Here is a 288358-nt window from a genome sequence, read left to right on the forward strand (position 1 = left end):
ATACGGCTCAATTAGCCAACCAGTCAAAAATTACATAATAAATCTTTATCTACAGTAAATAATTTCTGATTCGTCCATTTAATTATAACCGAACGTTTGAAATTAATAAGTAAGGGAAACATTTTCGAATTACGAATTTGAATTAATAATTTTTCAGAAAATTAAGCATTTTATTAAAATATATTTCAATTGGAAACAATTTATATTTTAAATAATCAATTTTGAAAAAAATTATTAACTTACTATTACAAATAAATAAGGATTTTAATACTAGATGGCGGCACATATACCGATGATGTTTTTAACTTTCTATTTTCGTATAAAACATTTTAATAAATTAATTTTTATAAATTATTTATATTTTATGCGTATCAGATATAAATTACTCTCACAAATTAAATTATTTTTAAAAAAATAATAACAATAATTATATTTATCTAGTTAAGTACATATAATAAACGCTACTATACTTGAAAGTTATAAAAAGTTTCATTAGATATAAAATTAACTTTATAAATTCTTTTAATAAATAAAACATTTTAAATACTAATAGTGTTTCTGTTTATGACATGAGTAATTTGATCAGAAGATTATATGTAATTGTAGGTTGAATCTTCTTGACACGATTGTCGCAAAACCATAAAAGGTTCTGAAAAAAAGCGTGCAAAGATAAGAAAATTATTAAATATCTATATTACATAACCGCAATTAGCGATTATTATTCATTGGATACTTTCTTATCTCACGATATTCTCTCACGAATTTATTTAAGGTTAGATCTAGACTAGAAAAACGCCTGGTAAGCCTATATGCAACACGCTAATTATCCTTCCAACAGAACAGGAATAACACTAAATTTCTCAATAAGATATAATTCTAAACTGTCGAATTTAAAAGCATAATTTGTCTATACTTACTTAAACAGAATAAATACATAATTATAAGTCAGACATGTTCCATATTTAAGCAAGCTTCAAATGTTAACAAATATCTTAAATTTTGAAATTGCTTAGTAAAAAAGAAGAAAAATAAATAGAGAAAATGAAAAATTAAAATAAATATTTTCAAAACTACAGTCGAATTGGCACAAATTCTTTTTTTAGTAGAGAGAGAGAACGAAAAATAGTCTTTACAGAAAGGAAATATTTAACAAATAATGAAGTTTAAATGAATCTCCGCATGAAATATGAGTTAAGTCAAATAAACAAGAAATTTATTAGCTCAATGGATTTTATAATGATTGTGTAAAAAACAAAAAAGGAAATAGTGAAGTTTTATGAGTAATTGTAAATACTAGAAATACGGGATTTTATTCAAGTGGTACTACTTATTTACTGGTAGAATTACATTAGCAAATATTGTCAAGAAGGAAAGTAGACAAGAGTGTCAAAGAAGTTGAAGTCTACTTGAAGATAAGTGTTTATAAAAACAAAATTTACTTGTTAAAATACAATAAGATTGATACAGCTTGTAAAAATAATTGTCATAATTATATTGATACATCTCGATTTTGATAGTATCTTTATTATTACGAAGAGTAAATTATAATTACTACAGGTAGTCTATACTTTTATTTATAAGCGAAATTTCTTTCTAATATAGAATTTTAATTTAAAATAATAATAAATATATTAAAAGATGTCATAAAAATTTATGTTTACTGATCAGACGCCATTTTGACAAAAACAATGAACAGTTTTAATTGAAAATTACATGCCGAAGACTTCTAAAATACAAACTTTCTTGTAATGTTGGTATATTTCAGAAATGAATGTTAAATATTTTTAAACGTTTCTTATATATTAATAGAATATCTCATTAAATCAGAAGTTCTTCTGTGCTTTGGACTCCTTTGGCAGCGGTGAAGCCCGTGGATTCACAAAATAATGTTTTTAACGTGATTGGAAAAATTTCTGCAATTTCCTTTGGTGGTAAAATACTGCTAATACTAATTTAATTGAAAGAAATGCTAAATTTCAAATAGACGTTAGTAAAATAACGATAGGCTATAACTTTCAAGTCCTTGTTCGCATATTTCTTGGATTTCTACGGATCCTAGTTTATAAACCCATATATTAAATGATTCGAGGAAAATAGAATACTTTAAAATTTAATTTAACTAATAAATTCATATTACCGATTTTCACAATTCCAACTTTCAACTTTTTTTCTTTTATCACTGGAAATTTATGGAAAAAATGTGATGGATACGTTTTTGAGATGTTCTAATAAGGTATATCTGATTTTGAAGTGATGTATACTTTTGTTATAATTATAAAATATCTTACATTTATAAATGGAAAAGCTATTATATTCATATAACAAGAACTACTTATTTTTAGAATGATTTAACAAAGTTTAAAGCAAATTTCCTCTGTCCTTATTGCACTTCCCATCATATTTTGCGTGTCGAGTTGCACGACTCGTCATATATACAGTATATTCTTCCTTATTTTTGATATTTTAAATTATATTAAATCAGATTTTACCCTAATTTTGAAATCATTTACTGCCAACTAATGACGGTTTGAATAAAGTTTTCATCTATCGATAAAATATCATTAATCTATAAAATTAAGATTTGACAGTCTAATAAAAAAAATTTTACTATATATTTTATATATTTTCATATAAATTTTGATTACATTTAATAATTAATTTTTTCCCGCATAATTTTATTATTTTATCCTATTACTCTCCCGGCTGTTTTATATAACAGAGGGAAAGTATGGCGATCGGTCAAAAAGTGATCTTCAAGGTTTTTACATTTCAGGGGTTTTTCTATATGTATGTGGGGGCACAATTTTATTCACCCTCTTTGAAGCTTAATAAATCCTGTACTTTTTGTCGAAAATTTTTGAAATTTTACAGAGAGGTTTATTTACTAGGGGGATTGATGCTATTAAATTTTGGTGATTATAGGTCGAGGGTGTGGGGAGACAAAGGGGGTCGTGTGTATCTCGAGTAGGGTCGGACTTAATGACGATTTTACTCGTTATTAGCATTAACAATTTTTTTTTTTTTTTTTTTTTTTATAAAACTCATCCTTATTCTCAAAATTAAGCTTTTTGCCATTTTATAATATAGTAGTTAAAAATATAAAAAATTTTTTAATAAAATATCATAACAGATGGCGCCACCAAATGTTGCTGGGAAAGTTGAGCAACTCGTTGCTGGATTTTTTTTTTTTTTTTATAAACATAGCTAAAACATCATTCTGAATTTTTTGTCATATTTGTAAAAGTTTTTACTGTTTACCTTAACTTTTACTTTAATTTTCAATACATTTTTTTAAAAATTTAAATTAAAAAAGAATAAATTTTAACTTAGTTACGTAAAATCATTTAAGAATTTCTATTATTTTTATCAAAGAAATTCATGAAATTTGTGTAAACAATGGCAATGCTTCAAAAAATAATAGCTTAAAAGCTGCCTTCTTAAAGCTGATAAGATATAATACCTAAAATACATATGTTTTCTGTATTATCATCATATTTATGCTTTCAATTGTTTGGAAATGGGAGTAAATTTGATTGATTTATATGAATGAATGGAAGAGAGGATTTATGCTACAGGCTACTGATCGAGTTTATTTTATCAAGTTTACTGATCATAAAATAAACTTTCTAAACGTTTCTGTATAACAAAAAATGAAAAATAAGTTATAGAATATTGTATAAAGAAATTTATTAAATCGATCCATTTTATAATTCCCAGATGAATGGAAATCGTGAAATATATTTTCGATATGATGACATTTAAATACGTATGTACGAAATATTAACAATTAAAAATTGAATAGCCTACATAATATATTGCGTAATAGGCCTATATACGTATACATAACAAATAAGCATACATAATATTGAAAATTCAAGTGTTTTGATTTAGAGTATCTCTGTCATCCAAGAATATAATCTTTTACTTTAAATTATTAACAGGTTTTCGGTTATCTTGCGTTTTAGCATCAATATACTAAGTTTTTTCGCTAATAAAGCCACAAATGGTGGCGGATTTAAGCATGGCTGACTTAGGCTGTAGCCTTACTACAGCATTAGATTGTAGCCTAAGCTCTATTATGGTCTCAGACACAAGTAACTTATATACTTTCGGTCTTAGTCTTGATCCAGTACAAGTTGGGACACTAGACAATATCAAATGACATGTGATAGACCTTCATTACATAAACTTATATAAAAGGGGCCTCTCAAATCCATGTTTGCTAGGATCTCTCACAGCATAAATTCTTCACTACAAAAGTATGAAAAATTCAACTTAGCAATATAAAATGTCGAAATTAATTATTTAAATACAAAATAAAACGATAAAAGTTATCGTAACTTTCGATTGAGTATTCTGCAGAATATTGGAAGATACGAGAATGTCTTTTTGATTGGCACGATGATGTTTCAGTGCATCTCTCCGATTACGTTATTTTCGATATCAGCAAAAATCATTGCTTCGTGTTATAAACTAATAATTTAATATCGCTAATTACTTATGTACTTCAATAGAGCTTATAATAATTGATAAAAGATATATTTTGATGTTTTTGACATTATCTATTTTAAAAATATTATAAATGATTTAATGTAATTTAAATTAATTTATTAAGAAAGTTTATAATCCGACTGAACGAAGAAATTTTAACGTTAACAAGACGTTGTAGCCTAATTTAACAACGCCTTCAAGAATAATTGAAAATGTACTCTTGTAAACTTTTTTACAGGAATTTATTCCTTAAGAGTTTTACATTTAGAAAAATGGATAATATAAGTAATCTTTATTTTTTCTTATTAAAAAATATCCCATTAGTTAATGCAAAATATCGACATTTTCGTTAAAAGTCTTACCGAAATTACAAACTCAAAAACATTATCCCTATTTGATGCTACCGCGCATATCATTAAATACTTGATGGTAAAGTTACCTCACAGGCTACTAAACATTTTCGCTTTAAAAGTAGCAAAGTGAAAATCACCTACAGTATTTTCACTTCTGTACAGCTACATTTCGAAACAGTTTGTCATAACCATCACCAAAAAGAAGCCCGCTTACTAATACCAACAAATGACACTATAATAGCACTAATGGTGCAGGAGTGTGGAGATTAATGACATGAATAAAAATATGAAATGATTTCCTAACCTAACATTCCTGCGACATAAGTATGAAGGATAATGCATTACAATTTAAAATCTTTGATTCATTCTGATGGGATAATTAACTAATAATTACTAGAAAACTTTATAATAATCATGTAATGGGAATAATTTCCAATTGAAAAAAAAACAATTTTATTAAAAACATTTAAAAATTATAAATTACTTTTTTCTGTTATTATTAACATATACAGCATACAGTTAAGCATCTCTAAGAATCTCTAAGCATAAATCTTTAAGAATTAAACTGTAAAATTAAATAAAAAACACTAAAAGATTATGTTTTGAAGATAGATAACAAGAACTACTTATATTTATGAGAATGCATAAGTAAATTAAGAGATTAATACCGTCGATTTGATATGCACAGGGATCTAAATACAATTTTTCATAGTTATTTTCTTCAGCAAATTGAAGCAAGTACACACACTTATATAGTATACATATGAAAATTATGAAGATATTATTATATTATTTTACATATGATTTTAGGAAAATAAACGTTTATTAGATAAGTGCATTATTATAGTCTAATAGTGCTACTACAATTGGCTACGACACAAGGTTAACGAGCAGAGCACTATTTTAGTTAATAACACGCGTCAAACGATCAAATAACACCCAAAGCATAAATTCTAACATGTAAACTGCATGTTCACCTATTTTAACAAGCAGACAACACCCGTAACGCAAAGTCAGCATGTCAAGTACAGTACATAGTACTTTAGCTGATTATCAGCATAAACGCAGATGAATGTCTTGATTATAAGAGAAAAACCTTAATTATCTTTAAATAATTAATTCTTTCATTATTAAGATAGCTATTTTTATCTATAATAATATTTTATATGCCATTCAAATCATAATTTTAATAAGACTTTAAATTGGAATTCTTCAAGTTAAGACTGCACATAAACTTCAAGAAAAGCTTAATTTATATGTTTTGACTAGAAAATTATGATTATGATATAATTAAGATAAGTTTAATTTATTTCTCATACTAAATAACTTAAATTATTATTTAGATAAGTTTAATTATTAATTTTTTTTCAAATTTATATTTAAGATTTCATTAGATAATATAATAGGTTTTATACTATTAAAATTTTTTTTTATAAATCTTGAATTTATTTACTTAATTTCCTTTTTGGGGGAATGTTTTCACCCAGAAAGAAGTAATGCATAAAGTACAAGGTTTGTTGAAACATTTCAGACAATACATTCTTAAATTTTAAAATGAATTCGTTCATACGAGAGTCAATTTAATGTACAGTATTTTCCTTTAAATATATCTAAAGAAATATCTAAAATTCATCTGAAATCTATTTCATCAATGCTCATATTTTTAAATAGCAATAGATATCATTGAAATAAATTAGTGCACAATAGGATTTGAAGTAAAGGAAAAAATAAAAAAATAAATTGTACAAACAAGTACTGTATACATTTTTCTTTAAGCTTAACCACTTAGACTTAGTTCATATGTATAGTTTCATCAGCAACGCGTGGAGCAGTTTAACTCGAAAAGCAATCTTTTACTTTTAATGCATATGATGATTTTGCACATTTATTTATTTATTTAAAAACATCAAACAAATCACAATACTTTTAACACCATAATTACACTCTAGTTTTCATAGCAGCCATGTTCATACCTCTTCCTCTTCTAAGTCAAGAAATACGTCGCTGTGATTGATGTTGGCCATATTTTTACAAGCGAAAAGTTCTGCATGTTCGAATGATAGTGTTATTTACAAAACAAAAATTCTCCGGGGGAGATGTCAATAAAATTAACTCTACCTTTTTACAACTATTCGTTCCTGTGTGAATTAAGCTTTATAAAACCTATTTAGAGAATATTTATTAAGTGCTTATTGATTTTTTTCTGTTTTTTTTTTTTTGCATATGTTTATACATAGGCCTATATAAGTAAAGAGCTTATAGAAGATCAAGGTAAAGATAATTTATTTTCAATACGTTAATTTTTATCATATGATAATACTTCCATCAGATTACTAGCTCGCCAATTACCTACCGATTCAATGACCTTGACACATTTAACTTATCGATGATTACGTAATTTATGAGTATAAAATAGAAAATTATATCTTTTTATTTGTTAATAATTTGATTTAATCGTGTTCCACGATAATATCCTGTAGTTATAAGGAGTAGCATAGTGTTGAATTTGCTTTCTAATAAATTCAAACTTTATCGCGCTACTCCCAACCAAAGTGATGTAATAAGCAAACATTTACGAAAATTAGCCCGGTCGAGTTTCTCACTAAATACTTAATGTTTAAAATATCGAAGTTCGTAGAAAAAATTTAATTAATTAATCTCTTTAACATAAATAATAAATAAAATGATAAAAATATCAAAATTTCTAAATCTATAACGCAACACACTTGATGCTTTAGTGCGTGAAGAAATATTTTTTACTTAATTTTTTATACATTAATTCAAAGTGATCATTTTGGAAAATAGAAACATCAGTTAATTAAATTTCATATATCAATAAAATATCGATGGCTATTAATAACTATACCGTAACCATAAAATTCCTATGGTTAAGATTGGGTCTCCCAGTTACAGAATTTCTCGACAACGAATTCAGTAGATGATGGATTGAACGTACTTCTGATACGATGTGGCCTCCTCGAAGTTCAACTTTAACATAATGTGACAATTCGCTTTGGGGCACTGTCAAATATAAGATTTCTCAACTCCGCCTTACAACAGTTAAAGATGTAAATACAGCTATCGGGGACTGCTTTACTGACTTGAAACCGTTAATATGGAAGAAGATGTCCAAAAGAACACGGAAAAAAATTAAAATTTATGTGTAAAATGAGAAAGAGTATATAGACAATTTCTAAAATGTTTAAGGATTTTGTGGCAAATGGCAACTTATACAGGCTCGCTGTATTGTTATTTCTGTATTATGTAACATCAGTTAAGATGACAAAACGGATAATTGAGGATAAGGATGCAGGAAAATTGGCAGTGTACCTGTATTTAGATAATAAATATATATGTTATGGTATAATATTAACAATATACACCCGATTCGTTAATTACGATAACCCCGTGTCTGTAAAACATTCATTGATTTCTGGAAACATTGTGTTGTAAAAAAATTTAAGGAAAGAAATACAAACTGAATATTTCTTGGAGACATTTATGAAGAAATTTAATATACTAGTATAATAATATTCATACGAAAATTTTCCAGCCCCTCTCGAAAAAAGCAAGCGCCAAAGTTCTGCATTCCGCAGAATTTTAAAGTTCTACAAGAAATCTTAAAGATTTCTTGTAGAACTTTAAAATTCTGTTTTAAAAAAGTTTTAAAAACTTAAAGAAATTTTTATATTCATTACTTTTATTTAAAATATTTTAAAATAAAAATTTTAAAATACAAACAAATAGAGATTGCGACCTCCAGAAATTAGTTAAATTCATTTCTTAGAAATTTTTATTTGAAAGTTTTGAGAGTAGTTTTTGAGTGAATTACGAGAATTTCGGAAATTAAAAAAAAAAAAAAAAAAAAAACTGGCTTTTTAAATATCCCGTACTTATTCAGCAAAGAAGGATTTTAATTGTATATTTATCGCATTTACTGTTAAACTAGTTTAGAATAATATGGGATTCACATTAAAATTTCATTCGCAGTTTTCTTCTAAGTGTATAAGGTTTTACTTCACAGTAAGAACAAAAAATATAGCCATATTGTTAAAAGTAATTTTATATTTGGCATGATCGTTTTCTACCAAGCTGCAAAATATAGTATAGCGCTTAATATCAATAATTCTTTGCTGAAACCAGTAATTCTGAGTAAAGCGTTAATCGAGTGACTATTCTCCATTATTTTAGATAGAAGAAACTATAACGCGTTACAATTGTCGACCCAAAATCTCTTACCAATTTTCTAAAACATAACTAAAATGCAATAAAACGTTTATCTGTAAGTAACAAACTGTCATGTTAGGATATAAAAATCTTAAAACACCGCTACTTGTACATCAAACAATTACTATTGTTGTTATCAAATAGTTGCTTTGTATATGGTAACGTACTATCGTATGTTAGGATATAAAAATCTTAAAACACCGCTACTTGTACATCAAACAATTACTATTGTTGTTATCAAATAGTTGCTTTGTATATGGTAACGTACTATCGTATGTTAGGATATAAAAATCTTAAAACACCGCTACTTGTACATCAAACAATTACTATTGTTGTTATCAAATAGTTGCTTTGTATATGGTAACGTACTATCGTATGTTAGGATATAAAAATCTTAAAACACCGCTACTTGTACATCAAACAATTACTATTGTTGTTATCAAATAGTTGCTTTGTATATGGTAACGTACTATCGTATGTTAGGATATAAAAATCTTAAAACACCGCTACTTGTACATCAAACAATTACTATTGTTGTTATCAAATAGTTGCTTTGTATATGGTAACGTACTATCGTATGTTAGGATATAAAAATCTTAAAACACCGCTACTTGTACATCAAACAATTACTATTGTTGTTATCAAATAGTTGCTTTGTATATGGTAACGTACTATCTGTACGTCGTACTGTAAACATTACTCAGTAAGCTTCACAAAACATCTCAAAACGAGTGATTCTGACGTTTTAGTAACTATATTTGAAATGTAACTGCAGACTTTTCTTACACATCGTTTTGTTGAAAAGTTGTAATGAGTTTTTAATACATAAATATATAATTTCCCTAATTAAACAGAAATTCTGCGATGTACTGTACATCTGTTAGACCAGGAACACACATGCGTAAAATTCGGCGTAAAATCTAGCGTAAAACAGAAAGCGTAAAAATTTTTCTGAAATTTTGGCTGAAACAGAACTGAAAATAGAGTAGAGCATGTCTCTACTTTTTACGGCGTAAAATTTTTACGCCAAAATTCCTCCAATAAAGAGAAGTATTTTCTGTGACGTCAAAGTAGACACGTGCTTTTTATTCTAACAATGGCGGCAATGAGGGTTAACCCTACAATTGTGACGGTCTCGAAAAAACAAAAAATAAATGAAATAGAGGAGTTTATTGAATCCATTCGACCACATCAGTGTCATGTATAAAGCCACTATATTTAAACAACGTTTATGGATGGCTATAGGTGCAAAATTTCAAACAACAGGTAGGTCTAGTAGAATTGATTTATAGGCTTAATATTTAGATTACACGCACGTTCTTTATTTGAATTCGGAATACAAGTGTATTAATTTAAATTTTCTATATTATAGCAGAGGAAGCGGAAAAAAATGGAAGGTACAAAGGAATAGATATATGACAAGAAAAAATAAAATTAGCACTGTTGGTAGCAGTGGTGTTTCCTATTCGGTCAGAATTTTTACGTATGTGTGTTCTGGCATAAAAGCGTAAAACAGAAACTGAACTGAAAGCTGATTTCTGATTCAGTTTTCTGCCAAACAATTTTACGCAATGTGTGTTCCTGGCCTTACTTCGCTTTACGGTGCTTTTCAATTATATTTATGCTTATTATTTTCAGGCAGCACCGGATCCAATAGTTGCGAGGCCTGATTGAATTTTTTTTGCGGGGCCCCTCAAACTTTGAATAACAACATTAATTAACAGTTAATTTACATATTGAAATATGTTGTTTTATTTTTCATAACAATATACCTAGATATTTATTTTTGTAACATGTACTATTTTTAAATATATAAATTTTGATGTAATGCGGGGCCCCTTCAAGCCGGGGCCCGATTGGCACCAATCGCTCCAATCGCCTCAAATCCGGCTCTGTTTTCAGGTCTTGACTTACTTGAATGGGGTTTTCGTAACTTTTATTTATAATTTTTACTTTTAAATGGTTTTTTAAGGCTTATTGCTATTGCTCACTCAACAAATGATAGTGTAAATATGACTTTAGAGTTTCGTATTCACTGATAAGTGAAAAACAGCTGTCATTTGCTTTACGATGTTCGTTTAGAATCTATTCCCCTCGAATTACTGAGGTATGCTTCTATCAATATTGACAATTTATACGTAATTTTAAATTGTAGACTTAAATTTGTCAAAACAATCGCTTGAATTTCGACAAACTTTAAGTCTTTATCAAAATATACATAATGGAAAATTGTTTCTGTACCTATAAATTTTTATTTAGTAAAACAATCGCGTATTATTATTATTAATCTCCAAAACTCGAAAATTTATAAGCACTAGTTTCTAAAATGTAGGTTATACAACTATAAGAAACTTTATTACTTAAAACTTCCGAGAAATAATACTCAAATATGAAGGTTTCGTAAACATTAAAGCTTGAAGATCATCGATTTAGTCGGACATTCACTGAAATTTCACATACGATCTCGTAATTTTATCCGGATTAAAGTACGTGCTAGTTCTGTATAAAGCCAGCTTGTTTTTCTTGGTTCCTTCTTAAAATTTCATTATAGTAAAAATTGAATAAAATCGAATTTCTTAAATGCTGTTTTCAGAACAAAATCTAAAGCAATCGTTATCATATTACTTTAAAACTTTAAAAGAGAAAAGTATCTTCAAAATGAGTAATAGAAAATAGAAAAACAAAAATTAGAAAATATTTTAAAAATAAACTTCCTTGCAAGTTAATTACTTTTTAACTAATCAATTGATGATTTTCACTCAAAAGATTGATTAGATTTTTGCAGAAAATAGAGAAATCTGAACAAAATTATGTGAAGAATAATATGTAGGTTTAAAAAAATTAATGATATTAACTCTAACAACAACATTGTTAATGACTTCAACTTACTTTCTAGTATTTAACTTATTTAATTTTAAAGGTAAACACGTTGCAAACGGAAGAAAAATACGGCTATATAATTTCTTCTTTTTGATTTTTTCAGCATGAAACAAATGTATTATATTAATAAACTATAAATAAGTTATATTTTATAAATGTTTTTATATATTTATATGTAAAACTAATATTTTACTAATAATTTACTAATATTGGATTATTTGAGGCGAATGACACGTGTTGGTTACACCTAAATTATCCTGCTATCCGTCAAAAGCTTCAAAACGAATGCGTTTATGATTGATAGCACAACTTCACTAACAACAATAAAAATTTACCTATTTCTATACTAAACCATAATTTCGAAGGTAGATATAGTAAATTGCAGAAATTAGAAGTCTCTGTTATCAAGTTAATTTTATGACACGTTGCGTATTCAATTATTTGAGATTTAACAAGATACTTGGATAGTTTCAAGTGTTTCAGTCATATAAAAAATAATCATAATAGAGGCGGATTTTATTGCTTTTACCAATATTTTGTTTTAAACAGAAGGAAAAAATTGGTCTATGTAGAATTTGACTATTAATTTTAATATGCCCAACGTCTCATTCATATAAACCTAATTAATTAAGAAATTTGATCACAAACATTTTTTGATGATAATAATAATAATAATAGACGAATTTATCGTATTTTTCGTCATGTTTTTCATAAATTATGATATAAATTGATAATTTTGTCATGTCGAAACTACCATCTTGCAATGTTAATAAATTATCGGTTAAATCAACGATTTATTCAATTGTTTTGGATGTAAGTAATTAAATTTGCATCCAAAAAATCAATAAATTATAGACCTACTTAATGTTTATGTAGAAAATTAGATTTATTAATTTTTCATAAATCATCATTATCATCATCATCATACACCATTCACGAATTTAGGCCATGTTGACCCGTTTCGGTCTCAACTAGACAGGATCTAGATGGACAGGATCTAGGAGTCTTTTTGTGGACGTCCAGGTCGTCGTCGTCGTCGTCGTCGTCGTCCTCGTTGATACTGTAAAACTGCGTGAGGTATCCTATCCGGCGACATTTGAGATACATGTTGAAGCCATTTTTCTCTATATGTAAAGAGTTTTCAATTAATGACCTCATGTGGAGTTTCTCTAAAATATCCTCATTTCGACGACGATCCAGGAGCGTATATCCAGCAGTTCGGCGCATAAACCTCATTTCAGCTGCCTGTAATCTTTTGATATCTTTCTTCTTTAGAACCCAGATTTCACTACCGTACAGAAGAGTCGGAACAGCCAGAGTTTTATATAATTTTCCATAAATATTAAATATAATTTTATCGAAACTTAAACAGGACGCCATTATTGTTCCTTTGTTTTGTAACCTGGTTCATAAAACTTTGAAATTATGATTCGTTAAATAATACTTGAAGAAGATTGAAATCATTAAGTAAAATATATTAATCAACGTTTAAGTTTAAAAATAGAAACTGTCCTTATTATATACAGTCTTTATTACAGGCAATAGAAACACTGTGTTAGGTTTAACGTAATTTAGAGTTAGTGGAATGGATAAAAAAAAAAGTCTATTAGGTGTCGCTCTGTTCAACAGAACGACACCTAGTAGACATTTTTTTTTATCCATTCCACTAACAGACTCTACTGTCTCAATCAGAAAGTAATAAACGTAGTGATGCTCCTCGAGAAGGAAACTATACGCTTTATTCCGAAAATAAAAAAAAATTTATATCAAGCAAACGACTAGAAGCCAATGTTGCGAGAAACGTTTTTAGCTATGTCTCAAAATGTCATGGAAGAAGTCCTAGAAATGAGACGAAAGGCCCAGATCTGGCAACGTCATTTACATATCACACAAAATCTCCTTTCGAAAAACCTCGACAGCAAAACCAAAACCTCCGCTCTTAATGGTTACTGATTCATGCTGCCCATCCCGAGATTTTATAACACATTGTTTATGTAATGGCCCGTGCGCAGGATTTTTAAAAGGGTGAGGTTTATTAATCTTTACAATATAAATATACAGAGTAACACAATACAATAGAATAGTGAAGAGCTAAGTTTAAAAAGATTCAAAAATTTAAATCTTTATTATTGATATATATTCGAATAAGAAAGATAAAACAACAAATAGTCTTGATCTCTGATTTTTTGAAGTATACATTTTTAGGTCACTATTATGGTCCATAGACTATGGTCCGTCTCTACATATCTGGGACTACCACTCCCGAAAAGTTCTGGGATTTTTCGACCCATCCGGATTCGACCCTGGCTCCCGCAAGCGGTAGGCTACTAACTTAACTAATCGGTCATCCGACCGTCTGTTACAACTTGTCGTGCGAAAGATCAGATTCTACCTAACCCCTTTTAAAAGCTAAGAAATTAATTAAGTGACTTAAACCGATCTGTATAAATTTAAAAATGATTTGAGCCCCGATAAATAATGTTTAGCAGCTTTAATAATTGCTAAATTTTAAGGTTTTTAAGTATACAAGATTATGATATTCTGTACAAATTCTCAAACAGAAATATATTAGTTTTCAATGCATTACTTCGCGAACATTAATGGTAAGTAAACGCTGATCGAATGACCGAGGCAATAAAGACATTACCCTATTGTTCTGGGGAGAGACTTGGGTTCAAATCCGAATGGAGAACACCAGGAATTTTTCGTGAGAAGACCTTCCGGCTACATTGTTGACCTGGCTGACTGCACAGTGGACTTGGAAAAGGCCCATTTAGTACCCACAGAGCGGAAAAAGTAAAAATACACAAAGTAAGTAAACATAACTTTGAAAACGTAAATCAATTCGCAAAACTATCGATGCTTTAAAATTTTATTTTCAGAGACTTATACTTGATATTTTGTGGTGAAATACTTAAGTTTTATTTCGCAGTTGCTTCTTATTATTCTCTTTGCGCTGCTATGTTTACATTTCGAAAATTTCATTAGAAATAAGACCACATTCATTCTTCTTATTATGGTTTAAAAAGAAATATAATGGACAACAAAACGGAAACATAAAAGGCGTGAGAAAATCCTGTACTAATTAGACTCTAAAAGCTCTCGATGAAGACATAAAACATGTAAATAATATCTCAGCGTGCTTAGCAAGATGTTTATAAAAGCAATCCTAATTTCATATAATTTTCAGTATAATTTAGGCCTACCATGCCATGAAGAAAAGAACGCAGTAGTTTCATAGGAAACTTAATTACTAGAACGCGTTTTTTTTAAGAAACTTCAGTTACTAAGCAACTCACTGTATAAAGTTTCGCAAGTAATAATGATTTATTACAAAGTCGTGTCTGTATTAGTGATGTAACGAATATTTGGTTACTACCCAGTATTCGGCCTATTCGGTCTATTTTTCACTATTCGGCCGAATACCGAATACCTAAAAACAGGAGTAAGAAATAACAAAAATACAGTAAATTAATCATTTTGGTTACTTTTATTAATGAAATTATAATTATTAAAGTTAATAAGAAATAGCATCTAACTCTAGTATTAAATTATTTCGTAATTAAATAATATTATAGCCTTTATCTAGCCCGATATCTTATGGCATTGATGGCGTGTAGGTTAGAATGTATCGGGCATTAATGTTATTGTTTAGTTAATTATGTTATATTCGTATTCGCGTATATTTTAATATTTATACGATATATTTGAACTGTTCCACAATTGGGGAGAAACTAGACCATATTATGTCACCACTAAAGTATATCCTCAGGGTACTATTCAGTCTACAAATACGTAGTAAAAACAAAATTTTAGTGTTTAATTAAAGAGTTAAAATGATCGATTGCAAATAAAATAACTTATAAGTTATAACTTACATCTAAATACCAACAACTGCCGAATCATAGCGGGCTATTTACGGCTATTACATAAAACTATAAACCAATTTGGCACTAGAGGTAGACGTTAGGCTCCATCTCATATTAAGTTTAATAATTATAATTTAATTAATTTAAATAATTTAGACCTAATGGAAGAAAAAATCGTAGTGACAGCGGGCCAATAGAGAGCACGGTGCGCGATCTTTGCCATAATGCGCTTTGCGCGCCAATTTTCGTACGTGCGTTAATCAAGCCGAATAGTTTGGCCGAATATTCGGTATTCGGCCACGCTCCTAGCCGAATATTCGGTATTCGGCTGAGGCCGAATATACTATTCGTTACATCTCTAGTCTGTATATACCAAAAACCTGAAAGAATGACATCATCTACAAAAAATACAACGAAAAAACCCCGAGAATCGAAATGTCTAAACATTAATGCAATGCTCAAAGAAAACAAACAAGCAACAACCGATAGTCGTTCACAGGTTTAAAAACTGGTTGTGAAAGGCCAGTTTCATCAAAAACAGTAAAGTTGAGAATTCCATAGAAAGCTCAACGCGAGTTTAGTATCCAATACCACATTCGACCTGTGTTTCACAAACCGTATATCATTGTGACAATGCAAGTTCTCCTATCTAATGGTGTAATTAGCAAATGCAATGGGTTGAGTGGCGAAGAATGTAATATGGTCCGATAAATCATCCTTTACTTTTTATGACAAATGAAAATATATATAGGGTAAGTTTTTTATCTTGAGACAATGAAATGACTTAATTGGATCTCATTATTTTGGGAAAAAAGTATAAACAAAAGTTGTAGGGTTTCGAAGGGTCAATCAATTGGTGACCTTGGATGTGACCTTGACCTTGACATTCAAGGTCATTTTAAGGTCAAGTCTGTTTTTTTAATGGGAACACATATTTTTTACCCCGGCAATGGAAAGGGCGGGAAATTTTACAACCGGATATACCTTTCATTTTATGGTCTAAGTCAAAGGTCAAGATTATTTTAAGGTTAAAATTATAAGCTTTTTCTAATGGGAAACCATACTTTTTATTATTGGAATAGACAGGGAGGTAAAGTTACATTTTTTCATGATCTTATTACTTTGACCTTTAAAAGAATTCACTACGTTTAGCACTACCAGGAGTAAGGCCAGGAACACACATGCGTAAAATTCAGCATAAAATCTAGCATAAAACAGAAAATGTAAAAATTTTTCTGAAATTTTGGCTGAAACAGAACTGAAAATAGAGTAGAGCAGGGGTGGCCAACTTTTGTGTACATGAGATCTACTTTTTATCGTAAAAATGTCTCGCGATCGACTTGTTGTCGTAGGCATAGTCTAAGTGGCTAGACGGCCGGATGGCCGAGCGGTAAAGGTGGCAGCCTACCGCTCTGGGGGACCCGGGATCGAATCCGAACGGGTCGAATAATCCCCAGGAATTTTTCGGGGGTGGTCCGTTCGGATAAGTCGGGCCCCGTCCCTCACCACCCGGTCGCCCCATTGTGGGCCTGGCCGAACCCATAATGGGCCTACTAAAAGAGGCCCTCTTAGTGCCCACAGGGCGGAAAGAGTTAAAAAAAAAAAAAGTCTAAGTGGCGAGGGAGGTGTGAAATACATACTATGTTTATACACTGTGCTTCAGTACGAGGTGCACTCCCGCGAGCTATGGGTAGATAAGGAAAATATATGTTCAAAACTATTTTTTATTTTTTAAATCATTTATTAAGTTTTCAAGATATAGGCTCATAAAGAAAATAAATTTCCAGACCCAACTTTTGATATTTGCAGTTACGAGTTCATTCCGTACAGGCGGCACCTAAAAAAATCGATTTTTCGACACTTTCAAGATAGATTTTTATTAACTTAAAATATAACTTAATTTTTTTTAATCAATTACAATGTATAAATTGTGGTACTATTTGTTCGTAAACTTGAAAAAGTTGTTATAAAACTGCACAGTACGGCTGATAATTTGATTTTACTTTCGCGATTTTTTTTTTTTTTTTTTTTTGGGCGAGGAAAATTTATCATGGAAGAATGATATAAGACTTTTAGACTTATTTTTTGCTAATCTATCAATAGCTCGGAGGAGTGCTCTTTGTACTAAAACACCCTGTATATCTACCTACGTAAAAAACAACGTAATTATTTAACGGGCCAAAATACTCACGTCCGGGGGAATTAAAACAACATGAGTAATTATTAACAATATTTATTAATTCAAATTAGCTACTGATGAAGACAGATTTAGAATTTATTTTATTACGTTACATTAATGGGAGGACTGAGTTTGCACGTCTCTTACCAAGGAAACATAATTAGGTGTATATCCTGACAAAGATAATAATAATGATTCTTCAGTATGGAAATCAGTCCGGACAGAATGTTTAGTCTTCGTTAACTTTAAGTATGAAAATGCCAATTCACACAGGTATGTAGTTCCGAAACAGGAATAAATATATTTGCTACATTTGGTGATACTGGGATATTTTTCTCAATTGACGTATTTCCAAAAATCCAAAAATATAGAAGTCTGTTGCCGAAAACGCTCACTTATCGAGTAAATAGATAGGTAAGAAAAGCCATAATTTAATTTAAAACATAAAGAACAGGTACTTACATTTTAAACAAATGAAAAATTGAAACTCAACGTTGTCACCGTGGATAAATAATATTGATTAATAATAATAATATTGTTAATACTAAAGAAAAGAAGCTACCGCATGACAGTATCAAATATTCAAGCTAAATGGCTGTGTTTTCTACGAGTCCAGTCATAACTGCATGCATATTGTTGCTTTTGCGCGTTTGCGTTCAGTTACAAAGTGTAACACATTAAGTCAAGACATCGCGAGCGATCGACCAAAATTGGCATCGCGATCGACTGGTCGATCGCGATCGACTTGTTGGCCACCCCTGGAGTAGAGCATGTCTTTACTTTTTACGCTAAAATTCCTCCAATAAAGAAGTCTTTTCTGTGACGTCAAAGTAGGCACGTGCTTTTTATTCTAACAATGGCGGCAATGAGGGTTAAGCCTACAATTGTGACGGTCTCAAAATAACGAAAAATAAATAAAATAGAGGAGTTTATTGAATCCGTTCGACCACATCAGTGTCATGTATAAAGACACTGTATTTAAACAACGTTTATGGATGGCTATAGATGCAAAATTTCAAATAACAGGTATGTCTAGTAGAATCGATTTATAGGCTTAGTATTTAGATCACACGTTCTTTATTTGAATTCGGAATATAAGTCTACTAATTAAAATTTTCTATATTATAGCAGAGGAAGTGGAGAAAAAATGGAAGGTACTGTACAAAGGGATATTTAGCCTATATGAGAGGAAAAAAAATTAATAAAATTAGCACTGTTGGTGGCAGTAGTGTTTCCTATTCGACCAGAATTTTTACGTATGTGTGTTCTGGCATAAAAGCGTAAAACAGAAACTGCGCTTAAAATTATTACGCTTGAGATGACCTTCAGAAGTCTAATTTGGGGTACTCAAGGTCATGGCTGATTGTGAAGTTTCCCATTCTTTCCATGTAAATGTATCTCCCTGCCTATTCCAGTAATAAAAAGTATGGTTTCCCATTAGAAAAAGCTTATAATTTAAACCTTAAAATAATCTTGACCTTTGATCTAGACCATAAGTACAAAGGTATATCCGGTTGTGAAATTCCCCGCTCTTTCCATTGCCGGGATCAAAAATATGTGTTCCCATTGAAAAAACAGACTTGACCTTAAAATGACCTTGAAGGTCAAGGTCAAGGTCACGTCCAAGGTAACCAATTGATTGACCCTTCGAAACCCTACAACTTTTGTCTATACTTTTTTCCCAAAATAATGAGGTCTAATTAAGTTATTTCATTGTCTCAAGATAAAAAACTCAATCCTGTATAATTATGTGGTCTCAACCAGAGAAAATTACAAGTCAAATTACTTCATTCCAACTGTTAAGGGTTCTAACATCTGTATAGCCTAATAATAGTGTTGTGTGGTTTCTTTAGCATAAGTTAGTTTGAATGCATTCATTCCATTAGAGAGCAAGCTTTGTTCTAATTCTATTTAATTTGTTTCTTTTTTAAAGAGAGAACTGACTTTCGAGAAGGCAATGCTCAATGAGTTCATTCGGTGTTTTGAAGAAATTAAAACCGAACTTTTTCTCAAATCATAGTCAATCCCATCTCAATACGATTTAGATGGCAAAAATGCCGTATTTGTCATCTTTGGTTCCTCTTTCTATTCACATTGTTTTTGTTCACGAACTCTATGATATTGCAATAAATGAAATAAAAGCTTAAAAGCTTTTCGATATTTTATGTGAATTTGTTGTACGTAAAATCTATATCCAAAAGAAAGTAACTTAACTGAAAATGAAAAACTAAAAGTTAGTAGAATTTCTTTTTTTAATAAATATTTAAAATTTTTATTTGAAATCTTAATACTATAGTTTTATTGTTAAAACTATTTTATGAATCATGAATCTGTGTTTAAAAATTATGTTAAGGGATTTCTACATTTTGTGCAACCATTCATTAAACTGTTTTTCTCTTGAATTTTTCATTATTTTCGTTTCATTTTGCTAAAATTTTTTAGTTTAAATTTTATTAATATCTGTTGAGAATCTAATTGGAATTACGTTCGACCATAATAACGAAATTGATTGTGTCAAGAAAACCTTATTGTAACTTATTAACTTATGACCAGGGCATTAGAGCGATAAAATTAACATTAGAATCAATTCCACCAATTGTGTCTTTCTACCATAATAACCGTCAAAGACTGTTATTGTCATCTTAATTTTGTTGCCTGCGGATAAAATTGATGGGAACAAAAGGGCGATCTGCCGAGGGAGAACTTCTGGAAGAATTTTCGATGGGATACTGGTCACTATTTAAGTGTTAAACACGTTAAGAAAACCTGGAAAATTACATGCGGTCAGCCCATTGGTTAAGCATAAACCCACAACTAACTACTAGTGTTCAATGATTTTATCCTGTCGGACACTAGTGTACCGATTTTATAATGCTGGGAAATGTTTATATTTATTTAGAAAGAAAAATTACAGAATTTGAAAAACAAGTTTTTTAAGAAAAAATAACGAATGAATTCGACAAAAATCATGAAAATTTTCTTCACGATAACGTACACTCGTCTTAAAACTATTTACGAATGAATTTTATTACAACGAATTAGTAAATTTGTAATTTATTAATATACATATGTATAACTTATACGTATAAATTATTAAGGACATAAACTATATTGTAATGTAAGTTAAGCATATGTTAGACGCAAAATATATTGTTAAAAGGTATAATACACCTGTTTTTAAAAACAGTTAATGCTTTTATACGGAATTAATTTACGTAATATACTAAACCAACTATAATATCTATTAACGTATAATAAATATTAAAATAAAAGAAAAAAATAGCGCTATGTTTCCTAACTGTATTCATTTACAATTTCATATCATATCTAAATTATTTACATTTGAATATACGAAATCTAAAGGGATTTTCATAATAATACAAAAGCAAAAATATGCATTTCAACATAAAAAATAGGTCACGTTACCAAAAAAATAAAAAAATAAAAATAAATTGATTTTTTTCATCATTTTTTGACAAGTATTGAGAAGCATTTTTGAACGGTACAAGATATGATTTATAACGACAGATATTAACGAGACAACATCAAATTTTATAAATTAAAAATAATTTAAAATATTGATTCATGAAAAAAATATAAATACTGTTAAACTATTGTGTTACTAGTGTAAAAATATTGTAAATGATTTAAATTATTGAAAATTGAAGTGTTTCCATTAATTATGAAGATTCAAATCACTTTAAAATTGAGAAACTAAATGGTGTAATTTGAGTCCCGCCCTCTCACAGAAGTAAGAAAATCCTTACAAATAATAGACAAATATTCATGATATATATCAACAGCATCAACAGACGATTTACAAGTAGTGGCGATGACATCACTGTCAATGTCTTAAAGCATAAAGCAGAGTGTTTGGATCAACGCACTGACATTTATTACGGCGATTGGCATTTACTCCAGACATAATCTTACACAGACGTTTATCTGTGACGTAAAGAATTTCTGTTAAAAATATGATCGTGATAGATCTCTACAAGAATGTTTAAACATCCAAAAACATACTAAAAGTTGTTCAAATAAAATGGCAGAATCTGAAATGTAAATAGAGACAAATATAGTCAAAAATTTGGATTAATTTTATATCACAATTATGTACATAAATATGTGTTAAATCGAAAATTTAATTAATTTTTCTTAATGTTTATCATTTTATGTATTCAAAAAATTAAATTATAATAGTCTTATAAGACAACAGCTGAAACTAATTTTTTAAACTGCTAATGTTTTAATCCCTTTGATAAAATTTAAAGTGTTTATATGAATCAATATTGTTATTTGTTAGTGAATCTGAACGTTAGAAATAGGCCTATAACATGAATATCCATATTTCGTTCAAATAAAATACACAGATTACCTAGATAAGTTAGATAGAAGTTTATTAGTTCTTTGTTTTTACATAACTACAGGCTAGGTAAAAGCATATTTATGCATATGCGTTTATATTTTAGTCGAATATTTAGGACTTCAAGCTATCTGCAAACCTATATTTTTAAAAATATATGGTTTGTAGATAACAATAGATCCTTTGGAAGCTAAAACGAAATAAATTGAAAATTGAAAGTACTATTAGAAGGCATCAGTAATGTTGCAAATAAAAATGAATATTTTAAATAAAGATATTTTTTAAAAATTTGGAATTTCTCGAATATATTTTTCTAGATGTTAAATTTGTTATTTATTTTATTTTGTACAGTCAATAATCATAATATTCCAATATAAAATTCGACATCTTTCTTATTCAAAATACAGTAAAGCATTTTTTGATTAGATAATAAAAACTATAACATTATTTTGATTAAAAATTATGTCACTTTTATGATTATTATGATAAATTTCAAAGTATAATTCTTCATATTTCTTGTTTCCTTTATAAATCTTTTGAAAAACAACAATAATCTTTCATATTTTTCCTTCTTCTCGAACATATGATTTTTTTGCTTTATAATGAATGATTGTGCCGTATGAATTTCGACTGAAACTTTAAAAATGCATAATTATATGGCTCTGTTGCTTCATGTTTAGTATACTTAAAGTAGAAAAATATTCACAAAGACATTCCTTTTATCGCAAAGGATCTTATTCGAATTCAATCCTCACGAATTCAACATAAAAATTCATGTTTCTCATCCCTTATTTGCACTACCCAATCTAGTTAAGGATCCGTCGTATTCTCAATGACGGAAATTAAGTTTTGGATGTATTGTAAGACAATATCATGTGTTATAAATTCATTCCAGATTTTTAATGCAATTAAATACAATGTGTTATATAAACATAATACAGATTGATTAGTAAGATTTCTTCAGAACTGTGTAAACGTATTTGTGCACACAAATATGTTTACACGAAATTACAAGTGCACATCTGCTCAACTCCAAAAAAGATGAGTTTTTTTTAGAATTGGAACGTATCAGAGAGTAAATAAACATTGTTTATATACGTTTTTGATGCTTTCTATGACTCAACGTCTCTAATTGTATTTCTAATATATAAAAAAATTGCAATTTTAATCGGATAAAATCTAAACATTTAAAACTGTTCAAAATTTGTCATTCTCAATCTAATGAAATGGAAAAAGATTTACATTTTCAAGACACTTAAATGATTTCAAAATGTTCTTCAAAGTCCTGAAGTCGTTTCAGTATTCCTAATCGCATGATTCGCCCTTTGCAGAGTATGATCGGTTAATTTAACTAATGCTGAATTCAACTATTTCCTGATTGATACTGTAAGAATACACCACAATGGATTAGTCAAAACCTAGTTTTTATTTTTGATTGACTTATTTGCTTATAAAAGGATATAAGCTACCATTTTCTTACTTGTTAGACAAAAATCAAGCTTTCACTTTCCTGAAAAGTAATTAACGAAGAAAGAAAAATAAGTACAATTTGTAATGCGTATAAATGAGTATATATCCTGTTATATATTTTATTTGTGTATCAGAACAGTGGTCAGTCAACACCCGAACGAAGTCTTATTTTTCCACTTATATGTTAATCGCAGGTTTTCTTTCAAAAAGTTCGGAAGAAAGATTCAAAAATACCCCTTCATATAACCTAATAAAAATAGTTTTGCAAAAACAAACGATTATTATTATACACTATGGGCGCGTTTCCTTGTCAAGCAGCTAAGTAAGCAAGCCTATGACTTAGTTCGTTTCATATAAAACGAATATATGAACATATATCGACGACCAATTGCATTTATCATCTCTCAGATTAGAAAAATACCCCCTGAGAAAGTTTTCTAAAAAAATCGTTGGTTAATCGTATCATTTTGCTTCGTTACTCTTTACGACTTCATAAGCTTCTTCCGAGAATAGAAATGGTTAAAACAAATGTTCTGTACTCCGTTTCACAAGAAAATGCTCCCGTGTAAAAGCAAACCTTCTCGCAGCCTTTGTATAATTCGTTCTGCGATGAACTCTGTTATTCGTTGATTCGCTTTATACGTTAACAATGTCGCCGTAATGTAAAATCGTACATTTGATAACTTACTTGCATCGAGATATTTAAGGGTTTGCATTTCAGTCGATCCAAACCTACCGAAAATTTATGATTACATCTACTGATTTTAGTTGTCACATGTCTTGCAACATTACGTCGACAGAGACTGAGGTAAATCGCAGATAAAGTAATTTAGTGGTGATCTTCGTTTGTTGCTGGCAACATTGCAACCGGACACTAAAATATTTGCTAATTTTCCACAAGGATCACATAAAATAAAATAAATGTAAATTTATTTCATAATATATAAAAATATAGAAGAAACTAACTCATCTTCATTCTTCCGTCATGTCCAATCATCAGAAATATAACGGTTTTCCTTCGCAAAGACTACTCTTTTGTTTCTGGTGATTGGACATGACGGAAGAATGAAGATGAGTTAGTTTCTTCTATATTTTTATATTGTAAAATATACTGCCTTTTTAATTGAAATTGTCAATTTATTACATGTTTTATTTTTAAAAACGAATGTATAATAAGTATGTATTTAGTTCATATGAAATATACTATTATTATTTTAATTAAAAACCCATTTTGTAATCTTTTAAAAAGCGGTGAAATTTTTGATGTTTGAGCGCGATTTACACTGGACGCGAAGGGCGCAAAAGCAAAGAGCAAACGAGGTAGCGAAGTGAATTTCGTTCACACTACAGGCCTCAAGCATGGTCGCGAGTTGTAGTTTCGCACTTTTACCAATAAATGGCGTTTTAAAAAAATTCTATACATATTGCCACGTTAACGTTCTTCTTTTTGTTTACTGTGTGGTCTAGGCTTATCTAAATTCAATTATGTACCAGTATTATTTCAATATCGATCTTTTTAATTATTGAATGCGATTTTTTTTTTCCTTTTGTGAGTGGAATGATGAAAACGTTTGATGAAAACGTTGATTTCATTGGTTGGCGGTTGCTAACGCGCCATACCCTAACTCCCATTGGCTGACAAAACATTTTTTAACTGGCTTTGCGAGGTTGCGTACTATACACTGACGTTTCGTCAGAAGCTCTTTTCGCTTTGTTACGTTTCGCGCCCTTTGCGTCTAGTGCAAATCACGCTGTAATTTTTCATTCTTCTCCGCGTTACTATTATGGAGGATTATAGAAAAATATGAAGCTGAAAAGAGCCAAAGGTGAAAAAAGATTCAGAAACACTGCTTTAGAGAACACACATCTATATATCTTTGCTGTAACGCATTCACTACTGTACGTAGACTACACTCACATATTTATGTAAATATCCTAGTCAAATATTCTTTTTTATACCATCTGATCTCAGCGTTATCTTTTTATGTGTAAGTGGCGCCGATCCTACCAATGTCACCAATATCTCCAACACATCCTTCTTAACAAAGGAATTAAATGCATTAAATATAGAATTTATCAATTTGAACATAAACCTTTTTTAAAAATAAAGTTCTATGTAATTAGAGACCAAAATAGCTTCAAACATTTTGGGTTTTATAAGAAGGAACTTCTAAATAGTATTTAAATCTCGTAGTTTGTAATTGAAAATATAATGCTTGATTTATAATACTATGCCTTTTATTATTTTCTGTTTGTTTCTACTCAGAATCCCTCCTTTCATTCTTTCTGTCAATTTTTTTATACCCTGTAACAATCGTTAATTGTTAATCATAAACTCTGTAATCATAAATCATTAGTGTTCGTTCATATTATTTTCTCAGCAGGTCGCTAAATATCTTCTTCCGATATTGGTGATTTCTTTATTGTTTTATCTGAGTTAGAAAATACTTAATAGTAGTTAAATTTGGAAAATTAGTGTTGTTTTTTTAAAATTAATTACACGAATTTCTTGTACTCCAATTAATTCTACTCAGTCTTTAGCTTCAGTAGGTGAACGATGCCAATCCAAGCGAGCCAACTTTAAAGTGTTAAAATGATGAATTCTTCTCACACGTCTTAGATTCTCCTAGGCAAATTCAGAAAGAGGTTCTTTCACATTCCGAACAAAAATTTGACAAGATAATGCCTACTTCAAACGAAGTTGTGACAGAGAATGACTGGCTAACTCTACGAATGTTTGCCTCTCGTGGAAGGAAAACTCGTGACACTAATTTTAAGGAAGAAAGTTAAAATAAGAACACTTCATATTTATTCTGTAATAGATGAATTAAAAAGAAATATTATGGCTTAATAGTTATTGACTAAAAAGGAGATGAATAGATCTATTATAGTGCAAGGGATTTACTTTCATCTGTATTAACAGCAAGCTATAACAGTAAAATTAAGAAAGTTTCTGATTGAGTTAACAAAGCTGGAAGATAAGAAATTGACATTTATAAATATTTTAAAAACTCCTTCGACATTCTAGTGAATATTTCAGAGTTAAAATATTTGACGATTTAAATGAAATTAAATGAAATGAATCGAATTGAATAGTAAATAAGTTTATTAATAATTTATCCCAGAAAATATTTGATTTATTTAAGAAACCATCTAGAATCGTGGACGAATGCCTCTAAAAGTGATTTATAAAAAAAGGAGATAGATTCGACCCTCAAAATTATCGACCGATGGCTTTGCTTACAACGTCTAGAAAAGTGTTTTACTGTCACCCGATTAATTAAATGGATGGATGAATTTAATATCATTTCAAAAATATAGTAGGCAACTGAGATGCGTTTGCCCATAACAGAGGAAAATGTATAATGTATAATCATCCTTAATAGACTTATGCAAAATATATTATCAAAAAATAAGGAAATTATATGCAGTATTTATGGATTTATGCAAGACTTTTGATACGGTAAACTTAAATATGTTATGGTCGAAACTTTATAAACACGGTCGAAATCGTTCATAATATTAATAAGCAGCTTATTCTTTAACTGAAAGCCATTCTAAGCGATATTGTCAAACAGATTCACTCAGGCCGTTATTATTTATTCTACTTATTAACGATTTGCCAGGGCTATTTGAGCTCTGGCAAATCGTTAATAAAATAGAAGTCGGAATTATGAGTTTCAAATTAAAGATCTACACTGTTTACTATACGCTGATGGTGGCTGAGTCGAAAGTGTCTCTACAACAAAAAATAAATTATTTTTTTCTGGAATATAGTCTGAATAACAAACTCTATAAACACTCCAAACACAAAACAATTGATTTTTCATAATGGTGGGAAAATATATCAAACAGAATCTATACAAATAATTTAGAAACCGAAATTGATTCTTATATTAAATATCTGAAAACTTTTTAAAATCTAATAGCTGTTTTAATTACTATTGGAATTATATTTTTAAACAGATAAAAAGCAAATTATGATGCAAGAAAAAAGTAAAGTTGCACACTGTTAATGAAATGTTTAAACTCTTCGATTCTTTACTATAAATTGGGCTCTTATCCTAGTGTGAGGACTAGACTTTCTACGTTTGAAAAAATTAATTATGGTATTTTTAAATTAGAAATATTAAAGGGGTATTTACCCTAGATTCTAATCTAGGGTAATATCCCTTATACACATGCTGCCATGCCAAATTTCGTTTCTTAATCGTCCTGAGATATTAAACGAAATATACATAGACGTCAACACACACACACACACACACATACGTGGCCTACATATCCACGGAATGTTTTCCCGGCTTTTGACTATTTTGGGTTCAAAGTGTAAAGATTTGCAAAATAAAAATTTCGGAGGATTAAGCTTGATACGTACAATTCTAATACTTTCCCTTGTTATATAGATAACAATCTGAGAAAATAAAAAACTACGTTGTGTAAAGTATATCGGGTTTTACTACAATATTTAGATTAAAAGTGGAGGTCTGCATGTGATATAATCTGAGTAATTTAATCTGATTTATCCCTGTAAAAGAAGTTTAGGCTTGGTTAAAAATAAATAAATAAATATAAAATTAATTAATATTATTTCCCCCAACTTGTTGCTTGTCACTCTCATAATTAAGAAATTAAGAAAGTATACTCGCTTCGGTTTCGTCGAGAAAATTTGTCTGTGAATGAGCGACAACGCGTAAATACTTCGTAAATTATCAGCACTAACAATAAACTGAAATATTACGCTTATGATTAGAAATAAAAATACAAATTATGATGCAAGAATAAATTTTATACTGTAAATTCAAGAATGGAGTTAGTCTAATACTAAGATATTAGTACAACTAGATTAAAATTACTGTAAAGTACAGAGACTTTTGTTGGTGTTCTACTGAGATAGGCGTAATGTGGCAGTAGTTAACAACTAAAAATGCTTTCGTACTGCATTGCGTATGGGTTGGTGGGAATCACTTTATATGGGATAAAATGAATTATTAGAATTTATAAAAATTTAACCACAGAAATTGTATAAACACGATTATAGAAATAATTAACATCGCTTGTCATTTTATACTGTAAATGCAAATTTTTTTTTTTAATTCAAGAATGGAGTTAGTCTAATACTAAGACATTAGTACAACTAGATTATATGTGGCTAGTCACAAATTATGCCCATTATGGGCAAGGTCTAACCCAGGGTTTCCAAACGAGGTCGGTTTGACTCCTTACTGATCGATGAAAGTTTGAGGGGACGATAAAACTTTACAAATATGAAACGTTTATTTAAAAATATTTAAAATTTTACACGTTTTTGCTCTCAAATAAATGTAGGAAAATGCTTTTTAAAATTTATATAGTAGACTATTGCATGTATATTTACTATTTTGCACATTTCTGTAAACTGATACCTTTGGAGTAATTTGTAAATTCTTAATTTGTAACCTTTAAAAATTCGTATTATAATTTTAAATAAAAAAGTATATATAATATAATATTGTATAATTTATGCTATATGGTATTGAATTTTTCTTAAAAGGGATCGATACATGAAAAAGCTTGGAAACTCATGGCCTAATCCAAAATAGAAACTGGTCAGGTAATTAGTAGGGAGAACTAGACAGGGACCAGGGTTCTTCGCTCCTCTGAAAGCGCCAAAAATTTCCGAAATAATAAAGCAAAGTGAAATTTTTAGGGGCCAATCCATAGGAACCAGTATCCTAAAACAGCTTACTATATAATGATAGTAAGGAACAGGACTCTTTCATTTTTGACTCCTCCTGCTTTGTGAGGACCGAGAGGCGTTTATTCTATATCCATTATATTTAAAAAATGTTCTTGAATTCTTCTATTTTAAACTACATCGAATTCCCGATTATCCTTTTTGCGGATTTTTCATTCATCGTTAAAATATTAAAATTACTGTAAAATGACAAAGTATCATATTTAAAACCTCTAAATAGTATTATATACTGTATATTTTTTCATTCATTGTAATTCTTTTTTACAGTGCAGTTAATTTAATGCTCTCTGTTATGGTTTATTTTATTAATAAGTGATTGTGCTGAAACTGATCAACTTCACCTTCACTTACTATATTTAGGTGCAAAATTACGCGAAAAAGTAATGATAAACTACCTTAAAGTAATATGAGGAAAATTATTGTTTAGGTGTACTGTAATTTTAGGAACTTTGATTGTAATGATATAAATAGCTTAATAACTTCTGATTATTATGGACTATGAATTTGAATTTTAGTTAGAATACGAGCTTTGTTATGTGAAGTAAACCATAATCCAAATAAAAGTTAAACTATCAAAACATTAGGCTTGTTAATGAAGTAAGAATTTAAATGTCAAGTCTTTATCGAAAATAAAAACAATACATTCTTACTGCAAAAGACGATATTAATTTAAATTTTATTACAAATTACACTAAAGGTATCAGTTTACAGAAATGTGGTAAAAATACAATTTTCTCACTTTTCTGTAATTTTCTCACAAAATTAAGTATTTTTCAGTTTGTTTATTATTAAGTTTGTAAATAACTAATTTTTTTATTGCGTTTAATTTAATATCAATGATAAAAAATTAAGTACAACAGCTGATTGACATCCTTTTTATAAAATTTATAAAATCTTTCAGTACTGAACAGAGACAAATTTTGAATAATTGTCATTCAACAATTCATTAAGTAGAATCTTCACTTAACTTTCTAAACACTAATTTATTCGTTAATTCATGAAATATTTATACAGAAAACAAGTAAAAAGATAGATAATTTGTCATCGAAAGTTTGAATTTACAGTGACGTATACAAGTACAATGTTATAGTACAATTATCATATATATTAAAATAGTCTTAACTTACAGGTTAGTTACACTCTGGTTGTAACTTTAGTTAGTTATAACCTGATAATGTAAGACTATTTACTTAAATATTTTACATGGATATATTTTTTTTATTAAAATAAATAAATAATATGATAATAAGAGTAATTAGTTAATTGGTAATAAATAGTCTATTTAAATATGTAGACAAAACTGTAAATGAGCAAAAAATGTTATTTTCATAACATTTTTACTGATCGGCAATATAATATCTTAAAAAATTACATTTATAGATGAGTCTAAATAACTGTTGAATCGAATTAATATCAATACTCAGGATGTATTCCAGACCTTGTTTGGAATTCTATCGATTGCAACGTTCATTCTTGATGCCATAATACGATATTAGCAATGATATTATCAGAAGTTAACAGTTATATACCGATGGTAGTTCGAATTTCAGACATGCAAATCTGTTTTTCAGAAAAATTCTAAATTTTCCGACTGAGCGCAACAGTGGTCTAACGCTATTTTTTTAAAGTTGAGATATTGTACTGTACTATAAAATGTACGCTACTTTTTCATATTTCGCTGTTATAATTGTTTTCTTTTCATCAATATTTAAGTCGAACCCTAGTAATACTTGATTGAATTTACAGACAGTATATTTAATACATGTACTTTTAATTCGATTTCGACGTAAAAGAGAGTTAGACCACTGTTGAACTCATCCTTTCAATTGCTCTTCTTGCGAAAAGAACAATTTTGAAGTAATCTGAAGAGAATGTCAAGAAATTCTGTTAAATAAAAGGTACAGAATAGTTTTGAATGTATCAATTGTTAAAAACATTAAGTTTTATATAATTATACATAATAAAATTATAGTATATTTAATTTTATCTTATAAATTTAGATATGTAAAATAATACATATATGTAAAAATAATTTAATAATGAATATACCATACGAACTTCGATTATTTGGATCTTGATTATGCTGTTTTAATTCGATTTTTATTCTCCGAACGAAGATTATTCAATGTTTGTCTTTTCCAAATTTTGTTAAAGTTTTCCATGGTGTGACCATCGAGCCACAGTCTGAGAAACAGAACAATAACACTATCTCAAATTAACTTGTTTTCTGTAATCATATGATGAGATTAACTATGAAATATAGAAGATCTAGAAATAAGTGATGATCTCAAGAAGAGATTCATATTGTTCGATAGATCAACGAAAAGATAGCCAGCAACGCATGCAAAACTGAAAATCGGTTATAAAAACTTTATCTTCGTATATAATAAACAAAACAGTCCTATAAATAATTCAGTCCTATACGTTTAATTTCAGTGTGAGATATCAATAAAATGTTCAGAACTTTATAATTATGTAAACTTAACATAAATTTCTCATTACTGAACAAAAATATCACGGATCTTCAGCGAAAATCTTGCCAAGTTCGATATAAAGTCTGAAATTCCGCGATAATCTTGAGTAAAGACCTTCAGCTACATATGAACCTCGATATAGAGTCTTCCTAAATTGCGCCATCTTCGTAAAGCATCAATGAATACTTGTGAATCGATCTTCCCAGTAGATTTTAAATAAAGAACCTTTGGTGTCTGTGAATTAATAAATATAAGATTTTGCATTAAAACCATCATCAGTAAATCGAATGACTTCCAAATTCAAATTTTGTATATAGACCTCTTCATTGTATATAATTCTTATTGTTGAAGTTCTTCAGTTTGAAGCTAGAGTGACAATTTTAGGGGTGAAGAAATGATAATATTAAATCCGTATTTGGATGTATTTGCATTTCGTTATCTTTACCATTCATCCTTACTTGCCACGTTGTAACTATTATATTCACATTAAATAATCAAGAATAAAATCTCTAGTTATTACAAATAATTGATTAATTCTACACTAAAAAGTGATACCGTACTACATCAATAAAATTATGAAATATTATTGAAATTTCATTTATTTACTGATGACATCTAATATTAAAGAATTGCAGCTTTCTATTCACTAGCGTGGAAAAGCTAAAGGTTTTATGTAGAATGCCATTTTTAAATTAAAAAAATTAAGTTTTTAATTAAATTAATTTTTATATAGTAATTTAATAAATACAATTAGTACAATTAATACAATTTCACAATTTCGAGATGACAAGCGAAAAATTTCAGCAGAATTGTTAAGAAATTCGCAAATAAGTAATTTAAAATAATAAAAATAGATTTATTAAATATAATTAATTGATGAAATTTAATACGTTTAATGTAATTAGATATTTAAAATTTTATAAAAAGAATATTATTTAGAAAAACAGATTATGGGATGCCCATAAATTACGTAACGCAGTTATGGATGAGTGCAAGAGCGTCCTCAGAGGGAGCAAATGGCGCACTTTCCCTACCTTGGAATCAAGTAAAATATTCTACAAATTATAATCTTAAAAGTGATTGAGATGTAACCTTACACTCTCGACCACGACTGTATTTTATAGTCTAATAAATTGTGAAAAAATATCTCCAAACATTTATTAATATAATAATTAGCTCCAAGCTTTGTCCCTTTTGAAAATTTTTATGTATAAGTTCCTGGATGGGTGTTTATGCAAGTAATCATTACCATGCGTTACAACAGAGTGGAGGTTTACAAAAACGGCATGAAATGTTAGGGTTTCAACCTGCAACATAATTAATTTTTGTTTCTGAAGTGTTGCATAGCGAACCGTACTGTTTACGTCAGTGCTGTGAACGTTAGGCTATATATGTGTAATGTAACCTTCTTTACTTCGTGCTATATATTATTTCTTAATAAAGTTAAGCGGTTGATCGCGAATATGCATTACTTAATTCAGAGATGGGTATGTGCGATAACGTTATAGAGTGTTATAAAGGGTAAAATGGTAAAAAATGAAAAATATAGTTATGTAATTTACGAACGATTCCCTATAGAAGTAAATATCAAATATTACTTTTAAAAATTTAGTCAAAATAGTATGAGACACTTTGAATGTATAAAAATTTATTAAAATATTTAATGATTGGACATAATCTACCGTGGTTACATTACACTATATGAATACTTCAAAAAAAAAATAAAAAGAAAACGAAAAGAAAAATTCTAACACTAGATACAATAGCCTTAACATCTGACTATTTGAAATTGTGAAAAAATACTTCTTTTTATCATATTATAGTGTATCGTGTACTGTTTTCGTTAAAACCGATAGTCCCATTTAAGTGCTAACATTTTTTTGAAGCTCTGAACATTTATAGTTACATTCATTGTTACATTTGCTGTACCGCAATGGGTATGTGTAAGAAAAATAAATATTTCTTATTATCTAAATCACACTTATCGAGTTGAAATGATCGCCGTAAGTCAAAATTTCATAGATATTTTTATATCTTGATGTTAAGCTATCATTTTATTATTATTTTTTCTTTGCCTCGTAGAAATTATTACGATGTTTATGAAGTATACTTTTATATAAAATAACTTTAAATATTTCGTGTAATTAAGAATCGTTATATTGAATAATTATTATTCATAGCTTACATTGTTTTATAAGAATAACATATTGATTAGGCTTGATTTTACAATACTAAAAAATTCATTTAAGCATATACATTTCACAAATTAATACGGTGTGTATATAAAAATCTATTTAACGAACTTATCTGCAAATAACATAATATTCAATCATAAATTTTATAATACTTAAAAATACTTTTTTATATTCTTATTTACTTCTAGCAAAAGATGGCGACACTAATCTAGTCAAACTACTTTATTCCCCGCCTACATAATTCGTAAACGACAATTAAAGTGGAATTTTTGTATTTCATGAAAATAATTCTGAATTCATTACTTTAAATTTAATTCTAATCATTAAACTGAAGCGATAAATTTAATTTTGGGGAATTGTAGGCTAATTACCATCTAGTATGGGCAAAATTTCTTTGTGGTCAAGAGAATCCTCATGAAGAGATAACCTTTAAAAATTCGTAGGCCTATTACACTTTTAAGTAATAAAATTTGAAAAAATAAGTTTTTCTTAATAGATAAAAAATGTATCGAATAAATAAGTCGGATCAAATGTTTTTGAGATATTTATTAATGTGTGGCCCGTATTAAATGACCTTACTAGCTTCCTATAAGAGCATTTCAGTATGCGTACGTTGACCTGAGAGAGTTGAGATGGGGACAGTCACAAATGCAGACTTTATCCTTCTCCGAAATCTATAAAAATATATGAATAAAATCTACAAAAGCAGATTTTTTACCACTTAAAAAGGAATTTTAATTTATATTATTTTCCTATCATATGTTTTGCATTAAAGGACAAATTTTGAACCTCCCGTAACAGAGGCACTAGAAAAACAGCCTTTAAAATCCTGTCTACGGAGGCTTGCTACTACTTGCTACTACGAAATGTTCATTAAAATTATTAATAGAAAATAAATACAGAGAATATATTAAAGTTTTAATTCTCTATTAAATGTATAAAATTAAAATGTATTTGACTTAAATACATATTTATTTAACATTTATATTTGTAACTGTTCTGCCATATTAACCACAAAGAAAGACTATCATTTATTAAATAAGAATTAATTTGCTTTATTTATCAAATATGGTTATTTAATATCCCATAGAATTAAACTCAAATACAAAAAATTTTTCTAATTCGCATTATTAATACATATTTATCATACATTACTTATGGAGAAACTTTTTAAATTCTTAACAAAAATCAAAAATAATTGTAATTATAAGCATGGATATACAGATATTTTTGAACATACTTTTTCATTTGAAATACCTAATATTGATACAAATTTCTGTCATTATAACAGCAACAAATCAGAACAAAAATCTCATAGTTGAATCTCTCTAAAATTTATCAGAGAAACTTTGACCCTTCCACTCCTCAAGTCAGTGATCTTACTATTTATGCAAACAGTGACTTCTTTTTAGTAGAAAATACATTAAAAGCTTTATTTTAAAAATTCTAAATCAAAATTTTGTTAAATATTGTAAACGTTAATATTGTTAATTAGAAGACTGATTAAGTTTTAAATAGATTTTTCAAATATTTTTGTTATAATATTTATTTCTTATCAGATTCCGAAAGGAAGAAGGAAAAATAGAGCAAAGGAAATTGAATAGGAAAGAAAAAAATAAAAAAAGGAAATTCTCATTAATGAAAATTTATCTCTTAAATTTCAGGCGTAAATTTAAGGTAATTGGTTATTATAATTTCTAAAATGTAAAATAGAAATGATTTGCATTACAGTACAATTTAGCTACATTTTAAAGAATTAATATTTTCACATTTCTCATAAACTATCTAAAAATGAAAAATAACATTTATTTTAAGATGTAAATTTATAAGCAATACAAAATCACGCACCTGGTGTATTTCTATCTTAATATGTCGAGAATATTTATATTTTTATTAGAAAAATAAAGTAAAGTATCAATTTCTAATATTCTGTAAAGTTGGTTTTTATACTGTTAAATCACTCACGTTATTAATAACATTCATATATAAGATTTTTGTCAAAGAGAAACAATTCATAATCACTTGAGTCAAGAAGAGAAGCGTAGAGCCAAAAACAAAATTTTTCTATTGAAATTTAAAACTTTGATATCATGAATGATTACTTGCGTAGGCAACATCCTGTTATATCAGCATTAGAAGTCTAATGATATTAAGTTCATCTTAAAAATAATATATACATATGTGATATATTGTAAGAATATGCTGTATGTATATCTTATCACATACGGTATATATTACTCTTAAAATGCTAAATTTTATACAGGTATATTGATGAGAATAGAACAGCTGTAAACCATCCGAATGGCCAAAGAGATGAAAGTAGCAGCCTACAGAGATATATGTTTGGCCACGTTCCTCATCAACCAGTCTCTCATTGTGGGCTTGACAATCTCATAATGTATTGGATTGGTTTAGTGGTATAAGGCAACCATTCTCAACCTTTTATCGGAAGGTTTCCTTTGAACTTTTCTCAACTTTCATGCTTCTCCTCATTTTATTTCATTACGATATTGTTATGATTTCCGTAAACATATTGAATAATGTACAAAACTACTTTCCTACAATATATCTTTCATCAATACCTATGTAAACGTATTTTCCTTATTTTATACAGTTACAGTTTTAAATTACTGTAATTATACTAATTATTATTTGCAATGTACACCAATCGATAAAGTAACTATCCGAGTTTCATTCCCATCATGCATTCAAACATCTTGTTGTCTAATAGTTCTAGGAAGCGCCGTAAAAGAAAATGGCAACTTTGCAGAGAAGGCGTTTTGTGTTTTGCAATTCGCAAAATCGGAATCAGTCATCATTGTGCAACACGAGTAGCCTAATCTACAGGAGCTGTAGTATTATGGCTGCTGGAGGAATAGGGGAGAGTCGTACAGCGCCGACTGTCTTACAGTAACGACCATTGCTAGTTTTTCGCTACTGGCGCTGGATAGCATCAATCTACAGACATACGCAGATCGTCATAGGTCATATACTTTGGGGATTATTTTGTTTTGTTAGAGATGTAGGAACTACGAGCCAGAAAAGGTACTTGTTGGTATTTAGTGCGTCAAAAGCTATTTTCACGGCTTTAATTCTACTTTGGAGATAAGTAGTTGGTGTCATGTTAAAATTTATTTTGTCTGTAGTAATGTTATGTTAAGATAAATTGTATTAGTTTTACAGTATAAAACAGTATACAACGAACAATCTCCAAAATGTTACCACGTGGCAGTTGTCCAGTACCGACCACTTAGGCCTACCTGTCGTGCAGCAAAAGTTGTTAGCGCTTTCACTAACATTTATCAAAGATTTTTAATTTTTCAATAAATGACTAATGACATTTCAATAGATATTTTTTAAGATAAAAACAAACAAAAGTTCACACACGAAATAAAGGAATATGAGAGAATGGTAAAACCTTTAGAAACCTGATTGTCTTTAAATTTGCTTGAAGATCACATAAGACACACAACGGATTTAGAAAATCTAATTAATATTTTTTTTGTAGAACGATTTTCAATTAGAGAAAAAGTTATTACAACAGATTGCTGGTACGTATTGAATTGACGAAATAATGAACAAATCAAGTTAATTAATAACAATGTTTGTAATTTATACAAGTAATTGATTACATCCAGAATCTGATGACAAAGCAAGATTACAGCCTACGTATGAAATAGAAGCAGAATTAATTGTATCAAATCCTGTTTTAAATTTTAGTAATAATTTTAAATAGATATAAAAATTTAAAAAAAATTAAATTTTATTCTTTAATTATATTTTATAAGTTTTAGTATTCGTTTTTGATTCTTTTCCACTTCGTAGGCATTTCTAACCTTCAAGGGTTTGGTCATATCTATATCTATAATGGATGATAAAGGATGGGCTTGACACATCTAGATCATTCCATCCATGAAAAGTCCTGACACACTGTAATCCGGGTATCCCGAAACAGCATATTGACACTTTTACTGTCTCTGCCATTCGGCCATTACATTTTATAACTTTCGAAAACACTTGAGGATGTGCATACAGTGTTGTATCCAGGAGGGTGTTTATAGTTCTGAGGCTATAAACACCCTCCTAAGAAATGTGTCCACTGTTGTTTTTCTTCAAAAAACAACAGTGGACACATTCCTTAAGACCGCCACACACGTTCAGGAAATCCTTTGAGGAATAACTGTGCAGGCCTGGCCTTGAGGAAATTCAGAATTTCCTGTCGCCCACATACGAGGAGGATAATCTCTCAGTTAAATTGTTTTATTGCCCTGTAAACAAAAGCTCTCTCCCCGATTTTAAAAGTCGGTGTTGTCATTTTATTGCACTTAGAAGGGTTCGATTCGTGGAAACAGTGCACGTGTTCAAATCAAACTGCCACTTTGTATTCTTTCAATTTGTCGTTCGACATCCGTTTGGTTTCTCCTGTATAAATCTTTTTTTACATTATCGCAAGTACAATTTAATCTCTCAGTTCGTCAGTCGGCCATGGCATCTGATGACGACGTACTGGCTATTTTTGGGTGCTTATTGGCAACGAATTCTATTAAAACTCGCAAGAAAAAACATGTGCGTAGGAGTCTATGGTGTAAAGAGTGGCTTAAAAAAAGAGGATCGTATTCTCATGTGAACCTGATCTCAGAATTGAAGTTAGTACCTAAAGATTGACACAACTATTTAAGAAGGGACGAAGAAACGTATTTAAATCTATTATCATTGGTTACACCAATTATAAAAAAACAAGATACTGTAATGCGAGCAGCAATTTCACCACACGAGAGGCTCACGGCGACCGACCTTAAGATATTTGGCAACTGGCAGAAGTTTTGAAGATCTCAAATTTTCAACAGTAATATCACCTCAAGCTCTTGGCTACATCATACCTGAAACATGTGATGCTATTTACAAAGTCCTTCATAAAGATTATTTAAAGGTAAGAACAAACTTTTCTTTTTAATAGATATTTATTATCATAACGTACAAAAATGCCAAATTACACATTAACATATACAAATTACATATATTAATTATTAATTAATGTTATCATGATGAATTTGGACGGAAGTGCTGGAAGGGGGACAACTAGTAATACCGAAACCGGTAGAAATTGGTGGATGATAACGAAAAAATTGATGTGGCAAGTGTTGCTGTTCATACACCAATTTATGCGATAAACTTAAAGTTCCCAACTCCGCTTGAAATAAAGTTTCGTTTATTAACTTTTCGGCAATCAGCATTTGTTGCTTTGGGAGTTCACGCAATTTGATTGCAACATTCTTGCCGAAAATATCGAAACGATCATCTTGAACGTGTGGTTTGTTAAAATGATCTTTCACGGTTAATAAAACTTCGTTCGTCAACGATTCTTGGTCTACTCGACTTCGTTTAGGGGGACGGCTGCGTCGCGTCTGTACTGGTGTATCATCCGAAAGTTCTATTAAATCCTGTGTTGCGATTATTGATGGAGTAATAATATCGTCGCTGCTATGATTCTCCTCCGTTGTATTATCCATAGCGTTATCCTAAAATAACAATTTTATTAATGTAGTAAAGGAAATTGATTATCTTTTAACACGGTTCGTCACACAAAATTAAAAACAGTCAGATATTTATTTATTTATTTATATTTTTTTGCTTTTTAGTTTCCACGAACAGAAAGAGAATGGATGGATATAGCGAAACTTTTTGAAGAAAAATGGAATTTCCCGCATTGCCTTGGAGCAATGGATGGAAAGCATATCAACATTATTCCTCCAAGTGGAAGTGGATCAGAATTTTATAATTACAAAGGAAGACACAGCATGGTTTTACTGGCTATTGTGGATGCGAAATATCAATTCATCATGTGTGATTTTGGTACCAATGGTAGAGTTTCAGACGGAGGTGTTCTAAAAAACACCAAGCTTTTTGAAAAACTTGAAAACAATAAGTTAAATATTCCTGTTGAAAGTAAAGTCAGAAACAGTAGTAGAAGTATGCCCTATGTATTTGTAGTTGACGATGCCTTTCCTTTGAGGGTAGATATGATGAAACCGTTTAGACAAGGAGATCTAATTTCCAAAGATAGAAAAATATATAATTATCGCGTATCACGAGCAAGACGCATTGTCGAGAATGCGTTTGGTATCTTGGCATCGAGGTTTCGAATATTTCATACGGCAATTAATTTACAACCTCGTAAAATCGAATCAGTTGTGATGGCTACTTGTGTTTTGCACAACTTTTTAATGAAATCGGTGCCAAGTTTTTATTCTCCTCCAGAATGTTTTGATCACGAAAATACTGATGTCGGAACTACTATTTTAGGTTATAACACAGACGACTCAAAAATGACTCGCAACTGGCTCGAAAAAATCCAGGAAACACAAGTTTTTTAGCAAAAAAAGTGAGAGAAGACTTTATGGATTACTTTGTAAATGAAGGCCAAATTCCGTGGCAATTGAACTTCATTTAAACATTATCAACGTTGTAATTGTAACCAAATATTGTATTGCCATTAAAATAATAAAAATTTTGTACTTTTAACTCAGCATATATACTTAAATGAACAATGACATATTAATTTATTTAACAATATTTATATTTCAATTTTTTTCTTATGACACAAAAGACACAAATATAAGTATTATATTAAAAAAACAAATTTTACAATACCCCAATGTCGATATCATCGTCACTATCTATGTTGGAGCGACTGCTTCGAGGCGTATCTTGGTCATCTAAAAACCTAATTTAAAATACAAACAACTAAATAAATTGCTTAATTTTTCGTCGTATTTTATTGTTAAAAATTTAAGCTTACCTTAATAATTCGAAGTACCACAACTTTGGTTTGTATATATCTTCAGTTCCTGCTCCTGATTTAATTGACGCTTTAATTTTTTTAATTTCTTTTCTGTATGCGCTTCTGATGTTGTTTATTTTTTTTACAACGCTTTCTTTATTAGCGTTTGGCTCTATTTCTTTTAGTTTTTCAATTAAACGTAAATAAGCAGCTTCTTTCTTGCTTCTATCGTGGTACTCTTTATTTTTTACATGCCAAAGGCATGGTTCGCTCTCGTAAATTTTTAAAAATTCCTCCAAAAATTCACAGGACATTGTTCTCACTACTCAGCGGTCTCAAAACTGAACGACACGACTCCACACACGTTCCGGTCGGCCTGCGCAGTCCAAAACTGTGCAGGAAAATCAAATGGTTTTTCGTTTCTACTCCGGTGGACTGTACAGGCCGCCGAAACTGTACAGTTTTCCCCCACACACGTTCAGGAATTCCTCAAGGTCAGGCCTGCACAGACAGGAGAAACCAAACGGATGTCGAACGACAAATTGAAAGAATACAAAGTGGCAGTTTGATTTGAACACGTGCACTGTTTCCACGAATCGAACCCTTCTAAGTGCAATAAAATGACAACACCGACTTTTAAAATCGGGGAGAGAGCTTTTGTTTACAGGGCAATAAAACAATTTAACTGAGAGATTATCCTCCTCGTATGTGGGCGACAGGAAATTCTGAATTTCCTCAAGGCCAGGCCTGCACAGTTATTCCTCAAAGGATTTCCTGAACGTGTGTGGCGGCCTTTAGGAGAAAGGACATATTCGAAGAAAAACAACAGGGGACTAATGAATGTGTTTACTGTTGTTTTACAACAGTGGACACATTCCTTAGTTCCCTGAATCTGCCTTGAGCTTCAACCGTATTCTCAAATACCTAAACAGACCACTGTAGGCATATATTGTTTATTACAAAATGTTTTCTTCTGACAAGAGTAAAAATAAAAATGAATTTCAAATAAATATTTTTTACTGTTAAACAAGGTTAAATAAATAAATTATATAAAAAAGTTAATTTTATTATTTATTAATTTTATTAATTAATTAATTCATTCATTCATAAAAAAATTTAAAAATTAATAAATCGGAATATTCATCTGGTAAATGTCATCGCGTTTCGTCAAATTGATTGTACAGTACATGACAGAGATTAGTGAGGTTATTATTTTTTTCTATGTGCGGAAATAAATTAATAAAATCTGAGAAAAAATTTTATTAATGTCTTTCTAATTTCATTCTTCTAATTCAAGTGGTTTCGGAGAAATCATAAATAGCAGTCGTTAAATCATTTTTCAGTGATATTGACATGATTTTCTTCTTAAACGATTCAGAATGTCTCTTAAAGAATCCAGATTCGTTGATACAACTTCAAATGTTTATCATTTCCAAGTGACATTATAATATTTATATTTATTAGAAATTGTCAGATTAAATTTAAAATACAGTACTTCTCGAGAGTCTTTTACGGATTATAAAAAGATCTTCAAAAAATAAAACTGGAGAAATTTTGAAATAAAAGCAATATACACAAAAACACCATAAGGAAATGATTGATAATAGTTCTTTGCAAGAAATAAGATGCCGTACTACGGCGATAAAAATTATTGTATTTAAAATAAACTATTGCACATCTGATAACAAAATAGAATTCAGTTTTAAAAACAGAGTAACAAATAAAAAGCAGAATTTATAACACATAGCTTATATAATTAATTAAACGACGAAAATTCTATTGTAGAAGCACTTATTACTTAAATTACCCGATCGTTTCAAATTACTTTGCTAGATAATTACGAATCTCCATTATATACTGTATAAACAAACTTCAATATTGTGTGTAAATATAAGTAACTTTTCTACTTTCCCATTTATGGGAAAGACTGACCACATATATGAGATAGTTTTTAATAATTCTTCTGTTATATTCAAATTACTCCTAACCCAAACAATGAGCATGAATCTAATTTTCGGAAAAAAAAACAATTTCTGAATAACAGCTTCATTCAATATTTGTAGCCTATTTAAATATGGATTAGCATCAGGACTTAATCCAAATACTATAAAGATTATTCCAAGTCAATGATATATTATCTAGAATATTATTATTAGATTTGTTATTGCAGCGTATAATGTTTGCCATATATAATGACAAACATTATAATGACGGCAATTATAAGAAATAGAATTGTATATATGTTGCCTTATTAGGTTTTCCATCAAACTTATGAGCAAATCGTAGACACGGAAACCGAGTGGTATATATTGAAGTGTCGTGCTTTTTTTTTTTTTTTTTTTTTTTTACAAATTTTCAGAGCACAATTTCTTTTAGTTACAATTAGTACACAGATTCTACAGTTGACGTCAACGGGGATAGAATGGTGCACATAATTCTACAGGATTCAAATACTTCTTAATATTCCCTAAATGTTTCCATCTATGGCGGCTTTTCAGCCGTCAATAGAGAAAACAGGTTATTTCACAGGTGCCTTATGTAGCACCATTAAATACCGAAAGCACATAATTATGCCGCCTCAAACGAGTTCCTTACTGATGACAATTTTGAAATCCGAATAACTACAGTATATCAATCCTGGACTGTCCAGTCTAATTCCTGACATATGGCAGTCTATGCTTAATGCAATATATTATTCATACTGTCTGAGAGATTGCATGTCGGTATTTATAACATTAAAAATTAACAACATTGCTCTGTACATTATAATCTCAACATCCTTCTTCTTTTTATAAATTATATTAAAAAATAAAATCACCATATATTTGAGAACAATAACAAGTTTTGCACAATATAGCGTATCAATAAAGAAATTATCGTTCATGTACCGTACGATAAGACTAACGTTCTAATCAATGTGATTCATTCTGAGTTGTGTCTAGTGACAAAAATTCATTCGATTAATCGCTACGATTTAATACAGATGTAAATATTTCCTTTAAACAAATATAAAATTTGGTTTAACACGGATGATTAATCATTCGAAAAATTCAAATATATCGAAACATATAAATAACAGATGGCGCCACTAGTAGGGGATGATATCCCTTGTTTTTAAATATACAGTAACATTGGCAAATAAAACAGCACATAACAAAATCTTTTTAACAAGTAATGAGGATCAGAAAGTGACTGTCTAAAGGTGTGATAATACATAGCATACTTCGAACAAGGCTCTTCTTGCTATTGACTATTTTCATCCATTAATCAAACCGAAGAAAATTCTAAATACTGTATATATTTAATTACATTGATAAATTAATCGAATTTATTGACAAAACTATGCTTAAAAATAAAACGTCAATTTTTCATAACAGATTTTTAAATTGTTTTTTTTTTTTTTTTTTTTTTACCTGAAAGCCTTTTTTGTCATAGATCAATTTAGGCCTATCCTGAAATAGGAACCTTCACCTGAAAACAGAAATTGCAGTATTATAATTGTACTTATTACAACATTAATGTCATTACATACTAAATTCATCTTTTTTTCTAATTTTCCTTTGTAATAGATATTCTTTACAATATTTCCCTTTTTTTAAAAAATGTTTTTTTTTTTTTTTTGTTTGATTTCATTTGCAACAACTTTTAGAGTTCAGAGTTCTGTTTCATGAAAGTAACTAATACTATTAGTTAATAATATTAGTTTCATAAAATAATAATATAAGTTGGGTTAATTCTATTTCATAAACATTTCAAACTGACTCATAAATTATTTCGCTAATATTATCAGTTATGAATAATATACAGTAATCACAATATTATAAAGAAATAATACAATCGCTAGCCTCTCTCACATTCAATGTGCTGTTTCTCACCACTCTTTCATCGCTAATGCTATCTGGCCAATTTGCATGTACAGTACAGTACATAATAAAATTTCAATGCTGGACCTCATAAAAGCGTAATTGAGGCCGAGCGTTAGTGAAGCCTCTTCTATGTGTTCATTCTCAAAATCTGTTCGATCGATTTTGATTAAACTTTACCATTCATTAGTTGCAATGAAAAATCCGAAATTGTAATAAAAATGGGTTTCCTTGACTTCGTTTCCGATATAAGGTCTTAGTGCGAGCGCGGCAAAGCGATATCGCACGAATTTCGCTACTTTATCGTGCGATGTTCCATGGTCGCTAGCAAGCCTTCTATGGGCTTATATCAGCGATTCCTAACCGGGGGGTACGTTCTTGGGGCTTTAGTAGTAGTAAAAAAACAAAAAAATTACTAATGTCGGATGTAGGCCTTCTGTAAGAATACGCGGATTCTGCGTTGAGGCCTTTGGCGACGTCATGGCACTCTATGCTTAGTTTTAAATAAAAATATTATTATATTTTTATTGCGCTGCAATTTGAAAAACTTGTAGACCTGTAAATTCCTACTGTCGTCCGTCCGTCCGTCCGTTTTTCTTTAATCTCGAGAATGGATTTAGATAGATGAAATATGGAAACCTTAGAGGTAAGAGGCCCCGATTAACTATATAAGAATATCCAATTCAAAGCAAAAGCCATATTATTTCAATTCAAAAATTTTTTTTCCAAAGGATAGATGACCGGCACGACTCTATTGTTAAAGAAAAAGTATGATGTACTGTACAGAGGCAAGCCACTACTAATTTGAAATGGAGAGCATACATTTTAAATGAAATAAATTAAAAATATGATTAAAAATTGCGGCCCGGCATTGTGACGATGTCACAATAAATAATTGCTCGTTATATTTTTCTGTGTCCTTCCTCCAACATTTTTCGCTTTAAAAAAAATCTTTTTATATTTATCAATAATTTACATCGCTGTATAATTGACCAAGGAAGCACTGTTTGAGGAACACGCGAAATAAAACTTAGCAAAACCAAGAAATAAGAAATAAAACTTGGGAAAATGTGTTGCTAAGGGGTACGCAAATGAAAAAAAGTTGGGAACTGTTGACTTTTAGAATTGAGTTCATTCTCAAAATTTGTTGGACCGATTTTGATAAAACGTTACCATTTTCCATTAATTGAAATGAAGAATCCAAAAATATGAAAGTCCATAACTTCGTTTTCGATATTAAAGTGACAATGTCCATGCTCTCTGATACGACTGAGAGTGCCTAACGGAATTTAGGCCTAGGAGTCAAAAATAAAAACAGCGTTGCGTGCACCTAACGGAAAATAAGCGCGAAAAATGAACAAAACACAAGAACAAAGCAATCGACGGCGATTGTTTCCATGTCGGTCACCAAAAGCGGGCTCGTGTTCTCTTGAGACACAAATGTTAATGAGGAACATATAGACTTCCCCGCTATCTAATGGCATAACTGCAATTTCATGAAAGTCAACTCTGTGAACAATTCTATACACATTTGCTTTTGAAATATCATGTATATATGCAACACAAAAGAAATGCAGTGTTACCAATTAGCCAATGCAGTGTTACCGTTAATTGTCGCTGTGGTATTAATGGATGATTTCTTTCAGTAGAATGAACAAAACGTTGATGTATTCGATTTAGTGCTACAAACATTAATTTGAATTTCTTCTTAAATTCGTGTCTATCGTGTAAGAATATGAAATTCTAAGCTTAAAAATGCTTGCTTGTCTCACAAAAACTCTACTTTCATTGACTTAAATCTGAGTCTTCCATTTTTCAATCCATAGTCAACTAATAAAATAATTTTACTAACACTATTAGAGTCAATAAATCAATAATATTGGCCAACATTCATTAATTATATTTATTTGAACATTTATAAATGTTCTTATGAAATAAACTAATATTTTTGTGCTACACTATTATTTAATATTACAGTAATTGCTAATATTTTCTGAAACGCAACATATTATTATTATCTAATATTTAATAATAGAATAAACTAATTAGACTAATTAGTTTAATGTAAAAAGCTCCTGATCGATATTAAATCCATGTTACTTTATATGTCGAATATAGCCGAAGAGTACCTTCCCAGTCGAACTACTTCATTATGTTTCCTAACTGTATAACTGCATACCAGCTTCACCTATATATGTATACACCATGTTTATCATCAAAAGTAAATTTATAAACTACACTTGTGCTCAGGGTGTCATGTGATACGAACGCGTTTATGATGCCTCATTGTATGCTATATTCATATGACATCTCCAATACTTTAGTGTTTCTAGATGAAGAACTTGAGACGAAGTATCTCGAAATGGTATTAAGGCTAGTTTACGCTATACATATTTGTTCAGCACGGCACGTTCCTGGACAATGGAATATTTAGCTGCTCACATTATTGTTATAAGCTGTCAGGCTACGTGAATAGTATAACTATAGCGAATGAAGAAACGCAAAAGAAAATAAAAAATTCGATCGAAAGTACGAGGTACTGGCCATCTGTTTTCATTTCTTTTGTTATATTTTCCAAACTTCGTTTAATATTTTATCATAATATGCCTTTAATTTTCCATAATAGAGCCATTCATTTTCTTTATCAAGAGAAGCTTATCGTCTTCTCCTCTCTACTCACCACGCTTCCAAAAGCTCTTCTTTACAACGAAGTTTTTGATTCGTTGATGGATTGATTGCATATGTCCAACATACACATCTCATTGGTTGTTTTACAGTAACGTTTTCCAAATATTGTACGAACAAGGAAAATGTAGACTACTAGCAAGTCTACTTTTAGCAACTATCCGATCGTAATTCAGTTTATTGTTAGTTGGAATGGCTCGTCTGTGGTCACTTGCAGTAAAAATTGAAATTGTACCAATTCATGATGGCTAACATGATGAGAAAAAAGCTATTTTACTTTCGAAATTTGAAAAATAGGACGACTTAAGCAAATCTTTATTATGAATCGTTTGAGGTGTTGTGGATGATGACAAGAGAGACATCTGATATTTACGTACTGTACTGTATTGTACAGTATTATAGAGATGCGCCCGTAATGACAAAATGGATGTAATTAATATTACCTATACTGGTGTTAACACATTTAATTCAATCAAAATAACTTCTGGGGTTAAATTAAATTTATGTATGTTAACTTTTTATTTTAAATATTACATAAATTTAAGACTTTTTAATAGAATCGATGTAGTATAATAAAATATAATGAATCAAATTATACACAAAATCTTGCAAAATTTTATTGTTTATTTATTTTTTCTTAACATTTAGAAAGTTTGAGAAATTTTTTGAACTTTCTAATATTTATTAATAGACTATGACTTATTGACTTAACTCTCTTGATTGAATATAGTACAATTTGATTATATATTTTCTTTCAAAACTGTTGTAAAAAATTTAGAAATTTTAGAAAATTTAAAACATTACAATCTCCACGTGGTATATTAATCTATTTATGTTTAAAATAACGTATTATGATTAGTTAAAAATATATCAATTCTACACAGATGCGGATTTATTTACAAGCGACTACCGAATGGCGTCTAAATTATTTATAAATATTTATTATTTAAAGTTTATAATTATAAATAAAAAATATTTTATATTTAAATATTCGGTTTTTATAATTGTAAACTTAATTTTTATTACCTATTATAACATCCCAAAATATTGTTCTCTTAAGGTCATCGGCTTTCTAAATATTCTATTGAAAATCTTTGAATGTTATCATTTACATAAAACCTATAAATTATATTTTATAAGATTAAAAGATAATATCGACTCTGTAATTATGATATATTTTAATATAAAATTACCATTTCAAACAAAAATGGATAACCTTTACAATGATATAAATAATAAATGCAATTCTAAAATACACTTGAATCGAGTAAAATGATTTCGTTAATTGATATTATTAAAAAAATCTATTACTTATTCAAAGTTTTTAGCTGTTTATAATGTTATTAAATACTAAATTTCTGATTAAGAATAAAGCGAAAATTTTCTTAGAAAAGAATCGAAAAAATCCTTCAACGGAAAAGCATTTTTGCAAGGACGTGAATTAAAGGTCAAGTTGAGCAATGTTCAACTTTTCCGATTTGGTTGCGCATTCTTCCTAATAAAGAACAATTGAAGTGATCCGATGACATCATTCACTCGGAAAATGATAAGCAAAAGCAATGTCTACAGACAACGAACTTTTCATTGAAAATCTTCAGGAAGTGCTCCTGTTTCTATGATTAAAGAAAAAAAAAATGCTAAAATATCCTTAAATCGATAAAAATATAACATTTTTTATTTGGCAATAATCTCTCAAATCAATATACAGAAAGAAAAAGCATAGCATAAATTTCAGGTTTCTATTGAAAACTTTGTATTTATCTCAAACACGTCAGAACGAAGGTGAAAGAAGTTTTATTTTCATCTATGTATTAGTCTACTCAATTCAGCAATAATAAACTTTACTATTTATTGTTTTATTAATCATTGAAATCCGTTTCGTAGTCTAGGAAAATGTCAACTTAGCTCATAAATACTGTAAATCGATTTGAACTTATTTACAGTATATATATTCGTTTACATGTTATAAATTTATCGGAGTAAATCTTAAAAGTTATTATAACAAAATTTAAAAAATCAAAAAATAACTAAAAATTTATAAACTTATTTAAGCTTTTAGCCTGTTTGTTATCGAATTACTTTTATAGTTATAAATCTATTAAATAGTAGTAAATACTGGCCTTATTACAATTGATGTTTGGTAATTATAACAGTAAGGCCACCGGGCTTATGTGGTTATTTACTACCATTTAATTATTTAAAATTATACAGCGGAATTAGGTTATTATTATCACGGATAATGTTAACAATCAGTTATTGTTAACATAATCAGTCGGTCCTAAAACACTCTATATAAAATTAGTTTAAAATAATCCATGATACTCAAACTTCGGTTATTCTTGTCACTTAATTACACTTAAGGACAAACGATTGGAATTCTTAGAAAATTCGTATTAAATGAACCTTTTTGTTTTAAACTTATTTCTAACCGAAATATTCTTTTATTGTAGATCTGTACTTGAAGTGTACCTTTGGGGATGAACATTCCTATTATAATTTCTCTAGTTTAATTTTATAATCTCCTTCATTTAAAAAACAATTGTTTGTAAGAAATGTAGCATATAAAAAAATGCGTAATGCTGTGTTAAGTATATAATTTGTGATAAATATAAATTGTACACACTCATACCATAATCGTTTGTAATAAATTTAGTTTTTATCATCTGTTTAATGTTATCAAAAGTTGCAAGTTCCAAAGTGATCATAATAAGCGGATTCCACCGTAGATACAAAATATCGCTTAAGCAAATTAGATTAAACAATAGAATCATTTATGATAAAATCGTTTAATAGTACCTTCTTATTTGTTGGGGTGCTGTATTAATATTATCATCTTCAGTCACTTTAATCCTTTTAAATTAGGTTGATTTTTCTCACATCAAAATAAGAATATTTTATATATATTTAGTTTAATAATAAGAAACGTTTCTTATTGTTACTTTTAAAACACAAAATGTGTAAAAAAGCTGTTGAACAATTATAGATTCTAAGAACCAACTAATGTAACAGCTTAAGAGAGGCTTATAATTAAATTACAAAGATAACTAGAAAAGCTACACAAATGGTAGAGATTATCGAATTACTAACTTTTTTTTATGGTTTTGACCCACCAAAAATTAAAATAATTCCTGTTTGTTATTGAATTACTTCTATAGTTTTAGTATTAGTTTTAACTTTTTATATCTGTATATTTTATAACTGATTACCAAATTAGATTATACTATAATAAATGAAGATTGGCTGACTTTGGTGTAATCGATATTTAAAATTTTTCCTTTACAATATTTACAAAACTTCAAAATATTAAAAAATATTTATTAACAATTTTCTAACTTGTGTTCTCTTATTTATATATATATAACGTAAAACAAATTACTAGGTTTTAATAAATAAATGACTAACATTTTTGCTATTATCTATTAGTAAATTACTCACGCTGATATTAGCTGTTTACCAGTATATTGTTTAGACTACTGTACTTTGTTCTTAGAACTGTAATATCCCGCAGGCATTCTCTAAACGGATTAAAAATTACTCTTTCTTTAAACCCGTTTGAAAATATGATAACAATAGAATCTTATCTCGGTTAAAGCTTTAACGGACAGAATAAAAATGGAAGTGCAATTTGAAGATCACATAAAATCGAAAAAGTAAATCAGACTTCCTTGAAATGTTTAAAATTGTTCTCATTGTTAGAAGAAAAGGAAATAAATTTTGAAAGAGATTCAACTACACTTTACAACTTCGAAATGGTTGGTTTGAATATCAAGATAGAGTACAAATATTTATAAATTTTTTATACATTGAACAACGAATAGCTTGATTTTAAATTATTGAAAAATTCGCAGATAAAATTATTTCTTTGTTGACCTAACCGGAATTTTAACATATGGCCTACATAAAAATGGTTTCTTTGTATGGTGATTGCTTTATCTGATAGCATTTTACAGGACTGTTCTATTGATTTTGTTTATTTTTAAATTTAACAGTAGTTATTCTGCTATTAAAGTATTTAATTGCATGTTTCTTTTTATTAAGATTTAAAATAAAAATTTAAGAAACATCAGGACTAGTATTCGAATTTCTCATATTTAAATCAATATTTATTTAAAATTATGTCCCTGTAGAATACAATACAATACAAAACTATAACAATATTTATATTAGATTTTTTAAATATTTAATTATATAATATTGTTAAACACACTTTTCTAATTAGTCTATATCATTTTAGTGTTAATATTATACTGTAGAATTTAAAAACATATTAAAATTATTTTAAAATGAAATATTCAATATTTATCGAGCATTGACACAAGATGGCATTAGCAATAGTCAATTCTGAATCATCACAATCATTTATTTATTTTTTAAAAACATTTTTTTTTTAAATTCTTTTCGTGACGTATTACATATTTAAAAATAAATACAAGAAATTCCTACTTATATTTTAAATAATAATAATATTATTATTTAGTTTTAATTTTTAAAGGAAATCGTGATCGAATAAATCAAGTCATACGTAAAAATTTTAAATATTTATAAAATAAAAATTTAAAAGAAATATTTTTTCAAATTTTTTAATAATTTATTAATATCTTTGTATTATTAAATATCTGTAAAACTGAAAATATTTTCCGTTTATAAATTAATTCTAAAAGATTTTTTAAATGCACTCATACAATTGCAATTGGTAATTTGTGACGTCAGTTTCCTGCCACGAACTTCTCCCGTTGCGTCACGCAGTATTCCCATTCTCTAACACAAATGCTATCACGCGATGTAAGCTACAAACTTATTGAAATTAAATTTATTTTATTATTTATAATTTGTAAATAAGCTATATTTTATATAAACATTAAAACTATTTTTATTATTATTTTTGAATTAAGAATTATGTGTTTGTAATCACGAGATGGCAGCATATGCTTTTTACTTTAAGTTAATGAAAAAATTTATTAAATAATGGAAATTTATTCAATATTAAATGCAATTTTAGTTCAATTTTATTTAAAAAAATATTTTATAAAATCTTGTTATAAAAATTAATTTTTTTTCTCATTTTTACACATATGTATACTGTACGTGCCGAGGATAGAGTATATAATTGATTCACGTTTCGTCACCCTCCGGAGCCTCTTCCAGAGGAAGACGCTTTTCGAGAATTTAATTTATTCTTTTCCCCGAGACTTTACTTATTAATATATTTAAATTTTTCTTAAAATTAAGCTAAAATTAATAGATGATTCCATCAACAAATTAAATGTTTATTTGCTAGAAAAACAGATGGTTGCTATCACGTGTTAACATTCAATAATTTATTTACCTTATATAATTATCGAGAATAAATATTTGAAAATTTAATTTTCATATTTGTTTCAAGTTTTCTTTTAATTAAAATTTAAATAAGAAAGTTTAAATAAAATCTGCTAGAATTTAAATAATTTTTGTGACAAAATTTTCAAACTTTATCCTTTAAATTATTCAAATAAAAAGTAAAATATATTTATTTATTTATTTTTCTTTAAATGAATATAAATAAATCGGCATTTATGAAAGAGAAAAGTTCCCAATAGATTTATTTCTTCTGAATATATATATATATATAAAGTAGGAACAAATTCAAACTATCTAGATTCTACTTTTATTGAATGAGAAAAACTTTTGAAATTGAAACAAACGTAAACGATTTATTTTCTGGTATAAACAGAAAATGCATTACATTCTACTTTTCGTGATTTTTTTTTTGTTTTTTAATCCAATGAAAGATAGCACACGTGTAGGTAGAATCACGTGACTTTCCAGTTCTCGTTGTCATGGTTACAAGCGATCGGAGTTGTTGCTATCGGAGCGACGATCGTTTGAAATTAGTTATATTAGAAAACTTTTCGAAAATTTGTTATAATAATTTAGCATTACATTAAATAAATAAATAAATAATATAGCGTAATAAACGGAAGGAAATATCTGGTTGAAAAATCATAAATTAAACGATAATTTTGTTGACGCAGAAATAAAACAAATAAAAAAAATTATCTAAAAATCATTTATAAGTTGACCTTTAATAAATAAATCCATTTAAAAAAAATATTCTTGGTATTACATAAATGCTTATTTTTCAAGAAATATTAATATTAAAAAAAAATTAAAAATTACTTCCACATTTTTAAAATTTCTTAAATATCTTAATAAGTAAATATTAAAGTGATAAAATTGCATTTTTATAATGACTCTACTTGGCTTTAAATTTAAATTAAATTTAAAACAAAAAAAATTTATCAAATTTTTAAAACAATATATATATATATATATATATATATTTTAACGAATAAATTTTTAATTAAATGAAATAAATATATAAATGTAGTAATTCAATTTAGATATTAAATATAATATATATTAAAAATTATTTAATAAATGCAGGTATTAAAATATAATATTAAATTACTCATATTTTTAATATTTTTTTTTGAAATATTAACATTATATTCTGAGAAATTATAATAAAAATAAAAGTAATAGTAATAGTAAATTATTCTAGAATATATTTAACATTAGTTATTACACAATTTAAGTTTTTAGAAATTGTTCATGTAACGCAGACAAATTACCACGCTTGAAACTATAATGTCAATGCGTGTAGATGCAAAACTTTAACGAGTTAGGCCTAATACTTGTTTTATTTTAAAGAATTCTACTTAATAAATAAATAAATCAATTAATTATTTAAACTTTATATATAAATAACTTCCGAATTTATTTTCTTATTTATGACAGCTCTAATTATCTTATTTATTTCTGTTTTTATAATTTATTTTTAACTTTCCGCTTGCCATTTATCTACGTTTTAGGTTATAATTATACGTTAAAAATTGTTAATAATGTAACAATAACAAATTATTTTAATTATTTTAAGTAATATAATATGACAAATATATTTATGAGATGACTTCATTATTAGAAAAAAAGTATTTGATTAATTATTTAATTTTATTACACGAGATAATTAGCTTATATATATATATATTTTTTTTAATATTTAAAATTATTTATCTGGTTAATAACGAATAGGGAAAAACAAATAAAACTTTAATAAAGACAAAAATAAAATTAGAAAGTTGTTATAATTACTACTGACGCGTGACGTCATAATTTTAAAATATTTTAATTGTTCGAATTAAAATGTAAAATATAATTCTATTTATAAAGTTTAAATGAAATAATAATTAATAATAATAATAATAATAATAAAAACGTATGAAGTGTGAGTTTCTCAATTACGAGTTTGGATGACGAAGGCGTCTCTACACCAATCCCACAGTTCCTCGCAAAGCATTACGCATGCTCAAAGCAGTTGGGACAAGCGTAAAGTGGAAAGTAGCGGCCGATTTCTCGTAGTCGATGGTGGTGCCGTGTGTCGGCGCAGCCACGGACTTTTTTTTTGTTCAGTTCGCGCGTTTCGTCAGTCGTCTATAAATCTGCTTAGTGTCGATTGGATTATGGAGAATGAGGTCGGTCATTTAATACTAAACACTATCGACCAGTTAAGAAAGAGAAAAGCTCGTCCAGATCTCGATAGGATATGTCACATGTTACAACGGAATTACGGTTTAAATTCATCAATCGTCCAAACCGAACTGGATAAGTTGATTGTTGAAGATCGCGTAATCAAAGTTGACTATAAAGGAAATACCAGTTATCGAAACGCAGCCAAGTGGTCGAAGGCGAGACATAGGGAATATATCCAATCCATGACAATGGAAATTAAGAAAGAACCGGACTTTAAACCAATCAAAAAAGGTCCGGGAAGACCTAGAAAATATCCTTTGCCCGAAGGAGCCGAAAGACCACCGGAAAAACGCGGAAGACCTGCCAGAAAAAAGAAAGTAAGTATAAAGTTATATATATATATATATATATACATTATAATTTTTAAAGGCGTGACGTATATTTTCAGATATGCGTTTTTCTCTGTAAAAAAATTCCATAAATTAATTTCCCTCGCTCGAATAATTTCTATTCATTTAACCATTTTATTTTATTTTTTCTTCCGCGTAATTAATTATATATTTTTTTAATTATTTTTTTTTATTACAATAATAATTTTAAAATTTTTTATTGGGTTTTAATTTTAAAATTCCGTTTAGAAATTTTAATTTTGATTAAATTTTAAACAAATATTTTATTATTTTTTTATTAAGAAAAAAAATAAACAAACTTTGAACTTTGTTTTTTAAATGTTATAAAGAATTTATTAAAACTATTTTTTATTGTTTTTTTTAAATTGCAAGATTTAACTTTGCGATAATTTAATAAATGTGAATAATTTAATGTAACCGTTTTTCGATATAAGAAATAAATATGTAAATGAGAGTATTAATTTTAATTTAAAAAATTTTATTTACTTTTTTGACAGATTTAGAAATAAATTTTATATTCTAAAAACTGTACATTTATTTAATTTTAAAAAAACAAAAAACAAAAACTGTAACTTAATAGTTTTAATAAAGCGTTTACAGGGAGGAGAAAGTTTTTCTTATTTAATTAACGTAAAGATAATTTTGAAAATTTAATAATAATTTATTATCCGAAAAATTTTTTTAATATTAATAAAATTCAGATATTTGCGGATGGAAAGATATAAAAACGCGTTAGATATTCATTTACTTTTCCTTCCCCTTTTCCTTTGGCGAACGCGTAGCTGTAAACAACACGACGTTACTTCTCAAGGACTGTCGGGCCACAAATGAGCATGTGCGCGTGACGTCACATAAAGATATATCATCCACCATTTTGTTTTATTTACTCACAAACCGAGCGATATAGATTTTATAATTGATCTCTACCGAGTACAGTGATTAATCGAAAGTTAAAAAAAATGATAAAACGAAAGAAAATTCGCCGTTCGATTTAAATTTTTTTTTGTTTTTTGGTGCTGTAAAAAAAGAAGGGGGCGTTGGAGCTAATAGGAAAGTTTAACAAGGTTTATTGCCAAATTTGGAAAATGGTTTTAAAAACATCATTTTTAAAACTGTTTTATATGTTATTTTCGCTCTTATGTATGTTTTAGAATGTATAAATTTTTAGTTTGTTGAAAAATTCGATTTTTTTATTTTTACTTCGAACGCGGACTTCTCGAAATGATACAAATTCGAGAGAAAATAATTTAGTTTCTTAAAGTATTTACTATTTATTATGAAACAAGCGATGGTATTTTTATTTTTCTAAACTAAGAAAATGACATTGGGAATCAACAACTCTTAGTTGCTAAGCAACGGATAATAATCTTCGGAGAATGGAATTGAAAACAGTTTTATGTTTCGTTTAAAATTGAAATTGATCTAATTTTTTTATATATATTGTTTTTTCTTTTATGAATTTTGTCAGGAGTTTTTAGAAAATAAAACGAATTTACTCGATATTTATTTATGCGATTAAAGAAGAAGAAAAATTTTTTGGAATTAAAATGTATACATGATTAAACTGTAGAGACGAATTACTAGCGTAATGCTTTTGAATTACATTCTGTTTTCTTCTTTTTTCTCCCTTTAAACTTTTATTTATTAATCGGCTGATAAAATATAATGCGATTTTGCCGGGAGTAAAATTAATTTAGATACTCAACCATAAAAAAAAATTTTTTTTACTAAACTATCGGCGATTACTTTGCGTGACGTCATTTCCTACGCATTGGGGATGGAAGTACCGAGCCAGGTGTCACGTGACCTGTTTTCTGAGTTCGTCGTCCTTAAATCGACGACGAACTCGAAATGGAAGTTTTTTCCCCCTCCTCCTTTTTGATGCTCTTATTTTTCATAACGCGATAAATATTAATTTCGGCTTTTTTCGTAACTCTCATTTAATTTTTCATTAGAATGAAATATTTGTGCCAGATGATTCAAATACTTTTTAAGTTCGCCCGTTAACTTTATTATTAAATTAAAAATTTTTTTTCCACCATATTTAGAGACGAGAATACTTTCTACGAATACCGTTTTCTACTTCGTATAAATATAAAAGAAAATAATGAATTTATAAGATGTCTCATCAGTTGACTTATAATTCAATCGTTATGTCATGATATATGACTTTGATCATTCTTTACGATCGTGTTTTTATCCCTGCTCCTTTTTAAATAATAAAAAAGTAAAATAAAAACAAAAAACGTTCTTTTAAACATTATGAACATTAAGAAAAAATTGGCTTAATTATAGATTTTTTTCAATAAAAAAAAATAAACGATTTTACTACAGTATGACAGCTTCGATTCAGTTTAAAAGGATATTTTTTTCTCCTTAATATACAATCATAAATCTTTTAAACAGAGACGAAAAAATTGAACGGATCAATAATTTTGTATAAAAATGATAAACTTATCCCATCTTTATTCCAATCTTATCGCTATTATTATTTTTTTTATCGCATATTTTTCCATTCGTTACTGTTTATGTAATTTTATTGATTTCGAAAATCTACATACGAGCGGGGGGGGAAATCTTAGCATTCTAATTATTTTATGCACAGTACTTATTACATTTTCAATAAACGGAAATTTATTTGTTACATACTTAAAATTCTATTACTGGAATTTTCTTCAACCGATTTTGTCAACAATAAGTATTGTGTCAGATTTACGATCATTCGATAGTCGAGCGGAGAAGACAACATCCAGGGGCTAATATCAAAGGACAAATACAGCCATAAAATAAATAACGTTTATAAATAGCTGTCGTAAAAGCGTAAAGGAATCACTTCCTTTCAACTAATTTCCTACACAATAATGAATAGTTCTATTCAAAGCTCAGAAACTTTTAACAATTTAACTTCGTCACTTTCAACAAACAATAATGAATCATCAATATTAATTCACTTTTAGTCATAGTTTAATATCCACTTTAGAGATTTAATATGATAATTTAATAATATTTATCCTTCATTTGATGAAAACTAAGGATGGTAAAAGGATTACGTTTAAACGAATTTCTACTCTTTAAACAAATTTAGAACTGAATCAAACCGTAATTGCTGGAATATAATTGTATTTTCGAATTACGGTTTCCGTCCTGTTTTTGCTTACATTTAATGTTATTTGAAAAATATATATAATTTTCACAATTTATTTAACGAATTACTATCAAATTTTTATAAAATGTTAATTTCTCTTTTCATTTCTTCTTTTTTTTTCACTCATTTTTTTCATTCCAAAGTGAATATTAGAAAGAGGAATTTTAAACTTTATTTTATTTTTTATTTTGTTTAAAATTCAAATGTGATTGTTGAACTGGTTGCAAAGTTTAAGCGTCTAGAATTCAAATTTCTAGCGAAACTAAATAAAAATCAGAATACAAATTACAGAGCGGCATTTATCATATACTCTAATTTTAATTTTGAGAGCATTCTCCGCATATTTAATAGCTTTTATGCGCATTTTATATCAACATTTTATAGTTCTTAATATAGAAATAATGATAATTTGAATTCATTTTTATCGACGATCCTGTTTTTTATGTTTTTTAAAAAAGATTTTCATTTGGTTCTTGAATAACATCATTTATAAAGAATTCTATCATTTTTTAAAAATGTTTAAAAAGAAAATTTTTAAAAAGCTTTGCAATTTTCTTTTTAAAATTGTTTCACACTTTTAATAGCGAAATTATATGAGTTGCAATTTAAATGTTTTTTCTCCCTCTGCTTGTGTGTGTGTGTGTGTTTTTTTTTTTTTTTGCTATGTTTTAAAGTGAAATTTTAGTTTTGATTCTAAGTAATAAAATTTTCCAATAACCGATCCGAGTGACTATGCAGTAGATTAAATTTATTCACATTCTTGTTCGCTGATTGGACAACGATTCGACAATGAAGTCACGTGCACAGTTTCGGTTTTCTCTCTATTTTTAGCTTGGTTAACTCTTATTCTTTTTACTTTTCGTCGAACAATGGTAGTTATTATCAGTTTTGTTGTTACCACCTCCAGTTGAGTGATATTAAATAATATTAAAGTCAAAAATTGCCTTTCCTCCTTTTTTTTAATCTAAATTCTTTAACAGCATCTCTGATAGATTCAGAATATCGCGTAGTTTATTGATACATTTATGAACTTAACGTGAATTTATTTGCATATTTGTTTCGTAATTGCAAACGTAAATTATATTTTCTTCGTGAAAATACGTTATGAATATCTAAAAAAAAACATATATTAAATTTATTCTACCGCAATTAATTGAGATAAGAAAATATAAATCGATTTTTAATCTCCGATTTTATATCGCTAATTAAACTAATAATTGATAAATTTAACGTAGTGTATTATAGCTGTAAAAATAGATTATGAGCTTATATTAAAAATTCAGTTAGAACTTGGAAGAAATATAGGCCGTAAAGAGAGTTTTCTCTGATAATATTCGAACGTTATAATTATAAATGAATACAATATCGAGTAAAGTACACTTGGCAGTTGTTGCAAATGGCTTTACTGCGTTTTTTTGGCAGTAATAAGTTCGTGAAGAAACACTTCATGGAACAAATGGAGCGCTCTTATACTTTATCAAACATATTTGGCAGGTGAGCGCCGCTCTTTTCGTCATATATGGTTTCAATAGCTCATCAAGCAAGTCTCCCAGAAATAGTCGATAGCAAAGATTTAACATTTTGGATAGCCTTCTACTCTTTACGTTCTGAATTTGGAACTTCTTAAGCAAATTCAATAAAGTAATCCAACGAAATCTCTCATTTAAAATTTCGATACGCATGAAAAATATGTATTTATTACTTTTTCAATATTCTCTTATATTGAAAAATCACAGTACGGATTTTTATAAGTCTATAACTAAATATTTTTTTATTCGCTGTTTTTACTTTATTGTTTTTTTATATGCTGTATGCTTTCATTCGCGTCATGCTGGTTTCGTATTGGAAAATGATAATGATATAAATGTTAATAATAAATATACATATATATAGAGAAATAACAATATTTTTGTAATAATTTCGACATTTCTCATTATATCTATTTAATTAAATATGTAGAAATATATGTATTTTTATACAGTAGTAATTATGCATATTATTATAATAAATTAATTATTCGCATTATTTATTAAGTGTTTCAAAAATACTTCTACTGAACTAAGAGGAAAACTTCCGACTTTAACTGACTTTAAGAGAATTATTTTTACGACATAGAAACAAAGTAATTTAGTGTCCCAATTTTATTATTATCCGACGAGCGTTTGAGATATTAATTATAACACATTTCAGAATTTTTTTTTCTAAATTTTTTCATAACTAGTACCGCCCACCACATAGAGATATTTTATGATCTAAACCCAGCCATTATAATAAATTTACGGAAACTTTAATATTAAGAATAATCAATTTTAAAGCCTTTTAAAATCATTTTTTTTAAAATAATTTTCTTCGAGTTATTGAATGTAACATTTATTATCGAGTTCTTTTCGTTTTATAAGTTGAATAAATGTCAATTGTCTGACCATAATCTTAATTTAATAATAGAATAAGCTATTTGCTGACGCATTATATAATTATTAAATTAATAATGCGTAAAGAACTTTATCAATAAAAGTATTAATAAAACATATTCTTCAAAAATATATACTGTATATACTTTTATAAAACGAATTTAAATCTGATTTAAATTCGTTTTTTATTTTTAAGATAAAAGACATTACTCGTAAGATATGAGTTTGATCTAGCTAAATCTCTTTCCCAATATAAATCGGTCATAGAGTAATACAAAAATCTCCCTCAGAGAATATTTTTGAGCCGTTACATAGCGGAAAAATAATCGGGATATTTGCGACGAGGAGAATAAATTTCTTATCTTTTATATGGAGATTAGGGGGAAAATGTAATTGAAAGAATAAAAATAACTATAAAAGTATGTTACTGCTAATTTAAACTGTGCAAATCGCTTGTTTCTATCGTCGTTAAAAAAAAAAAATCCTGTCGAATATAAATCAAACGCGCTACTAATAAAATTAAAAGAATAATGTAATTAAACAATTAGTCAATATTTCTTTAGTGAAAAATAAACGTTACGATACTATCGCTTCTCACTTTTAATTTCTACTTCTAACATTTAATATGCAAAACAGCTTTCCCATTTTAAAAGCGACTTCGACCATAATGTGTTTTAAAATTAAATTCTGCGAATACTTTTTATTTACTTTTTAGGTTACGGATATTTTTCTTTAATTTTTTTTTTGTTTCTTTTTTTTTCGTTTCTTCTGCCAGTCACCTGGTGTCTGTTATCGATTTTTTCCAGCGCAGACTTCAATCTGCTTATCCGTTCCAACGCCCCCTTTTCTGATTTTATTGCAATTCTTCGTCTCCGAATATCGATTGATATTTTTCTTTCGGATATAAAAAATGTCAAAAAAAAGAAGGAAAAAAGTTACCGCCGTGGCGGACTTAGCGCTATAAATGCTACCGGATGTCCGGCCAAGGAGAAAAGAGAGTTTGCTACAGTTTCCTGGAGGAACCAGTCGAAACGCTTTGTGTCTTAGAACGCTATTTTCCCAAGCGAAAGTCAGTCTACGCCATCTGGCAACAACAAAGAATACCCAAAAATGAGGACCCTATTGGGTGGATCCATCACCAAAAAATTTAAATAAAAAAAATTAATAATTTCGATTAGAACGAGGAAGAATTTCGACCTCAAAAAATGTTATCACGCTTCTCAGAAACTATTTTTAAACGTCTCACAGTCTGTTTTTCAATAGATTTATTTAGTCTTTAATTATAGGAATTCGATTAAATTCACATAAAAGTTCTAAAATTAAATCGAATTGTTTAAAGCAAATTACCGATTTTCTCCCCTCTTTTTTTCCTCTCTCTCTCTTTTTTTATTTCTTAGTATGCAAGATCACCGCTTAAACATTGTTTTTTTCCTCAAATTTTTTAAAATAAATTAATACTCAGTCTCATTTTTTTTAGAGATTCAATAACGCTTACATGCATTTTTAAAATCAATTTTCAAAGGACGCGATGCATTCAAACGAAAGGGGAAAAATTTATATATATATATATATATAAAGAGAAGAAAAGAACCTGATTAAAAATGAATTCTTGTGGAAAACACCTGCCATTTTAATAAAATTTCTCTAAATAACGATTAAAAGGAATAAAATTATTTGGAAAAAAAGAAGCGATTCGTTTTTTAAAAGTATTTGGAAATCTTATCTCCGATGTCATTTTGAGCAGTGACGTCGCGTTCAATAATTGATTAAGTAGAGTTTAAAAATAATTTTTTATGGTATATAAATAATATTTTAAGGTTTATCGCGGAGTTGCCGATTCTTTCGATGTCGTTTGTTTTTTCTATTAATAGAATTGCGCTTAGTGGAGTTATTTTGTAGCAGCAGATGCATCGAGTACTTCATTGCGATCGGATGCACACTTTCGTAATATCTAAACCATAGGAAAGAAGAAAAAGGAAGGAAGAAATTCCGATTATGTTTAAAAGTTTCAAATAATTTGATTTTTTTTAAACACTATTTTAGTTCTATCGATTTTTTCCCTGTAACCTAACTTTTTATACTTTCATTCGTCATTTGATCTTTCTTTATATCAGTAATATAAATGTCAATATAAGTCAATAAAAAGTGAAATCCAAAAATCGAAAAGTTATTTATATTAAGGAAAAATTTTTTTCTAATTGAATTATTAGAGATCGAAGACCGGCAGCCGTTAAAACTGTCAAACGTTAACGAGTCGAATTTTCTACCGATAATGTTTTCGGTTTTAATTAACGGTGTTTACGATTATTATTTATTAGATGAAATATTAAATTTTAATAATTAGAAAACTATAGCGTTTCGTCTATCCTTGATGAAGTGCCATTTTGGCGGAAATGTCCTTGGAAGCGAAACTACTGATTACAGCACCATTCGTCTGCGAGTTTTAAAAAAGTTACCATAGCAACAAAATAGACTGTTATTGGTGGAAATAGTTGTAGGTGGCGTTTAATCTAACGTACGTTGTGACGTAATGGTTCGTGATTGACACGGTAAACTTAGAAATTAATAGTTAATCAAATTGTATCTAAATTAAAATTTATTTTACTCATTAAACGAATTTTTTTTTTGTAAGGAGATTTATTTTTTCCGAAGACGATTTTTACAGAAATAAAAATTTTAATTTAAACTATTTTTAAATCGTTTTTTATATATTCGGTTCTAAATTAATATATGTTTAAATTGAAGTAATTTTACTGTAATTAGACAATTTGATTTGCTTTATCGATTTTTTCGGATAGTAATTGTATCTGAAGCAGATCAATTAATTTGTCATTCCTAAACTAATTAAGTACTCTTAATCGCGACTGTTTTCCGAAAATTGGAACGCGAACAAAGTTTAATGGCTTTCATCCGATAAGTACCTGGAAAAATACACGATTTATTTCATTTTCCTTATTTTTGATTTAGCAATAATTAATTTACTTTTGGCCGATTAGTCTTATCCTCTTTGGATTATATTTTAGTTTCCGCAATTTTTTTATATTAAACGAAAAAAAAAAATTCCGCGACCTAATTCTAAACGCGCCATCTGGTATTGAAAATGTGAAGTAAAACTTCGCTTCGGAATGGAGAAACGTGGAAGCGAACATACTCAATGAGCTTTTTATAAAAATGTTTATTAATAATCGTCTCAGTTTAATAATAGATATATTTAAATAGTACAACCCATAACCGATCAATAAGAAATTTTATTTATTAAATAATTAAGCTATGCGGTTTTTTTCTTATGGGAGAAATACACGAATAATTATTATAAAAATAGAACTATTCTTTATAATATTATCACCGCAAGAAAAATAAAAGCAAATTTGTTAAACTTTTAATTAAAAATCTTTCCTCTTGTATAAAAATTCCACCAATTCCCGGTTTACAACTTTCCATTATTAGTAAGCGTAGAGCATGCGCAAAAGAGTTTTTACACGCTGTTCACGTACTCGCTTTTAGGGGAAAATAAATGACAAAATTTTTTCCATGGTTGCCGTTGTAAAAATTTAAAATGCGATTTTTTTCCATATGATTTGAAATGCGATTTTTTTTTTCTTTTTTTACCTTTTTTTGTAATGCCGAAATTCAAATAGGTTTAAATTATTTTGGAAGAATATAATAACATAAAAAAAAAGAATTGTGATCGTTCACTTTTGACTTGGTTTCGCTCTGGTAGTCTTGCCGAGAATCGGAAAGAACCTTTGTGTTCGACCATGCATTTTAAAGATATTGAAGTTCTTGTTCAATGTTCTGTAAATAAAGATATTTTGCATATACAGCTATATTAAAAAAAAAAAAAAAAAATGTCAGTAATTAAAATTGCAACGTCGAGACTCGTTAAAAATTATGAAGTGCGCTGTCGGTTTTTATAATAATTTAATATATTGAAAAATATATATATTTTTTATTAAGAAATAAATCATTTGAAAAAATCAAGAAACATAAAAATTTTATAATATATTATTATTTGATATCGAAAAACGTTTTATTTTCGAATTACTGTCGCGTAAATTATGATTTATATCGCCTTTTGCGCTTGTGAAATTTCTATATTCAATTGCATTTCTCTCACTCTAGAAATCAGTTTTTATATTGTTTTCGATAACTTTGTATTATGTAATGATCGAAATTAATAAATATAGCTTTTTTTCCCTCTCCATTACGTAGTTTAATATTTTTTGATAAATTGGTAATGTGGTAATAATAACGATCGTTTACCGGTTGCGTGCAATGACGTCTTCAAAAACTCCGCAGCTGTCGGAAATCGAGCTTGGAATGACCTTGGGAGTTAGAAAATTATTACTCGTTAAAAATTTAATTTTTTCTTCATTTTTTTGGATTTTCGTATCACCGTATATTGAAATGATAGCAATTATATAAGTATCTAATGATAGAAAGAGAGATATTAAATTCTCTCTATTCAATTTGCTACATTTAAAAGCTATTCATAATTGTTCAAACATTATTTACCAATTAACTGAAGCGATTAGAATCTAGATAATCGAGAAAAACTTAATTGGAACCTAGTCATTTGCTTTCAAGTCTTTTAAATCAATGACAATATTTGAAAATTGCTTAATTAAATGAATAATACAATTTAAATATACAAAAAATCTTCTATTTATGAAAATGATATGTTATGACAACTCCATCAATTTACATTGTTGTATTTTCAAACACTGATTTTTTTTAAAAAAAAGAAATTATATTTATAAAGAGCATATTTATTTAATTTTCTTAAATAACTAATAATTTAAATTTTTAAACATATATGATGATAACAATGAAATAAGCAAAATAGATAATTTATTTTTATGAAGGAACTTAGTGACACAAAAAGTTAGTCATAACTGTAAATCTGAAAGTCATAATTTCAGGGATTTAAGTGATATTATATCTAATACCATGAAAAATTTAATATTTTATATTTAAGTGAATAAATGTTTTAAAAATTGGATACTCTGTATTCTGTTCTTTTGTAATTTATCTTTTAAGTAATATAATGAGGAAAAATTAAGTAATAGTTTTTCTTTATAAATTATTTTGTAATAAGATTAATAATAATTTCAGTAGATAACACGTTTGTTAATTTATATTGTTTGTTTTCATCTTTTGAAATATAAAATTTTAAAGTTATATTATGCATTATATATGGTACGAAGCATACTTTAAATTATTGATACGATAATGTTGTAAGATTAAATTAAGTTATTGATAATTTAAATAGATTCTTTTGAATTATATAGATTTGTTCTTTATAATATTTATAGTTAGCATTCAGACTTGCTTATTTGCAAGTCATTGTATGTTGATCATGCAGAAACCATAACTCTTAAGATGAATATAGTTTCCAATTCATTCTTTTTATTAAATAACAAAATAAAATTCCATTTCCCCTAACAATTCCTTAAAATTTTGATTCAAAAGTGCAAATATTCTCTTATGTATAAAATCAAAATTTGCAACTTAAAAAAAAATAAAATATGTCTTATAATTTTTTTTTGCATTTGTGTAATATATATCAAATTTTTTTCTTTTACAATTGAGTAATTCAGACTGATTCTATTAAATTGTTATTCTTTTTTATTATTATATATTTGTGATATTATATAAAATATTTTTTAGCTTTAAATTTATTTTTTATATAATAATCTTACTGTTTCAAGTAATTATCTTAATAAATAGTAAAATTATTTAAAAGAATAATGCATAAATAATTTTATTGACAGACAATGTTAGATTTTAGAAATAAAAGTAGTTTAAAATATTTATGAAATTAACATATTGTATTCTCAAAAGATTTACTCATGTAAGAAAATATGTAAAAATTACATAGTATTGATTAAAGAATTAGAATTTTCCAGTTCTATAACTATTAATGCATAGTTGTTCCTTTTTTATTTTCTTATCTTTGTAAAGTTAAGTATGAAATGCATTAATTCTTAGAAATAATAGTAAATGTTTTAAGATGTTATTAACATTTTGCTTATATAATAGAGGCATTTTTCTTTATTTATTAAGAGTTCCTTTGAGATTTGTGAAGATTACAAAGTTGAAGATTATTACTTTGAATAAAATTTAAATAAAGTTTTTTAATTTGCTTTTTATCTTTTAGTATAATAAGATCATTATATTTTATATTATTAAAATAATAAAATAATTGAAGAAATTGTTTGCTGGATTGTTTTACATATCCTACATTATCTAATAATAATATCAAATATTATTTTATAATAATTTAAACTTTTTCACAAATTTGTTTATAATTTCATTTTAATTGTTTAAAACCTTAAATATATATTTGAAAATGTAAATAACAATTAATAATAATAAAGTATAAGTATAGCAGTTTAAAATTAAATACATGTAATAATGTAAATATATATATATTATTAATATTATAATAGATAAACAATAAATTACCCAAAAATCAATGTAATAAAAAGAAGCAATCTAAATGCATTATTAATTTAATTATTTATTTAAAACTATAGAATTATTTGATATAACACACATTGATTTGAAGTTATATCTGAATAGTATAATACTGTATATATATGAAAAGCTATGTATAGTACAGAAGAAAATATATTTATATATATAAATTTATGAATAATTTAATAGTTAATTTATCTAATATAATTTGCTTAAATTGAATAATTAAAAACATTTTCATTAATGTTAATAAATTAATATTCTTATATATTTTGAAGCGTTTAAAAAAAAATTATGGATTATCTTTGGAAATACCTGAAATGCCAGATTCAACTATACAAGAAGATGTATGTGTCTTTTGTGCACATCCATCTCAGAATAAGAATGGAATACTAGAATCACTACTTTGTTGTAAAGATTGTAAAGTTAAAGGTAAAATTTTATTTATTTACATGGATTTATCTTTATATATATGTATTGTAACAAAATTAATTTTAAACAATTTAAAATAATTTTTTAGCCCATCCAAGTTGTATGGATTATACTCCAGAACTTGCCGCAAGATCAAGAATGGGACCTTGGCAATGTATATATTGTAAAAGTTGTGCAGTTTGTAATGGTTCTGGAAATGGAGTAAGTAAATATTATTGCTCTTGTGTGAATTTTACTTATCTTTTTATTATTTAATTAATGTACATATAATTTGTAAAATGTTTTAAAGGTTAATGTTACCTATGGTAGCGAACATGGCGGCTCATCTCTGAAACAGTGGGGACGCGCGTTCTAACCTAACCTAACCTATTCTAATAAATTACCATAATTATTGCCAACCAAATTATTCGAATAGGGGTAATTTATTAGAATAGGTTAGGTTAGAACGCACGTCCCCACTGTTTCAGAGATGAGCTGCCATGTTTGCTACCATAGGCAGCATTAACCATTTTGAATAATCTAAAAACCATGTTTATTGAAATATTCTATAAATACAAAACATAACTGTATACATTTTAATATTTCTTGTTTCATATATCAAAGGAAAATATGTTTACTTTAGTTTTGTTATAAATTTATTTATCATTATGATAAAAATAACTTTTTAATAAATTACTGAAATCTAGATGAAACAAATAATGGTTGCAATTGTTACTATTTAAATTAATTTTAAAAGCTTTATCATGTAAGAATTTTGTGATATATTTATATATTTGTATAAAATTAAAATAATATAGATTTTTGAAAATAATAATGAAGAAGTAAATTTTTTAAAATTTATGTCATTAATAATTAGCAAAAATCACATTGATCTAACTATATAAAACATTACAGTATTTATATTATTAGTAATATATTTTATGATATACTGTTAAAAACTAAAAAAGAATATAATTATATAAATATGTGTATATGAAAATAAGGAAAACCCTATTTATTATCTCCATTATTAAATAATAATATAACAAGTTTTAAAACTTTTGTTTTTTAATACTTTAATTGATTAGGACATTTTTAATAGTTCTATTTTGGCTTTAGCTATTTTAATCAATTTTTTGTTTTATTAAATGTTTCTACATTTATTAGTAAATCATTTTGCCATTTTCTTTTCCATTAAAGTTTAAATTTTCTCACATAAATTTTAGAAAAAAAAAATTGATGCCAAAATTTTAATTTTATTTTAGAGAAATTCTATTATATATAGAAATTAAAATGAATGTTGTAATAATTAAATAATTGTAATATAAAATAATAAAATCAATTTAATTGCAATTGTTTTTAAAATTTTTATTTTAAATATGTTTATATTTTAAAAAGTCATAGTTTAAATATAATACATAAGTTAACTATAAGTTTAAAAATAGTTTAAATATTTTAAAAATGTGTGTGTGTGCGTGTGTGTTTGACAACAAAATAAATTAAAAGTATAAACTTTCGAAATTAAAAAAATCTCGAGATGGCACCTAATGCCTCACTCTAGTGCTGAATTCATTTCTAATTTATAATTATTATATCCAAATTTAGCCAATCATTTATGGCAGTTGTGGGTGTATATTTAAAAAATTTAATTAATGAAGAATATTATTTATGTATGCACTTTTGTTTAAATAGTTAGTTATTCAGATATAAGTTATAATAAGCTATCAGATGTTTTAATGATATAAAAAATAATATAATTATGGATATTTATATATATTTTTTAAAATTAATCAATATTTAGTTATTTAAGTTTATGTAATAATTTGAAGATTATATTAAGAAAGTTGAAAAAGACTTCAAAGAACAATTTAAAGTACTTTTACGTGCCTTAATGCAAACACTTTAAAATGTAATGGCTTTTTAAAATTTGTTTTTAAATATATTTATTAAGTTTATTTTGTCTTAGAGTAACAAGTATTTAATAATAAATTGAGGTTAAACAGCAAAAATAGAAGTAATCCATTTCAAAAGTTGAGAACATAATAACAAAACAAACATTAAAATGATCACATAACTCTTCTGCCAGTGTGGCCATATCTGTGTTTAATTAATAGTGAAAGAAGACATTATTGCACACTAGATTAAAAATTTATAAAGCTAGTGAAACTTTGAGATAAGAAAGAATATTATCATTTAGAAATAACAACAATATATATTTTTTTAAGTCAAATAATTCTGTACATTTATAAAGATGCTTCAAACCAAAATTTGAAAGTTAGGAAAGCTTTTTTTACTAAATATCAAGTTAATAAAAATATTGATTTTTTATAGTCTTAACATTTATTTTTTATTTTTCAAATTTGTTATGTATTAATATTAGACTATTTTGAAATATACTTTAATGCAGGTTATATATTTATATAATTTTTTTCCTTGTTTTGAACAAAGTTAAATTTTTACCAAGTTTTCATTTTATAAAAATCTACTCTAAATCTATTTTTAAAAAGTTATTCTAAATAAATCTACTTTAAATAAATTTAAAATCTGCTGTAACTAGATTATTTACAAAAATGATCAAAAATGATTTTTAATGTAGATTAAAATTTTCAAAATTAAGCAAATATGTAATTTATACTAATAAAAATCTTCTTTATTGAAACTCACTTAAATTGAATATCTGTTTTTATAGTATTTTTGAAAAACCAAACCCCATTGTCAATAAAGCAGATTTTTTTTATCATTCAAGGAATTTGGAGTTGTTTTCATTATATGTAATGTATTATGCCTTATTTATGTATATAATGTACATATTTACTTATAGCATAATTTATTTATGTTTTAGAGATTTTTATTTTAAACTTGTAATATTTTTCAACAATAACTGTTTAGGATATTAAAATTTCCTTAGTTACAAACAACTGTGGGAGATCTGAAGCTAGGACAAAAGTTCTTTCAAAATGTTTTATATGTTCATAATTCTGACTCCTATAATCTTTTGAACAATCATTTAAGTTTTATGTCCTATTGTTTAAAATTCAATAAATTTAAAGTGTGTTCAAATGAAAAATCATTCATTATTGTATAATTTCATATTATATAATAATGAATGATTTTATATCATATGTATTTTCGTATATAAGACTTTTGAAAATTTATTAATTATAAACTACAAATAAAAATTTCAGTTCTGATATATTTGGTATATACTAATGTTATATGAAAACAAAATATGACTGTTCACCATCTTGAAGTATTAAATGAAAATCTATACAAGAAAACTTATTGTAAATTGAAAACAGTTTAGTAACACATACTTTTAATAAGCTGAAATTATCAAAAATACAAACAATTGAATTTATCAAAAATAATTATCAGGACAATTTTTCAAATAATTTTTTATATATTTTCCCATTTTAATATTTCAAGACTGAACAGTCACGTTTTACTTACATCTATGTTATGATGTATAATTTAAAAATATTACATAAAATAATTATAAAAAATATATTTACATATACAATGATAATTGTTTATATATCTGTCATCTTTTATATTAATTAATTTTTGTGTTGGGTTGGTTGTTTTTGCACATGCAAAAACCTGATGATCGGGGATCGATCAGGTTATACCTGTGTGTGGGCATGAGATTTGGGGACATCTTTTGTTCCAGTCAGTTAGATGAGCAGGATGCGACAAGTCCAGTCTGGACCATTATAACGAACCAACTCGAAATTCTTTGTTAGAGATTAAATGAGAATTTTGCAATTAGATATCTTTACACTCTAAGATCCTAACACTTTGATATTATATCTATTTTCAAACAAAAATGTATTGATTTATTGAAGTGTATTGCATAAATATACATAGGTTTAGATTTTTTAATTTTTCAGACAAATTTTATTCTAGTACCCCATGATTTGGATTCTTTAGAGTTATATTTCAATAGTTCCAAACTTTGTAATTTTTATTTTTATGTTTATTATTTTTTTTAATTTTCAAAACTTTTGATTTATTTTGAACTAATAATTTGATAAACCTCAAATTTTAAATTTAACAGGAAAATCCATTAACAAAAACTTATGTAAGCTCTTGAAATTAAATATTTTTTGTAATGAAAATTGAATCTGAAATTCTGTTATTTAAATTTCACTTTTAAAATTATGTACAAGTATGTAGCTTAAAAAATTGAAACTGTGTACATATATATATATATATATAAATACAGTAGACCCCCCTATAACATGGATTCGTATAACACGGCAAAAAAATTGTGATCATGTTCGTATAACACGCTAAAAGAGATTCATATATAACATGGTAAAACATCAATGCCGACTTGTGTCGTGACAGGATTGGTCGAATCTGGACCAATAGCAGATACTGTACAAACCGTTGAGTTTAAGCGAGCACTGGACCTACTAAAAAACATTTATTATTCAATGGCCATAAAAAATTATATTTTTATTAATGATGTCTCCAAAGTTAAGTTATTTTTCTGCGAAAAATTCACTGATCAGGAAACGTGTCTGCCATTCGATGAGCCGCTCCGTGACTAAACAAGCTTAAGCAAGGCGTCATCGAACGGTGCACACTCGGTAAGTAATCCCACAATTTTTTGTTTATAGCATAGTTTATATAGATTATTTCCAAAAAGTTATACGTGTTTTGGAAATGTTGAGTCAAATTAGTCTAGAATCGATTAATTTTATGGAAGAAAACCTTTCAAACAGCCATAGCCCCTAAACTGGGCTGTGATTGGTTCATGTATTTAAGTGACTCATACAACATGGATTCATATAACACGGCAGATACGTTCCGTGTTATAGGGGGGTCTACTGTATCTCAAAGTCCAATGATTACATTAAAGCCAAATGTTTAGCAGATTAAATCAGGCCACATTACTGCTAGTAATAATTATTAAATCTCAAATAATTTTGCACTAGAGATAGGCATTAGATACCATCTGTTATTAAAGTTAATAATTATAATTAATATTTATTAAATAATTTTAAAAATTCTGGAAGAAAAGAATTAGTCTGGAGTGGGACTCAAACTGTAACTGCTACTTACCATGTGGATGCATTGCCATAACTGGCAATATATCTACATGGTAAGCAGCCAGCTTACCATGTAGATACATTGAAGATTACCGTATTTTACGGACTATAAGACACTTTTTTTTTCGAAAAATTGCCTCCAAAATTCAGGTGCGTCTTATACTCCGTAGCGTCTTATAGGTATTTTTTTTTTAAAAATTGCTTAAAAATTAAGGTGCGTCTTATAGTCTGTGGCGTTTTATAGTCCGTAAAATACAGTATATTAAGAAAGTTGAAAAAGACTTCAAAGAACAATTTAAAGTACTTTTACGTGCCTTACTGGACCTCTGTCCAATCCTTCTCTTCCAGATATATTTAATTTAAGCAACAGTTTCAGGTTTGAGTCCTGCTCTGGGCCTATTCTTTTCTTTCAGAATTTTTTTCTATTGTAATTGTTAAATTTAATAAGAGATGGTGTCTAATGCCTACCTCTAGTGCCAAATTATTTGGGATTTAATAATTATTAGTAGCAGTAATGTAGCTCAATTTAATCTGGTAACCATTTGACTTTAAAATTGAAACTGAAACATAAGTATAATAATAGTGTAATAATATAAAAAAAATAAATAGTTTAAACCTCGTAATATATTTATGAAATCAAATATTTATTCAACAAATTCACACAAACACACTTTTTCAATTTCCAGCAATATTTAATAGGAAAAAACGTTTTTGGTCATATTAATAGGCATTCTTCAGTTTTCAAAAACCAAAAAATTAATTGTTCCATATAACATATATTGTAAAAAAACATAGACCTTAAATTGGTGTTCCAAACAGTAAAATGAATAAATAACAAAAAGATATATATGAGAAAAATAAATAAAAATATCAAAAGATTAAAATATATAATTAATAATATGGATAAATAGAAAAATAATATATGAAAAACATTACATAAACAACTATTTAGGATCTACCACATGATAAACCTACAAGGTTTTATTTATCTTACAAGCCTCCTGACTTCTCCTAACATGTGGTTTTGTAGGGACTACCGGTGCATGCAATAATGAGTCAGTATCTTTCTAATTAATGCATTGCCTTGTTAGTGTAGCTTTAAAAATCTTGAGCTCCTGAGATTTAATGTGGTCAATGTTATGTGTGGTGTGCACCATCTGTCAGGAGACGTAAGATGAATGAAGCCTTAAAGGCTTATCACGTGGTAGATCCTATATAGCTGTTTATGTAATCTTTTTATATATTAGTTTTTATTTATTCATATTATTAATTACATATTTTTACCATAAGTAAACTAGCTGCATGTGTCCAGCATTGCTTGGGCTTTTGAGGTGGGAAATTAGTGAGGTTGAGTTGGGAGAGGGTGGTGAAAACACTGGTCTTAGTAACTAGTACTTTATTGACTTCAGTATTTATTGATTTCAGTATTTCGAATAATGAAACTGCAAAACACAAAAATTTGCTTAAGCCAAAGTTAATAAGGAGTAGAACCCCAACATGTTTGTCCCATAAACTTTAACTTTATACTTTTGTCATTTCACCAAGTCCAAAACATTGCACCTTTACCTTTCTCAAATCTCTCTTCAGCATCATCATCTACAGAATAAGAGCTTTAATTTGATACTTAAACCATGTTTGTACTCTCAGCTGTTCTCTGAAATGAAGCTAGATAGTATTTGATTACTGCAATAACAGGATGTACAATGTAAAATCAACTCAGACAACTAAATCCAGTGAAGAAATCCTGATGATGACTATTAAACAAGATCAAAAACATTAATTCATTTAATAAATTTGTTTTTTTTCACTCAATTTAGGTGTCTTTGAGTTACTTTACATATTTTAATCTTTTGATATATAAACAAGAAAAATAAATAAATGTATCTTTTTGTTGTATGTTCATTTTCCTCTTTGAAACACTGATGTAAATGCTGTCCAAAATTCTAAATCTTTGTGTTCTTTTTAGAATGTACTGATTTAGAATGTATGCTATATAGAACATTCCATTTTTTTTTCTTTTTGTTTTTGGTAACTGAAGAAGTTTTATTAATAAGGCAAAAAATGTTTTTTCTCATTAAATACTGCTGGAAGGTGAAAAGATGTTTTTATTGACATCTTGTTTCAGTTTTGTTTACAAGTTACAAATATTTATTCATCTGTCACTTTTAAAAAATCTCATTTAAAATTTTTACTTTTTTTCAATTTAATTATTTTTTTCATAATTTATTTTGTTCAATTAAATACTGTATGAAACATCTGTTAATACAATCTGTTAAATAAATAAATATATATATTTAATTTTGTGTGTAATATATACATGAGTGTCTGCAGAAAATTTTTCCTGAGAGGCAAAGCTTGCAGACAAATATTTACATTAATAAATTTTTATTTGATTATTTACTTTTTTGGGATTTCTTTCACAAGTATATTATAGAATACAGTATTGCATCAAAGTGTGTCATGATCAAGGACATAAGATTGTGGCCGTCCACCATGTTTGTTTTTGGATATAGTTGTATATAGAATAGGAACTCCATTCTTCTTTTTTGCAATTCTTCTTCCTTCTGTCTTCAATCCTTTCCTGTCACATGACAGGAACCTTACCATTTGTGGGTCCTGATTGGCCAGAAAACAAAAAGAAAAAGAAAGGGTCCTGCTTGAGTGGGACCTGTGAAAATGGGAGTTAAAGAGAGTCACTTTTGGGTTTGTCACCGACGAGAGAAGAGGTCTAGTGAGGGAGACCGAATGAGCTGAGACATGACCAGGACTCTGCGGCCTAGAGAGATAGGAAAGCAGAGATCGTCAGTGTAGACCAAGTGTGAACAGTGACACCAAGCTAAGTGGTATCATCAGACAGAACTAAGTAAGTGAATTCTCCCATCCAAGCCAAAGGAAATCTTCCTCAGCAATATTTAATGATACTGTGTTATCATTACTCCGATGTAAACAGATTGAACATCTACCATCCATACGGCGATCATCGTTCATATAATTTTTATCAGGACCCCAATCTAAGCTACTGGTATACTCTCTAATCAGTCTTCATTCTTTTCTTTCTATCTAGTTTGTAAGTAGTGATAGTCTTAGTTTTAAGCTGAATTGTATAATAATTAATTGTTGTGGGAAAATTGAGCAAGAGCGGGAAATTAATGTAAATACATTTTTGTTCTCTATAATGGGCAGACTGATATCTGTTCTCTGTATTTTATTAAAAGAAACACCATTCGACTGGTATTTGCCTTGTCTTATTTGTAACACATTTCTCACCTTTCACAAGATATAACCCATCTCAATCACTTTACAATTAAAATTTGTAGAAATTTTTATTCAATCCCAGATAGGGCAATATTTTTTGTCCTCTGTGGACACCATTGTGTGTGTATATCTATATATCCATGCAGTAAATTGTTAGAAAATTAAAAGGTAATGATATTGATTAGTTGACATTGTCTTAGATTATTATGCATGTAATTTATCATTATTCATATATAAAGTAAGGGCAACACCCTGTTTACATGTATAAATATTATGTTATACATAAACACACCTATACATAGTTGTCAAATGATCTATTTATATAATTTTTTTATTTTAAATTTTTGAACGTATTTTTAATTATTAAAGACTGAAATTTTTAAATGAAACTATATTTATAAGAGTATTTAGAAAATATCTAATTAGGAAGGCAGTTTATTTTACTTTTTTCTTGTAGAAAGCTTTCCTTTTAATGTCAGATAACACGATAGTTTTACTAAAAATCATGTTATGTTTAAAAACTAATTCCATTATAATATATATTTTGAAGGACTAAATGTTTCATGGTGTTTGTCTCCTGGCAAAGAAATATATTAATCAGTTTTTCATGTTAAAAGATTAAAAATGAATTATAAAGAAATATAAAAGTATTATTTAAATTTATAAAGAAATAATTTATAATTATAGCATTTCTATTTGGGAAGATAAAAAATGCTTCTAAATTTCAAACTCTCAATGAAAACGTGATAGTTAATAAGCATATTCATTTTAAAATTATTTGTGGAGTAATTTCTCAAGAAAATATATGATGTTTTCTTTCAGTTGAGCATTTTCTTTTTTTATCAAGCAAATAATTGCATTGTAATATCAAGTACAAATAAAATGTGTTATATATTAAAATTTACATTAAAACATCTAATTTTTTTTTATCAAAACATTTTTCTTCTTGTAGTAAATAGATGAAAACTTTTTCATTGGAGAAAAAGTTTGTTTAGGTGAATTTAAGAAGTTAAAAATTACATTTTATGCATTATATTTGGACTATTTTTGTAATTTTATGTTAAAATGCTTTAGAAGTTTTAGAATGTAGGTGGTTTAGAGGTTCAACTGTTATAATTTCAAAATTACAAAATCTTTCTAAATTAAAAATTATATAAAAATCATCTAATTAAATTTTCTTGAAGTACTATATGTATGCATAGTGATGTTTATTTTCAATAAACTTTTATCTAATAAAGAACTTGTGAATATATTCTTTATGTAGAATAAGGAATTTGTGTTTTTTTTAAATTGGAAGTGAATTTGTTTCTAATTATAACATTATATATTGTACACTATAAAAATAACTTATAACCTCTCACAAATCTGTTAATTATTCCAAATTTTGACATATGCTTTGAAGTAGAAAGTTTTTAAATTATACAAAAATAACTTGTAAATTGTTATAAGTATTGAACTAAATTATTATTTCATAATTAAAGTATGTAATTATAAAATGATATAACCTATATTAATATGGTGGATTACTTAGTCTGTTACATGTCCATTGTTAATACATAGGCTGTTAAGTCTGTTCCAAGTAAATAAAATGTTAAATACATTTGATTATTTAACATATTGAACTGCATTTACATTAATAAGTTTTTCAATTATTATTATAAGCAAATCAATTTTCTAAGCTTAATTTTTAGATATAAATAACAGATTTTTTATAGAAACATTTTGATTAATATCAAATTTTATCATAATAAAATTAAATTATTACATTAATTTTGAATAGCTTTCGACTAATATGATAAATGATACTTTGTGTAAGGCAATTCTTAAAATTTTTATCCTATAATTATAGTATATAAGAAATGTAAAGGGATATATAATCAGAATATAAAAAAAGAAAGTTTCTTCCATTAGATATAATTGGTAATTCATTCAGCAAATAGAGTTTTAAATTTCAGTCTAGATAAACTGAATTATTTTTATATTTACTTGTGTTCATGTATTACAAAAATAAAATTTAGTCTGTTTATTACTATTATTATTAAATGAATTAAATTCATTAGGAACCAATAATTATTTAATAATAATTGCACAGTTAATTTTATCTGGGTATATCATATAAGTTTTTAATCAGTTTTATAAACTTTTTTAGAAGTTTAGATCTCTAGATATTTAAAATATACATTTGTAATTCTTGTTTTTTTGTTAATATATGAGTTAATTGGAAGTCTGTGATTCTTTATGGGTCACAAGAATCATGTAATTCTTGCATTGAGGATATATGATATCTTTCCTAGAACTTGGCTTTAAACTATATTTAACAATTATTATTCATGAATTATAAACTATTACCATAAAAATTTTGAATAACTACAAAATTTAATATTTAAAAAAAATATTTAATTACTTTTTCTTCCCAAATTTTAACCAAGCAAAATATTAAATATTCAATGTAAGAAGATTTTCATATTTAAAATGTTAAATATTTATATTATAATCTAGAAAAAATTACCTTTTTCCTTTATTGCAATAATTTTTCAATAACTTCATTCACAAGGCAATAAAAACAAATTTCTTTAATGTGAATAGAAAAAAAATTAACAAAAAAGTCAAAATTTCAACAGCTTTAAAACTTAAAATTTAAAGGAACTTGAATGTTTGACTTTTTTGGTTTTTTTGCTGAAAATGTTTTTCTCTTTATTAAAATAGTTTTTAATTTTTCAAATTTTGTTCCTCCGTTGAAAATTTTATAAATTTAAATATTTACATGTAACTAAAGAAAATATAATTAAAAATTTTTTTTTTGTTTTTAATAGGAAACTATGTTAATTTGTGATGCTTGTGACAGAGGTTATCATATGGGTTGTCACACACCAGTTGTCATGGAGAAACCAATAGGTTAGTAAGTTTATTTCACATACTGTTTAATTCAAAACTTGTGTACAAATATTAATAGTATCAATTGTTTTCAAGTAAAGAAAATGTAAAAAGTGTGAAGATAAATGCATAAACAATCAGATAATTTCATTAGCAAATACACCAACAACTGCCATAAATGATCGGGCTAAATTTTGGATATATGATTATAGATTAGAAATAAATTTGGCACTAGAGTTAGTTGTTAGGCACCATCTCTTATTAAAATTAATAATTATAATATTTAATTAATTAATTTAGATTAAACTGGAAGAAAATTATCAGCCCAAAGCGGGACTTGAACCCGCAACTCCCGCTTACCGTGTTGACGTGTTGCCAGTTACGCTACTAAGACCTTTGGTCCGATCTCCTCTTCCAGCATACATAAGTCTAAGATTTAACCATCGACGGTTATTACGGCACTGACTGGGGACACGTCCACGCCCATGGCCAGAAACATCCACTCAAGGCACTCAGTTGGCCATTGCAACCCTTGCAATGTATATATATACAAATATACATCAGATGGAGATGGTGCCTAATGCCTAACTCTAGTGCCAAATTTATTTTTAATCTATAATCATATATCCAAAATTTAGCCCGATCATTTACGGCAGTTGTTGGTGTATTTGCTTATGATATCAGGTTTTGTTTGATGTATATTTGTATAATTTCATTAGTAATGAGAAATGGAAAATGATTCTGTATGCAGGAATTTGAACTTTTTCATCTTTATCATATTATTAAATGTTAGTATTAAGATGGGAATTACATTCAATATTTAACAGTCAAACAACAATAATGAATATTAAAAAGAATAATATATCTACTAAGCAACATTCTTGTATTATTACAACAACACATATAATCAAAAATACTAAATTTCTAAGTTCTATACAGTATAGTCTTGTTTTATGCAGAGGTTTCATGTCAGCAATTTCATTTTATATATATTTGTGCTCTATCCTAAGTAATCCCCAGTTGATTGCATAGATACTTATGTAACCATTTACAATTGATAGAAAAATGATAAAACATAAAATGTACAGGGTGTCCGAGAAAGATCTTTATCATTCTAAACATTAGTAACAAAAATACTAACAGTGAAATGAAATGCAGTTTGCTGCAAAAGAATGAAGACATCTGAGAATTTTTTCTGGTATCAATTGTCTGAGGTAGATGGATTGATTGGTCATGGAGGACCCATAGCTTGGCCTTCATGTTTGCCCATAACTCCACTGGATTTCTTTTTTTTTTGGGTTATGTTAAAGACAGGGTTTATCAAACATCTGTTTCTGATATATCCGTTTTAAAGGAAAGGATACAATTCACATACAGTACGTGAACTCCATTAGTACAGTAGCATGAACAATGGCGAGTCTGCTCGATTTCCCTCCAAGTGTTTTTTAACATTTGCGGTGTAACAGTGAGGATTGCTGATTGTATCCTTTCCTTTAAAACAGATATATCAGAAACTGGTGTTTGATAAACCCTGTCTTTAACATAACTTAACTCCACTGGATTTCTTTTTTTTAAGTTACTCAGAAACTGGTGTTTGATAAACCCTGTCTTTAACATAACTTAACTCCACTGGATTTCTTTTTTTTAAGTTATGTTAAAGACAGGGTTTATCAAACACCAGTTTCTGATATATCTGTTTTAAAGGAAAGGATACAATCAGCAATCCTCACTGTTACACCGCAAATGTTAAAAAACACTTGGAGGGAAATCGAGCAGACTCGCCATTGTTCATGCTACTGTACTAATGGAGTTCACGTACTGTATGTGAATTGTATCCTTTCCTTTAAAACGGATATATCAGAAACAGATGTTTGATAAACCCTGTCTTTAACATAACCCAAAAAAAAAAGAAATCCAGTGGAGTTATGGGCAAACATGAAGGCCAAGCTATGGGTCCTCCATGACCAATCAATCCATCTACCTCAGACAATTGATATCAGAAAAAACTCTTAGATGTCTTTATTCTTTTGCAGCAAACTGCATTTCATTTCACCTGTTAGTATTTTTATTATTAATGTTTAGAATGATAAAAATCTTTCTTGGACACCCTGTATTTTAAATGTTTTACTTTACTGCAGTGAATAACATTTTAGTTAAAATTTTGCCTGTACATTCAGAAATATTAATTATACTGCAGTGGTTCCCAACCTTTTCTAGGATGCGGAACACTTTTGTGAGCAATTTTCTTTAGCAGAACACTTACTTAAGTTAATATAAAATACATAAGCTTGTCATCAGTTATTTTATTAGAATTGAGCAGTTATAATTCAAAATCTCTACTCATATTATTAATGCCAATTCTAAGACAGGAAAAAATATACCTAAATAACTTTAATGGGAAACTTGTGCCTGATGTTTTTTACATATTTCGTTCAGTTTTTATCATTGCCTTTATCTTATTCGAAACAGTAGTACACTCCATAAGTACGAGTCATACATATATATTTAAGTTTATGAAAATTTTATGATTTTAATTTTTTGATATTCGGCGGCTCGAATACGATTGTACACTTTCCGATTTGCGACTAAATCTGCGGAACACTTGGGAGATGCTTACGGAACACCAGTGTTTCGCAGAACATCGGTTGGGAACCACTGTTATACTGTATCAAGTACACTTTTTGAAAAAAAAAAATCATGTACTAAATGCTAATCACCATAGTGAATAATATTTAGTAGTACTGTCTTTGAAACATCAGAAGCTGGATAATCATAGTTTGATGACTTAAGAGTCAGATTTACTGGCTCTTGGAGTATTACACATTACTTTTTGAAGGAAAATAGTGATGGGAAGTTGCTGCTACTTTCATTTTAATTCTCTGAACATAGTTGTATATAATGTTAAAATATTAAGTTTTTTCTTAAATTTCATTGTTTTCATTAGAATTTTCTATTTTACTTCATCTCAATAATTTTTTTCTCAGATAGGTTGAAGAAAACTGTTCCTAATTTTTACACTATTACTTTTGCTATATAATGAATTTCATATAGTTGGCATGTGCATTAATTGTAACAATTAACCCAATGCACATAAGAGTTAACTTAACCATTCACCATTTGCAAAAATACACAAATTTTCACTGCAAAAAAAAAAAAAAAAAAATTTCACAGACCAGTTCCATAGCTGGGACCCCACCAATGGACATGGTCTTACGAGAGAAGGCTGCCCTCTACTATTGTAGAAAGGGATACAGCACACGAATAGGCAAAAGAGCGTATGCAGAGAGTGAAATTGATTTGAAACCCATTTCAATAATGTTGCCTAGACCATATGAATGCAAAGCGGTAGAAATAGCTCAGAATGACGAAAGAGGAGGAATATACCAGTTCCATATAAAACTAATGATACATATGATGACGACGACGATGATGATGATGATGATAATCCAGTAGAACATGTAACCCTAGAACATACATTTAAAACATACAATCATTTAGAATACTTGATACAATTTATTCTTCTTTTCATGATTATTTTTATCTTATTTTGAACAGCAAAGTTATTTAATTCAGACCATATATTCCAAGAAACAAAATCATGAAATTGTATCAAGTATTCTAAATGATTGTATGTTTTAAATGTCAATAAAAGTCAAAACATTTTTTCAACTATTTCACTTTAATGTGTACTAATTTTATTTGTTTTATAAACTTGAAAATACCATGTAATTTTAATGTATAAATATTAAAATCAAGATTATAGTTAATGTAGACTATTTATTTATGTAATTAAATTAGATTATTAATTTTTATTAATAGTCTATTATAGTCTATTAAAATTTATAAATACTTTTGGTTACTTTATTTTGCAGACTTCATGAGAGGTAAAAAAATATATAGAATTAGAATTTGAAAATGTGTTTTAGTCATTTGAAGATATTCTATTATGATAAATTGAAATAGATATTTTTCAATTTACAAATTCTTTTACAAATTTATAAATTGAAAATTACATGTTGTTAATTTATATCTGTTTACATGTATATATTTAATATTAATGTCTATATTACTTAATATAACAAATATATATATATATATATATGATTTAATTGATTTGGATTAATTTGTTAGTGATTGATAGATAGAAATCTTGCATCTCTCAGTTTAGAGATTAAACTATTTTTTTTTATAGAGTTGCAACTTCTGTTTATCCTATAAAAGACTTTATACCTAGCTCTAAATGAATTCAAATTGTTTGTAAGAGATTATTATATATCTGATAATTTTGTTTAAATTTGTTTATTGTTTTTGTTAATCTTTATTTACTTATTAAAAAACAAATATATAACTAATAAAGTGCACAATATTGTGTTATTTGGGAAGACTGTTGTTGTCTTTTGGCATTGCCAATTAGAAAAATAAAAAAATTACGAATGTCTTTGAACTTGTAAAACTGATAAACTAGAATATATTTGAACATAAGATAAAATAACATATTACTTGTAAATTATTCTAATTATTAAGTAAATAAATTTAAGAAATATTAATTCTCTCAAAGCCTTCATGTCTTACCTGCTTTGTAAATATTTATGCAAATAAAATACACTTATTGACAAAAATGTAATACTTATTAAAATCATCACTAAACACCTTTTGGCTAATGAGACACATTTATTTGCTTATACACTAACATTTTCAGCCTAATACATAGGCCATCCTCAGATGACTGATTTTGGAACTGTTTCAAAGTAGAATACTATTAGAACATTAAATTTTAAATATTTGAATATTAACATAAGATTTTAATAATTCCAACATAAAGTAAATTAAAATTCTTATATAAAATTAACATGAAAAGTAAACTTCTAATATAAAAAATGAAGCTAGATAAAATATAAAACTAGAATCAGAATTGTAAATTTTAAGTACAAAACTATATCTCAGTAAATGTGGTAACTAAGCATTTCTTTAAAGAAGCTTATTTTTTACAATGAACTTCCATGCTAATGGTAAACTGTCTATATTTCTTGCATTAATACATTTATCCTCCAATTTGCACTTATATATTTCAATTTTTTCTGTGTTCAGCACCAATGTTGGGGAGTGTAAAGTCTTAACTATTTCCACCATCATCCATTTTACTGTAAAGCCTTCAGCTTGTAACATCTGGGATAGTACTATATTGCAAAGGCCTTCTTTACACTGTGTTGATGCTCTTAAGTCTAACTCCAAAGTTTCTTTTGGTGACTCAATATAATTTTTCTTTATTCCTAATTCCATGGTTTCATAAGTTATCTTATATACACCTGTTTTTGCTTTAACATATCATTGTCGTTCCTCAATATACTATAAATATTTGTCATTCTTTTGAAAGTTAGTTTAGAGACTTTATGGTCTGCCATTTCTTTCATAACATTAAAGTTCTTGTTAAAAGTAAACTTTGTGATTGTATTGAGTCTACTGTTTTCAGTCTTTGGTATTCTTTCTTTGTAGCTTCTAATCAGTCCAGTTATTGTACTAGTTTTGTATTAATATTTACTTAAGAGAAAAAAATTAAAAAAGTGCTTAAAAACTAATGAGAAATGTATTTTTTTAATTACAAAATGCTAAAAATAAGATATATATGATACTTTATAGAAAAAGTAAAAGAGCTCTACATTAAAACACCTTATCTGATATTTACATTTTCTTTTTCTCAAATTTAGTACAATAATAATAATCACAACACTCTTATTAATAAGTTATTTTATAAGCTTTATTCAAGCTTTTGTATATTAAATTTTTAAACATTGTGTAAGGATATTTCCTAATCAAGTTTAGCTGTTTTTATGTTCTCATTGTTAATTTTAGCTCATCAAAATGCTGAATTAATACAAATATATCATAATTAAGTCAGTTGAAAATATTTTTTTTTTTTGTTTTCAATGTACTGTAACTTTTTTCCAGTACTATATCTTGTATGAAGCTTAAATGATGTACAACACATTTGATTAAGATTCGTATTGTGAAGTTACTATTGAATAAGAACAAATGAAATTTGCTGTGATATGAAAATAGTATTAAATTTATTTAAAAAAAGTAAAAAATATTGATAAATTATATAACTTCCAAACTTTCCAGAAGCTTGTTTATAAAACATTAAAAAGAAATAAGAACAAAAAAATAGAATTAATTCTTCTTGATGATTTAATTAGTGAATATTAAAACTAAACAGCATATTGACTGAAATAAATATTGTAAATAAACTAATTCCATTCATCACTAATTCAAACAAGTACTATGGTTTTTTTTAATATAATTAGGAAAGTAGTTTTAAAATTATAAATTCCTGAATTTGATTTCTTTAAACAAAAGGTCATATTTATAATTGCTGCTTAGTCAAAAAAAATAATAGCAATAGCCACAAAAAGCAGATATACAAATGAATCTTTACTTTTATATGAGCTCTGAAAGCAAATAAATAAATTTATAAATATACAGTATATGTTTTTTATTGTAATGTAACATTAAATATATATATATATTAAAATTATATAAAATTTATGTAGAATTTTCAAACTTTGTACTAAAGTTTAGCATTTGGTTTTAAGTAATTTCAAAATTTATTTTAATTACATGATCTCTCTAATTAAATTTCAATAATTTGTTTACAGATTTTTAATTTAATAACAAAGAGTTGTTATTAAATTAGAAATTTATTAAATGGATTATTAAAACTCGATCAAGAATAGTTTATTCTGGATTTTTCATTTATTTGATTTAAATTTAGCTGCTCCAAATATTTTGACGATTGAGACGATTGTTTTTAGTATCTATCTCGGTTGACTGCTGCACTCTTGGTTGACCAGTTTTGACGAGTTGTATCATTAACTGTCGGGGAGAATAAGTGTAGACTGTAGAGTAATTACCCTTCTTAAATTATCGTATTGATATAAAAATGCATCCATACGAATGCACGAAATCACTATAATTATGTTAGATATCTTATTCTTTACTAATATATTTTATGTAGTGAATTTAGAAGAAAAAAATCTCTATTTTTTTTTTTTTTTTAATTCCGAATTATTAATGCTAGTTCTTATACTGGATTTACTGTAATCAGTGAAATAATACATATAAAACAAGTGTTTTCCTAATTATGTTTTCATTGTTTAATACAAATATTCTTAGATAAGATTGTATCATTTAATGTAAAGATTATATTAGATAATATATGAAATGATTACAATTACAATGATTACAAAAACAGTTGTAATAACAAATACTGTTGTGTTGCGTTTGATTGCATTATACAAGTACTGAACTAACGTGAAACTAAACGAATTCCTAAAAACATTTTTATTTTCTATTTTTTAAGAAGTATCACATGTATTTGTAATTTTTTAAATGTGTTTTCTTAAATGAATAATTCTATATTTTTTAATTCATAATTTACTTTTTTTTTTCTAAAAGCGTTTCTGAAAACTTTAAAACGAGCTTTAAATTTGTAATAATAAATAATTCTAGTGAAATATTGTAACAAATTTTGCATTGAAGTATAATGGTAAAATCTGAAAAATATTGATACAACAGACTTCAAAAATTATTTTAAATATTTAGAATATAAATCTAATCATTCATTTCATTAGAAAAATAAATATTACTTTAAAGTAATTAATAAATCTGAAAGTTTCAAAACCGATACAGAATAGTTATTAATGTAATGAAATCTGCTTTCGAAACTAAAATTTCATCTGTGTTTACTTACATATTTTAATTATTTTAAAAGCTTATAAAACTAAACTATGTCGAAAATGCGAATTTTAAAATTGCATTTTAGGCAAGACGGCATTACTTATTTATACTTGCCAAACTTATTCTATGATTTATCTTCATTTTAATTCCTTTTTTCCCCTAATTAATACGATGTTGCTTTTATTTGAGAAACTACGACATTTATAATTAACGCTTTTCATGCTAAAATGATACTAATTTTCCATGATTTTGGTTTTATTGTAAATTTTTACACGTTAATTTTTTACTACTAATTATTTTATTTAGAATATTTAAATATTTACTTTTTATATTTCTATACTGGAGTCGCTTTACTCGTACATTTAGTACAAACTTGGAAGTTAGTATTTTTAGCTAGGGCCGTGAGATAGAAAGCTGACGATTTTTCCCCGGGCCCGATAAAACTCGCCGGCCCGTAGTGGTTCCTATCCATATAAAATTAATGCTATTTTTACTAACAGATAATAAAATCTTTAAGACTCCGTTTTATTAATAAGGAAACATTCTACGTATTTCATTTGATCAAAAAGAAAAAGATCCGTTCTACCCCGGGCTTCGTACAAGCAGGCCCGCCGTAAGCGGGCGTGCAAGGCGTGCACCGCACGCGGGCGGCACGTCCAGGGGGCGGCAAATTGGTATTGCTGGCAATCTCAGCGTAGGTAGTCGTAGTTTAACGGGGGCGGCATAATCGGTATTGCACACGGGCGCTCAAACAGCTAGCGGCGCTGCTGCGTACAAGCTCTCGACGGCCCCGTTTTCAACGCAAGTTTTGTTTGACCATTATAAAATGAATATTATAATACCTCAAAAATTTTCTTATTGGTTTTATATTGCAAATAGAATTTTGTTTAAATTCTCATGTAAAATTTGTAATAAGTATATTTTTATAATCTTATAATCGTCGTTCAATGGTCATACCTGAAAAAAACTTTTATATAATTACATAACGATATAAATTCATTAATTTATTCACAATGTTTTGTTTACTAATTACGCTATTGCTAACTCATTTATTGGTAAATATTCTATCAATAGCTACAATCTATATGTGATAATCTATGTGATATAGCCTAAACTAACTTAACAAAACCATCATTTAGTATTAATAATTACTGTATTATCATTATAATAATAGATATTAAAAACAAGTTATAATTTTAACATTATGTCAAGCGTTACAATGACTTAATCAAAACAATTACATACTGCATTACGCGATTGAATGGGCACGAAAACACTTTATTTTCATACATAATTGCTTTCAATATTATTCAATTGGTTAACTACTTGTTTAGAAGATCTTTGAAATTACTAGCAAGAATGAAAATTGCAAATTTGGTTCTATTTAAATCAGTTATTGCATATATTGTATTTGTAATAACTAGATTTTTTATGCATCTTAGGTGAGGGATAACTATTGAATCCTGTTTCTAGATTGTATTAGTCTTCCAATATTCAAAACCATGGGCGCCGATCCCGTAGGATAGAGGGGAACATATCCACCAATTTTTTTGTACCAGCAAGTTGCCCTCCACCCAACGTATTTTTATTTTATACCATACAACAAAACTTAAAAGTAGAAACGAATACTGTATACAACAAATACATCTTATTATATGTACTGTATACCCACTCAAAATCGATAATTAGAATTTTTTCTTACTCGTCATTGGCCCCCAATATTTATACATCGACACCGATTTCAAAACAGACCCACTATCCAACAGAGGGTTAGAAAAACTATGATAGATCATTCCTTAATTAATTTATACTCATTACTTGATAAACAATAAATTTTCTGTTATAAAAACTTCAAGAATAATATATGAATATTTTAATATTGTATCTTAAGACATTTAAAACAGACCTTAATACATAATATTTAATATTTTTAAAAATCATCGTGACAATGAAAGTTTCTTGACAGTGCTTCAAAAAAACAACGATTACATTGTCATAATCGTGAAATCAAGTATGTAAGAACAATTGTTAAAAATTTTGAATGTTTATTCCGAGAAATGTTTAAATATTTTCAGTAGTAGTCGATGGACAAATGAATATGTTAAAACTAGATGATAAGTGTTATTTAATTTTATGATGAAAGCGATGCACTGAATACTTTGAACTGCTTTCTGATCAAAGAAAACTTTTTGGTCAGTTCAGCGAAATAGTAGCTATCTGTTTTAATACGGGATGCATTTGATAATGAACGAACGAAAATATAAATCAATATCTTGTATTACGATATTAATGTATAATTTTGTGAAAGCGCTACTGACGATCTGTAAAAAACAATAATAAGGAAATAACTTACAAATTAATGTTGCAATTTTTATTTTTATTAAAATAGAAATTGCGTTTAGTCTTTGAATGCTCAATTTACATTGAAACATCATATTGAAACGAGCAGTTATTTATTGTGAGATCGTCATAATGCCCTACTGCAATTTTTAATCATATTTTTAATTAATTTAATTTAAAATATATGCTCTCCACCTCAAATTAGTAGTGACTTGCCCTTATACATTATACTTTTCCTTTAACAATAGAGTCGTGACAGTCATCTAACACCTTTCGGGGAAATTTTTGAATTGAAATAACATGACTTCCTGTTTTCATCAGAAGTTCTTATATAGTTAATCGGGGCTTCCTGCCCCTAAGGTTTCTTGTCTTTCATCTATCTAACTCCGTTCTTGAGATTAAGAAAAGACAGACATCAGACAGATGACAATCGGAATTTATAGTTTTACAATTTTTTCAAATTGCAGCCCAAATACAGTATAAGAATTATTCTCATAAACCGTGCTTCCCATGTCATTGGCTTGGACTTGTCAATAAAAACAGGAGTTTATTAATTAATAGCGAAACAATAATTTAGTTATATGATGATAAAATGTGTACGTAAAATAATTTTTTTTAAATTTTTAATTAGGGTTACAGACCGTTCATGTAATACGTAACGCTGAATGGAGAGTACGTCTTAGCGTTTCGAAGCGTTCGTTACGAGGGGAAGTAGAGTTTGACCTTACACTTTCGTAACATCATAAAATATGTTTTTAAATAATATAAAACGACTTAGTTTATAATTAAGAAGTTTATTCTACATTGCTGCTTTTTTTTGTAAGGTTTTATATTGAAAGTGTTTTTTTTCGGACATAACTTTAAAGACTTTGTTTATGTTAAAAAATGAAATTTCTGGCATAATTTTAAACCTTCTCCGTAGGACTGGTAAATATAACAGCATGGTAACATACTATAACTGTAGCATGTTGCCAATATATGAATAATTACCAATTTTCATATAATGTGAGATAGCTTAAAACATTTTTCTAACCCTCGGGAAAAATAAAATTAATTTTTGATATTATATTCGGAGATAGTAAACCTGTTAACGTGTTTCGCTATTTTATGTTTACATGTTTTAAATATTTGTCAGTTTTAAAGCCCATCCGTTGCAAAATAATAATAATAAAGTTGTCTGCATAGAAGATGACCAGTTTGGCAAACGCAATCGCTTATATCGATTTTTCATAATTTTACGTAGTAATTTTATCAGCAACTAATTAATTTTTTTAAGGCTCTCCGCCATGTGGACACTAGGACCATTTAAGTCATACCCATCACGGGTCGGTCAAGTCCACACCGGAAATGGCAAGATGACGAGGAACGAGTCTGACATAACCAGGACAGGCCACTCGCGAAAAATTTCTGGGTGTAGTTCGCCTGTATTCGATCCCGGATCTCCCAGAACGATAGACTGATACCTTAACCGCGTACTGTAACATAAATGTGCTTATTTTATATACAGTATATAATATATAAATAGATATATTTTTCGGTAGTTTTCGATGGTTTACGTAATATTTTGGAGAGGGGTTGAGCAAAATTAAAACTTCATAAACAGGCGCTACGTAATACTTGATCGTTTCCCACATCTTAACAAGATTTAACATTAAAAAATTTAATCTTGAAATAAAATGTGTTAACAAAATTATGTAAATCTTCGTTTTAAAAACATAACTAATATTTACATAATCGATATTCTTTAGAAAACATTTTTGAAGTTTTAAGTAGTTTATATTGGTAATAAGGTCGGATAAAATTTACATAACTAATAAGATTACAAAACATATTTGAATACTTTTTCAAATAAAAAAAAAAAAAAAAAGGTTATTGTTCATAAATAAATACGTATAAATATGGTTAAAAATTTGTCTCAATTTATAAGCATTTGTTATTCATTTATGGCTGTATATCAAATGCAAAAATATAATTCGTTTTTAAAATTTTGTGTACAAGATTGAAACGCTTTGGTTTTAAAAATAACTGACTAGCATTTAAAAGTTGTCAACTTTTCTTAAAGTTGATTTTATTTCATTAATCTAACTTTTCGAAATAAATAGCAATATAAACATTTCTCCCATCATCGAAGTTATTAGATAAAATTCGTTTTTCAAGATTTGTTCCGAGTTTTTGTCATTTTTACTAATTTTTAATTTTATTAAAAATCATTTTATTAACTTTTAAGAAAATTCAATCAGTTCGTTCTCTGACATATTATTATGGAATTGACAGAGTAGCGCGATGATTTATTTACTCCGTGATTTTCTCAGAGAGTTTAGATGTAGAGCAGTGCATTCAAGGCACGTCACCATATTTATTCCTTTTTGACTGTGTATAATTCTCGTGTGATATTTTAGAATGACTATTTACTGTTATTTTTATGAAATAGGATGAAATACAAGACACTTTTAATAATATAAAATAGTGTAACATATATTACTCAGTGAATAGAACCTAACAACCGGACTAAATATGGCGGATAAGAGATTCGAATACGCTATACCGCATATATAGCGATCTTATTTTCCTTGTTTTTAAGATTTGTATTTATTCCCTCTTTTTTATTTAATTACAATTGTATTAATTTATCGATTATATCTAATTATATCGATTGATTAATATTCATTTTTTCTTATTAATCATAAATTGTGGTAAAATTTAATGGATACCTAGCATTAAATACGCAGTAGCTACTGTGGAAAATAAGTGAATTCTAGTCAAACTAATTTTATTAATTTATCAGTTATTGAACATATTTTATTTGTCGAATTAGTCGCACTTGTATAACTACGTACTTCAATTAAGTTTCTGTTAGTAATCCGGCTGTTTCCATTGAGGACATCGAGGAACCCGAGACGGATACGATTAAAGAGAAAGTTCCTCTTACTCCCACGGAGTGGGAAGAGTAAAAACTAATGATAAATAAAATCTAGACTGTGGCCAGACTTAATCATTGATCCATAATCGATGACTGCATGAAACATTAATAATTTTGAAGTCATTGCATAGCATTACACAGGGCCACAGATGAGTGTGCCACAGATTATTAAAGGCATATGTGTGTGAAGACAGGTGGTGTATGCATGTACTGTACAGTACATGAAGACAGGTGGTGTATGCATGTACTGTACAGTACATGAAGACAGGTGGTGTATGCATGTACTGTACAGTACAACACCTGCAGACACTGCATACAATTCTTATTTGACTATATTTCCAGGCTGTAATGTATACATAACAAGGGAAATTATTAGAATCGTTTCAAATTTGATCTCCGAGAACTCTGAATCCAAAACAGTAAAAAGAACAGCAAAAAAAAAAAAAAAAAATCCGCGTGTGTGTTGGCGTTTATTTTGTTCAATATCTCAGGATGGGGTAAAGATTAAGAAACGACTTGGAACGATAGCATGTATATAAAGACATTGATATTATTAAATTTTGGTAGTGAAAGGGTGAGGAGTGGCGATATAGAAGATGGTCACGTGTCGAGAACGGACTTAATGAAAATTTCTCTTATTAGCATTTACAATTTTTTATAAAACAAATCTCTACCCTCAAAATTAACTGTTTTGTCGTTTTATAATAATTTAAAATATTTAAAAAATGTATAACAAAATCTCATAACAGATGGCGCTAGACACAAATTTATTTATTTATTATGATTAATAACAAAAGTTATTTTTAAAATTAAGTCTCAGAACAGCTGGGAAATTTAGGCAACTCATTGCTAGATTTTTTAAAATACAAATCAGAATTTTTAGATAGAAATGGACAAATTAGGACATTCAGAGAAAAATTTTCCAATTGGGACAAAGTTTTCCGAATCAAATAAATCCTGAAAAATCAGGACATAATGCAACTTTGTACAATACCTAACATTACATAAGCCCAATTATATCAATGGCTGATTATAAGCACATTTTTGTTTCTTTTCATATTAGAGCTTTTTATAAGACACTCTTAGAAACTAATAACATTTATCAGATGTATGCATGAATTTTTTATTAGATTTCATATTTCACTTAGAATCTTGCACTAGCACTAATATAATTATTTTATTTAAACGTAAATATATAACCATAATAAACTATTTAGATATATTGTTAGCTTAAAGATGGTTTCAGTTATAGACCCACTTGTACTGACAGGCCCCCAAATCATTCTGTGAATCTATAGCTGTTTGTTTCATAAGTTCGTAATTGCTGTTTAGAACTATTTGTTAATAAGTAATATATTTTTATTTATACATAATAAGTATTTGTAGTTTCTGGATTTTATTTAAAAACATAAAGCAATCAACAGTTTATGTACTCAAATTAGTAAATAGTGCATTTTTAATAATAATTCAATTCGTAACATTTTACATGTTGCTTTTAATTGTCTCAAAATACAATATTTCATTGAATTACATTGATTTTTTTTAAAATTATAATTTTATTTATAATTATACATATATAAGATTCTCAGCTTCTAATAATATGAAAGAATTTTAGTTATAAAATTATTCTATATTTTATTTAAATTTTTTGAACTTCTGAATTTGTCATGTTAAGTCAGTGTTTTTCAACTGGGGTGCCGCGGCACCTTAAGGTACCACGGTGCCATGATTGGGGTGTCGCAAAGTTTAGGACCTTAAGTAAATTTCCAAGAAAATGCCTAAAGTGTAGTTCAAGATTTCAGTATTTCAACAAAATTCAGTATTTCATTGTCAGTATTTTGACAAAATTCAATGGACTTAAATTTTGATTTTGAACATGTAGAAACACTATTTTTGCATTAAAATGCTACTTCAAACTGTCAATTTTTAAAATTTTTTTTCCGGGGAGGGAGTCCCACCCCGGTTCCCACTCCAGTGTTGCACATAATATTCATTTTCATAAAAAATTCATCTGCCCCCACCATTGTTAGCCCCCCCCCCATACTCAGATTCTAGATCCACTGCCGATCAAGGGTGCCACGATTTTTTATTTTTCAATCGGGTGCCACTCAATGAGAAAGGTTGAAAAACACTGTGTTAAGTCATTGATATTTAGAAGTTTTAATAATAATGAAGTGAATAGCATAATGTTAATTAGCATACATTTATTATACATTGAACTGCTAGATTTCTGTTTGATGAATATAGTGATTAATTTTTGTTTTATAATTAGTCATTTAAAAGTTTAAATGGTATTATAATTTGTCATAATGACAAATTATAATACAAAAATTAATCATGAACATCAGTTTCTAGGTTTCTAGAATTAAGAATTACTAAGAAAAAACATAATTTTCTAAATTTTACATTATGCATTTGAAAAAATTTATTTAATTCTTATTTTAATATAAATGGATTAAACCAATATTTATTTTTGTTTCTTTCAGGGGTATGGATGTGCAATGTATGTAATGAAAATAAAAATAAGGATATTAGTATGCATAAACTTGTCATTAAAAAGGAGGTCAATTCAACAAATCATAATAACATAGGTATGATAAGTTTTAGAGTTTTGCAAAAACAAAATGTTATTGATCACACTTTCAATTAATAGTTATATCTAATTTAAATTAGATACATCAGGACTTCCAACTCCTTGTGATTCACCTGTTCCAGATGATATTTGCCAAGACTGGAATGGAAATATTGATAGTACAACAAATAAGTAAGAAGAATATTCTAACTCATTGTAATTTTAATCTTAATAAAATTTATAACTTACATCCAGATAATATGAAATATGAATTTTAAAAACAGTAAATTGTTGATATGTTGCAAAAAGTATAATTTTATTAGTAAATGAAATCAGTAAATCTATATTTGAGTCTTAGTTACCATATTTGATTATTATTAAAATTTTCAATTTATAACCAATTATATATTGCTGAAAATTAAAATACAGTAGAGCATCGATTATCGGACTCAATTAGGGACTGGAGTTGGTCGAATAACTGAAAAAACGGATAACCAAAAAGTATGAAAAAATACATTATTAGTATAGTATATTAGTATATCCCATGTAATTAGTATATCGCTATTAACCTACTTTGCGTTGAATTTTCATCAATGTTAAGCCTAACAAAAGTTTTTTTAAAATAATAATCGTCACTATTGTATCGTTAAAAATTATTTCTTTATTTTGCACAAAATAAATACAGTACTGTACTGTTTATTGAAAAATACAGTATAAAACAAACAATAATATATATATATATATATATATATATATATATATATTCGAGTTACATATTTTACATAAAGTAGGCCTATACATTAGAAAAAGAAGTCCAAATTTTCTTGTGCTTTACAGCTGACATTCATTTTTTTGCTGCTAAATGTCACACACGTTTTAAAAACAGTAATTGGATAGTGTCATTAAATAAAATTAAGCCTCGTTTAAATACTGGCCTCCCTTTCATGGTCGAGGCAGTGTTGCCAGCTAAAACATGCAAAAATTTAACAAAAATAATATTAAAGTAGCCAAGACATAGCCAAATATAGTAGCACCACATCACTAGCAGACATTTGAATTTGCCGACTAGAACATGGTCGGTTAACCGATCTGTCGGTTGATCGGGGGTCGGATAATCGATGCTCTACTGTATACAATTTTTAGTCACTGTTAAATATCACAGACTAGCCTTTGTCATAGTTTTTTGTTAACTTCCTGTTACTCAAGGATGAGTGTTGTGCTCACCTTTTGTTTTAAGATGCTTGTAACTTGGATTTCTTGGAAGTTTTGTGGCCAAATTCTTGTCTACCTTTCTATGCAAGTATCCCTTTAACAAGATACCAGTATCAGAAATAATAGTCATTGCTAATACTTTCAGTGCTGGCTTTGTTTCAGTGTGTTAGACAAGTTAGCATGGCACTCACCCACAAGTAATCTTGTGTCTTTTTTCCCTGCAAACAAAGTGGTACTATTTTAATTGCAAAGTGATGTTGTATATATATATATATATACTATTATAAAACTGGTTGAAATGTTTTTGAAATTACTTGATGAGGAGTCTGAGGAAGAAAATTAACTTCCTTACAGGCAATGAAAGTGAGGATCACCATATGAATATCCTGGAAGTGTTGAAAAAGAAATCAGATCTTTCTGACATAACATCAGTATGAAGAAAAAAGTGTGCATATTGCCAAAAAAAGAATAGGAAAACAACATTCAAGAGTGTAACATGTAGTCTACTGCACCAATCTGCAGATATCACATAATAACAATCTGCAAACAATGCAATTTTAAAAATCCAGACTAAACAGATTCAGAACTTGAACAGAAATTTTATAATTTCTGTTCAAGTTCTGTTCAAGATCAATCAAATCAATAAAATCAGAAATATGATGTCTGAAATTATTGTTAAATTTAATTAACAGATTCAGAACTTGAACAGAAATTATAAAATTTCTGTTCAAGTTCTGAATCTGTTAATTAAATTTAACAATAATTTCAGACATCATATTTCTGATTTTATTGATTTGATTGATCTGACTAGATATCAAATTTTTGTTTCTATAACTAAATTATTTTTAATTTATTCTAACAGAAGTAAAGCAAAATAAACATTAAAATGTGTATCATTTGTAACAAAACTTCCTAGTCTTAATAAAATTTCTTAAAACAAATCATTAAGAATACAAAATTATGTAGAGTGAGTGCTGCGCTCACTCTCAAGTAACAGTGTTTCAAAGCCGACTGTGAGGAGCATTAGGTTAAAGAGAAATTAAATTTTTAGATTATTTTCATTTCATATTTTATCGTCTGGTACACTCTACACATTAATGATTACTTTTACATTTCGCAATGTAGCTAAGATTGACACTATCCAAACAATGCATTATGAAATTCTAACCTCTTAGTTAATTTTTATAATTTAGATAAAATTCTGCTTCAAATATTCTGATTTTTAATGTTCTATAAAGAAATGATTTAATGATTTCTTTATATATTTAGTTACATTTTTATATTTTTTAAAATTGTTAAAATTATTTTTTGTCTGATTTTATATTATATTACATGAAATATTTAGCATCTTAACATAAATTAAATGCAAACTGGGTCTTGGCTACTTAAAATTATTTTTGTTAAATTTTTGCATGTTTTAGCTGGCAGCACTGGCTCGACCATGAAAGGGAGGCTAGTATTTAAACCAGGCCTAATACACTATACTAATAATGTATTTTTTCATACTTTTCGGTTATCCGACTTTTCAGTTATCCGACCAACCCCAGTCCCCAATTAAGTCAGATAATCGATTCTCTACTGTATTTACACACAGTAGACTTTGAGAGAATCTTTTAACAATCATTTGTAGGAAGAGAGTTCATACCAAAAACATTTTAGCATAAGTATTGAAAGTTCTTACAAGTTAAAAGAAGGTGCACAGTTAAGTTCTTGATAGGCCTTATAAGTAGCTGGATGTAAAGAAATTAATGTATTTTTAGCAAAAATTTTAGTCTATTTGGTGTAACTTGAAGCTCTATGGATATGGATATAATTAGCATTGTAGGGGCTAGATGAATACCATGAGTGAAAAGTCAAAGTGTTAATTTTATCTTGGTCTTGCTGTATAGTGTTGCAGGCACCATAAATTATTATATTTTTGAAATTTTAATTTTAAATAAATTACAATATATATAAAATTTCTATAATTTGACTTCTGTCCATTAAAAGACTAATTCTTACAATATTTCTATCATAATATCTTCTACTCTGTTTACTGGTGTTATGATCACCCTCATACACACCGTTGAATCTTTATCCCTGGTACTGCTTAGATTTCGTGAAACAAATGTTTTCGGCCTCACCCGAAAATTTCTATCTTAATTGTATGTTGTAAATGCAATTTCAATCAATTCAGTACTACAGTTTGAGTACTGTAGGGGGAAAAATAAATACAAACATAATTATTTTTAAACTAATTTACTTTGATTTACTTATCAAAGTAAATTAGAACTTAAGACTGAAGCTTATTAATGACATTTTCATTTTCTATATTTACAGATATATGTATTATATATAACAATGTTTGATCTAAAGATCAACTTTTTGCATGTTTTTAAAATTATAAATTAATAGATTGTGAATAAGCTTTAACAAAATAATCAATTTCCAATTTTTAGTTGTTCCTATTTAATTTGTCTAGTTGATAGAATTTTCTTTGATTTTATATTATATTACATGAAATATTTAGCATCTTAACATAAATTAAATGCAAAGTAAAGTAAGTTATTACATTATAATTGAAAAAATTATCTATAATTTACTAGAAAGAAAAGATTCTGATGTTGGGAATGTAATTTCCTGAAAATAGATGTTTAAATAAATTGTTTTGACTTCAACACAAAAGACTTGGAAAATATAAATAGAACATTTTAAATAGAACTGGAATCTTAAAACTGTATTATATAAAATGTAGGAAATTCACTTTGATATTGAAAATTAATGAATTTAAGTAATTTTAACATATGCTTGGTTGATATATATTTAATAAACTAAATAACAATTATATCATGGTATTCCTATTAAATTTACAGACAATATCCTCATATTGTCCCAGATCCAAAGGATTGGTCAATAGATGATGTTGAAAAGTTCTTTCTATCAATTGGTTTTGCTGATCAGGCACCTGCTTTTAAAGAGCAGGTAAGTTTATAATATTTTCAGTTTTTAATTAAAGACTAGTAGATTAAGTTTTTATAATATAATTTTTTAGTAGCTAGATCATTTTTATGATTCACAAAACTTGGCACCTTGGTTGAACAAATATTGACCATGTCTTTTTAAGGTTACCAAACTTAATCTTTATTTTTAACATGTTTTCAGTTCATAAAAATACATAAATACCAATAACCAGCATGAATTAGATTTAATTTAAATGAAAAACAAATGTTTTTCTCTGTTTTTTAACAGTCATCATCAGGTTTAGAACTAATAGAATGCATGTTTTAAAAAGAACAAAAATTTAAAAGTTTTGAATGTCATGAAATACATGCAAGCTCAATGTAATATTTAACAAGGTTCTTCTAACTGGATAACAATTTTCAAAAATACATGGTCTATACAAAATATAAAATCTAAACTTAATTCAAGACCTATTGTAAGTCAAAGCATGCCCTCCACATGGTTGCTAGTGAGTCTATTTCTTTGAAATTAATTGCCATCCCCCTTTTAAATGCTTTCAATCAGTGGTGTGCCGTGACATTTGATGATAGGGAAGCTGTGTTTCTGTAAGAAGCCGACTTTCAGGGGCAATCAATTAATTGCGCATCAGGGCCCGTTCTTATTCGTTTGTTCGATAAGCCAGTAAAAACCGTATACTTCTTTAAAAATATATTTAATAGATTATCTGACGTACTTAATAAATAAAAAAGTTCAATATAATTACCTCCGTTATTAGATTCAATAAATTTCCTACGCCCTCTAAATGCCAATTCTCGCTTTGAGAAAAAACATATAACATCTATTAATTTAGATATATCTATTAATTGTAATCTTATATATAAAATTCTCGTGTCACAATGTTAGTTACCTTACTCCTCCGAAACGGCTTTACCGATTTTTACCAAATTTTATATGCATACTCAGTAGGTCTGAGAATCGGCTACTATCTATTTTTCATACCCCCTACACCATTTCCTTCCTTCCAAAAATATATTTATATATGGATTAAGGCTTTTATGTCCAACAGATGGCGCTAACTTCCGACGACCTAAGTTCGCTTTTCTGTGAGGCATTATGCTTTTCTGTGAGAATGGACTGAAGCAGATCATTTTCTATCTATCTATATCTATATAAATAAAATATAACGTTCGTTTGTTCCTACCGATTCCTTTGAAATTTTGACACAACGTTGCATTCGAATACGCACGTGTTTTTATATAATATACATGTCGAAATTCCCCCCAGTGGGGGGAGATGGACGGGATTAAGGCTTACCGTGAAGAACTCGGCTTCTATTATACTATTTTACATGCGGTTTTTTGCGTTTTTAATTGCGTTTTAATAGGTTACGTCAACAGAATATACACTAAAAAGGGATTTTTCGATATTCCCCAGCGGGAAAAGTGACGGGATTAAGGCTTACTGTGAAGAACTCGGCTTTTATTATACTATTTTAGATGCGTTTTTGATTGCGTTTTAATAGGGTACGTCAAGAGAATGTACACTAAGAAAGGATTTTTTGAAATTCCCCCACGGGGGAAGTGTTATACATTTATAATAGATACATTTTGAGCCACAACAACGCGTGGCCGGGTCAGCTAGTTATCTTATAATTTTCAATATTTATTTTATATTGTCTATCAATGTTAAATTCTATTCCTCTTTGATTTCCAAATTGCTTCAATTTTACGAAAGAATCGTCATTCGTCATAAATTTTATCGTCAAAATGTCGAAATTTTTTGTTGACGTATTTATATTTAATTTAGGCATTGGTCTTTCTCTTTTAATAATGTTTTCTTTTTCATTATATGGTCTTGAGCCAAAACTTTTTTAAAATAAATTTTTGAATCACTAGCCACGATATAAGGGCTAATATTAAAATTATCAGAAAAACTTACTTGGTAAAACAAAATGTGTGACGAGTACATACCTAGTACAAAACCATACGTAATACATACCTAGTACAAAAAATTCTTCAATTGTACGAATATACTTTTAAAGAAACTTATAATTAAATATAACTTTGGGAAGAAACGTACATAAAAATAACAAAATGTTCTTTACTTTTTAAATCTTAAAACAATCCACTTAGTGAAATACTGTAGCTCCCTACGAGTGGCTAATGATGGAATCAGAGACGGTCCAGGTAGGTGTGTCCGTGCCAAATCCCGAGGGTGCCGATATCGGTCAATGTCAAATGCCTCTTTTGTCGTGTCACTAGTATATCTCAAAGGACGCGACAGGGCCGTTGTAAATTTTAAACGTTTCTCACCATAGATGTAAATATGTTAAATTTAGTAGTCATTTGTTTTCTAACTACTGCAATTCGTTTTAGTACCAGGTGTACACGGAAATCAGTTTCCCACTGTACTGAGCAAGTGACTGGTTCGGTTAAGCTTTTGTTTAAGTAAAATTCTGGCTCTTTCAGTAGGGTTTTATTTATGTCCCCATTCCCTAATCTCTTAATTATTTAACTACTTCTTAGTAGAAATAAGTCAAAACCAGTTACTTTGTACTTGAATATCTGTAATCTTGGGAAAACATTGGAAAGACAAATTTTTATGACAACCGATACTTAGATCGTACATTTAAGGAAAATAAATTCTAGAGCTTTTTTTGTACCATTGTACGTTTCATTCATTAAATTTGGTTGTAAATGATGATGCCAAAGTAACAGTTAATTTTTTAACATTATACAAGAATTGTACACGTTTTTTCTGCATTCCCTTACAGATGGGACATACTATAATCGTAATATCACCGGTTTAACATTGAAACCCGTAAGTAATATAAGATGGGAGAGCGGAATAAACGCAGAATAAATATATCAAATATTTTAATGGATTTTTTTAAACTCCTGTCAACTATACAGAACTATCATAAAAACATGCCAGTAAACTCCTATCGGTTGGTTAAGTTATAAATCTAGTCTAGGGTGGGCAACCTTTTTTATAACACGGGCCAGAATAAATTTTACGTTTTTCCGCGGGCCGTAGTAGTTAATTGACGCCTTTTTGTGACTCGTAATTTTTTTAGTCTGCAAATATGAAATAAATAAATAAAAAGTTTATACTACATTTATTTCTCTTATCGTTTTCGAAAATTACAAAGAATTGGAAAATTAACTATTAATTAGTTATTTTTCCAATTTAATAATCTATTAAAGATCTCGCGGGCCGGATAGAAACTTTTCGCGAGCCGTAGCTGGCCCGCAAGCCGGGGTTGCCTGCCGTTGATCTAGTCAACTCGTGATTCACGTAATCGGGCGAGGGCGGCCGAATATCTAGCAGGCAGGCGGCTAAACAGCCCACAACCGGTCCGGGATATAAAATTAGAAGCTTTATGTGTGAAGCATCCACCAGCTAAACCGGGTGACGTTGGTGTTCTGTAAAGCGCATGCGCCAATGCCTATAATCTGGCTGCTTGGAAGTTGACAGGCAGGTGGCTAACAGCCCACAATTGCTCCGGGATATAAAGCTGTACTCTTTACGAGTGTGTCGCTTCTACCAGCTAAACCGGGTGAGGTTGGTGCACTGTAAACCGCATGTGCTAATGCCTATATAATCTGGCTGATTGGAGACTGACCCAGTTTCGACATTCCTTCCGCCACCGAATTATTCGAATATACAATAGCAATGTTATCATTTTTTTTCACATGTAGTATAGAAATTTGTAAAAGATACATAATGCAGTTATAATAAAATATTAATTTTAATTAATTCAAAGTACGTTAAAATATGAAAATTTATATTTTATAAAATACAAGGGAAGGTCATTAGAAGGTGGAATCGGCGCTTCCATCGCTTCCAATGACGGCACGCCACTGCTTTCAATATTTCTAGTCTTTCAAGATATTTCAGGTTGGCTGGGTCATCACTGCATTGTAATAACTGAGTATCCTCAAATTTATCTTGCACATTATCAACAGCAAAAGAAGTTAATGTGATAGTGAAAGACCCTTCTGAATTGTATATATATGCTCCTGTAAAATAGAACAATCAGCTTTTGAACTAAAAAGAACAAATATAAAATATGCAATCACAATCAGGTTTAGCAAATGAGAAATAGCTATCAAACTTTTTATCATCTTATGCTTGCTGAGAAATATTTATCTTCACAAATCTTTTCAACTTAATTTCTATAGGTCATCATCATCAGGTGTAATATCATATTCTAACTTTTTTAAATGGAACATTTTACAATATACTGTTCAAACACAAATATTTCAAACATATAAATTTAAAATAAAGAATATAAAAATGTAAAATTAAATAAACAAATAACATAAAATATAAAGAACAGCAACCAAAATAAATAAATAAATAATACTAACATCAATTAATATAACATAATAAATAAACAATTATTTATTGTGTCATTGTTACAATGCCATGCTGCAATTTTTAATCATACTTTTAATTTATTTAATTTAAAATATATGTTTTCCACCTCAAATTAGTAGTGTCTTGCCCCTGTACATCATACTTTTTCTTTAACAATAGTGTTGTGTCAGTCATCTATCTAACTCCTTTCAGGGGTAAATTTTTGAATTGAAATAATGTGCTTTCTAGTTTGCATCAAGAGTTTGTATATAGTTAGTTGGGACCTCCTGAACCTAAGCTTTCCACATCTGCTCTTAGCTTTCATCTATTTAACTTCATTCTTGAGATTAAGGAAGGACAGACAGACAACAGTGGGAATTTATAGGTCTACAATTTTTTCAAATTTTAACCCAACAAATAAATTATATGTATTGTATTTAGAAGGATGTGAAATATGAGTTTCTTCTATATACAAGTTGATTTTAAAAATGTGTTAACTATTTCTTTGTTAATTAAGTTACGGCAATGCAATACATTGGCAATCTGCCTAGGGGAAATTCCTTCTGAGAGATCTTTTTAAGGGTAACTGGCCCCTATTCCGGTGTTACAGATTACAGATGTGGAGAAAACCCAGAAAACTCCATGTGACAAGCCTTAAGTTTAGAGTAATAATTTTCAAATTCTGTTATATTTGTAAAATTCTTTAAGATTCCGTAAATTATAGAGAATTTGAAAAATATTCTAAACTATAAATGTTCTAAAATTTAATTTAAATAATTTTGTTTTGGTTAAGGTTTGTTCTTTAGAACATACTAAATATTTTACTCTTTTTAGTTTAACAACTGATTGTTCTTTTTTATATAAGTTATTCTTAAATACTTAATGAACTATTCTTAAGTTTTAAAATTGTTCTTAACTGAAGATTTTGGGTCAAAATGAACCAAAAACGTTTTAAAAATAGAAAATATGTTTGGTAACCTCAAAAAGCAATATGGTCATTATTTGGATAGATAGAAATTGAAATTTCACTAATGCTTCAAATCCATTAGATTTCTAAGAAAAGATAAAAATTATTAATAATACAATGGACCATAAACATCTCTCAAGTGACTGGACGAAAATGATATATAACTGAAAGAATGTTTAATTAAAATCTAAGTCAAAATGGACTACAGCATTACAGAACTAATAGTGTTTTTTTGACAAGCTCATAGCTTTACAGCTTGTGTTGTAATGTTTTTCATAATAAAACTATTAAAATTTTTATTGCACAATTTTTTTTATGTTAATGTTGTTAGTTGATTGAGTAGACATAATTCATGGAACTGATGAAACAATAAATTGCAAAATGATTTTTGTCTATTCAAGACTGAAATGATTCAAAGTCAGAAACTCAAATGATGAAAGCCCAAGTCATACCATTTAATTCTGGAAATATGATGAGAGAGGTTGAGAATAGAATAAAGAATGTGTTTTAGAAATTCTGAGTACATTTTCTAAAAGAATACTATAATATCTGTTATCTTTATCAGAAAGAAAAACAGCATATAAATAAATTTAGATATATATAAACAAAATTTCATCTTTGAAAAGTATAGAATGTTTTGGGACTAACATAAGATGATTTACAAATATAAACACTGTTTAACTTGATCATTAATATTAATGCCAAACTATTGATGCATTATATTGGACTATATGGCTCAATGTAATCAGGCAATCATTTGGCATTGAAACAACTTACCATATATTTCCGCAGATAAGACGATAGTTGAATCATTAAAAAAAGGCCCCCAAAATCCAGGGTTGTCTTATAGGACAGATACAAAAAAATTAGATTGAAATTTATGTAAATTAAAATCATTATAAAAAAATGGACAAACCGTAATTATTTACTAGTAGAGAGTAGGGCATGTCCACAAAATAGAATAGCCCATACAACGTTTTTGTGAATAGTCAAGGTCCTTACCTAAATGCCCGAATCAGTGCAAACGTTTGCAACAATAGCGAGGCAGAAAATAAAATTTGTTCATTCGAAAAATTACAAATAGGACATAATTCCATATACACTATACAGTATTATTATCCAGATGATGATCGCTGATCTAAACTAAATTCATAGGCCATTGATAGTTTGGGGGTTGTCTTATAGGACAGATATATGCTAAAACTATAAAACTTTGACGAAAATTTATACCTCATTTTATCTGAAGGTTGTCTTATCTGCGGAAATATACGGTATGTTATAAACAAATTGCCAAACAAATTATTAGTGTCATTCAACATATAAATCATATATGAGTATATGAAATATATAAATGGTATTCCACTGTACTTATTCTGCTAATAAGTTTAAGATACAGAACATTTTTCAGAAATTAATCTTTTCTGAGAATACTTTGAGATTTAAACTTTCTTTCTAACCTAAATAACGTAACAGCTGTTAGATTTATTGACACATTTCTTATGTTTGAATCCTGTTACTGTCTCTTGTATGTATACAATACTTGACCTATGTATTAATATATATGTTCTTTTAGTATTTATGAAAATTCTGTTTAATCATTCAATTTTAACTGTTTAATACCTTTGTTTACTCCTTGTTGATAAAATTTAACAGTAAATTCAATTTATTTTTATTTTATCAGATGTTAACATTTCATTGTGTAAACTGTAATTTATATCCTTTTTTTAGAATTTTCAAATTATAATTTTTTAATAATAAATGTAAAATATCTTTGGAGTATATTCTGTAATGTATTCAATGTTTTCAAAAGAATTTATAAATTTTATTTAGAAATCTTAAATATATATATTGGATTGAACAACTGAATCCTAGATATAGATTTTGTATAAGAAAAATATTTTAATGAAAAAGTATAATAAATATAATAAAATTTATGAAACAAAATCATCTAACATTTGATAGTCTCCATTGATACATTTTATTGCATTCTTTTTTCAAAGTAATCTGTTTTGGATAGCAGCTATCTTATTATTTACAGTACTGTATTCTCTATGCAATCTCCTCTGATTTTAGGACAAACTGTATAGCTATAAGTTTTTTAATGAATTTCAATGAGTTAATTTTGATAATTGTAAAATCTTTAATCCTATTTGTGCCGCTCACTTGCCAAATCGATTAACTCCATAAAACAAAAAGTAGAGAAAAGTGACAAAGTAATATATGTTCTTTTTTAAAATTCCTTGTAAAATATAAATTCAAATAAACATTGTAGAATGTATTATTGTACATGTAGCTTCTATTTTAACGACATATAAAATGTATAAGATAGCATAGATATGCTATAATCGTTATTATTATTACAATTTTGATGTGATTGAGGGAGTTAATTGATTTGGCAAATGAAAAACATAACAACATCAAATTCAGTCTTCACATTAGCATACATTTTTTATTAAAGATTTTTTGCAAAAATGAATAATAACTGTTCTGTTACAATGGTTGTTATTTATTATTTTGTTTAAATTGATCATTCAGCAACATAAATGAAGTTTTCTTTGTCACTTGTATTTGAGGTCCCCTCATGTCGATTTGTTCTTAAATTTTTAAGAATCATGTTTAATAGGAGGAATGAAAAAAATTATTTTTAGTTTTATCCACCTTGATATAAAGGGTATAACTTTTCTTTTTTCAAAAAAAATTTTCACCAAAATTAAAACAATTGTTCAATATTTCACAAGTATACTTACTTCTGCAGTAAGTTGTAACTGACTAATTTCTTTTACTTACTTTTTGTGATGAGATAACATTAAATAATTTATCGTTATCTACAAAGCACTAGTCAGTGCACACTGCGGAATTGCAATCGCAGTTTGCACTGGCAGATTAATGTTACAGTATGGAGTTAATTAGGTTGGCTTCTGAAATAAAATTTTCAGTGGCCAATAAAATTTTGTCATTAAGTGATATTGATCCTTATTATTAGGAAAATTTATTATGAATATAAAAGTTTAAAAGTTTAGAGTATATCAAGTGCTTTCACACTGAAATTTAAAAAAAATTCAAAATGTGGAGTTAATCAATTTGGCTTGTGAATGGCTCATTTATTGAAACAGAGTTGAAACTATTACAATTGTCAACAGTAATAAAATTCATGCTTAAAAAGGTGATGGGATACCAGATAATCAAAATGTTGAATGTATTTTCAAAGGCATTTATATTATCTATAATATTTTCTCAATATAAACTTTGAGTTCTGGTATTTGAAATGGCTTTAATTTAATTTTGTTTCATTATTAATTGCAGTAATTTATCCTAAAGCCTATGCTGTCAATATAATAATACATTTGTGTATGCAATGATCTTTATAAAAAATCTAGGAATAGTATAGGCTTATTTAAAACATTTAAATCATGATGATTTAAATTTTATCAACAATCTTTAAGAAGAAACTAATGCTATACATTAATTATTGTTGTTTTATTTGAGCTATTTAAAGTTTCTGAAAAATTTTATTTGTTTCTGACTAAACTTTTATATTATTTTATTTTAAGAACTACTTAGTTATATAAATTCTATTATCAAATAAAAACAGAAATGCACTTAATGTTTGTATAAAACTTCACTTTAAACAAATTAATATATATTTGTTACATTAAAAATTGATGGTTAATTTAGACATAAAATAAATTATTTTTTTCTTATATAGAGAAAAGAATCATTTAAGAATAAAAAAAGAAAAATTTTTAAATTTTAGTTTATTAAATATCTAATATTTTTCAATTTTTATTTTAGGAAATTGATGGGAAGTCATTACTTTTATTGAAACGTAGTGATGTCCTTACAGGACTTTCGATTAAATTGGGACCAGCTTTAAAGATATATAATCATGTAAAGAGGCTACAAACAGGATTATCTGATGAAAATATTAATTTGTAAAAATATTAAATATTAGGATTCTAATTTTTTTATTTTTAATAAAAATTTTAACCTAACATGCCTACCACTATAATTGAAATACCAGCTATTCATTATATACAAGTGGTAATCATGTTCTATAGATAATGTTTTTAAACTATAAACAAATAAAAGCAGATGATGATTTTGTATAAGATCATTTAGTAGAATTATTTATATATATATATATATAAATTTTGTTATTTTGCTTTAATTGAATTTTTCTAATAATGAACAAAGTAACAAAGCTCTTTAGCTAATATGAACACATACTAGTATGTTTTTTCTCACTTTTGAAATATAAATGAAAGCAATATAGTCATATGTGATAACTGGTTTTTTGAAAATTTGCCAATAAGCTACATTTCTGATGAAATGTACTTATTTACTCTATTATTTAAATTGCAATTTTTATACAGAATATATTACATTGTTACAAAATACTATAAAAAGGGTTGTATACTTATTCATAGTGCCATTGACAGCGAAGTATACGATTGATAAGGAATGGTCAGAAAATTTTTTGTAAATATGTTTTATTATAGATTTTGTTTTATTCTCACATCATATATTTTATACTTAATAAGAATCTTTTCATACATTTATGTTAATAATTGGAGCCAGATTTAATGCTTTGAAATTTTTGGTTACTTTTATAAGAATTACACAGAAATATGTTTTAGTTACTGTGTATAGACTGCTTTATTTTATTTAAAATTTTTATAATTAGTTACTAATGTTCTTTTTTTTTCAATAATTTTGATCTTTCAATTTGTATTTTATATACAGAATTATTTATTTAGTATATAATTATATATTATAATTTTCATTCTAAAATCTGGCTCTAGTTAATTTTACTAGTCATTCTATGAAACTCTGTTTTGTTTGTCAATTGCAAAACGATTAAGTTCAATGTTATGTCCAGTATGTCTTTCCCAGAATAAGAATGGAGCCGATGTTCATTAGTCTACATATGCCAAGGAAAACAGTTCCCAGTTAATTACATTCAGCATATCTTATCATTTTTATAAGATTTTTTAAAGAAATTATCAATTGTAAAAAATTAAATTTTCGAAGTTTTATTCTGTAAGTTGCTAAGCTGTGGTGGCAGAATGATACAAAATCTAACACATCGGTTTTTCTTATTCAGGGAAATACTATAACTTATAAAATAGATCAATAATAACTTAATTGAAATTTTGAAAAATGTTTTTTCTATAATAATAATTGATATATTTTGTAATATTTTTTTAGAATGTAAGTTAATTACTGATAAATACCATATCATGATAAAGTCTCATATTTAAAATTATTGTTTAGAAATGATTTAAATTGCTAAAGATTGTTAATTAGGAAGAATTCAAAGTTTCTTGGCTAGTTTGAATTTAGAATGCCGTCATAAATTCAATAATACTGATTAAAATGTTTTCTGTTTGCGTTTTAAATCTTTGGAAATTATTAAAATTTTAAGAGAGACTGGAAAAAAAAAAAAAAAAAAAAAAAAGATTTCTATATCTTGCTTTAATACAATTCTTTTGTTTTGTAATTAAGATGTAGTATTAGGAGCTTTTTGTATAAAAGAAAATGTCGAAAGAATCTTCTTTTCGGTATGATGGTTTCTCTTGTGAAATATATGACTATAAATAAAATATTTTAAATAACTTTGTTTGGTAGCGAATTATTTAATATTTAATACCAAAAAACATCATTTTATAATAAAACTATAGGATTATATATCAAAAAGTGTTCTTATATTTTATTACTCTTCTTGTGGACATTAAAGCGGCCGTCTAATCATACTCATTACGGGTTCGTCTAGGCTCATAATGGAAACGGATGGTTCTGATATCCAGGACAGACCTGCTACCCGAAAAATTCCTGGCGTTTTTCGATCGCCTGGATTCGATACTGGGGCCTCAGAACGATAGGCTGACACTTTAACCGTCTCGTCCATCTAAGGTGTCCTTTGCAATTAATGAAATTCTTTAATTTTCGATGAAGTTACCGGATGAAAAATCATAAATTGAGAAATTGTTCTGAAAAGGATATTGCGATGTGTTGAATAGACTTGTAAAACAATAGTATTTTTTCTCTCTCTCCTCACTGGGCACTAAGAGAGTCTCCATTAACAAGCGCATTGTGGGCTCGACCAGGCCCACAATGGGGCGGCCGGGTGGTGAGGAACGGGACCCGACATATCCGGACGGACCACCCCCTGAAAAATTCTTAGAAATTTTCGTCCCGTCCGGATTTGATCCTGGGTCCCTCAGAGCGGTAGGCTGCCGTCTTGACCGCTCGGCCATCTGTAAAAGAATAGTAAAAACACATCAACTTTTGTTTTAAAAAAATCAATTAAAAACGAAGATTAATTATTGTATTTTCCAGAATTATTTAAATTTAGCAATAATTCTTAGATACCTTATAAAATAAAAGGAGGCCATATCCTCCTTCTTTTATATCTTAAGGTAATCCTAATTTAGAAAATGTGCGCAAAAATGATACAGTATTTTGTTTCAATTACTATTATTTATAAATATATAAGGTTTAATTTCCATAATTTAAACCATAAAAAAATTTAAATTTATAATTCGGATCAGTCTCGCGAAATCTTCAAAAAATGACGTTTGACGTTATCAATTTTTTGATTACGACCTCAAGAGGTCGCTTATTCCCGCCAATTTTACAATTCGTTTGTCTTCTTTAGACGAAGCTTTTCCAGAGTTTAAGCAAAAATGTCTAATTGGTTCAATTCTATAAATATTAAGATGTTTAAAAAGTGGATTTTAGAGGCAATCGATCATTTACGACATCGAAAATATCGTCCCGACTTGGAACGAATTTGTCAATTTGTAGAAAAGAATCATCCGGGATACCGTTTTTGGCAAGTTGAAACCGCGCTTTCTAAATTGGTTAAAAAAGGAGACGTGTGGAAAACCAAATATAAAGGGAACATTAGCTATAGAAACCCGAACAAAAGGCGCAAGCTTTATACTAAAGGAAGAACGAAGAAAACCACGTTCTGTCTCTGCTGTTTTGGAGAAGAATGTGTGTCTGACGTCACCGTGAAGAAATCTGTTAAAGTAAGTTAATAGGGTATATAAAGTACTGTATATACTGTAGAATGGAAAGTATAAAAACACGTTATGTGTATAGCTACTGCACTAAAGTAACTTCGAATAAGCAAATACAATAATAAGAACGACATTATTGATCCAATTCAAATTTATTATGTTTAAGGTAAGAGATATGGGAACAACCATAAATGTGCAATTTCAACACCTTTCCGAAGGCCGTGTAAATCAGTTTATTTTGGTATTGTCCGACATTTATATAATTTTGTTCGAGTTTTAATTACAAGACTAAATCTTGGGGTTCTACGTCCGAGATAGTAGCACATTATAGGGTAGCTTTGTGGGTGCATAGGTGAATTTGAATTAGGCGACCCCGTGTACGGTGTTGACTTCGGACATTTTTCTTCGGGGGAATTTTTGGGAAGAAATATTTTCGTATAAAAGATTGATTTGAAGGCCCCAGGCAATTGTCCTTTATGCACATAGGATAAACTGGTCCGAGACCGAGAAAAATAGCCAAATAGACTCTTCTAGCAGGACGAGTCTACTTGATGGATATGTTCCAAATGTTTGAATTAATTCAAGACGTATCTGAAATTGTAATTATTATACATGGTGTAAAAAGACATATTTTTAAATATCTCCAGAAAGTTCAAACTTCCAGAAATCTCATTTGTAGTCGAAACAATCGACTCAAAATGAGATGAGGTGCGTTTTCTAATAAAGCTGCTGTCGTTTTAAGAGATTTACGCTTCCGAAGAAACAGATCAACTGCTGCTGTAAACATCCACTATTATATAAATTAAATGCTAACTCATTAGCCATAACTTTGAGTCATTTCTGTTATAAAAATTATAATATCGAATGTAGTCGATTATATACATATTCCGCAGTCTTAAAATTTTTACAAATATAGTATTTTATCGTTTATGGCAGCCATCTTGAATTTTGTCTTCGGCATTATCGCTGTAGCGATTAACTTACAGGGAAAGTCACTTTAAATGGTTTTACCAAGCAACAAGCTCATTATTAAATCGTTTTAAGGGTTTATAATCGAAAATGTAATTTTCAGAGGAAAATTAGAATGCCTTAAAATAGTAAAATTATTATAGCAATTTGTCTTGATTCCTTTTGTTTCGATTTCCAGTAGCATAAATAAGAGTTCGAGACTCGTATAAATCCACTGGATCAGCATTCCTCATCCTTACAAAATAGCAATCTGTTTTGGATACTTTTGGATTGGATTTCATTCTTCGGATGTAATTACAGTAAGATTCCGCTTAACGCTGATTCGATATAACGCGGTCTGCTCGAAGCCTTAAAAAAAGCTCAAAATTTACGCTGATTTAAATTACCGCGGCATTTCATTGATTCGTATATAATACGATTATTTGCGAACACAAACCAATCAGCAAAAGGTGGCAGAAAGATGTACTTTCTTTAAATCTGTTTGTTTGGTGCAGTGGCGTAGCGTAGTGGGGCGGCACTTTTAGGGGGCGGCAAAATTTCACAATAAATAATAATATCTTGTAAAAATACCTAAATAAGGGGGCGGCGAAATTTTCCTCCGCCCCGGGCGGCTGACACCCACGCTATGCCACTGGTTTGGTGCAATTTTGGAAAAATATAACATCATGGATGCCATAGGAGATATCGGCTTCGCTTGGCAAGAATTAACTGATAAATGCACGAACGAAGTGTGGAAGAAGTTGTGACTGAAGGTATGCAAGAATTCTCAACGAGAAGAGCCTATTGCTGTATCGTTAGGTTGACCAAACTCAAACCTAATCGTTATAGTAGGACTAGGAGATATAGAAGAGCAGGATATTGAGGCGTTACGTTTCTGGTGAGAGCTTTACCAACAACGACGACCTTCAAGAACTGGCAGAACAAGGAATTCACGTGGAACTGGAAAATAGAGATTCTGAAAACGAAGAACTCAAAAAATTTCTCTACAGATTTCCTTAGTAAAAGTTTAGTAACGATAACCGAAATCATTAATCAAATTGTAGCGAATGATCCAGGTTTTGAAAGGAGTGCAAAAGCAAGACGATGCGTTTTGGATGCGATCTTCTGCTACCGACATTTGCTTAAGGAAAGAAAAAAGCGAAAAATGAAACTTTATGACTTTATTGCAAAAGAACAAGAATTTCAGAAAAGTCAGGACCTTCGTCACAAAAAATGAACTTTACATTTCAGTGTGCATATGTTTGTGTGTTATTTAACATATATTATTATGCAAATTAATATAAAAATAACTTAAAGTAAAATTTGTTTATTTTTGGTCTCGTGTTCCCGTATTCCTATTTACTCTATGTTAAAATGATCTCGTTTAACGCTGTTTCGCTTAGCGCTTTGTTATCTAGGAACGCATCCCCCGCGTTAAGCGGGACTTACTGTATATTCACATAGCCGGAAGTTAGCACATTTGTATCTTTCGCGACAATAAAACGATTCTTTGCTTTCTGAGAAACAAGCTCGTATCAGTTCTAAGATAGTGACTCAGATTTTACTCAATAAAAATAATACCTTTAATGATTGTACAGGAACTTGATTATAGTCACACAAAGAACCTCTGACCGAATTCTTATGCAACTGATTCTAAGACTTGGGCTGTGTTCGGTAATATAGATTTCATACTAACGTCTATTTACTTTGCAATCCTAAATTCGTTTATAATTATCGACTCCTCCCACAGCAAACATTCTAAATACATGAGTAAACTTTTCGTTTTCTATTGCTAACTTCTTTGGTGACGTTATTACTGTCAGCTTATGCATTTCTAAAATGACTACAGATGCTCGTTCGTATGTATTTATAATGTTAATAAAATTATGATCACAATGAATGAAGGATATATTTTTATATACCTACATACAAACTATAGGAAGGAAGAAAGATGAATATAGGAGAATTTTTAATCATATTAAATATAGATTACAAATAATCCTACAAAAACTTGAATAATTCACTGCAAATGAACGGTATAAAATATAAATTATCACAATTTTTGCTCGCTATATAATTCAATTATACTAATTGAATACTTATTGTAGTGAGGTAATTTTAATAGTCATCATTTTGTAACGATTGCAGTTATCAGTTATCATTAGCCTACTTGTAATGATGATTAGAATTAAATGTAATATGTCAATTTTGAATCTTCATTACTTGTAATAGTGTTTTATGTTATATTTGTATCATGCAGTACAGTAGCGTAGCTACATATTCAGCGCCCTGGATCAAGCAGAATCGGTGCGCCCCCCCTTTTTTTTAACTCTTTCCGCCCTGTGGGCACTAAGAGGGCCTCTTTTAGTAGGCCCATTATGGGTTCGGCCAGGCCCACAATGGGGCGACCGGGTGGTGAGGGACGGGGCCCGACATATCCGAACGGACCACCTCCCGAAAAATTCCTGGGGATTATTCGACCCGTTCGGATTCGATCCCGGGTCCCCCAGAGCGGTAGGCTGCCACCTTTACCGCTCGGCCATCCGGCCTAGTGCGCCCCCTTGTTCCACGGAGGTCGCCTTTTTAAAAATTTATTTTGAACATTTAATTTAAAAAGATATCTAATTATTTCGATTTAAAACCTCAATAACAATTTATTTGAGATTCAAGGCATTTCAATAAGATATCCAGGTTAAAGTGTACCTAGGTAACCCCTATGGCGGCACTTCCGGAATCTCGATAGCATTTGCGATTAGAAATTCAAATTTTTAATTTTCGTGGGCTCGAGGACGAACGTTTTAGCCTAACCTAACCTATTCTAATAAATTACCAAATTATTCTTCTGTTTGCTGAAATCAAGGAACACGTTGTAACCTAACCTAATTTATTTTATTCCCTAATAAATTACCAATAATTTGGTAATTTATTAGAATAGGTTAGAACGTACGTCCTCGGGCCCACGAAAATTAAAAATTGCATTTATAATCGTAAATGCTATCGAGATTCTGGAAGTGCCGCCATAGGGGTTACCTAGGTACACTTTAACCGATATTCAATTTAATAAATTTTATAATCGAAATGGATTAATAACAAGAATAATAAAGCGTAGAGCCCAAACAGTTAGGAGTTGATAGTTGAAATTTGGTACACAGAGTACGTCATGAGAAAGTATACTAAGAAGGGATTTTTAGAAATCCCCGCGGGGGAGAGGAAGAGGGTTAAGGATTACCCTGAAGAACTTAGCTTCTACTGTACTATTTTGCGTTTTTGTGAGAAATCGAGCATATTTTTAGACTCATCTAAAAATTCTCTAATTAGTCTAAGAAGAGGGTGACATAATTCTTGCACCCAGTGAAAACGAGTAATATTGCCTATAATCTAATAATCTTAATCTTTGCTTTCGTTACTTTTTGCCCAAGCAACGTCGGACTCATCTGCTAGTATAAATATAACAATAAAACAAAATATAATTCTTTAAGTACGGAGTCCTAATAATATTTACTACATAGTATATAAACTGTATTGACAAAATGTATGCAAGTTTAGTTTTATAACAAATACATAAAAAAAAACTTCAAGATTGTTGTTTTCTCTCTTTTTCGTTTGCAAATCGGTCAATTATTTTTTCCAGATCAATTGACAAGCTATTGTTTATTCAATTGAAATAATTGCCAGAGCTAAGACGGTGTTGTGACATGCTGCTTCTTAAATAAGTTTTAATTTTAGTTTTGAAAAACTTCGTTCTTCTGTCGCTGTCGTCACCAGTAAAATTTAAAAATGAGGCATGCTGCAATAATGTGGGTGAACCTACTTGAGGCTGCGCTGTGAATTAAAAGTAGTTCGGCAACTTCGCTTATAGAAATAATTTCATTTACCTGACTATAAAAACACATTTTAAATCGAAGCAGTTCAGGTCAAAAACTAGGCGAAATGTTGGAGGGATATGCCGACAAGATATGCAAGTGATAAGCACTTAAAAAGTGTACGGTACATATTTGTCCAGCGGAATCAAATGTAACAGTTAATTGATTAATTATTAAATCCAAAAAATTTTTTTACCAATGTTTTTACAATCGACCTTTCTAACTTGGCGCCCTCGTGATTCGTGTGCCTGGAGAACTTCGCTCCAACTACTCCACTGTAGCTACGCCTCTGATGCAGTATCATCTAAATCAAACAATCAAGATTGCGTATTGATTTCGATCCGAATTTCACATGAAAATGCTAAATATTTGCTATTATACTGTGCTATATTTATTTCTTGTTTTTAATCTAAAATTAGAAAACTTCTTTTGTTTCATCAATGAGAAAACGGCAATATAATTTAGTAAAATTTTATTTTATTGTTGAAATAAAAAGCTTATAATAATTGTGTTAATTGATGCATAAGTTAAATTGTATTTCATGGAACGAATTAGACTTAAGCATCAGAAGTTAAAAATATTTTAAATTCATCGAAATCGATGGAATTATTAATGAAATCATACGAAATAGTTTGGGTTGGTTTTTATGGGAAACAGCAACGCAACAAGTGGGCGATCTGCCATGGAGATGTCTTTCGGGAGGACTTTTTAAGGGAAACTGGCCCTATTTAGGCGTTAGACACGTGAAGAAAACTTCAGATGATTAGCCGTTGGTGAAGCTCGAACCTACGACCAGTATTCAATGGTTTTATCCATTCTGCCACTGCGCTGGTGGGAAAATTCGTATGAATTAAAGATTGCTGTTTGTATTCGTTTTATAATGATTAAAGTACTATTCTACTGTGTCTATTGTTTCTATAGAATGTAAATTACCAACAGTAAGTTCGAAGAATAACGATAAAAATCTAAATGCATTTATTAGTGAAGACAAATTTATTTTTAAATTTGTATTCAGAAAAAGTTATGTATCATTGGAATTGAATAGTTGTAAATGCCTTCAGCCTTTTCAGGAATTGAAGAGAAAGATTTTATACGTCTCAAAATATGAATAGAATTACTTGAAAAGAAAGCCATTAGTAACGTTATCCGAATCAATTTGAAAAGGACTTAATTAATCAATGTTTTTTCTTCATTTTTTGAAGAATGTATTTTGTAATAATTTGAATAGAAATAAATATGAAAAACAAAATTGGTTTCATTATGATAATTCAAAAACAAGCTAACAATATGAAGGAAAATTGAATCCAATTTTATTCATTTCAGATTTTTAATCTAGAAAATCTTCAATACTATATACGACTGTGTTTCGATTAAATTAAAAAAAGAAATTTAATTTTGTAAACGTAAAATCTTCACATTTTTGTAAAAATAAACTAAAATTAAAACAACACACTATTAAAAATTTGTAATAAAAATTGTTAGAAAAATATTAGTTATGGTTACTCGAATTATAGAAATTCCTTGCAGAATACAGGAACAGAAGTTTGTTACATTTGTTAAAATTGAAGTCTAATCAATTTATTAAGAATATCAAACTTACATACCGTATTTACTCGCATATAAAAGACGAGAGGTTTTATTCATTTATCACAGCTTCAAATTCTTAGGTTGTCCTATACGCGCGAGCGAAGGATTCTTTGCGTTTTTGCAAATAATTTTTGTGAACCATGTATTTGCATTTTTTACTGGATGCTCACCCTCTTGTCTTTAAAATCATAAGTATATTATCTGGGTTTGAATCGTTCTTGTATATCGTCAGGAGTAAGGACGAATAGCAATAGGAAAAGCAAAGCTTTTGAATTGAATTCCAAAATCACACGGGAGCATGAAATAAGTTTTAATCCATTCTTACATGAAAATAGATGATTATTCGGAAATCAGAATTCGGAGAAACTCATAAGTGTAATCGACGGAGAGTGGATTGGCAAAAAAGGTTTCCGATTGTCCAGCTTTACACGAACAAATTATGATGTCGATTTTACAAGATTTTTCCTTAAAGTTTAAAATGCCAGTAATTTTTGCGGGACAATGTGTGCATTTGCATGCATTTGATATTTTACTTGTGATTAAACGAAATAAAATTAGAATTGTATTAATAAATCTAATTTTCTTTATTTTGATCTTTAAAGTCACACCTCGTCCTATATCCGAGTTCGTCTTACATACGAGTAGATACGGTAATTACTAATTTCATTACGAATTTTCCTTTAAAATTCACTAAATTGTATTAAAAATAAGAAATATAAAATTATTTTCTTTATAATGTCATTCCAGTAATTTTTAATTCGTTTTTTTAATATCATATTTTAAGTAAATTAATTTAATTAAACTTAAATAATTAATTAAAGTTTTATTATTATTTCATTCCAGTCAATATTTTATTCGTGTAGAGAATGTAGAAAAAAATATTTTGCTCCTTTCAAAGAAATGAATGATGCAGGTAAAAGAATTTATTGCTTTTATTCTTTCATAAATTAAATATTGAATAATAAATTGTAATGGTTTCAGAAAACTTCACATGTTTTGAATGTAGAAACAAATGTATAGAAGACGATAGTAAGTTTTATGAAATTATTAATATAATTAATATTAGTTTATAAAATGAATCTAATTTCTAAATGTAATTTTAATCTAGAATAAATAATTTGAAACGTGAAACTTTAATTTACTTAATGTATAATTAATAATATTTTCATTAAATTTTATTTTAATTTTTCGTTCAGTGTGTTATATTAAAAATTCAATAGTTCAGTTAAAACAAATTGTAGTTAGTATATGAAAGTAAGTAATAAAAGTATTTATTCTTGTGTTATTTGTCTTGATATTTTGAAATTTGATATACTTGTTTTATTTACAAACTTTAAAAAAAAACACACACACACAAATGTCAATAGTTATTACAAACTTACTACAACAACTGAACATTTGCTGAGGGAATTTTTTTATTAACAAACGTTTTCAGCCTGCTGCCATAGGCCGTCATCAGGTTTTTAAATCAGCTCTTTCAGCCGAATTATTATTATTTATTTTATTTTGAGAATTTTGGTCTCAATAAACCACTTACGCAGGATTTAATTACCGAATCAATTTAATTAGCCACTTTTATTATAATTATGTATTTGCTTCAATTTAAATGAATTTTTGCGATGAAATTTCATCTTTAATAAAAGTTTTCACTTAATATCAGATTTCGTGTTCTTTTAGCAAAAATAAATAGATAAATCAATCAAAGCAAAGTATAGATCTATAAAACTTTGAATAAGATCTTTTACAAAATAGAAAATATGTACAGTACATATAGGAAACTGATTATTCTCTCGTTACTTGTAAATCATTCTTCCTTTAGAATATGCGATTCAAAAATTACTGTGACATGGAAAATGATGAATCAGTAATATCAGACAATTATATTCTTAATGAATTGCAGAACATTTATTTAATAATGCCAATTCTCATTGTACATTAATTCGTAGAAAGAATGGAAATATAAATTATTATTTATTATTTTATTAAATGATAGCATATTTTTACCGGATGACAGTAGAATGATAATATTGTTTTCTTTAATACTATTTGAATTCATTGTAAGGTGTTTTTGCGAAAAAGATATACTGCACTCATGTAAAATTGATAGCACTGTATGATTGCCGATGATGATGCATTCTCTTAGTACTTCAGAGTATCTGTAATTAAAACTGATCTGAATATTTGATTTTTCACGAATAATTCAAGCATTATTTCTAATGGAAAAAATTGATTCGGATTTCGAACGGCTTCTTGGAATGAATTAAATTCGAAGTACGAGGCACCTCTGTATACTAGTATTTTATATTGTTTCTTATTTATAAATTAAACTAAGAATATAATACATTTCCGTATGTTGATATTATTTCCGTTAAATACTGATAGTTTAAATTTGAACTCTGTTATATTTTGAAGATTGTCATTTAATTGGATTTCAAATTATTATAAAACTTATGTTAATAATTTTTTTTATCAAACATTTATTGATATTATTTATTTGTAATTTAGACGAGAATATAATAAACCATCAATCTGATTCACTCGTATATTCAAGTATTGATCTTTCAAAATCAAACCAAGAATTTCATTCAAGTTTCCAATCAAAATGGTAATTTAAATTTTACTTTTTGTAGTTTTTCATAATCATTCTTTAAATTAAATTTATGATGTAATGCCAATAATTTTCCGGACTAACGACAATATGCAAAAGGAAATGAACGTAACTTTTATTTAAACACGCTCCTCTTCAAAATAATTCCCCTCGGCTATGAACGCTTTGGCCATTTTTCGGGACACATCGGAGTGCCGCCGTTGACTCTAATAACTTCATTCGAACTGTCAAACAGCTTAAGGGAAGCGCACCTTTGAAGTGAAGGAGAAATAGTAGCAGGGTGAAATGTCTGTAGAGAGATGGGGAAGTGTAATTGTGTCGTGTTTTGCTAGCTCCTACTGGACAAGGGTGGAGCGATGTGCTGGGGCATTATTACATAGCAACACCCAAGTTTTTGCTGCCCATAACTCCAGACGTTTTCGGTGTAGGGCTTCGCAGGCGGCAAAAGATCTGCATACTGCTTCATGTTGACTGTTGCTACATAATAATGTCATATATACTGTCATTAGTCCGGAAAATTATTGATTATATTTGTATTTGATACTTTGTATTAATTAAATTATTTTATGAGATAGTAACTGTATTGAAACAATTTCTGCCAGACAAAATATTAATTTCATAAAAAGTGTGCAGGATTCTTAGCGAAATAAACGATTGACTTAACTTCATTTCGTTTCATTTAATTAAGGAACTCCCATTAATTTCGTGCAGTTTTTTAGCCGTCACTTTTGACTCTCTATTGTGTACAGTTATACGCTTTAGGCAAACTTATGTTTAATTGCGTGTACAATAGTTCATAGACTCTCTGACATTGAAGAAATGACAAAAAGTCCTGCAAATATTTTCTTATTGTTACTTTATTCACATAACTAGTAAGTAGGTATATACAGCTAGTGGAAGAAACGACGAAACTAGATCAAGGCGACGCCAGGTAACACAATTGGGGCTACAAAGCCGGCACCAGTGTTGTTCCACCTGGCAGTGCTGTAACTAGGACGGTGCCAGCGGTGCCCAGGCACAGGGAATAGACCTTCGGCGCGCAGAAATGACCTGGACCAAGTTTTGGGTCATAGTTTTGGAGCGTAGTTACAGATGCTCGCAGCGGGCGCATAAAAGACTAGTTACGGCGCTGCCACCTGGTACTTTTGTACTAATGTAATACCTTTTTACTTGTTTCAGTACCAAGATACCCAACACCATTTTCCTAATACTATTCATGAAATCCTAATACCTTTCCTTTCAATTTAGTACCTTTCAAAACATTCCTTTTTATTGTATATTTCTATATTTTTTACTTTATTTTGGCAGTAAATAGATGCTTTTATTGCTTCCTCATTCAGCAGTTGAACGTATTTTTTGCAATTAAATTTAATAAAAACTAAACTACATAATCGAGTTCTTACCGATTCTTGTGAAGCACTGTTATTAGCAAAGAGCTACTTAAAAGCAGCAACGATAAAACGTTACACTTGGAAACCATCATCTGCTTTAACCATACAAAAACATTCTAGTGAGGAAGATTCTGATGACGATGATCTTACCAGCGATTTTTCAATGCGATAATTTTAAACCATTTAAAGTCGTCTACGTGGACGTTATTTATTAATAGGACCTTGTACTGGTGTATTGGCACAGTAATGAAAGTTAATTCAGTAAAATTTCTTTATCACCTGTAGTAGCAATATCCGTACACATTTTACGCGTGTTTCGGGCTAGCATGCCCCTCATCAGCAGTATTACCACTATGTACTATAAATAACAATAAAACATATAAGTTACAATAAAATCTAAAATATTCCAAAAAAAATAATAAAATACAATTTAAAACCTACTGTGAATACATATCTCAATTCCGAGTATGAATAGATGTTTTTCGTTTTACAATTACAGAGATTGTGTAAATACGTATTTCGACTTAAATTGACAATTTCCTTTTCAGTATTGAACAATTTGCTGTATAATTAAAGGTAAAACATAATAAACAACCAAAGATAAACTGATAAAATAATACAACACAACTTGTAACAAAGGAACTTACATTAAGGTTTTGCGTTTCGCCATTCCACAGTGTAATAACAGAGTTGCTTAATCATTCTTATTTATAACGTCACCTAGTATAGTGTTCCATGATTGGTGGATTATTCTACCCAAATTATTATTAATTCTATTCCTTTCTTTTATTATATATAAATGTTCATATAATTGCCTTTTGTAATTGTTTGATTCTTTTCTCTTTATTTTTATACTATTTTTGTCAATTTGGCATCCATAATTATTACAGTGTTCTGCGACTGCAGAATTTGCATAATTGCCCCTTATTGCTCTTATATGTTCTTTTATTCTTGTATTTAATTTTCTTTTAGTTTCACCTATATATGTTTTAACGGGATCACAACTGCAATTAAATGAATAAACAATTTCTTTTTCATCCATTATATCTAATTTTTTGTCAGACCTACGATATAGATGTTTTTTAAATAAATCGTTTTTTTTCCGGTATCAAATTCACTTTTCCTTTAAGTATATTTTTTACTCTTTCAAATAATTTAGGTACATATCTTAGGTACATATCAAATAATTTAGGTACAATCTTGACGCATTTTTTATCTTTATCAAAATTTCTATTTTTGTTGTTATTACTATTAATCCAATTTAACCATTTTTCTAAGATTTTTTGGGGGTAGCTATTTAGTAGGAACATTTTTAATACTTGTTTTATTTCTGTTTCCTGATTTAAATAACGTTAAAAAATTTTTAACAGAAAATAACTTAGAATTACTACAAAGTGATAAAACGAAACAAACGATAATCATAGAATCCGAAAAGAAGAATAACATTATAACAGAATTAATATAAAGTGGTGAATATAAATTATTAAAAAAGGACCCAAGAAAAAATATACAAAACGAATTAAATAAAGAATTAGAAGATTTAAAAAAACGAAATATGATAACTGATGAAGACCTTAAAAAAATAAAAAGTGAAAACAACCGCATACCTAAATTTAATATTAGAGTCAAAACGCATAAAAATTCAGTTAAGTACAGACCTTTAATTGATGTTAGAAATTTAGAAAAAATGTATCAATTTTTTATAGTTTTCGTCAAATATACATCATATACATATATATCTTGCACGCTTCTGACGATTGATTGCGTCATCTTTAGTTTTGTTGTACCCTTCGCGCGTGCTTGTGTAAGATGGCTAACTGTTTTGTTGTAAATACAATCACTTCTCGATTTACGTCCGAAGTTGCAGAACTGAACCCCGTCGTGACTGTATTGACTAATGCAGGCATTAATTTGACCGTAAACTGCTGAATGTACTGTACGTATATATTATATATTATTTAAATATATACTTATAAATAATATATAAATTTATAATTTATGAAATTTCCAGTGGCGTGCAGTCATTGGAAGCGGTGAAAGCGCCGCATCCACCTTTCAATGACCTTCCCTTGTATCTTCTAAAATATAAATTTTCATATTTTAACGTACTGTGAATTAATTAAAATTAATATTTTATTATAACTGCATTATGTATCTTATTAAAAAATTCTGTACTAGCCTATATGTGCACTGTCACCGACTGGTCCGACCGGTCCGACCCGACCGATCGTATAATCGCACTATGACCGACTGGGCCGACCAATCCGACTCCTAGTCGTATTGCCATGGCAACAGCAGTCGGTCGACCAACTGGTCGTTCCAGTCGGACAGATTTAAAAAGTTAAATATTTGTAGTCGCGTCGGAGCAGTCGGTGAGCTACAGCCAATAAGAGCTTCGAAGCTATAACCAACCATTCTATCTATCCCTTAGCCACTGGGTAGGGAGCTATCTGACTAAGTGAATTGTTTGATTTAAAAAGTAGAGTATTCAATGTTATTTTTATGTACGTTTTTTTGCAAAGTTATATTTAATTACAGTATAATTAAAAGAAAATTATAATTATATTGACAGATTTTTCAGACAAAATCTTTAGAATTTTTATCACTTTTAGATGTTTTTCGTAATATTAAAATTATTAACAATTTTTCCAAGCGTGTTTTAATTTTTTAAATTAAGTAAATTTTATGAAAAATTTTTTGATTTATCTAAATTACGTAGTGAATCGCAATATTTATATTCGTGTCCGGACTATATTGACAAGTAACTCTTAAACATAAAACATATTATAATTAATGTCGATCCGAACAAAGACGTACTAAAAGAATTATATGATTTAATATCATTAATGTGCGGCACCATCTACCAGTGGGTCTGCTGAGCGCAGTTTTTCGACCACGGAGCGAATTCATACATGGCCAGGAACACTCGGTCAGAGGAAAAATTGTCGTCGCTAGCGTTGCTTTCGATAGAAAGAAAGCTTTCAAATACGTTGATGGAGTCGACGACCAGCGACTTTTATGATAAAGTAATTAACGACTTTGCGGAAAAAATCGCCGAATAGAGTTAGTTTATAAAAAATTAAAAAACAAGTTTTTCTATCATTGTTTGTCTCATATCAATTTGTATTATGTATGTATTATTTGTATTTTAGAACTAAAATACATAAATTGTTTATTTTTGTCATTTCCAGTATTTGTTTAAAACTTCCATGGAAATGTGATGTACCGGTCTGACCCGTCACGAAAGACGCGAAAAAACGGTTAGTTTAGAGAAAAATTAATTAGTTTAAAAAAACATAGGTAAAAGTCGTTTGTAGTCGAACACCCATTGTTTATATCAAACTGCGAGGCAGAAACCATAAATCGCGGAAAGAAGTCGTCCTATGATCGGCGGAAGATCGAATTCGTCTTCGATTTTGACTTTTCTCACTCTCCAGGTAAGAGTCTCGTTACGTTTAGTCGGGAAACGTGATTGAGGGAGAACGTCCAATCAAAATGGATAAAAGAAAGAACGGAGATTGATATAATCTCCGACAACCGAGGACACCTGGCACTCGGTTAACGTTCCGAATAATCAAAACGCCGTGTGTAAAAGCGCAAAAAAAAAAAAAAAAACAACAATTTCTCATCTATTGTGCCAACCTGTAACCCGTGCCACTTCGGACTTAGACCGTGTCTCCGACTCCAATGGACGAAGTCTCCCCGTGTTTTACACACTTGTCAACGCCACTATCTCGGGGCTACCTTCTATCGACCATCGATGAACCACATCGATGCCCAGGATGTCCGAACGGCTGATTGTCCTAAAGCAAACTATTTTGTACATAGTATATGTTTATTTTATGTTAAAATAAACGGTTTTTGTCAGATACTTGTCGTCTTTGTCTCTACAGCCACCACCCATGTACGAATGAACCCTAGACCATTACTGACGCAATTAACTGATTGCCCCTGGAAGTTGGCTTTTTACAGAAACACAGCTTCCTATCATCAAATGTCACGGCACGCCACTGGAAATTTCTGTTTATTAAAATATATTTAGAGTTACATGTAACATACAAAATTCATGTATTGCAAGAATGCTATCATTCCTCAATAACAATCAAATGAGCAAAATGTTGAAACAAAAGTAATGAACATGAAGTACTAAACTTTAAAATTATCGCATTGAAAAATCGCTGGTAAGATCATCATCATCAGAATCTTCCTCACTAGAATGTTTTTGTATGGTTGAAGCAGATGATGGTTTCCAAGTGTAACGTTTTATCGTTGGTGCTTTTCAAGTAGCTCTTTGCTAATAACAGTGCTTCACAAGAATTGGTAAGAACTCGATTATGTAGTTTAGTTTTTATTGAACGTATTTTTTGCAATTAAATTTAACTGCTGAATGAGGAAGCAATAAAAGCATCTATTTACTGCCAAAGTAAAGTAAAAAATATAGAAATATACAATAAAAAGGAATGTTTTGAAAGGTACTAAATTGAAAGGAAAGGTATTAGGATTTCATGAATAGTATTAGGAAAATGGTGTTGGGTATCTTGGTACTGAAACAAGTAAAAAGGTATTACATTAGTACAAAAGTATTAGGTGGAACAACACTGGTGCCGGCTTTGTAGCCCAGATTCTGTTACTCGGCGTCACCGCTAGAGGCGCCTCGATCTAGTTTCGTCGTTCCTTCCACTAGCTCTATAGAAACAAATTCGTATGCCACTAATACAGTAGAACCCGAGACTAATCTGTAAGTGAATACACTATTTTTCGTAAACTGTAATTCATAAAAGAATGATAAATGATAATATGTAAAGGTATTCCTTGTACAACATGATTTCACTCTAATACGGTTCGCGAATTGGAGACATCCCTGTACAAAAGTCAAAATTTGAAGTACAAACTCCATCATTCCATATTTTTTAATTCAAGCAAGAATGCACGCATGTTGTCTCATATTTGTCCACGGATTTTAGAATATTGAAATTTTCAATCTTTAATGCCTTTTGTCCAGTTTTCTTGAATCAGAACTGATTGTACCCTTTTTTTTCCCTTCCTTGTCCTTAGCTTCCTATTCTAGCTTTCCTATAAACCAGGTGTCGCTGTCGTTGGCGATAGTGTTCAAAATGAACCAGAAAGACTATAAAAACAAAACACACGAACAAAGTTACTACATTAAATGATTAAATTTTTAAAGATCTCTTAGGCAAACGCAAGCAAATGAAAATATCAGATTTTATGAAAAAAGTAAAGACAAATCAAAATGTTACCGATATTTCAGATTAGGGTCATCAGGAAAGCTTAGACGACAACACTTTACCAAAAATTAAACGTGTGTTTAGCATTGAAGAAAAAATACTAACATGCAATACTTTTGATTGTGATTGTTATTTAATTATTGATTGCTTTAATAAACATATCTCTCTTAATTACAAAAAAGAATAGTATACTTTTACTAACTTTTGGAACCTAACCCATGTTTTGCACTAGTCCTTTGTTTTTTATAGCACGAATTCGCATAACAAGGCACGTTTTCAGAACCTAACTACTGTATTATATGGGAATATCTGTATTAAATGAATTGTTTCCATACCTATTATTATTTAACTTCAATACGAGACAAACCAGCTCATATCAAAATGTAACTACAATAACACGTTTTTACTATTTTAAAACTATTGCATGTATTAGCTGTGATGTAAAAAAATTTTCTTCTATATGGTTAATTTCACTGTTATATAAAACGAGGTTTAAAAGTGATACACCATCTAAATCTTTTATATTCGTAATTTTACCTGAGTGTTCCGAGATAGCATCGGTCCACATTACCTTGGATAATGGGAGGTTTTACTGTACCTGTAAAAAGCATAGACAATGCCTGGACTGCTTCCCCATTACATACACTGATCCTAATCTTCCACTTTTTGTGGGAGATTAGGATTGGCCATTAATTAATGCACTGATAACTAATAAAGCAATAGATTCATTTCTTAGATGGAGGAAAACAATAAAATCTGTATTTTCAAATTACTGTTTATCATATAAAAGATGGAAAAAATTTGGTGAATGTTACCTTAGGTAGCCAAGATGGCGGCTCGTCTCTAATTCCAGCAAGGAAACAGTGGGACGCATGTTCTAACCTAACCTATTCTAATAATTTGGTTGCTAATAATCATGATAATTTATTATAATAGGTTCGGTTAGGTTAGAACGTGCGTCCCACTGTTTCCTTGCTGGAATTAGAGACGAGCCACCATCTTGGCTACCTAAGATAACATTAATTAAGTAATTAAATTTTTAGTTAATTAATTTATTAAAATATTTGGATATTGAATACCTCTAAAGTTAATATAATAATTTCAAATGAAAAACAGAATATTAACTATTTTAAATAATTTATTAAAATCTTTAAGATCCTTTTTTTCATTAAGACAATCTATGTAATGATTATGTATCATAATAAAAAAATTTTCATTTTTATCTATATTAAGAAATTCGCTTTATTGGTACTGTATCAAGTATTGATTTTAATTAAAAAAGAAAATTTTATTTACAGCAATTCTTATTCTGAATATATTGATATAAAGAATTGGACTGTAGAAGATGTGGAAAAATTTATCAATGATCTTGGATTTTCTGAAGTTGCAAACAGTTTTAAATATCAGGTATATTTAATTGGAAAACGTAAAAAATTATTTAAATTAATAAACACTTACAGTACATCATTCCATATTAAAGAATTAAAGTATACTTAATTCTAAAATTTTATCATTTGTGAATTTATTCTGTTAATTACTAAATTTAATAACCGAATGTGTAATTTTACTAAACTTATAAATTTCAAAATTAACTGAATAAACTCTGTTCAAATAATCTAATATTTATTTCTAAATAATGTTAAATAGTATTGTATATTTAAGTGTAACACTTCCCAACGGAGCGTTCGAATTATTACAAAATTGATATGCCTCGCTTTCTAAATGATTAACCCATGATGGATGCCACCCACACGACAAGTCATGCGAGAGTAGTTTCTGCTCTGCTACTCAGGCCACGTTTATTTACGTTCTCGCTTAACATAAACAGCAGTGGCGTGCAACCTGTGGAAGCGACGCTTCCCTTGTATTTTCTAAAATATAAATATATATTTGCGCGATTATTTTCATATTTTAACGTACTTTGAATTAATTAAAATTAATATTTTATTATAACTGCATTATGTATCTTATTACAAATTGCTATACTACATGTGAAAAAAGAAATGATAAGAATGCTTTTGTATATTCAAATATAAATTCGTATATGCATATTCCCAATGGAAGCGCTGTATTGTCAAATACAAGATAGCTTCCACGGCAAAAATATGTAAATGGTGTAAAGCAGCCAGATTATATGCATTTGTGCATGCGCTTCACCTGCACCAACCTCACAGTTTAGCTCTTGGATGCTACACACCAAAATATCGTATAACGTTTCCAATGATTCTCTCCAGGGCCGGCACAGCTTTCCTATCATCAAATGTCACCACATGTCCGATAAACAGTACTCTTAACCCTAAGTACTATCTGGTGTCTCTCAGACATCTATTCACAATACAATCCCCAGCAATTTTCCCACTCCTCTGAGTGCAAGGTCCACCCATGTACTGTAGTACCATTCAATTGGCATAGCATAGCATGTTTACAGCACTCATATTTAGTCTGTGCTGTGTGAGTTACGTTGCTGTAAAGTTCTGCCTGCGTCTTTTAGATACCTGATAGTATTTACGTAACATTTTTCTCTTTATTCAAGGATTTGCATGATATGATGTTTGTGAACGTATTGTGATAGTGACACAGTGTTGTCTGCACTTATAGACCAATAACTACTGATCACTATGGATGCACTATCTGTCCCTTCTCGGCCTAAACAAGCCAGAAAGAACAAAATTGACCAATGCATCAGCACAGCAGCCTTGGTTTACTGAGAAGAAAATAGCAATGCCAACAGCCAATGTCAAATCAGAGATCTTTGTAAACTTAAAACCATTTAAAACTACTCTATACATTCAACTTTTACTGTTAATCAATTCTTGTTATCTTGCACTTTGTTCCTGTATCTGTTGTCTTGATATTCACTCTTATGCATCTTCTTTTTCTGATGAATAATGCCGTTTCTGTTAAAGTGCAGGGGAGGGGCATGAACAGCCTGAAACGTGTACTAACATTAAGTATGCATATCAACTAAATAAAAATTAATGATGAAACAAATGTCAAATTGGAGGAGACAGTGATAGTGGCACGGTATTTCCAGTTGACATTGAACATAATACTGCACATGTCAAAAATATGGGGCACCAATTTGCTTAACATGTTCCAGAATGGTGTACCAACAGTGTCTCTAAAAAAAGTGCTGAATGAAGGATAAAACGTTTTTTGACCCACCAATCTTGTCAAATGGTTTATGTATTGTATGGTTTAATATTCTGAAAACATACTTTTTCTTGCTCAGATATTCAATGAAACTAGAGAGAGTATAGTGAGAGAAGGTTTTCTGAAAAATTTTTTATTATAATTTCATTTATTGTGGTTCAAAACCTTGCTATTTATATTATAATATTTCTACATGAACGTACGAAGCATATGAGAAAAATAAAGCTTTTGTTACTATTCTGAAAGAATGGAACAAATGGAAAAAATGAGTCTGAAAGACACCTTAATAATATTTATGTGACAATAATTAAGAGTTAAGAGATAAACAAAAAATAATAATACGATCACAATGTGTGATGTGTCATAGTTTACACATAATATAATTATCTCAAAAAAGATGAATCCGTAATTACAAAAGAATTTTACACTTTACAAATATGAAAATCATATTGTGTGGTTAAATTCACTTTCCGCCAAATTTTCAAGGATGGATTGTTTCTGAAGAGAAGTTGGATTGTGGCCAAAAAGTAGCTATTGTAGTATAATTATAATTTTTTTAATTTATATATTTTTGTCAATATTTAATGAAAATGAATCATCAGGAACCATAAAAAATTTATAAATTAAACAAACTATTTATTAAAAAAATAACTTATATATTACGAAAATAGATATATCAGAGTACAAACTAGCACATACAATTAACTAAATATTATAAAAAGTGAAAAAAGTTATATAAGTTTGAAATTTTTAATTTTTTAAATTTATTTAAAAAATTAAAAATTATAATGGAAAAATTATGAAAAAGAAAAATGTTTAATGTAAAAACTAGTAATAAAACTTTTATATTGATATTTTATCAATATAATCTGAAAGAATATTTAAACACAAATCACTAAACTACACAATTTTCCCAAGCCAGAAAAATGTTAATACTATAGAAAACGAATAAATAAATATTGATTAATTGATTAACCATCCAAATTATTATTATTATTAATTTGTGGTGAAGTAATAAAATGTTTTCCTTCCTAAGACTAAATTAACATTTGTTATTTGTTTCAGTACTAATTTATTTTGATTGTTTATGAAAGTAAGTATTTATTAGAAACTTATATTTTTGAAATTATCTTCAAAAGACTTTTTAAGATCTTTAATTGAAGAATATTGAAAATATTTCAAAATACAAAAAATTATTCATGTTAAAACAAAACATTCAAACTTCCATAATTTTTCTGTTATTTACATAAAAATTTTGATGTTTTATTTATAAAGGTTAAAAAATTATATACATATTTTATTTAATTATCACTTCTAAAGATTATCGTAAAAAATTAGAACAAGTTAGCTTAAGTGAATTGATTTGAAAAATTTTTTCATTATTTTGATTTATTATTCAAACATTTTTCAATTGATATTCTTTTAAAGCATTTTAAAGGCTTTTTAATATATTTTAAAATTACAATTTTAGATTATGTAGCTCACCTATCTTTCAACATTCATGGAAATTTTTCTTATTAAATCTAATTTTCATAGAATTCCACAGTGAAAATTACTTAAATTTTAAAAAGTTGTTTTCAACTTTTTGTAATTGTTACTTTATTAAAATAAGCCTTAAAATAGCCCAATAATTCAGTATATAATGTTTATATATATATATACTAATTGTGTTTGTAAAATTTCTGAAAATATCCCTTAGAACTTCAGTTATGTATAACACAATTTAAATACTATTGATCTTGATCATTGTTTCCCAATCATGGATTATGAACTGTATTCTTAGATAATGAGTCTTCCAACATGCTAAATGGGGAGGTACTATATTCAGAAAGTTGAAATATTAAGTAAATCATTGATTTTCAAATTTTATCTATAAAATCGTTCTCATTTAATTTGATTTTCAAAAAACTAACTTGTAAGAAAAACTTAAAAATTATGTTATTGCAAATTTTATTATTTCTAACAAATATTTATCACCATAAAAAATTATTTTGAATTTACAATTATGCTAATAGAATCACCAAAAACTCTAGAGTTAAGTTTGTAAAAATATCACTGATCTAGATTAACATAATCTATTATTAAAGTAAAACTAGGTATAAAATTGAATTGTATTTATCTTACAAAATTAAAAATTTTAAATATTACTATATAAAGTATAAATAAGTAATGACTCATAGGTTTCATGATAAATGAATACCCTGTAACTTAATTTCACATTCTTCCATGAATTGTAATATATATTAAATATTGGTATATTATTAAAAACTGATTAAAATATAAGTTTATTTTATTTTAATGATATAATTAGATGACTTTTCTATTAGGAAATAGATGGCAGATCTTTATTATTATTAAAACGGAATGACATTCTAACGGGACTCAATTTGCCACTTGGTCCTGCTTTGAAATTATATAACAAGATCGAAAATATTCAAAAAGCACATTATTGTAAATAAATCCTCTCATTTTTAATATCAAAAGCACATACATTTTATATGAATTTCAATAAATAATATCACATAACTGGATTATGAACATGTAATGTATTTTATTATAAAAAAATAATTTTAAGATGTTATTTAATCTTATTTTTGAACTTATTGGAATACATATGTAAACTAACAATAGATATTGATATTATTATTATATATCCTATAATAATTATTAAAGAAGTTGTTCTTGATAAATATATTGTTTGAATAGTTAAGTTAATTATGCCTGTAAGAACATTTCCATATAGAAAATAAAATAAAGCATAATTATTCATTGAATTCCATAGAATTATTGGACATCTTTTTATAACAGGACTTTCTGTAAAATTTATTATACCTTCCAGAATAATATAATTACTTAAATAAATCCCAAGAAGAATAAGTGTGAGACATATCTAGAAAAAAATAAATAAAATAATTTGTTTATAATGTCAACAAGTTTAAAACATTTATCATATTAAAATTAAAAAAATAGCATTACTTATTACAAGAAATTTTCATTTAAAAGTTAATCTTTCAAAAATTTTATATAAGAGAATAATATTAGGTAAAAACATGATTCCATCACTTACAAAGATAAGAATTTATAGCAGTTTATTACATCCAATATTAATTTACATAGCAAACACAAGAACCAAAAATGCAAAAACTTCACAAATGGTAAATGTAATTAAAATGGAAAACGTCGAGAAGAATAATTACAATGAGGAAAAGAGATAAATGATTGATTATCTAGTGATTACAGTTCATGAATGAGATAATTCCTGGAAAATAATGTTTGAATCGGTTACATATTAGATTATAGATTTTCAATTTTCCATGGATATTTTTTTTTATTGTTCATTAATTAATATTTCAGAATAAAAAAATCCAGCAATGAGTTGTTTAACTTTCCTGGCAACATTTGATGGCACCATCTGTTATGATATTTTATTTAGTGATGGGACAATTAATTGGAATCAGAAAAATCAGACATTTTCTGGATATTGGAATTGAGAAAATCTCATCTCAATTTCCAATTCTTAAAAACAATTCTTTCACATTTTATAAGAAAATTATTTGTTTCAAAGATTAGAAATTTTTAAATTTACGATATTAACAATTAAATATTAGTTTATTGGAAACTTTTGTGTCAATAAAGCAGAAAGTACGCAACGGCCCATACAGGAGGTGGTTTGTCATGGAGTAGTCAGAGCAATAAGACATTGCACTCAGTCAGTTCTAACTGTCCCCATTTTAGGGAAGATAGGGCGACTTTAGGGTTGCAATCTGGCCAGCAATCTCTATTCTGTATATCTATATAAATATTAAAAGCAAAATGTTTCGTCACCGCCACACACAAATAACGTAAATTTTAAAATTAATTTGATTTTACTTTTAGTTTTGTTGTAAAGGCTAGAGCTTTAATTATTATTTTTAATGGTTTTCATTTATTTAATTTTGCCTACATTTATTAAATCCTCCACTACAATTTTTTCAATTAATTGCAACTCTTTTTTTCATGTGTGACATAACTATAGAAATTGTTTTAGTGTTTCAGTTGTTTCAAACAAAAGATTAATTTAAATTTGATTATTTTTTAGTAATTTCATTATTTTTTGTTTCAAATTTGTCTGCCTTTCAAAATTAATTATAAGTGAGTTAACATTGCTTGAACTATTAGGCTTTCAAGTTTCAAATTGAGGGTGGCAAAATGTTCTAAAATGTAAACAAAATTATATTTTAATTAAAAGATATTATATACAGTAATTATTTTTAATGTTTAGTATGTTTACTAACAATGATAAAAGTACTTTCTCATTATAATTATGAAAGTTTTTGTTATGATTCACAGATTATGCTGTAATACATTAAATTTTTAAATGCAATTCGTGCATTTCTGAGTAAAAATACATGCTTGAGCTAAGTCTGCTATTTTGAGTTTTAAAAATTGATTTTTCAGGATTAGTTGGTCTAAATATTCATGGCTCGAGTGAATGAATTCAAAAATTGGTTAACTTGTGACGACTCATACTATATCGTTCGGCTCATTGCATCATTTGCCAAGCTTCATTTAGTATTAAATATGATGGGGTTAAATCATTTGAGACATGCCCCTTTGTGAAAAGCATGAAAAAAGTGCATCTTCTTGTTTACTTTGCATCGAAGGGAGCATCGACGTGATGATCCCTTCCCCATCATCGCGTCGGCCAATGAAGCAGTTTCCAAAGATGACATGAAGGGATAGTTCATTGAGTAAAAAGGAATTAGCTGTGATTTCTTTGGGTGTAGTGTTGCAATATTAACTTTATCTGAAATAAGATTACAAATTTATTTCGTAGTACACAATAAAAGCATGCGTATCCATATATAAATGGAGAATTTTCACGTTTATTTTGAAAGGCTAATTCTGGATTTCTCTGTCATTTTCCATTCTTAAGGTTGATGTTTATTAATTAATGAATGTACTGTGCTCATAATGTAAATCATTATTTCTTCTACACTAAAATAAACTTTAGAAAGTATTCAAAAGAATTGGAATCAGAAGAAATTTTGGTATTGTCCCATCACTAAATTTATTAAAAAAAACTTTATATTTTTAACTATTATAAAATGGCAACAAGCTTAATTTAGAGGATAGGGATGGGTTTTAAAAAAGTTGTAAATGCTGATAACAAGTAAAATTGTCATTAAGTCTGATTCTACTAGAGATACATAGGACCCTCTATCTCCCCATCCCTTAGACCTTTAGTCATCAAAATTTAATAGCATCAATTCCCCTTATAAACAAACCTCTCTGCAAAATTTTGGAAATTTTTAACAAAATACACAGGAGTTATTAAGCTTCAAAGCGAGTGAACAAAATTGTGTTCCCCACACACACTAACATCCATACATACAGAAAAAACTTCCAATTTTTTTGCATTTCTTGATGTTTCAAGGCGTCCTGAACCCAAAAATGTTAAAATATTGGGGGTCCATTTTTTGATCGATTGCCATACTTTCTTTCTGTTATATATAACAGTCAGGAAAGAAACAAAATCTGTAGAAATAATTTATAGAGTTAAAAAAACCTCTTTCTAAAGATATTTATGTATTTGCTTTTATTGTATATTTTGATTCTATTTTCTATCTTTGTTGTAATTGAGGGTGGCTATTTCATGTCATTTGCCATTGCTTAACAAATAAAATGAATAGCCAACCCCAGTTACAACAAATTTCTTTACATTGCTTACAAATGTAAGAAATAATCTGTAATTTGAATTATTATTAGAAGTAGAGATCAGTGCAAACTTGCAATATAGTACAGAGAGAACATTCTATTACTTATAACAAAATGGTTGCTTCAAGATTAAATCTGTATTCATCAATAAATCAGAGAATTTTATTTGAAAAGAATCAGGAACCTTCTATTACTCTCTAAGATCAGAGAAAGAAACATTATGGATATGATTGTTTAATTATTTCAAAGATGGATTATATCCAGTGAATAAACTGATCTACATATCTCTAATTCCAGAGTCAGCTGAAGAGATTGCAACAGGATATGCATGAGAACTCCATACATATATTTCTAGAGATAAACTTACTTTGAATTAACTTGGATTGACAATTCAGGAATACTAGCATATGTTCACAGAATGTTCTATACATGTTATGTTCATAGAAAAATATTTTTAAAAATTACAGTTAGTAAATAAAGTAACCATTAACTCTCCTATCTAAACTTAATATAAATCTTTTAAGAGTTAATGAGTGTTTTTGAAAAATAGATATTATGATCAATCTATTATATATATATTCTCAACAGAAATTACTGCTATAAGTCGGTTTATCCATAAGATTGATCATACATTTTATATATTGCTTCAACATAATTGATATTTATCTATATCAGTAATTCCCACACTTTTTCAAGCCACCACCCCTTGGTTCCATATACTTATACCAAACATCTCCAATCTTTTTCCCTTGTGTGAGAAAGGTTTGGAAAAATTCTTAGAAAAGCTTTTCTACGAATTCCTCACAGTGTCCATACTGTACATTGTTGTCAACATCTGGAAACTAATAAACGCAATGTTTCTTCTTACCCGTTTTAGAGGAGAAAAAGGGAGAAGTTGTCAATGACCCAGTCACCGTTCAGTCCTGCTTCCAGTGACCCCTGCTGCCACCTTGCTTCTTTTCACCCCCTAGCACCCACTTTGAAACCACTAATCTATATATTAAAATAACCATTCATATGTTTAAAATAAAGCAGATATTTTATTTATTCACACATTTTTTTACCTGAGAAAATCATCACATAAAGTTTTACTTAATGTTTACAAGTTTTGAAATATTTCAAAATCTAGATTTTTTACTTAATGGTCTGAGACATTATTTTAAAAAATATCATATATTTTTCAATGTAAGTAAATTACATTTATACCTAAAATTATTTTACATATAAAATCTTACCATCCATAAGCAGTAAGGTAAATTGGCAGTTCTTCTTGATACCTGTTCAATGCTATGACTAACATCTTTCATGAATATCCAAAGAATAACATTCAATATCCAAATGGTAAGTAAAACTTTTAACCATTCTTGTAATGTATTTCTATAAAATCAATATGAAAAATTAATTAAAATTGATAATAGAGATTATTGTTTTAAGAACTATAATTCATAAATTTTTGAAAATTAAGATACTAAATTAGCTATAATAATGTCAAAGAAAATTTAATGAAAACATGAGTTAACTAGACAATAAAAAATTTAATATACCATTATTTCAAACTTAATTCAAAAATTACTAATTCTATAAAGAATGAAGATGAAATAAATATCTCAAAACCATCTTATATAGGGTATCCATGTAAAATCAGCCCCATTCACTGAGTAAATTCTTGTAATCTTCAGATTGGAAAAAGGGACAAATGAGTCAAAATAAAATTAGACCAAAAACAGGACAAAAGAAAGAAAGAAATATTGAGCACTTGCATAGGGCCTTGAAATAGAAGAATGGGTTCATTTTGCATTTTTTTTTTTGAACAAATTAAATATGTAGAATGTTTATTAATAAAATTCACTCTTAAAGGTTTTATTTTTTGTTAGTAAAAATAATCTGCAACTTTAACACAAACTATATGGTGTATTTTCTCGGACACATGGCAAATTTCATCACTAATTTCTCTTCAGTTGACAGACTGAACTCTTCAGAGACAGACTCTTCAGTTCAACTGAAGAGAAATTAGTGATGAAATTTGCCATGTGTCCGAGAAAATACACCATATAGTTTGTGTTCAAGTTGCAGAATAAGCACCGGCACAGTTTCATAAATACTACAATAAGTAAAAATAATTTTAATTTGTAGGGGTAGTAACCACTATGGGCAATTAATTTTTTTCTGGATCCAGGGAAAAGTCTCCAGCTCCCTCCCTTCTTGATGGCTGTGCATCTACTACTAAAAAATTGAAGCAAGTTACTCATTTGCAACAGTTGATAAAAAATTTGTACATGCTAGACCAGGGAGCAGCAACCTTTTTTGGCTGCAGGTCAAAATCAACCAAAACAAATGTCTTCTTAATACACACCCGGTGTGTATTAAGAAGACATTTCGGGTTAGTGGTATTTTTATTTTAAAACAGTATTTTTTGGTGAATAATAAGACAAATTTTATTGAGAAAATAATTACAATATTCTTTAAACTTTAATCATAAAAATTAAAATTATAATTCTAATTATTATAAAAACAAACATAACTGAATGAATTTTATTTTTCTCTCCAATATCGATGGCTCCCCTGATTACATCTGTGCATAAAGTACATATCAATTTGTCACCATTTTCGATATATCCATACTTTTCTTTCCACACATCTTGAAATAATTTCTTGGTGTATTTATTACCATGGACAAACAAAAAGCAAACATCATCTGCCATAAATCATCGGGCTAGATTTTGGATATATATGATTAAAGATTAGAAATAAATTTGGCACTAGAGGTAGGCGTTAGGCACCATCTCTTATTAAAATGAATAATTATAATATTTAAATAATTTAGATTAAACTGGAAGAAAAGAATCGGCCCGAAGCGGGACTCGAATCCACAACTCCTGCTTACCATTCGAACACGTCCGCACTGGTAAGCAGGAGTTGTGGATTCGAGTCCCGCTTCGGGCCGATTCTTTTCTTCCAGTTTAATCTAAATTATTTAAATATTATAATTATTCATTTTAATAAGAGATGGTGCCTAACGCCTACCTCTAGTGCCAAATTTATTTCTAATCTTTAATCATATATATCCAAAATCTAGCCCGATGATTTACAGCAGATGATGGTGTATTAGCTTAGGATATCCGGTTTAGTTTGATGTTTATTTGCATGGTAATAATTTGTTTTAAATAATGATAATTATTTCTCTATGTAACTATAATTGCATCACTATTTTTGCACTACTGAACAAGTGCTACAACTGAGAGAGAACTGAGAGAAGGACACCAGTGTTACCACATGTCTGTTAAGTTTGGAAACACCGATCCATAATTCCTTATCAATTTCTCCTTCTAAAATAAAAATGCATGTTTGTTACTGCAACTTTGTAATCAAACATAAATGTTATTGTTATTATTCATTTTCAGTTTATTTTTTATGTATTCTTCAAGTGTTTGTTTCATATTTATGTTTTATAATTTATTTTTATATACTGTATTATAGTTTATTTTCAGAACTCAAGTGGGTCACTTGAAATTATGAAATGGGTCACTCAGTGACCCATAGGCCATAGCTTGCTGAGGCCTGTGCTAGATATTAGTTGTAACATTGTCTTTGCTCCTAGATGTCCAAATTTTTCATGGCTTTCAGCAGTCTGAATTTAAGGAACTTTGGTATCATGATTCTCGTTTGATTTCCTTTATTTTTTACAATTAAGTCATTTCGTTTATGGAAATTTCCAATAGTTAGTTCTTGCTTTTGTGCTGACACAATGGCTTCTCTTTCAATTACATTCACACTTTTGACATTGTCCGACATGAAGCCACTATCTAACACTGGATTTCTGGACAGTAGGTTAGCTTCAACTTCTATGTTAGTAGTGCCAGGACTGTATTTAAAATTGATAATAGAGAATATTGTTTTAAGAACTATAATTCATAAATTTTTGAAAATTAAGATACTAAATTAGCTATAATAATGTCAAAGAAAATTTAATGAAAACGAGTTAACTAGACATCAAAATCATATTGACTAAGATGTAATGACCAATTAAATAATCTCAAATTTGGTTTCTTAAAAGACTGCAACTATTTTAAGGCATGATGATCCATTATTACTGTAAATTGTAAATTTTTTTCCATCAAGATAATGGTGCCAACAGTTGATTGCTTCCACTATAGCTAGTCATTCTAGTTCTGTAATGTCATAATTTTTTTGGTAATCCAATAGTTTTTTAAAAAAACCAATTGGATGTTGTTTTCCAATGTCTTGAGTTTGTTTTAGTACTGCCTCTATTCCAAGTTTACTGGTTATCTGTATATAGATAGAATTCTTTGTCTGGATTAAAGATGCACAGAACTAGGAACTGGTTAGGTACATTTTAATATTGTCAAAGGCATTTTGGCACTCCAGATCCAAAGTAAATTTCCTATTCTTCTTTAATAAATTGTGTAATGGATTCAAGAGCTTTGGGGCATTGGGTACAAAATGCTAATAATAGTTTACTTTTTGCAAAAACTTCTGTAAGGTTTTTACATCGTTAGGCTTAGGAAATTCCTTAATTGCTGCAACATTGTCACTTACTGGGCAGACTCAATATTTTGAGATGATATGACCAAGGTAATGATACACTTCTTTCCTCATAAATTTGCATTTTGATAATTTTAGTTTTGCATCTTAATTTTCTAGAGCATTTAGGACTAGGTTTAATATGTTTAAGATGGACTTCAAAAGAAGTTGAATATATTATGATATCGTCCAGATAATTGCTACAGAAGTTAGTCAATTGGTACTGATCTAAAACGCTGTAAATTATTCTTTGAAATATAGCTGATGCATTTTTATAACCAAGAGGTATGATGAGCCATTTGAAGTAACCATTCATTGAGACAAAAGCTGTTTTCTATCACAATCTATCGGCTATTGGCATCTTCCACTGGAATATGCCAATAGCTGGAACTAATATCTAAAGTTGTGAAGTATACACAATTAAACAATTTATCTAAATATCATAAATCCTAGGGAAGGGATAGTTACCAGTTATTGTCACTTGGTTAAGTTTTCTATAATTAATGTGTGTATTGATTATAGAAAATTGAACCAAGTGACTGGCCTTTTTTCCTTTGTCCTTATTATCAGCCAACATCACTGGGAAAACATACGGGCTCACTTATTTCCAAATAAATTTGTGTTTTAACAACATTTCTATTTGATTGTTTATTATCTTTTGATCACTTAAGGAACAACGATGTAGTTTCAAGTTTATCAGCATATTATTAGTCAATTCAATCCTACAATTCTCAACTTTTATAGAATCATTGTCATATTTATCCCTTGAAAATGCATTTGATCTTTTCATTAAACATTGTTCTAGTTTCATACTTTGTTCTTTTGTCAACTCAGGTCGATATAGCTTCTCTAGTTCTATTGGTTTTAAGTTTCCAATTATATCATTTAGGTTTAGTTTAAGTTTATTGGGGTTATCCTCTAAACATGTTAACTTTTCAACAGTGGAACAGTCAAGTGTGGGGCTCCCACTTAGTTGTGGAGAAGAAATGTGGGAAATTTTTAAAGTATATTTTCAAGCGTTTTTTCTCATTACCGTTTCGGAAAAAGATTTTGTAAACAGTTCTGTCTAGTAAAGAAAAGTTTTTTATTGTTACGTAATTCATTTTTTATGTGAATTTCTTATTCGCGGTAGTTTTTGGCTAGTTTTTGGCGATACCCCCAAAAGAATTTAGCGAGTATAGTCGTCCCTCACTGTTAAGAGGTTAAGACTAGATTTTCATCCTGTGAATAATTAGACTGGATTTCTTTTATTAATTCACCAATTTCACTTAACTGGAAAATTCTATAACTTTGATTGAGGCTTAAGCCAAATTGGTTTATAAGGTCTAAGCCTACTAGCAAATCATAATGGCCATTATTCACTACAGTTAAGTCTATTTCCTTTGTTATTGAACTGATTGTTAGATTAACAATTACACAGCCCAAATATATTTGTGTTGAATTAATGGCTTTGAACTTTAGGCATTTGTTCTTATATTTCCAGATTTTTAAATTTAGTTCATGAGTAATTTTACTAGCAACACAAGAGATGTTTGCCCCACTATCGTATATTGTCTTTGTTATTCTCTCACCATTGATCATGGAGTAGAAAGTGATACGGGGGTTATATTTGGGTTGGTCCATTAGTTTAAATTAATATTTTGTAATTTGTTGGTAATATATGTTTCCATGTCATTGGTTTTTATGCCAGTGAGATTTACCTTTCTCTTTTGCTCAGATGATTTTGGTTATTTTGACAGTCTCATGCTCAATGGAATCTATTTTGGTTTAATAAGATTTGATTAGATGAATTGTTTAATTGTGTATACTTCACAACTTTAGATATTAGTTGTGACTATTGACGTATTCCATTGGAACCTTGTGACATGTACAAAACAGCTTTTGTCACAATGAATGGTCACTTTAAATGGTTCACAAACTCTCACAAAGTTTACAAGCATTTGGTTTTCTTTCATGTTCTGAATTAAATTCTCCCTTCCTGTAACCGAAATTATCCATTGTGAATTTATTGATTCACATTTGTTTTAAAGTTTCTTCAATTCTCTGACTTATGTCATAAAATTCCACAAACGTTTTTGGACCTATGGTTATGAAATATTCTGCCAGAGTAACCCTTCTATCGTTAGTGGTATTACATAGAAGTCATTCAATTGCAATAACTTCCCTAACCTTTTTTTTCCTTCAAAATTATTTTTTATTCCTATTTTATGATTCTATTTTAACCTTACAAAATCCATGATGGGTTCGGTGGCTTGTAATCCAAATCTTCCTACAAATATTGATTTCAACTTTCCCCAGCTTTGATTGTCTGAGTATTCAATGTACAGTACAAGTTTAGAGCTTCATCTTCTAGATAATCTCCCATTAACATTATTTTATCCTTTTTGTTCCAATCCATATATTCAACCAATGTCAAATCTCTTCATCCAATTTTCTACTTCAAGTGTGTCGTTATTGCCCCAAAATATTTGAATTTTTGGCTTAGATATTTTTAAGGGTTGCATATCCTATTCTTTTCTAATAATCTGTTCCAAATAGGGTTCATCATCTCCGTGGGCAGTCCTTTTCTTTGCCCTGTCTTTGTTCAGAGTCACACTGTCAACTTGTAAGGGTTCTTTCTCTAGTCTTTCAATTCCTGTCGTTAAACTTGAAGTCTTCTCATCTTACATTCTCGAAGTGTCTGATCACTGGTCAAGGTATCCAAAAAACTTCTTTCTTCTTTTGTTCCAAATGTGTTATTTTGTTCCAGTCTTCATACCAGTTTTTGGGCACTGAACTGTGCTTCTGGTTTGGGTGATTTATCTTTACACACATATTTCATTACCAAACATTAAACAATCAAAATTTGAAGTCACAAAAAAGTTAAAATTTCCAAAAACTAAATTATTTTCTTAACTGCTTACTATTTTTATCATAATACAGCATATAAAACCAAAGAAACAAGTTTCTATTAAATTATTTTTTAAAATCACTTTACAATTAAACCTAATTAACTGATTCAAAAACTAAATCAACTGGTACATCAATGGTTCTCAAACTTTTTTGGCTTACAGTGCACTGTAAAATGTGAAAAGTTTTTCTGTTATGCTCTGTATAGAAAATTAAAAATATATTAATACTGTATATTTTAAATTATAAATAGTTGTGTACTATAATAATTGCTACACTAAATACTTAACCCAGTTATCAGTTTGTCATGGATGTAATAAATCTTTGTATAAATTGGTTTCTTTTCATTTTTAAAATGTACTTTCATAATATTCATGGCACATCTGTCCGTCTTTTGAGGTACACTAATGTTAATAGCTAAGAGTTTTGCAATGAGTAAGTTTCGAATGTTAAACATGTTAATTTAAATATCATTATAACTATGAATTAAATTTTATAAAAAGAAACTTATCAAATATTTTAAAAATAAAATTTAAGTTTTATTTAAAATCATCATCATATACTTTATTTATATAATGAATATTAAAACCCAAACCTTGGTTTGGAAAAGAATTTTCCTAATTCAACTCCTGCAAAATATAAAGATATGTATCCTAGGAGTGAATAAAGTCCTTCTTTATTGGCTTGAAAAATATCATCTCGTTGATCACTGAATAAGTAATTATTCAGCTTGCAACCACTTAACATATATTGATAAATAATTATAATGACTACAGACAGTAATCCACAATTACACCATGGAAAAATTAACATTGTTACTGTACAAACAATCTGAAAAAGAAGCAAATTTTTGTAATTGAAATTTTTAACCAATTCTTTAAAATCAGCATAGAAAATTTATTAAATTATAAAAGGGAAGAAAGAATAACATTATTTTTAGTTAAATGGTAATTTTCATCTAAGAATAGCCTTTAGTTATAGCAATTTTTTAATTTGAAGTCAGTTATGCAGAGGTATATGAGAGAGAGAGAGACAGATAGAACATATGCCATAAGTGTTAAATGAGAAAGGATGCAGTGAGGATTCTATGAACTCTCCTAATAGAAGTGTTCTTAGCATCTCAAGTGCAAATAATAATAAAAATTTGTCAAGAAAAATGTCAAATTTACACTAATATTGATACTGAAACTGTTAAGAAACTGCTATTTTATTCATCATTAGTGAATTTTATTAAAATGTACACAATTAAATATACAAACTACCTTTTGGCATTAATTGATTAATTAATTTAGTTTAATCCAAATGTATGCAAATACTTTCAACATTTGATACAAGAATTCACACCAAATTTAGCTCAAAGAAGATAAAGTAATTAAGTACAAAACTGTTTAAATTAAATACCTCTAAAATATGATTTATAACTTAAAAATCAAAACTAAGAAATTTCAAGTTTTAACAAATAAAAAGCATTTGTAATGTTTCAAATTCAAAGAATTAAAACATATACAGATATATGAAGGAAAAAAATTATTGATATTACATGCCAGAAACATTTCTTAACAGCTGAATAGACAAGTTTAATTTTAAAAATTGCTCTTGCAAGAAATACTTGAGTCTGAAAATCGATTTTATTTATTTTTGAAAAAACTACTTGGAATGAATTTTAGAAGGAAATAAAGATGAATATAGCAATTTTAAAATGTTTTCCTATTAAAATTTATTTCTAAAGTTTTTCTTTTTTGCATTTATTGAACAGAGTTTCACACACAAAAGGAAAATCTATTAACCATTTGATTTTCACAAATAAAATCTGGATATAAAATTATCTGAAATTCACAATTAAGAGATGATACCTAAAATACATAATTATATCTTTAGTATCTTCACATATACATAATATATATAGAGTTGCAAAATTTAAGGAAAATTCTTAAAAATAGACAACACATAAAAGTACATGCAAAGAGAAAAGTTAAAAGACACGTTTATGTATTTCTATTTTTAAGAATTTTTCTTAAATTTTCTAACAAAATTTATTTGTCTTGACAATTTTTTAATCAAATTTATAGATATATTTGGGGATATTTTTTATTTGTGAATTTCAAGTAAATTTTTCATTTTGAATATCATTTGTAATAAGTGTATTTTTTTAAAAAATTGAGTTATCATCAAAGGAAAATTTGTAAACAACATTACACATCCAATCTCAAGATAAATATCAGCTCCAAAATGTGACTTTATCACTCCATGAGAAAAAAACAAATGTGAAGAAACTAAAGATATAATTTTTGATTTTGTTTTCTATTTGTGAATGTTTTAGTTTTTTATTTTATTATGTAAAATACACATTACATTTCTTTTTTGGCTTAAAGAAAAATATATAAATTTTTCAGCTTACTATAACAAAACATACATTCCTGTAACATTTCATTTTTCATTATTAATCTTTAAATTAAATATGGTTTTTGTAATATGCATATGAAATGTATTAATGACTAGTGAAACTTTATCTAGTCATTAGAAAAATTATATATAAAAAGGATAAATACATACTTTTGTCACAGCCAAAGTCATGAAAAAATTCCAATGAACCCCATACTCAGTTACATGTTCATGATAACCAATAAATTTAACAATGAGCATCCTAGTTATTCCTAGTAGAAGAAGTGGCAAACATGATTTTAGTAACTTTCTCAAGTATTCCATTCTGAAAATAAGAAAATATTAAAAATGAAATATTTTTTAATATGATACTTTTCAACTTATGATAATATTCAATTACAATAATAAATTGAAGTTACCATAAGTTGAAAATTTTGTATATAAATAACACTTCAGCCATTGAGAGTATGAGCTGTTCATACAAATCTGAGTATAAATGGCAGTCTGAAGAAAAATTTATATAAAGTTTTTCTTCAAGAATTCTATTCTATTCTGGAATCTGTTCTTTTATACACTGCTCAAAAGTAAAATTGCAACATCACAAAAGAATGCACTTCACTTAACCACATGCACGTTATAGGACTAGTAGAGGTGACAGAGATCTGAAAATAATTAAGTTTGCTTATGCATCTTGTCATGTGGTACCCAATTTCAGGCTGTAAAGATCAGCAGCCAGCTCACACCATAAATGCTATCAGTGATCGTTTGTGGCAGCCAAACTTTCAAAGAAGCATAGAAAATGCCTTGGAGATGATAACAAGCTGAATACCATCAGTTAACAATGAGGGAATGATACCATAACCTGGAGTTGCATGGCCTCAGTTTGTTGACTCATACAGTTGTCATGCACATTGGGCATGACACGAGTACCATGCAGCAATGTGTGACATGATGGATGCAAGTACATACGCAAACATGTCTGTACCCAGTTTCAGGGAAGGAGTGAATCACACCAGTGTACAGCACTGGCAGATTTGCTGAACGACCAATCAGAACCCATTCATCCTGGCACACGATATCCAAAACCGCCTATGCCATCAACAGATGCATCTGTGTCCACCCAAACCACTTGCAACAGGTTGCATGAAGTTGGACTGCACACCTGGCAACCAGCAACTGAGGTGCCATTAACCCCTCAACGTGGGCCGCACGCCTGACGTGGTGTTGTCATCATCACAACTGGATCATTGAATGGCATTGGGTATTGTTTACAGATGAATTCTGCTTCTGTCTGTGAAGAAATGATGGCAGATGTGGCAGTATCCTGGGGAACACTATGTGGCCTTTTTGTCAAGCACCACAGTTTGGGGAAGCATCATATTCAATCAGCAGGTAACCATGGTGTACATTTCCAGTACTCTGACAGCAGACTAGTACATCACATGAATTGTGGGTCCTGTGGTTCAGTCACTAGTGCAGTCTGCACTCAACACAGTATTCCAGCAAGACAATGCCTGACTGCATGTTGCATGGTGAACTCTCACCAGCCTGAATTGAATTCATATCTCTCCTTGGCTGTCAGCCTCACCAGATCTTTTTCCCATTGTACACCTGTGGGACCCCCATCCAATGTGAAGTTTACTGGGACCACTGCCACATATCATAGATGAAATGTGTGCCATAGAGGATACAGCTTGGCAAGGGATACCTTAGGCAACCATTAATCATCTCATTGATAGTATGCCTCACTGTATAGCAGCCTGTATGGACCCGTGGGGGCCATATTCATTACCAAATAAACAGGTGTCTGTTGCATATCTTTGTTTGTTCTTTTAATAATTTTCAATTCTCTGTCACCTCTACTGGTCCTGCAATGTGCATGTGGCTATGTGCATTCCTTTGTGGTGTTGCAATTTCACTTTTGAGAAGTGTAGTACACCCCAATTTTGCAAGCATTTCTTCAATAGAATTGAAAATCATCAAGTCATCAATCCAGAACTTTCAAAGGAGAAAGAAAATGATGATCCAGATTCAGTTCATAATCCAAGTAAATAACTAATTACAAATGTACTAATTGAAGGATAAAATAAATACATATTCATTCCTTTCTAAACTTTAGACAGTTATTTTTTTTATTTTCAGAATGTAGGCCTATCACCACTATTCTATCAATGTAAAAAAATTTGCTTTACATAATTTCACTTTATATGATTAATTGGAAAGTGTTGCATATATATATGTATGCCTTGTATTAATCTTAAAATACATAATTTTTTATAATTTATTCAACATGGGTACTTTTGCTGTTATTTGTTTATTACAAGATTTTATATAATATGTATTAGTATAAATACTCTATTATATTTCTTAACTGAAATTTAGAATAGAATTTCCAGTTGATATAGTTGAACATTTTACGGATATTAAATTTCTAATACATATTAAGTTGTCAATTTTTTCACTAAATTAGTATAAGTTACCTTTTATGTGTTGTGGTAAACTATAAATGTAGTTAATAGTGTGAACATCAGAAAGGATTGAAAAAATAAACTGATTGGACTAAAATTGTTGAAACAGTATGAAAACACTACTTTTTAAAAAAGTAAGGAAAAAAACATTTGTAAGTTGTTCAGGTTTTAAATAAGTGTATAAATTATAATAACTATATAAAAAGTATTTAAGGAAAAATTTTAGTTGTATACAAAAATGTTGTAAGATCTGTGAATATAAGAATGTTGCTGTTCCTTAAATGAAAAATAGGTTTTATTTTTATAAACTGAGTTAAAAATCCTTAAGTTGCAGTACTTGCATTAAACCAAGTTGTACTGATAAGGAGAAATGTATTTATTATTTTTTGAAATTCATTTACAATTAAGAAATTCTCAATAAAGGATATATTAAATATCAAGCTATTGTAAAATTTTTGTTGATTGATGTCTCTATAAAATTCAAGTTTAAAAAAAACTATTGTTTAGATGTTAATCTAAATTATACTTATTTAGTGAAAAAATTGATAAATATACCCAATTGGTTGATTGGAAAAGTAAAATAGTGCAGAGTTTGAAGATCATACATCTGTTTCTGTGTGTATTCTTCTTTAATATTTCACATTAAGTTGTGTAAAGTTATTAGTATATAAATCAAAATTAGATGTCTTAAAAATACAGGAACTTTCCTACTTATTAACATTCAAGTTACAAACTTTCAGACTTATGAACAATTTGACCATATGTCTAAAATTTAAATTTTGCAAGGATTCTGAAGTTCTCTTGCCAGTCATGGGGTGGTGTTGAAGTCAGTCTTTAGCCAATAATAAATAATAAATTTTCTATAAATAATTAATGTGGATGTATTTCTATTGCAAATCATCAATATTTATTTTCATGTGAATTCTGATATTCTATTACTATGGTGAGGTGGCATCAAAGTTGGTAATGTTGGAGCAATGGTTTTTTTCAATATTGTTTGCAACCTTTATAAACTTTTACAATTAGTGCTTCAAAAATTTGTCCAAAATGTAATAATAAATCTAATAGTGATGATAAATGTAAGAAGTATGGCTTTATTACTGTGGAAACTAAACTTGTAAACTAAAAAACAACATACTCTGAACACCTTATAAATATGCAGCCGTGTTTATTAGATACTGACTAACGTTTTCGGTCGTATTTAATGACCTTCTTCAGGAAAGAACATCAAAAAATCGAACACAAAGACACTTTGCAGTAACAAACAAGCGTTTGGAATGTTTTTAAATGAAATTCTGTTCCGAGTATGTTGTTTTGATAAGTTATGCAGTCTACGATGAGTTACTTGTAAACTAAACTAATATTATAAAACTAAGCAAGTTAGATGAAAAGAACTACATTTGAAATACCTGCTACTAAGCAGTAGTGAGCAGGAAAACAAGCATAATGTATTCTATTAAGTACATTGAAGAGTCAAACACTAACATAAGTGATTATTCTGTGTACAAAAGTACATCATAGGTTAGATTTCAACTAATGACAAAACCACAGGAACCTAACTTGTTCAAAAGAGGGAAGTACCTATTAGCTGAAATTAAATATCCTGAAATACAGAAAAATCCAGTTAAATGAAATACTTTCCAGAATTTTTTTAATGCAATTTGTTATATTTATAACAAAAGGAACCAACAATAATATGAATGCCATTAACTCATAAACACTATAATCTGTCTGTTTCTTTGTAATCTTTATATATGATTTTTTTTTGGTATTATTAAATGGTAAAACTAAAATCCTGGAAATGAAAAGTATACAGAATATTTTGTTTTACTACACCTACAAAATTATAAACTGAAATTTAGTATTATAATATATTATAAGTAATCATATATGTATAATGTAATAACTTACTTTTTGTCATAGTTTTTACCTCTTGCATGACCTGAATAAAAAGCATTCACTAATACAAAAATACCAACTCCAGTATCCATTAAACTCCATCCATATATTTCAGTTTTTATTAAGGAACGAGGAAACACTTCAAAATCAACCGCTAAGATACAAATAATGGTTGACAGGAGAAGTTGACAACGAAATTCTTTTAATAAACATTCATGAATTTTTTCTCCTATAACAGAATTCTTTAAAAAAGAAATTCTGAAAATAAAGTTTAAGTATATATTTACTTTATTTAAAAACAAACATTAATTGCTATAATTTTCATTTATTCAAAAATCACTTTTGAATCTGTTAATTATTAATGTTAATTTAACTGCAACATATAAAAATACTTGTTGAAAGTTTAACAAATGGTAATTACATGGTTTCCAAATTAAAATCATATCTCATTTTTCTGAGTTTTTATAGTTTAATCTGAGTTCCAATTTTCTTCCTGATCTAATTTTTTCAATACATGTCACAGGCATATTTTTAATATTTATTTTTGTGGATGGTAAGACGTATAAGTTAGTTTCATATTTATTTAACTTTTGGCATAATAATTTTCCTTCTCCTCCTCTCATCCTCATATGACCATCATTACAACATTTTCTAGTATATAATATGGTATCAATGGAAAATAGAAACTTGTAAAATAATTAGTTGCTGGTAATTAGCTATTCTCTCATGCAAGATATACAATATAATGTGTGTATATATTACACACATTCTATTTTGAATGTTGAAAAATGATGAGATATAATTTTTGATAATGTACACCCACAAGTGCTGTAAATGATTGGGAATAATTTGGATCATTAAGACAGTTATGAATGTATATTTGCTTAATATCAGGTTTCTGTTGGTGTTTATATTTGTATAATCTTTGTAATACAATGTTTTATATAGTGTTTAAATACAGCTGCTAATACAGGGTGGTTATAATTAAAGTTGCCCTACTCAGACCTGTCTAGAGCCTGTTCTCGTGGACATATTTTGATGAAACTTGGTATATATGTTATATGGACAATGGGGAAAAGGAAAATGCAAAAAACTATTTAGTTCGAATTTTTACCACCAGGTGAAAAAATGGCACATGAAGAACAAGAAACACAAAATGAAAACATGCAAAAGGTTTTTATTTACAACATTTGTTCAACATCAGTCACATGTTCAAAACACCTTACAATGCTGTAAGGTGTTTTGAACATGTGACTGATGCAAATGGATTGCATTGTAAGACATTTTTAACATGTAATTGATTCAAATGGATTGCACATTGAACAAATGTTGTGAATAAAAACCTTTCGTGTGTTTTCATTTTGTGTTTCTTGTTCTTCATGTGCCATTTTTCACCTGGTGGTAAAAATTCGAACTAAATAGTCTTTTGCATTTTCCTTTTCCCCATGGTCCATATGACATATATACCAAGTTTCATCAAAATACGTCCACGAGAACAGGCTCTAGACAGGTCTGAGAGGGCAACTTTAATTATAACCACCCTGTATATTCATCTTTAAAAAAAACCTTACTAACAACTCACTGTTAGGAATCTTTACTTGAGAAGTAGGCTAAGGCTACCTGTATTCAGTCAGTAGATTTTTCTCAATTTTTTGTTTTATGTTGTGATAGATAACAGCTTTGAATTGTTAATTACTAGAAAGTCAGTTTAAACTTAATAATAAATAAGAAAAAATATTTTACCATATAATAAAATTAGCATAGTCTAAAACAATCGTCATATCATGAACTGTCAATACAGGCAAGTGCCATATGTGTAGCAACACAAATGTATTGGAGGATGTCTATATGATAGGACTGGGTTCACTGGACTGATTTGACAAATATGTTCTTATCACTTGACATCCTCAACATGTTTGTGCAAAAATCTGAAATAGGCCTACTGTAGTAAAACTGAGCTTTGTGAGAAAGTAATGCACTAACGCATTTTATCCAAAAATTAACCAAAGATTATTTAATTAATTTATGACATGTAGCAATCAATAAAAATAAGAACTGGTTATAGTATTTCATTTAGAAATGTGTAATTTTCCTGATTTCATTTACCTGACTTTCCAGAATTTTGAATCCCTGAATTATAATTATGGGAATACCTCATTTTTAGTGCAGGATTCACTACTATGTAGTTTGCAATATGTACCAGAAGATTCAATTAATACATAATAAATAATTTCATTACAATGTAGTCACTTCCAGCATAACATGCAAAAGTGAATTTATGGCTTTAGTTTTAGAAATAACAGGATCTTTATAATTAAAGTTCCACTTTGAAATGGCCATAAAAAGGAAAACTACTGGACAAAATGTTATCAAACTTGTTAATAGTTTACAGGAAGTCATGGGATTTTACACCCCTAAAAAATAGTTCAAAAACTCAATACAAGTAGGAAATATACAATATTGTTGAACAAAATAAGACACGAAGACATTGGTTGAAAATGTTTTTAGTCATTTCTAAAATGTGCTACAAAGCATGTTCGATGTGGCGTCTACCATTTTCTCAAAGCAAGTTAAATTGCATTACTGTGTTCTTAACAGTAGCTCTTAGCATATCAGGAGGAATATTACAGACATGTCGGCATATCGCATTTTTCAATTTCGCCAAATTGTTCATTTTCAACCAATGTCTTCGTGTCTTATTTCGTTTAATAATATTACATATGGCACCATTTCCCATTGGTGGCGAGTTTTTGAACTATTTTTTTCGGAGGGAAATAAAATCCCATGACTTTCTGTAAACTATTACCAAGTTTTATAACATTTTGTCTAGTAGTTTTCCTTTTATGGCCATTTTAAAGTGGAACTTTAATTATAAAGACCCTGTATATTAACAAACAATGACATGAATAAGTGATATAAATTAAAAATACATTTAAAATAGTATTGATCTGCTTTTATTTTTAATTTATTTTAATAAAAAGTTGCGTGTTCTCTTAAAAAAATGTAGAGAAGTATTTACTTGCATGTAAATAACTATTTATTAATTAAAAACTTTAATGCAAAATGTACTACATACTTCTGGCAGAAATGCTAACAATTTAGATTGAGAAGAATTGCAAAAGTTGCTTACAGCATTCAGTCTAGTTCAGGGGTATGAACTTGTGTCACATATGCCAAAGTAGCATGTTGGAAAGAAATCCTCTGGCATGTAATGTATCATACAATTTTGGTTCCTCACTCAATCATCTCTTTCAATCAGGTTTACATTTATTCTAATTAAAACATATCATTATTTGAAGTCTAAAACTTCAGCATACATAAACATACTTAAGGATAATTATGCTCACCCACTCACCCATCATTACCTACCTATTAACTTTTTTCATGCATATTTTTAAAGGTTTGTTTTTAGCATAATTTTGAATAATAATTCAGGTAAAAACAGGAAAATTTTGAAAGTTTTGTTTCTAACTATATATTTATCTCTAATAATTTTTTAAAAACTGGATCAACAGATCATTTGGCATTTAAATAATATATGTCAATTTTAAACAAAGAAAATATTATCAAATCTTAATTTTAAAAATGGTAAAATTTTATCATATTAATAAAACTAAATTGGTAGTTATGGAAAGAATGCATCACTATGATATATGGTGATGCAGCCTTTCCATAATTATCAATTTAATTGTATGTAAGATATATATTATATGTATCTACATACATAGAAACTATTGACATAATCTTTCCACAACTATCAGTTTAAAATACAGTATATGTTTAGCTTAAAATTTTCAGTAATTTTATAATTACCTTGAGTGATCGTTGTTAATGTCTTCACACATAATATGAATCTTGTCTTTTTCATAAGTTTCATTCATTCTAATATATAATATTAAGCAAAAACAAGTCAGAACTAAACAAATAATTAATGATATAACATAATCATTCCAAATTGTATATGCAAACACAGTAGGAATCACCAAAACCAGAATTTCAACTCCTATTTGACATCTGAAAAAATATGATAATTTTTTGAATCATAAGTTTATTTCACTTTCATTACAAAAATAATGTCATTTATAGTGTATAAAATAACAGTAGTATCTCTTACACTGTATTAAATTGTACTTGTAAAAGCAAAAGATGAAGAAGTAAACTAGAAATTGGCATCACAGAACATAATAACAGGACTTCTCCGGGACTAGTACCATTATTTTGACTGACAAATTCCTCATGCTGTAATTTGTACGATGCATCCATAACGAGACACGAAACACGCTTTGAAAACATAAACATGTGCCCAATCTGAAGTGTTGCCAGACGTAAACAAAATAATATTTGAATTAATGGTAAAATTAAATTTAATCTAATTGTAAGTGATAACTTTTTGAATGTTGTTAGAAATAATAAATAATTTGATATTTTCATCTAAAATATACAACTCTAAAACTTGACAAGGCAGCGTTCTTTTCTGTTACATCACGATATTTCGCTTCGTATGTCGCTTTTCCAATGAAACGACGCATAATTACATTACGATTTCAAATGAAGAATTTAAAGCGTGCAAAAATTAAATTTTAAGGGTTATTTGTTTCTAAAATTTAAAAAAATATTTTTTATTTTTGTATTTAACAACGTAGTTATTTTTTTCTTATATTTAAGAAGAGAATTGTCGTAAATAATAATCCTGTTGGTATGCAAATTAGTCCATCGGTTGGTGATGCCAAGAATTTTCATTATATAGTTTTGGTATAGATGCCAATGTGATTTTTACTAAAACAATATTGCGGTTTTCAAACACACAATTGGCGGTGTGGGATCACCGGGAGATAGACGGAGTCGTACTGTACCTCCTTTTTTCGGCCAACAGGTCGGTGAGACCTGCCCACTGTCTAAGATGGCGGTTGGGTTTGTTACGCGTTACGAGAGTGGAGGAAGAGGATGGGTCCGACGATGGAGCGACGGCGATATTCGAATAATTGACATCGATTGAATAGACAACAACAATTTATTAACAGACTAGAATTAACATCGACATTTATGAGTGATATACATCGCTTCGCCTATTTTTAGGGTACCCGGAGAGAGAGAGTTCACAAGGATTGGGAGATCATACCTCGTCGTTGGAGTGGATGGGTCCTCGTACGGAAATTCGGAAGAGTATTCTAGGCTCGGTCTTTGTCTCCGGCGTCGGCTTCCTTCGGGACGGTCACTGCGTAACGGGACTCGATATGATCGGACGGACACTGCGTACCTGGCCCCCGTTTCCCTCTCTGTTCCCCCTTTTATTTTCCTGGTCACGTTACTCCTCTTTACCAACCACCACATTTTGGATTTAGTTCCTTGTGATTCATTTCTGAATCCGTGGAAAAAGTACAATAAAACATTTTTTTGCTAGATTTTTGTTCCGGCGGGTTCGCATCTTCACAGCGGTGAGTTTTTTACAGATTACAGTTACTTTCTTTTGCTTTAAAGTGTATATAATATAATAATGATTCTTTCAAACTGTTCATAATGAAATAAACATTGGAATAATTAGTTAATGAAATAAATCTGTAATGCACCGCCAAGTGTGCGTTTGAAAACCGAAATATCGTTTTATTAACTTCCCGCCATTGACGTGCATAGACATCCAGACCCGAGATAACTCGGGCAAATTCCATAGCGTTACAAAAAAAACGGTACTTTGGGACCCGAAAAAAAATTTTTTTGTTCTTTGGAATGTTTTCTAAGTCTCCAAATTTTTTGAAAAATTTTTACCCGCGCGAAAAAATTTTATTGCGATTTTAATGAACCTTTAATGACGCGCGATTAACGCTTAATTGTTTTTTATGGGATTTTCTTATGGAACTTCATTCATTGTTCTAAAGTTCTAGTGCGCCGATTTTACTTCGGTAAAGTTATTTAAAGCTATTTTCTGATGTCAAAAACAACATCCAATAGTTTTTTAATTTTTTTATATATACTTTTAATTAAGTCGGGGGGGTCGGAAATATCAATTAAAATCGTAATTTTAAAAAAATGTTTAGAAATATACCGCCATCTAGTATTCACCCTACTTTTTACTCTTTTCCTCCTGAGAGATTCATGAGAATGTCTCGCGAAAGACGACGCCAGCTGTTCTCAAGGTCATCCAGCTGTGTAAACAATGACTCATTGGTGTCAAATTTCGCGGAAAGGCGAGACAAAGGAAATTGTACTTTGAAGCTTTTTCTTCAAAATTAACACATTTCTTTCGTTTTTTTCGTTTTTATTAATTTTAAATTATTTTTAATTATTCTTAATCATTAATTTCAATTAAATGGGATTAACACGGTGAAGAAGGAGTTAAAAATTACATTGGCACCAATACCAAAACTATACACAATGAAAATTCTTGACATTACTATTATAGCATTTTACGTCCCCCATATCACGACTTTCTATAGCGAAATAATTACGAATGTAAAATGTAGTCATTGAATGAAGGTTTGGTTAATGTTACCTATGGTTCCAAAATAGCGGCTCGTCTGTGATTCAAGGGAACAGAAGAAAGAAAACAGTGGGGATGCACGTTCTAACCTAACATAACCTATTCTAATAAATTATCATTTTTATTACCAACCAAATTATTAGAATAGGTTAGGTTAGGTTAGGTTAAAACGTGCATCCCCACTGTTTTCTTTCTTCCGTTCCCTTGAATTAGAGACGATCTGCCATTTTGGAACCATAGGTAACATTAACGGAAGGTTTCATACTTTATTGTGTCTCGTGTACATCTAAGATAAAATGTAATAATTTGAATACGATTGATCTATGCATGCTTATTATTACTTTATTATATTAATTTTTATCGGTGATGAAAGTCAATTGCATGTCTTTGAGAGTTTTTCGACCTGTTTATAATGGCACAATCAAATTACAAGATATGAGGTATATGCAGTATTTTTGTGAATGTAAAATTTCATTAAAATAAATATACAAATTTATGCGACTTCATTTTTTACACTTTCTTAATTCAAAATAGATTTTATTGTGAGTTTACTATACATTATCTGTACATATAAATGAAGATGTTTGTGTTTGTTTGTTCGCTATGTACTCCTATGCCGTTCTATCAATTCGTATGAAACTGTGCAGTTACATTAACACGCTTCTAACTTAGATAATGTCGTACATACCACCCCAAATATTAATTGAATTTCTATATATCAATTAATTTCTGTCTACATTCGATTTTCTCTCTTATGTAGCGCCATCTATTGGCAAAAATTTTAAACATAAATTAAATATAATTGATACAAAAAATTTATAATTAAAAAAAACAAGCATTATATTCATTTATTGCGACAATGATATAGCGCAAAGTAGATTTTGGTGGTTTTCGTTTTAATGTTTGTTGTTCTTAATTTTGCTTGAGCAACCCTGGGCTTATCTGCTAGTTACAAACATATTTGGTAGACGATGGCATAGTGGTTAAGGTGTCTTCCACGCTTTGGGGATCTGGAAACGGAACGAAACGAGGAACGGAATCCAGACAACTCAAAAACCCTAGAAATTTTGGAAGTGGCTCATCTCAGATATACTGGCTGTTGTATAGATTACTTCCTACAGAATTTCGAGACTCTAAGTATATGTCTGAACTCAGGAGACCAAGACGAGTTCAACGATACTCTACTTTTGGGCCGTAGACGAAAAATAAGAAAGTTATCATATTTACGATTTTTCGCCTTTCACAATGCATTCTCAATGCATTTTAGAGTTTTCCACTAGGTGGCGTTCGACTGTTCGTGCTCTGGACGGACTCCTCCCGGAGGGTAGGCGCCGGAAGGCCGCTGAGTGTTTAACGTCACTAATTATTGATTCACGGTCGTTCTTGAACAAAAGAAAAAAATGGAAACGTATACTGAACTACAAGCAGCGCCACCTAGTGGAAAACTCTAAAATGGCGTAGAATGCATTGTGAAAGGCAAGAAATCGTAAATATGATAACTTTCTTATTTTTCGTCTCCGGTTCAAAAGTAGAGTATCGTTGAACTCGTCTCGGTCTCCTGAGTTCAGATATATACTCGGGGTCTCTAAATTCCTTAGGGAGTAATCTATACAACTTTCTATCGGGCCTTATCCATTGTAAGCTAGCCGAATATGGGCTTGATAAAAAAAAAAAAAAGGTTTCTTAGGGTCGAGTTATAAACTCTGTAACGTAACCGTATCCGTAAATGTTTGCTACACTGGATATCTAGAGCAATAGTTATAAGCAGCGCCGGATTAAGCCTCTAGCGGGCCCTAGACAAAATTGAAATTGGGGCCCCATATATAAGTTGCTTGTAAACAAATCTTAAATAATGTCACTTAAAATTTTTATTAATAATAGAGAATACAAACACTAATACAATAATAATTGTACAACGAAAGAGTTTCTGGTACAATGAGAAATGTACAGTAAGACCTCGCTTAACGCGGGGGATGCGTTCCTAGACGACAAAGCGCTAAGCGAAACAGCGTTAAACGAGACCATTTTAATATAGAGTAAATAGGGATAGGGGAACACCCGACCAAAAAAAAGCAATTTTACTACAATTTTAACTTATTTTTATATAAATTTTCGCATAATAATATATGTTAAATAACACATAAACTTGTTTTTTGCGATGAAGTCCTGTAGTTTCATTGGTCGCTTTCTTTTTCTTTCCTTAAGCAAATGTCGGTAGCAGAAGATCGCATCAAGAATGCCTCGTTTTGCTTTGGCACTCCTATCAAAATCTGGATCATTCGCTACAATTTGATCAACGATTTCGGCTATCGTTTCCAAACTTTTCCTAAAGAAATCTGTAGCAAGTTCTTTGGTTCTTCGTCTTCACAATCTCTATTTTCCAGTTCCACACGAATTCCTTGTTCTGCCAGTCCTTGAAAACGTCGTTGGTAAGGCTCTTACCAGAAACCTGTAGTAACTCCCCAATATCCTGCTCGTCTACATATGTATCGATTAAGTTGACAATTTTGTCAACCTAACGATACAGCGATAGACTCTTCTCGATAGCGGCCGGATGGCCGAGCGGTCAAGGTGGCAGCCTACCGCTCTGGGGGACCCGGGATCGAATCCGATCGGGTCGAATAATCCCCAGGAACTTTTCGGGGGGTGGTCCGTTCGGATATGGCGGGCCCCGTCCCTCACCACCCGGTCGCCCTATTGTGGGCCTGGCCGAACCCATAATGGGCCTACTAAAAGAGGCCCTCTTAGTGCCCACAGGGCGGAAAGAGTTAAAAAAAAAAAAGACTCTTCTCGATGCAAATTCTTGGATACCTGCAGCCGTAACTTCTTCCAAGCTCCGTTCATGCATTCATCAGTTAATTCTTGCCAAGAGAAGTCGGTATTTCCTATGGCATCTATGATGATATTTTTTTTCCAAAATTGAACAAAACAAACATAGGTTTAAGGGAAGTACAGCGCTAAGACGAATTGCCACCTTTTGCTGATTGATTCGTGTTTCGGAATAATCGTATTATATATGAATCAATGAAATACCGCGTTAATTTGAATCAGCATAAATTTTGAATGTTTTTTAGGCGTCAATCAGACCGCGTTATATCGAATCAGCGATAAGCGAAGTCTTACTGTATATAATTTTAGCCATTAATCAGCCTTTCAAATATTTAAATTTTTCGTTTTTGGATTTTCATTTCAGAAAATTGATCAATCTAGCCGTTTGAGAGTGTCTGTTTCTTTAGTAAGCATTGTTAAGGACCCTTTCCTGTCCTATTGAATTTCTTAAATAATTTTTAACTCGTTTTAAAACAGAGAAAGATTCTGCACTAAAGCCGGGCCCTAGACATTTGTCTAATTTGTCTATTGGATAATCCGGCCCTGGTTATAAGCTACCGTAAGACCTTTTCCGTATCCTTAAAGCAGCGATTCTCAACCTTCTTAGCTCCGCGAATTATAAGGAATTATAATTCCGCGAAAACCAAAGGAATTATAACAGTAAGCCTTACTATTACTAATTGAATTTTGACTGTAATTATAAATGTAAATTTTAATCTGTTTAGTGAAAATGTTGCCGCTGCTAAGTTACCAGTTGAAATTCAGGACAAACTCGTCGAAATGTCTGCCGACAAAACGCTACAACTGCAATTCATATCTGAAGATTTAAATACGTTTTGGCTTGCTCGTCGACACGAATATGGAAATTTAGTCACAGAAGCATTGAAAATATTAATCCCTTTCGCCACGTCTTACCTCTGTGAAAAGGGTTTTTCGTCTATGGTTGCGCTAAAAACTAAATACAAGAATCGTCTTTTATCACTCGAAAACAATTTGCTTTTGTGTGTTTCTAAAGTAGATCCACGTATAGAGAAAATTTTAAATGAAAAACAAATGCAACCATCACATTAATTTCTGATCTTTACTTGTGTACTTATTGTAAGTAAAATGTTTATAAGTTTATAATAAATGATTTTTTTTCATAAAATGATTTCATTATTGTTTGGCGACCCCCTTTAATATCACCGCGACTCCCAGGTTAAAAAACACTGCCGTAAAGGAACAAACTTTTTTACGGTTTACGAAGCAGTCCGTCGTTAGCATTGCGCAAAATCATCGGCTAATGTTGCCACATCTAATACTATAATTATTTATTCATTTTTCTATTTTTTTATGACCAAAGTAACTCTTATCTTAAAATTTTATATTATTCAGAAACAGCATTGTCGGTCAAAAGTTACGTTTCAACCAATTTGTCAAAGTTTCGTCAGTTGCTTCCGGCACAACTTCCGATTGTGCATCGACTGATGGCAGCTTAGCGCATGCACAGTTGGTCGATTCTCTATATCCCTACCGTAAAAGTTTGATCCATCCAAACTTTTCTTACGGAACACTGTACAGCAATACGGATACGATGCGGAGTTTATAACTTGACTCTTAGTGCCCACAGTTAGGAAAGAGTGAAATTATATATACATATTTGTATAATAAAATGGAACCAATGATAATACAGTAGCATAAAAACAGTTAATTTAAATAAAATACTGTATTTAAATGGCATTGTAATTTTATGGTAGGTTCTCTTCCAAAAAAGAACTGAATGTGTACTTTTTAGGTTTCTATTACTTTATGCTTGTGTGCACTTCGTCTTGTAATATGTACACAAACATTTTAAAACTTATTTTCCAAATAATTGATTTTACAGGATTAGCTTTTTAGGCGTTTTGTCTATAAATTCTTTATATTTTATTTAAAAGCAAGGAAATTTAAAATTGATTGCATCCTATAAATTTCCCAATTAAATCGCCTGTAATCGAGTTTTTTTTTTCACTATGCGTTAATACCTTACCGAAAGGAAGTTCTTTTTATAACATAAAAGTAATTTGCTAAATACTTTTATTTATTCAAGAAATTTAAACATTATAATTAATAATCAATTTTCCATTTTCTTTTCTTTTTTACTTTTAACTATGAACAGACGACGACTTATAAGTTTCCTAATATGCCACCAGTTCATCTGAAATTATATATTAAAAACTTATAAATGTTACATCTAAAAATACGTAAACATAATAATTAAAAGCAGAAAAATATTAAAAATTTATTACAGTTAAATTATATTCTTATTTTTATTCCGGGTTCGCTTCGCTATTGGATTTTTCTTCGCTTTTATCTCCTTCGGCATTAGCCTCCCCTTCAGTCTGATTTATATGATAAGAAGTGATTTTATTTCATGTTTAAATTAAATAGCATCATTAGTCAATAATATACAATATAAACTAGAGTATGCATTACAAAACAGTTTTGTTTACTTTTAGAAAATAAATTCTGCTAATTTAAATATTTATAAAACTTCTGATTCAACTGATTACTACTTTCAGTCTAATATTAAAAACATGCAGTTAAAATGAATTTTTTCAAACTTACTCATTAATAATTAGACAATAGCAAAATTTATATCTATCAGTAGCTAATTAAACAACTTAATTCATATTTTTATTAATTTACAATTCTCGCTTATTGAGTAAATGTAATGATTAAAAAGATTCAATATTCGTGAAGATTTTAGTAAATAATTAATTATTCCTACAAATATTACATAGTGGAAAAAATATTTTAAAATAACTTTCATTATATTGTAAATTTTAACAAATTTTATACTTACATGTACATGTGCATGCTAATTAAAAATAATTAAATGTAGAAATTTTTGCAAAATAAATTTACTGTATAATATTAAAATAACATTTGTTGTGTACAAAATTTTAGTAAATGTTATACTTACGTAGGAGCATTCTAATTAAAAATATTTAAATGTAAAAATCTTTATTAAATAAATTAGTATTTAACATTAAAATAACATTTATATTATGATAAATTCTATTAATTACACCTCTCAAAAGTGAACCAATCTAATTTAATATATTTAAGTTTAGAAACGTTTGTAAAATAAATAAATATTCAATAAGTAATGAAATAATTTATAAATTTTCAAATAAACATTGATTATAAAGAAACTATAAAGGTTTGATATTTTATTCGTAAAAGATTGATAAAGAATTAACAATGATATTTCAAAATAACTTTCATTTTATTGTAAATTTTAACAAATTTTATACTTACAGTTTTAGCTTTTTTCTAATTAAAAATAATTAAATGTAAAAATCTTTATTAAATAAATTACTATTTAACATTAAAAAAACATTTATTTTAAGATAAATTCTGTTAATTACACCTTCCCAAAGTGAACTAATCTAATGTAATATATTTAAGTTTAGAAACTTTTGTAAAATAAATAAGTAATGAAATAATTTATAAATATTCAAATAAACATTGATTATAAGGAAAGTATAAGGGTTTGATTTTTTATTCATAGAAGATGTTATAGAGAATTAACAATAATATTTAAAATAACTTTCATTTTATTGTAGATTTTAACAAATTTTATACTTACAAGCTTTAGCTTTTTCCTAATTAAAAATAATTAAATGTAGAAATCTTTATTAAATAAATTACTATTTAACATTAAAATAACGTTTGTTTTATGACAAATTCTGTTAATTACACCCCCCGAAAGTAACCAACCTAATTTAATATATTTAAGTTCAGAAACTTTTGTAAGACAAATACGTAATCAATAAGTAATGAAATAATTTATAAATTTTAAAATAAACAATGATTATAAGGAAACTATAAAGGTTTGATTTTTTATTTGTAGAAGATTAATGTAGAATTAACAATAATATTATAAAATAAGAGTTTAAAAGCTTTTGGTTTACAAAACTAAATATTAAGTTAATTAACATGATAATTAACTGATATATTTTCATTATTAAAATGTATTTATTAGCTTAACTGCTTTTTTTATTATATAAATTTATATTTTTATAATCAATTTGTTCTTTTAAATAAGTGATAATAGCATAAGATTTTCGCCAGGAAGATTTTTCTGTAGATAGGCCCTAATTGTTGATTTATTCTATTAATTAGTTTTTTTTTTAATATATATATAAATTGAAAAAGATAAATTTTTACATGTTTAAGGAAGAAGACTTACAGGTTTAGATCCATTAGCTTCTTGGAAAACTAAAAAAGTAAACATTTAGATCGTTCTTACTATTATTCAGATAATTACATTAAATATACTTAATATACAAATTATAAATTTTGTGGTGTGATGAAATTTAAATACTTTTATAGATATTTTTAAAAACTGCGAAAGAACACTTACCCAAAAGAACCACGAAGATGGTCAAGAACACAAAAATTGTTGATTGTTTCATTTCGATTTGAATTGTATTTCGATGTTGAATTGTATGTAATCCTTCTCTATATTTATAAGGACTAAATCATTATTAATCCTGATTCTTGTGTTTATTTTATTAATAATTATACCGATTATCGGGACAATGCGACCAATAGGAAAATTTGTTGATTTAGCTAAAAATACACGAAATATGTATTTTTAAATAAATGAATCTATAGAAGAGGAATTATTTTCATATTTAGTTTATGGCAATGAAAAGTTATTGCAGAACTACATTTTATTTTTATTCGATTTATTTTAATATATTTCTTTTTATTTCACTGATTATATAGCATTATACCTTACTTTTTATGTGTCTATTTTATGTTATAAATATGGCAAAATGGTTTACTTCAATATTACAAATCGACATTATTTTCTCTTTACGAGTTTTCTTTACATGTTAAAACACCTAACTAGGCTCTTCCAAGAAATACCTCCTTGGCAGGTTTCTGTTTATGTGTTGTGTGTATCTCATCAATTCAATTCCATCTTCTGGAAAATATTTATTCAAATCAAGCTTGAAGTTGTTTCGGTACAACTATAATAATTTCATTTATACTTTTATTTTTACAACGTATCCTTCAGTTATTAATTGTAAAAAGACACAAATATAATTGTTTATTTTTATTTTATAAATCACAAAATTGGCAGTTAAGGCGTCAACCTACCGTTCTGGGAGACGCAGGATTGAATCCGAGCAAGCAACTCCACAGGGAATTTCCGTCCCGTATTTGTTGGGTGCCATCCCTCACTATCTGACTGCCCCATTGTAGCCCACCGTGGGTATAGAAAAACAATCTTTCTAGTTCCCAAATAGCAGAAAGAATTAAAAAATGAAAAAATAATACAGTAAAAATTATACACATCTCTAAACCTGGACATCCACACTGTATCTTTATCACAGGTGTCTAACTTAGCAAGGTTTTATTGTAATAATAAAATTGTTCTTATTCGAGATGATAATTTATTACTCGCTTTGGTGTGTGTCTCGACCGGCGAAGGTGTTGGCGCGTTTATCTCAAGAGAATATCGATACTACTTTGTGTGATAGTGGTTTGTTCTCAGGTGAATATGCAATCTCAATTGAAATGGATCTACAAAAATAGACTATCCCTGCTATTGATATTATATCTATTGTTTATTTCGGGGATAGAAACTAATCCAGGTCCGTTGTCTTCATCACCTCAATATGGTGGCCATACAGATATGCAAAAGAAGGGGCGGGGGAGGCATCGCAATGTTAATCCTAAAGCTACAAATAAAACAAATGTATCTGGAATTGTGCCCAGTCAGGAAATTCATCCAGAAGAACAAGATTATGATAGGGGTGAAGTAATCGACGTGAGATCTCCAAAAATACAAGATTATTTTCACACTGTCTGAGGAATAGACATTTCAACAGCAGAAGAACAAAGATATTCGTTGAAATCCATATATGAATTAATTCGAGAAAAATTCGCTCAATTAAATATCGAACTACAAAATATTAAAACATAAGTCAATATACTGAAAGAAGAAAATAGAGCTTATCAACAGGAATCCAAAAAAAATTGCACAAAAATTAGACGAAACTGACTCACTAACTAAGGATAATTCCCACACTAAAGTTATGTTAGAATTTGAAATAGATCAATTAATAAATGAAAAAAAATGAACAAAAACAGCAATTATAAATTTTCCTTTTAAAATTTCTGAATATCTAAATGAAATAGAGCAATTTATTATAATAGAACTAGGCATAACAAATAGTCGTATAGATAGTTTAATTAAATTAACTAACAATGAATATAAGCCTATAGTAAAAACTGTATTATCCTCAATATGATAGAAATTTAATACTTAAAGAATTTTGGTCTAAGAAACCTAAAATTAATTTAAAAGAATGGAAAAAAATAATATTGAGGCTGAGGAGAAAAAAGTTGATTTCAATAGCTCAACAAGAAAAAGCCAAAGGCATCAAAATAATAATAAGAGACGATTACTATATTAATAAAGAGACTTCTACACATATGATCTCAACTTAGAAAAAGTTATACAACTAAAGAAGTTTTTAAGACTCAGTTAGATGGTTTATCGTATATGCACGCAACAAAATCTTATATTACTATGAATTCTTGGAGAACAGATGATATCACAAACCAAGAAATAATAGAAAATAATAATCAAAAAAGACATAGATTAGACCAGACGAATTTAGTTATAGACATGCCACTAGAAGTTAGATACAATACTAAAAGCGATAATTCAAAAATTCTCATTGGTTTTTGGAATATTCAAGGACTCCATAGAAAACTATACACGGACATATTTTACAATTACTTGGAATCTAATGCAGTTATTGGGCTTTCTGAAACTTGGTTGGTACAACTAAAAACAGAAGATAAAACATACTTGGAACGAACATTCTTAGTATTAGAAAGTAAAGGTCAAAGAAATAATAAATTCGATCGTCCTCTGGAGGCCTATTGCTGTTAATTAAAAAAATTTAGGTGAATTGAAGTTTTGGTACGTTGACAACAATTACATTCTAGCTGAATTACTTTGTCAACGTTTATGTACACTCTGGGGAGAAACACGTTTAGAACTCATACTGACGGCCGGATGGCCGAGCGGTCAAGGTGGCAGCCTACCGCTCTGGGGGACCCGGAATCGAATCCGAACGGGTCGAATAATCCCCAGGAATTTTTCGGGGGGTGGTCCGTTCGGATATGTCGGGCCCCGTCCCTCACCACCCGGTCTCCCCATTGTGGGCCTGGCCGAACCCATAATGGGCCTACTAAAAGAGGCCCTCTTAGTGCCCACAGGGCGAAAAAGAGTTAAAAAAAAAAGGACTCATACTTATATACTTACCACCAACCACCGATAAAAAGACTCTCTTACTAGAAATCCAAAATATGATAATACAGAGAACTAATATTACAGATCTGTGGATAATAGGTGGGGACGCTAATAATCGAATAGGTGGGAAAATGGACACAAAAAATAAAAATAATGATGGAATAATTGATAATATTAGAATGTCTAAAGATAAAGAAATCAACTTAGGGGGAAAATTATTACTAGAATTTGTACAAGAAAATGGCTTATACATATTGAATGGAAGACTCTAACGATTGCCCCGCAGAATACACCTTTCTGTCTAATGTTGGCAAATCCATAATTGATTATATTATTTGTTCGGAATTCGTTCTAAATAAGATCAAGAAATTTAAGGTTTTAAATAATGATATTTCTGACCACTTCCCAGTGCAAGTGAAATTAGTTGGATTTCCACACGGAAATAAGGAACTATAACATAGCTGGATAGGCTCTTAGAATTGAACTCAATGGATTCAAATTAACTCCCTTCTTTGTAAAAAGATTTATTAACTTTATAAGATCAGAGACAATGGTAATCTACCAACAAAATTGTTACACATGCTGTATAAAAAATCTTGTCAAAATCCCCAAAAAATGTTCCTGGATTAGTCAAATGAGAAATATTGTCAATGAATACGGAGTTTCTATAACTCCATTGTTAGAAAATTCAGAAATTAGCGATTTAATAAGGAAGCAACTAATCCAAAATACATTAGAAATTACTTTAGCTCAAGATATTGAAGAAATGCATAGGAGAAAAGAATCTAAATGGTATAATATTATGTTGAACTACCCTTTTAATAATAATTATGTTATCTAATATGCCGTTTACAATCAAGAAATTTTTTATACAACTTAGATTAAATACCAAAATGATTATAGTTAATAATAGAATTTACGAATTTTTTAAAATAACCTGCCCAAGATGCCAAGATTTATTTACCAAATATCACGTGTTTTGTGAGTGTAAAAAGGGACACGAACTATGAAGCAAAGAGAATTTAAACTAACTAAATTTCTTTAAAGAAGAAAATCAAATGTATCGTTTATTTCATGATGCAAATTCTGTAATGATTTACAAACTATACAATTATGCAAAAACTTTTTGTAATCAACTTCTTTAAAGTTATTAGTACTTGATCTGATTCAACTATTTAATGTAATAAGATGAACTGATAATACCAAAAGATATTATTATTGTTATGATTAATGTGAATATAATGAATAACAGGCTACGGCCTAATGTGACTAATAAATTTATTATTATTTTATTATTTACTCTCTTACTTTTTAGTCAGACATAAAAACAATGTTAAAAATCTATTTATTTTATAATACTTGATGAAAGAAAATAAATACCCTTTATTTCATTTTTATAATTCTAATTAACACGAATACAACAATTTATATTTAATATAGGCTAACGAAAATAAATTTCTTATTAAATTTATTTGCCCGATATATATTGTTAATTCCCTGAATTTATATGTTAAATATCATCCTTTTTTTAAATATAACCTAATTATTTAAAGTGGTATTGTACAGTACGTGTAAATTGTTTTGTGAGCTTACCACTAAGATCTAAAGGCCTGATATGGCGGATAGACCGGAAGTTGAAGGATGAGGACGAATATTGCGTAAGTAATGTTTAAAAGTTTAAAGTTATATCAAAATAAAGGTTAATTTGAATCGACGTTTACGATGATGAGAAAATTACGAAAAAAAAAAACATCAATCTCTCTGCTTTATATGTAGCAATGTCCTCAAAGTAGTCGATATGGCATTTTGGTGGGTCGAAAATTAGTTGGACGTCGATTGAAAATGGTTCATTAAAAATTATTAGCTCAATAGGTTATGTATATGACAGTTTAGCATGTCGTAAATTTTCATATTATAAGTATAAAAACCGCAGGTAGATTAATACTGCCTCACCATATTTGTTTGTGCTGTGTTAACAAAAAATAGACGATGGTATTGATAAAAGTTCGAGGAATGGTTGAAGGGGTTAACAGCCAAAAAGTTTGGAGATCTCTAATTTATAGTAATGAATATTTATATATTTCTAATTTTTAGTTATAAAATTTTTTCGTATCTTATTTTCTATGCGATTTACGTATTCCTAAATCATATCATTTTTCCTTGCCTCGTCGACGATAATCAATCAAATTTACTCTAAAGTAAGTAAACTATATAATTTAGAAAAATAAAACTTAGTGAAAACCGTACTTAACAATTTATGAAGTGTAGTGAAAAAAATATATGTATTGTACTTGTACATTCCTATTAATGAAAAATATTGCATTAATTTTAATAGGACACATGTTAATTAATTCTTTATGATCTTACTCGTTAGATATCTTTAAAGTATCTACGTAATATAGTTATATATATATATTTTATTTTACTTTTACTGTTTTAGTCATAGTGTTTACTCACTTAATAAAATATTATTTTGATTTTATATTTACAGTAGAAACTCAACTATCCGAGGTAATATGGACCGATGCTACGTCGGATAACCGAAAACTCGGATAAAACGGATAAAAATTACGAATATAAAAGATTTATAAGATATAGTATTATAGTAGTTTTAATTCGTTTTTTACACCTTAATGAATTTAATCATATAGAAGATCAACAATTTTTACATTAATTCAGACCAGGCATTCTCAACCCAGGCAAGTTCCCTTAAGGAGCGGTAAATTGTCACAAACGAGTATATATTATTTAAAAGTCTATTTTAGTAAGTTAGTAAGTGCAAACATTCTTAAATAAAAATACACAAGTGTATATTCTAATAAAATTATTCCAGATTTATATTCCCTCGTCTGCTTAAATTGTAGATCCAAATATTAAAAATCTAGCAGCAAAATTGTATTTAGGATCACATTAAATAAACAAAATTATCCTTTGAATTTAATATGTTTTCAAAGTGGATATAGTAAAGGTTATTGGTTTGAAAAATAGCGAAAAGGGGGCGATAGTAGGGAAAAGGTTTGAAAAAAGCCTGGTTTAGACTATTAAATTTATATAGTTAATAATTTACGTACAACAGTTTTAAGAATCAAAATGTGTTATTGTCGTAAGAATTTTAGTATGAATGGTTCGTCAATTTTTTTAAATGTTTTAATTAAATATTAAAACATTTAAAAAAATTATTTTAGAAATTTTTCTTATATAACGGTTTCTCTCCTTTTGCTGCAATGTTTCGCAGTCATCTCAGAATTATTTTTCATGGGCAATCTGCCCCTTACATGTCGCTTTTGTTATGAGTCCAGTAGAACCCGGCATGAAAAAAGCAGTCTTAATGCCCATACGGCATAGTTTTAAAAAGTCACTCCCTCAGTACAGCTGAGGTTTAAAGCACTACAGTATTTTCGTTCTCGGTACATTTACAGAGGCGTTATAAATTATAAAAATAGTATGTTTACTTAATTAAAAATTATAAGAATAGTATAATTATACACTATTTTTATCATTTATAATTAGCTGAGGTTCTTTTGTATTTAAAACTTAATCATTACTTCTTATTTAATAAGTATATTCACTTTTGTAAAGTTATTTTGAGCACAATTTAATCATTTATAATCAAGTGAAATTTTCTTGAAGACTGATAAGTACGGCGGTTTCAAATAACATAAGAAGAAGACGAAGAACAACACTTAGGTTACAATAAATACTCTTCGAAATTGAAGTGATTTGAATTATTATTAATAAGAAATTGTTTGATTTATATTATAGATTTTTAGGGTGTACAATGCAATATGGCCGAGGCCATAAAGGCATTAAGCTGCAACTCATATTCAGGTACGATTTCGAATTGAATTTCAGAAATTTGGCTTAAATCTGTGCTTAGATAGGCTATACATCTTGTCTTCTTACAGATGTAGAGAATGAGAAATCGAAATACTTCTGAGAATACTTCTTAGATCGTTTGAAAAACAAAATTATAATTAAAATAATAATAATAATAAATAAAATTTTTTATATTTAGTCTTATAAACACCTTTTTTAAGTAATTTTAAAACAATTTTTGTAACTAACAAATAAATACAGAATTATTCGAATTAGGTTATCAATAAAAAACATGACTGATAAAATTTTAAGATTTTTGGTTTAGTTTCTTTTTATAACGAAGTCAATTTATATATAATGAAGTCTCTCCATCTTTTTCGAATCGTCCACTCTTCGTCTTCCTATATTTCTTTCTAGTCTCTCTACCTTTGTATAATTATTTATAATAGCTTAACATCTAAAATATGTAGAAGATATGTAATATATTTTTAGACGTCGTTAATTGAACCGAAATCTCATACTTTTGAGCTTCGAAAAATATTCTCCTGTAGGCTAAATACAGTGGGGCCTGGTTAACTCGAATCGGTCGGGAGAAAAAAAGATTCGAGCTTCGAGTCAAAAAGTTTCGTGTTACGCAGGTTGGGCTAAAAATCAAAATTTTGTGCATGGGTTTATCTGTGACGCGTAATAAAGTACGAAATTCTGTGAGACTTATTTATGTAGAATCCTTACGTCAATGTAAATCTCTCGGTATCGTCCAGAGATTCGACCAAATGGTTAAATAAGCTACCGAGAAATGTATTCCCGAATGATTGATCCGTTCACTCCTAAGTGTTTAGTAACGACTTTTTAATTGCGATAGTTTACGCCAAGAATCGGTTTGTTTATTTTTTAACATAAAGAACCACTCTACGATTGTTATATTTTTAAAATTTTGTCGCGCAGGTTAAAATTTTTACATACAATTGGAATATAATCGTATTTTAAAATTAATTTATTAAAAATTCACTAATTTATTACGTCGGATAGTGGAGAAATCCATCGGCAATTAAATTAAAGAAAATGTTCTAAAAAAGCAGGTTCGAATGGTAGTTATAGTATGTAGGTCACATACGTTGTCTGGAAGCCTTCATTCCAATATCATAGTTTTTTTTTCATATTAGATTGTTTACAATATTAAACGTTCAAATATTGAAATATTTCTTGTTTACTCTAGATTTAATTTTGTTCAGCTGATTAATACAAATAATTTTGTTCGAATGAGCAAGAAATACTGTTTCCGTATAACAGGAAATAGCAATAAATTATATCTTGTTTAAACAAGAATTTTATTTTTATAAATTTACGTATTTAACGAATAATATGAATTAATTTAAAATAACTCAACTTGAGTGAAAATTGCATATAATAAAGCAAGTCAGAAGAACCAAAAATTCCTCGTCACAGTAAATTCGTTCATCTTTTGAAGTTAACATAAACGTGCTGTTTTGAAATATATTTTAACTAATAACCAGCAATTATTTATTATGACGATGCCGGGCTGCAATTTTTAATCATATTTTTAATGTATTTAATTTAAAATATATTCTCTCCACCTCAAATTAGTAGTGACTTGCCCCTGTACATTAAGTTTTTGTCTTTTAACAATAGAGTCGTGCCAATCATCTATCTAACATCTTTCGGGGGAAAATTTTTGAATTGAAATAACGTGACTTCAGGTTTACATCCGAAGATCTTATATAGTTAATCGGGGCCTCCTGCCCTAAGGTTTCTATTTATATCTGGTCTCGATTTTCTTATCTAACTCTGTTCTCGAGGTTAAGGAAAGACAGAAGGACAGGCGAACGGACGGACGACAGTGGGAATTTGTAGGTCTACAATTTTTTTTCAAATTGCAGCCCAATAATTATATATATTATATGCAGGGTGTCTTAAAAATGTACGGCTTAACCTTCCATTCTGACCATGTACTCAGATCAGGAGCAAGCGGATATGCACTTTATAACTCAAAAACCAAGACAGACCTTTGTTAAGTGATGTAAATAGTTGTGTCATAGACAGAGCTTCGAAACTCGGGAATTTAAAATGAGCTACAATTTGTATATACTTGAAAATTCCTGAAATTTTGCAGGAGGTGTGTTTATTAAGGAGATTGATGTTATTAAATTTTTGGTGATTAAAGGTCGAGGGGATGAGGAGATAAAGGGGATCGTGTGTCATATCTCCAGGAGGGTTGGACTTAGTGACGATTTTACTTGTTAGCATTTACAATTTTTTTTATAAAATCCATTTCCTCTCTCAAAATTAAGTTTTTTGCCATTTTATAATAGCTAAAAGTATAAAAAGTTTTTTAATAACATATGATAACGTACGGCGACAGCAAATGTTGCTGGGCAAGTTAAGCAACTCATTGCTGGATTTTTTTTCGTTTTATTTTCAAGATTATGTACCTAGCAACAGCAGATTTTTTACTAATTTTATTGTATGGCCTACAACTTTATTTCTGACGTTTTTCATCTCCGATGCAACAGTTTTAAAGATATTTTTTGAATAAACTTGAAAATTCTCTTCGGGGTCAACTTTATGATCACCATTAGATTCGCTACTCATTATAACATACTCTCATTGTTTATTTTAGCCGGCCATCATCTAGCGACATTACATTACATGTACTCAGACTTTTGGAACATTCTGTATATATATATAAAAATGTTATATATGTGTATTATAAAAAACATACACCGAAAAAATATTGTGTGTATACATTTATATATAAGTACTATAGTGAATAAATATAAATGAAAATTTCCTTTAATAAGTGAAAATTGAAAACTGCTTTTATTTGTTTATTTATATATTTTTGTGCTTCCGAGGAAGGATTTATGACTGGTCTAGGATTTGTCTCATTTTTCTCTGTCTTTACTCTCTTGACTATTCGAGTGTTTTGCATATCTCCACGTTTTGAGACCTCCTAAACCCAAAAAAGTAAAAAAAAAAAAAAAAAAAAAAAATATATTTCACGTGTGTGTTTGTGTTGCCGTCGAAGTTGTTTAATATTACAGGATGGGGTAATGATTAAATAACGAAATTTCACATGATAACATGTATATAATAGACATTGATGCTATTAAATTTTGATGGTTCAATAAAGTACGAAGGAGTGGGGAGGTAGAGAGAAATTCATTTGCCATATCTCGGGTGTGGTCGAACTTAATGAAAATTTTAATCGTTATTAGCATTTATAATAATTTTTTAAAACACATCTATACCCTCCAAATTAAGCATTTTGCCTTCTTATTATAATTAATAGGCTTAATATAAAAGTTATTTTTAAATAAAATGTAACATCCTGGAAAGTCACGAACTCATTGCTGGATTTTTTAAACAGAATTGAAATGAATATAGATTATCTTAATTTTTTCAAAAACATTTTACTTTTAAATATTTGCGTCATTAAGTAAAATTAGAATATAACGACATTACAAATGTGTAAATTAATCAAAATAACCGTATGTACAGGACGAGCAAGACATGCATATTCATCAATCAAAAGTGACTTGTGTAATTTTTCTTTAAATTATTACTTTTATTTATTTTGTTAGCAATATATTTAAAATACATCACATTTTAGCTGATTTTTTACTCGTTAAAGTGTATAAATATCAATAATTCGTAAATATTTCAGAAAAAAAATTTTTTAATACTAATTAATTATATACGGTAATTTGTTTGATCTTCAAGTTATGCAGATGTAAAGGTTCGAAATACAGTATTTAACTTAAATTTTTATATTATTTTGTCTTAAAATGGAATCTCTTGCACAAATAGTAAGCAAAAGATCTAGGGATTTAAATATATATGAAACGATCGGTATGTTATCTGATGGAACGGTATACACTGCCACGTGCCGATTTAGACAGGAAATTAGTAAATGCAAATATTTACATTTGTCGGTAAGTTTATTCGTATTATCCTGTGATATTTAAACAACTTTAAAAACATTCAAAAGTAAATAAAGATCAAATTTAGCAATGTAAAATTTGACACGTGCCATCATCCATCTAATTCAATATTAAAACGAGAACCCAGAGAATAAATGAATATGATTTTTCGAAAAGTTAGTCATTTTTTAATCATTATTTAGTATAGAATATAGGCTATTACAAAAATTAATGAAATTTAAATTCCATAGCTTAAGATTTGGTGAATTTAAGCTATCAAAGTTACAATGTGAAATAGTATGAATGTGCACAAAAAGCTTAAATCTGAGAACGTAAATGAAGGAAATATGTTCAGTTTGAATTATTGATATAAAACGGGAACAATCGAAGAACTAACTTGCAGAAATGACATTTAAATTGCAATAAAAAGTTAAATAGAATAACTTTATAGAAGTATCTTATAACAGAAACAAGTTATAATCTGGAGAGTTATTTTCAAAGATGCTTCAATTCAGAGAATAAATTGAATATATAATAAAAATCTTTTAACATTAAAGCTATCAGCCTTCATTCTGTCCATGAAATGTATTTAAACAGATAACAATTCAAATATTTTCCTTTGATTTTATAACTTACTTAAATGTTTTCTTTCGCCTATTTTATGCTTTACGTGATTTTTTAAATCTTATGTATCGTGTTTATTTATACAACATTTCAATACTTATTTTCTTTTTCGTGGTGTTTCTTTTGAAATAATTGATCTTTATAGCACAACGGGAAGTATTATACTATAGTGCAGGGGTGGCCAACAAGTCGATCGCGATCGACCGGTCGATCGCCAAGCCAATTTTGGTCGATCGCTAGCGATGTCTTGACTTAATGTATTATATTTGTAACCGAACGCGACTGTGTGCATGCAGTTATGACTCGACTCAAAGGCAGTGAGTGCACTTCGTACTGAAACAGTGTATAAACTTAGTATGTATTTCACACTTCCCCCTCCCCACTTAGACTATGCCTATGACAACAAGTCGATCGTGACACATTTTTACGATAAAAAGTAGATCTTACGTGCACAAAAGTTGGCCACCTCTGCTATAGTGCATACAGTTTCCAAATTTTTCTTTTTTTATAATAAATGATTGTTTTCGAATATTCTTTCGGTCTAATTTTAAATCACCCCTACATAAATAAATATAGGCCTATACTGTAATATATTACAATACAGATATATATTTAACCACAGTATAATTTATATAGGCCTATTTGCCATTTCTGTTTTACTCACTTCCTGTTTTGTGTTTATTTCTTCTTTATTTATCTGTAGTACCTGTCATTTTTATAGTTGTAGTTTAAAAATTCGTTTATTTATAGTCATGTATTATTTTTGTATATAACATACTCGGGATCAGCTCCAAGCAAATAGTTGTTTGCCACTCTTCGTATTTTTAAAAAATAGCTTAGAAAAATGCGATTTATTTATTTTAAATACAAAGTGTACAAAGCGTGATTTTCCTAAAGTTAATTGTTTTCATTTTAATTATAGTTTATTTAATTTTTTTATGCAATTATTTTTGAGAAATTTTGTCTTTGAAAATGTGCCGCCCCAAGCCCTTTGCTCTTGCCTAGAGCCTGGAGCTTTGATCATACCCGTATAAGTGTACGAAAGCTTTATACAGATTTAAATATATACGGTACCTATATATACCTATATTTATGAATCTATAAACCATTAAAAACATTATTAAACATTATATACAGGATTACCTTATAACTGTATGTGTTTATATACACTCAGTCAAACCTGTCTAAAATGAAACACAACAGAATCGGTAGGAATTTTCCGTTTTGGTAAGTTTTCGTATTATAGAGGGTTATATTTTTTAAAGCTGAAAATTTTAAAAAATGTTACAACTCATATATACTTGGTGGAAGTGCTTTTCCTCCAATGTCACATTTCGAAAATACTGAAATGTTTATGACATGGTGCATTGAAGAAAAAAATTTGTAAAAATTCAGTGCCTAACAAATGTTTTTATTGTTCTACTTCCTATAACATAACACTTGCTAGTCATCACTTAATTAACTAACTATTTCTAACACCGGCGCCCGCAGACTACAAAAAAGGGGGCATAAACTATAAAAAAAGATATCCTAAAGTACATTATATAAAATATACAGTATATATACGTATATGTTGGATATATCTACATATATCGTATGCCCGGCATTGTGACGATAAATAATTGCTCGTTATCAATAACATAAAAATTTTTTTAACACTAAACGATGCAGCGAGCCGAACAAATGCCATCATCACGAGTTAACCAAATTTTGAATTCATTCGCTCGAGTCAGGTTTTCCTAAATATACAATTGCGTGAACTTTTTTCGAAGAAAAGAAGAATCAAACGAATGCCTAGACCGATTCATCCTAGTTGCACTAAATGTTCACAAGTTGCAACATTTAGTGTCTCCATCTGTTATGATATTAAGACACTTTTTATATTTTTAATTATTTTTTGCTATTTATTCAAGTCGATCTTTATTTATACATTGAGATATGGCAGAGTTTAATAGAACAGTATAACCTTATTTCCAATCCTGAATGATATCTTTAAGTAATAGTTCTGATACGCCAAATGAATTCAGAATTTTACGTAATTTGTATTACCATAACTGCTTGTAATTTACGTTTTTGCACTGCTTGACTATTTCTTGATGTAGACAAGTTATATTATTGTCACTTTTGAATTTGAGTCTGTAGTAAAATTTAATTATACGTTTTAACAGCAGGGGAAAGGACCAGATACGATTGTTTCATGTCGGAGAGCATAACCGGGAATTGTTCTTTCTAAATGAAATAATTTACGTAGAAAATAGATATGAAAGGTCTCGAGTTTATATAAGTAATCCAGACTCCTGATAGGGCTTGCATAATAAATGATTGGGTTAATTATAGAATTATATAGTTTCGCGTGAATATTTAAAGTAGAGGTTTTCAGGATTGAGCTTAGAAATAGAAGGCTGTCGAAAGCCTGCTTTACTTTGACGTCAATTCTTGAGATTTGAGCTTTGAAGGTTACGTTCCAAAGACGACTCCTAGATAGTTTACTTCATTAACTGTTTGTAGTATTGTCATGGTATATTTTAATTTCTTTTTCAGATATTTTGCTATTATTGTGAAAAATAATAATAATGGTTTTAGTCGGATTTATTACTAAGTGAATTGATTTAAAATAAAGATTTAGCTGGTTACTTTTTCTTTGTAATGAAATTTTGGGGGTGCTAGTATTACTAGATCATCTGCGAATAATATGTAGTGAAATATTCTGTTGTTTATTTCACTGCCATCGGATGAATTATGGAATAGTTGATCAATGCCGAGCGGATAGAAGTTAAATAAATATGGCGAAAGGGGATCACCTTGAAGAAGAACAGGGGAAAGAGTTAGTGAGGAAGAAAGAGTCTTGCCTTGTTTGATCTTTATGTTACAATTTGAGAAGAGCTTTTTTATAGTAGTTGAGTATCGAGTACTTGCACCGCAGGCTTCTAAGTTATTTACTAGTAGTGGGATATAGATTGAATCAAAAGCTTTTTGTATATCGATGAAAGCAGCATATACTTTTCTATGTTTTTTTAGTAGATGAAGTTGTATTATCATTAGTAATACGAATATTGCTGATTCAGTTCCTTTATTTTTAGTAAAAGCATATTGAAATTTGGCTTCCAGATCTATCTTTAGTCCAAATTTTTTTGCCAGTATCGAGGTGAAGCATTTTCTTAAAATTGATAGTATTGCTATTGGTCTGTAATTACTAGGGAAAAGCTGATCACCTTTTTTATGGATCGTGGTAAGGATAATTGTATTCCAAGAGTTTGGGTAAGAGGTGGCTTTGTACATGGTGTTAAAGAGATTTATCAGTTTTAACCTGGCTTTATTTGGAAGCATTTTTAGAAATTTAGTAGGAATATTATCATTTCCTGGGGTTGGGTTACTTTTTGTTTTCTGTATTGCTTCATTCAGTTCATCAGTGGTAAAATCGGAGTATAAGTATTCGTTATAAGCATCGGTGTTTATTATTGGTAGTAAATTTGAATGAATTTTTGGGAATCTTTGATAGAAATTTTTCCAAGTATCGAAGTCTATGATTGGTGATTTTTCAGTTAGGTTTGATTTAAAACGGAATCTTCTTATTGTAGACCAGAATACTTTACTGTCTTTACTGTTTTTTTTACTAAGTTTGATTCAAGTTTCCTGAAGTAGTTTCTCTTTTTTGTCTTGAGTAAGTTGTTATAGGATTGTTTGACTTCCTTGTAATTATCAAAGTTAGTATCATTAGAGTTTAGTTTGAAAATGTTTAGTTTAGATTGCTTTTCCATTTTCATTTTATGACAATCAAAATCATACCAGATTTGTCGGAATCTATTATGAAAGTTTCTTTTTTCATTATTATTGTATATATAATCATTCATTATACTTGTCATTAATTTATAAATTTCTTCACTATTGTTTTCTGTTATTATTGGGATGTCAGTAAATCGATTTTCAATTTCTGTTGAATATCTTGAGGTTTTGTACTTTATTCTTCGACTTTTAATTGATAAGTTGTCTGATTTCTTAGGCGAAAATAGTAAAAATTTTGCTATTGTAGGTAGGTGATCGGAGATGTGAAAAGCAGTTGTGGTGAAGTTCAGACAGCAATACAGTAGCAAGTCTGAGCAGATTGTATAATCAATAGTGGATTTTCCGGCATATGTTAAACAAGTGTATCCTGCAGCAATATCAGGTTTGATGCGTCCATTTATTATATACATTTTAAGATCTGTTATTATTTCTATTAGTTTTTTACCCAGTCTATTAAGCTGTTTGTCTTTTGACTGATGAGTATTTTGTATTAAATTATAAATGATAGTAACGAATACAAACATCACTAAATCCGATCCTACTGAAGATACACACGATCCCCTTTATCTCCCCATCCCCTCAACTTTTAACCACCAAAATTTAATATCATCGATCCCCTAATAAACAAACCTCCCTGCAAAATTCCAGAAATTTTCGACGAAAAGCACAGGAGTTATTAGGCTAAGCTTCAAACAAGGTGAACAATATCGTGTTCCCCACGTACAGGGAAAAAAACCGATTTTTTTGCATTTCTCGAAGTTTCGAAGTCCCCCGAGACCAAAACTGTAAGAGAGTTTTCCAACTTTTTTCATATGTCTGCATCAGGTTTAACAAGAAAATTTGTCTTCTTAAATTAAATAATACTAAAACTACTGCCGCAGTGTGTTAAAGCCGTCAACAGTGCTGCCGTTTCTAGGGTAATTTCAATCTCTCAGAGTACTGTTTAGGGTAATCTTATATTTAGGGTAAATCTAGGGTAAAAGTGAGAGTTTGTTTCAAAATCTTGAAAAATTGTTCAGATTATTGATGATATTACCAGCTTAAAGAGTTCGAATCTTCTTGTTAAACTTGACGCAGACTTATGAAAAGGGGTCGAAAAAGCTGGTTTAAACAAATTAAAATGTTGCCGAAAAAATTATTTAAGGTTCAAGCGTTTTATCATTATAAGTAAACATACTAAATATTAGAAACAATTTAATCTTCCCATCATTAATAGTAAGTAGAAGTTTTTCCAAGAGGATTCGAATACAGTCCTCCCTATGAAGAGCGATTCTAAAAAAAAAAAAAAGAAATCTATATTAAGGTAGGATATTCAGTATACAGAACAGATTCATCCCAGTTTGATTAGAATTATAATCTTTCTGGCCGTAGTATAACCTGCGCACAATGGCATTTATTTCACAATTTGTTAACTTTTTATTCATAGATTATCATTAGAGACGTAGGGACAAAATTTGGTGTTCACTGCGAAAGATGAAAGGTGAATTTCTTCACATACGACGAAAAGTAATTAGTTATTAATGTACCCGTATATACATTAATAAATGTATAGTACAGGTACATATATATCAAGTTATTTTCCAGAATGATAAGTAATTACTGTATTATCGATTTAATAAATAAATTTTTTTTAAAAATTGATACATTCGATCAGTTTTGCGCTAATGTACAGTACCGGTACATCAGTATTAAGAGAAGCCACTCGGCAGTAAATACTGTAGATTGATGAGAGAGAAGCTATATCAGGTGCATTCGTATTATTGACATTATATCGTTGTTTCTAAGCGCTCCCGTGAGTCATATCGAGCTTCATATAATGATTCGGAATTAGCAAATTCTCATTCTTGTTAACAATTTATCATTTAACATTCGATGCAATAAGTCGTGTATATTATGTGTATATTTTGTATATATTTTGTAATAATAGATATTATTTTACTTTTCGTAATTAATTTAACTTTTCATGAGTTTTTCGTATTTAATATTATATTCTCAATTAAGTTGGCGGAAAGACTCTAGGAGAAATGCCCACTATCTGAGTGGTATTGCTGAAAGCTATAAAAATTACAAATAAAAATAGGTAATTTTTACTGCTTATCAAAAGATTTTAACTTAAATTATTTTCATATTATACTATATATATAAATATTTTACATAAAAACACTACAGTTTCGGGAAGTGCTCTCTGCCAGCCTTGCTGGTATCAAATCTAAGCCCGGTCTTAACCGAATTCAGATAAACAGAAAATATTAAGAAAATTTAAATATTAGATAGATTGATCAGTATAATACAAGTATTTTTTGTAAAAGGAATATTTTGGTTCTTTATTTTTCCTACTTTTTTGTTTGCTTTTTTATTTTTTAAATGTAAGTTAACCAATTCTGCAACGTCTACGACAGGGAAAAGTGTATTAATTTTTTGTAGTGATATCTGAATTAGATATTCCGCTGTTACTCAATTAATTTTTAAATGAAAATCAAGATGTACAGTACAATCAATAGAAAATAAAAATAGATTCAAATATAATATATACTTTCAAAATATACACTGTAATAATACAGGTTTGTTTCGTTTGTCACTAATTCAGAAGCTAAATAGGTATCATTATGTTATGTTTCTACTTTTTTATTTTTGAAAAAAATAATTTTAATTAATAAGCAATAAAAATTACTATATATATGCTGTATATATATGTAAGAAAATGATTTTGTTAATAGCTAATGGCTAAAGACTTTCAAGAAAAACTGCTAAATTGAGACACTTTTAAATCAGTTTTTTTTTTAAAATTTAATAACTGAACAATATCAAAAACAAAAAGACAAATTGTCGCCCCTTAAATTTATTTAGAAACATGTAGTATAAAATTAACAATCAAGTAGTACAAAACAGTATAAATTAAAATATACCTGCACCTAATTACAAATTGTTAACTATATGCATTTTTAATGATATTACAAAAATGCATTATTGTACAATCAAACAAAAAACTTATATCCTATAAAAACTAAACAAAAGTAGCCTACATCAACTATACTAAAATCAAAATAAACTTTTTTCTCACTTTTAGTTCTGCAAACTTTTTTATTAATTTTTATGGTGACACTAAGGTTTGGAACAAAATTTAACATTGTTGCTTATGCTTTCCTTTTTGGTCAAAAGCCCTCTTTTATGGTTGTTATCTTAATTAAGGAATGCAAATACAGTATTTTCTTAGCTTTTAGGAAAAAATAATAAATACGAAATGTAAATTGCATGGTAATTTTAGCCACAGAAAAAATCGACAAATATAAATTTTGATTAATTAAGTATTTAACTTATAAATATTTTGTCACATTCATAACCAAAATGCCGCTCTTTAGATTTGCCGCCCCGGACAAATGTCCGGGTTGTCCGCCCCTAGAGCCGGCCCTGCACTAAAACGATTATCATTATTTCACTTTAACATAATCCGTATTCAAATAAACAAATAAAAAGTTATAAAAGAAGAACTAATTACTAAATTCGAAGAAAAATTGAATCATATTTAACGTTAATAGTTTTCATAGTTTAAAAATAGACTTTCCTGTGAATCGATAAACTGAATAGCGATTATTATATCATATAAACATTGGAATTCACTTCATGATTGCTTCATATAAATCCAAACAGATGTTAGTTTTATGGCCATAAACGTTAGCATCGTGTGTAGCAATAAAATATATCAAAAGTATTTTAAAAAATTACTAGCAAAAACTTTAGTATTAAAAGTGGAATAAATCGCAATTAAACCGAATCTGCGCGAGAAAACATTTAAAATGTATACCGTAAACTTTTTCCATATAAATCTGAGACGATAAGTTATTATTTATTTATTTATTTTTTAAGAAACACGTAAAATGAATACCATATAAATCTAAGAATATATACCCCACTCCTTATATATTTTATCAGAAATCAGATCTATCTTCTAAGAACACAAATTATTGACCTCCATTATGAAATTTATTATTAGTCTATTTCATTTATAACTGAAGAAATAACGTAATTTTGTAACAGACCCATATAAGGGTGCTGCCAAAATTTAGTCTTTATAATTATATCTATACAGGGCCGTCGAGAGGGAGGAAAGCTGGGGTTTTTCCTGGTACTGGAGAAAATTTAGGAGCCCGCAATGGCTCCTATTCCTATAAAATCAATATTGTTTTTACTAACAGAAAATAAAATTTCTTGGATGTTTTATATTAATAAACATTTTACAAGTTTAGTTTAAAAAAAGATAACTAAAGAAGACGTTCTGTTCTATTCCAGGCCCTTACCAGCTCTCGACGGTCCTGATTTTATATAAAATAATACAAAAGTAATATAAATTAAAGTTTATTTTTGATAAGAAGTGGAAATGGTTTATTTGTTTTATCAATTTTAATCATATACTTTTTCCTTTTTTTTTTTAACGGTTCAGGTCTCATTTCACCTCTCTCAGGCCCTAGATTTAACGTAGAAACCTGTATTTAAATAATTGAGTATCAGTATATAACATTGTGCCAATTCTTTTAAAATATTTTTAGAGCAACTGAAGTAATTGCGATCAATGATTAAACAGAGCAATAAATTTTGAACTTTTTTGACAATGGATTAATAAATGACTTAGGCCTACCACGAATTTTGATTAATATTTAAACAGATTTTAATCAGAACAAACGTTTTAAAGTAAGCTTAAAATTTTCTAAATTTAAATATGTCACGAAATACGTTAAAACGGAAATTATTGATGCAATTTAGATAAAAGTTTGCGTGTCAATTCCCACGCAACTAAGATTTGCATTATCATAGTCCGAAATATTACAAAAAAGAAAACTATTCGTAAGCTCAACAAATAAATAAACGATACAAAAATAAATATATAACACGAGAAGTACGTTAATCGGCGCAATCACACCTTAATTTCAACGAACTCGTGACATCATCACGACTTCAACGAAACGATGACATCATCTGTGACGTCGAGCGAGGTGTGGCAGTTTTGTTGGAAATTGACAAGTGACAGCACACGAGTTGGCGTTTTAGACGGTAGCGCAAGAAACAGAAATGTAAGTATAACACAGTTTAATTTACACTTTGTATAATTAGAAGTTTTTAACTATTTTATGTAACAATTTAGCGTTGGTAATATCGAAATAGTACATTAATAATTGTAAAAACGTTATTTATTTAATATTTTAAATTAAAATATAGTTTTATCCGCTTGTCAGATGACGATATTAATTACTTTTAATAATATGTAAATTTGATTTAGTAAATGAAGCCAAGAAATTTGTTAAACTATACGTTTTAACTTCAGTTTTTTAAAACAAGTGTAACTATGACTCACGCGAGTAGGTAGATGTAGTAATGTCTGGTGAATAATGCCGGAAGAAAAACTTTTCAATGGTCTGTTTCTCATTATGAATAACAATGTTTGGTATGTCCCCAATAGTGTCTGTGAGTAATCAACCTGTTAAGGGTTGACGTGTAATAAATTGTGTGCATTAATAACATGGTTGTTGCTAATAATTGTATTTCTTTCACATTACTTAAATTAAGCATGCGAGTTAAAATTTAAGTAATTAAAATGAAAGGCGTATAATTAAAGTTATTATGTATAAAATTTCAAATTTAAAAACATTCTTAATTGTCATGTAAATTGGTAAGATTTTCTCTTCGGAACGCCGTCGGTATGTTGTTGTATAATTATAATTGGATGGACGTCCGACTATAAACTGGCTTTTATAATGAGCAAAAAAACAAAGGGAAATCACCAGTCCAGAAGCGACTCTAGATGTTCTGCTTCAAAATTTTCCTGATGTCCCTTCTGGGCTGGCCAGACACACCCATAAACTAGTCTTAAGAGTTCCTCTCAATTGCTTGCTAGAAAGAATGTTATCACCTGTATATTTAGATAACAATTTAATTTTGATATTGTATCATGCAGCATTAATCCTGTACCCTAAATACTGTATATTTCAACAAATACAGTAATTTTGTGTTGACAGTTTACTTTGGGCCACGTGAATATTTTTACTCCTCCTTGTAACAAGGAAAACATTAATTTTTAAACAATTTTAACTTATTCTGTGTTTTTTTTAATTCTCGTTATTTTTTTTATGAAATCTTTGGCAGTTATAGAAAGTGTCTTAAGATATCCCGTAAAAGATTTTTTCTAAAAATTGTGGTTTTTTTCCCTCCTCCTCATTTTTCTTTTATATTCAGGGATTATGTACAGTCTTTGCTAGACTCTGTTAGCATTGTGCCAATGGTGCCTAGCAAAGATTAAATCTGAATAATTCAGTAAGGTAACCAACTTTTTTATAATGAAAAGGAGGACACATAAATTGAAGGAAAAAATATTGTAAATAAAAGAAACATTTTATTCATTGCAATAATAATACACTATAATAATCTCTATTGCATGCGCAGTGGCGTAGCTAGCATGGGTGACACCCAGGGCGGATATCGTGGTGTCACCCTTCTTAACTGTTTTATAAAACAGTATCGGATTATTGAATTGTAATATGCTCGCACTCGAGCAACGCAACTTGAACGCTATACCGAATAAGCGATATCATCACACAGGTTTATATTGACTAGCGTGAATATGTTGACTTTTTTTTTTTTACTTATGGGTTGTTGAGTCAGTGAAACTTTCCATGACTTAATGTTAAAGCATGTTGTCAAGATGGTTTATTTCGCGACTTATTTTCACAGTCGGGTGTCGAGGGAGGACAGAGCTTACAAAAGGATGGTTGGTCACCTTAAATTCAGTCAAAACGTTTTATTAGGATAACAAAAACTTGGAAAAAAGTTCTCTCTAAATGTAATATTTTGGTTGAATTGTATGCTTGAGGAACTTTTATAATATTACCAATTTTACTTGTTTACTATATTTAATAAATTCTTTTAAATATGTTTAAATAATGAGAACTTTTTTAATCTTAATTTATGAAATTTTAATTTAGTGTGAATCATGTCTGCTCTAATTGAAAAACTTCGTGCCCAGTGCTTAAAACGTGGAGCTCATGGAATTAAAGGATTAGGAAGGTAAATGCTATCATAATTGAAGACACAAGTGGATGAAGGTGTTACGTTACAATTTCTCAAAACCCAATTGTCCTGCATGGATGAAGGTGTAACGCATGCATGTTTCATATGACATCGACAAAGATCTCGGAAATTAACAATACTAATACTTTCTACAACACACTACTTTATGAATATATTTACATCAAAGTATAAAAACGTGAACATCAATTCATTGAAAACTTTGATTTTGTAACATAACACCTTTATAACTGGATCTTCTTCCACTTGTGTTTTTCAATTTTGATTATTAATTTGAATGTTTTCATAGAGCTTTTCGCATATTAGACGATAATCGTGACAGAAAACTCGACTTAACTGAATTTAAAGAAGGATTACAAGAATATGGACTAGAATTAAGTCCAGAAGAAATTACTGAAATCTTTCAAGAGATTGATAGAGATGAAAGTGGTACTATTCATTTTGATGAATTTCTAAGAGCAATAAGAGTAAGTTTTTTCTTTATTGTTACATAGTTATTATCTGTAAATATTTATTACCTTTTTAATAAAAATAAACACACAAATTGCTTTATATTCATTAAAAATTCAAAATCAAAAATTGCTTAGTATGTAAAATGTCTACAAGGACTTATTTTATTAACAGGACATATTATACTGGTGGCAAATGAATTAATAATATAAATTGCTATTTTATTTTAATAATTTCAATCATTATATATTTTAGCCTCCAATGTCACAGACCCGTCTGAATGTAATTGGACAAGCTTTTCAAAAAATGGATAAAACCGGTGACGGTATCATAACAATTCAAGATCTAAAAAATACCTACGATGTAACACGTCATCCTAAATTTATTAACACCGAAATGAGTGAAGATGAAATATTTGAAATGTTCTTACAAACTTTTGATGCCCCAAGTGATCCAGATGGAAAGGTTTGTAATTTTTTTAAAATACAGCAATTATTTAATTTTAAACTTTAGCTGTACATATTTTTAAAAAAGAAATCTGGAAATATAAAAGAGAAGTAATTTTTCTAGAAAGAAATGACATTGTCAGAAATTTAGCCCGGCTGAAAATATTTTATCATCATTTTAAACTTTTAACAATAGACCTTTTCAGGATAATTTATGGCTTAAATGGTTTTCTAATATAAATTCAAAGAAATAAAAAAAATTTTGACTTCAGAATTTAGTTTTTGGACTATTTCCAGTTTTTACATTAAACATGGTATGAAATGAAAAATGTATTTATGTCCATCCACTTGATTGATTAAATGTAAAGCATTATTGATCAACTGCAAGAATCAATATTACTTCAAAGGTGTTCTGTTAAAATAAAATGTTTTATTGATTATCTGAAACACATAAATCAGCTAAAACTATTTTTAAAATACTTTGAAAGTTGAATTATTTTTGTAACTAAATATTTTTGGATATTTTTGTTAAAATTAAAAGCAATAAAATACAGCAATTCTGAATAACTTTATATATATATATATATATATATATATAAGATGATACCAGGGCTGTGGAGTTGGTTAAAAATCTACCAATTCTGCCCCTGGTCAGAATTGGTAGATTTTTAAACCAACTGGGACCTCAGGGCCCAAACTGGGCCTGGGAATTCTGATGTCATTATGTGACCTCAATAAAAAGTTCTAATAAAGATTGGAATACAAAAGTTTCTACATTCTAAACTAAAAGACTCCTAAGTAATGACAGTCAATATATAAATATGTATTCAATAATTTTTACATTCCCGGCTGTTATATATAACAAAGGGAAAGTGAAACAATCAGTCAAAAATGATCCCCAAAATTTTACATTTGAACTAAATTGTGCCCCTTTACACGTTCTAACCAGGGCCGGCCTTCTCGATAAAGGGGCCCGGGTGCAAGAAACTATTTGGGCCCAAATGTTTTTCTAAAATAAAAAAATTTACAAACACGAACATATATTAATGCATGTTTATTTAAAGCGTGATTTTGTTCTTGCTAATACATTAATTACTTCAGAAAAATTACTAAAAATACTGCATTCTTGATAATGTTGGGGCCCCCTCAATCGCGGGGCCCCGGTGCGTAGCATCCGCCGCACCCCCCGATGGCCGGCCCTGGTTCTAACATCTGCGGTGCATACAGAAAAAACCCCAAATATTTTTGCACTTCTTGAAATTTCAAGGCTTCCTAAGTCCAAAAGAGTAAAAAACTGGGGAAGTCATTTTTTGACCAATTATCATTTTTTCCCTTTGTTATAAATTTATTTTATGATCAAAATTAATATTCCATGATAATAAATTTGTTGTAATCATTGTTAAAGATTGATGACAGCATTTTTGCATTCAATATTTGAAACTATCAATTATTTTATATTTAATGTATACAAATGGAGCTGTTTTATTAGATGAAAAATACTATTTGAAACATTAGGTAAGTTGGTTAATCTAAAACTATCTTAAAAGAGAACTTTTTTTCCCTACCTTTGGTTATGGAAGGAAAGGCTCTCATTGCCCTGATGGCCTTTTCTTCCTTTACTGTTCTTCTATACTCATTGTGGGTTTGGCCAGGTTTAGCTAGCCAGATAGTGAGAAACATCCCTACATACCAGGACAGACCACCCACGGAAAATTCCTAGAGAGTTGCTCACCTTAGCCATCAGTTATCAGATTCTTATACAGATGGATTTGAATTATTTTAGAAACTCATTTCTTATGATTATCTCAGAAAAATGAGCTGTTTAATTCAAAAAATGTAATGAATTTTTTTAAATGAAAATATTCTAATTTTTTATTAAAATATCTACATTTTAATAATTTTCTAAAAAGGAAGCCATAAAATAAAGATTAAAATAAGAAATTTTACAATATAAATAGAGAAAATACATATCTAATATATAAACTTTGTTAAAAACACCCAGGGAGACTAAAATCTAAACAAAGTATGCTTGGTTGTAGTATTTAAAACATTTGTCATATTATCAGAGAAATGTAGGTTTTGTTTTTGAATGTGATATGCTTCCTTATTTAAGACTCGGTCTAAAACAAATGCTGATTCAAAACTAATTTATTCATTGAGCATTATATTAATATATAATTTTACATTTGCTTCAAAATAATCCAAATATGTACATAATTTAAAATAATTAATTATCTCAAAAAAATGAATATAAAAATGAATATTTTAGTAATTTGTAAACTAATGAACTAAATCTGTGTAAATAAATTTTCTTTCTTTTAAATTAAACATATTTCATAAATTGGAATCATTAATTATATTATTTTTGTTTAGGTGACAAAAGAAGAATTTTTGAATTATTATGCTGGAGTAAGCTCATCAATTGATACTGATGAAGATTTTGTAGAGATGATGAAGAGTGCATGGAAACTTTAAATTCATAACTTTTTTGTTTATATAAAAAATTATTGAATTGTGTTGAAAACAAAACATTTATCTTATTTTTATATATATATTTTTTTTATCTATGTGGTTTTACTTTTTTTATAGTTAATTTCTTCATATTATACTCATTAGATATAATTTTATTATATTGAAATTTTTATATTTTTGAATGTTTTAAAATTTATTTTAAGATCAAAATTTATCTAAAGACAATCAACTTGAAAATCTGGTTCATGGTAGTTTGAACCAAAAATGATAGAAAACTTTAAAATGTGATATTTTTTTAGATTAAATTATATCAGAGTAACTTAATGAATGGGGGAAAAAGTATTTTTTCAGTGCTGCTATTTTCAAAACACTCTGCCTTAAAAATTTATATCCTAAATATTGCAATAAACTTGTTGTCCAATAAAATAAATTTAAAATTGTAAATTCAAATTTATCTATTCAGAAATAAAATATTTTTCTTAATTTTTTGTTTGTTGTTTAAATATGTTAACAACTCTAAGATCAGGAATCGACACATTAGGATCTGTTCTGATAGCCAAGTCGCTATCAGGAGAATAGTCAACAATCTTGGCTCTCTCTCTCTCCTTATTCGGGAAGAAATTCTCTGCTCACAAAACAGCATGGCCTTCTCATGGATCAGGGGCCATACAGGGGTGGAAGGGAACTCTTTAGTGGACTCCCTCGCAAAGCAAGCTGCTGCTTCCTCTGCCACCCCCACCTACTGGGGAGTCTCAGACACCTCTATTAAAACCACAATTCACAGTACCACCATCCAGTTTGTGGCAACGCAAGTGGGAAGACGGAGACTCTGGAAGAGCGACCTACCAATACTTTCCAAACATCTCGTCCAGACTTCAAAACAAGAACTTCTGCGCCAACTTTCATAACACACAGCTCCTGACAGATCATGGAAATTTCCGGCAATACCTACATCGATTTGGACTTAGGGAACATCCCTATTGTGACTGTGATGACATCTATATACAGAATGCCACTCACTTGATCTTTGACTGCACCAAACACGACAATCATCGGATTAATCTGGAAAGAGTAACGCTAAAAAAGGGCTTAAATTGGCCCTGTCCACCACAAGCTCTCGTGGAAGATCTGGATATTTTTGCAGCCCTAGAAAAATTCATCCGCACTACCAGCGCACCTTTTAACTAGTTTGTCCTACTGTTATTGGTGCTTTTACTTGTATGTTTACTACTGTATTAATGCACCCATTATGCTTTACTTAGTTTTTCCCTTGTTGTCATTTTTCAACTTGTAACTTAATATACAAAATATATACAATGAATACATATCTTTTGTTTGGTTAATAAATGCAGGTGCTCACGAGTCTTCCTACTTCACCATCTATCCTATCTTACTTTTTCTTCACCTCCTGCCTTCCTCAACTCTTCTCATCTTTCCTATCCCCCTTTCACACCCAGGCAATACCTATGTGTAGTCCTGGGTCTTCATCCCCTTTGTGCTACTGCTACTGTTTAAATATGATAAATATTTTCTATTTATATACTTACTAGTGGATATTGGCACTGCCCAAGCAAAACATAGACATAATTCAAGTTTCCTGCATAACTATATACTTTACTATGTAATGATTACATGTAAGTAAGTATTGCATTTCATAGTAATTAAGAACAAATGGGATTTATCTTAGTTGTTGTTGTTTATATATCTTCCATTAATAGTCCAACTATTAATGGAAGGTATATTATATAGTATACCTTCTATAAATAGTGTACTACACAAATAATACAAATAATCAGAAGGGAGGAGAGTTCCTTGACTTCATCCCTCCTATTAAACCTTTTGACCAGGCAGATCAGTCAAAGGTTTAGGACCATAATAGTGAACCTTTTTTCAAAGGTGGATCAAAACTGAATTCAAAATTCCTTAACTCTAAATCATGGGCTAAATATTTAATTTAAAATAACCATTTAAAAATTTGAGCATTTTTTAATTTTATTTTTGTCATATAGATTAATCATCTTTACACTTGTATATAGTTTTTAATGAAAAATCTTGTTTATTTGATAATAGAAAATTAAAATTAGAAGAAAATGTTTATCTGTGATTATAATTTGTAGCCTTAAGACCTCACTTTCACATTAAAATGAGATTTTTAGTAAGTATTATTTATAAATTACTAGCAGATAAGCCCAGATTGCCTGGACTAAAAAGAAAAAAAAAAAAAAAACATTAACAGAAACCATAGTGTTTGGTGATTTCAGCTTACTGTTGTCATGCTTATCATGATACTTGGTTGATAGAAAATGGTCAGCAAGCACAAAATATGTTTTATGTAATTTTCAGCAATATGACATGTGGGCGATCTGCCACAGATAATGCCTCCCAGGAGGAGTTTTATGGGAAATTGACCCTATTTAGGTGTTACTAACTTGACAAAAACCCAGAAAGCGCCACGTGGCCAGCTCATTGCAATACGTGAACCCACGATCAACTACCAATGTAACAGTTTTGATTCCATGTAGGCACTACTCATTAAAGTAATAATATAGCACATCTATTTTGTACTATATCATTGTCACGGTAATTAAGTGGAAAAAAACAAATATTATGTTATCCTTTTTTGTATGAATTATATTTAGCTTATAATTTTTAAGATTTTTTTTTGTCAATAGGTTTTTTTGGTCATACACACTGATTCACATGTAAATCCATCTAATCCAATATAGACAAAAATTAATATAGAAATTCAATAAGTATTTTGGAGTGGTATATATGACATTATCTAAGTTGGTAGTACGTTGACCTTATTGCTGAGTTTCGTAGCAATTGGTCAAATAGCCTAGGAGTGCATAGCAAACAAACATTCTTCTTTACAGATATAAACATACACAATGATTTCAAGGTATCTGCATTGAAAATCACAGATTCACTATAACAGGTTTAGGAGTTAATAAGGGAATGAAATCAAGGTATGAATGAAGTAACCTATATTTTCTACAGGGTCCTAGAAAGTAATTATGAAAAATTTAGTCCAGATTGATGAAAGGGTTTATAAGTGTATAGAGAACAGGCATCTATATTTCATTACATATGATTTCTGCCTTTACTATTTAATACATCTAAACAAATTAAAAGATGATTAAAATGAGATCTTTACCATCGTAAATTTAATATTTCCATTCAAAATCAATCATCTGAAAGTTATAAATTAATAATTAATAAAATAAGTTTAAGTGTGACTTAGGTTTGCATATTTTTGAAATACAGTGGACCCTCATAGCGCTGCTCACTACACCGCGCACTCTGTCATAGCGTGGGCAATGTTTGCGACGTGATAAAATCAAACACGTTTATACAGGTCCGTGCAGTGTTAGTGAGTAGCGCATTTTATTGTTGCTGCGTATTGAGTAATTGTGTATGTATTGAGTTCCTGAATGTATTTTGAATAGTGGTTTAATTATTGTATGCATGATGAGTGAAAGAAAAGCTTGACAATATTGTTAAAATAAAGAGGTGAACTGCATTACACCGTGCCGCTCGGTATAAAGTGGCTCACCTTATAACGCGAGTGTTGTTTCCCGCCCGACATGCGCGTTATATCGGGGGTCCACTGTATTGCTCCAGTTTTTTAATATGCAAAAATTAGTTTTGAATTATAATAGCCTCCAATTAATTGTCTTAAAAATTGTAAAGACAATCTAATTGGAGAATAATAAATTACATTTATACAATTTATCCAAAGATAAATCATATACATGTAGTCTATCTTAGCCATAAGAATAAAACCAATCCAATAATAGTTTGAAATGAATAGATCAAAAATAGTTATTTTAGTTCTATAGTCATATTAATCATTTCACATCATTAGGATTTTGCACATTGCATTCTAATATTTTATTTTCCAACAATATTAAGAATTTTTTACTCATGCAACATCAGTCTTCTCAGATAAATTTCTTTTGTCATCATTTCAGTAAATTTCATATAAATATCCACATTAGGAAGATAGTCAATATTTCAGAAAGTGCTAGCAATTCTGTGTAATTTTTGGTGATAAATATATAATGCAAAGCCTGTTTTAAAACAGTATTTTTCTCATTTTTTAATTAAGTTCAATATCACAAAAATGCATTAAAAGTCCTCCTACAGACATAGTCAAATCATGTAGAAACATTCATTTTCTAAGAATACTTTGCAGTTTCATATTTATGCTAATGAAATCATAATCAAGAAGTATTTTGAGGATCACTATACACTGATTCACATCATACAATAAAAAGAAATTTCTGAATTTTAAACTTGAATAATTCAGTATAGTGATTTATCTATAACAACTTAAGATTAAACAGAATTTATATTAGTGTGTGATTAATATAAATACATAAGCATTTCTATTAAAAATAAACTAAAACCTATTAAAAATTTTATAGTCTCAGATAGAAATTTAAAGGGAAATTATTATACTTATTGAGAAATTTCAAATAAACAATCTGCATTTTGTCAATGATTGCCTGTATTACAACTGTTACCAGTAATCTGTGGCATCTCCCCTCAGGTTACAAGTTATTTCTATAACAAAGTGGCAGGTTTACTTTTCTCCTTGATTTACTAGTTCTTCTTTGCACATTCTGAAACATCCTGTAATCTAGAGTTCTCATCTTCCTCCTAGATTTTCTGTTACCAGTTTATTGATCTGCAATATTCAGTTTGACATGTCATTAGCAAAAATGGGTCTTGGGTCTTAGATCATCACTGATACACTCTTTAATCTTACAGATTATACAAATTATTTAGTATTTAATTATAGGGGCAGTTATGTTTTCATCCTCTAGACAAGAAGGTCACAGGTTTGAGTCCCACTTTGGGCCAATTCTTTTCTTCCAGAAAATTCTAAATTTAATTTATTTTAGCACAAAATAGTAGTATAACTGCATACCTCTAAACTCTGATAGTAATGAATTTTGAGTAATTGTCAACAACCACTAAATAGTGAAATTCATAGTCAACCTGAAGAGGATAAGGAGAGAGAGTTTATTGTTCGAAATTCCTACTTTAGTATAAACTTTTGATATTCTGCTGTGTGAAAATCAACTGTTTGAAAAAGTAATGCAGTTTGTCTTCTCAAAATTGGATGTATCATATATGGCAGACTGAATCTCTAAGTGTGCATTGAACTATTAATAATCTGGCAGTATATTTTCCAAACTCCGTTAATATAATACAATAATTTACTTTGGAACATTAAAACTTTTTTACATTAAAAAGTTTTAATGTTCCAATTATTTAAAATTACATAAATTACAATTATTAAAAAAATTTCAAACAAGAATTTCTTCAAAGCATTAAAAAGGATACAAAATTACATTTCATGATATGCTTTGAAGCAATTCCTTTTTATAACTAAACATAAATGCACTTTACAAACAGTGCCGTACACTCTGGCCCTAATGCTGTTGCACTCAGGCATTCTGCAGTGATGGTTCTTGTCATAACTTGCAATTTCAGGCATGTGCAGTGCTCTCTTCTTTCTTTTTGCTGGCTTGAATGTTGTGTAATGGCCCACCCCTTGATGGTGGAGGGTTTTCCTCTGATTCATCAAAGTCTGGATCATCATCTGAAGTATGAGAATGGATCAGCCATTCAGAGACTGTAATTTTGAACTGCAAATAGTCCAGAGTGGTTTTTTTTTTTTTTTTTTTTTTTGCTTTGTTTAGTGCTTGGCAGTCTCTCCTATATTCCATCCATACTGCAGCACAGGAAAAGTAAAAAAATAAAGAATAACTCTTACAGTCCATTTCCTCATTTTGGAATTGTCTGTACAAGGCAATGATTCTGTCCAGAAAGTCAACTTCTTCCATGTTCTGATTATACATATCCACAATGAGTGGTTGGGTTATATTCACATATTTTTTTCTTTTTTTGATCATCAACAGCATTCTGTAGGCATCTTGCCTTCAACAGAAGATACTGTGGCCGCCAGCGCCAGAGATCCCGAACACTGCCTGGCAACACTTGCCAACGAAGTTGGCTGGCAACGTGAAAAAGAGGCGCGAAAGTTCTCGGGTTTTTGCCTGGATGTTGGCCGAGGATGTTGGTGACAGTTCTCACCTTTTTAATAAAGTTTTTTTGTTACTGTTAGTGTTTGTCTGCTTAGTTCTAAAGATCAGTAGGATCGAATGACAAAATACTAAAGTGGCAGGTTTACTATCATACCATTTTACAATGGATATTTGGCCACCTCTTCATATGGACTGATCAGATGATCCACGACCCTTGTTTTTGAGTTGAGTCAGACTGTAATCCACTTTTGGAATTAGGCACATTTTTACTGTTCCAATCCCCTAATACTGTGAATCTACATGGAGACAATTAAGTACTTCTATACCTGAAAAATACCTATCCATGTAAATATGATACAGCCTGGTGGCAGTAATTGTGCCAAGTGCATTACTACTTTGCTTCCTATATCGAGGGAATTGCACCTTTCAATAACTGTCACCTTTTCCCTGATATAAAAAGAAATCCAATGGCAATCCATCAGGAGAAGTACAAAGAAAAATTTTTATACCACATGGGTTTGGCTTTCCACAAATGAACTGTCTAGTAGATGCTCATCACTCTTTGTTCTTTCATTCTGTACAGAACTGTGTCTCACAACTTCAAGAAAGAGATGAATCTTCCAAAATTTGTCTATTGAGCGTATTTAAGATAGCACATTGACTGTTAGCTTCACATTGCTTTGGATGAAGAAGGAATGACTTTTAGACATGTCTGCAATTTGCTGCACTTTAGTACTTGCTGACCAGTACATTTCTTTTCTGGGAAAGCCCAAGTATGACATTGCCAGAGATGCTCCAAAAAATCTTTCTAAATACGACCCCCCCATGAGATAGACTTTTCCATTTGTGTAAGAGATGACCGATTTGTGGCTATCAAAATGGTCTCAAATATACTGACTGGAATGTATTTTACAAAATATTCCTATGAATCCATAGGAATGCATCTCTGGCTTGTCATGGAATATCTTCTAAAGGTGGTGCAGGAGGCAATGGCTCAAACACGTGTGTGCTGTCACATTTTGATGCACATTCCTTACCAGAATCACCATTTTACAACAGAATTCTCAGAATCTTCATCTGAAGAATCACTTGTTTCTTCAGTTGGTATAAAAATCTCATCATCGTCGTCACTTGTTTCATATTTAAGATCAAAAAGGTTTCCATTAAATTTCTTCTCAAGCCTCTCGTATTTTTCCTCCAACTCCAAAACTGAAATGTAACATAAGTAATATTAACCTAAAACCTATTTTTAGTAGTCAGGAATCACATATATCAAATTCTGTTTGGAAAAAAAAAACAGAAGAAATAGTTTGAGTAAAATACTCACTTTTCTTAAGGAAAAACAGTACATTTATACAGATTAGGTTCTAGTGTGTCATATACAACACACAAAAAACGATGTTTCCAACATAGACACGTCTTAATCAACTTTGAAAGAAATTTAACATTTAATTTAAAGCATTTGAAATATATTGTTTGTTATTGTATTCATATAATTTATTTAGTAATAAAAATAAATACTTATGTAGAAGAGACATAGTTTGTCACTTTTCAAATGAATAGGTGCTCTAAAAAATGTTGATAGCTTTTTTTTATCTACACTACAAGCATTGAAACAATGCATGCTTGTCATTGACTGGACCCTAGTGGTAATTTTAGAAACTTCTCAGCTTGTGTCACGAGCATTACAGAGAATCTGTAGCTGTAAGAACAATGGGAATTTTGTGTTGTATATGACATGGGGAATCTGTAGAAGATAAGTTGATGGATATCGGCTATTGTCTTATACCAAAGTACAAGGATATTTGTGGAATATAACGGGTTCTTTTTAGTTTGAGAGAGTACATTTCAGGCATGTTGGACAGTTTTCTATCTTGTGTTTGTGCCTGACAAAAAACATTGTTCCAGGACCAGTCTACAGTTTATTACTCCTGGTTTGCTGGCGTATAGTCTTTCAACTATTTCTGCTTTGTGTTATAGGGATAATGACACTGGGTTCTCCTAAAGAACCCAGTGTCATTATCCCTAGTTATCCTATTTCAGACAGTTCAACCTGAAAGGGTCTGAATGCTTGTAAATTAGATGATAATCCTGTTTCATACCTGAGCTAATCATGTAAGTTTGTTTTAAGCATGTTTAAATCTTAGTTTCTGTATGTAGCTGTTTTTTAAGGTTTCAAATTTACTTTCTTCATAAGGTGGTGAACTTTCTTCTCGTCTGTTGGAAGATTAGCTAACACACTCCCAGGAGCAATGTACAGTTTCCTTGCCAAATTTATGGATGACGGTTAAGTCAATCTTGAATTTCAGTATCATTCTTGATAATCTCACAGGAATCGCATTTAGAGGCTTTTTGATGATGATGTAATAATTCTGGCTTATTAAGAAATGTTTGTCATAGAGATATTGTCTAAGTTTTTGACAACCAAACACAATTGTTATTTCCCTAGTTTACAATAGTCTTTCTGATTCTGACAAAGCTCTTGTAGCGCTTCGCCGCTATTAATTATATGTATATATTTATGTATTTTTTTTTTGTTCGATTGTTCTATTTATATGTTTGTTTTTTCGTTTATGTCGCGTCGCGTATATGTTGTTGTATCGGGTTTTAGATGTAACGCACGGCCATTTTGTTGTGTACCGTACCGTCTGTTGTCGTCATTGCTGTGCCGTGGTTTTTGATTGGCTATTTGGAGGGTCACGTGGGAGGAAAAGAAAAAGCTCCCGGATGGTGGGAGATATAAAGGGATGACTTCCACGTGTCGAGGCATTTTTCATTCTTCTGTTTCGTGGATCGGGGATCTGGAGCGGTGAAGATACGAGAGAAAGGATTCGAAGCAGAGCAGCCGATCAGGAAGAAAAAAAAAAGGACAAGAACCAGCGAGAAGAATCTCATTTCGTAACTACGTGTCCCACGAAATACGGCGACGGTATCTACCATCTTGTAAATGTTTGTATAGTTTTTTTAAGGTTTAATCGCGTATTAGTTTTAGTCTCGCGATTAATTACTGTTGTAATCCTAGTGTTATTGTCATCCTTAATTTTGTTAAGAACGCTGTTTGCCTGTTTAAATCAGGCGATCATTTCCCCCTTTTTGTGTGTGTAATTAATAAACCTTTGTTTGTTTATCTATACGCTTCTACCGACTATTCATTTCCACTTCCTTTCATACCCGCAAACCACGTGCTTGCGGAGACTACATTGGCGTCCGCGACAGGATAGTGAATAGTCGGTTTAGCGTACATCCCCTCATTTCATTTTCGTTCAGTCCGTCGCACATTCCAGGCCCTACTATTTGTGTAACGTATTCGTCGCTGCGCTGCACATCTTCGGGTTTGAAAATTTTTTCTTTTCCTTATGGAAAGCCATACTGTAGTATCATCCGGATTGGCAATGGAGGGGATCAGTAATGTCCCTATTGTTACCGGGTTCATGGGGATGATCCCATGCTTTACGAATTCGCCAGGCGATGTTTTGGATATATGTCGCTTCTTTCAAACGGTGGAAAACGTGGCGTCTCTCGCAGGTTGGGAGGAGCAAGTCAAAGTAACCGTGGTTCAGGCCAGGCTTAAGGGTGAACCGCTGTCGGTGTTTTTTGACCTAAGGGACCAAGGCATCACGAGTTACGACGAAATAAAGAGGGGTCTCATTAAATGCTTCGATCGGAGGGACAAAGAACAAGATCCTTTCAGTCAAGTCCTAAAAATAGCCCAAAAGAGAGGAGAGAAAGTCTGTGAGTACGGAATCCGCATAAGGTCTTTGTTCTCGCGCGCCGTGGCTCATAACAGCAACTTGGCCACGCTCCGGGATAACGCTGTGAAAGAGTGTTTTTTGAGAGGTTTGGCCACTGACATCCGGAGGCAGGTAATGCAAAAACATCCGGACACCTTGGACCAAGCGATATGTAGGGCAGAGGAAGAGGAGGAGATTGAGGCGGCTTGCGGAAAAGGGAAAATAATGAGCGAGGTGTGCACGAATTCAGAACATAAGGTTTCGTCCTCTGAGAAAGAGGATGGCGTGAACAGCCGTATTGCAGAGCTCGAGGGTCAAATACGGGCATTGACGGAGTCGGTCGCATCGTTAACAGAATGTATGAAGGGAAATGGGAATCCCGATAGAAAGTGGAGCAATGAGAGAAGATGCTATGCTTGCGGGGAGAAGGGGCACCTGGCTAGACAGTGCAATAAGCGTAGGCATTTAAACTAATGGAGGGCCATTTGGGAGGTCAGACAGATGGCCAGAGCGTGAGATTGGAACTGACCACGAGGATCCAATTATCCAGACGCGGGTTACCGACAATCGAAGGTCTAATATTAGGTACCATGGTTACTTGCCTAGTCGACACGGGCGCGGAAAGGACCGTTATTAGAGACGAGCTAGCTGAAAATATAAGAAAACAGAATAGAAACTGGGTTGTGTTTAATGATTCCTGTATAAGCGGAATGTCAGGTGCTCTCCTGAGAAGTGATGAGGCTGTAATTATCGATTGTAGATTCGAGAACGGGTGTAGGGTATGTGTTAAGGCTCCTAGTTTGAGTTTTCCAAAGGGGACGGACTATGACTTAATTTTCGGCATGGATGTTATTTGCCAACACCCAGAGCTGCTGACTGGCATCAGAGTAGTTGTGAATAGTACGAACCTGAGGGGAAGTGGGGATTTCTCCATTAATATAAACACTGAGCTAGGTGATAAGACGGAGTTATGGAAGTTGGATCACCTTGAGGAGAAGGTTAAGGAAAGGGTGATTGATGTGTTAAAAAGGTATCCAAACGCTGTGGCTAACGAAGTTTCAGAGTTATCGGGGACCAAAGATCACGTGCACTCCCTTGAATTGACGTCTGAGTGTCCGATAAAAGTTAAGCAATACCGTATCCCATACAGCTACTTGCCTGCCCTCAAAAGACAAATTAATGATCTCCTGAAGGCGGGAATTTGCGAGGAGAGCACGTCAGAGTGGAACTCCCCGATACACGTCGTTCCGAAGGACTCTGGCGAGCTCCGCGTCACTCTGGATCTGAGGAAGGTAAACGAAATAACGAAAACGCAGGTTTTTCCGATGGCTAGGATCGATGACATATTGTCTCAGCTTAATGGGAATAAATATTTTTCGGTTCTAGACCTTAAGGCGGGTTATTTTCAGATCCCCTTGGATCCCAGGGTAAGGCATGTTTTCGCGTTCTCCACACCTTGGGGCAAATACCAACTTTGCCGGATGCCTCAAGGGGGTAAGAACAGTGGGAGATTTTTTCAATATGTCATGACGAAAATCTTGGCTAAGTTCGTAGGGAACTCTTGCTTCGTCTTTCAAGACGACATCGTTTTGTTTTCCCAAACATTAGAGGACCACCTTGATTTGTTCGATCGCGTCATCAGCACCCTGAATAGCGAAGGCCTTAAACTTAACCCAAAAAAATGCCAGATATTAGCGGAAGAAGTTAGTTATCTAGGGCACATAATTAGTAGGGAGGGAGTACGTCCGGACCCGAGTAACATCGAATCCATAAGAATGGTGAGGGCGCCCCAGAGCGTGAAAGGTGTCCGCAGTTTCCTTGGCGCGGTAGGGTTTTTTCGAAATTTTATACCGTCCTTTGCTGACCTGGCCGCACCGCTTACCGAGTTAACAAAGAAGGGAAAAAAATTTGTGTGGGGTCTGGAGTGCCAGCAAGGGTTCGAAAAGTTGAAGGAAGCCATCGCCACACCGCCATTATTAGCACACCCTAATTTTAATGAACCCTTTTTCTTACACACCGATGCTTCTAAGATAGCGGCTGCTGCAGTGCTAGAGCAACGCAGAGAAGGGGGCTTAGTACCGATCGGCTACTTCAGTAAGAGGTTTCAGGGGGCTGAACTTAATTACTCGACCATAGAAAAGGAGTGTTTGGCCATAATCATGGCCCTGAGGCATTTTAAGTTTTTAATCTTGGGGCAAAGGACAATAATTCTCTCCGATCACAAGCCGTTGGTCTTTCTTAGTAACATCAAAAACGGAAGCAATCGCTTAATCAGATGGGTGATGGAGCTCATGGATTATGACATCGAGGTGCAGCACGTTAAGGGCGTGAATAATAATGTGGCGGACTTTTTGTCAAGGAACGTTAATGGGGTATATCACGTTGAGGTAGGGGCCACGAAATTTGTTATCCCTGATAGGTACGATATACGTTTGTCGCAAGACAGAGACGAATTTTTTGGACCTATTAAACGGGATTTAATGAGAACTCCTGATGGTAACGGCATAAGGAGTAAGATGCCACAGTATATAGTAGTGGACGAATGCCTATATAGGCAAAGTTATTTCAGGGCGCGCGATCAGTATCACAACCAGGTCTGCGTGGGGGAAGACATTTCCAAGGAGTTAATCAAGGCTATTCATAATAATAATCTGTCGGGGCATTGGGGAGTACGGAAGACGATGATGAGCATCGAAAAGCATTATTATGTCAGAAACCTAAAGGATAAAGTAGAGGAAGTGGTTAGGACCTGTGAAAAGTGTCAGAGGCACAATATTCATAAGGGAAAGGCCCCATTTCAGGAGAATGAGGTGGCTAATGCCCCTTTTCAGAAGATCGCCGTCGACATCATAGGTCCCCTTAATACGACGAGTCAAGGGAATAGCTTTATCCTTGTGATGATCGATATTTTCACGAGATTTGTAGAGATTCACCCCTTAAGAGATCAAACTGCGTGGTCGGTTAGCAATGCTATCTTTAACTCAATAATCTGTCGTTATGGTGCACCCGAAACTATTATCTCGGATAGGGGGACGAATTTTCTTTCGTCCCTGTTCTCCGATTGTTGTAAGTGGCTTGGGATCAAGAGAAACATTACTACAGCCTACAGACCGTGTTCAAACGGGTTATGTGAAAGAGTTAACAAGTCGCTAATAGAGATGATATCAAAGTCCTCGGAGAGAGGAGGGGCGGAATGGGATGAGATGATTTATCCGGCCTGCTTCGCTTATAATAATTCGCACCACTTGGCAATTGGCGAGTCGCCTGCATTCCTGTTATATGGAATAGATCCCCGCATTCCAAATTTCGAACAACACGTCGATGAAAGCACGACTGACGAGCGTAGGACGTTTCTCATCACAAAACTTCGTGCTCTAAGGGAGTCGGCAGGGAAACGCGCTACCAAATTTAACGAGAAAAGAAGAGAATACGGGAGTAAGGGGCGAAAATTGGAGAAGTTTTTAGTAGGACAAAAGGTCTGGGTGAGAAAGAAGGGGGGGAAGAAAAATAAATTCGCGGATAAATACAAAGGACCCTTCCGCATCATTAGAGTCGTGAACCCGACTACGTATTGCGTAGAAGGGTGTAACTTCAAAGACAGGGAGACTGTCCATGTTGACCGTATAAAGATGTGCTACGGTGAACCGGTAGAAAAAACTAGGCGTGGGGAGAGAAAAAGGGGAGGAAAAAGGCAACCTAGCGATCATGAAATAGAGGATGAAGAGGAGGGTCAAGATGGGAGATGGAACAGGAGATTGAGGAGCAGTGATGTTAGGGTAAAGGGTGTTGGTAACGACGTTCCGCAGGGGAATAGCGCTGACGAAGGCATAAGCAAGCGACCGTACAACCTAAGGCATCGTGAGATTGACTTCCGTAGGCTACACTACGGTAGTTAATCGTCTCCGAGGGGAGATATGTAGCGCTTCGCCGCTATTAATTATATGTATATATTTATGTATTTTTTTTTTGTTCGATTGTTCTATTTATATGTTTGTTTTTTCGTTTATGTCGCGTCGCGTATATGTTGTTGTATCGGGTTTTAGATGTAACGCACGGCCATTTTGTTGTGTACCGTACCGTCTGTTGTCGTCATTGCTGTGCCGTGGTTTTTGATTGGCTATTTGGAGGGTCACGTGGGAGGAAAAGAAAAAGCTCCCGGATGGTGGGAGATATAAAGGGATGACTTCCACGTGTCGAGGCATTTTTCATTCTTCTGTTTCGTGGATCGGGGATCTGGAGCGGTGAAGATACGAGAGAAAGGATTCGAAGCAGAGCAGCCGATCAGGAAGAAAAAAAAAAGGACAAGAACCAGCGAGAAGAATCTCATTTCGTAACTACGTGTCCCACGAAATACGGCGACGGTATCTACCATCTTGTAAATGTTTGTATAGTTTTTTTAAGGTTTAATCGCGTATTAGTTTTAGTCTCGCGATTAATTACTGTTGTAATCCTAGTGTTATTGTCATCCTTAATTTTGTTAAGAACGCTGTTTGCCTGTTTAAATCAGGCGATCATTTCCCCCTTTTTGTGTGTGTAATTAATAAACCTTTGTTTGTTTATCTATACGCTTCTACCGACTATTCATTTCCACTTCCTTTCATACCCGCAAACCACGTGCTTGCGGAGACTACACTCTTCTATAGACATAACTAAATGGATAATGATCCATTTAGTTATATGACTTGTAGGAAAGTTCCCACTGCTGTTGAAGTGCAATCAACAAATAATCATCTTTCTTTTCATCAAAATGTTAGTGTTTGCATTTCCAAAAGGATAATTTTTAAATTTTCCATAGCTTGTTGCTGTGTCTTCAGCTTCACAAATTCATTGTTTTTAAGTTCTCACAGCAACATTGAGATACTGGAGTCTTGTGGAATAAAGATAGTTTTGAAAGATTATTAGCCATTCCCAAGGAACATTCTAAAGCTTTCTTGTTTTCAGGGATTAGCATGTCAATTATAGCTTTGATTTTTGTTGGAATCAGATTCAATTCCAGATTTGCTAAACATGCATCCCATAAAAAAATCTTTTAATGCAAGTAAATATTTTGAATAATTTGATGTTATTTCTGGAAATTTTAAGTCCTTCTCACCTTTGCTCGATCCTCTTACACAGTGGAACCTTGCTTAACAAGCACCTTGCATAACGAGCAATGTTTTGCATAATGAGTGACAAGGAGAGGGGAAGTCCCAGATTGTGTGCATGCTCCATCAGTCTGTATTTATCACTCATTCCACTAGCATTTTACTGTTGCTGGTAATCAACCATTTTTTCCAAACTTGTGTTCACACATATTATGTATAAACCTCAACAACCATAGTTCATTATATAATAAACACACCAAACAATATGCCAAATTCTTGGGGTATGTAAAGACTATAATTAAATAGTAGAAATTAATTAATTTGACTAGAGGAAGGCAGTTATGCTGCCATATCGTAATAAATTTAATGACCAATTCCAAATTGAATTTTAGAAATGTCTAAATTAAAAATTATTTATTTATAATTATTAAATTTAATACAAGATGGAAGTAAAACTGCCTACCTCTAGTCAAATTAATTAATTTCTAATATTTAATTATAGCCTTTACATAGCCCAAGAATTTGACATATCGTTTGGCACATTTATCAGACATATTATGTGTGTTTTTTTTTCCTGTCTTCAAATCGAATTTGCATTTCAGGTTGGTTCATTCTGTGCTAGAAGAAAAGAGGAAGAATGTTTGCACTCCTTGACAATGTATATTGTATAATTTTCTTTTCTTTGAATAAATGTTTATACATAAAATAATTGAATATTTTTTTTGGTATTTTGTATTTTACATGGGAAAATTGTTTTGCTTAACAAGTGTTTCACATTACAAGTAATGTTCTGGAACAAATTATGCTTGTTAAGCGAGGTTCCACTCTATCATCATTCATTTAATGCTTTGCAATGCCTTGTTCAGATGGCTAATCATTCTTTCAAAGAGTTATGGATTGTTGTTATGCATTTTCTTAAATTTATACCTTCCAAAAGGTATTAAGATGTACAGACTGCTGATCTGAGTTTTAGCATCCAGAATAGAAAAGAATCTTTACCTTTTTATCTTTGCTCTAATTTCATAGTGTATGTAGCTATATTCTTGGATCATCTCTAACTGGCACATCTCTACACTTAATGTCATCTTGACAAGTACTGGCTTAATATAACATTTACTTGTGCCACCAAATCCAATTCTGCAGCATTGTCCATTTATGTGACTGTAGAGGATCTCAACTATACTCAAGATAGTGTTAATGTTTGCAATGGATCTGATTAGTGATGTGATAGTCATAATTTTCAACTTGATCCTAAACATTGGCAAATCTTACTGAACAGTATACTGATTTATTTCTACATTTCCTAGTAAAATGATTATATCTTTTTACCTGTGCTGGACATCTGTTTACCTTGTATTCACTACCACAACTTAGGCTATAATTCTTCTGGAGTTCTCTTGAAATGTGAAGTCCCGAAAGGAAATTGAAATTTAGTATTTAAATGTTAACAAATATCCGATGGGATAGTTGGACTATCACCTTTCAAAAATAAAACTTTATCTTGCAAAGATAATAGGAAAAACAGAGAAATTTTTCTTTCTATCAAGAAGGTAAACCAAAGGCTGGAATTATGAGAGAGAATTTCAAAGTTTGGAGGAATTCTGATTGGATCAGGTTGAGTGTAGATGATGACTTCTCCTGCACCCTGAAAGGTTTAACTGTCAACTAGAGACAAGGGAAGACCAATTGTAAAGTGATGAGGGAGATAGGAATGCAGAATCAAGGAGAGGTTCTTTTCTCCAAGATCCATGTCCTAAGGAATAAACTTGCAGACATATCTCATCCTGAAGCTGTTCTTTCTACTAAACCATTACTACTCAGAATACAATCCAGCCATCTTGAAAGTTTAAGTTTCTTTTGTTGTACTTTAGTGGACAAACACCTTAATTGATCCAAACTTCTCACCTTATCCACAATTTAATTGAACAAAAAGAACCCCAGGGCCATTGACCCATAAGATATAAATTGCTGAGGGACTCATCATCAACAACCACAGTGACAGATTTTCTCTGGACACTCAATTCTGTCTGAACAAAGTTGAATCCTTTGTAGGTGAAAGGAACAAAATCTTGTAAGCCTTTTTTCTCTCAATTAAATGAGATCAAAGTGTAAATGGTAAGACTGATTCAGTTTCCAAATCACATCCACATCCAACTCTCTCCACCCCTTGTCCATCCCAAAAATCACACACAGTTGGCAACCTTACAGAAGTGGTATTGTCTGCTTGGTACTTTCCTTTTATAATTCTTTTGGTTACCAGTATCTCATTTGTTTTTTAGTTCTGCACTCTGATCTTTAGCATTAATCTCATTAGCTTTGAGATTACTGTATTCTGATATTGGCACATTTTCTTGCAATTCTCTAATCTCAAATCATATGTTGATAGTAGTCATCATTCTCTCTAATTTGAATAGATATGGTGCATGTTATGCTGACATCTCTTATTAAACTCTTCTACAGGATCCCAAACTCACCTCTTAAACTGAGGTTTAGTAAATCTCTTAAAAAAAGACCAAAAAGCTCATCAGAGCCTTCTCTTCTGGATAAGAACTTGTCACATACTGTGTGAAATATTTCTTGAATTCTTTAACATTGTGTCAATATGCTATTTGTCTTCAAATGTTATTCTCCTTTGATAAAGATGGAGATAACTTCCTAATATGTAATAATAATGCCTTGGACTTGTGACTCTTCTAACATTTTGCATGGCAAACAGATTAGATTTTTTTTTTCATCTGTACCTTTCAGTTATGCTCCATTTCCCAACATAACATGTTAAGTAGTTAAGTACTACTAACATATAGTAGTATTTAAGTGTAATATTTGCTATTAAGTAATATGTTACTTTCTGTGATTGTTCTAATTACTTTAACAAATACTTCTAACACCATGTTTATGGTCACTACATTATTAGAAAACACAACAAACATGGCAGCTATTTGTACAATCCACAATCTGTGGCATTTCTATGAACTGTTTCTATTTATAAATATACTGTATATATTGTATATTCTAATAGGTTTAACTTGGAATGCCTGGTTTCATTAAGTTATTAATTAAAAAACATACAAACTAAATATTCAAAAGTAGTGTTTATTAATTTAAACATAATACATAAATTCAATAAAAACTAATTTTTATGTTCCATTACTTTGAGTTAAGGCTAATTTTTCCTCTTCTTCCATTGTTGGTGGATGAGCTAATACAGTGTCAATGAGACCAAATTCTTTTGCTTGTTCAGGATCCATAAATCTATCTCTTTCCATACTCTCCTCTTAACATGAAATATATGTTTTAATTAATTGCATTGTAATAAACAAATTTAAATAAAGATTGTTTCTTACCAATTTTTTGTAAAGGTAGTTTAGTATGTTGTGCATATATAGAATTGATTTTCTTTTTCAAATATAAAATTTCTTCTGCATGAATCTGAATGTCGGTTGCTTGACCCTAAAATAACATTTACGTAATCAATTTGATGATGATATTTTTATCTTATGCTACATTTAATTTTAATAATATATAAAACTGATTCAAAAATCTTAAAGCTGAGTATTCACAAGAACAATTTCAGTGCCAAACTAGCTTCTAATCATATAATCAGATTGTAGATGTTAGATACTAAAAAAATTTTCTGGATCACTGCACAACAGTTTAACAACTTTAGATTTCTTTATGAATATGTTATAAAAACTTAAACTTACAGCAGCTTGACCAGATGGCTGATGAATCATGATTCTAGAATTGGGCAATGAATGTCTCATTCCTGGTGTTCCAGAACATAATAGTAGACTAGCCATACTGCACGCTTGACCAACACACCATGTGGCAATTGGAGGTCTTATATATTGCATTGTATCATAAATTCCTAACCCAGCTGTAACTGATCCACCTAAAAATAAACTTTGTTACTTTTGAAGAACATTTTCATAAGTTAAAAAAACCTTTGTAAGGACAGATAAATTAACATTTCATCATTAATTAAAATAAGATACTAATATAAAAAACTTTAACAGAGAAAATTAAAAGTCATAATTACAAACATTTTCTTTTAAAAAATATTTTGACTCTTTATAAATACTTTTATTTAAATATAAGAAATCATATTAGTTTATACCTAAAGTTTTATCTGACTATACAAGTTACTCACAAAAGAAACTTCCAATCCATATAGATGAAACAAATGTTTCAAGAGTTATTAGATGTATTTGTTTGAGAAAAACAAAAATAAAGTTCATGTGTTTGTGTCCTGTTTCTCAAAATGCAAAAAAAAAAACAAGAAATAGATTAGAAAATAACAGTATATATTTATACACAAAAAGAAGTTATGAGCATTCCTACCTTCACTACTTATCTGTTTACAAGTTCAATGCTATAAAACTTTAGAAAAAATTAAGGTGGTAGTTCAATTTTTTGTTTTTAAAGTCTCTTGTTATAGTAGTTGCATTGAACACTTTTCTATATTATGAATATCACTTACAAAACCAAAAATTCAGCTTGTAAAAGAAAATGTTGAAGAAAAACAAACATATTCAATTGCCTTGAGCAACTATCTTCAGGTTAAAAGAATAGATTCAGAATGGAACAAGAGATTCTGAGATTATACTCCATGTTCCTTCGGGACATCAAAGACAACTAGTACCTACAGTACATTGCCTTTTATTAATTGTATTGCGATGTTCTAGTAAACATTGAGGCTATGATACAAACATTGAAACAAACTATTACAGCATTAGCTACGTATGCCTTGGATAAGACATGCAAGTGAACATTGACAATACACATCTTATTTACATACACAGAAGCCTCCACAACTTAAGTATTTTTTGAAATGTTAGAAATTTACAAAGCCAGCAAAAACAACCACAGCTATTAACAAGAACAGTAACAGGTTATTTCCAGCATGGAAGCATTTGAAATTTATTATTATTTCCACATCCTGATGCAACCATATGACTGCCGACCAGTTCTTTTTATATTTTAAATAATAACATTCCAAGAACTGGTTAGTAGTCATGTGATTACATCAGAATGTGAAAAAAAATAATAAATTTCAAATAATGGATCACAAAATAAGCACTCACTGCACTGGGACACAGTTACAAAGGAGTTTCTTCTTTATTATTATATATTCTATTTGTAAAAATTGCATGGCAGAAAGACTTACAAATACTAGTCACAAAGCAATAGACCACATATGCCCCATTTATCAGAAAATTAAAGATAAAATTAGTATCCTGTAAGTAAACCTCAGCAGAGGAAGAGATGCCACCTTGCTGCTCTCGACTAAACTTCAAACATATGATGTGGTTCTTGTACAAGAACCATAATGTATAAACAATAAACCTGTTTGTTTACTCACTAAAAGTACAATAATTCAGGGGATTAATGAATACCCATGGAGCTTTATTATTCTGGAGAATAAGAGCATACCTATTTTATTTCGACAAAAATCATAGCAACCAATACGTTATCTGCTGTGAAATTTATGAACACTATACTAAACTGCTTATAATTAACATATCTTAAAGATTGATTTCTTCTAATATATATTGTCTCAAAGAAATCAATGAGAGAATTAATGCTGTCCCCAAAAAAACATTATTCTCACTGGGGATATTAACAAGCACTCCCAACTTGGGGAGATGACAAACTTGACAAAAGACAGGAAACATTCGAGCAGTTCTGCAGTTCTGAAAACATCTTCAACACCTCCAACTTTTGAATCAAGCAGAGGAAAAAGTTGGATAGACATCTCAGCCAGCTCCTCAAACATTTACAAATACATACACAACTAGAAGGTTAAAGATGACACTATACTAAGTGACCATAAGTACAGTACATATCTTTTGAAATCAACATCCCTAATCTCAACATTCTAGAGGAACCAACATCTTTCTCAGTCTGTCTGGATGGTGCAATATCAAGAGCATACATTATGGATAAAATTGATTAAACTTCCTTACACTCAAGGGAAGAGGCTAAGAGAAAGATTGAATGAAATCTCAAAAGTATTAAGGACACACATGAGATAGGTTTATTCTTGGCCCTGTATTTTGGTATAGCAGTCTCCTGGTGAACTGATACTCTGTCTGAACTGAGGCTCAGAAATAACACCTTCAGAAAAAAGTATCAGAAAAACTAGAGAGAACACACAAAAGTCGATCTACAAACAACAATATTTACAGCTACAAAATATACAAAAACAACATAAAAGATTCTAAATTGAAATCCTGGAGAGAATACTGCACTAGAGCTAACAAAGATCCCTGGGGGTTCTTACCAAGTGGAGCTGTAACAGATTAAGAAGAATGGAGGCCATACCCATCATGGAAACTACAGAAGAACCTACAAACGATCTGCAAACTACCATCAAACCTATATATGTCGACATTCATAGTGAAATCAGAGAGAAGATGAATGTAGATATTAACTCTCTGACACACCCCTTTCATATGCATAGAAGTTGGCAAAGTAATCACTGACCTGAACAACAGAAAAACCCCTGGGCTCCATGGAATTACCCCAGAGATCATCAAACCCGACACTTCTTTATTTCTTCAACACTTTCCTACATTTCAGCATCTTCCCCAGGGAATGGAAGAGAGCCAAGTTGGTACTTATCCCTAAAGTAAACAAACCTAGAGATTACAGACCAATTTCCCTGTTACCTGCACTAAGGAAAGTAATGGAAAAACTGCTTACAGACAGTAGGTTATTTGACTCAAAGTGCCAAGAGAGTCTGAGTGACAATCAGTATGGTTTTAGAAAGCAAAGGTCAATCAACTGTTCATGCTATCACAGTGGCAATCAAATCAAAGGACTACTTGACAGAAATAAATATGTTTTGGGACTTAATATAGACATCCAGAAGGCATTTGATGGTACATGGTGGCCACTGATTCTTTATAGACTCAGGCAACTACAATGTTCCACAAACATCTATCTACTGATGAAAGAATACCTTCATGAGAGAACTATTGCCATCAAAATAGGAAATATTACTTTTGAGAATGAGTATAATGGGCTGTCAACAGGGCTCAGCCTGTGGACTGTTCTATGGTGCATCATTTTCAATGATTTTTTGACCCAGGACTTTGAGCAGGACAAAATCATAGCGTATGCGGATGATGCACTTATGCTGTTGACTGGTAACTCTAGAGCAGCACTTGAAAGGAAAGCAGGCTATGTCAAAAATAAGCAAATGGGGAGGGAAAAACAAGCTGATCTTGAATCCAGGAATTGTTTGGAACAAGCCAGGCACTTAAAACTTGTACAAGAGAGTACCAACAATGAGTATGGGGGTCAGAAAGTATAAAAATAGAGAAAAACATTAAATATTTATGGATTACTCTTGATTTTAAGCTGCATATTAAGAACATTTGTAAGAAAACAGGATTAATTTTTTAATCTTTCTCTAAGGTTGCTAAAAGCAACTGGGGGCTTGACTCTCGTGCTATGGACTCAATTTATAACATAATATTTATTCCAATAATTACCTATGTCTGCCCAGTTTGGGAAGAAGCCACTCATAAAATACATAATAAAAGGAAACTAATATCAGCCCAAAGGAAATCACTACTGATTCTCACCAAAGGTTACAGAATGACTCCTACTAACAGCCTCCAGAATATTGCTAGAAAAGCCCCCATGCATCTCAAAATCAAATACCATGCATTAAAATGGTAATGTCATTACCATGTTTCAGTTTCCATCAGGATGAGAAACTTAAAAAAGACGATTTTGAATGGAAGATCCCTTATTTTCTTTTACTTGGGTTCTGGATAAGTGCATATTTTTACTCTGAACCATTGACAATCATACAGACATATATAAAGATGAGTCTAAAATCAACAATAATGTTGGTGCCAGTTATGTAATAATCATAAATATACGGAAATTGAGTGTATACTTCTCAAATTAGATGATGCATGCAGTGTTACACAAACAGAACTGCTAGTGATTGCCGCTGCAGTGGAAGATTGTATTGCTAAATACCCACATCATAACGTTAACATCTATTCTGACAGCCAAGCAGCTGTTTACATAATTCAGAACAATGATACTCATCCGATTATGAATAATAATAATACTATGCTACAAAATTCAAATGGTGCCTTCTCCCTTAATTGGCTGAGAGGACACCAGAAAAATATTGGCAATGAAAGAGCTGACAAATTAGCAAAGATGGCAGGCCACCAACCAAAAAATGTCACTTGTGACAGGATTCAACACTATAAAAAACAATATTTTAAAAGAATGGCAAATGTTTTGGGAACACTTCCATAATAAAACAACTTACTCATACTTATCAGATGTTAAAAGTATCTATAAGATGAATTGGCTCAAATCAATCACAATATAATCCAATTTATAATGAACCATGACTGCTTTCAAAGCTACTTACACAAGTTCAAATTACTGATAGTGATAAGTGCTCTATTCGTGACAAAACCGATAGAAGCAACCACTACCTGTTTGACTGCCCTATAGTCAAAAAAGAAAGGAAGTACTTACAACAAATTTTAGGCTATAAACATATAGATTGGCCATGTAATAAAAGCCTTTTCTTGCAAGACAAAGAAATCTACAGGTTCTTTGAAACTCTTATAGACTTATATTTCAAACAGACTGCATGCAAAAATTATACTGAACATTATTTTAGTAGCTTCCCAGAAAATTGACAAAGGGCTGGGTAAGTCCTATGCAATGCAAGTAGTGACAGAGTCCACTCTTACCCATACCATTCATTTACTGTTACACGCATTTAACATCTCTTTTATACGATGATGACTGTATGTAGTTTGCCACCCAGTTTGCCAAGCAGTACTGGGTATGTACAAATCACTTGTACCTGATTAATAAAATAAATGTTCTTACTAACGCTTTGTACTGTAATGATTAGATTTGAACCACAATTATTTGCGGTACAGAAGAAAAAATGTCTGCTCTTAAATATCTTTCCTTTTGGCAAAGTAGTAATAACTTATTTTGTTCTTTTGATAAGACTGTCTTTTTTTTCCAATGTATCTTATTTTATTCTTTCATTTGATGATGATAAAATGGTTATTTGGAAAGTATTTATTAAAACTGAAGGAAGTTTATTACAATTTTCATAAAATGTTATGAGTTTTATCATGATCATTTGGTATATAGTTCTATATTTAAAAAATGTAAGTATAGAAATAAAAGGTGAAAGTGTTTAACTTTTTTTTACAAAGAAAACTTTCTTTACCTGGACTGTTTATATACATATGAACTGGTTTTTTGTTACTTTCTGATTGTAGAAACAGCAACTGTGCTACAACAAGGCTAGACAATTCATCTGAAATCTAAATAAAAAATTGTTACATTTATAAATTTTTAAAATCAATGATATCTTAAAATCTTTGAAATATAAAATACAAGTGATATAATATTAAAATTATTTATTATTATTATTAAATACAATAAATAATAAATTATGAAATAAAATGTTAATAAAAACTTTTTCTTCTTCTTTTTTTAATTAAATTTTATAAGTAAAATCTCTGATAGTCATAAAGATCAAACATACTCTTTATAGGTACTACATACTTTATATATAACACAGATTCTGTTTTAGTCTCTCACCTAACATTTTCAATCTTATTTAAAGATCATCATCAGGTTCTTAAGATAGAACAGAAAACAACTATGAAAATTTTCAACTCTTGTGCATGCAATATGTAATAAAAATACAAATGGTCAAATTGTAATCTAGTCCATAGACAATCTTCTGCATTCAAATGATTAATCTTTAAACTTTTAGAATGGAATGTTAAGAGTAAACATTCCAAAATAGTCAATACTTAATAAAAGTAACACCATCAACATAAATAGGAATTAAAAATCTACTAAGCAAACTAACAGTAAAAATACAGATAAGATAAGATAGCTTTCAGCAGATATCTAAGTTGTTTCAGACCTCTTTGTAAATGTATACATTAGTACATTTTCATACACAGATTTACAGAACCGTGTTAATACTTTAAGAGGTTTAACCCTTTTGTTTAATAATTGTAATCAAAACCACAAAACTTATAAGTTACAGTTTATAATATAAGATTAAAATAATAATAATAATAATAATAGAACATTAAATATAGAACATAAAATGTTCTATACTTTTTTGTAACCGAGGAAGATTGTTAAAAACGATTGAAAACGTTATTATTTTATTAAATTTTGCTGGATTGATAAAGGTGTAGTTTATTTAACTTATTCTACTTCCAGTACATAGTTGTTATATGATTAAAATTTGAGTCTGGGAAATTGAAAGTAACACAAATTAGTGTCAGGGGACCATGAAAAACTTTGACTTGGAGAAAATTTGAGTTAAGAAGTTCAAGTTGGAGATGTTAAATCCCTATGCTATTCCATTGAGACGTACCAAGTGCTTCATTTTCTTTGAGTTAAAGATGTTTGAGTTAGAGAAGTTTTACTGTAATTTTGTTTGTTTACATTTTGTGTATAAATATAATAATTGCTGAATTTTATTGGTTCAGCATGTAAAATACAAATAATTCTGTAGTCAGAAAAAGAATTAGAGTAAATTATGTTTTTAGAATACATACAAACACTTTTTGTACATTAAAAAAATTTAAATATTCCAAAAATTGTGATAAAATTTAAAATTGCAATTCAATTACACAAGAAAACAAACTGCACATCATTCTTCATAATATAATGATGATGATGACAGACATTTTAAATATAAAAGGAGTAAAAAGAATACAATAAATTAATCTCCTTTCATGCTTTCATTAATAAATAACTATAAACTGTTCTATTAGAATTCATCAGAATCCAATAATTTGAATTTGAAAAAATTGTTGTTTTGTAATGTACTATGCCAAACTAAATATTTTTAGAACAAAGTCTAGCAACAAGATTCAAGAGAAGTGGGATAATCTCAAGCATTAGCTTGAAAAAAAGATTTTGAATTAGGCATTGGAAAGAATGGGAATAAAATAAAGTTGGATAGAATGCAATTTTTGGAGAGCTTATTTTAGAGCAATTGTCAAGACTAAGAATCATGATTATTTAGTTATGAAATATGATAGTCAGTGCATATATTGAACACTGTATATAATCAAGACATAAACATATATTATTATCTTTATGCAATTAATTTGCATAAAGTCTGAAAAGAACCTGTTAATGATCCTCAAACAAAAAACAAAGAAGTAATCTGAATAAGAACATTTGAATTTAACTTGTGCATAAAATTTTTGGGACACTATATGCATTTAAAAAGATTATTATTTATTATAAAAGAGCTTCTTGTCTCAAATACTGTTGAAACTAATATCTCAAATACTGTAGTAGAGCTAACAGACTTATCACACTGCTACTGGTAACGTGAAAATGGCACTTCTATCATCACAATGCAACTTTATTACTGGTATGCATTTTGGTACACAAAACCCTCATCAGCCATATATAAAAATATATAGATATCCGTTGTGGAACAAATTTGTAGAGAAATTGACATTAATTACAATCTGTAATTTAAAACATACCTGTTCAAGATTTATTTCCACCCACACTGCACAGTAGTATGAAGATTACATTATAAACAGGCCTACAATATCTAAAAAATTATCTCTACTATAGTATTTGAGATATTAGTTTCATTATTATTATTTATGCATATTTTGTAAATTTGACTTGACACTAAATGATATGATAAGACATTAAAAAAAAATCAGCTAATTATAAGTTTATAATTTGAACAAGCAAGTATTTATTGTGACATTGTCACAATGCTGGGCTGCAATTTTTAATCATATTTTTAATTTATTTAATTTAAGATATATGCTCGCCACTTCAAATTAGTAGTAACTTTTCCTTTAACAATAGAGTCATGTCAGTCATCTATCTTTCAGGGTAAAATTTTTAAATTGAAATAACATGACTTCTGCTTTGCATCAGAAGTTCATATATACTTAATTGGAACCTTCTGCCCCTAAGATTTCCATATCTGGTCTTGTCTTTTATCTATCTAACTCAATTCTTGAGATTAAGGAAAGGCAGAAGAATGACAGTGGTCTATAGTTTTTTCAAATTACAGCCCAATAATGTAAACATTAAGATTATTCTAAGAAATTATTTTATTAAATTTCAGAATTTGATATTAAATTTTGGTATTTAGAAATATTCACGAAATAAGCAACTTACAGGTCCCATAACACAAATTATACGTTCTTTCAAAAGTCGAGAATATATATCATAAGCCCTTTCTCCTCGGCCAGTTTGTTCAATAACTATGGGAATTAAAGGATAATTTCTACGGGATGATGAATGTAGACATCTCAAAACAGCATTTTGTAAATTACATTTTATTTCACTTGTTGCAATTTTTAATATCTGTAATAAAAATAATTTATTATAATTTTTAAAAATAAAATTACTTGTAAGAATACTCTATTTTATATTTCTACAATATTAAAATAATAATATAATTCATCTAGATGTAGTGTACTTTGTAATAACTTAAATGATTGCTCAAGATCTTATTATAATAAATTCTAAAAGAGATGGAAGTCAAAATCATTAGATAAAAAGCTTTTCAGTTGTCTTTTGCCACTAATCTCAGATATGCTTTTAGTCACTCTCACTTAGAAATACAGTCAAACCTGTTTTTATGCGGGGGATAGGGACCGCATTAAAAAAAACGCATTAAAAAAATCTCACAAAACTTCACGAATGGCTGTAAATAATAGTTTTCGCAACACAATTAAAAAATAATTTTTTTTATGCGGTCAACAGGGACCGCATAAAAAAAGTCTCACATAGAAAATAACTCAAAACCGTACGAAATAGAATTTATTGACAACAGATGTCAGCACTTGACTGCATCGTCTGGTCTATCGTCTGTTTTACATATTTTTGTCCAGGTGGTGTTTTGTTGACTTAAAAAGTAAATTATTTCATTTTTCGCATATTCATGCAATAATATTACTATAATAAGTGCATTTATGCTATAATAAGTTTATTTAGCTATAATAAGTCAACGTAAGACATAACGAATCGCACGAGACTAGTCGCCAACTATACCGCACAAATTAAAAATTCGCATTAAAAAAATCGCACAAATAAAAATCGCACATAAAAAGAGCGCATAAAAACAGGTTTGACTGTACTTTAATATTTGCATCTCTTCTAATTCATATGAACAAAAAAATGTTTCAATTTTAGTAGTGTAAATTTTTCTACAAATACAAAACAAAATCCAAAGAACAGATATAGGATACAGGATGTTTCAAAAATATGGACAAAACTTCAGGAATGAAGTTTAGAGAAGAAAAATATGTAACAATATGGATCCAGAAATGTTTCATTTTGGAGTAAAAAAATTTTTTTATCATGCTCCAGTAAGATCTTAGTGTACCACAATGAATTCATTTGCTGCAATAAAATCTGAAACCCTTGAAAACATTAACAGTAACCATGTCAAGGCAGAATGATCTTAAACTTAATTTAAAATTTAAACCTATTGAACCTGTTTTTGTAGAGGCATTTAGTCTTTGTTGTATTTGACTTCAATGGATGATGCCAAAACTTTCCACAAGTAAATTATGGCAGCTTGTCAGACAAGATGCACCCCACAGGAATTTGGGTGTGTGTAAAGAACAATGAGACAACAAACTGACCCCTGTATTCAGACAGGAGGTGGATATTTTGAACATTTCATCTGAAGTAATGTGAAGAGAGAGTTTAATTAGCTCCTAAACAAAGCACCTGACATTTAAACACAATCAAGGCTCCAGTGCCGTAGCGTAGTGGGGGCGGCAGGGGCGGCCTGCCCCGGGCAGCACTTTTAGGGGGCAGCAAAATTTCACAATAAATAATAATATCTTGTAAAAATTTGAACCTGTACAATACACAATAATGATGATTGTTCTTGCTGAAAAGTTCTTTAGAATTACTGTATATTTTAATTTTCTAAATTGAGATACCTAAATAAGGAGGCAGCGAAATTTTCTTCTGCCCCAGGCGGCTGACACCCACACTATGCCACTGCAAGGCTCCCTATCACATGGTAGACTTCCTTAGCTGGTGGGCCACCAGCACCCAAGTTAAATACAGAAAAATGTTATCAGAGAGACCTACTGATCCAAGAGAAAGAGATCTGAGATGGAAGGTTTGTCAGAGGAGATCATCAGTAGTATCATTGATGTAAGAGAGCATTAAGCTTGATGGAATTGAGAACCAATACTTTGTTGGAAGTTGGAGAAAGCAGAAAGAATTCATCCTTCTCCAAGATTGGCCACATCACAAGAATGGCAACAGATGTACAGTACTTAGTACAACCTAGTAGGTATATAAGATAGTGGTGCTCTCAAGAGTTAGTATTCCTATAGCTAGTCAAGCTGAGCCCAAACTCTTTTCTCAAGTTCCCTGAAAAGGAACAGTATTGTCTGATTCCAATAATGCTCCATGTAAACTAGAGATATATTGGGTAAATTGTATAACGTAAAAAACTAGTACCAACTATACTTTGTACAAATAGTTCAAACCTGTAGTTTTTTGAGAGTCATTGACATCAATGCTCAATGGATGATGTTCAATAGTATGACAAATGGACTTACTATATATACATTTGGAAAATCTTCTGTATTAATTATCTGCATGTTTTATAAAATTTTTCTTCTCCTTCACATATATAGGATTATATATTTCTATATATCTTGTGATTTTTCAAAACAAAAACTGAATGTCTATTCAAATTTCCAGATAATTGGATAGATGAACAAGACATTCTATTTCAAGCAGTGGCATGCCGTGACATTTGATGACAGGGAAGCTGTGTTTCTGTAAGAAGCCGACTTCCAGGGGCAATCAGTTAATTGCGCGTCAGTGATGGTCTAGGGCAGTGGTTCTTAACCTTTTTATACTCGCGGCCCACCAAATATTTCATAATTTTTTTGTGACCCCCATTTTTTAATAATAATTTATATTTGATAATTTGATAATTTATCTATAATAAATTGATTTTTTTATTATTGCTTTATTTTTTATATAATAAATGTAAATCATAACTTTATTATTTCATTATCTATTTAAATAACATTCAAACTTCACAATTAAACATGAAAACTCATTAATTTTTAACAGAAAATAAAATAAGAAACATGTCGATAAATCGATCCAATGTCGATGCTAAAACTAAACTAAAACTAAAACTAAAACGCCCACTTGTGGTAAGGATTTTGCATATCTTTTGCAAAAATATTTAAATTTTCAAAGCCTACTATTTTTCCTAATTATTTTTAAAATTCCAAGCATTAATAGTTTCTTAAAATTGCTTTGGAATAAAAGAAGTAAATACTGCGGTGTAAGTAGCATATTTACATTTATTTCTTCTGTACTAACAAAGTTGTAGGCTATGTAGGAAGAAATACAAAATAAATAAATAAAAACTAAATAGGAAAACTTTATCTTTCTTATTTCACTTTTCAATACGATATTCGGATTATACATCAATTTTCTTTTTATTATATTCTGAAGGAAATTTTGCATAATTTGGCGGCCCCCGGCAAACTTCTTATGGACCCCCAGGGGCCGCGGCCCCCTGTTAAGAATCACTGGTCTAGGGTCCATTCGTATTCATTTGTTCGATAAGCCCGTAAAAACTGTAGACTTCTCTAAATGTATTTTTAATATCACAATTACATTCTGAATCGCTAGCCACGATATAAGGGCTAAAATTAAAAATAAATTATAAAAACTTACTCGGTGAAATAAAATGTGCGATGGATATACATACCTGGTACAATGTATTGTTCGATTGTATTAATATACTTTTAAAGAAAATTATAATTAAAATATAGCTTTGTAAAGAAACGTACATAAAAATAACATAAAATAGTCTTTACTTTTTAAATCTTAAAACAATCCACTTAGTCAAATATCTTGATACGAGTAGCTAATGGATGGAACTAGTGCCGGTCCAGGTAGGTGTGTAGTGAGTGTGTGCGTGCCAAATCCCGAGGGTGCCGATACCGGTCAATGTCAAATGCCTCTTTTGTCGCATCACCAGTATATCTCAAAGGACGCCACAGGGCTGTTGTAAATTTTAAACGTTTCTCACCGTAGCTGTAAAAATCTAACTATGTTAAACTTAATAGTCATTCGTTTTCTAACTAATTCGTTTTAATACCAGGTGTACACGGAAATCAGTTTCCCACTGTACTGAGCGAGTGATTGGTTCTGTTAAGCTTTTGTTGAAGTAAAATTCTGGCTCTTTCAACAGGGTTTTATTTATGTCCCCATTCCCTAATCTCTTAATTATTTACTCACTTCTTAAGTAGAAATAAGTCAAAACCAGTTACTTTGTACCTGAATATCTGTAGTCTTGGGAAAACAGTGGAAAGACAAATTTTTATGACAACGGATATATAAATCGTAAATTTAAGGAAAATAAATTCTAGAGCTTTTTTTTGTACCATTGTATGTACTGTACGTCTCATTCATTAAATTTGGTTGTAAATGATGCTGCCAAAGTAACAGTTAATTTTTAACACTGTACTAGAATTGTACACGTTTTTTCTGCATCCCCTTACAGATGGGACATACTAAATCGTAATATCACCGGTTTAACATCGAAATCCGTAAGTAATATAAGATGGGAGAACGGAATAAACGCAGAATAAATATATCAAATATTTTAATGGAGTTTTTTAAAACTCCTGTCAACTATACAGAACTATCATAAAAACGTGCCAGTAAACTCCTATCGGTTGGGTTGTTATAAATCTAGTCTAGAGTGGGCAACCCTTTTTATAACATGGGCCAGAATAAATTTTACGTTTTTTTCCGCGCCGTAGTAGTTAATTGATGCCTTCTTGTGACTCGTAATTTTTTTAGTCTGCAAATATGAAATAAATAAATAAAAAGTTAATTACTACATTTATTTCTCTTATCGTTTTTGAAAATTACAAAGAATTGGAAAAATAACTATTAATTAGTTATTTTTCCAATTTAATAATCTATTAAAGATCTCGCGGGCCGGATAGAAACTTTTCGCCAGCCGTAGCTGGCCCGCGGGTTGCCCGCCGTTGATCTAGTCTGCTCGTGATTCACATAATCGGGCGAGGGTGGCCGAATATCTAGCAGGCGGCTAACAGCCCACAACCTCTCCGGGATATAAAGTCGCGTACTCTTTACGCGTGTGTCGCTTCTACCAGCTAAACCGTGACGTTTGTGCTATGTAAAGCGCATGCGCCAATGCCTATAATCTGGCTGCTTGGAAGTTGACAGGCAGGCAGATAACAGCCCACAACCGCTCCGGGATATAAAGCTGTACTCTTTACGAGTGTGTCGCTTCTACCAGCTAAACCGGGTGAGGTTGGTGCACTGTAAATCGCATGTGCTAATGCCTATATAATCTGGCTGATTGGAGACTGACCCGGTTTCGACATTCCTTCCGCCACCGAATTATTCGAATATACAATAGCAATCTTATCGTTTTTTTTTCCACATGTAGTATAGAAATTTGTAAAAGGTACATAATGCAGTTATAATAAAATATTAATTTTAATTAATTCAAAGTAAGTTAAAATATGAAATTTTATATTTTATCAAATTCAAGGGAAGGTCATTGGAAGATGGAATCTGCGCTTCCATTGCTTCCAATGACGGCACGCCACTGATTTCAAGATTAGTTGTATTCAGATAAATAAGGATTTTATTTTTGATAAATTTGCAATTTCTTAAATACAATTTAATTAGATCATTATTAATCAATTAAAAATAATCACTTGCTTGTTAATTAAAAATAGTTATCAAATATTTATAGGGCTACTGAAAGTGTAACAGGACCCTGCACAAAATACGTATTGGAGGTCCTATACTTTATATAATTTAATTTGCTGAAAAAAGTAAATGAACAAACAGTGTATGAGGGCTCCTACTTCTGCTGGGACCAGAACAATTTAATCCCTTTTTTCCTCTCTGGCCATTCCTGAAAATTTATACTATAATGATTAAAACATGTAGTATAACATTGAATCTACTCTAATGTTTTCATTAAACTTATATATTTACAAACCAATATACAAAATAACATTTTAAATATTAAAGGGTACAATTTTATCTCATCTGAGTATCTTTGATATCCCACTGATGAGATTATAGACCCAGCCACTGCTGTAAACAAACCTGAAGGGTTCATTAGTCAAAGAGTGATATTTCATACTTAGGGCCCTCTAAACTTTTCCTTGTGACCCTTCTGTACTAGTCAAACACATTCAAAAATTAGTCCGCTTTTTGAAATCCTTCCAACTGTTTGCTAGGAAAAACATTATTAACTTTTTTAACTTTTTACTATGTATGTTTAGTAATAAATAGTTTTTTTTTGTTACGATCAACAGTTCTAAGTAGGGTTAATGTTACCCTTGGTGCCAAGATGGCGGCTCGTCTCTGATTCCAGCAAGGAAACAGTGGAACGCACGTTCTAACCTAACCTAACCTAACCTATTCTAATAAATTACCATAATAATAATTTTATGGTAATTTTTAGAATAGGTTAGGTTAGGTTAGGTTAGAACGTGCGTTCCACTGTTTCCTTGCTGGAATCAGAGACGAGCCGCCATCTTGGCACCAAGGGTAACATTAACCCTAAGGATTAAATATATGTCAATAATAGCTTCAAGTTAGCAATACTCTTACAGAAAAAAGCTCGTTTTTAGCAGAAATAAAATATTTCCAATTAAAGAAATGGCTCATAATAATTATTATTTAAAATAATCAAATAAAGACCTCTACCTTATTAAAACAACTTGCACGATTCATAATTGTTGACAGCTTCTTTTAAAAGTACACGTGATAAAATAGCGACCTCTCTCGAAGAAAAAAGATTCCTCAAGATTATTTAAAATATATATATATTTATTTATATTACTAAATTTAATAGCAATTATATTAATTTATTCTTTAATATACTTAATATTTTAAAAGTTATTTCAATATTTTTGCAATTTAGAAAAAGCGGCCATAATAAATACATTAATCCGATTATTTATTGAAATGAGATAAAATTGAGGTTAATCAAAATCATTTCAGTGTAAAAATATCTTCATAGATAAAACAAGCTTTTTATAGCGTTGAAATGATTTTTCGTTTAATACAATCGAAAGGCAGTGTAAGATTCGAGTATAGGTAAATCATAATTATAATACATATTTTTCTCTTTGTAATTTTTTATTGCTACTGTATTATTATTTAATTAGTTTGTAAATTTTGTCCCGTCTTCGACGTTATTTAAACTGGAATAGCGTATAATTTTTCATTGAACTAACCCAAGACATTAAGAAATATTCACTCAGGCGACTAAGATCGGGTATCGCCCTCTGAGGGACCCGGGTTCGTATTCGGATTTAGGTCGTAATCTTCGAAAATTTCCATAAATGCTTTGCCTCAATATCCAGAATTTCGGGACATAATGGGCATGATAAGAAGTGTATGCAGTGCAGAGTTAAAAAAATCTGTTCAAATGTCTCAAACTTTTTCATAAAGTACTGTACAAATATCTATGAGATATATGAATATATGAAATGGATAATGTTGTATATATTACATCGTTTTAGAGTTATAAAGCATAATTATTAAGTCGTAATAGTAGTTTGAATTGTTTGTGATATAAAAACATACTTCTAGTTTAAAATTAAATTTATGATTTAAAAAAAAAATTAATGTTTACTTAAATGTAATTCAGAAAATTGTCGAAACATGTAAAAGGTAATATGAATTTGTTTTTACGAACCAGAAAGTTTTGGTTTCAATTCGCTCGTAGATTGCTTCAAACTATTCATTATCGTGTGACTCTCTCTTAACAGTGATATACATTGGAACAAAACTGATAGAAGATACCAATATTCTTATTTTATTTATTAAATCGATAATAATTACTCATTATTTGAGGGAAATAATCTGTCTTGACATATGTACACGTATATATACATTATAACTTTTTACTTTTCGGCGTTATACGAAGAAACGTTTTTATCTTTTGCCATAAGCATCTAATTTTGTCGCTACGTCTCTAATAATAATCTATGAATAAAAAGTTAACAAATACAGAAAATTATGAAATAAATACAGGTATATTTATCTACATATATATATATATATATATACATACACTTTATATATATGAGGATATTTGTTTGTTCGCTATGCATGCGTAGGCCGTTCGACCAATTGTTACGAAACTCGGCAGCTACGTTCACATACTTCTAACTTAGATAATACCGTACAGTACATCCCACCACAAATTATTGATTGGGTTTTTATATGTTAATTAATTTCCGTCTACATTGAATTTGCTGGGTTTACGTGTAGCGCCATCTTTTGGCAAAAAATTGAAAAATAATAAATATGATTCTTACAAAAAAGGATATAATTTTTAAAATATATATTGTATATTATAGTCACTTAATTTCTGTGACAATGATATAGCGCGAAATAGACGTGCTATTACGCCATTACTGCGAGAGGTAGCACATATCACTTTCCTGTGTGGTATTTTGCCCCTGTACATCATACTTTTCCTGTTACATAACCGGCACGACTGTATTGATTGCTATCTAACTCCGTTCGGGGGAAAATTTTTGAATTGAAATAATGTGACTTCAGGTTTGCACTGGAAGTGCGTTTATAGTTAACTGGGCATCTTGCTCTTAATCTGGTCTCAACTTTCATCTAACTCTGTTCTCAAGATTAAGAAAGGACAGACAAGCGGATGCCAGTGGGAATTTATAGGTCTACAATTTTTTCAAATTGCAACCCAATAAGTACCCTCCAGTAACCAAGTGGATGAAACCACAGAACACCAGTAGTTGGTTGTGGGTTCGCACATCACCAATGGACTGGAGTTTTCTTCACAGTAGTAACACATGAATAGGGACCAGCTTTACATAAGTCTTCCCGGGATGCATCCTACTTGGCAGATCGCTCACGTGCCGCGTTGCCTAAACCAAACCAATTCCAATCATTTTTCTATAAATGCGATATTTACGAGGACATACTTAACTCCCACGAAACCAGGACATCCCACCCCTCCCGATTTCATCTCTGTAACTCATAAATTCATTGCCCCAAACTTCTTTCACTGATACTGCTTAAGATGATCTAACGTTTAACCACTATATTCCTGTATCATAATGTACAGTATGTGCAACAATTTGAAGACACAAAGTAGAGCCAGAAGTTTTTTTGTGTGTGGATGTTTATTTTTCCTATTTATTACCAAAGTAACATTGCTTCATTCAAAATTTCCTGAAGTTATACTCTGTGTAATGTATGTTGAACCTTACTGTCAAATCTGTTTCCACTATTCCTATGCCACAACTTTCAAAAGCTTCCTTTACTCAGGTGCTTTTGTTGAACTTTACTTTTTCAACCTGGTTTCACCAGTTTTTTTTTATGGGATCACATAAAAACAATTATTCTCACATTTTTACAAGATTTTTTAAAATTTAAACAAGTCATATAAAGTCTTCCGGACGTTAAGATCATTTTATAGGTGCTGGTATTTTATATTTGAAAATTGCCGATTCAGCAACTTAAATTCTTTTTATGAAAGTTTTAGGAATATAATGTTTTTGAAATAACGTTGTGCGTAGGTTATATTCTCGCCAGAAAGATTTGGAATTCCAATCAAGTTGAAATAAATCTGTCCTATACTGTGTAACGAATATCCTATTTTATACAGATTTTTAAATCTCTTTTTTCCATTTAAGCCGCTTTCCAGATGGAAGCGAAGCATACTTCACAAGAAGAACCACATTCGGAAAATTTCTACATACTATTTCTAGAATGAATCCTTCTAATACATAAACAGACAATAAATTGTAACAATAAAAAACTTGAAATTGGAGCGACATGAACGTGGATGAAGACGAGTTGAACTCTAGTCATATTCGAAATAGATTCCATCTTTTTTTTTCATTTCCTAGATGCATCGTCTCTAATTTATCGTGCAGTAACACAAATGTGTTGAGTGTTACATGATACTGTGTGAGGTTATTTGTTGAGCTCATTCATTGGGTCAGTTCTTATAATGTTCTTCCACCTCTAATACAAATGCAAAATTTGAAATTTTGATCGAGATTTTTTTCAACATTAAATTGAATATTTATATGACATCTGTTTTCTATATAAAAAGATTCAGATTGTTAATTAGCAATGTCCCAAAACAAGTGAATAATCAAATGCCAAATGTGCAAGAAATTATAATGTGATAATAGGTATTTGGGAATCAGGTGCAAGAAATTGAGCTCCGTTCCCTTATTTGAGATTCTTTTAAAAATAAATATGCAAACTGGGCCATAATGAGTAAATCAAGTCAGGATACCTGATCACAACAAATATTTCCATTCATTTTACTGTGTACAAGTTTTGTGGTAACCAATGACAAAGTTATATTATTCTTTCTAATCAAAAATATTAAACATTTTATGCTTTATCGATGGGATCCCCTAGATTCGCCCACCAATGGCCAAGTGGATAAAACCAGTAAACACCAGTAGTTGGTTCTGAGTTTGGACCTACACAATGTCTTGGTTGCATGGAGTTTTGAGTTTTCTTTGCATTTCTAATGCTGAAATATAAAGAACAATGTTAAATTAAACTTGGTGTCATAACAGTTCATGTATGATATCCAGCCATACAGCTTTAGACCTGGATTAAATTAATGGGATAAGGCAATGCAAAACAAAGTTGACCTGCCAAGGGGGTGGATCTCAGGAAGGCTTTTTATGAGAAAGTGGTCCCTATTTAAGTGTTAGACATGTGAAGCAAAAAACTCCACATGGTTATGTTGAGTCAGGTGTGATTTCATGATCAACCACCGCTGTTCAGGAGTTTTATCCACTTGGCTACTGGTAAGTTTTATTGGACTGAAATTTGAAAAAATTGTAGACCTATAATTTCCCACTGTCATCTGTTTGTCTTTCCTTAATCTCGAAAACGGAGTTAAATAGATGAGACCAGATATGGAAACCTTAGGGGAAGGAGGCCCCAATTAACTACAGTATATATGAACTTCCGATGAAAATAGGAAGTTATTTCAATTCAAAAATTTCTGCTGGAAGGAGTTAGATAGATGAGCAGCACGACTCTATTGTTAAAAGTATTATGTCAGGGGCAAGACACTACTAATTTTAGATGGAGAGCATATATTTAAGTTAAACGAAAATTATTTAATGACACTGTCACAATGCCAGGCTGTGATTTTTAATCATATTTTTAATTTAAAATATATGCTCGTCACCTCAAATTAGTTGTGGCTTGTTATATATCATACTTTTCCTTTAACAATAGAGTCATGCCGGTCATCTATTAACTTTCAGGGGAAAAGTTTTGAATTGAAATAACATGACTTCTGCTTTGCATCCGAAGTTCGTGGACCTCCTGCCCCTAAGGTATCATATCTATCTAACTTCGTTCACGAGATTAAAGAAAGACGGACGGGCAGACAGTGGGAATTTACAGATCTACAATTTTTTTTTTCAAATTGTAGCCCGATAAATTAAAAATATGATTAAAAATTGCAGCCCGGAATTGTGAAGATGCCACAATAATTACATTATGCAAACTGTTGATTTATAGATATTAACATTTGTGTTTAAATAGGTCAGGAAAAATAACGTTTTTTTTTATTCAGATATCTTTAAAGGATGCCTTGAGATGGCCAAATAGTTGAGGCAGTTAAGACATCAACTTATTGCTCTGAGACATCAGCAGAGTTATGGAGGAGCATTGCCCCAAACATTAGTGGGAAAAATTATTAAGTTTTCAGCCAGGATGCATACTATACATATACAGTCAATGATAAATTCAAACATTTTCAATTATCAAAGTCAGAGATGATTGGCAGATTGGTGGAACCAATCATTCATAGTGATTTTCATTAATCTTGTCCCCCATTTGTATCATCCTTTAGAAACATATTTTTGGAGTATCAAAAATTCCTTTTTAAGAGCATAAAAGCTGGAGTAATTTTATTCTTTACTTTTCATGCTTGAAATTTAAAAAATAAAATCACTTCTGAATAAATAAGAACGTTTCAAGCAATATATAACGACAATTAGTAACTAATCAGAAGGATTTTGCATCAGATGATTTTCTATTTTAAGAATAAAAATTATATTATAGCTTTACAAAATTATTCAAGATTATAATAATTTTATACATATATTATTTATCACACTTGCTAAGGAAGTGTATCAACTAAAAATCCAATTCATAGTGCTTTTCTCAAAATGAAAACCATTTAGAAAATTCAAGCACTTTCAGAATATATACCTATCATCAAAAGCCAACAAGAAAAATTAAAGATTAAGGGTGGTGGTAGTAATCTGACACCATCAATTTATAATTTTTTTACTTCCTTTTGTTGACTCGTGATGACAGTCCGTAGCCAAAAGGCTTTATCTTTTCTAAAGCCTTTTAGAAGACCTTTTACTTCTAAAGGTATCATTACCTTTTCTAAAAGGCTTTCACTCCAAAGAAAACAATACAAAGTATATACTGTATATCGTATTTAGTACAGTACAGTAGACACGTTTTGTGTTGTATGATCCGTGTTGTACGAGTCACTTAAATACATGAGCCAATCACAGCCTGGCACGTGTGCAGTTTAGGGACTACGGCTGTTTGAAAGGTTTTCTTCCATAAAATTAATCAATTCTAGACTAATTTGACTCAACATTTCCAAAACACGTATAATTTTTTGGAAATAATCCATATAAACTATGCTATAAACAAAAAATAGTAGGATTACTTACCGAGTGTGCATCGTTCGACGACGCCATTGCTTAAGCTTGTTTTTGTTGTGGAGCAGCTCATCGAACGGTGGATGCGTGTTTCCTGATCGGCAAATTTTTCGCAGAAAAATAACTTAACTTTGGAGACACCATTAATAAAAATATAATTTTTATGGCCGTTGAATAATAAATGTTTTTTCGTAGGTCCAGTGCTCGTTTAAACTCAATGGCTTGTACAATATCTGCTATTGGTCCAGATTCGACCAATCCTGTTGCAACACGAGTCGGTGATGACGTTTTACCATGTTATACGAGTCTCTTTTAGCATGTTATACGAACACGATTGCAAGTTTTTTTGCCGTATTATATGAATCCGTGTTATAGGGGGGGGGTCTACTGTACAAGTTTGGTAATTCATTGTATATAGGACCTGACAGTGTCAACTAAAGATATTCAGATTAATGGAAGTAAAGTGAATTCAATGGCACTCAAATGAATTTGACAGCATAGAGTCAACTATTAATAATGCAACAAAATGTAGTTGAACTACTGATCAAAACCCCCCCAGTGCGATTGTTACCACCAGTAATCAGTGTTTAAATTTAGTGGAAACTGGAATATGAAACTAGTGGGATGCTTGTATGACTTGACAACACAAGTACAGTAGAGAGTCGTTAATCGGAATCAATTGGGGACTGGGGTTGTTCAGATTAGTGATTTTTTCGGATTAGTGATTTTTTCGGATTACCGATTATGTTCGAAAAAATATTTTAACCTATCCGATGTTGAAATTTTTCTCCGTTGAGTGTCGCTTCGCGTTGAATTTTCGTCGACTTTAAGCCTAACGAAAATTTTTTATAATAATAATCAAGGCTATTGTATTGTTAAAAATTATTTCTTTATTTTGTACAAACAAAATAAATATATTGAAGAATATAAAAACATGAAGATTAAGAAGAAGAAACATGAAAATTATACTTTAGAAGTAAATCTAGTATCAAAAACGTTCGATTCGGCACGACACAGTCCGACTGAAAATCGTTCCGAATTAACAACTCTACTGTACTTAAAATATCTGAAAGTCTACTAGTGTCAGATTATTGAATGTATTAAACTAGCAAACGACTGGATTATTAGGATTCTACTATAATATGATCTGCAAATAAATTCATCCAAACAATTTGAAGCAACAGTGCATACTTTATTACATAAAAGCCACCTCATTAACAACAAAAGTATAAAACACATATAACAGCATTAACATTACAAATACAGGAATTTTTCTCCATAATGCATTATGAGTATTTTCTTTTTTTTTACACAACCATCTTAATACTGGAATTTATTATTTATATATTACAAATTTTAACATCAAATATCAATTTAACAATAATAATAATTCAAAATACATAATCATTTTAATAAAATATACTTTCATAATAAGATAAATATTATGTATATTTACACACAAAACTGAAAATACACAATATTCATTATCATGTATCTGATACTGCAAAACAGTATTATAATTACTTATAAAAAGTATGAAAAAAGAGTAGAAGTGAGTCATTGAATTCCAAAAAAATCATTTCTATTTTGAGAAATTTTACAGGACGAATAAAGAAAAATGCATTCTGAAATTAATTTCGGGGTATTTACAATGAGATGAAAGGCTTATATAAACTAATTTGAAATGGTTTAATGTCCTTAAAAGGTACCACAAAACTTGTGGTTGGTATAGAAGAAGGCTTTATTTGTATTTCTTGAAATGACAATTTTGGAACAATTGACTCAATTGTATAGTATATTTCAATACACATAGGGAAAACACAAAAATTATTTTCACTCAAACCCAGCAAAATATCATTAAACACAATAATAAATTTAGCTTTATAATTTTACATAACAAATATTAAATTGATTTTTACACACATTTCATCTCACTAAACACATTTCATAAATCATCTTTTTAATATAATTGCATAAACAGTAAATCTTAAAACCTGAGATATAACATTTATTAGTTTTAATTTTTGATTAATTTTTTTAAATTGAAGACTGCTGTAATAAAAAATGACAAAACTCATGATTCACTTTTTGTATAAGTATAATCAATTCTCAATTACTTTATAACTAAATATTGTATTTTAATAATAATCTACAGAAATATTTTAATTTAAATTAGCAAGTTTTATATGCATTTAAAATATATATTATGTTTGAATATGATATGTATTTCTCAAATATTCGGATTTATTTGTATATTTGAACATTTTTATCATTCAGAAATACTTATATATTGACAACCAGATATATTTAATTAACATGATACCAGAATTAACATGAATGATCAGTTTTATGAGTGAAATGAATGATTTTTTATAGTTTTTTTTTTTTTAACAAATTCAAATAATCAAGAATTCATTATACAATATACAATATTTTTTAAGACATATAATACTGAGCAATAGTTTTATAGGTTATTAAAAGTTAGAACCTTCTTAGTAATAATAAAAAATAGTGAAAACACAACAGAAAAGAGTTTTTTATTTATGTAAAATATGTAAAAGTACAAATAAAACATAAAAGGCTCCATAAATTTAAAAAACAAAACAGAACATAGAAATACTATCCTTTAAACATTCCTGATGATGGTTGCAAGTCTGAAAGCACTGGAACATGTATTTCATGTTCTATTTTGTTTTTTAAATAATTAAAGCAAATATTTTTCTGTTTTTTAGACGAATAATATATATGTAAGATAAACTGACATTTGTTACTTTAAAAATGTATAATTTTTTAAAAAAATTATAAAAATAAGAAATTTAAATCAGATAAATGTAACTGTTATCAGCTTTTATATTAAAAACAAACTAATGAAAATTATTCAATTGTGTAATAAGTTCATTCAGTTTTTTATAATACATTAAATTTTTACATTAATAAAATTTACGAATGATATAAACATCCATTAACCCAATTTTTAAATTAATGCCAAAATTTGGCATCTAAAAATTAAGTTAATGGATGTTTATATTTGTATATATGCACCACGTTAAGGTAAAAGCAATAGCTGGCTGAATGGAGGGAGTTACAGACTATGGGTGCTGGTCGTCCCCAGTCGACGCTGTGAGTAACCAGTATAATAGTTCTAGAAGCAAATATCAGATGGTGGTCTGGGTAGTGTAACTGGCAACACATCTTCATGGCAAGTGGGAATTGCAGGTGAGAGTCCCACTCTGGGCCGATTCTTTTCTTCCATAACATTCTAAATTAATTATTAAATTTATCAAGAGATAGTACCTAATGCCTATCTCTAGGCCTAATTGCTTGTTATAGCCTGAGATAATATGGCAATTGTTTGGCATTTACAAGTGATGAAAAGTTACAGCAGATGAAGAATAAATTATTGATTAGAGGATTTTTTAAAATGGAATATAAAAGTAGAACTTTTTACTTTGTTATTAAACTTCTGAATGAATTTATTACACAATACAACATATATAAGAGAATAACATTTTTCAAAACTTTAATAAAACATTTTAAAGAAATTTGATAAAAGTGTAGATAACAAATAGCACCAAAATCAATAATTTTGAAATAGAATAAATGTGCTTCAAATCATTTTAAATTTTTCCTACACTTAATACGTTTATAAATATTTTTACATTATTCTACAAAACTGAGTTAATTAATTAAAGAATTACTTGAATAAAACTTACAATACTGGAAGCTGACACAATTTATTTTGAAATATAAATGATACAGTATTTAAAATAATTATATAAATATTCTTTATATTTCATCAATATAAAGAATATTTATATAAATTTAATCATTTAATCAATATAAAAAATATTTCCAAAATAATAGGATAATATATAATAATTAATTCCATTAATGCAAAGAATTTGAAATTATTTATTTGCATTTCTAACTAGTTTCAACCATAATAAATATTTATAAAATAGAAATATTAAACTGGAAATGTATAAATATAATTTGAAAATCAGATTTTGTTAATTTCTATTGGTCTACATTAAATATTTTAAAATAAAGAAGAAAACCTTTAGACTGTTTTTATAATACATGGAAATGGATTTGAGCAATAAGAAAATAATTTACTTGTATATACTTGTGCTGATTCAGTTATTCCTGACTAACATAACTTTGCTGTCTTTAATAGATTTCCAATTAATTGTACTTTACTTTTGACAAAGAGTACTTTCTTACTTCAATTACAACAAATAATTTTATATATTGAAGAAATTTTTCAATAACAGAAAACATTTTTAACCCTTTGAACAATCAGTTTCTCTAAATGTAAAAAATCAATTAAATATAAAAAGAATAAAAAATTAAATAAGAAAATTTTAACAGTTAATTTAGTCACTATTAAGTATTCTTCTTAATATAAGCTACTGTTAAAAATTATTTCAAAAAATTTATTTGATAAATGCTCATAATTTAACAAATTCAACTGAATGAAACTTTAAATCAATAGTAAGATTGTTTTAATTAATAAATTAAACTTTATTGGAATATCTGTTAGGATATTTATAGTGTTTTATATTCTATTATTAAGATCCAGATAGTAAATAGCAAAATCATGAGAAATGAATGAAAGTCAGTTAAAATGTGTTCAACAATAAAAATATTTTTATTCCTGTTTTGAAGATTACTGAAAATTTTGCAACAAATCACAAAGAACAAATATAAAAACTATAAACATTGTCTTCGAAATTTAACAGCATTTAATCAAAGCTAAATTTTTATTATTATATGTTTTTTGATTTTTATCACCTGAAGATAAATTTAAGATGTACAAAAGTACTAGAAAACTAGTGTTTGTTTTTTTCATTTTGTCTCTAATAAAGCAACCTTTCTGTGCTTTATCAACTATTATAAAACAGCATAAACCATCACATTCTTAATTTTCTAGCGCAAAAATATATCATTATTTTTTAAATTCTCATTTACGTTTTCTTAGATTTATTTCTTTAATATATAGAGTTATAATAAATTTTTTTTATCATTTTAAGATACAAATTCTTTTTTAATTTATAACTTAAAATTTAAATAGAGAAATTCTTTCTTGACCTCTTTGTAGATATTACTGATAGATCAGTTGATGAAAAAATAAAGAAATAAGTTATTGAATTAGCAGCATTATTTTAAATGAAGTAAAAAGATCAGAGTATATATATAAATATATATACTATTCAAGCAAACATGATACATTATTTCACTTTACATTGTTCAAAGGGTTTTCAATATTAATAAATTATTAATACTTATATTTTAAATAACTTTTGAAGTGTGTTTCAATTTTATACTTTTAATATAGTTATACATTGTAATTTTGTGCATTTTGTTTACTATTAACTTGACTTCAAGCATCTTTATGATTATTATACAATGAGCAATATTTGATAATTTCATGTTGTGCAATTGCCGTTTCAAACTACAATACGACACCAATATTTACTGTGTATATGTACTAAATTTGTTGCACTATGGTTTATCCAACTTTAGTTTATCTCAGCACAATAAAAGATCATATTTAAAATCTAATATATTCATTAAATTTCTAATTTTTTCATAATAAGAACTCAAATGCTAACAATTTATATATATAAAAACTTTCTGAGTATTTCAATAATACCATAATGGGTAATTTGTGTAATATTTAATTTTTAATTTGTGCTCAAATTTTATTAGCAAATATTTTGTTACTTGTGACCTAATGGGAAACTAATTGAATAATTAATCAAAGTATTTATGGCACATTGTTATAATAAATATATAAAAATAATTATATTATATAAGCATGACTTATAACTGGCTAAATAACATACTAACATAAACAGATAGGAAAATATTTTTTATATAGGAGTAAAATATTTTTTAATGTTTTGTTTATAATATATTAATAATCTTAATGAGTTGTCTCATTTTTAATATGTTCACATATTTATATATAATGTTATGAATTATTATAATATACTTTACTATTATTTAAAAATTTTAAAATGAATTTAATTTTACAAATTAAATAGAGATTTTTTCTATTGTGATTACATGTTTATAAGATAAATTCTAATATTGTAATATCACAATTTTTGTATAGCAATTTGCTTTTACATTTTTCAAATTACTTTCTAATCAATTAATATAACTTCAGTTTTAAGTTGAATAGCTTATTATTGTGATCTAACTTAAATTTTTGAAACTATTTATTATTATTATTACAGGACACATCTTTCTCTTTGCCAGAATTTAAAAATCCTGGAGGAAGAATAGTGATTATAAATGAAATTTTAACATATATAAAGGTAATTTAAAGTTATAAAATTATTTTTTAACAAGAAAAGAGTACTTAAAAAACAAAAAAAGGTTAATATACTTTAATACTATATCTAGAATTTTAAAGTCTATTGTAAAAGATTTTCTTTATACTTGCAAAAGAATTTATTAAAAGTTAAAGTTTGATTTTTTATATATAAATAAATATTGGAATATATTCTTGAAAACTCATTATTTCATAAATTCTTATTACTAAAGTACTATTTTTTAATTAAATATTAGCCTGGTTTCTGTAAGTAGTATCTTTCTAGTAATTTATTTTTTGTACATAGATATATTTATTTCAAAATAGACTGAATATACTATACAACCCTTGTCCAATGTGAACCTGCATAAATGTAGTAAAATCATTTTATTACAAAAAATTTGTAAATTTTTGAAATTTACTTGGATGGATATGTAACTTGATTGCTTATTTTCCATATAAAAGGAAGACAGCAGCATTTAATCACAGAAGAGCAGCACTCTATATCTTAATTTAGTACAAATTATAATGCATAAATACATGCAAAACAATTGGTAAAACTTGTTCTGTTCTGTACAGTAAATTTCATAATATTTATGTTAAATTCTATAAGTATGGACTCCAAACAGCCAATAATTATTAGAACATTGTATCCCATAATATTGATTTCTTTATAAATTGTTTAACAATCATAATTTTCTAAAAATTAAAATTATTTTTAATATATATAATATAATATATATATGTGTGTATGTATATATATATATATATATGTGTGTGTGTGTGTGTGTGTGTGTTACCATTAAAGTATTGAATGCTGTTAATACCATTGCATGCTGTTACATAGAATACGAAGGTATTTTATGAATTAACTAACCAGTGTTAGTTAGAATATGAAATAGATGTAATAAAATAAATGCATGTCAAACTTGTCAAATTATTATATTTAATATAAATAAATACAGTGAAACTATAATAATTTCTATTTATTAGAACAAGGAGTGCTGGAGTGGCATTTGGACCTGTAATCTCTAGGGTTTTTTTCTTGTCAGTCACTCTAGCTGTCTTTACTATCTGTATAAATTGTAATAACTTTTCAGGATTTATCAAAGAACTGTCTTTACATTATGCTCACTTAGAAAGGATTCAAACCTCGCTTTCATCATCTCTCTTTTTTTTTATCCATTTCACAATAAAAAAAAATTATACAACAAATAATTTTAAAAAAATGTAAATATAAAAATTTTATAATTGTTTGAACACCGAGCAAAACTAGAAAGAAAGACTGTAAACAACTGATAACTTTACCAAACATCCAGAAACCTAATTCATAGATGGTGCCTAACATCTATCTCTAGTACCAAATTACTTAGTATCTAATCATTAATAATAGTGGATTTATAGCCCTATTGTTTAAGGCAGTGGTTCTTAACCAGTGTTCCACAAACCTACCTCAAGTGTTCCATGAAAGAAAAGATTTTAAAGATTTTTTTTCAAATTTATTCCCATTGCTATACTTGTAGATAATTCCACGTTTCTATTTTATTCAATATATTAAAGTTTATTAGTTTATTGCTTCATTGTTTCCTGAGAATGGTAAACATGAAATTGCTTATAAATTTTTGAATGTATTGATGCTAATGCTCCCTGTAATAAAAAGTATATGAATGGTGTTCCATGGCCTCAGAAAGGTTGAGAACTACTGGTTTAAGGCAATCATTTGGTTGAACTGATAACTTAAATAGACTATAACAACACTGGCCTTGGGATGGCTCCAACTCGTTATCTTCATCATTGATATCATTCCCTGACCTTTATAAACAAAAACAATTTTTATTCCATACTTTAATGAAACAGTGATCATTATTTTATGTAATATCTAGTTAAAGTATAGAATGTTAGAATATTATACATAATGGGCCTGTTTAGGTAGTCTATAGTCTATAGAATAATGGATTATAGACTTTAATGATAACATATATATAATCATTTTGTTGATATTGCTTAAGCACAATTTCAATAAATAGATTTCAAGTATTTTAGTAAATTTATTTTTTATTTTTTTAAAAGTGCATTCAAAAAGGATAAATATATTTTCAAATATGTTTGTTTTTCAAATATATTCATTCTAATTAAATGTATTTTCTAAAGAAAATTAAAATAAACTTATCAAAAATATTTTAAATTTATTTATTGAGATTATGTTTAAATAACATCAACAAAATAATGTTATGAGATATTTTTATAAATAAACAATATGTAAATTTATGTAAAATATGACTAACTGGGTTTAAAGATTGACATGGTTTATTTTGGAATTGACTGTTTTTTTTGCCTTGAGTCCAAACTGTTAATAAAAATTTGAATTTTAGGAGGATAAAAGTTCATCTTTATACAGACAGACAAGTAAATAAAATTGTAATTTTGCTAGAGCAAACTTTTGCGTGCTTCTAAAATTTCTTGTTTACACACAAATTTGATGTGAGTATCTTCAGTTTATTTCAAAAAAATTTTAAATTAGAACCACAGAATGTTTGTTTATGTATGTATCCTTATTATCCCTAAATATCCTACATAATTTTGTCCAAAATGATCTTTGTCAAAGAATATAACTTCATATTGAACAAAGATTTCCTTTATTTATAGTATATATATTATTTTTCTGCATTTTCATTATTATTAGAAAATTATTTAAATTAAACAGTGGATGGTTTTGTCATCGTCATCACCATTATCAAAATAATTTAATTAATATATTTCTATTTATTTTTAATTTTGGGAAACTAAACAAAAAAATTCCAATTTTTGATAATTACAAAACACGAATATAATAATAATAGATTATATGTAGATCTAAATTGACATTATTATTATTATATTTTAAATAAATTACATAGAATTTGGTTAATATTTAATATTATGTAAAGTGACTAAAAAATTATGTAAATGATACTATTCTATACATAATTGAGTAATTGAGCTTTTGACTACCATCTTGATTCAAATATTAATTTTTAGATGATTTCCAAATAGATTCACATCTTTGATAAATCAAAGATGTGAATCTATTTGATTTTTTGGAACATAAATTTCATGTTACAAATAATGAAAACATCCAGTAGAATTAATTTCCCATAAAATATTTATGTTTCTGTTTAAATCTTTAAACCTATGTACAATTAAAATTTGCAAAAATATATAGTCATGGAATAAAATTGACACGTGCAATTATAATGTATTTTCTGTATAGAATTTTATAACATGAAAATTGCTAAAATAAACCTGGCTTCAGTCGTAAAATTAAATTATACTATACTCATTCAACCAAAGATGAGTTTCTTTATTTGATGAAGACTGTATTGAAGATGGTCTGCAATGGTCAAGCTATCCAATAGAAGACTGAAATTCTGTTTTATTCATCCAATTAGTAATTAGAAAATATTAGACAAAAGTTTATTTTACTATTTTCTTTTTATTTGAAAGCTGTTTAAAATATTAAACTTTGTAAGAATGTTACTTTAATTAATATAAGACAGATTTTTATATTTCTACAATTTAAAAAAACAAAAAATAAATCAAAATGGTAATGACTTCGTTTTTAGTTCAGATTTCATTAATGAAATAAATAGTAGAAAGTAATACTGTTATGCATAGATAAGTCAAACAATTGTAGTCAACTAGAGCTATCATTTTAAATATATATAATTATTTTAGTCATCAAAATTCACTTTATGGCAATGTTAGTAGCATGATAGTTATTGCAATCAAGTATCTTAACCATCAACAAGACTGACTAACTATTCATCAAAAATGGTCTTGAAAAGTTCATCTTTAGTTAGACTAGACTTTCTACAATATATATAATATTTCACTACTCTAATTTACAGAAACCAGGCATTCTAGCTTGTAAGCAAAATTAACTTTTTAAATTTAAATACTGATATCTAATAGTTAAAATATAACAAACAAATATTATAAAAATATTCACAATAAAATCAAATATTGCACATAAAACTACTAGAATAAACAGGTACACCAGTTACATATTTCACATGAAACTTATTTTGAAAATACAATTCATATATCAGATTATAGAATATCTGCATTCAGTTTAAACAACAGAACATTCTAAATATTGCATCATGTATACAATATTTCTTATTTAATAAATTTGTACATAAAAAAAGAAGGAAAATTATTCAAAAGGAAAGTTATTCATTTCAATAAAACATGCTAATGATCATTGAAACAAAATTTATATCACAAATGTGAGTTATTTCATATTGAATAATTACTTTATTTTTAAATAATACTTTCTCATCAGAATGTCTATTAACATTCTGATTTTTTTCATTAGACTATCATCATTAAACTAAATCTCTGGCATAAGTTTATTAATGCTAGCAACATAAAATGTTCTATAGTGTAGTTTTGATACTGTTTTTATAATTAAAGCAATTTTAAACCAATGAAATTTTTAGCAAAACTCAATTATTATAAATTATCAATTATTATTAAAACTCAGATATCAATGTTGGTGATATGTACAATGAAAATGTCATTAAATTCATTATAAAAAAAAACTGAAAGAGCAACAAATGTTTTGTATTAAATTTATCATACTATAATTTTCAGTTAAAGTTTCAGTAAGGACAAATAATTTGAACACTGAATGATATTTTGCTAACTGTTGAGTTTTTTAGATCCTTTATGTTCCATAGTTTAAAAACAATAAAATCTCAATCTCAGTTTATTTAATCAAATTTAATTTTAGAATATATTGCTCATAATGTCTCCTATCATGCACATGGTTTGGATTGAAATTATTTGATATTCTAATTGTTCATCAAACACTTATACTCATTCTGTTAAAACAGAGTTAAATTGAATGTTACATTTCTTGATATGACAAGTACCAAAAACTTAATAATGAAAGATTAGGTAGACAATGCAATCTTTATTTAATTTACTGATCTTGAATTTTCTGTGAAAGAACCATTGCTTATTTTAAGAGGATTTATTGTTACAATTATCTTAAAAATAAATATATTCTTTACAGACAAGTCTGTATAATAGATATTGTAATTAGCTTTTATCTTCTTTATTAATTAGTTTAATTATTATAATAAAACCTACAGAATAAATTATAGGAGCATATATATGACAAAGCTAAGTTTATAGTAATTGTGGAATTTTTAAATATTTCTTTTATCATTAATTTGTCTTCAAATTATACCAACATTGTTTGGAAACAATGTACTTCCATCAAAATTTAAAATATAAATTTTGTCCCAACATTAATTAGCATATTTCAATAAAGCAACATAATTTTTTATTAACATTAAAAGTGATTATGAAAATAAATATTTTAATAATAAAAGAATTTTTTTTAAATAAAATTCTATAATGCCAAATTTTTCTAGCTTTAATACCTTACTATGTTAAGTTGTGGAAAAAATTTCACATGTTATATGTATCTGATTCAACTGATATAAAAGCACATTAATGAGATATTGTAAATAATATAATATCTATTTACATTTCATATATATTCCAATATTAGAAGTATTTAAAAATAATTATGGTAATCTCAATTTGATCATAATTATGGGTTATTTCTTAGGATACAGTAAACTTATGATATAAAAATCCTATAAAAGCAAGGATTATTTATTAAAGTTTAGTATCTTTTAATGGCAGTTATTATTCAGGCACTTACAGAAGGCATTTAATATGGTGGAGTTTTTACAAACATAATATTTTCAAACTTAATAAAACTTATAACCAATATATATTATAATTAACTTATATTATTTCTGAACTGCATTATTAAGATAAATAAATAAATTTGCCCCAAGTTAAAAAAATAATAATAATAAAAATAAAAACAGAATATATGTAATCTTTTCTCTATTGTGGAATTCTGTCTCTCAAATATTCTAATAAAGAATGTGTTCCTTTGGCCAAAATAGCTGTACGAGGACTACGGAAAGAATTTCCTTCGAGTTGCAATGATCTGAAATTTCATTAATTATTTTAACTAATAAAGTTTAAAATATAGCATTTAGTAATGCAATTTTCTAATAAGCAAAAGAAAATTATTATATGTCATATTTTTTTTTTTACTGTAACTTCTAAATTATTAGTATATTAGTATTCTAAATTCTCTCTCTAACAAATATATACTGAAAGAATTTAGTACAAAAACTAATAACAGTATCAGTTAAATCAGTTATTACTTATTCAAAAGAAAACTATAAATTTTTAAAAAATTTTCTTTGAAATTTCATTACTAAATAAAAAAAAATGAATAAAATATTTACTTTAAAAATAATTTGATTAAATAATTGTAAAATTTGAAATATACCACATATTTATGTTCTAAAACAAAGAAGATAATTTCAGATATTTCACAAACTCTAAAGCAGTGGTTCCCAGCCTTTTCTATATTTAAATATCTTTTTTTATCATTGTCTTCAAATTATACCAACAATGTTTGGAAATAAAATATAGCATTTAGTAATGTCTCTTTGTAAAATTGGAAAATTTTATATAATCCTAAGCATCTATAAATTGAACATAGTTAAAGAATGTTGTCATATAGTTTTCAAAACTTAGATAATTTAATTCATTAAGTAAATTATAATAAAAAAATTTGTTTTGTAATTAAACACTAAAATAATAAATATTCACAATACTATAGTTTATTCACCGAAATTATCATTAAATACAACATTCTAATTAATTCAATATATTTCAAAAATAAATAAAATATTGAAGTCTGAAACAAAAAAAAATCAGCAGTTTTTAAAAATTTGGGTTTAGAAAATTTTGAATTGCCCGAGTATAAACTTTTTTTAAACTGAAAAAAAAAACCTGCTTATTAAAATTACATTTGGCAGCCATTTACAGATTTTTTTCATAACATAAAAGTGCTTGGTGTACAGTATCTCTACAAGTTTGCATATTCCAATCTAAGAAACACAGCTTGAATGTAAATAAAACAAAAGTGAAATTATATTATTTGAAGCTCATATAAAATTATTGTTGTTATTCTATTATGATGATTTTGAAATAAAACTTCTATATTTTATTTGTTGGATACTGGTTTTCATGTATTTTTCTTAATAATGACTGGAAATTTTTAGTTTGTCAAATTTTAGGAAAGTGAGAAAAGAGAATTTATACAGGCTTGAAATTCATTTGTCTAAAAATGACACAAAAATAAGAAGGAAGTCATGAGTAAAAAATTATTTTGAACTTGGTGTTTAAGTCTTGTTTAAAAATTCAATAAACAAATGATAATATTGACTTTAAGATAAAGAGTTTAATAATTATCAGAGAAAAAAATAGTTTATTATTTAATCAAATCTGATATTAGCGAGTCCTATTTATTTACATAAAGAAATTAAAATATTTAATTCATTTTTTAACTTCTGTGATGTTTTAAAACTTTCAATTTAACCAAAATATAAAGATTACAATTTTAATAAAACTAAAATAGAATGATTGACATTTTTAAAACTATAAAACAGTTTATAAATGGTAAACAAATAAGTAATAACTTCTTAATTAAAGTAATATTTATTAAATTTTTATGATGATTTATGATATTAAATGATTGTTTTAAAATTTGATATGCTCGGTTTGATTAGTATATATTAATTAATTTAAGAATTTCTAATTCTTTCTGATTAAAAATGCTACATACAGATCAACAGTTTTATTCTCTACATAAAAGTTTTGTATGTACTAAACAAATTAATAAATAATAAATTTTAGAAAAATCAGAATTTCTTTTATACAAATGATTATTAATAAGTAAGATTGTTATTAATTTTAATAAATAAATTGAAATTTCTATCACCAACTAAATTTGTTTTAGAAATTTATTTTGTTTCAAAAATACCAAAAATTATTGGATTATTTTTTATTATATACACAGTGCGGCAATTATATTCCGGAACTGGATCTATAAAAATGAAACAAAACAATTTTATTCAAATCCTTTTATTAAATTATTCAAAATACTCTCCTCCTGCTTCAATACACTTTTTACAGCGATTCAATAGTGATTCAAATGCCTGCTCAAGCTCAATTTTCGGTATTGCCTCTAATATGCGCGTAGACTCTCTTTGGATGGTTTCAATATCATTAAAAATGCGTCCTTTCAACTTCATTTTCATTTTTGGAAATAAAGAGAAGTCACATGGTGCTAAATCGGGGGAATACGGCGAATGATTCAACACACAGACTTGATTTCGTGCCAAAAATTGACGAACAATCAATGATGTGTGACTCGGTGCATTATCGTGTAACAAACACCAGTCATCAGAATTGCGATATTCTGGTCGAATTCGACGAATTCTTCTCATTAATCGTTGTAAAACTCCCAAGTAGAAAGCAACAGTAACTGTTTGACCCTGTGGGACGAACTCACGGTGGATGATGCCTTTGCTATCGAAGAAAACAATGAACATCGTCTTGATTTTTGATGGAACTTTTCGTGTTTTCTTGGCTTGAGGTGATGATTTTGACTTCCATTCGGCACTTTGACGTTTTGTTTGTGGGTCATATTGAAAACACCAGGTCTCGTCACCAGTAACAATTGATTTGAGGAAGGTTGAGCTGTTATTTGCTGCTCGTACAATCTCTCTGGAATGTTCTAGTCTCATCAATTTTTGCTCTTGGGTTAGTGTGTGCGGAACAAATTTAGCACAGACCTTTGTTTTGCCCAAATCTTCTTTAAGAATTTGTCGTATTGTCTCTTTGTTAATGTTTAATGCCTGTTCCATCATTCTCAGTGTCGCATTGCGATCGTTGGATACAAATTCTTGCACTTTTTGAATCGAATCTGCTGTTCGAATTGTTATTGGCCTTCCCACACGTTTGTCGTCCTCCAGTGATTGTCTGCCTTCCAAAAATCGCTTGTGCCACTCAAAAGTCTTTGACCGTGATAAACACTCACTTCCATACACTTTTTGCATCATTTTGAACGTTTCTGTGGCACTTGTGCCAAGTTTAGCGTGAAATTTAATAACAGCACGTTGTTCCATTATTGTTTTCCGACATGTAACAAAATAAACTGATAAACAAAATATCAAAAACAATGATAAATGTCAACCGATTTAAATAAAAGTTTTAGGTTATGTTCATATATGTCCAAACTTCATATGACATAAAATTTAAACAGATGTTGCTACTGGTTGCTGAGATATAGCTTCAGTCCCGGAATTTAATTGCCGCACTGTGTACTATATATATGTTTGTGTGTGTGTATTGTATATGACTATTGTATAAAATTAAGTAATATATTTATTAATATAATAAAAAAAAAATGTATACAGGCAAAGCTAAATGGTAACATTTTACTGTAAATTGTTTATTTTAGACTTATTCAAAACTGAAGTATAAAAGTTGTTATTATTTTATTTGGTTAAAACTGTTGATAATGTAGAGAGGTGTAAACCTTTTTATTTCTGAAATATTCCTTAATTTTGATTAAAGAATTCCTATTTAAGATCTATATTATCTATATTATACTCATATTTAACATTAACAAAAGAAATACCTTAATTGTTTCAGATTCCCTAATTCAGGTGGTACATAAGATATATCATTATTTCGAAGATCTAAAACAGTTAACACTGGCAGCTGAGATAAACCATTAACATCCAATTTCTGAATCTGATTATCAGAAACAAAAAGTATTTCTAATTTTTTTAATCGAAAAAGTACTTGAGGTATTTCTTTAAATCTATAAATAAATAAAAAATTTACCAATCTTTTAAGTTATTAATTTTTATAACAAAATATGTAATTCATAAATGATATCTTCATTTACATCAAAGTTTATTAATAATTTTAAAATCATCTATCAAAATATAAAACAATACTTGCCTATTGTATGATAGATTAATTTCTCGCAACATTTCCAAGGAGACAAATTCTTCAGGTAAACTTTCTACTTGATTATTCCTTACAAAAATTTTGAAAAAATGTTAAATTTTTTTTTAATGTTTTAATTTATTATATCAATAATTACTAAATCATTAGATACCAGTTACCTCAAATCTAAATATGTTAAATGAGGACATGATCCAAGAAATGCTGGTAAATTTGTCAATTTATTGAATCCCAAATTTAATTCAATTAACTTCTCAGTTAAAAGTTCAAAACTATTTGGTTAAAAATAAAAAACCGAATGACTTTAGTTTTAACATTTCAAAAATTTAAAATAAATTTTAAATTAAAATATTGTTTCTTAAATTTAAATTTAAAAAATTACATAAATAAAACACAAAAGATAACTTACCAATCAGGAATACTTATTAAATGATTTTTACTGAAATCCACAACATTAACTTCTGCTTCTGCAGCAAGTTTAATGGCATCATCTGGTATTAGTTTCATATCTTTATTACTGGAAAACACTTTTTATGTAATAACGAAAAGAATAAAAATTTATTTCTTTATGTCTTAAAATATTAAGTAGAAGCAACATTTTAAATTTTAAAATATGAACATTTTTATGTTATGATAAATAAAAATTACAATAATGCTGAAATCTGTTCCTTTCAAATAGTTCTTAATATTTTCTTTTATAGGGTTCCTATTCAAATTTTTGTTTTAAATTCCATGACTTTCCTGACCAACTTTGTACAAATTCTCTGACCCTGATGTTCCTTACGGTATAGCACATTAACAAAATAAAACATCACACGACTTACTAAGCACATACACTATTGCTTCTCCAACTTTTTAACTGGTTATTTTTTCTAATTAACAGTTATATATTTTTTTATAATCAATGAATTAGTAAAATTAAAATAAGACAGACAGACATTATAGCATTTCTTCTCTACATAAAACTAAAATGTTTTATTAAATAAAAATAATTTATCCTGTTAGTTATAAGTTAATAAAACTTCATGGCTTTGAAAAAAGAAAAAGCCATTTATTATTATTAAAAAATTCTGTATAATCCATGTATAAATTTATTAAATTTGTCCCTTAATAAATTTTCCAAACATTATAAAACATTAATAAACTGCAAAAGAGTTTCAGAAATCAGAAATTGTTTTGTTATGCAATCGAAATCATTAAAATGAGATGAAAAATGATAAATATCATCATTTGAATTAATATTGTTATTTTTTGTTAACAATCATTTCTTTTGATTTCATTAACACCTGCCCTCAAATTAAAAGTGTAAATTGTGAGAGAGGGAGAGTTAAAATTATTAAGAATATTAGATTTTTCTTTCAAACTTATAATACTGCATAATTAAGGTAAATGCACCAGTAGTGGACACTTTAAGGGAAATTTTTCGATTTTTTTGAAACTGGACCCCTTATTTGGAAGCCTTATGGCTTAAAAGTTATATTGTCTGTTAGACAAAATCTTCCTTCACTCACTCTAAGGATTTTAATTGTGTTGGTCTCATAGAATACATTTTAATTTAATTTATTTTGTAAGGTTGAAAATGTTTCAGTAGTGGACATTGAAAAAATTGAGATATTTAGTAATGGACAGGCATTTGCACCATTAGTGGATAAGGAATATAGAAATGATTATATTCAAGATAAAATCGTTTTTACTTTTCGCAACTTGCAGAATTTGACAGTCTTTACTATAAAGAACAAGAACACTGTGTTAATTATAATGACAACTCATAATTAAATTAAATTAATTAAAATATCAAATTGTACAAATGTAAATTACATGTGCATAGTTTGTAATGTTTATATGAAAATTGAACTAGTAAGTATTATGAAACATAAATATAAAACATTACTAAGTTAGTATAAGAAACTTTGTTATTGTTGCATTATTCTTAACAGAATACAAATGTTGAAGTAGTTTTAACATTACTGGAATGGATTATTGTTACACTCAATATTAAACACTTAGAACGCAGTTTTATACTATTATTTTTAAGTTACATTTAGGAGAACTCAAATATTAACGCCAGCATAGTTTAAAGAAATATTGTTGCATTGTTAATTTGTGTCAAACTACTTATCTATGTCAATGCCTTTCAGGAATTGACACCAACCCTCTCTTCCAAAAATTAGAAGCTTATGAAGCCTCGAGTCAATATGAGAGATATTTATCATTTGTACATCTTTTTCATTTTTAGCAAATACACTTTTCATCCTATTTATGGAATTAAACACAATCACTTCTGAGTCCCATTTAAAGTCCCTTCAATACTTTCTCCCCTTTCTTCTGTATCTTTCGATTCCCTAATTGCTGAACTTGGTCCAATAGTTTCATTTGAAGGGGTTCAATATTTTCCTGAAACTGCATAATGTCTTCTTTTTCATCTTCCAAGTTGTCTTCTACATCTAACGTAATGTTGTTTGTACTACTACCGTCCGATGGAATCTAAGAACTTTCATCTTCTGATGATGTCCCTTTCTTTCTCATTTTCTCCTTTCATTGCCTTGTAGTCTTCATTTTCATAGCTTTCTCTTCAGCTTTCCTTTTTTTCTCAGCAGTCTGTTCTTCCTTCTTTCTCTGTCTTGCCAAAGCTCTCTTCCTTTTCAATTTTAGTTCCGCTATTTTCTTCTTTTCTTTATTTTCATAATATTTCTGCCAAGCTTTTGACATAACTACAGAAGGTACAATTTCCTTTTTCTTCCTTTTGTTAGTGATTTCCCTGGGTTCTGACCAGAGAAGTGACCTTTTGAAAGGACTAGGTACTGTTTCAGAGATCTGACTGTTGTTGCGGCTATTGTGCGTACTTGTGGCAACAATGGTATTGCCAGTGTTTGAAGTATTAGGTCCTTCATTTTGATAGTGGTGGTCATTATGAATATCATGAATATATGATAATGTTGGAGCAGGTCCCATTTTCTTAAATTTGTAAGTGTCATCTTTCACGAACCTCCAGAGTGTTGACCGAGGAACTCCATGTTTATTTGCAGCTGTGTTAAGTGGAATCCCACGATGGACATCATTTACTGCATCCTTGATTTTGTCTTCTTCATAAGACCACCACTTTCGCTTTTGTGATGGCATGTTTCTCGATCTGGAAAAAAATACTGGATGTGCATCTAAGGCTTATGATTTTAAAACTGAACTGAATGAAGAGGATGCAAACAACCTTTTATCAAAATACATCTCTACTGGAGACTTTGGTATGAATGTCCACTATTAATGCATGTTTTGTCCACTATTGAAACACCTCATTTCAATAAACGGACATTCATGGTTTAATAGTGGACACTCCCTGTCCACTATTAAACCTGACTAGACAGAGTAACCAAAAAATGCCTGAATCAACACTGTATGTTACTTAACATTAGGTGATTTAATTTTTGACTTTATACTGATTAAACGTGAAAAGTTCATTTTCACTAGTTGTGGCCACCTCTTGTCCACTACTAAAAATATACGATATTTTTGTTTCATTAGTGGACATCTCATTAAATTGACTTGAGAAATAAAAATACTATCAGGAAGGTCTTAAAACATACCATCGAAGCTCATTAATAGTATATCACCAAAAAACTTCTGTGAAACTAATTGTTAATACAGCAAGCATGATTTCACTTACCTAGTCCTTAAGGAAATGGACAGCAGACTCACTTGTCTTCATACATCAGCAGGAACGCCATCACTAATGAGCGCGGAAAAACATCCCATGATGTAATAGAAAAGGGTCAGTGTGAGTTGCCACTACTAGAGAGTTCTGTCTACTGAATGATTTGTATGTTTGAACAGTGAAGCCAACTACAACCTTATTACTCATATTTGAAGTCCAAAGTGTCCACTACCGGTACATTTACCTTAATACAGCAGTTTTAAAATCTAAAAATATTTTAAAATTTAAAAATAACAATTGATATTGTTGTATGCTTGCATATTTTGTGCACTATAATTTTGGGAAAATTTTCTGTATGCTTAGGTGAAATTTTAATCTTGAAATATTCTGCATTCCCTTCATAAGTTGCATTGCACCACAATACTTCTTGCTGCCTGCAGACAGCTACACTTGGTCAGTCAGCCATACTGTCAGCAAAGAAAATCAACAAGGCAACCAAGAAAACAAATTCCCTGACTTTCCATGACTTTTTCTGAACACTAATGAAAATCCCTGACTTTCCAGGTGCATAGGAATCCTGTTTATAATTAAAAAAGTAGTTTGTATTCATTTAGTAATAATAAATTAATGAACTTCTTACATTAATCATAGTCTGTTTATACTACAAATCCTTGCTTTTTTTTTTATTCTTTATTTGCAAATTCTTATAGAAATTAGATTCTTTAATTAAAACAGATGAAAGTTACTCTGCAAAGATTCTATATTAAGACTGAACAATTATAAACAAATTATTTTATACTGATTTATATTTTTCTTTTTTAAACAGATAATTATATTCAAACCTTCATAAGAAAAAATATATTTATTGCTTGACTGTACATTAGTATAAGCATAAGCAACTATGCCTTATATTTTTATATAGATTATTAAATTTCATAAATATTTTTTCAGCATAATACAATTCCAAAAATATTGAATATATTTACTAATAAAATATTGATTATACATTGAATATATATAGCATTTGTTTTAAATAAATATCAAATTTCTTGTTTAAATCAGCCAAATTTTCATTATTGACAAGAAAACTTCTCTTTTAATGTTAAATCATAATTTATTTGACTATACTTTATTGGGAAATCATCAATGACACACACAGAACCAATAACCTGTTTGAAGAAAACAAAAAACTAACAAGTATCTTAAGACAAACGTTTTGTAACTCCTCGTGAGTTCTTCTTCAGGTGCTATAATGATTACCAGATAAAACATCATTTCAGAATATATGAAAAAATGACACAGGTAACAAACTGTTCCTTTCACAATCCATCGGGAACTCGAATCGAGCTCTGGCCTAACACAGTTCTACAGTATATTTTAGCCAGCATCGTTGTAAGGAACTGAGTCCGAGCGTTATTTTTATTTTATTATTATTTTTCCGTTTTATTATCTTTTGTTTGGGTTTATGTTTATTTAGGACGAAGGTTCCCCACCACTCTCTTGTTAGTAATGAAAAATGAAGATAAAACAACTCACGAAAAAAATAAGCGCCGTAGGAAAATCTTGCGCACTTGCACTGCCCGGCGGAAGTAACAGTCCGCATAAAAAAAAATGGAGGGGGGAGTCCCCACATTCACTAGTAAAGAAATACTTGATAAACCGTCTTAACATCCCAGAAAATTATGATAAATACTTTATAAACGGTTTATAAGCTTTGTCGGAAACTTAAAGCTGTCAGAAAAGAAAATTAATGTTAGCAATTAAGTATGTAAATAAGGGGAGTAACTCAGCTGAAGTGTGACGTCACCTCACAGTATAAAACCCGTACGTTAACCGAAGAAGGAGAGGTGAATTCCAAATCGAGGCAACTTTGAGAGCGAGGTAAATTCGAAAGCGAAGTATTTTCTGATAGAAGTCCAGATTGATAATTGGACGATCCAAGGTGTTAAAGAGGAGTTCGATTGACGATTTGACGATATCGAAAGGATTGAGGAAATAGTTTCTTCGTATAGTGAGGTGATGGATAGACGTTTAATTAGTAAGAGATTTTGTTCATAGTTTCTAAGAATTTGATTTGTCGAATTTTCAAAGGGGAATTAATATTAAGTTAAGCTAAGTAGCTGAGTTTATTGTCGGGTTGACTTGTTGAATTTCGTTAATAAATTTTGTTTGGATTATTGACATTTGTACATAGTACATTCTAGTTGCTAATTAAATATATTTGAACTTTTGATCTGACTTGATATTTATCGTTATTATTACTAATTTTTCGGTGCACGCTTAAAAGCCCAGGCCTGGCAAACTAATCTTGAATCCGCGTAAAGTACCCGTTAGGTTAACGGAAGTTTTACCGACCGCAATTATTTGTCGGTTTCCTAAGATACTAAAAATAGTACTTTACATCGTTAAACATTTAATGTTTAGCAATGTCAGCTAAAATACCAAAGGATGTTTCAAGTTCCTGATGGATTGTAAAAGGAACAGTTTGTTACCTATGTTGTTTTTTTGTATGTTCCGAAATGACTTTCCATCTGGTAACCATTATAGTGCCTGAAAAAGAACTCAGGAGTTGGAAAACGTTTGTCTTAAGATACTTGTTAGTTTTTTGTTTTCTTCATACTGGTTATTGGTTCTGTGTGCATCATTAAGTATTTCCTAATGTGATGTGTTGTAATTTGGGAAATCGTCTTCCATGTTTTGAATACTCCGTCCTTTCCTCTTCATTTCATAGGTCTACATAGAACTATGAAATGAAGAGGAAAGGACAGACTATTCAAAACATGGAAGATGATTTCCCAAATTATAATATATTAAAATTCTTTTTATTACTCATTTTTCATGTATCTTTTAAACAATTTAAGTATACTGTCTAATAAACTGCTTATAAGATTAAAATGTTAATTTCATATGGCTTTATTTAAAAAGGCACATTTCAAGAGAGTGGAAAATGCATTTAACTCCTGACTTGTCTCTTAAAGCAATATAATGAGACAAAATTCATCTAATGTTCATATACCTTCTTGACAAAAAAGTTACACACCCAGACAGAATTATATGATTACTACAAAGCTTGGCATACAGCTATGTCTCAAACAAGTATGTAAATGATTACAGATGGGTCAAATTGATGCTACCAAAGCATCTTATTAATTTCTACCTCAGTTCCTACAGAGGCTTACTGTATTCAGAGCTTTCAGTGTCCCCACTGTTTGCAGGTCTTCAAATGTCAGGTATGTCTCTACATACAATCAAGTGACTTTATACATTTTGAAATTTGAAAAAGGCTACATCATAAGACTAAAGAAAGAATGGCTGTTTTGTTGAACTGTCCACCATCTAGGCCATTCTGACCTGAGTGTAAGCAAGTGTTGGGGTAGTGAATGTGTAGCACAATACATAGTGGGCAACCTCTGTACTTCAGACAGACTAAGGTGAGATGATTGTCTGATTGTGAGACAAGCATATACAGCTACAACATCTTTGTCTACCATTCAGAGACAAGAGGAAGTCTTGCTACAGAACCCTCTCTCTTGCTGTACCATTGGCAGGCAACTAGCAGAAGCAAATTTGAATGCATGCACAGCAACCACTATGGATCCTGCCATTAGCACTTAGTATTGTCCATTTTGTTTGCATTAGTACTCTGACAGAGAAGCATAAACTGCTATGAACTGACAGCATATTGCCTTTAGTGACAAATCCTAGTTCTGTTTGGGATCAAACCATTACCATGCAACAATGATTTTCCATTCTCTTACATGTTTTAGTTCCACTTTTACAGTTGAGTGGCATACTGTCCCACTGAAAAAAAATAGAATCTGTTGGTGTGCTGGACTGGAGAACCATTGCATATTACAATCATTTGGAGTCAGTCAGTCCCTGGTAGTGGTGCAAAGGACATTAAGAGCACAGCAGTAGGTTTAAGAAATCCTGCACCCTCATGTTGCCTTTTGTGGTAAGGTTGCAAATAGCCATTTTTTAGCAAGATAATGTCTGGATGCAACAGGTAGGATTTCCCAGAAATGTCTGTCACATTTAGGGATTGCAATATCAAAATAATTCCAGCTGGATCCAGCGCGGATGTATTTTTGGTGCAATAAAGTGTTATCTGCCTATCTATCTATCTATCCAGAAATTTATGGTTTTTTCTAAAGAAATAAAACATTTTTTAAAAATACTTAAGAAACTTTTATTATTTAGACTGGTCACTATAAATCAGTAAAACTTTTTACACATTTAGGTAGTAAACTTAACTTTGGTTCGGTTTAACACTTGAGATAGAGATAATTAACTTTAAATGTTTTGTTAGACTATAATTATAATGTAATCTTTAAATTAAATAATAGCAAAGGTAATTCTACTAATTAATTTATATTAATTTATTACATTATAATAATGTAAGGACAGATAATCAGTGGCTAAGAGGCTATCAGTCTTACCAGTTTTCTTATATAGGCTCTACATATTGGTCTGTAGTTTTTTATAAGTATATAAAAACTATGTACTGGAAGTAGAATAAGTTAAATAAACTACATCTTTATCAATCCAGCAAAATTTAATAAAACAATAACGTTTTCAATCGTTTTTAACAATCTTCCTCAGTTACAGAAAAGTAGAACATAAAATGTATTCGGAATAAACATAAAAATTAACGAAAAATGCCCAAGCAAACAAAATATAGATAAATAAACAAAACAAATAGCAAAAAAGAAGAAAAAAAAAAAAATCCAAATATGAAAACGAAACCAGCATTGTCCATTAATAACATTAATTAATGTAAAAGGATCTCTACACAGTAGACAATGAGTTCGCATCTCTATGGTTTATACAACCAGTTGCCATGTACGCCTTGCAGATTTCCAATCTCTCAAGATGTTTGACCGTTTGCCTATTTGTTGTCGTTTTTATAATTGCCGCTTAATCCCATTGGACGTTAACATCCTTCTGTCTTGTGTATGATGCCAGCGCAGTGTTGTCAAGGTTCTTACTGATTGAATATTTGTGCTCTTTGAGCCTTTGTTTTAAACTATGCATCGTTGCACCCACATAAATAAGCTTGGAATTGAAACATTGGTCGTGTAAAGGCACCAAATATATACCCGTTGTTGAATTCGATCCTCTTTCTTTTTATCGTTTCTTAAAAGCTTGAAAACAGTGGGATTACGTCGGTATACAATACGAAAATTATCAGACCTGGCAGTACATCTATGTATCTTGTTTTAAAAAATGGGATGTAATTAAGCACTATTCTTTTTATATTTATTCAAAACACATTTTATGTTCTATAGTTAATGTTGTATTTTTTTGTAACTGAAGATGATCGTTAAAAGCGATTGAATACGTTATTATTTTATTAAATTTTGCTGGATTGATAAAGGTATAGTTTATTTGTAAGTAATTTAATTATTGGTGTTAATGAAGTAATGAGTAAGTAATTAGTAGCAGTCTAGTAGTTAGCAAAGCGGCAACACAACAACGTAGACTTTTGCGCCATTATTTAGAAAGTTAATTGAGTATTTGCAAATCCGCAGCGCTGGATCCAGCAGGCTGAAGAATATGCTGGATCCAGCTGGATTGCTGGACGAGGGATCCAGCAATTGCAATCCCTAGTCACATTGCCACACTTCCTTGATTTGCCCAGTCTATAGATTTGTTATCCATCAAGCATTTGTGATATCAGGAGCCATCTATGAGAGTGAGAGATTTGGAATGGTAGTTGCAACGTCTGAGGACAAATCTCTTGCAGTATACCATATGATGCCTGTATGTCTCTATGCCAATCATATCAATGCATGTATCCAGACAAGTGAAAGTCCTACTGTACAAGATACTAAATATTCCTTTAAATTGTAACATTGTTGCACAGAAAATTGTTTCTTCATTAAATTAATTAAAAAGTATTATTGCATTATAACCTTAATAATAGTTTGTCTTATTTGAATCTACAGTTTAAAAATTGTAATCAAATACTTTTAAAAACTCTTATTGTGTTAATCTTATCGTTAATAAGATTTTCAAAATATTAAACTTACGAATATATTAATGAATGAGATGATTTCAAAGTATATTTATCACAATGTTGTAGAATATCACATTCTCCATTATCAATTTCTCCACTGGAATGTCTGTTCCTTGCAGCAGATAATACTCTTGGATCTTCAATTCGACTTCTTAACCATTTTAATAACTGAACAGTACCTCTCTACACAAAATTAAAACATATTACATCACGTTTTAAAGCTCCATGTTCATTTGCTATTGATAAAGCTTTATGAATAGTAAAAATATAAATTTCAGTTTTTTTAAAGAAAATACAAACTTGAATAATGTCTCGTCGAATAGATCTCATTGAATTTCCTTCAATACTTAATGATTTTAAATGTGGTAAAATACCCAATGTATAAGGCAATCTGAAATTAATAATTATTTTTACATTTTTAAATCACAACAACAGATCTTAATAAGTATTTAAATATAATAATTAAATAATTCATACCCAGAAAGATTGTTATTAGTAAGATCAAATCTTTCCAATGACTGAAGCCAAGTAATTTCATCTGGAATTTTTGATATTTTGTTACTTCTTAAGTCCAGAGTTCTAACATTTAATAAAGTTTCCAATACATCAGAAGGTATTTCAGTGATTTTATTATGTCCAACATGAAGTTCCTTGAATTTATAATAAAAACAAACAAATATAATAAAAATATTAAGTTTTTGATTTATATTTATATACTGATATACTGTAAAATAAACAATCCACAAACCATTAGATAACATTTCTAAAGAAAAGAAAAAATTTTTTTTATTATTTTCCAACTTCAACTATGACATAAAATTTTCTCCTAAATACTTTTAAAGTTGTAACCTAATATATATCATCTACATCAGTGGTAGTCAACCTGGTTCCTACCACCCACTAATGGGCAATTCAAGCTTTCATGGTGGGTGGTAGGAGTTTTGTCCAATGTTGAAGCTACTTTCTGTTATCACCAGACATCTATGACAGAGCAGGTTGTACTGCACTCTAGTGAACATTATGAGGGTGGAGTGTAACAGCAACCATCACTTGAGTTCATTTCATGGTGGGACCAGAATTGCCAGATTTGGCTACTTTGTGCTAAATTGGGCTGTTTTTTCATTTTGGCATTAAAAAAAACATTAGGCACACTGGCTACCTATTATAAACATATGCAAAGTATAAATAAAAAAAATAAATTTAACTACATATTTTTATTAAACCTCCACTCAAAAATTATGAGTACTTTGCAGTTGAGCTAAATTAAGTTAATGCAGAACTGATGGGTGATTACTATCAACAAAGATACAAAAGTGGGCAGTAAATATAAAAAGGTTGACTACCCCTGATCTACATTAATAATTTTAAAAAATATACAGTATAATTCATTAAACCAGCATTTCATTATCCAAAATGTCCAGAAATCAGCATGCTCTAGAGGTGTAATTTGATAAACTATACAGCCTACATTGTATTATGTTGAATTAATATCTATGAACATGTGTTTTGTGTCCAGTAACGTGTTTGACTGATATGTGAGAACAGTGTACCTAAAAACAAATTTCTCATAATTGTAGTATGTGTAGCTTTTATTAGCTTTTATGAATTGTGTATAGACAGTCTATGTCTAGAAAAACTGTTAATTGTTTGCAATAATGTGTTAATGAACATTTTTGCAAGTTTTATACTCAACTGAACACAGCACAGTTTTGCACTTTTCATCTTTACACTGATTAAGGAGCATGAATAAACAAAGTGGAAGTATATAAGTTAGCAGTAGGCTTTGGTAAAATGTAAATCAACGTCTGCAATGTTCAAATTGTATATAACTTATCAAATTTTTACAAAAATACAAAAATAGTAGTAATATGGCATTTTCAATAATTCAGCACCACTCTGATCTCATAAATATCAAATTAATGAATTTCTATTGTATATAACAATGTAAACAAAAAAAATATTTACAAAATAATTTAGAAAATACTATATAATAATAAAAATATATTCCAAAATATTTTCAGACCTACAATCCTTTCCTAAATTCCTATTCACACTGTAAAGTTTAAGTAACATTAATATTAAGTAGGATTAAATTAAGTTACATTACTATAAACAAGATTAACTATTTGTTCAAATTACAAAATGAAAGCCACTTATTTCTTAATGTCCAAATTGTTTAAGTTATTAATACTGAACGTCTTTACTACACTTAGTTTATTGTAAATCATAAATCATCTTTCCAAATATCTAATTTCTTCCTCACACCAATTTTCCATATATTTCTTCTTATTCATACTAGATAATCTTCTATTGTTTTAAATATAAAAGTGGACCTGGGAGAAAGCTTATGATGTCAGAAATGACTTAAGTTTGTTTGGAAAGCAAATTAAGGTAATCTACTTCTTTGAATTTAAACAAAATCAACATTTATGTCAGTTTTGTTCCTATTGTAATGCTTAAATTGACTATTTCATTTAAGCAAGCTTAAAGTATACAATGTAAATAGGAAAATGAGAATATTGTCAAAAACTGAATTTTCTTTGTGAAAAGTTTATTTTTTCATAGGATTTTCACAAAAATAATTCTTGGACAAAATATTCAGGTATGCATTTGTTTTTAATCGCTATTCTACTTTATACTTTACTTCATTAGTAGAACTGAAATTTAAGTGTGAAAATTATATCTAAACTTTGAAATAAAGATTTTATAAATCTTATTTTTAATTCATTTTATTTGTTAAATTTTACTAATTAGTTTTCATTAAATACATTGATTTATTTCTATTATTTTATCTTAATTATATATGTACTGTACATATACATGCTATATATAGTGTGTGTGTACTGTACATACATATACAGTGGTGCCTCATATAACGTACTTAATCCGTTCCAGGTGCACGTCCGTTAAGTGAAACATCTGTTACACGAAATGCATTTTCCCATAGAAATACATGTTAAAACATCTAACATCTAATGCTGCGGAACGAAATACATGTTAAAACATCTAATTCGTTCCGCAGCATAAAATAACCGTACTGTATCATATAAAAAATGAACATGGGGTGCGTTCTTTTATTCCTCCACGTAACTCTGCACGAGCGACATCCATTTTAAAATTCCTACGGAACAAGTTCCTAAATTCCGGTCGGAATACGCACTGTCGAACGGCAAAAACGGCCGCTTGTAGCAGTAGTTTACGGTGAAAAGCAACATAGCGTCCTCCATGGCTCAGATAGTTTTGTTTCCGGGTCCATTATGTGGTTTTATGAATGAAAATTTACAAATGTGAAAGCCCGAGTTAGCGCACGTGGTGATGTAAGTGTCTTTACAAATTTTATTCTAATGGTAGCTGGCATTCTAATTTTTTTCATGGCTATTTTGAATGCTCTTCCAACAAATAATCCATTTTATGGTTAAATTTTACAAATGGGACCCTTCTTTTCCCTTTAAAAGCTCATATTTTAGAATTATAGATTCCTCCATCACGATACTATCGATAGTGCGGGTGCTGCCATCATTCTTTCTTTCACCATCGTTCCTAAATGCCTACAAACAGCAGTGCACTCCCGTAGCAGCGGAGACGCAGAGCAACTGCTATTAAAGAACGCACCCATAGAGCAGTCACCAATTATGCTGGAAAGTCCGTTGTTCGTAGCCAGTCCATTGCTCGAGTCACGTAATGGCCAGACAGAAAATCCGTTGTTCGCAGAGTCCGTTATTCAAGGCGTATGTTATACGAGGCACCATTGTATATAGATATATATAATCCACACAATATACATCAAACTTTAAATAATATCATAATTAGAAAAACTTTAATTAAAAAATTGTATAGTAATAAAACAATTTTAATCTCAAAATTTTCTAAAAAAAATTTTATAATAAGTTTAAAATTCAGAAGTAAATTTATAAAGAATACTGTAATGTGAATTTTAAGTTCTGATTTATGAAGAGCTGAAATTGAATAAAAGAATTTCAAAAATATTTTAAATACAAAGATTTAATTTTTTATTGATAATTTGTTTATATTGTATATAGAAATTTTTTGCTAAATATTAAACCTATGTGTATTTTAAATTAATAATAAAAAAATACCTTTAAATTATTACAATTTGAAAATAAAGGAAGATAAGCTAAATCATTGTGTTGAACATACAATTGTTCTAGATGTAATAAGTTTCCAATTGTTTCTGGTAAAACTGCTAAATTATTATTTGTCAATTCTAGGCGACGAATGGCTAAAAAAAAAAAAAAAAAAGAAAGAAATTATTTTTATTATATATTTTTAAGATTATTTTCTCAAATTAAACATGAATTACTTTCAAATTAATACAATTAAATTTATCTCTTCATACTAGTAACTTTAAAACTGCAGTTTCAATAACAGAAACTGCAGTTTCTGTTATTCTACAAAAACATTATTAATTTATCTTAAATTAAATATACAGAATTGCATTATACAGCTTTACTATCAATATTACTAAAATAAAAACTAAAACTAATATAACAAAAGTTTTTAACAGTCCTAATCATTCTGTTTGATTAAGAATCAACACAATTCATAGTTAGCAAATATTCACTAAAAATATCTTGATTGAAAGATTTTTCCTATCATTTAAACCATTAAATAAATTATTTGAATATAAAAATAAAATCAAGCAGTTTGAAACAATGTTATAAGTTTAAAGGAAATTGAATCTAATACTATATTGAAAAGTTGGATAAATGAAAACATTACTATGTATATTCTACAGAAAATTCAGTGATTAAAAGAAAAACATGAGAAATGTAATAAATTTCAAAATTAATCAAAACTAAAAACACTGGATAATACAATGTATTTTTTTCTATTATTTTCTTAACAGTAATTTAAATCTACATAAAACTTTAAACAGGTATATTTTAAACATCATGATTAAAATTTTTACTGTATTTTTCAACTGTAATATTAATAGAATTGTTTCTGAATAGAAAAATTTTTTATTAGTGAAAACAATACTATGTTGATTCAATTTAAAATAAAAGAAAAAAATAGAATCTTAAATTATGTTAGTTTTTAAATATGTTTTTAATTTTAAAAATTTAGCTCCTACTCCTGCACTTTCTTTTAACATTTTTAGATTTTTCAATTTATTATTTACATTACTAGTGAATGCATTTATATGTATGTATGAAAATACATGTATATATAAATTTTTTAAACCAGTAATTAGTTTAATTAACTTAATATTAAAAATCTTTATATTAAATTAATTATTTTTGGATTCGCTAAAACCATAACACTGATTCAGTTTCATTATTATTAATTATTTAATTTTGTCTAGCAGTTTTGGAATATTTCAACTTTTATTCTCCAAATCTTAGAAATTAAATCTCTATTCGACAGTAAAAATTTTATTAAGTATTTTAAAGTAATTTTAGACTATTTAGGTGCATATTATCAATTAAGCATTTGCCACTGTATCTAGTTTATCAAAAAGCATTTTAAATTATTTATTTTAAAAAAATTTTGAAATAAATTTAAATTTAACTGCTCCGTATTGCATTTCTTCTTTTGAATGGTTTCATAAGAATATTACACAAAATAAATCTAAAATATGTAAAGAATAATCTAAGAATGTTCCAATAAAATGTATTTATAGTACTTTGCAAAAGCACTATAAGCTTTAGTATTAAAAATGGTTTAAAATAAAAAATTTTACTAAATGACATCTTACCAGTCATATCACCTATTTCTAAAGGAAGTGATGTTAAACAATTATTGGAAAGATTGAAAACCATTACTCGAGAAAGAAATCCAATTGCTGGTGGAATAGTTTTTAATTTATTATAAGATATATCCTGTAAGAGTATGTATAAAATATTAATATGTAATTATTTTTATTCATTTTAGTTCTTCAATAATTTTAAAACTTTAGCAATAAAATGAGATTACAAATGACATTATTTAGTTTTTAATTTAAATCAATTTATTAAATTGCATACATTAAAGGGTATGTTCTCAAAAGTCTCTATTTCGTAAGAAATTATAATATTTGAAATATTTTAAACATTTAAATATTTTATTTCTAAATTGTTTAGTTATCAAAATATTTATATTGTACTGAGAACATTTTCTAAACTAATTATTTAATTCAAATAATTACACTGAAATAAACCAATTAAAAGTTTCTTAAGTATAAATAATAAAATTAAATAGGTAATTTAGAAAATTTTCTTTCCAAATTTTGACTGTTTGAAAATTTTTTAATTTACACATATTCTTATTTCAAATCAACAATAAAATAAAACTTAATTTCAAATACTCATATATGTTTCATAAAATTAGCATCATAAAAGATCTGAAAAAATTAATACTAAAAAACACTATATGGAAGAAAAATTATTATTCTGTAGAATTTATATTGAAACCAATACAAAGCAACTTTAACAAAAAGAAAACAACTTTACATGATCTATGATACTAAATGATTTTTATTCAAGAAATAAATAAATAAAACTACTTATATATGCAAGTAAAGCCTATTCAATTGATAACATTTGAAAGAAACATTCAAACATTTGCTCTTAGATGATTTAAATTATTTATGATATAAATGAAATATATAATATTATCCTTTTTTTTAATAATATTTTGAAGAATACATTTCTTTCATAACAACATAATCCCATACACTTGAAAATTTTTGTGGGAAACATGCATTATTATTCCTAACATATGATTATTATTATGTTGGTTATGTGAGATATACTCTGTTAACACTGGTGGCTGTGTACTATGCCGGACCAAAGTCAAGGCATAGTAACCAAAACAAAAATTAAAGAAGTGTATCAGTGTGTGTCTGTATTTAGGAATTTCCTAACAATATGACATGTATTCAATATAGTAGCCTTCTGTAGTGTGATGTAAGTGTTTCTATTCAATTGTAATGTGCCCAGGCTTTTGTGTAGTGTGTGTGGTATGACACCTGTAGAGGAGAGAATAACAGGTACAATAAGCAGCCTATCCATCCTCCACAGATGTCTTATTTCCTGGGCGAGTTCTGTGTATACTTGCTGACTTTTTCAGTGCATGTGTTTTGTACATTGTGAGTGTTTGGAATGGATATGTCTATAATGTATGTGATTTTATTGTGTTTGTCAATGAGTGTGATATCTGGTCTGTTGCGGTAAATTGTTTTATCTGTGATTTATCTGTCACAGTACAATTTGTGCATGTTGTTTTCCAATACTATCTGTGGAATGCATTTGAAGTATGGTTCATGGATGTCTACTAATTTGTGTTTCTTTGCAAGCTCTTGGTGTATTATATTTGCTACTTAATTATGTCTATGTAAATAATCTGTCTATGCCAAGAGCTTGCAACCGGAAGTGATGTGTTGTATAGTTTCTGGCATGATGTGACATTTTCTGCATGTGTCATTTGTGAGTGTTGTATCTTTGAGTATGTATATTCTGTAGTTTTTAGTATTTATGACCTGATCCTATATGGCAATCATGAATCCTTCCGTCTCCCCAAAGAGGCCTCCCTGAGCTAACCAGCTGGTTTGACGCAGTTTTGTCAAATTATTATTATTATTATTATTCCTAATATATAAAGACTCCACCAGGAACAAAATTCTCTGATTTCTAGGTGTAAGCAATAATTTTGTGAGGTTGCCAAGTTAGCTAAACTTTGTCAGGATGACAAGCACATCAAAAGATCATATGTGAATGCAATTTGGACAGTAAGTCAAAATTACCATTTACAAAAGAACCTGTTTATTGGAGTAAAGAATTGCTTATAATAATTTTGCAGATTCTCCTCCTAGGAACAGACTCAGTTTGTAAGATTATTTTTTATTTGATTCCAGAGAAAAATCTGAATATCACTGATCCAAGTTGGCAATGGTTGGCTAATCCCTTGACAATAAACTATTGGTAAATCAATGGTCCTGGACTCACTTTATCTAATTGAATCTTTGACCAAATGAAAACTTGGGGTTGATTGAGACATAAATTCAACAGTCAGCCACTCAGAAAGCACAAAACAGAGAACTTAAAAAATTAGACATAACTAGAATGTAATTTTTGAAAGAATACTGATCTAGTGAAAACAGATTTCGGGATGAGAACTTTTTGTCAATACAGTTTGAATCCTTGCAAAAAAAGAATGTTGTGTCCATAAGACACAAGTTTTTAAAGTTTTTCTCACCAATCCTTCATTCTGATTGATCAATGCTATCCCTTATCACTGTCCAACTAGTCAATCCTTGTCTTCAGGTGACAATTCTAGATCTTTATGCCAGAAGAGGTCAACATCAACATTCAATCTGATGCCAATTAGATAGTATTTACCAAACTATGAAACCTTTTCTCATAACTCAAACCTTTTGTGTTTACCTTTTTGACAGCAAGAATTTAAAATTGTCTCATAAGATATTATTTAATTAAATAATTAAATATTGTGGAGGCAATTATATTTAATTAATTAAATATAGTCTCCACAAGACATTATTGACTTTATCATCTAGTGGAGACATTTTGCTCAGTTTTTTTCATTCAGGAGGTGAGAATTTAACTGCCTGGTCAGACATTCATTAACATTCTAACACAGTTTCAAATTTCATCCAGGACCTGAAAGGACTCCATACCTTTTTTTAAAATGTTGCCACAGGAACAAGATGTGACATTTTAAGTCAGTATCAGGAATTACAAAATGAGTTTCTTCATGACTACTTTTGACAGACAAAATATTCCAGCAAATGACAATGTTTTTATTTTTTCTTTTCTCTTCTTATGCATGTTTGGCCTCAGGTTACTTAAGATGCTGTGTATAGTCACACTGAGGTAAGAGTCATGTATAATAGAAGAATACATGTATTTATATCACATTTATTTATGCAATGAAATTATATAGATCTATTGATTAAATAAGTAAAGGATAATATTGGATAAACTAAAGTTGGATATTTAACAATATAGAATATATGAATATTTAAGAAACAAAATTTACAAATACAAAGCATGTTAATTTCTCACATTTAGGAAATAAATTTTATATACAGGTATTCCTCACTTTACGACCAAGTTCCATTCCAACGACTATGTCGTTAAGCGAGGAACTTGCGCTGGGAATATAGGATCATTGTAAAATTATACAAATTATGCAACAAACTTCAAATTTATTGATAAAAAGACTATTATAGTATGCTATTAGCCTATTATAGTATGTGCAAGCCTATTATAGTACACTTAGTGTACATGTCACCATTTGCCATTGACTGACACTCAAGCTGAAAAGGGAATTCCCTGAATTGCAGGTCGAAACTCAATTGGTTGTAAGTTCGAGTGGTCATTAAGTGGATAGGTCGTAAAGTGAGGAGTACCTGTATAAAAATTACACTATATATATTTTTAGAAAAAATATAATTCTTTTTCATTATTAATGTAAAGCTAGTGGATTCAAGAGAAATATAATTATACAATTTCTCTTAATAGTAATTAATTAATTTTTTTAAGATAAGTTGTGTTATTAAAGAGTTATTTTTCTATGCTTAATAATTACAAATGAAAAATTTTCTCTAAAGAAGAATTCTAATAGTACGTTAGCAGAGGGAAGTGTAGTTAGTTTCTGCTTTTTTTTCTTTTGGAACGGTAGTGTTAATTCCATCATTTCATATCAGTTCTACTTTAATCACAATATAAAGAAATTGATTAGTCATTAGATGCTTGACCATTTTTGATGGTAATGTCAGACAGTCTCTGCTATCTGTGATGTTTTTAGTATCATCTGTGATAGTAGATATTGAATTCCAACTAATGGTTTTCCCTCTTCCTGTCACTTCTATGATCCTTCAAAAGTGACTTACTCATTTTCTGTTCCCCACAAATCAGACAATTGATTTGTGCGAAATTGAGAGAGGCAAAATTGATCATTTTCTGTGTTGCTTTTGATTACTTGCACTATGAAATCCCATTGGTAACAACCCAAACAGGTAGACCAGGTTAGAATTGTGTGAAGTCCAGACTGACAAGAGACATTTTCATTGTGTGAGAATCCAGTCTAATTTGAGTCAGATGTTTCAGTCAAATGAGGGAGTATTTCTTGGTATATTTCTTCCCAAGGGCATATATATATATATTCTAGTGTTGGACAAGTACAGTTTCAATACTATCATCATGTGCATTGCTTTGACAACCATTGTCCTTGAACCCAGAGAGTGCTATGACCCCATCACTTTTCAATGGTGATGTTATAATATTCTCCTATAAATCTGCAACAAGTCAGGCATTAGTCAACCCTTCTCTTGCAGCTAGAGCACCACAGCATGTCAGGACATGCAGTGGTGAATTGAGGGTCAAATATTAGTAGCATACTGGACATTCTAACAGAGATGTTAGAATTGAATTTGAAATTACAGTAAATAAAGTAGTTTGACTCTTGAAGTCTCTTGTAATGTAACTGTTTGATGTTCCTCCATTTCTTTCTCTATCTAAATAAAAAAGAGTTGAATAAGATTGTTCTGAGACCTCATAATTTTATCTCATTTTATCTTAGTTTATAATTCTCCTCCAAGGCTAAAGCCGTGATTTTCCTTCAATACTTTATATCTCCATGTTCTGTAATACATTTATCCTTTCCATTGCACTGATATATTATTTCCTGGTTTTTCTAATGGTGTAGTGTTTAATAACTCTTGTCTTCTCTACTTTCATTACAGCATAATCTGTGCAATGTGAGCAATGACATCACTGGTAATTTAAAAAAAAGTTTCTTGCATAATTTCAATAACTTGTATGTTATACTATTTGCAAAGCACATGGGGATGAAGAGAAACAATTTTCAATCTGGTGTTAAGGTAGTTGATGGAAACAACTTGGGTTTAATTTTATTGTTTAATTACTGATATTTAAATTTTGATGCTGAATAACTATTTTTACTCATAGAATTCTGAATAATTTTTAACTCTAGCCTTAATGTAGTTATAGACAAAGAATATCTGGATGCTTTTCTTTACAAGACAAATTCTGCATTAATAAATTTGCTAAATTGATAGGATCTTTTACTGAGAAGACTGCAGGTAAGTTGTTTTTTTGTGATAGATACTAACTTCAAAAGTATTATTTTGAAAATATATTAGCAAATTAAGGAATGCTATTAATGTACCAGCCTGTGCCTTTATTTATTTCTTGAACAAAAATCATTTAGTATTTTCTTTTTTGTTAAACTAATTTTCCAAGAGTTAAAGAAGAAAGTCAATTCAGTATTTGTAAGGAAACAATTTTTTCAATATTAATTTGAAATAAAATAAAATGGAATTGCTGCTTAACATTGAACTTATTTCTTTTACAATGCACAATAACTTATTAAATAATACATTATTATTTTAGATTCAAAAACTTTACTAACATTAAAAATGAAAATAATTAAAAGTAAATATTTATAATAAAATTATAACTTACCAATTCTTCTAATAAACTAAGATTACTAATGTCATCGGATAATTCTGGTAATTGATTGTGTTGCAAAGAAAGAAACTGTAATTCTTTTAATTCAAATACCGAATAAGGTAAGGATTCCAAACGATTATGGCTAAAAATGAAAAAATATACTAAATTTTATATTGTACAATTATAGCTTAAATTATATATTATTAATATTTTTAAAATATTCTTATGTTCAATTATTTCTTGAAAAACATTACATGAAAATCAATAAATATCTATAAATAATTTCAATAAAAAATTTAAAATTATAGATAGAGACTTAATAGAAAAACAAAAATTAAATAATGAAGTTTTAAATTGAATAACTTTATTTATATTTGTAATAAATTATATTTTATTGTTACTATAAAAATTTCTATTTTAAGAAAATAGATGATGATAAAACTCCAGCAGCAGCATATAAAATAATACCTGATATAAACTTATAAAACAAAACTTTTTATATAAAAATTCCTTTTGTAATTACTTTCACTTTAAAATATTTCAAAATGTTTGTTTTTCTATTAAATGGGAATTATGTTTTTCATTTAATACAAAAATAAGCAGTTTAAAAATATAATTAATTGCATAAATTAGTATTAGATGTTAATATTTGCCATCAAAATACTTCTATAAATTTACTAAATACACTGGTGTGAAAAACAAGCAACAATGTAATTTTTAAGAAGACAGCCATGAAATTGTAGAAAATGACTTGTAGCAATCAGTACAATAAACACCCAACTCAGTAGAAAGGTGATTTGTATTCAGGAAGAAGACATCACAGGTGACGTGAGGGCATGTAGAATGTGTGCAGTAAGTGCATGCAGTGCAAGATTACAATAAGGAGGCTTTGATTCTATACTGTATGCATTCTACTCATTTTTGTGCTAGTATGCTTTTTTTGTCCTTTAAGTACAAAATACTGTCTCTGTATTCTGAATTTCATGTCTCCCAGCTGATTTTTTGCAGAGTTACAGCAACAAAAAGTGTTGCTTAAGTTTTGCACACCAGTGTAATTTTTTCAATAATTGAGAAATTCATTTATTTACTTTTAAAAAAATCATGTAAGAATTTATATAGGGGTTTACAACAAATTCTCTTTAATTATTGTAGAATTAGAGACATAAAGCTAACATTCAAAAGCATTTGCATTGTAGAATTATTGCATTGTACAAAAATTTATTGTAGTAAAAAAAACTAAATTATTTTTTCTCATATATATTTCTAATATTTCTTCATATAATACTTGGAGAATTGTTGTACTTCCACAAATATCATTATCATACTCTATTAAATATGAAAAAACTTTAATTAAATAAATATACTAAAATATGATAATTTTTATATAGGGTGTAAAAATATTAAAAAATAATTGATAATTTCATAGCCACAACATTGGAAAAAATTTCAGTATACACCTATTCCTCTTTTTACATGGTCTATTTTTATGCAATTTTGAAATAATGCAGTTGACAAAAGAAAACTAATTCTTTTTTTATGCACTTGATTTTTTTACACAGAAAATAAGTTTATTTGATAATTTTTAAATTTAACTTTTTGTTAAAATTGTGTTATTGTTAAAAAAGTTACACTTTTTGTTGAAATCAAGAGTTCATTTATCTTTTGTATGCACAGTACAGTACTACATGTACTGTACATCAGAGATGTGGAAGAAAGTAAAAATGTAATTTCTATGTGCTAAGACATATTTTGTATTAGATGGTGCTATGTACTGTTGGTGTGCTTTACATTTTTTTGGTCATAGGTCATGATCTTGTTTGGTCTGCTACATCTGTGTGTGTCACGTTGTCTCCCCTCATTCAGCTTTTATTCATGTTACATCTAACTGTATATTTCTGTACACCGTTAGATTCGTTTATTTGCTTCATTTCTGACAAGAGAATACTTACTGTATGTTGAATTTATGTTTCTTATGCTACCTTGTGTTTACTATATTTAATACAAATGTGACATTCGGAAGTGGTAATTAAATCATTAAATATTTTAATACAATGCCAAATGGGAGAGAAAAGGTCAGGAGATGACAAAGCGAAAAAAACCAAACCCACACACATCTTATTTCTTGAGATTTCTTAACCGATAAGACCGATTAAATGTCTCTCCGATTTAAACAATTATTACTAAGGTTGTAACCTAATACTGGACCTTAGTCACTACTGGCAATTAATTTAGTATGTTTGACAGTTGTTATCTCAATTTTGAAGTAAGGTGAGTAACAATGCCAGATAGAAAGTGTCAATAATTCATCGAAACATCCAATTTCTGACAGCTCATATAAACAATACCTGGACGCAGTTCAAACTTCAAATGCATTACATCATAGATTGCATCAGATTGCTCTCACGCAAAACACGTATAAAAAAAGGATTGCACCCGATCATTGGGGTGGACACCAGTGGACAAACAGCAGACAGCATAGAAGGACATCTGCCCCACCATAATCAACAGCAGACAACTACCGCCTGAAGTTGGAGCTCTACCAGCCAGCTCTCCAGCGACCCACGGACCTCTGATTCTCAACTAGATCCACGATCGGTATGAGACTGTCAAATAGACAGGATCACGAGACATCATCGCTCTCTCTGAGGTATTTTATTAGATATATGTAAACTCTCTCCATGTTTGAGAAAGTAGGGACGCACTTGTGGCATAAGAATTAGAATAGTCGCCGCTTTATATGATTGTTGTTTAATCGCCAGTTTAGTTGCCATATGTAGCCATACTTTGTAACTGAGTGTATCCTAGTTTTAAGTTTACATTAAATTTGTTGTTTTCTTTAACCTGTTGACCTGTTATTTAAGAGATACAGACACCTTATCGACTTACTTGCAACCTCCCCACTCCATTACCTGCCCTCCTATTTAAAAGTCATCCTTTGATGCTGTGAGTGGGATCTATCATCCCATTGCCGGTAAGTGGGGCTTAGAGTTCCCTTCTCTAACCCCCTAGGTTCACACACAAGTATTGTTAAAAATAAATGATGTTAGAATAAAAAAGCTTGTGTTTCTTTTGTAAATTGCTTATTTTTTTGTTCCATTGAAGTTGTGAATCCTATCAAGTAGTTTTCAACAGGATTCATTACTGTATTATTTTATGTGATTTTTGTTTTATGCGGGGTTCTTAGGAACATATCCATCATGCAAAAAAAGGAATAGATGAAATATTAATTACATATTTTTTTTTTTTGTATTTATTTATTAATTGTAAACCAGTATTTGTTCAGTTATTATGATTTATATATATGTATCCTATTGTTAAATAACAAAATAATTAAATAATCATGTTATATTCATGTCATACATGCTAAAATTATTTTATAGAATTTTCACTACACGAGTGAGGTATTGGATAGAATATGAAAATTTTAAAAATTACAAAACTTCTTATCGATTCTAAAGCAATATGCTTTAGAATCGATAAGAAGTTTTGTTATAAAGCTTGAATTCACAATATTTTCTTATAACAAAAATCAAAAACTATATTATTATTTTAATCAATACACAAAAATTTTTTAAATTACATACCTGAGGTTAAGTTTAACAAGATGAATTAAATCTCCTAATGTGTCTGGCAAACTTACAAGTTGATTGTCGTGAAGCTAAATATATAAATTCAGATTATATTTTGAAATTAAAAGTTTACATAAATTATTATTTTTACATTATATTTTACTTAAATTATAAAAAACAAACTGAAAATTTAGCACTTTCCAATCAAATTATAAATATAATTCTACATAGTTTCAACAAGTTCAATAGTTCAATTTACTACATTTGGAAAAATTTCTAAAATATAAAATTAATAGGTCTAATAATTAGTATCTTAAAAACAAAAAGTGATTAATATTCAATTTTTCTATTTTTAATCTATTAATTATCATACAACATAATGCAAATTTGCATACTATATTTGAAGTTTTAATACTAACTAAGAATAAAAAGTAAAATTTTAAATTGATAAACAAAAACGATTATGAAGAAGATTTATATCAATACATGAGATAAATATTTGTATTCTTGTTACTCTACTAATATCATTAATAAAGAAATACAGTGGAACATGGTTAACTTGAATCAGTCAGGAAAAAAAAATTCAAACTTTAAGTTAAAAATTATAATTGCCTTACAGTCCTTATTTCTAACATTATTTATAATTGTCTACATGGACATTACTCATTATTAGGACTTTACACTGGTGTTTAGATTTGACACAAGACTGAGAATTAGTTCAGAAAAAACAAATTTTCTTTATTATATCACCTGTAGTAATTTTCTCTGGTGATATAATAAAGAAAATTTGTATTTTCTGAATTAATTCTCAGTCTTGTGTCAAATCTAAACACCAGTGTAAAGTCCTAATAATGAGTAATGTCCATGTAGACAATTATAAATAATGTTTAAGTTAAAAAGTTTTGAGTTATGAAGGTTTACCTAAAAATCAAGATTTTGTGCATTGGTTTATTTGGTGACCCATAATAAACTAGCCATATAATATTTCTGTTGGTCTTATTATACAGAATTTTTGTGTCAATATAAACTCCTTGGTGTTGTCTAGAAACTCAAAAGTACTTAACTGAATGGTTGGTTGATCAGTCCGTTCCTAAGGGTTTAGTATAAGGATTTTTTTAAATTGCAATATTTTGCAACTAGAATTGATGTTTATTTTTTTATCTTTTTATCACAAACATACTACTATTTATGACTGTTATATTTTTATAGTTTTGCTGCAAAAGATAAATTTTCACATAGAGTTAGACTATAATTTTTTTTTAAAATTAATTTATCAAAAATTATGTCTGCAAGTTGGAAAAATTCATCCGCAATCAAATAAAAAAAAGTGTGTTTAGAGTAAAAAGCAGGTTCAAATGGCAGTTACAGTATCTAGATCACACATGCTGTTTGAAAGCCACCATACCCACCCACCATCACATGACACAATGATTATTTTTAGTCATATGTGGTTCCTACATTTTATAGAAACTTTCTGATTAGTTTATTCAATAGATAAATGTTAATAATTTTATTTAAATTAAAATTCCAGAGAAATTATGAAAATACTGTACCCATTTGATTTAAACAGTTCAATGAATTAGAGTTAACCAGTTTGATTTACCATGTAAATCCCTATGCTAGATGATCAGGCAAAGAAAATGATTGAGTAAACATAACTTCAAGTTAAAAACATATTACATATTACACAAAAACTCAAGCTTAGAACAAATGCTTACAGACATCAATATATCTTTGTTAATGGCTGAAGGTTATGTGCAAATTAAAATTTACATAGAAAATTTTATCATCATCTTTGAAATGTGAAATCTTGAAATTCTGATACATGTGATAACTTTCATTGCAACTAACATAAATTTTTTTATTATGATTACAAGAAATGTTATTGTTTTATTGGCCATACTAGTGTGAGGTTATATAGTTCAAAATTTGTCTTAAAGAACATAACCTGAATTTATGATACTGAGTTATGGAAAATATTGTTGACAGCTCAATTAACAGTTTTTCAGGAATCTAATTTTTAGCAGACATCTATTATAAATTGAACTGTTTTTCTTACACCCAATCCTAAAATTAAAATTATTTCCTTCAGATTATTTTAGATGTTTATATACATATAATATTTACACTATATGCAAACATCTTAAATATAAATTGTTTTCTTAAAAATATTTTAAATGTTGATGTATAAATTAAATTTTGAACTATTGTTTATATTGTTTATAACTATCAATGAATAGAAAATTGTTTACAGTATAAATCATTGTAATTATATTTTTGTCATCATACATATTACAAAATATCAAAATCTTTATCTTAATGTACTGTACATTATAATTTATATAAAATAATATTTATGAAAACAGTAATATTAACTTACATCAAGAACTTTAAGTGCAGTTAAAATTTTTATATCAGGAGATAGGGAAATCAAGCTATTTGATGACAAATTTAACTTTGTTAGATCTACTTGATCCCACCATCTGTCACCATCAGTCTCATCCATAGATAAGGATAATGATTTATTTTCTTCTAAGGTCAATGTATTAATATTCCAAACAACATCAGGCACTATATAATATTTAAAAAATTTTAATAATAATCAAATATATTACTTCAATAAAATACTTACTTTTATTAGAATAATATCACACATTTTAAATATATTACTTAAATATAAAATTCATTTTAAAAAGTAGAAAGTAAATAAACTGAAACAAAATTTAACAAAAATATTTCTTATTATTTAAATAAAATTTTTCACAATACACAACAAAAATTAATTGTTTGAAAACTTAATTATAAGTTTAATTGGTTTCAGTATTTGTTCTATCAATATTGATTTAGTAGTTGTATTGATTTAACATCACTTAGTAACTGATTGATTTTATGTGACTAATACTTAACTTGTTTTATAAAAAATCAACTTTATAAAATCAAAAAGAATAAAAATAAGATATACAACAGCAAATTTTTACCGTTATACATTCTATTTAGACTTTTTCATGAAATCTTTTCTTTTAGTATTATGTATTATACAGTTTATGTATCTTTATTAAAATAAAAATAAACATATTGAAAAATTTAATATTAATTAAATGTAATGTATTTAATTAATATTAAATACACAAATATAAATCATAGGGTTACAGATAAGTCTAGAAATAATTTTGTTAAAACTGACACAAACTTCCATGAAAATGCACTGTCTGCCACCAAGTAATCAGAATGTCTAAGATGAAAACGAATGTATTGAAATTTTTATAATAAAGAAAATGCAGACTAATTTAAATTTTTCTTATAAATTACATTTAGAGTTATATAGCTAAATTTACCTAATTAGAATTTTAAAGTTATATAATTTTGCCAAAATTAAATACTTTAAGATAATTGAATTAACTATTTATACATTTAGATTTATATCTACTGAAAAATAAACTTTAGCTTATTTTATTACTTGTTTTCAAATTATTATTTTCATTTTAAAGTAAATAATTTCAATACTCAAATTATTTGAATTTACTATAGTTTGATTAATACATAAATATATTTCGAATTACATTCATGAACATATTCAAATATAAAAAACACAAATAATCAGAGAGAGACAAAGTAAAATTTAAAATGATTAAAAGTTTCACTTCTTTAAATAAGCAATTGTAATTTTTTTCATTTTATTGATTTGTGTATGTAATGGTTTTAATATTATATGCATTTCTATATATAACTACCTTCTTCTATATGTAATTTCTATATATAATCACTATATTTCTATTCATAACTATTAATAGATGAAATTCACTGTAACTCATATATTTTAGCTTAGAAAATCTACCATTGAATATGCATCAATTTTCTCATTTTGAGCAAATATTATATTAAAACAATAACTAGATTATTTAAATTACTTAAACAAATAACTATTGTATGGTATAAAGATTCTAGTTTAAACAAAGTTATTGGCAAAATTATTAATTATAATATAGTTTTTGTTTGATAGTAATAATAAAATATATCAAAACTTGAATAAATATCAAAAATATTTATAATATAATTATAGCAATTTCATTATTTTTGTTTTAATCTTAACTAAATTACTGTATTTTAAAATATTATTAAATACTGTAATTAGAAAAACTTATAATAATGTTAAATTTATATTAAAAATACTATTCTTGTATACATTACAATTAAATATAAAAGAATCCAAAGAAAATTTAGCTCAAGGTCAGTTTCTATAAATTGGAACATGTAATATTTAAAAGTTTGAAGAAAAAAATGGAAAATTTACTAAGCTAAAACAAATGAACACAATATCTTTATTAATTTAATATCAGCTACATATAGAAATGCATATAACATCAAAACCATTACAATTACATATCAATTAATTTAAAAATTACATGTAGAAGTGAATATTTTAATAATTTTTAAATATATTTAATTTATGTATAGTTTTAACATCAAACATTTTTTATATTTTACAACAGAATTAAAATTCTTTTCCAAATTTATAATAAATTTGAAAAGTTAATTTACTAGAAATTCAAATTTTTATATTATTTATACTAATTTAATAGTTATTACAAAAAGATTATCCTTGTAATAATTAATTTGTCCTACTGTAATACAGTAAGACAAATACAGTGATCTCGCAATTAACATGTTTATCGAATTAATGCAGTTTATAAAATGATAATAAGTTTAAAGTAATGCAAGTAAAAATTCAACTAATGCAATGTTATTTTTAAGGTTAAATTCATATTTTTATACCACCAAAATATATTCAGTAAACGGCTGAAATGACAATGCAAGAATAAAAATCAGAATTGCCATTTGAGTGAAGTTATTGCCAAATTTTCCCAAACTAATCATTTAAAAAATCATTCAGCTGTAGAAAAAATTGATTGTCACAGCCAAATGGTTTGTCTGAATTTTGGGGAACTATCATCTTTTGACAATTTTTATAATAAATAAGTTGATATTTATAATTCATAAGACTAAGTAAAAATTAGGCTTAAGGTGTAAATTCCAAATTTTTTATTGCACAAGGCAATGTCATGATTTTTAGAAAATCAAATTTTCAAATTCATTAATTTTGATGATAATTTACACTTTCTTAAACCTGTTACTGGCGTGTAACGCATATAAGATATACAGCCAGTGACAAATGTTTTCAAACTATCATGTAGTTCTTCCTCAGGTCAACTAGCTTATGAATGCTTCTGAACAGAGTGTATGGAATTCAACTAGATCAAATGTCATTTCAACGAAGTCAGTCCTCCCTGACATGCGCAGTTGTGTGCTGGAGGAGGTAGCTGTGGGTTGGCATCTAGTAGGGACTGCCAGGCCAGTGATAGACTCAGCTCCTCCTTTCGGTTGACGCACATGGCTACCTGGCCAGCTCTATAGATGGCTATGGTTTCTAGCCACCTAAGATGTTCCTGGTGGGGTGTGTTGACAATGATTGCAGCTTTATCAAACTGCGACTCAACTTCAGGAGCGGATGCATACGTAGCAAGGGCAGTAGTGAGCCGTCCATGTTGGATATCCGCTCGATGTTTCCTTATATGGGTATTTAAGGAATGCTTGTAGACCCTATGTATAATAAGTTCTTGCCCCACCTGTTGTCTCTAATCAGGATGGAATAGATACTGGGAAGTCTGGTGCAATCCGGGGGGTCTTTTTCATTTCGTAGGATATTGAAAATCATGGGACATCTCCTGTATGCTACTTGTATCTTATGTTTGTTGACTATCTGTTTATGCACTGCTTTAAGATACGGGTTAAACGTGATAGGAACATGTGTCAAACCATTGGGCTCTAAGTAGGCATTATCATTTGCGGTGAAGGCATGCTTCAAGTGTTGGTATCGCTCGACCAAGTGGCATGTCAGAGTCGGGTACCCATGCTCGGTTGCTATCTTCCTAATTTGGGCTAACTCAGTCATTAGGGCTTGCTTGGTTGATGAATATGAAAATGCCCTTCTGACTAGAGCATTAAAAGCTGCTGCCTTGTATGAGAACGGGTCGCATGAATCGACTGGTATGTATGTAGGAGCAGCAGACGGTTTGTGGTATACTGATGTGTGGATGTTAGGTCCTAATATTTTAATGCCAATGTCAAAAAAATGGACCTCTTCCATGCTAGCCTGCTCCATTCCTACCGTCAAACCAAAAGGGTTGTTGTTGATGGCTTGCACAAAGAACACCATGTCAGGAACCTCCCTCCACACGATGAAAATGTCGTCAATGTATCTTTTATAGACCAAAATGTTAGGGAGGAAAGGTGGGAGGACCTTGTGTTTGAGCTGCCTGATGACCATTTCACAAAGGTCCCCGGACAAGGTACACTGGGCTACCCATTGGTACTCCTCTCCTCTGCCGGTAAACAGTACCGTCAAATGTAAAAACAGAGTTGTAACATATGAGATGGGCCACTTCTAGTATTTGTTGGTATAGCATTCAGTGTTGAACTGCATTAAATAAAAAAATCTCTAAAGGAGCAGAAGGCTGAAGGGAGCTCCACCGAAGGGTATATAGACTTAAAGTCCAAGACTGTCATAAATTGTGGCACGATTTATGACAGTCCGGTGCAAACCAGAAGTTCATATATAGTCAATTGGGATCTCCTGCTCCTAAGGTTTCCATATCTGGTCTTGGATTTCATCTATCTAATTCTGTTCTCAAGATTACGGAAAGACAGATGAACGAATGGACAGACAACAGTGGGAATTTATAGGTCTACAATTTTTTACAAAATGCAGCCCAATTAATAAATAATTAAAGATGGAAAAATGAAATTTACTAAAAGCTTATAATTGTGTTATTAATGATAAAGTATCAGTCTCATTTATTATGAACTATAAATACTAATTGTTATACATAAAATTACTTTCATTTTATGTGAATCAGCTTGCATATTAATGGAAATATAAGCAGTAATTGCAAACATTAAAAAAATTGTAAACCAGATTTTCTTTGTAAATAAATCAATTATAACTATTTCCAATTCCATCTTAGGCAATAAATTAATAAATCAATACAATTTACTTCTAGGTATCATTAATCCTTTTTTTAATTCATAATTTTAAAAAAATTTGAAAAAACATACATAAGTAAACTTTTAGTAGCAATATCTTAAATTTAAATAAAATATTAAATAAAACATTATTATTTATTACTAACTATTAATTAGTTGAAAAACATTTTCAGATTCAAATTCAATTCCCTACTTTATAACATCTCAAAAATTGTGTTTTTATGTAATAAATAATTACATTATTTTATAGAAGGCTGTTTAAAGTACAGCTTACTACAAATGAAAACAGGATAATTTGATAAATGATTTACAAAAAGAATTTTCTTTTCAGATATTCAAAAAATACTTGTTTAAGAAACTTACAACACAATATTTTTCTAAAACGATAAATGAAATTAAGAGAAATTAAGATTAATTATTAAAATGTATATCAAAATGAGCCGATGCTGATATGCATTGCAGTAGTTAATAGCAAGGTTGCAACCGAAGTTTTCATCTCTAAAATGTGAACATCGAACGTCAAGCACCGCTTACAAGATAGCAGTGCTCGACATTCGACGTTCATGTTTTAGAGATGAAAACTCCGGCTGCAACCTTGCTAATGCTAAATCTTCATCTTCACCAATTAAATATTTTTAATATGTAACAATTAATACAAACATTCAATCAGTAAGCTGTACAGCTCTGTTAAAGTCCCAACCGCGTCATTCGGACCTAGAACTGCACCGATTTATTTATGTATGTAACATTGATACCAATCAATAAATGAATATAAAATAGCAATAAAAATTAATTTATAGTTTAAAACTAAATTCAAATTATTAATAAATATAGATAAGATGTATCGGAATCAGTAGGTGTTACTTTTAGTTAATTTACCTATATACAAATATGTAAAAAGTTATCTAAAAGTAACTCCTACCGTAGATTTTTATATTTACATTTAAAAACCTTCAAATATGCTTTTACCTTCGATCATTCCTCTGTTAGTCAAATTAAGCTGCCCGCTTTTCCTCGCTTGTTTAATAATTTGGATATGAACAGTTTGTTCTTTGCTTTGAGGATGGAAACAAGCGCTAACATTTTCAGCTTTCGATCTGTTCCGTCCGAAGGATTTTCTTCTCGGAATACTCGACATCTTGTACGATTTACGTTTATAAAAAACTTTATTACACTTTATATTATCATACCACCATCATTCAAAAAAGTATAATATAGGTTAATATAGCAAAACAAACGACGATCAAGGATGGCGCGGTATTGAACTTGTTACTGTTTAGCACGCCATAACGAACAGTGTTGCCACGCCGATTTGCTTGCCATCGATTCCTTAGGCAATTTTGGGTAGATCGACTTTTTGTGGCAGAAAGGGGGTTGCACATAAACAATAACATGTTTTTTCCCGTCATTTATTTTATTATAAACTATAAAACAATAAAAAACAAAAATCTAACACAAAAAACTTACGTAAAAAAATAATAATTTACTTATTAAGTAGGTACATTTTGTCTTATTTTTCTAACAAAACATTATTTTTTATTTTTCGGATATTAATAATAATAATTATTCAATTCATTTGTATGTTTTTAACACTGTTTGTTATTTTTGAAATTAAATTATCTTTTACAGGAAATTCGTAACAGTAATTTTTTCCAACTAATTGTTTAGTGAGAAGTAAGCCAGTGATTGTTTCAGAGCTCAGTTTATTTCTTTGTTTCGTTTTATACAGATTTATTGACGGAAATATTCTTTCCACATTAGCTGAAGAATGAGGCAGACACAAGATATTCTCAACAAAACGAGACAACACTGGAAAAGCAAGTTTCATCGCCCAGAGTAATAGTTTTAATATTTCGCCAGAAAACTTGCACATCATTGCTAAACGACTGTATTTCTTGATTAGTCTCCATTCGGAATCTAAATTTGAAGCTCGCGATCAGTTATGCGATTAGGAAATAACAAGGCGGTAATTATATGCATAATCCCACTTTTAACAGCGGTTGGGTTCAAAAAACTAAAATTTTATAGAGTTGTTTTTAAGATGAAATCTAACAGAAATTTGGGTGCAACCTTTAATGTAAAAATCCAAACGACGTAGTCGAAAAAATGTAGTGTGTTCATCTGTAAGGTTCAGTTGCGTCATTAAAGCGACGACTTTTTCTCTAAAATACATGTTTTCTATAGCTTAATAATTTCTTGGATTTTTAAAATCAATACAGTGGTGCCTCATATAACATACTTAATCCGTTCCAGGTGCACGTCCGTTAAGTGAAACGTCCGTTATACGAAACGCATTTTCCCATAGAAATACATGTTAAAACATCTAATTCGTTCCGCAGCATAAAATAACCGTACTGTATCATGAAAAAAATGAACATGGGGTGCGTTCTTTTATTCCTCCGCGTAACTCTGCGCGAGCGACATCCGTTTAAAAATTCCTGCGGAACGCGTTCCTAAATTCCGGTGGGAGTGCGCGCCGTCGAACGGCAAAAACGGCCGCTTGTAGCAGTAGTTTACCGTGGAAAGCAACATGGCGTCCTCCATGGCTCAGATAGTTTTGTTTCCGGGTCTATTATGTGGTTTTATGAATGAAAATTTAGAAATTGTGAAAGCGCGAGTTAGTGCACGCGGTGATGTAAGTGTCTTTACGAATTTTTTTTCGAGGCTATTTTGAATGCTCTTTCAACAGATAATCCATTTTATGGTTAAATTTTACAATTGGGACCCTTCTTTTGCCTTTAAAAGCTCATATTTTAGAATTATAGATTCCTCCATCGCGATACTATCGATAGTGCGGGCGCCGCCATCTTTCTTTCTTTCACTGTCGTTCCTAAATGCCTACAAACAGCAGCGCACTCCCGTAGTAGCGGAGACGCAGAGCGACCGCTATTAAAGAACGCGCCCCATGGAGCAGTCACCAATTATGCCGAAAAGTCCGTTGTTCGCAGCAAGTCCGTTGCTCGAGTCACGTAACGGCCAAACAGAAAGTCCGTTGTTCGCAGCGTCTGTTATTCGAGGCGTACGTTATACGAGGCACCACTGTACTTTGGATTGGAGTGGTTGTTAAATAATTTCTTTCAAGGAAGCAATCATAAATTGTTTTCAAACCAAGGCAAACATTGTCGTACAAAACATGCAATTTTGAGGACTCGGATTGCATACCTATAGAGAGGTTTCAAGGTCGCGTGTCACGTGATAAAACACACGTTTGCTCCGCCCATTCGCCATTTTTGTGGTAGTTTTCGCTCGCTTACCTTGCACGTAGTCTGTTATTCGACGTCTTTTTTTAGTTTAAACGTACAAAAATACTGCAGTTCTATTATCATGGATTAAGTTAAAAAAGATTCTTTTCTTGCAAGATATTCTAGCAGTCTAACAGGACGAGATGCAGCTCTGTACGAAGAGAAAATTTCGTTATGTCAAGGCGATCCATACGAAGCCAGTTTATCAGACTTCGTCGTATATCAAGAGTTGTGGATCGACGGCCGGATGGCCGAGCGGTAAAGGTGGCAGCCTACCGCTCTGGGGGACCCGGGATCGAATCCGAACGGGTCGAATAATCCCCAGGAATTTTTCGGGGGGTGGTCCGTTCGGATATGTCGGGCCCCGTCCCTCACCACCCGGTCGCCCCATTGTGGGCCTGGCCGAACCCATAATGGGCCTACTAAAAGAGGCCCTCTTAGTGCCCACAGGGCGGAAAGAGTTAAAAAAAAAGAAAAAAAAAAGAGTTGTGGCCGAAAGTAGAATTCGGTGACATTATAAACTATTTGGTTTTTACAACAAATTTCTACACCTTGTCACAAATGAAAGCTTATAAATCTTTAGAGGCCCATAACTATTTAACAAGTGGCTGGGTTTCTCCTGATATAAAAGTAAGAGTAATTAATAACAGCGAAGTAATATTGCTTGGAAAGATGTGTTTTCTTTTGTTTGTTTAAACTCGTGTTTTTACGTATTTCTTAAGTAAGAATTTTTGTCTGAAAGTAAAAGTCTAATTAAAAACAGCCGTGGAAATTTTTTAATTCAAATTGTTCAGTACCTTTATTTTCTAGTTGAAACTAGCATATAATAAGTCTACTTGCTTTTCGTTTTAACGTGTAATGTTTATAAGTTTGCACTAGCTAAAGCCTGAAATTACGTTAGTTATTCGTTTATAAATGCATTATACCTAACTAAATTAATATAAGCAAATCAGTAAACTCTTTTAGGTTTTAAAATATAACTTAGTGTTTATTAACGTAAATATTGAAATGAAATGTTTCTGACAAACTCTTGTATTGATATTCACTTTATTCGTAACGAAATTTTTCCGGTTAATTCTCGAGAGCCATGCAGTTTGCCTTCGTCGTGAAAGCTCCTCAGTTTGAGATCCTTGATGACAAATAATGCCGGGAATTTTAAAAAATGATGTTCCTTTGTTCTTGAGTGAACTAGCATTACACCCAATTACACAACAAATCACCATAGTGATATTCGCGACGAAAAAAAACAACACAAGAACTCCAGTTAAAACGCACGTGAACACACACAAAACGTAAACAAGTCACAGTCACAAAGATGGCGCTGGACAATTGCGCATGCTCATGACGTCACTCGTGATGTCGCATGAAACCTCTCTATATTTAAAATATTGAATAGAGGCAACACATAATCCAAAAATGCTAGAAATAATTTTGAAACTGGATCATTCAATTTCTGCAGTATATCATTTGAAGCAAGGACATCATTACTGTTGACAGCATCATTAAAATATAATTTTAGAGCAGCGTACTGTTCTAAAATTCGAATTATCATACTGTAGCGTTTTTATTGCTATTACTTTGCTTCTCGTCACTGCGCGCTATTAAAACGAATGAGACGAATCGTAACAAAAACTAAGTTTATTTTCTGCTCGCGTAACAGTTACATGACTCGACGATGCGGTTAACAAAGAACAACTGACTGTAGAGTTCTTACTGAGTGAGTCCGGTCCCGTTCCAGGAAGTAATAACTCTTACCACCTGGGGTTCGTTACGACTGTTAAGATGTGGAGGGTGACGTTCCCCACAGAGTATCCCCCAGTGACGAGCGATAGAATTAATGTCGAACGAGTCGCTTAACGTTACATTATGGTGACTAGTCTTTTAAGAAAATGAACATGACGGCCTGATCGCGTGGTGACGGTTTGATCTTCTTTGGAGATCGTTTCCAGTTTTTTGTTATTCGCTGTTGCAGATGAAGATGGTGTCTGTGATGGTCTTGACTGGACGGTTTGTATAGTAATTTCTGAAGTGGTTCGTCTTGTAAGATATACGCTGGTTTTACTCTGTCAATGGAGACGGTGAATTTGCGACCTTGGATGTCAATTACTAGTGTTTTGTCGTGTTTTTCTAGCACTTGGTATGGGCCTGAGTAAGACTGGCAAAGAGGAGGTCGGTTTGCGTCAACTCTTAAGAAAATATGTGTACTGTACATTCTTTTAGCTCTGCTTGAATGAAAATTTTCTCTGTGGAATGAGCGGAAGTTGCTAGCGGTTTCAGATTGGCCATGTGGGTTTTTAGTTGACTGATAAAAGATTCGCAAGAAATTCGTGGGGTGTCGGGGCTAATGATGTCAGCTGGTAATTTTAACGGGGTACCATATAACAGTTCGGCTACTGTTGCGCCTATATCGGCTTTAAATGCTGAACGAATTCCTAGGAAGACTACCGGAAGTGCGTTGGTCCATTTGGAGGATTCGTGTGCCATTAGCGATGCCTTCAGGTGTCTATGTAATCGTTCTATTTAACCGTTTGATCGGGGATGGTATGCTGCTGAATGGATGCGATTGGTGCCGAAAAGTCTGGTGTAGGGATTGCAATCCAGCAGTGTTTTCAATCCAGCTGGATTTTTGCTAGACCAACATCATTCCAGCTGGATCCAGCGCAGATGTATTTTTGGTGCAATAAAGTGTTATCTATCTATCTATCTATCGTATTTCCTCTGAATAACAAATAACATTAATAATACTAAATATAACAACAGTAACGAATCAATTAGTTTAATTACTTATTTTGTAACTGTCACAAAACGTGCCTTCTTTAATTGATGCCTCCAATTGCTTTTTTCCTTGATCCGGATATAGCAAAAGTTTTCATCATTGAGACTTGTTTACTTGAGATTGTCTCCAATTTTTTATATGAAATTTCCCGATACTATGTTTAAGTAAAGTGTCTTTTCCACTTGAAATGTTTGTCTTTGCCACAAGGCTTGAAAGGTGCAAATTGTCGCCCTTTTTTGCTTTGGGTTAACCACCCTAAGAACTCTGACAGGGCTTCCCACTCATGTTTGTAGAATTGTTCATATTTCTTTTTTTAGTAACATCGGTACTAGAACCTTCACCACCACTATCGTACTTTTGGTCACTCAATTTTGGATTTCTAATATATTTTTAATTATTTACAGTGTGAATAATTAAAAGAGTACATTTCTGTTATAATGTAACCAGTGATTATGCTACTACATAATAGAGGGCGCTAAATATATCAGCAGAAATAACTTTGCATTGCAATGAAGTCTTTTACAATATATAAGAAATGAAGGTACAAAGAAATGTTTTATTGAGAATTTTTAGATACATTGAAAATAAAAATTTCTTTCTTGAATTATCGTAAACTTTTCGGTAGATTTGGTGCTTCAATCGGTAGATAGATAAACCGGACTAAGGCCGTGACCGGACCCAAATTCGGTAGACGTGGCAACATTTATCACGACCCAGTGTTTACGTAATTAGTTTTGATCGCAGCGTGAAGCTCGATTATATAAAATCAAATTTATTATTTCATATAAATATATTAATATTACGTAAATTAATTTATGTTCAAATTTCAATAATAGAGGTAGTAAATTTTAAAATTTTTATAATCAATAATAATTTTCATATATATTAAATTAGTTATAATATAATATATAATGTTAACTTTTAAATTTTTAAATAAAAATTTATATATTGTTTTAAATTTATTGTAGTTTAAATTATAAAAATAAAAAATTTAGTAAACATAATGAAAGCGGCAACACTGTCGCTTTCAGCAAACAGAAAATAACTGTCGAGGTTGGTGGAAGGTAAGAGTTTGACTTATAGCTTTATTATTAGAGAATGATGAATTATGACGTAATTTAATAATATTTAGATTTAAGTCGTGCACAATGCAGTAACAATTTTATAAAAATCATAGTGTTTAAACACTTGTTTACTGACTAGATTAATACTTCTAAGTAAACAATTCACATTTCAAATTCAGATTGTACTGTACTGTACATACACTGCTGGCCATTAAAATTGCTACACCAGGAAATAAAGCAAATAGCAGAATCATGTTTATTCTACATATACAGTATAATGGGAGGAAGACATGATTAAATTGACAGGTAATGTTGAGGTACAGAGCACTCAGCCTTTCATCCAAATTTCATGTTTGTTGCCTGCCTCCTTTATGGTATAACAATTTTAACAGCCAGCAGTGTAATATAACATATTCCTGCAGAATATAAACATCAACTTCAGACAGACAACTTTCAAAAATTGAGTGAATAATCCTTTCTTCACAAACTTCTATTAACACAAATTCTCAAATTGAAGACTAATTTGATATTAGTGGGTAATATTAAACACTGTATTGTATGTTTGATATCTTAAAGAATAATTATTCTGATATAAATGAAAAAATACTTTTAAATGTTATTGAAACAAAAACAATTAAATCTTTGATTTGTGCAAAATTTTCCTATCCAATCTTGTCTATGTACAGTGGCGTGCCGTGACATTTGATGATAGGGAAGCTGTGTTTCTGTAAGAAGCCGACTTCCAGGGGCAATCAGTTAATTGCGCGTCAGTAATAATCTAGGGTCCATTCGTACATAGGTGGTGGCTGTAGAGACAAAGATGACAAGTATCTGACAAAAACCGTTTATTTTAACATAAAATAAACATACACTATGTACAAAATAGTTTGCTTTAGGACAATCGGCCGTTCGGACGTCCTGAGCGTCGATGTGGTTCTTTGATGGTCGATCGAAGGTGGCTCCGGGACAGTGGCGTTGACGAGTCCGTAAGGTACGGGGAGACTTTGTCCGTTGGAGTCGGGGACACGGTCTAAGTCCGAAGTGGCACGGGTTACAGGTTGGCACAATAGACGAGAATTTTTTTTTTTTTTTTTTTTTTGCGCGTTGACACACGGGTTTTGGTTATTCGGAACGTTAACCGAGTGCCAGGTGTCCTCGATTGTCGGAGATTATATCAATCTCCGTTCTTTCTTTCATCCATTTTGATTGGTCGTTCTCCCTCAATCACGCTTCCCTAGTGGTGGATCCATCGTTACTAAACGTAACGAGACTCTTACCTGGAGAGTGAGAAAAGTCAAAATCGAAGATAAATTCGATCTTCCACCGATCATAGAACGATTCCTTCCGCGATTTATGGTTTCTGCCTGGCAGTTTGATATAAACAATGGGTGTCCGACTACAAGCGACTTTTACTTATGTTTTTTTAAACTAATAAATTTTTCTCTAAATTAACCGTTTTTTCGCGTCTTTCGTGACGGGTCAGACCTGTCCGGTACATGACATTTCCATAAAAGTTTTAAACAAATACTGGAAATGACAAAAATAAACAATTTATGTATTTTAGTTGTAAAATACAAATAATACATAGGCCTACATAATACAAATTGATACGATACAAACAATGATAGAAAAACTTTTTAAAATTTTTTATAAACTAACTTTATTCGGCGATTTTTTCCGCAAAGTCGTTAATTACTTTATCATAAAAGTCGCTGGTCGTCGACTCCATCAACGCATTTGAAAGCTCTCTTTCTATCGAAAGCAACGCTAGCGACGACAATTTTTCCCTCTGACCGAGTGTTCCTGGCCAATGTATGAATTTGCTTCGTGGTCGAAAAACTGCGCTCAGCAGACCCACCGATAAATGGTACCGTAAATATTAATGATATTAAATTATATAATTCTTTTAGTACGTCTTTGTTCGGATCGACATTAATTATAATATGTTTTATGTTTAAGAGTTACTTGTCGATATAGTCCGGACACGAATATAAATACTGCGATTCGCTACGTAATTTAGATAAATCAAAAAATTTCCCATAAAATTTACTTAATTTAAAGAATTAAAATACGCTCGGAAAAATTGTTAATAATTTTAATATTATGAAAAACATCTAAAAGTGATAAAAATTCTAAAGATTTTGTCTGAAAATCTGTCAATATAATTATAATTTTCTTTTACTTATACTGTAATTAAATATAACTTTGCAATAAAACGTGCATAATGTACTGTACAAATGTACAAAATGTACATAAAAATAACATTGAATACTCTTTATTTTTTAAATCTTAAACAATTCACTTAGTCAGATAGCTCCCTACCAAGTGGCTAAGGGATAGAATCGTTGGAAGCGTTACACGTGTGTAGTTTCCACCAGCTAAACCGGCTGAGGTTGGTGCTCTGTAAAGCGCATGCGCCAATGCCCTCTGGCCGCTTTACACCATTCAGTTATCCTCGCCTTGAAAGCTGTCTTGGAAGCGCTTCCATTCCGCCACTGACATTCGAATATACAATAGCAATCTTATCGTTTTTTTCACATGTAGTATAGAAATTTTGTAATAAGATACATAATGCAGTTATAATGAAATATTAATTTTAATTAATTCAAAGTACGTTAAAATATGAAAATTTATATTTTAGAAAATACAAGGGAAGGTCATTGGAAGGTGGATGCGGCGCTTCCACCGCTTCCAATGACGGCACGCCACTGTCTATGTAATTTCATAAATGACATAATAGAGCACAAAAGATATGTGATAATGAAAAGTGACACACATGCAGAATAATCCACAAGTATCTATTTTATAATTCTTTGATCATTAAATTTGTCGAATAGAACCGTTTATCTCCTAGTGATTTCTCATGTTGTTATTCGGCACTTTGCTCCAATCAATACCTTTATTTTGTCTTTGTCAGCTTCAACTGGCTTCTGGAATGTGGTGCATTTTCAATATCAAAATTGCTGAAACGAAATTTTGCAAACCAATTTTGGCATTGTCGTTCTGTCGACACATCATCGCCATACACATCACACAATTTTTTTCTTGCTTGAACAGCATTCTTTCTTTCTAGGTAATAAAAAAGCAAAATATGCTGAAAATGCTGCTTTCTATAATTCATATTTGATGGAACACCAAAACAAGAAACAATTGCAAAGAAGCAAACAAAATTTTTTACAAATAAGCCTTGAAATGTCAACTGTCAAAATATATAATGACAATATTATTTAGAATGAGATTGGCAGGTAAAAATACAACTAATCCCTCTGGTTGTAAAAAAACAAAATTACTTTCCGAACAACCCAATATAATTAAATATTGCCTGATTTATTCAAAATATAAAACTATAAATTATTTTATAGTCTTATTCAGGCTATAACAGTCTGTGTAAATATAGCAATATTTGATTATGTATGTTATCAATGTATGTTTTGTTCAAATTTAAAACAAAATGTATAGAACTGAGATTTTTGTTTTTGATGAAAGATATAATTTTAATTTTTACCAATATTAAAGAAAAAAATTAAGATTTAATAAAATTCATAAGATATAATAGAAACATTTAGTGCTTTCTCTAAAACTTTTTGTTTTAATTTCAGAATAATTATGGGAAGACGACGCAGCAAAAGAAAACCACCTCAAAAACGGAAAGCAATTGAACCACTTGAAACTCAATTTAATTGCCCATTTTGTAACCATGAAAAATCTTGTGAAGTAAAAATGTAAGAAAAATAACTTTTCTGCTTAAAGTAGATTTATGTTCTTGATAATTACTTTGTATTTATTCCAAGATTTAAATACAGAGGAATTTCCTTTTGAAAATAATGAGTATTATTATAAATTTTGTAAATTTATAATAATTAGTAAATAAATTGTATTATTATATTTTGAATAAATATTCTTGAACATAAATTAACAGACTAATATTACAATTATGACAGTAAATATAATATTAGCACTGCAGTATTAATTTATTTCATTCTGCTTTGATCAATATGATTTCATTTTGAAGTCATTTTCTTATGCTTGATTACCTTGACTTCTGCAGTTATACTATTTTCTTTCTTTTGCTGATAATCCTGTTTTGTTATGTTTAACAACTTTTTATTGACATTTATAGGTGTTAGGTTTTTTTTATAAAGTTAAAAAAATTTTTCCTATAAATATTATTTTAATATTATCATCACATTGAAAATATGAAAATTCATCATTAATTTTATATAACAATAATTAGAGATATAAATGATATTACCTATATGAACACAATATAACCAGTTACAATATAATTTCTAATTTCATGTAGGTTTGAAATTGTTGTTGTTATTTACATTTGAAGTAGAAGTTTTATTTTCTATAAAATTTTCATTTAGGGATAGACAAAGAAATACAGGAAGAATTACATGCAGAGTTTGTCTTGAAGATTTTCAAACATCTATTAACTGTATCCTTTGTTAGTTTGATCAAATTAAATTCTATGAAATTTATTTTATAATTATAATATGTTAAATTGTTTTAAAAAACTTATACTAAAGTTTTTTAACAATAAATATGGAATACATTTAATAATTTATAACTCATAAT

The 288358-nt window shown here is 29.3% G+C and overlaps 8 protein-coding genes and 3 long non-coding RNA genes across 14 annotated transcripts in view; 6 read left to right on the top strand and 5 right to left on the bottom strand.

Moving 5' to 3' along the window:
• The first annotated feature begins 28846 nt into the window (after positions 1-28846).
• Positions 28847-189148, top strand: LOC136982671 (calcyphosin-like protein). 2 transcript variants are annotated; one of them, XM_067279237.1, is made up of 5 exons: positions 28847-28858; positions 185614-185691; positions 186002-186179; positions 186418-186627; positions 188982-189148. In XM_067279237.1, exons 2-5 carry the CDS (start codon positions 185618-185620, stop codon positions 189081-189083), a joined length of 564 nt encoding a protein of 187 aa, XP_067135338.1. In that variant the 5' UTR covers positions 28847-28858; positions 185614-185617; the 3' UTR covers positions 189084-189148. The 2 variants fall into 2 exon arrangements, with proteins under 2 accessions (XP_067135338.1, XP_067135337.1); XM_067279236.1 differs by lacking the exon at positions 28847-28858 and adding an exon at positions 183565-183704 and having other exon boundaries at positions 185610-185691.
• On the top strand, positions 39035-40612 carry LOC136982656 (putative nuclease HARBI1). Its single transcript, XM_067279215.1, has 2 exons — positions 39035-39168; positions 39878-40612. Exon 2 carries the CDS (start codon positions 39902-39904, stop codon positions 40610-40612), a length of 711 nt encoding a protein of 236 aa, XP_067135316.1. The 5' UTR covers positions 39035-39168; positions 39878-39901.
• LOC136982716 (uncharacterized) lies at positions 39181-41521 on the bottom strand. The gene is made up of 3 exons (XM_067279287.1): positions 41038-41521; positions 40890-40962; positions 39181-39757 (listed from the first exon to the last, which is right to left on the bottom strand). Exons 1-3 carry the CDS (start codon positions 41331-41333, stop codon positions 39266-39268), a joined length of 861 nt encoding a protein of 286 aa, XP_067135388.1. The 5' UTR covers positions 41334-41521; the 3' UTR covers positions 39181-39265.
• On the top strand, positions 54920-109781 carry LOC136982664 (zinc finger protein ubi-d4-like). The gene is made up of 8 exons (XM_067279227.1): positions 54920-55453; positions 67801-67954; positions 68043-68155; positions 79059-79140; positions 94600-94704; positions 94787-94877; positions 98750-98858; positions 107959-109781. Exons 1-8 carry the CDS (start codon positions 55067-55069, stop codon positions 108100-108102), a joined length of 1185 nt encoding a protein of 394 aa, XP_067135328.1. The 5' UTR covers positions 54920-55066; the 3' UTR covers positions 108103-109781.
• Positions 110782-118618, top strand: LOC136982717 (uncharacterized). The gene is made up of 3 exons (XR_010881924.1): positions 110782-111200; positions 118433-118502; positions 118571-118618. It is a non-coding gene; the product is annotated as an uncharacterized lncRNA (long non-coding RNA).
• LOC136982661 (uncharacterized) lies at positions 120154-132729 on the top strand. The gene is made up of 3 exons (XR_010881917.1): positions 120154-120194; positions 128133-128241; positions 132315-132729. It is a non-coding gene; the product is annotated as an uncharacterized lncRNA (long non-coding RNA).
• LOC136982660 (uncharacterized) lies at positions 132459-154172 on the bottom strand. Of its 3 annotated transcripts, none has more exons than XM_067279218.1 (7): positions 153979-154172; positions 153678-153878; positions 149877-150122; positions 145669-145822; positions 143711-143946; positions 136920-137061; positions 132459-132877 (listed from the first exon to the last, which is right to left on the bottom strand). In XM_067279218.1, the coding sequence occupies exons 1-7, from the start codon at positions 154161-154163 to the stop codon at positions 132566-132568; spliced, it is 1476 nt and encodes a 491-aa protein (XP_067135319.1). In that variant the 5' UTR covers positions 154164-154172; the 3' UTR covers positions 132459-132565. The 3 variants fall into 3 exon arrangements, with proteins under 3 accessions (XP_067135319.1, XP_067135320.1, XP_067135321.1); XM_067279219.1 differs by lacking the exon at positions 132459-132877 and adding an exon at positions 133670-133778; XM_067279220.1 differs by lacking the exon at positions 132459-132877 and adding an exon at positions 134083-134180.
• On the bottom strand, positions 163336-163692 carry LOC136982718 (uncharacterized). Its single transcript, XR_010881925.1, has 2 exons — positions 163559-163692; positions 163336-163413 (listed from the first exon to the last, which is right to left on the bottom strand). It is a non-coding gene; the product is annotated as an uncharacterized lncRNA (long non-coding RNA).
• Positions 189149-207031: 17883 nt separating the features above from the next.
• Positions 207032-222837, bottom strand: ClpP (Caseinolytic protease proteolytic subunit). Its single transcript, XM_067279235.1, has 6 exons — positions 222747-222837; positions 216156-216344; positions 213190-213286; positions 207659-207846; positions 207299-207404; positions 207032-207228 (listed from the first exon to the last, which is right to left on the bottom strand). Exons 1-6 carry the CDS (start codon positions 222771-222773, stop codon positions 207092-207094), a joined length of 744 nt encoding a protein of 247 aa, XP_067135336.1. The 5' UTR covers positions 222774-222837; the 3' UTR covers positions 207032-207091.
• An 18108-nt stretch (positions 222838-240945) lies between these two features.
• On the bottom strand, positions 240946-277982 carry LOC136982674 (leucine-rich repeat-containing protein 40-like). The gene is made up of 14 exons (XM_067279241.1): positions 277665-277982; positions 272035-272225; positions 269670-269743; positions 266098-266227; positions 260370-260493; positions 258748-258890; positions 255128-255300; positions 254951-255041; positions 254664-254833; positions 245395-245502; positions 245147-245257; positions 244980-245057; positions 244651-244836; positions 240946-241095 (listed from the first exon to the last, which is right to left on the bottom strand). The coding sequence occupies exons 1-14, from the start codon at positions 277831-277833 to the stop codon at positions 240990-240992; spliced, it is 1854 nt and encodes a 617-aa protein (XP_067135342.1). The 5' UTR covers positions 277834-277982; the 3' UTR covers positions 240946-240989.
• A 5751-nt stretch (positions 277983-283733) lies between these two features.
• LOC136982673 (transcription elongation factor 1 homolog) overlaps positions 283734-288358 on the top strand; it is an 8222-nt gene continuing 3597 nt past the window's right edge. The window contains exons 1-3 of the mRNA XM_067279240.1: positions 283734-283777; positions 287377-287499; positions 288148-288218. Of these exons, the coding sequence (XP_067135341.1) occupies positions 287384-287499; positions 288148-288218 (187 nt within the window). The 5' untranslated portion in view covers positions 283734-283777; positions 287377-287383. The remainder of the gene's footprint in view (positions 283778-287376; positions 287500-288147; positions 288219-288358) is intronic.

Source organism: Centruroides vittatus, unplaced genomic scaffold, assembly GCF_030686945.1.
Source record: "Centruroides vittatus isolate TY-2023 unplaced genomic scaffold, ASM3068694v2 contig_862, whole genome shotgun sequence".
NCBI classification, from domain to species: domain Eukaryota; kingdom Metazoa; phylum Arthropoda; class Arachnida; order Scorpiones; family Buthidae; genus Centruroides; species Centruroides vittatus.

Excerpts from the sequence above, each read along its gene's own strand:
- LOC136982660 (XM_067279218.1), bottom strand. The coding sequence starts at position 154,163 with ATGTTTATGTTTTCAAAGCGTGTTTCGTGTCTCGTTATGGATGCATCG. Across the intron at positions 150,123-153,677 it reads ATTAACAACGATCACTCAAG|AATTTCTTTTTTAAAGAATT; the intron begins GTAATTATAAAA and ends CTTTATTTTCAG. Across the intron at positions 143,947-145,668 it reads TGACTTTGGCTGTGACAAAA|ATTGTTTGTACAGTAACAAT; the intron begins GTATGTATTTAT and ends CTTCTTTTTCAG.
- LOC136982716 (XM_067279287.1), bottom strand. The coding sequence starts at position 41,333 with ATGTCCTGTGAATTTTTGGAGGAATTTTTAAAAATTTACGAGAGCGAA. Across the intron at positions 40,963-41,037 it reads TGGTACTTCGAATTATTAAG|GTTTTTAGATGACCAAGATA; the intron begins GTAAGCTTAAAT and ends ATTTTAAATTAG. Across the intron at positions 39,758-40,889 it reads ACGATGATATCGACATTGGG|GATAACGCTATGGATAATAC; the intron begins GTATTGTAAAAT and ends TTGTTATTTTAG.
- LOC136982656 (XM_067279215.1), top strand. The coding sequence starts at position 39,902 with ATGGATATAGCGAAACTTTTTGAAGAAAAATGGAATTTCCCGCATTGC.
- LOC136982674 (XM_067279241.1), bottom strand. The coding sequence starts at position 277,833 with ATGTCGAGTATTCCGAGAAGAAAATCCTTCGGACGGAACAGATCGAAA. Across the intron at positions 260,494-266,097 it reads TTAGTTTATTAGAAGAATTG|GATATATCTTATAATAAATT; the intron begins GTAAGTTATAAT and ends ATACTCTTACAG. Across the intron at positions 255,301-258,747 it reads CAAATTGTAATAATTTAAAG|GAACTTCATGTTGGACATAA; the intron begins GTATTTTTTTAT and ends TATAAATTCAAG.
- LOC136982664 (XM_067279227.1), top strand. The coding sequence starts at position 55,067 with ATGGAGAATGAGGTCGGTCATTTAATACTAAACACTATCGACCAGTTA. Across the intron at positions 68,156-79,058 it reads GTAATGGTTCTGGAAATGGA|GAAACTATGTTAATTTGTGA; the intron begins GTAAGTAAATAT and ends TGTTTTTAATAG. Across the intron at positions 98,859-107,958 it reads CACCTGCTTTTAAAGAGCAG|GAAATTGATGGGAAGTCATT; the intron begins GTAAGTTTATAA and ends TTTTTATTTTAG.
- LOC136982671 (XM_067279237.1), top strand. The coding sequence starts at position 185,618 with ATGTCTGCTCTAATTGAAAAACTTCGTGCCCAGTGCTTAAAACGTGGA. Across the intron at positions 186,180-186,417 it reads AATTTCTAAGAGCAATAAGA|CCTCCAATGTCACAGACCCG; the intron begins GTAAGTTTTTTC and ends TATATATTTTAG. Across the intron at positions 186,628-188,981 it reads CAAGTGATCCAGATGGAAAG|GTGACAAAAGAAGAATTTTT; the intron begins GTTTGTAATTTT and ends ATTTTTGTTTAG.
- ClpP (XM_067279235.1), bottom strand. The coding sequence starts at position 222,773 with ATGAATCGTGCAAGTTGTTTTAATAAG. Across the intron at positions 207,847-213,189 it reads TATGTATATAAACAGTCCAG|GTGGATCAGTTACAGCTGGG; the intron begins GTAAAGAAAGTT and ends GTTTATTTTTAG. Across the intron at positions 207,405-207,658 it reads AGCCATCTGGTCAAGCTGCT|GGTCAAGCAACCGACATTCA; the intron begins GTAAGTTTAAGT and ends ATGTTATTTTAG.